At 41.1% G+C, this 288,358-nt stretch overlaps 1 protein-coding gene and 1 pseudogene across 1 annotated transcript; one reads left to right on the top strand and one right to left on the bottom strand.

Annotated features, from left to right (window-relative positions):
• The first annotated feature begins 14,275 nt into the window (after positions 1-14,275).
• Positions 14,276-125,242, top strand: LOC126247996 (kinesin-like protein KIF3A). Its single transcript, XM_049948578.1, has 13 exons — positions 14,276-14,357; positions 17,916-18,122; positions 18,337-18,542; positions 33,482-33,672; positions 36,344-36,483; positions 43,151-43,348; positions 44,220-44,409; positions 51,864-51,991; positions 66,372-66,478; positions 90,449-90,629; positions 100,592-100,828; positions 114,074-114,199; positions 122,408-125,242. Exons 1-13 carry the CDS (start codon positions 14,352-14,354, stop codon positions 122,585-122,587), a joined length of 2,097 nt encoding a protein of 698 aa, XP_049804535.1. The 5' UTR covers positions 14,276-14,351; the 3' UTR covers positions 122,588-125,242.
• A 54,561-nt stretch (positions 125,243-179,803) lies between these two features.
• On the bottom strand, positions 179,804-179,921 carry LOC126250079 (5S ribosomal RNA; annotated as a pseudogene).
• Between the last annotated feature and the right edge of the window lie 108,437 nt (positions 179,922-288,358).

Genomic DNA, 288,358 nt, shown 5'->3' on the forward strand with positions numbered 1-288,358 from the left:
CGAAAGTCTTTCATTACCTCTACATTTAAGTTCATATGCAGATGATGGCTCTGCGTTCCATTTCGAGTTATTTGTAATTTTGCACTCATGTACGCGATCGCTGTTTAGCTGCTAACAAACCCCAGAAGTTGTCCCGCACCCACAAAACTTCGCCGCCGCCCCCCCCCCCCCCCCAACTCAAACAAGCTATGTCACTCAATCATTATGTGGTAACCGATGTGTGGATGTGATGGAAAAGACACGTTCGATGTACTGTAATATTAAGCAACAGACTTGATAGTGCGAAGAATTTTACACTAAGTTCAGCAACGGCCATTGATGTGACAGCATGGCCCCCAATTTCAGTATCACACCTAAACCGCCCCTTTTACATCACTTTGCGAGTATGATTGCGATCGTGGGTAGATTACTGTGCAGTATGTGCATTCATTGTTAATTCTCGAACACATACATGATCAAAGTACATCAGACAACGCTCTACATATTTATAACACTTCGAGCATAGTGTTTAATTTACGGTCTATCTCTCACCGTATGGGAGTCACAGAGCATTCTCCCCATCTTAGGGTAAAAGACCAACCTCACACTGTCATTGACCAACACACCCTGCAGCACCGTTAGAGAATTAATCTCCAAGCGATCAGAAGAAGAGCGCTACACTCCACATCTCGTGAATGAATATAGCTCTCCAAGTCCCAACCCATCCAAGTGCACGAGATTTCTCGAGATGTTACCATGACGAGAAGCTTAGCACTCCTTATCGATGTATAGTAACAGATTTCAAAGTGCCATAATGTAATAGCATACAGTTAAGAAGAACAAGAAAAGACTTATTTTTATACATGATGGAGTTCGAGACTAATTGAGTAGGACACATTTTTACCTAAATCAACGAAGCTATTAACTCTAAATTATTGTTCTAGAGCCTAGGATCGGTACTTGAAAGGTATTGGTAAGATAGAGAATAAACACACACTCTCCTAAGACTACAACGTTCTGCACTTAAAAAGTGGCTATAATGTTAGATAGAAAACCTTTCCCCCCTATCAGACATAAATCCTTATTCACAGTTTCTCTACACTGAACTATCTTATCGAATGGTAAAACATTTACTTTGCATGATACGAGCCCAATATAGCTTTGCGGAGACGTATAGTGTCCACTGTTCACATTCGATCACGGTTCAGAAATTATACTATGCCTGCATAAGGCCTACATAGAATGATAGTTACTAGTGGCGGGTACATACAACAAGGAAACATATATACCCAAAGCAGCAGTGTCCGAGATGTGAAAATTACAAGTCATTCCGTCACTAACTCTGTAAACAGCGCATCAGTCGGACAAATGTGTACACAGGGATTGCACCGCATCACAAGCTTTCACCGCTAAGTTAATTATGACACTGAAGTCCCGATTTTACACACAAGATGCGACAGGGGTGAGCACATAAGTGAAAGCTCCTTTAGAGGAGTGTGCCAAGTTTATTCACTCATGAGATGGAAGTCCTCTAATGACCGACAGGTTTACCGTTAACGACCGCAGGTAGACAGTACTTTAAAACACATACCAAACACGTAGCTGTATACGAGTAGAACGCAGGCTATGTCACGTGACTGATGCATCCGGAATCACTGGTACCTCAATAGAAATACAGTATAATGCAGCCTCAATAGGAAAAAAAATTGACAGCCTCCCTGTTTGAAACTAAATACAGTGATCTCCATCTTTACCCCCCCCCCCCCCCGCCTTCATTAACCAAGCAGCCCAGAGCATGCTGAGTCGTTTTCCCTCACGATCTTGATTTACGTCACGAAACGGACGACAGTGTCGTAGACCTCGTGGAGAACATACTGTTTACCGCCTTCATGGATAAGTGTACTTCCGTCATCGTCTGGTGTCACTGCGGTGTCCTCTGATGGCGAGGAAATGTACTAAGAAGTTGGGGTCTGGAGCTCGTGGTGAACACACTAGGTGGCGCCATCTTAGATTACGGTACTTGCGTCACTACAGTGTCCTCTAGTGGCATCGATATGAACTAAGTCAGTTGGGCTATGGACTCAGTGGCGAATACACTTGGTGATGGTGTTTCTGTTATTGTTTAAATAAAGGCTGGTGTATGCTTTCGACAGTTGACAATTAGCAAGCAGAGACTTTTATGTGGATTATTATTTTCACAATTTAGGAGTTGTTTGGCTATATGGACGTAAATGCTGTGCGTTGTTTATGAATGGTTCAAATGGCTCTGAGCACTATGGGACTTAACTTCTGAAATCATCAGTCCCCTAGATCTTACAACTACTTAAACCTAACTAACCTAAGGACATCACACACATCCATGCCCGAGGCAGGATTCGAACCTGCGACCATAGCCGTCGCGCGGCTCCAGACTGTAGCGCCTAGAACCACTCGGCCACTTTGGCCGGCTATTAATGAATGGTTCGCATGTATGTACGCTGTGGAATGTGTTATTTTTGACGGTTTACAATTAGCAAGAATGTGTGTACAACTTTATACATGAGTTATGTAGGAGTGGTTTGCAGGTCTGTATGCTGTAGGGCATTTAAGAGCGTGTGTTCTGTGATACATATACTCCATCCCTAAATAAATTGCTCGCAAATAAATACACTCCTTCCTCCATCTATCAGCCTAGTGTGGGCTGAGTCCTTTTACCACCGGCCCCTAGGAAGAGGTGGCAGTCTGGTGACTTAGGTTAGTGGTGGTGGTGGTGGTGGTGGTGGTGAGCTCCGTTTGCAGCAATTTTCTTACGCTGGTAGCGAAAACGCAAATGACCTTTCTTTACTGCCAGAATTCAAACTCGGCGATGGTTCCTACGAAGAGGTGGCAGTCTGGACCTTGAAAAGTAGTTGAAAGTAGATAGTTGAACACCTTTTCATAACTATATGCAATTGAAAATTGAATTATTTAATATGATTAAAATCGAAATGGAATTAAGTACTTAGGTAATTGGTAGGTTAGATGCGCATTGTGGGTGTTAGCATATTTGCAGAAGACTATGTCCAGCACGTGTATGGAGGTGGTGACCGAGGGTGTGTGACGTAAGTAGTCGGACGCCAGGGGGGCAGCGGTGCGGCGCGTGTCCGATTATAACGCGAGCGCAAGAGAGAGAACAGACGATCTTGAGTCAGTTAACTTAGCGAAGGCGTTCTTCGTCGAGCAAGCCACATGGTGGACCGGCGGTTGTGTGATGTCAGGGCAGATTCCACTCTCCAGCAAACAACGTTTGCGCTGTCCTACCAATGGCTGTGACTTGAGCGGCTGCTGGACCAGTGGAGTATGTATAGGCTACCACTGACCGGTGGCCCCAGGGGTAGCCTCCTCTGCTGGCGACGATTTGAACTAAGTCAGTTGGAGTCTGGACCTAGTGGCGAGCACATTGGGTGTCACCATCTCTAAGATGTATACTAAATCTGTTGGAGCATAAGTGATGACCGTACTGCAAGAAATAAAGACTTCAGTCCTTTTCCCGCTAATCGACAGGAGGTGACTTAGATTAGTACAAGTGTACTTTATTTGATACGATTTTCATAGCTTAGCAACGAAAGCATAAATGACCACCAAAATTCAAACTTGGCGAGAATTCGTAGGATGAAGTGGACCTAGGATAGAGGATGTGACCCAATTGGCCTATTTCAGACCATTTTTTCGTAGGTGTGACCGATAATCGTGTTGGAATTCGAACTTTTGACCAATTTTTTTTATGGAGGGTTAGGTTAGTGGACATAGTCCAATTGGCCTATCTTCCCACCAAAATTCAAACTTCGCGCCAAAATCCGACATCTTGAATGACGTCCTTTGCTGGTGGCTATGTGTACTAAGCCAGTTGTACTTCGGATCTCGTGGTGAACACATCTGGATGATATTGTTTAAATAATAATAAAGACAAGTCCGGTTTTCCCTCCATTATCGTGCTGGAATTTGAAATTCCTGCTATTTTTCTTGGGGAGGGGGTTCGGTTAGTGGAGGTAGGCCAAGTGTACACTCTTACACCACGTGGTGGAAACACTGGGTGCAGCCATCTTGATTGACATTACGGTCGCCATCTAGGATGACGATGTGGTGGCTCTCTCTGGTGGCGACGATATGTACTAAGTCAGTTGGAGTCCAGATCTCGTGGTGAATACACTGGGTGTCTCCATCTTGGGTTACGTCACCGATGAGAGCGTTCTCTGGTGGTGGCGATGTGTATTAAGTCAGTTGGAGTCCTGACCTTGTGGTGAACACACATGCATGGAATTGCTTAAATAATGTATTATATCTAAGTTCTTTTCCCACGAATCCTTAGAAGGTGTTGGCAGTCTGGCGACTGAGGTTAGTAAAGTGGCTTTCATGCTATTTTGTTAGCTTAGTAGACATGGGAACTGAATTTTGTGTACGGCAAAAATTAAAACTTGGTGCTAGTTCCTAGGAAGAGGTGGTGGTCAGGTGACTTAGGTTAGTGCAGGTAGGCCAAGTGAGCTATTCTCGTGCGATTTTCCTTGCTTAGTAGAGATAAGAGCGGTGTGGTGCATTATCCTGTTGGAATTTGAATTTGCCGCCATTTTGTAGGGGTTTGGGGTTAGGTTTGTGGACATAGCCCAATTGGTATATTTTTCTGCCATTTTCGTGGTGTGATGCATTATCCTGCTGAAATTTGAATTTCCCAAGAATTTTTTTCTGGAGGGTTAGGTTAGTGGAGGTAGCCAATTGAACTATCTTCCCGCCAAAGGTCAAACTTCCTGCCAAAATCCGCCATTTTGGATGATGTCATGCACAGTTGCCATGTCTACAGGCCGCCATCTTGGATGCCATCATCGCCATCATCTTTAATAAATTTGGCAAATGGTAAATGTAACTATGAAGTATTCATTCTGCAGGAGTTAAGATCTTTGAATTGTTGGAGGGAAATGGAACTGGATGGTGTATAATTTGTTTAACTTAGTGTACTTAGAGAATAGAATTTTATAAATTATGTATGTTTGTAAAACAAATTTGTATGTAAAAAAGTGGTTCATACTTAGGGAAATTATATGATGTAACTTAAGAGGCGTAGGGAACCCCCTCCATTACGGAAGGTGCTTGGCACGCAAGAAAAAGTGGAAGTGGCGGTCTGTCTGGGCAGCAAGAATGAGAGCATGATAGGCAGTCAGTGGTCAGCAGTCGCATAGTCAACACCGTAGGTGCCAAGGGAGGCGTTTTGTAACCAAATCTGAAATGGAATGGCCTCACATGTTTTTTCTGGCTGTAAAAAGGGTGCTCTCGTATTTGTAAAAGCTCTAAAGATGATGACTACACCGCCAAGAAGAATTAAATAGAGCTTAAAACCGCCAGAAAGAGACCTGATAGCCACCATGTGCTTGCCACCAATATTGCGCAACAGCTTCAACAACTTTAGAGAACAGATATGTATGTAAGTATGAACCAGTTTGCTTGTGTGTGATTTTGCAATAATAATCACTGTTGCAAAATATGTGTTTAAATTTTGTACTGCCCTCTTCATGTTACCAAGTTGGGTCCTATCCTAATAGTGCTAAAAATCGAGTATCCTAGTTATGAAGAAATGTTAATTTGTTTCCAAATGTCCCTGTGTTCAGTTTTAAAGCATATAAAAGTTGCTAGTTAATCATTTGTTTCACAGATAAAAAGAGAGGCACGTAATATTTAACTGATGAAAAGTTTTATTTGCTGTGAACTGCTTTAATTTGAAAGTGTCCAAGTTTTAGTACTAATGAACATAAATGCGGTTACTTGAAATAATTTGCTTCTCTAGTGGTGTTATGAGGCACTTAAATTTGGTCCTATTTAAAACTTAACTTGAACTGAATTTATTTTCAAAGCTTAATAAGAATATTGCTAGTGTAAATTGTTTTAAAGATTTGATTGCTATATAATCTTAAGTGGTGTTGCAGTTCAGAAGTTATGTGATGCAAAGTGTTTCTGAAGCGTGAGCATATTTACTTATAAAGAAAGGGACAGTTTAAAGGCCCCACTTCAATCTTTACTAGCAGGGGAAAGTCAATTTGAATCTGGGTTTTGCAAATGAATATGAAACATTGCTACTGTGGTATGAATATGAAATGTGTTATTTCACTGTCATATTATTACATCTGTGATGTGTATTTGTATGTTCGTTAAACTTGAACTCTTGTCATGTACTACTTAGCCTCGTGTTGTCTTTGGGAACAATTTTTTGTGCCGAATTAGTCAAAAGTTGAAGACATGATTGTAGTTAACAGGGTAAGGGTTTCTTTTACATTTCTGTGATTGCTAACCTATGCTGTTGATAACTACTGCTAGCCAATGTGTAGTTCGTCTGGTCATTACAGGTGTTCATAGCACTTTACTAAGAAAGAATTAATGGAAGTTCCTTTTTCAAGAGTATATATAAATCCATTGAGAATAATGTTTACACATTATTATGCCTAATTAGGCTGGCGACAGTTTTTTGTTTCAGTTACGTAAATTTTCGCTACCCTCATTATTTTATAAATTATAGGCTTTCTGCTAATTGTCACAATTGCGAAATTTAGGTTCGATTCCCTCTGTCCGTTAGGTTAAAGCATGGTCAAACAACAAAATTCCTCCCAGAGGGTAGCGCTTACTGCATTTTAAGGTCTATTTGGCATTATACATTCCACAGTAGCATTATACTTGGCTTTCCTGGAACAGGACTAGAAGTTCGGTTGTTGGGAAACAGGACGCACGCGCCGCCAGTGGCGTTATAATTTGTCTTGCCACAGTTGGATGGACCAACAATTATCATTCTTATGTTACTGGGTAGCAGAACCCCAGACAGCTTCTTCTTCTTCATCTTCCAGTCTTCTTACGCACCTTCATAGTACCAGTCATTTACAAAAAAGGTCATGATGCTTCACCCACCTGGCCATGATACCAACTACATCAGGTTTTGGTGTGCAATGGGCTTTTATAGAAAAATGAACGCTATAATATAAGTAGCCACTGTAGTACAATCATCTTATTGACTGCACTACAATGGCTACATATTACATTACATAATGACAGGGTAATTAAATGAGAAAAACAAGGAAGATTTGCAGTTATATATATTTATGGAAACATTGCCTCCAGAAGTGTACAGAAGTGTATGGATACAAGAAGGTGCTACTTTGAAAATGTCTGATTATTTGTACGAATATATTCAAAAATTATTTTTTATGAATTTGGTCGCATTACCTATGGAACTCACGTTGTACAGCCTCAGGGGGTCATGTTACTACTCAAACTATGAGCAATAGGCTGCATGATGCTCAAATTCTCTCCCGACGTCCATGGTGAGGTCCATCTTTGCAACCACGACACCATGCAGCGCGGTACAGATGGGCCCAACAACATGCCGAATAGACCGCTCAGGATTGACATCACATCTTCACCAATGAGTGTTGCATATGCCTTCAACCAGACAATAGTCAGAGACGTGTTTGGAGGCAACCCGGTCAGGCTGAACGCCTTAGACATACTGTCCAGAGAATGCAGCAAGGTGGAGGTTCCCTGCTTTTTTTTCGGGTGGCATTATGTGGGGCCGACTTATGCCGCTGGTGGTCATGGAAGGCGCCATAGTGGCTGTACAATATGTGAATGCCATTCTCCGACTGATATTGCAACCATATTGACAGCATATTGGCGAGGTATTCGTCTTCATGGATGAAAATTCGCGCCCACATCTTGCACATCTTGTGTATGACTTGCTTCAGGATAACAACATCGCTCGACTAGAGTGGCCAGCATGTTCTCCAGACGTGAACGTCTATCGAACATGCCTGGGATAGATTGAAAAGGGCTGTTTATGGACAACGTGACCCACAAACCACTCTGAGGGATCTACACCGAATCGCCATTGAGAAGTGGAACAATCTGTACCAACAGTGCCTTGATGAACTTGTGGATAGTGTGCCATGACGAACAGAGGCATGCATCGGTCCAAGAGTACGTGCTACTGGGTATTAGAGGTACCGGTGTGTACAGCAATCTGGACCACCAACTCTGAAGGTTTCCCTGTATGGTGGTACAACATGCAATGTGTGGTATTCATGAGCAATAAAAAGGGCAGAAATGATGTTTATGTCGATCTCTATTCCAATTTTCCGTACAGGTTCCACAACCCTTGGAACCGAGGTGATGCAAAACTTTTTTTGATGTGTGTGTACATATATGTGGTACATAGACTGCATTATATCAACAACAAAGACCACTTATTTCTTTTTTTACAGTATTTTCCAAATAACTTTTTCTTGTGTGCACTAAATTCCACATGTATTGATGTGATGTTTAAAGCTTTCTCGGCGTACCAATTGTTCTATAAAAACATGGGAGAACTGCCGGATATCAGTAACGTCCTGCCACGATATTTCGGCGCAGAGTCTTCTGGCCATCTTCAGAGATATTCCCAATAAATGGTATATAAGCAGAATATTAAGAAGAGTATCAAGTGAGAGTCATCTTTTGCCCTCCCTCCAAAATTTCATCACTGGTGGGATCCGTTTAAGACGACCTGGGCCTGTGTAAATCAGGTGTTTACAAAATTCCGTGTGAATGCGGCAAATCATATATAGGGCAAACAACACGAACTGTGCAGGAACGCATTGTGGAACACCAACGGCATACTCGCCTTCTCCAACGCACCAAGTCCGTAATCGCCGAACATTACATTTCCACAGACCATTCCATGAATTACAACGACACAAAAATTTTGGCCCATGCATCAAACTTTTGGAGCTTAATTATCAATGAATCTGTGGAACTAACATTGTCTGACAACGAGACTCTTATCAGTCGAGATAGCGGTTATCAGCTGAACTCTGCTTGGAATCCTGTTATAGAGAAACTTCGTATTCGACGTAGTTATCTGCATAAAGATGAAAATCGACCTGATATCGACACGCCGAGCTTTTACCGCGGAGGGCGCGACGCGCAGCGCACAGATTTATGAACGCGCGCGCTGAGCATCGCATGCGCAATGTCACCTCAGTATGGCTTTAAATAGCAGAGCTCAGCGCGTACTCGGCAGTACTATTACAGTGGTACTCATCTGAAGATGGCCAGAAGACTCTGCGCCGAAATATCGTGGCAGGACGTTACTGATATCCGGCAATTCTCTCGTGTTTTTATGGAACATCCACATGTATTACTCTCAAACTTTAGCTTCTTCATTTAATGTCATATTAATACACTGTTCGAAGTCATCTACATGTACAGAGATAATTCACAATGTCTTTAGACACAGTTTGAACACATAAGAGCTCACAGTTCAGTCTTTCCAGCACAAGGGATAGCACCATCCGTAGGTTGGACAGGTTTGTGATGGTGGAGTGTTGCAGATAAATGGATCAACCTCCAGATCTCGCCATGAGTGTCATGTCATCGTACAGTGATGTTTTAGATAGCGCCAGGCCAGCACAGTAAATGTCTGGAGATGGAGAATAACTGTGGGTCATCTGTTGGTTGATGTAGTGTCCTGCACAACACAGTTCATTCCATTCCAATTCTGTAAGCTGCGCTTTAACACTTCTCAATGCATTTTCCATCTCTAACACAACATGTGAGTCACTGTCAACTGCTGCTTCCATACCAATGTTTAAGCTCTTTGAACCGCTAGCTGTTAAATTATAAATTGAAGTGAAACTCAATTGAGCACTGGGAGGAATCGGCAGCTACTCATCCACCACACCAACACTCTGTCCTTCCAGTAACACCAGAATTTTCTGGGATGGTGCATATGTTATGGATCAACAGTAGTGATTTGCACCATGTGATGCAGGGCTCCCAGCACAGTCCTTCTGAGAGCTTGCTAAGATAATAGCAACTAATTGTCCTGCTCCAACATAGTGGTCAGGTGAGATACATGATCCCACAGTGCTGCTACCACTGCTGGTCCTGACGAGCTACTGCAGGTCCCGACAAACTGATGGTACCTGTTGCTGGTCTAGACATACTGGATGTTGCTGCCAGACCAGACCCACCAGAGGCCGCTGATCAAAGAAGCAGAAGAAACAGTAAGAATCCACAGAAAATGACGTGGAGTTGAACAAACAAAGGGAACATGACAAAGAAGAGGAGGATGCACCGCTAGATGTGGTAATAGTAGCAGTGACATGTAATGAGTACTTACTTTTACGCTTCTTCTGCAATGGAAAGGCAGATGCGGATCTTGACTCTTGTTGACGCTTCATGTTTCTTCTTCTACCAGAGACTGAGTGCAGCTGAGATCCGTGAGCTACTACATCTGCCTTATATCCCTTACTTCAAAATCACGTGAGTGGAAATTAATTAGTCAATCAAATTGTTGACTTCAGCAGTATTTCTAGATCGATTCACTGTCAGCCATTTGCCTTGGAAGGGATTCTTGCATGCACTGGTACTCCACAAGGGAAGACTTGGATGTTTCCCAGGTAAACTTTACTTTGTTTCGTCCAGACATGACCGATGGTACATGCAGACCCAGCAGTAACATGCAACAAGACATGGTCACTTGAGGCCACTTGAGAGAGAGAGAGAGAGAGAGAGAGAGAGAGAGAGAGAGAGAGTCCATATACAGTATTTTCACCAAAATTTCTCAGGTATCAATATCAAAGAGTTACCGCCATATAACGCTTTGTTCAGGGATTAGTGAGAGTTCCAGCCTGCGTGTCGTATGGGCCAGCTGGCGGTGAGGCAGCTGGCAATGGTAATGGGGCCCAAGGAAGCATAGTGCAATCTTTTGGACACCGGAGCATTGTGCAGCCCAGCAAAGCAGTTGGGGCGTGTGTGCACAATGCCCTGCAGTCAGTGCAAAAGTTTTTTAACAGAATAATTATGTCTGGTGAGTTATGTCGATGTCGATTTCGCGATGGTATTCCTTGTGCGATCAGAAGAAAGCCATCTATTTAATTACTTCTTTTCGATGTATTTTACAAGATCTGCATCTTCCAAAACAGCAGATAATGGTGGACAAGAGAGATCGAACTGCTGCAAATTGAATTTAATAAATAAACAGTATATCCTTTGCTATGCAATTCGCATTGATCTGAATATCCTGTTGCGAGTTCCTTCCTCTCTATCACAGACTGAGAACTTTTCCCACCAATTTCCAGATGGGAGAGGGGAGGAGGGTGGCTGGGGAGTTTCCCAGAGAGGCGTGAGAGGAGGAGGAGGAGGTGGGGGAAGGGTGGGGGTGTTTCTCAGAAGGACAGATTATCCACAGAGGGTCATAAAGCAATCCCCAGGGGATCATAAACCACTTAGCAGAACAGTTGATTAAGGGGAGTAGGAGGGGTCATAAATCAGTCAAGTTTGCCCATGAATGTATGCAACCAGCATTAACAAAATGTGTTGACATTCCCTCTGCCCCACTACTTCCATCTTCCATAGCAACACAGGTATGCATACATTGTCATCTGCACTGACATCATCAAGAAAGACAGCTGTGGCATTCCCTTTCTGTCTAGCTGTGTCATACATGTCATAGTTTAAAATATTTAAATTATCAGTTGTCCTCTTGGTTTTCAAAACCCATACTGACTTGACGGGAGGATTTGATTTGATTCTAACCACCATTCCAACTTATTTTTATCCACATGCTATAAAGTTTTGCTGATGGATGAAGAAAGAGAAATAGATCTATACGACATCACCCACTCATCATCTTTATGTGGTTTCAGTATAGGTATCACTACTTGAGTTGTCCAATCTTCTATTAGTGCATCGTTCTCCCAAGGTTGGTTAAATACCTGTAACAGTTTTTGGAGTGCTATGTCAGGGAGATTTCCTGTCATTTGTTAGTAGGTACTGTCCTTGCTATGTGAGGAATTTACTGGCCTCTTAATACTCCTCACTAGTTCTTCATACGAAAATGGGACCGCAAGAGGATGACTGTGATCCCTGTGTTCTGGGAGATGAAACAACTGCTTGACTGCAGAAGCTGGCACTATTAAGTTCACAAATTCTTCTAGCCAGACATCCATTAGTGGCTGACGGTTAGTCGAATTCTTATGTTTAAAAAACTTAATTTTTTTCTATACATCAGCAAAACTGACATTCTTAGTAAGAGAGTCACAACAAGTTTTCCAGCTGTTCTTTTTAATGTCTTTCAACTGTTGTCGAACTCTCGAAGCTATTTTCTGATATGCTAGGAAGTTTTCTAATGTCTGTTTTTCCCGAAAGGTACTGTGCACAAGTTATAGCTGTGCTACAGCCCTAGAGAACTCTGCTGTTGCACATTTTTTGGACCTAATGTTGTAAAACTTCCCCTGGACTTTAGCAGTGTACAATGACCAGTCTGCTTTCTTAATATGACAGCTGCTGGTTGGATATACAAGATTAACTGTATTTATGGGGGAAGGTATCGCAATATCCATAGTGAAATGATGCAAGCCAAGAGACTCTTTTTTTTTGTCTGTCCACTCTATTACACAGTGAAAGTTAGCATAGCACAATGTCAACTCACTCGCTGACTGTTGTCTGTGTGGGTATGTAGCATGACAGGTGAGTCATTGTTGAGAAGTACGAAACTGAGATTGCTAAGAAGTGTAAGCAAATCTCTGCCATCTATGTCATCTATTTCACAGCTACATAGAGAGTGGTGTGTGTTGAAGACTGCACAAAGCAGAAATGGCGTTTCAATCCGGCCAAGAATCTGATCCAGAGCAAGATTTCGTAAAAAAAAAAAAAAAAATGAAATGAGCGTATGGCATCTTTGGCCAGGAGGCCCCATTAGGTTAAGTCTTATTTCAATCGACGCCACATTGGGCGACTTGCGCGCCGGTGATGAGGATGAAATGATGATGACGACAACATAACACCTAGTCCCCAAGCGGAGAAGATCTCCAACCTGGCCAGGAATTGAACCCGGGCCCACTTGCATGGGAGGTGAGCACGTTACCACCCAGCTAAGTTGGCGGACAAGGTTTCTTAATTAACACTGCTGAGGATTGTATGTGGTGACAATGGTAAATGCTACATTAGGAGAGTAAATTACAACAGCCACTACATGACAGTCCATCGTCCTAACATTATCAAGTTTTGTAAAATGAATCGTATCCCTAATTAAAATGGTGACACCTCTGTTTCCATCCTTTCTGTCGTGTTGAAGAACTGCATAGCTTTTGAAGTACATTTGCTGGGATGGCTTAAACCAAGGTTCACAAATACGAGTTACCGATGTATGATTGCTGCCTAAATTCTCTATAAAGTCTTTCACTGTTCGAAATAGCCAATTGTGCAGTACACTGGAGACCTTTTTAAAAACCATTGTCAGATTTGCAGAAGTTTCCACCATCATTCAGTGTAAGAACCTGTGTCGTTACCATGTCCATTCCATTGGGAAATAAAGATCTGCAATATTAAAAGGTGACCAGAGGAGCAGGCAGGTAAGGAGTGGTTCGTATTCAGCCCTGAGGACCTTGAAAGTTGTAAAACACATCAAAATAAGCATACTTGTGCAGAGTGCGAATGAAAGTCTCGGTTTTGTACGATCTGAGAGCTGGAACCGATAACTGTGTGCTTAGGTCCCATGTCGAGTCGGTTTTTTGTCATTTTTAAACCCTCTGGTTGCTCACGTACTTTAGGCCAGTCACTAGGGGAGAGCGCTCGAGATGGAAGAATATCAGCAGTAACTTGTACAAATGATGGACACTGTGAAACAGTATCAAATCATGTGAGAAACACCATAGGCTTCGTTGTGCCTGGCCTTCCATGTACTCCTGGTAAATTGGGCAACAACAGTCAGAGGCAGCGTGATTTCCATTGCAACACAAACATCTGAGCACTCCGCTATGGGAGCACTGTAAAGTATCTTGGGCTCCCACACATTTAGCACAACATACGCTACTACAACATTATGTAGTTAAATGGAAATATTGAAGGCAATTGTGACCTTGCAAAACTGACTGGGCATACGTTGTAAATAACGCCCTACCCCTTTGTGAGAAAATTAGGGATATATATCACCATACCTTTCTGCCGAAAGACATCAAGCAACCATAACTTATTTGATGACTGCCCAGATTTGGTTTTAATTTAATACCTGTTTCTGACAATAGCGGAGATATTAAGAATTTTACGTCTCAAATTGTTACTTCCTTTAAACAACACTCTGCCCAGGGGCAGGATGCGAGCAGCGACAAATGAGTAGTAGTGTAGTACCGAGCCATCGCCCTATAGTAGGGACCAGGGAGGATACTTCGCGGGCGATGATTGGGCTCGCTGACAACGTCTCTGTACGACAACATCTCTGGAGTTCTCAAAAGTGATCTTTGTTGTGTTTATTGTCAAATGTTGGCAACACGTTTGTTTAGATGTAGTAAGTGATCACTTGTCAACTGTTGGAACATTGTGTTTTGGTATTAGGGACTATCGTCATGATGGTAAGCTATCGTTATTGTTTATTGCTGCTTTATTACAGACATTATTGTATTTTTCACAAATAACCGAACATTTTTATTGTGTAAAGTGTCTGTATATCTGTTGTGAAACATGGAATTGTGACGACGGTTTATTGAGCCGTTACGTTTTCTTTGAGGAACTTTACAAAGACTGCAATCCTTATACAACTAACAAATTCTATGCTCTGTTTTACTTATTATAATACAGGCTCTAACTATATGAGCAATGGATGTAGCTACCCATTTCAAAATTTAAGGTGATTTAATGCATTTTGCATTTCCATGTTTCACTTTAATTCTATTTCGTAAGCCCTTTCCAGTATAAGATGCTTCTACATTTATTATATTGTTATAGCACTTTAACTTAGAATTAGCAGTAAGTTTTAATGTTACTTTGGGTCTCTAGTAGATGCCGGAGAAAATGTATTTGTTTCATCCACCGTTAAAGGCTATATTTGTGATAGTATTTAAATGCCGTCTTGATCATTATTTTGTCTAGTATTTGCATATTTCTTATTCACCATTTTGACCGGGCTTATACCACGAGTTCAGTGTAAAAATTTGAAATTTGTTTTTAGTGTCAAGTCGTAGTTGTTAACAGTGGTTAACGGTTTTGTGTAAGTTGTTCCCGTCATTGTGTGTATACAATTGAGCATATGTGTTCTGTATATTGACATTTCTCTGCTATGATAGTGCTGTGTTGGTGTATCTAAGAGATCCATTTTATTGGCCGTTGTGTAGGTACTTGCAGACTTAAACGTTCTGTAAACTGACCGTCTAGCTCTGTTTGTGGCCAGTTGCAGATGTCTTCCCACGCAATGTCACCTAGATGATTCTGTCTATGGTCAGCTTCCTCGTTGCCCAGTGGTTTTTGTCAGCGCCACAATTTCAAATTGTTTGGATTCGTCTCTCGAAACTGTAGACCAAAACAAAAATCTGTGTTTGCTTTGTGAGTGTATTCACAGTATACAGTGTAAAGATCCTGAAGTTACCTGAACAGATGAACAGATAGGGCATGGTCTAGATGATACAGCACTACCTGTTACCATAAAGCCAGAGAAGCTTGTGTGTGTCTACTGCATATTTGGGAATATAGTAACCCAGTGAAATGGATATCCTCTTATAGTGACTGTAGCATCTTATAGTGTGCCGACATCCATGACATAATATCTTGCAGTTGATGAACAGAGCTTTCGATCCAAAGATTTCCTCATTTCAATCATTGAAGAACAGAAGAAACTGGCCTCGACCTGTCACCCTTAGAGCAGTGACTTCTAAAACATGGATTTGTACTTCAGTGAGAAGATTCACATGTTGCTTATGGCATGCATATTTTGGTACACAGTGTATATACCATATGGCATACAGGTTCTATCTTATTTACTTTCTTGTTTTCATTTCTCATGCCATTAAATGCTATGTTTTTGACTGTACTTCAAAGTTGATATATATGTAGCTGCTATACCATTAAACTATTACCTAGCATACTAACAGTGACATTATTTTAATTTTAAATGTTGGGTTGAGATTCCATAAATATTTCTTTATTTAAAACAATCAGTTCCAGCAGACTTTGCTATCATCTTCAGACCTTAAAAAATCTTTTTGTGATGAAGCATGTTCATTTCACACTGGCTCTTGTGTAGAGTAGTCATGTGGATAAAACTAAGCGGAAACCTTTTATAATGTGCTGATTTTTGTCCAGTGAACATATTTCATAGCAAAAAGTTTTTTAATATGTGAACATGACAGCAAAGTCTGTAAAAACCAGTTGTCTTAAATAAAGAAATATTTATGTGATCTTAGCTGTTGAATGTTTTAGCATGTTGCATCTGGTAGGAAGGCATTCAGCTGACAGTTTTCACTGCCCATATATTTCAAAATGATGGTCTGAGTGTGAGATCATCCTTCTGTTGAAATCTTGGTAACATTGGCAGAGTGATCTGTAGCATAGCCCGAGATCAGGTGTAATGTAACCTGACAAGTTGATTACAAGTTGGAAGCCAGTGAATATGAATAAGGAATAAAGATTTTGATAAATTGATGTGTTCCAGATCCTGAGGGCTATATTAACTCCATATGTAGAACATTTTTTGTTACAAGAAAATACGCAGAAAATCTGTATACTAGACAGATCTCTGGCAAGTAGTACAGTTATGACCAGAAACAACATAAAAATGAACTTACCCCTCACAGTCACTCATCAAGATGAGATTGTAGAATAGAAGAGATGCTCTTCCCTCTCCCTTAAAAGAATTCACCACCGCCCAATGACCCTCTATAGTTTTACAAACCACCATTGTTTATCTTTAATCTGTACAATATGATTTACCATTAAATGATGAAAAGGCCTGGAACCCAAATTCCTATATGAAGAAAAATAATCGGAAACTATAGGGGACACCCTGCTACACACTACTCTGTTGACGTGAACAAAACCCCTTTAGTGCCCCTTCTAACATAGAAACCAAATCATAACACCCTTCCCCACACACACTCTCCCACATGTCAATCATGCCTTCCATGCCTTGCCTTCCCAATTGCTACTCATCAATTCGTACAAGTACCACCCCCACCTCCCCTTTCCAGAAGACACCATGTACTAACTCCATGCACATCTCATGGCAAAAAGAACATGTGTGAAAAATACACCCATCATTTACAAATGCATCATATGCACAAAAGCATTTGACACAGGATGACACCAATGATACAATAGTAAAGCAACGTCTTGAATGGCCAACCTAGATTACTCATACCAGGTACCCCTCCTAATGGACCTCAAAATATTATGACAATGGCACCACCATGTGTACCGATTCCTGGTTCGAGAAGCAGAAAATTTCGTCAGCTTCATCAGACACCTTGCACACTTTGTGATTAGGCCATGTAGCTGTAGAAATTTTGTAGTAGCAGCCATATCCTCGATCATCACAGACACTAATGAACAACTGTTAAATTTAATCATTAGATCCATACCTAGCAATAAATGACAAACACACGAAATTAAATTCAAAGAACAAACCAATTTGAGATGACAAACCAACAGTTCCACATCCGATAATAAATCGATAGCCAGTAACTACCAAGATTAACATACCTCACTAACAGGCCAGTAATGGCAACAACAACCACCACCACCACCTATACCTCCACCACCACCTCTGAAAACACCAAGTACTACACAGCGAAAAGTCCAGTGACACACTGACATCACTTACAAATAAATTAGGAACACAAGTATTGTATACTAGAGTGCGCCATCACTTCCTCCAACATGCTTTCTCCAAACACAATCCATTTCATTGATGCCATGTTTCGGTGATTACACACAAAGCAGTTGTGTCACATGTCAAATCCGACGGGTAGTATTGCAATTATCGGCTGATGCAGCTCTTACTTTAAAGGTTAGCAAGAGAGGTGCAATAGCTGCTAGTGCCATTTTGAACGTGATCAGTCACTGATGGTTTACATTTTGCAATTATTAAAAAAAAAAAAAACTAATTATGAATGTTCAATATTGAAATGTTTTCATTTCAGAAAGCTGAAGATGGAGTTGTTGAGAACGTCAGAGTTGTTGTGCGAGTTCGACCAATGAATGAGAAAGAGAAAAGTTCTGGTTATCGACAAATTACTACTGTAGATTCTGTTAATGCAACAATTTCTGTTGTAAATCCTCAAGCAGATGAGCTAGAACCACCAAAAATTTTTACTTTTGATGTTGTATTTGATACCGATGCAACACAGGTAATTATTAATATTTTTGTTATTAATTATTGCAGAGAGGTAATGAAAGCTTTGTGTTTTTGTGTAGCATTACATTTCTTGGATGTTGCTTTGATACATTTGTCAATTTATTTTTTGCAAACTGTCATAATATTATCAGTGTAGTAATAGTTGTTTAAAGGATTTAATAATATTTTTGTAAAAATTATGTAAACCTATTGTGGTTGTCTTTCAGCTTGATGTTTACAATGAAACTGCTAGGCCAATAGTAGACAAAGTAGTGTTGGGTTATAATGGAACAATTTTTGCATATGGGCAGACTGGAACTGGAAAAACATATACAATGGAAGGAAACTCCTCTGCTCCTGAACTAAAAGGCATAATTCCAAATTCTTTTGCACATATATTTGGTTACATTGCGAAAGCAAATGGAGACAGGAAGTAAGTTCCAATGAGAGAAACTTTAAGCTTTCTACTTTTTTGTATATACTCAAGAAATGGATTCTAATTTGTGTTTCTTATTTAAACTGTATGTTTAGAAATTATGCAAAACAATGGAGTTATTTACATTTTGTGTTTAGCGCATTACTGACAAGAACACTATATTGAAAGAGTGGACTGTTTCAATCGGGGGTAATGCAATGTTCACATGACTACCATCCCTGCAGCTCAGGCCAGAATGCCATTGCATTCCAGTCCAAGCTGCTGGAGGTGATGATTTTTGTGTGTGTGTGTGTGTGTGTGTGTGTGTGTGTGTGTGTGTGTGTGTGTCCATTTCTGCATCCAGTGCTCAAAGGCTGGTGTGTAGGTGTCTTTTCATTGGGCCTGTCTGCAACTTCATGTGTTACTTTTACAGTAAGTAACAATATGTCTTTTCCTTATCTTGTGGATATTCCAAACTGGATTTTCTGTTGTTTAAAAAACCCTCAAATATCTGTGATTACCAATCAGTGATGTAAATTAGAAAGGTCCACCACACTCCAATCTCCAGTGCAACCAAAAGAAAAGTTAAAACAGTCGTGGCTGGGAGGGATGTAATGTTAGTCTATCTGGTACTTGGTAACATAATTCCAAAATATGAAATGATAAAATTTTCACCATTATGTCATCTGTAAATGTATTTTTGTGTGAACAAATAATGATGGTATTTGTATCAGATGCTGTAAGATCAGTAAATTCAATAATGCTGGATCTATCAGAATCATGTGTTAGGACAAGTACAAGGATCCAATGTCATAAGACATTTGCAATGCTGTTTCCTTTGTGTGAGATGTGATTTCATTTCCTGGTGTTACAGACCGTGTGTATAAATTTTGTTTTTAATTGTTCTGGACATTGATGATCTGAGTTTTAAACTATTGGTCAGATCTCACTATTACAAAATATTGTGTGTCTGTTGCCAGTTCTGATATTCCTTTTTGACAAGAGCATGAAGTACACATCAGTGTGGTACTGAACTCTGACAACTATTATCAGTTCACAGATGAGTGAAGCTATTATTATGGACCCACTTAGATTCTTAATGTACTTGTGTGGTGTGTTAATGAAAATGGTGTTACAGTTGGTAGGAAATATTTGAAATACATTCTTAGTTTTGAAACAAAACAACAAAATTTAAAAGGCTAGTTGAACAGTATGATGCTGAGATTTGATTATTAGTCAGCTTGTCAAATGTTGGTTTCAATATGACCTACTGTGATTTGATTCTCAGTGGCCACAGAAATACGGCAAATAGCATAATGGAAACAATAGTATTAAAGACTTTGTAAACATTATGGAAAGATTTGCAGATTTTAATTTCTAAATCAAATAACTTTTTTGCATGTGCAGCTTATAGACAACTGTTGTTTCTGTTTCACCTACTGTTTATGACCTTATTAAGAACATGGTTTCTTTATATTTTTTTATGTCCTTTAGCATTGATCAGCTTAACTGGAGAATTATGAGCCTAACCATTTGAACAATTTTCCTGCAGGCTTCATTGAATGATAATGGCTGATATTATAATGACAAGTGCACAGATGTGTGGCAGTGAGATCTGCTTGTCCTATGTGTACAGTTTGAGACATAAATGAGGACATTATTTTAAAGACCTCATTGTTTGTCGGATGAGTTACGGACTGTGTTTAATGTTTAGTGATATTAAATCTTTATGAAGTGAAAATGTAACGTCTAGGTTGAAATGAAAATGTATTGCAGAAACAAGTGAAACAGTGGATAATCCACAATTTAGCTATACAATGTTCCTAGAACTCCAGTATCAAAGGTGCCATTTTCACAATTTGCATTGGTTAATAGGCAGAGTACATCTAAGAAAATGGCTGCAGTGCTGTAATCCATATGGCTCTGCATTTGTGCACAAAAATACACTGACTTGGCAATGGAGCTGCTTCTCATTTCATGGTGGCCTGTATGGAACTGCAGCTAAGCTCCAAAGTACATTACTTATTTGTAGGTTTTTCAATGTACTGTTTTCACTGTTTATTGATGTTGATATACGGAAATAAGAATTTGAGTTTATGACTTAGTGAGAGACCATATGCATGAATAGAGACCATATGCATGAATATTTGCCTATCTCTGATACTGTACTGATACTTCCATGTCGTGGTGTACTACTGCCGTTGTCATCACAAAATATTGAAATATTGACATGATATCTTTCTATATGTGAATACTCACAGGGGATAGGCAAAATAACATGAACACTTGTACTTAATTTGGAATGGTTTATTAATAAGGGGTTGGACCCCATTTGCCCATAATACAGCTGTGATTCTTCTTGGAATACCGGCATATAATAATGTATAGTCTCCAGAGGAATGTTGTGCCACTCTTCGATGAGAACTTCTTCGAACTCCTGTAGGACGAAGGAGGTGTAAATCTGCTCCGGAGACTGCACTCCAATACCGCCCACAAGGGTTTGATAATGTTCAAGTCTGGGCACTGTGCTGGCCACAGAAGATGCTGCAGTTCAGTTACATGCTCCTCATTTTACAATTGTTCTGTCCTGGCTGTGTGAATGGGTCCATGATCGTCCTGAAATGTGACATCATTGTTGGGGGCAGCATTTGAATCGTGGGGTGCACCTGATCACCTGAATTGTTCACATAATAGTTGGCTGTAACACGGCCTTTGAGAGTAATGATGAGACTAGTAGAATACTATGATGTGGCTGCCCACACCATCACACTTCCACCTCCATGCTTAACCATTGGAATCAACCAATCAGGATTGTAAGCTTCTTTTTGCATTCTCCAGATGCAAACCTGGCCTGATGTTGACTCATTGCCCATATGACATGTTTTCACTGATCAGCTGTCCAGGATTTATGCCCCTGACACCATGTTTTATGCTGCTTTGCGTTGGTTGTTGTCACTAATGGTTTCGGTATAGCAGCTCGTCCATGAATATTAGCTTTATAGAGCTCTCGGCAGATAGTGTCGATAGATACAGGGCCTAGAAGATGGCTATTGAGCTCGGCAGTCACTTAAACTGCTGTAATTTTGTTTTGTTTTGACACAATTCATGTTAGTGTAGGACGATCTCTGCCATTTAGTTTTGATTTGCGCCCACTGTTATGTTTACACGATGATGTCTTTCATATTTTGTGTAGGCTGCCATGACTATTGAAACAGTTGCTCTTGAAACCTTGGCCTCTGTGTGCAAATAAGAAGCGTGCACTACTTGTAAACAACCTGCACTGTTGCCTAGTCTGTACTGAACACGCACGACACGTCTTACTTGTGTTGTTGACCGTCAAACACAAACATCCCATTATTACCACTGTTCACATTATTTTGCCTATCCCTTGTGTAAATACAAGATCAATTTGGATTAAAAATAAAAAGGTGTATAAACTAACAAGAGACCACACATCAGTTGGATTTTTGTATTTTTTATGCTTACAGTACGTGAAGTTTAGAACTCGAATATCAGTTAGCCAAAGCAGTTCCATGCAACTCCCAAAAATTCTTGAGAAAAATGACTCTGAAGTTTTCCGAGCGTCTCAAGTACTCCGAAGTCAGGTCGACTTTTTGACAGGTTGCATGGTTCTGTGGTAAAATGCATGCCTGTTATTTGGGCAGCACGGGTTCAATTCCTGGCCGATGCAAATTTTTAAACAAAGGTGCATGTTCTACAAGTATTTCCTCGATGTGCAAAATGCTTAAAAATGGGGAAGAAATCGGTACTGCTCAAGATTGGTAATAGGTGGTTTGAGTCTAATTTCGTTCATTGTTGTTTTTCTTTTTTTTCCGTTCACTTCGAATATCTACATCATTTAAATATAAATTCATCAACTATGTGCATACTTAACACATACGTCATTATAATTTTTATGAAAAATGCATATCTTATTTCTAGTTACATATTGCATGCAAAAATACAGTTTCATCGCAAATATAAATTCTTAATTACTTTTTATAAAACTTTGGTAATAAGGATTGTTAACATTAAACATGTACAATTTTTTCATCTTTATGTACTTTATGTACCACAAAAATTCTTGTGGAATATGCACCTTCGTTTAAAAATTTGCACCAGTTGGGAATCAAACTGTGCTCACTTGTGTGGCAGACGTTCATTCTGCACAGAGCCACATGGGGTGTCGAATAAACTGAGCCCATACGTAAGATATTAAAGACGCTTGAAAAACTCCAAACTCAATTTTCCTGAGAGCTTTTCAGAGTTGCAGGATATGCTATGGGGAGTTAATATTTGAGTTCTGAGCTTCATGTACCATAAATATAAGTATTATAAAAAAAATCTGATTTCCTTGTAGTCTCCTTGTCAATACATACAAAAACTAATGATACAAACACGTTACGTAGATTGCAATGTTCATACACAAATAAACATATACCTCAAACTGGCCAATCTATATTACTAAAATGCTATCCTGGAACCCATTACTGATTGCGGTGTAGCGGTAACAAAAGTTTGATTTTTTAATACTCCACATATTTAATGACAAAATTTAAAATGCTGTTATATTCTGCTCAGTTAGAAGTATGCTCTTACATTAAAAGATAACACAATAAGACATGTATTACAGCTAGAAACTGTGTATTTGTCTCGAGGCAACATAACTGACAGCACAAAAATACAGACTAAATTCATCCAGTATTTGAGAATGAAAGTGTTTGTTGACTTCTGACAAAGATTACATGTAATTTCAAACACTTATGAAAATTTTTCTCGCTGGTACCAACCACAAAAATGATGGAAGAAAAGAAGTTTATCGTTTGCAGTATTTTTGCTGTTTTTGAAATAAAACTTCAGCATCAGACATGATGTTTTGATTTATTATTTCTTTACTAGAGTATCATTATATTGACTGACAGCCTTTCAACCATTCTCAGTGTGAGTCATTTGTGTTAAAAGTTCTGCAAGAGACTCATCTCAGAAATGGCTGAAAGGTTATAAGCCGAAAAAATGGATACACCAGTTAGGGTATCCCAGATGCACTCCCAAAAGGTGATGGACTGTGACATTATATCACTGAATGTACCAGAAAAATTATGTCATTGTACAACACATAGTACAGGAGATACGACATCGTAAACACTGAGTTGTGTGAAAACTAGTTTTGCAGAAATGGGGTGCTAATTACCCAGTTTATATTCATCTAATGTTTCATAATGAGAACACTTAACAATGCCCGACAAACTTTAAGCACAATTTCAAACATTCTGTAAACTTTTTTTTCACTTACATGCTTAAACGCAAATATTTAACACTTTTGTAAAGTAATCAGATGTTTGAAGCAGCTTTATGCATAGCAGATAGGTTCTTCAAAGACAGGAGGGTGAATACTATTGTAGTACGTGAACACTAATATATTACAGTATTATTAAAATAACCGCTTTTAGAATATAACGTGAACATAATACTTCCTTTTTGTTTGTTTTATCACCTGATAGCTATAGACTGTAGGCACTGTTCGAGGTGCTTGCCTCCAAAGTTTCATAAAAATGAAAACCTCTGTATTAAAAATATGTAATAAAGTGAGAATATGAGTTCCAGCTTCATCAAATTTTTGACATGATTAAATTTTGGAGACCACTGTAATAAATAAATTAAAGAAAGGACATTCCTCGATTAGATAAGCTATAACAGGCATAATAAATAATATAATGTGCAGAAAGTTGGTGTGTGGAGTTTTCTTTGGGATGAACATGCAAATGCGCTACTGGGGAAAAAACTAAGGTAAAATACTAAGTACACGTATTTGGTGTCACATGTTTGCTTGCAGTAAGCATTAAACTTTATAGTTGTTTCATTGTTATGTACATTAATGATTTCTTTTTTTTTTTTACAGAAAAAGAAAACATGGTAAAGTTTATTAAAAAAAGATTACTACTTGGCTGTGGCATTTTATTTTCTGTTTACATTTAAAATTTATGATCTGAATAAGAACATGAATTGTAAACATATCTGGAACAGTGTTTCAAAGAAGATGCACGTTCCTGTGACAAACAATAACATAATCTCATTCAGATTCATTATTACAGTATAAAATTTAATAGGAATTGATGACTTCATCTTTTAACATAACCCTCCCTCCTTCCCTATCAACATCCCTATTGTCTGTGTGGACATGTAGGCTTAATAATAAAGAAGTATTTTTGGCATAGGAACTTGGTTAAGGGAAGCTGTTCTCTGATCAGTCAAGCCTGTTTTAATTTCTATTGTTGGAGGCCTAAATGTGACAAGTTTTACAACAACTGTTACTTCTGCAGGATTTAGGTTCTGCTTTGGGTTTTATTCTGCAAGTTGTAGTGATGGTCTTTCTGAGAGTGTGTCATACGAAACAGATAGTTCGTGTCCAGTGTGAGGGCAATGATGGTTTGACTTAGGAGGATTTACTCTGCAGATTTCTATCTGGGGAGTGGTTTTTTTTGTGGCACAAATATAAAGTGGGTAGCCAGTAGAAAAAAATTAATAAATTGGACTATAGACTGAAACATATTCTTTCCCTGAAAATGAAATGTTCAATAGTATTTTAATGTGGCGATGTGCGAGTTGTTCAAGAATAACGGCTTCGATGTGCTAGGTCTTGGAAAAATGTGATATCACAGTGTAGGAGTGTCGTGCAGAGCAAGCAGAGATATTTTGGGGTTGCCTCTGCTATATTAATGTATCTCTGTAGAACTATCTTGATAGGTGTAATTACTGTCTTTATGGTAGAAACTATCCTTCAATAACGAATCATAAATTCCTCACCCCTAGCTGTGCTTCATCTTATTCACCTAAATCCCGTTTTTATGACGCTAACCTCATTGTAGTTGATAAAGCTATCATCTTCAGCATTGAAATAGGTCTCAACTAGCCATCCTCCTTGTAGACATAACGTCCACATTGAGTAAGTTTCCACCAACTTTGTCACCTCCACCTACAAGCTTTGCTGAATCCAATTTCACAAGTCCACCTTGACCTCCAGTGAATGCTTATATACCTTTCTGGCCACCCCTTAAATTAACCATGTCAAATCAGTTAATAACTGTGCCGATGTGGGACAATGGCACAAGAAAAATAAGAATAATTCTACCTTGTAAAGATTACAGACTAAGAAGCAAAACCAAAGTGTAAGTCAAATGAGGTTTTTGTTATCTACATCCTTTAAGGAATCCATCAAAAATGCTGGCATCAAACTGACAACAATGCCATGTACTGCACATTGCAAACACTGTCTGTAGGTGTTAGAGCAAAGGATAAACTGTCACAAGAGTCCACCAGTGGTACTACATAAATTATAACAAACATATAATCACTATTTGACTCCTGTGGCAGCTTATCACAGTCAGAGGGTTCAAATAAATTCCAAGACAGTTACTGTAAAAAAATCAGGAGAGAATTCATTCCTCATTATTGCCAAATCCAGTTTGTGCCTCGTCTCTGACGACCTTGTCGTCAATGAGATTTTAAACTCTATCTTTCCAAGTGTCATCTTATTTTTCCCCTGAGATATGATATAAGAGAGTTCTTACTTAAGGATCTGAAAACTGTATGATATTACTAGTCTCATATTTGTATACATGGAACCTGTACTTACAATGAAATGGAGTTGCAGTATTTGAAGAGGAAACTGTGATACATCCTCTTTCTGTCAGCATTAACAGAGTTTAAGAATTGACTGTCTGAGGAGACTTTTTTAGAATAACCCACAATCATAGCTCTGAAATTAATGTTTTGAAGAGCAAAATACTGAAAATTTTTGAGCTTATTTATTTTGTAACTATATGATTTATCCGAGGTAATATTTGAAGTTATGACACAATTTGTCACCATTTCATGTACGAAAAAGTGTATAATACACTGATTTACATGATGAATAACTACAGAAATTACTTTGGAATTTGCAAGCATGATATCAGGATACAACTGACAGGAATTCAACCTGACACTATAACTCATTAATGAGCCATGGCATCAAGATCCAGACATTTTTTAAATTGTTTTGAAATTAAACTGGTCCTTTTGTAACTCTATTCATTGTTAGTACATAAACAAACAAGTAAGTAAATGGTAATTGAGATCTTCATTTTCAATTTTTATCAACTTAAGACTGATTGGTAAGTTGGCCTTGCTGTGCCATCTTAGCCCTGTATAGTTACTCTTCTGTAGATGTACATTATCATGAATAGGTTAACAGTTTGTTGTATTGATCACTGGCAGCAAATAGACATGAGCTCCTTGATGATGTCCACATCAGTACTGGTATTAATGATCATGACACAGTTGTGGTAACAATCGGTATCGGTACCAAAGTATAAAAGGCAACTAAAACAAAATCTCTCTCTCTCTCTCTCTCTCTCTCTCTCTCTCTCTCCCCCCTTCTCTCTCTCTCTTTCTAAACTAGATAAAAAAAATCAGTAGTGTCATATCTCGTAGGGGAACTGGAAACTTTAGCGCAGGGTAGGAGCATGTAGAGGAACTATGGCTCAAAGAATAATTGACCATGCCCTGGATAATATGTACTCAGTAGAACAGTTCATAATGGGAGGGACCCTCACTGGTATACAATCAGGTTTCAGTGACTACTGTAACAGAATATCGTCAAATGATCTTTCACAAAGCCCAAAGGAATTGTGGTTGTATGTAAAGGCTGCTAGTGGCCCCTAAGTTAGTGTCCAGTCCCTAGCGAATGAGACAGGAACTAAAATTGAGGATAGCAAAGCCAAAGCTGAAATCCTGAACTCTGTTTTCAAATATTCCTTTAAAAGGAAGACCCAGTGGAATTGCCCCAATTTAATCTTTGTACCACTGGAAAGATAACTGAAATCAGTATAAGTGTCATTGGTGTTGAGAAGCAACTGAAATCATTAAAATTGTACAAAACTCCAGGGCCCGATGGAATACCTATCATATTTTAAATTGAATTTGCAGTTGAGTTAGCCCCTCTTCTAACTATAATGTATCATTGATCGCTTGAACAAAAAACTGTGCCCAGTAGGCAGATTAAAGCACAGGTCACACCTATCTACAAAAAATTAGTAAAAGTGGGCCACAAAACTACTACATTTGACAATCTCTTTGTTGTAGAATCTTAGAACATATTCTGGGCTCAAACACATGAAGTATCGTGAACAGAATGACCTCTCAATCGATCATGTGAAACCCAACTTGTACCTTCCTCACATGACATACTGAAAGCTTTGGATCAATTTAATCAGGTAGATGCAGTATTTCTTGATTTGCGAAAAGCATTTCACTCATACTACACCTACGCTTATTGTCAAAATTCAATCATATGGGGTATCAAGTGAAATTTGTGACTGGATTAAGGACTTTTCAGTAGAAAGGGTGCAGCATGTTATTTTGGATGAAGAGTCATTGTTATATGTAGAAGTAACTTTGTGTCTGCCCCAGGGAGGTATGTTGGGACGCTTGCTGCTCATGTTGTATATTAATGACCTGGCAGACAATATTAATGGTAACCTGAGACTTTCTGTCAATGATGCAGCTATCTATAATGAAATACTCTCTGAAAGAAGCTGCATAAATATTCAGTAGATCTTGATAAGATTTAAAAGTTGTACAAAGATTGGCAACTTACTTTGAATATTTAGAAATGTAAAATTGTGCACTTCACAAAACAAAAAAACATAGTATCCTGTGACCATAATGTCAATGAGTCACAGTTGGAATCGGCCTACTCATACCTGGGTGCTGGGTGTACACTTTGTAGGGATATGAAATAGAATGATTACATAGGCTCTGCTGTGGGTAAACAGGTGGTATACTTCATTTTATTGCTAGAATACTGGGGAAGAGCCATCAGATTACAAAGAAGATTGCTTACGAATCACTCATGCGACCCATTCTAGAATATTTCTCAGTTGTGTGGGACCTGTACAAACAGGACAAACAGGATATTGAACATGTACAGAGAAGGGCAGCACGAATAGTCACATGTTTGTTTGACCTGTGGGAGTGGGTTAAGGTGGTGCTGAAAGAACTGAACTGGCATACTCTTGAAGATAGATGTAAACTATCCCAAGATAGCCTACTAACAAAGTTTCAAGCAGCTGCCTTAAATGATGACTCTAGCAATACACTACAACCCCCAATGTATCACTCACATAGGGATCATGAGGACAAGATTAGAATAATTACAGCATGCACAGAGGCATTCAAACATTCTCCCCATGCTCCATTCTTGAATGGAACAGGAAGAATCCCTAATAACTGGTACAATAGGACAGACCCTGTGCCATGCATTTCACAGTGATTTGCAGAGTATTAATATAGATGTAAATTCAGACTTCTAAAGATTGTAAGAAATGCTTTTGTAGAACATCCTTGGATTGTTTTTTCAACGAAATATTATATTTCATTCACTGTTTGCATTTTCTGCGTCTTTATAAGTCTATCTGTAGTTGTTTCATGCCAAGTCAACTGCAACAATCACTATCTGGACTGTGAGGTGTATTCTTGTGTTAAATCCTCTTGTGGCTACATCATATGTCACATATCAGTGTATCACTCGTAATCAGAATGGTAGAAGTATCTTATATCATTTTGTATTCATGCATTATATTTTCTTTGAAAAGATGTACTCAATATGAAATCTGCTCTGTTAGTCATTCTTTGGGAAGGCAAGAAACAAGATCATATTTTTGTGAATAATCTGCCATGCATAGTCTGGAAATGTCTTCTGTTCTTACTGCCAGATTTTTGTTGTTTTTCTGATGTCTTGTTTTAGCAAAATAATGACAGATATGCAATGGATCTATTTGTGCAACAGCTTTATTTAGTGCTCAACAATTTTGGATGTTGCGTTGCCAAACAATTGTGCTCTAAGTTGCCTTCAGTTGTCACCATGCTTTCATTACCATTTCTCATTGCATATAACAAATGTGCTATCATTATTGAGTACTTACGACATTCGCTGTGATATAGTTTTTGGATTGTGTATGAGAGACAGTGTATGATTTACAGATTTGTGAGAAATGTGGTTAAATAAATTTCAAGAATATATTGTAGAACAATGAGGGTTGACTCATCAGAAGAAGTGTTATGAAAAGTTACAGAAATTTTTATTAGTCAAATTCTTCCACTTAGTCCTAAGACAAAAAAAACTTGTGTATGTGGAAATGCAGTATCCAACAGTAGTAGTCAGATTGAAAAATTGGGAAATGTAACTGGAAGATATTCCCAATATTAGTGAACAAGCCTTTGATGTGTTATGTGCAAATTGAGCTTCATATACAAATTGTTATGAAAAGTGGAGTATACTGAAAAAAGGATTAATTCTTATGGAAAAATAAGCTACTTGTGAAATATTGGACTGTTTACCAAACCGCTTTGCTTTAGTGCTTGCCAAAAAGTTTGGTTTATAAACTTTTTATAAAAAAAGAATGTCCTGAGGCATCAACGAATGGACACAGTTCTCGCAGATTAGAGTGCAAGAATGAAATGGAGAGAAGAATAGACTTCAAATAATTTTTGATTCTGGAAAGAGGGTTATAATACACCACATCGGATATGGATACTGGTTTGTTCAAAATGTTACTTTTATTAAGCAAAAAGGTGGTTGATATTGTGAGTCATTAAAGAATATGAGACACTACAAAGTGTTTCAAGAACATTATTGATAAATTATTCAACACATCTGCTTTTGTAATACGTCAAGCTCTACATTGCACAACTATAACTCCATTATCATGAAATCCATCTATGGAATTCATGGAGGGCTCTATAATTAGATAGTTGCAAACCAATAACTTTGAGATTCCATCAAATGCCATGTCTTGCAACAAATTTTCGAATGCTAGATCTATTGAAACAAGTGTAACCACAAACTTGTAATGTAGATTCAGCCCCATTTAGTTTCTAAGGGCAGTTAACAATGCCGAAATGGTAAAGGAAGACATCATTTTTAAGTTAACTGACACACTGCAGCTGTTGTGCTGCCCTCTCCGAGATGTTTCCCAAGTATCTGGAAGAATTCTGTTACGCATGTGCATAAACTCAAAAAAGAAAGTGAAAACAAGCTTGTTGTTCTGACATTAGTCACTGCTGACAGACGGACAACTAACATAGTATCAGTGTTTCAGATAGTTGTGAAAGGTGTAGATGTTTAACTTGTAACTCTCCTCCGCAAAATTAATTAAAATTAATCACCAAATTTAGCAGCATCAAGTTTAAATTACTGTTACACATATCCACATTTCAATTTTCATACTGGCCAGTTGATTCCTCACCTTAATATTATTGTAGTACATAGTACCTCCCCGAACATGATGCATGCGTTTCAGCCTCCATGTATTACTGCTTTCCTTGCATGAAAAGAAAATAAAGAACTGTGTTGCAGAGTGGCTTTATGAAGTCTGCTTGTTTTAAGTAACGATAAATTTCTTCAGTGTGTGGCAACTTCATATCTCAGGTAATTTGCATACCACTCGATAAAGAAGTGTCAGTTGAAAGTTTGTAGGTACCTGTCGTTTGCAATCCAACTTGAAGTGTTATTGGTTCACATGAAATAAATCTTTTCTTTTTTTAAAATTATGTATACCATTAGTGCTGACTGATTCCTCTGTTACTTCGTGGTAGCACAACGTCACAAATATAATGAAATGCACAAAATTGTGGATTTTTTAAAAGTATTTAAAGTGTTTCAAGAGCAATACTGGCCATTGCCATGAATTCCTTTGTGTAATTGGGAAATGTATATGGAATATGTAGTGTCAATAGAAAATTTGTGGAAGACTGTGACTTTAATCCACATTTCCTGCAGTCACTTTAGACATCAGGCTCTCCGAGCCTTGACTAAAACTGCCATTGTTCCAGATGTTTCCAAACAGTACTACCAGATATTTTCATTACCATAAGTTTACTCATGGGTTTATGCGGGATTAGCACCAGCAGAGGAATGGAGTCTGAGGAAGTCCATTGCTTACCATGCCACAAGGGATGTACAGGGTGTCCCATTTATCTTGACAACCTCATATAATTTTTGTTCAGAAGCAAAATAAAAAGAAAACTGATTTTAACAGTGTCTGCTTGAACATTTACACACAACTTCCCTTGTGATTCTTTTCTTCCATTGTGGCCTGTGTCTTTCTGAACAGGAGTTAACCAAGACCTCCTGACAGAACACTTCTCTCAGATCTGTAAAAAAGTTTACAAGAAAGGATACACAAACTTGATGATTAGAAGTACCCTTGATATCAGCAATGGAAATCTCCATTAACTTGTTGCATTATTTTCATGTTGAGAGGCCATAAAATATTATGCATGAGTGTACTAAATGTACACATTTTAAATAATGATGTGTATTCATTACATGTCCCTGTAACTGAGATAATTAGGGTATTTTAACAGTTCTCAGCTTCTTTTGTCCATTTAGTGATTACGTTAAGGGGAGTATACATAAATTAAAGGGCATATGCAACTAGAAATGACAGTCATTAAAGAGTGTGGACGTAAGCACAAGTTATTCAAAGACTGCATGTAGAACGTTTAATTTTTATCATTTTTAATGTTTTTTAGACCTTTGTTTCATTGAAATATGATCACAGAATCGGTCACTAAAATAACACAGAAATGCCAAAGTAATAATAATAATAATAATAATAATAATAATAATAATACCACCACCAAATGCATGAGAATTTATTTCATTTTATGAAGTTTAATAATGGCCGAGAAAATGGGAAGGTGTAGGCCATGACTATCAACAAGAAGCGATGTGGAACAATGTCAACAGTAAGTGTTACACAGCCTTGTGTTCATTGAATTGGTGCTGCTCTTTCTTTGAACTATTTCTTGTTGACGGGCAGAAATCTCACAAACGAGTAGCTGCACATTCATGTCAGGATTTTAAATCCCAGCTTGTTAACAACTGGCCTAAATGAGCTTTGTAAATTAACACTGTGTGTGTGACTGATGGATTACTCTAGACGGACAGTATATTTTGTGCCTCATAAGAGCTTCAACAAAATATTATTTGAAATTAAGTGAACACAATAAAATGAAGTGAATGAATCAATGGGGATGCAATCAATGGAACTACTATTGCATGAAATGATACCTGAAAGCAGGAACCTGGATTTGAATCCCAGCTCTGCACAAATATATGCTACATATTGAGCTTGTTTCAATGGTTTTCACAGATGTTATTCATATCATTGCATTTTCATTATTTCTCCCCAAACATTCCATCATTTCATACTCTTAGCATTTAATTCAATTCATGTACAGGGTGTACCATTTATCTTCACCACCTAAATATTTTTTTGTCCAGAAATGAAATAAATGTGTAAAGCAACTGTTGTTTACCTACCCAGGGGATATTAACCAGCATGATTGTCTTTCTTGTAACTTTGTTCATTATGAATACATGAACAGTAGTACTTTTTTTTTTTTTTAACAGTGCCTTATATTTTTTATTTGGTAATCCACTTCCCCTTCAAGGCCAGTTTCATGGTCTTTCCTTTCCATATATACTGCATTAAAGTGAGCAATAAATAGACAAAAGAAGCTGACAAGTGTCAAAATATTGTAATAATGTTAGTAATGAACAGATCGCACATCATTATTCAAAATGACAACATTTAGTACACTCATGCATATACCTTAATATTTTATGACCTTTCAACAAGTGAATAATCCAACAAGTCATTGGAGATTTCTACTGCTGCTATCAAAGGGTTCTTCAAATCACAAATCGTCAGTATTTGTGTATACCATTTTGCAAACCTGAGAGTAATGTTCTACTGTCAGAAACACTTGGATAAGCCCTGTTCAGAAAACCAAAGACCACAATGAAAGAACAAAGTCACAAGAAAAGCTATGCGAAAATGGTCTGGCACTATGAAAGAAATTCAGACATGGACATGAATGATAACTTGAACAATTATTTCTTTTTTCAGGTTTTTAGTAAGAGTTTCATATATAGAAATATACAATGAAGAAATACGTGACCTTTTGGGAAAGGACCAGGCAGCACGTTTAGAAGTGAAAGAACGCCCTGATATAGGTGTATATGTCAAAGATTTATCTGGATATGTGGTGAATAATGCTGATGATATGGAGCGTGTAATGAAACTTGGAAACAAGAATCGTAAGTTGATTGATACTTTTCGCTTTTTAAAGGGCTTATTAGTGTGCAACTAATGAGAAGTGAGAAGTGCTCATCGTTTTTAATGTAACTACAGAAAGAACAATGCAATCGTTTTTTCAAAGATTGCATCTTCATAAAGTGAGTTGTAATGGAAAATTTGATTGTGTGACTTCCATTTTCCCAGCATATAAATAAAGAAAAGACTGAGATAGTTGGTTGCATGTGAAAGAAATGCTTTCCCTTGTTTAACAAAGTGTGAATTTTGCATTCTTGAAGTACGATAAATTATTTTACTGTAACACATTTCCAATTTGAGACAGATAATCGGCTACATTTTCCAGAGGATGTTGATATGAAAGCATTATGTACAGTTTGTTTTGTCACCTGCATGTTTAGACATAAACCTGATTTTCAAGACTCGTTGTGACACATTATCAGAGTCTAGTATTCCTGCCTATTTTGCAGATACGAATGAACAAAAGGGCAACAGGCCTGTTCCCTTCATTATATCATACTGAGTTAATGATTTATATGTATTCACAGAAGGCATTAATTATTGATCATCTAGCATATCTAACAGTACTCACTTGTAATGTATCACCATAATATCACTTTTTCATAGTTTCTTTCTTCCTACTAGCCATGTATAGTTGTTGTCACACATGTTAACTGCAGCTTTTCTGGATGAAATGGCTGACCTGTGGCTGCTCCCTGTGTATGCCAAATAATTCCAATTCTTGATTTTTGTATGTTTATGGATTTTGTATCCTTTTATATATGGTTAAGAATGAAGAACTTAGAAAGTATATGGTCCAGGATGCTTTGTGCTGCATAATGAAATTCCACATTTGCTTTAGTTGCTGCCGAAGTTGTCGCTGTCTGTAGCCACCGTTCATCCATATGTCATTTTTGCAGGTGTCACAGTCATTTTATTTTGTGTTCTTGGATGTCCATTTCTCATTGTCTCAGCTTTAGGAATTCCAGATATGTGTAGTAGCCAAGAGGTGTCAGCATAATGAGCTCCAGTAAACTAACCAAATTCCATGAGGAAAAACAAAGTACCATTGCAAGTTTCTTCATCATTGAACCTGTCTGGTAGCTAGCAAAGGCAAACAGAATAGATGTAGTCAACAGTGCTGGTGCTGGAGTGGTACCTCCCCCCCCCCCCCCAATCACTGCCACCAACGTAACTATATCTGGCAGGTATGTAGTAATAGCACTACCAGATACTAAAGATAGCTATGGGTTTGATGTTCAGGACTGATAAATCGTAAGTTCAAAATATTGTACGTACTTCAAAACTTCTTATCGGTTTTCAGAGTGTGAAACGTGGTTGTATTTGTCTCATTGAGATCTATAATACTTGTAGTAGGTATTCTTCATCTCAATCTGTACCCCACAAGCCACTGTGTGGTGCGTGGCAGGGGGCACCACAGACTAGTTGTTCCCTGTTCCACTCGCAGGTAGATTGAGGGCAAAAACGACTGCCTATATGCCTCCGTATTAGCCCTAATTTCTCAAATGTTATCTTTGTCGTCCTTATGTGAAATGTATGTTGGTGGCAGTAGGATCATTCTGGAATCAGCTTCAAATACCAGTTCTCTAACTTTTCTCAATAGTAATCCTCAAAAAAATGTCGCCTTCCCTCCAGAGATTCTTAGGGTTCTGAAACCATCTTCTGAATCCATCTTCTAAATTGCTTTGCTGTCTTCCTTTAATCCGAGCTGGTGTGAATCCCAAACACTCAAGCAGTACTCAAGAATAAGTCACACTAGTATTTTATGTGCGGTCTCCTTTACAGATGAACCACGCTTTCCCAAAATTCTCCCAATCGACCAAAGTCACCATTCATCTTCCATACAGTAATCCTCAGATGCTCGTTCCATTTCATATTGCTTTGCATTATTATGCCCAGATATTTAAACAACATGACTGTCTCGAGCATTAACTTAAATTTTTCTGTGTTTAGAGCCAGCTGCCCTGTGTACCACAGAATGGTCAGCAAACAGCCGCAGGTTGCCACCCACCCTGTTCGCCAGATCTCATATGTATATATCATTTGAAAACATGAAGTTGATACTGATACCTGTGTAATTAATATAGCTGTAATGAGGACTTCTTGAAAGAAACAGATAGTTAGTTACATGTTCCATAGATAATTAGAAAGATTCTTTTATTGAAATGATGTAGAAAAAGTCCGTTTAGAAGGCATGTAAATATTATTAGTGTTAACATTAATGAACACATTATTTTTTAGTCGTACTCCAACTACATTTAAAAACAAGTTTGTTTTTAAAAGCTGTTAGTTGTTAAATAGAAATTCGTCCATGGAATAGAAGGAGTTGTCCAGAAGAAATGATTTAGATTTAAAACTTGATTTGCTACCCTTCAGACATTTAATGTTATTGGATAAATGATCAAAAAAAGTTTTTACTGCATATTGAGCTCCTTTCTGAACCACTGACATCTTTAATAATGGGTAATGAATTTCACTTTTTCCTCTAATGTTGTAGGTATGGACATCACTGTTCTTCTTAAATTGCGATGGATTATTTATAATGATAAACATGTCTGTAATTTTAAAATTTTATTTATTATATTTATGTGGTATTGCCAGGCAATGTTGCAAGCTTGATAGTTGTTAAAATGTTGTCATGGTTTCAACCTTCAGGCGTCATCGGTTCGACAGCGATGAACTCTGCGAGCTCCCGTTCTCATGCTATTTTCACAATTACTATAGAGAATGGTGATCTGGGGGAAGATGGAAGGCAACATATAAAAATGGGAAAGCTCCATCTTGTAGATCTTGCTGTAAGTTCCATTAATAATTAGTTGTAGATTAAGTTAATTATACTGTGTTATAAATGAAAGAATATTTACGTTATGTTTCATGTAAATGGTAAAGGTAACAATTCATTTTTTACGCGAGGCGAGACTTTTGGAAAATGTAGCTCTCTCTCTCTCTCTCTCTCTCTCTCTCTCTCTCTCTCTCTCTCTCTCTCTCTCGGGTGTGTGTGTGTGTGGGGGGGGGGGGGGGGGGGCGGCATGCGCGCGAGCTTGGTGGCTGAGACATTGTAGCCATGTACTAGTGAGCTCTGAAAAGTTTAGCAGAACATTGTATGTCTTCTTTATGTGCTTATCAACTCCTTAAATCTTCAGATCTGTACAGTGAGTTGTTATTTCTTCCATTACTCATTGATTTTATAATTTATTTGAAAGCTAAAATTAGAATATTAATGTGGTACTTGTTTGAAAAAGTGATGTAGTAACTTTGCAGTGTAGTCACGTAAGTTTGCTAGCTATTAAAAGTAGTGTTAATGAAGTTTATTCCTGTTGTGACATCTTACAGTTTTGGAGCAATGCATGGATAGTGTGTTACAGTCCTGAGTGAGAGAATAATGCAGTTCATATGGTTTTCTTGTAAACTTACTTTGTAGGAAATTACATGTAATCGATGTAAGTAGGTGACTGTTGAGTGAAAGTTGTGTCCGTGAATGTAGTTTCATGTGGGTTCAGGGCAAAAAGAATGCAAATAAAAGGAGATTATATTGTGAATAAAATAGTGCTCTCACAACCCATTACCCTCAAAAATGTAAATGGATATAAGTCATTGCAAGTCAAGAGTTATAAAGAAGTCTTTAGCGGATTTGAGTCACCCTGGAGTCTGCTGCTAATAGGCGTGCAGAGGTATTTGAAACAATCATATTTCCATCATTATTGTTTCAGGGTTGCATGAAGTCACACTCAATTATCACACAATGTGTTTGTGGCCCCTTACATCTCTGTCTACTGTTATAAGTGAATTGTATAATCACTTGTGTATCTTTGGGTAGGAAAAATCTTTTCTTATTTAGTCTAGGTTTCTGATCAGCCTTTTATCCTCACAGTGTGTTTAACGCACTTTATGATGGTTTCAAAATGTCAGACCATAAGACAATTCCGTTTATACAAAAACGTACTGCACTTCAATTTTTAATGTTTCTGTTCTGCCTCATTACAGAAGCAATACACAATTAAGGAAAATATTTCATCTGTACTGCACTGCTAAGAAATCAAAAAACAGTTTTCTCCCCCAGAAATGTTGTTTGAACTCTTATTATTTTCATGTTAATCCATAGCGTAACTTCATGTACATGTGCTGCCGACAGGTTGCTATATGCGACATATGTATATGAATTCCATGTAGGATTGTGAGTATCATCAGATTATAGTATTCCACATCAACTCTGTAGTGTTTGTCAGTGATGTGTCGTCCAGTTTCAAGATGTCTCAAGATGATTTTTCAAAGAAGTTTGCATAATATTCTGCTATCCTGCTCCTTTAACCCGCGTGTAAAACAATACGTCATAGCTAAAAAAGCTGTTGAAAATAACCCAAATTCTAACAAATCTTTCCTTGCCATACCCCTTTATAACACTTGATGGAAAGTTAGTTAAGCCTGTAGAGAGATGTCGTCAGTTGTGACACTGGTGGATAATAGGTGAAGAAAGTGTTCAGCAATCTCACACCATGTTGTGGCAGAATTTTTATAGAAATACTGAAAAGATTGTTACTAGCAATTAATACAATACATATGTGTTAAGAGCCTTAATGATCAAATGCTGGAGGCCTCAAATTATGAGAAGAGGTTGTCATTAACAGGATGTTGGTACAAATTCCTTGTGGGTGAAGGTCAGCATATTACACCATATTACTGCCCAGCTATTTACACTAGTAGCTTGTTAAATTGTATTCAGACCAGTGCTGATCTTGTGCGGAATCTGTAAACTAGTAGGCCTATTTATCCAAATTACTGTTTTACTTAAAAATATGTGTTGCTGTCTTGTGCAGGGTATTCCATCTCCCTCTTTCCCAGTACGTACAGAATTTGTCATACTACCTACCCAGTCAATCACCACTGTCATTTATGTAAAATGTTATTTGTCATTCATACACAAAACACAAAGAATTATCTTCAAACTAGAGTACTATTAAATAAGAAGATCAAACTATCAGTATCATATGAGAGTGCATGTAACTTTATAGATCCATGTAAATGGCCTGACATACATGCAGTTCGAAGTTTTGCATAGCTATGCTTATTGCCCATGCACAGTCCAATATAATAAGATTTAAAACGATGTGTGATGTTTTATCCCTTATGTTGTGTACATAGTTCCGCGTAGTCAGCACGTACATAACTTTCCCACTAGAGCGCGCCCTGCTAAGCACAACAGCGCAGGCGCAGCGCTCGTCCATCTCCGCACTACGAGATGGTGCTGCCATAGAGACGGACCAAATTCTGCTTCCGCCAATCCGCGTATTAATATGTAATGCAGCCAATGAGATTGCTGCTAATGTAGAACCTTTTCTCCTCACGGATCACACTCGCGCAGTGATACGTGGTATCATAACGGAGTACAGTGTACAGACCTCCAATTAGGCAGTCTGCATTTGTCTACACCAGTCTGCACCAGTCTGCATTAGTCTGCATTTGTCTGTACCAGTATATAGTCAAGTTTCCGTCTGCGCCTAGTAAGATTACCATATTCCTGTACATAGCCATGAAGATAAATGTATAGACACTTTTGTCAAGTATCAGAGATATGTGAGAATAAGATTAACGTACCAATACCAAGGAAACTTCAGATTGTCAATTGTCAGTAGCATCCAGAACCAAGTTAAGTAATTTTTATGCTTTTTATTATTTTAATAAATGTGTGCGAAAATTAATCAAGTTCTGTTTAAAGTTGGTCACCGTCAATCTGCTACTCTAAGCGTGCTATTGGCATTTCTATCGTCTGACCTAACGGCAGAAGATAAACACACCACGATAAGACCACGAGACATAGTGCTGACACTCGTCTACTTCGTTAGAGTGACAAGTCAAATAATCTGATGGTTGTGTGTACTGAAGGTCTTACAGTATGCACACTACACCTTAGAAGCTGCAAACAATGAAAATCATTATATCTACCAGTGTTCACTTGCAGATAAAGCTGGATGCAAAGGAAGTATGTAGCTTGCCCACTGCAGTGTGATGCTTCAGCAAAACCATCAACCGAGCAAGGTTGTGCAGTGGTTAGCACACTGAACTCGCATTCGGGAGGACGACGGTTCGGACTCGTGTCCGCCCATCCTGATTTAGGTTTTTTGTGATTTCTCTAAATTGCTTCAGGCAAATGCCAGGATGGTTCCATCAAAAGGGCATGGCTGACTTTCTTCCACATCCTTCCCCAACTGATGGGACTGATGACCTCAGTGTGTGGTCCCCTCCCTCAAATAAATCAATCAACCAACCAACCAAAAACGATCAGTTACAGTTTCAGCGAGTACGGGCTATAGGCTAGTACCTGATACAACAACACAATTTGGAAAAAGAAGTTGGCTTTTGGACATAAAGACAGTAGTACATTTAAGTCTCTGATTCCAGCTTACTCCCTGAAAAATGTCAAGGTTCAACTGATTCTGGCTCACTGATGAACATACTGTCCCTCCAAACAGACTTACAGTTGTGTCTGCCATCATTCTTGTATTTATTGAAGTTATTTTTATTGTGCAGAGTCTGTTAGCAAACAGAAGAGCAAGAAGGTGAGTCCTCACTCTCTCTACCCAGCTATGTCACAAACAACACTCACAGGCTGTTTCAAAAAGTTATACTGGCCCTTCTGTGGTACGCGTGTTAAATCAGTGGGAATGCAGAGTGCCTGGAGAGTGTGTATTTTTCATAAATGCATTAACAGTATTGGAATACAAAAATTCGTAACTGATTCGACTAACACAAGAAACACACACAAACAGAATTTATGTGACTACAGTGTCATTCTTATTATTCCTGTATGACACTTATAGCATTATCCTACGAAAGGTTTAGTTCCCCTCTTCCCACAAGTGCTGCTCACTCTTCAGTTTACAGATAGACTGTATCAGTATATTCACAAATCTCCACAACCCTGTATGTTGAAACTTTGTTTTATCTTGATACTGCTTATACCTGTAAAGCTAACTGCATCCATGAGATGTTAATGTGCCTTTGTCTGGGAGTTAACCCAGCCTTTTACCCATTAAATGTGTGTGGAATGCTCTGTCCCAGTGTCAACCATGTATACCCAGTCTGAAATATTCTTGTACGAGGTCTGTTCAAAAAATTCCGGAACTTTGTTCACAAAATTTTTCTACGTTTACCATTTACTTATTGTGTGTGGTCTTGTCTGAAATACTCTCCTTCACAATTGATAAGCTGTTCCCAATACTGTTTCTACTTGCAGAAGCTGTCTTGTTGTGCCTCTTGCTTGATCACATGAAATTCTGTATGCAGATTTTCTTTTCTCTCATCTATCCTTGAGAATCTTCATCATTTCAACGGGGTTTTCAACTTTGAAAATAAAAAAAGTCTGCAGAGGCCAGGTCTGGAGAGTATGGAGGATGAGGCACCACAGTGATTTAGTTTTTTGCACAATAGTCACACACCAACAGGGATGAATGTGCAGGTGCGTTATCATGATCCAAGAGCCATGGATTATCTCGCCACATTTCAGGCCGTTTCCTTGCAGGCATCGCAACATGTCCCAATAGTACCATCGATTTGTCCCTGTGGCACCAGTTCATAATGAACTAATCCTTCAAAGTTTAAGAAAACTATCAGCATGACTTTGACATTTGATCTGACCTGACGAGCTTTTTTTGGTCTTGAAGAAGATTTTCTGACCCCTTGAGAAGACTGAACCTTGGCCTCAACACCATAACTATAAACCGATGTCTCATCTCCAATTATGATTCTCTTAAGGAACATCATATTCTCATTTGCGCGATCCAAAAGCTCTTCGCAGATTGTGAGGCAAAGGTCTTTCTGGTCTTGACTCGTGAACCATGGGATGAACTTGACGGCAACATGATGCATTCCAAGATGCTGTGTCAGGATTTCATGACATGATCCAACTGAAATGTTACATTCTTCTGCAATCTCTTGAACAGTCAGTCTTCAATTGGCACACACAATTTCTTTGACGTTCCTTACATGAGCTTCGTCAGTAGACTTCAAAGGGCGTCCTAAATGAGGGACATCTTTAACTTCCATCCAGCCATTTTTAAACCGTGTGAACCTCTCATACCACTGAGTTTGGGTAAGCACTCATTACCATAGGCTTCATCATCTGGTTTTCTTGAGTATCATGCAAAATTTAATGTAGATGCTTGGTCCTCTAACTCTGCCATCTTGAAATTCGTGAACTGTGCAACACAATGTGCTACTGATTACAGCACTGAACAATAACTAACAGACATACAACAATGAAACTTCCAACAGTTGCACATTAAACAGAGACATGCAGAGGTATGTTCCAACACACCATTAGCACAAAATTACGAATGTTCTGGAATTTTTTGAACAGACCTCATATGCAGATGTGCAAAGAGTGGTGGATGTACATGAGATACCACTTGGACCCCTTGTGATGAAGCCTTTCATTGAATTGCTTTCTTTACAGATGCATAACTACAGTCTCATTAACGTTATTTGTAAGTTGACATCTGTCATTATAATGTTATTACTATGGCTGTCATTCATATGCTTCTCAGGTAAGGTCCATAAAATAGGTAGTAGATGGCCTACACAGGTAGAGTATTCTATTGCCTGCTGCAACTTCAGATACTTATACAAACCCTGGACAGTGCTTAACTTTCCAGTTGTTAAATGAGATTTGTTCCAAGTGTGTCAGACGCTGTACACTGTTTGAATGCAGCAAGTGAACTCATGCTTCGTCATGACAAAGTGGCAAGGTCAGCCTGTTGATGTTGAAAGTAGTAATTAATTTTGATCAGACCATATGTTTGTTTCATACTTGAAGACAAAACACTTCTAATTTTCTGGCAACATTGGAAGGAAGGCTACATTTTAATGTTATTGTTAGTGGGGCACAGATAGAGAAGAGAATCAACCATACCTTTGTTGAAGAAATTGTACTGTCATTTACACAAAGTGCATTAGAGGATACCATAAGGCACCTGTCTTTATAACTGAGCAGGCAGCATGTCTGACTGCAACACAGTAGACCTAGGTTAAATCTCCAATACTGCCCTTGGTGCAAGGACTGGAGTGGAGCCCACTCAGTCTCATATCAAGAGCTGATGTTAGTGGCTGGGAGTAGGGTGCTGACCATATTCTCCTCTGGAACTACCATACAATAAAATGAGGCTGTAGGCCTCGTGTCTTTCAAGGACAATTGTGTCATAGTATTTAATTTGGTTTGGATACTAGTGTCCTGAAATGCCTGTTTTTCTTATTCTTTTTAATTTGAATTTGAAATGGACAGGTCTGCTTATTTTTCCAAACTTGTTTGTGGAGGGGATGAGGTACAAAAATTGACACATGATTAGAACTGTGGAAACCTTTGTTAAAATAATTGTAAACAAATAATTTGTAATTTTTGTTCTAGTAAATATGTGATAATTTTGTATCGTTCTATGCAGATAGATGTACAATATTTGTTGTTCTTTCTAGGGCTCTGAGAGACAGAGTAAAACTGGAGCAACTGGCATACGTTTCAAGGAGGCAACTAAAATAAATCTTTCATTATCAACACTTGGAAATGTAATATCTGCCCTTGTAGATGGTAAATGCACACACATTCCCTACCGCAACTCGAAACTTACAAGACTGCTTCAAGATTCACTTGGTGGAAATTCAAAGACTGTTATGGTATGATTTCAACTTAAGGGTGTTTATTGTCAATGAAAAATGCTAATTGAAATAAATTGATTCTGGAAGTACTGCCTTCTATTGTTCACACTAATTTCTTTGCAGCTCTTAATAAAATTTAGGCCTAGAGATTTGTAGAGAAACCACTGAATTGCAGCAGCTCATAAGTCAGTACAACTTCAAAAATGTGACCACAGTACCTCAGAAAATAACTATACAATATACGGTTATAATAGAGGGAAACATTCCACGTAGGAAAAATATATCTAAAAACAAAGATGATGTGACTTACCAAATGAAAGTGCTGGTAGGTCGACAGACACACAAACAAATACAAACATACACACAGAATTCAAGCTTTCGCAACAAACTGTTGCCTCATCAGGAAAGAGGGAAGGAGAGGGAAAGACGAAAGGATGTGGGTTTTAAGGGAGAGGGTAAGGAGTCATTCCAATCCCGGGGGCGGAAAGACTTACCTTAGGGGGAAAAAAGGACGGGTATACACTCGCGCGCACACACACACATATCCATCCACACATATACAGACACAAGCAGACATATTTATGGATGGATATGTGTGTGTGTGCGAGTGTATACCCGTCCTTTTTTCCCCCTAAGGTAAGTCTTTCCCTCTCCTTCCCTCTTTCCTGATGAGGCAACAGTTTGTTGCGAAAGCTTGAATTCTGTGTGTATGTTTGTGTTTGTTTGTGTGTCTGTCGACCTGCCAGCACTTTCATTTGGTAAGTCACATCATCTTTGTTTTTAGATATACTATACAATATACGATAGATTTATTTTGTGGGCACAAAATTACAACTCACACTCTTTCTGTACATCACAGTTTCTTAATTTTTATTTGTGTTTGCTTCAGTGTGCCAATATTGGACCTGCAGACTACAACTATGATGAAACAATAAGTACTCTGCGGTATGCTAACAGAGCCAAAAACATAGAGAACAGAGCTAGAGTCAATGAGGATCCAAAAGATGCTCTTCTAAGACAGTTCCAGCTAGAAATTGAAGAGCTGCGTAGGCAGCTTGAAGAAACCAGTGGGATTCCAGGTCTGTGCACTTAACATATTTATTGTACTTTTTTACCTGTGTTGCAATGTACTGCATATATTACATGTTTTAGGGTATTGGACAGTGTTATGTCTTTGGCTTCTCTCTCTCTCTCTCTCTGTCTCTCTCTGGGTGTGGAGGGGGGGGCAGAGGTGGGGGGGGGAGGCGGCAGGGTGGGTTAGAAAATGCGTCGTCTGTGTTTGTTCACTGTCTCTTGTCGTACTGTTCACTAAAAAAGTTCCACCTACCTCAGTACGGCGTCAGATCACCAGCCTGTTTCTATTCAGACCATGTTAAAAGCAGCGTTGAAGAAAAACACCATCAATACTTAGGTTTGCAAAGTCTGCTTCAACTCTGGTGGCAAGCTATCCTGTAATATCTTATAACAAAATTTTCGGGTGGCATTTCCCAACCTCCTGATACTCAGATGACAGAGAACAGCCAAGGAAGTTGTAAGTTTCGTGAATGAAAGTAAAATTTATTGTTGTATGCAATTTGGCAGATTTAGGGGTGGATATGGAGGGGGCTCTTCTTGCCAGAAAACATATCCTGAGGGGCCTGCAGCTGTGGTCCACCCCAGTACTGACCTTCCCAATATAATTTTTAACTTTTTAAGTTAATAACCCATGTAATTTCTCCTACATGCATTAAGTTTCTCACCTCAGTTGAGACAGAATAAATGTTTATTCCATTAAGATGGCTCTTAGTGTATATCCTGTATTGATGTTTATTTGGGATGGATACAGAGGATGCACATGTTACCACAGGTATCAGACCTTGATGGGAGACCTTGACGGGAGGGGGAAGGTGGCAGCCTGGAGCTGTTTCCAAATTGAAGTCTTCCCTCCTTCCCCCTCCTTTAACTCCCTTAAACTGCTATTGGTTCTTAATAACTTGGTGCATTAGAGTAATTAAAAGTGAATGTTGTCAGTAAATCCGTAATGGTATTTACTGTCATGTAAACTTGGCAAATACTAAGCTGGTTTCTTCATTTTTCAACTTGGTAATTAGCTTCACATTTTAATTCCTTGAGTGGAAAATCTATTTAAAGTAGAAAGTTGCATTGCCAGTACTTTAAACTGCAACTTAAGTGCTCTTTTCACGAGCTCAGAAAAATAGAAGCTGTAAAAGAATTCTGTCTCTCCTTAAGATGTTTCTGTTGAGTGTAAGTCCAACTTACTGGCATGGTGACAACTCCCCTTTTAATCATGTGTACTCATTGATTCACACTACCCAGATATTTACTGCTACAGGTCTGTTTCACAGCTCATCATGTATCAGCAGCTTCATTTTTTGATGTGGCTTTGTACTTTTTAATTACAATTGTAAAATTGAGTCCCGCATTAGCTCCAGATGTTCAGTCTGTCATTGTACTTATTGCCATCGTCCTTTATGGAACACTGCTAAATAGAAAATGATGTGTCAGTTACCACACAACTTTTTCAGCTTTTAGAAATACATTGACACAAAGCTGTCTCCATCTTAAGCAGATCTGACACCTTCTCTTCCATCTTCAAATTCACTAAATCATCGGCAAAGCATAGAGCTGATGTGATGAGCAACCTTTCTACACTGTTGACAGTTTGCTCAAACATTTCAGTGTAGAATGAATCTTCCAGTCTGCAGCAGGATGTGTGCTGTTGTGAAACTTTGTGACGGGTCAAAAATAGTTTTATTCTTCCAAGAAGTTTCACAGTAGTGTACATTCCACTGCAGAGTGGTAGAGTCATTCTGAAAACAGTTCCCGAAGTTCTATCCTAAATGATTTTCTTTATTCTAAGACTGCTAGCCCGCAAGGTATCCAGGAGAACATCTGTGAAATTTGGAAAATAGAGGATAGGTACTGGCAGAAGTAAGTAAAGCTGTGATGGTGGGTAATGAGTCTTGCCTGGATAACTCAGTTGGTAAGAATATTGCCCACAAAAGAAAAGGTTCCAGGTTTGAATCCCTGCCTGACACACAGTTTTGATCTGTCAGGCAGTTTCATCTCAGTGTGGTTTAGCTTTGTGTTCACCTGACCTTCCTGTCCACTGCAGTTGCACAGAAGTCAAGGCAATGACTTGTCTTCAGGAGGAGTGGAGCTCAAATCATCATTCAGTCATGCTTATTAGGTTTTCTGTGGTTTGCCTAGGACAGATTAGCTGAATTCTTTCACAATCCCTGCATTAAGGCAATGGCGAGTTTCTTCATCCTTTTTGCAGATGAACTGATGTTTCATCTCTGACTGAATAGTCTGTCTGGAGATTTTAATAGATTGTCAGTGTAATTGGCTCATCCATTTATTTCATTGTCATTTTTTTAGCAGCCAGTCAACCTTAAACTGTTTGTTAATTGTTTAGGATATTTCCATTACCTTTCCTGTTATTTCAGTAATATACTGTTTATTAACATTGTATTAATGACCTTAGAATTTTTGTAACAGATTTTCAGTGTGTAGGTGTTTGTGAGTGTTAGGCAGCAAGTGAAATTTTGAACAAGGATATTACATAGCTATCAAAAAATTTTAGATTTTATAATAACACACATCTCTAGGTATTTTATTAGGATGCTGGTAACTTTGTCGCTGAGTATTCCTTTACAAAATTATTGTAATTTGATACTGCAGAGTGTGAAAATTCTAATATTACTCTGTTTGGCCATCATGTTCTCTCTGTTTTACAAACACTAATGCTTGTACAGACACCAAAAGTGTTTTAAGTCACAAAATCATCATTCTGAGTGTGGAATTTCTGATTAGTGTGTCGTAATTAAAAAATCTTCAAGTGAAAAGTCCTTTGTCAGTAGAAATCCAAAACTGTGTTAGTCATATCTTGCTGAACTTAGAGAAAATCTTATACATCAAATGAAGAGCAGAACAGAAATTTTGTAACACCAGTGCCTTGCTAACAACTTGCGCTTGAAATATTTTTGTTTGCGATGTGTAAAAAGCATGGAGTGTGACTTTATCCCTTATGTAAAAATTGAAATGTCTGTTAGGAAACTGGAAGTATAACTAATGACTACAGCTGCAATACTATCTACATTCTGTGTATATGCTTGTATTTGAACGTTGCTATTTGCAAGAAGATCGGTTATCATACAGCCACGTCACATACTTTGAGAGAGGGGGGGGGGGGGGGGAAAGAGCGTTTGTTTGCTTCCAGATAAATATCTATATCATCATCATCATCTTGGACAGTTTTCAGCCTCTGGCTGGGTCTGTATGGAACACAGGCTTCTCCATTGTCTTCTGTCTTGCCACCAACTCCCCGTCTTCACCTTGGTCCACTCTTCTCCTTTCTTTTGGACGCATTCCTCTACTCCTTTCAGCCATCTGTCTCTCGGTCTTCCTCTTGGTCTCATCCCTTTCAGTTTCATCTCGTGTATCGTCCTGGGTATCCTCTTCTCCTCCATTCTCTTAACGTGTCCATACCATCTCAGCCTTGATTTCTCTATCTCCTCTTGTAATGGTTTCACCTTCATTAACTCTCTGAGATGGATTAAAAGAGGAAGTGAAGAGAATAAGTGATAGGATGATGATGACCAAAACATCACTCAAGGGGATGACCATAGAGATAATACAAGTGTAAGCACCGCAGGTGGGTTGCACTTCTAAGGAGAAGCAAGAGTTTGAAGAGGAAATGCAGAAACAGATGGGAAGGAAGAATATGATAGTAATGGGGGATTTGAATGCAAACATTGGAAGAGAAAGACAAGGCTGCAAAAGTGTGCTTGAACCAGAGCTGCCTAAATAAGGAAGGTGAAAGACTGTTGAAGTTCTGTCAAAGAAATAGCTTGCTTCCTTCTTGGTTCAGGAAAAGAGAGAGCCACAAGATTACCTGGTACAGTCAAGACTTAAAGAGAAAGTCGATAGTTGACTACTTCCTGTATGATAGTGAGATGAATAGGAACATCATTGACATCAGAGGCCTTGGATAGTGACCACCGTTTGCTGGTAATGAACCTGAGAGGGACGAAGGATAATAAAGGGTCAGAAAACCAGGAAAGACGTATAAGGGCATGGAAGTTGAAGGAGGAAGAAAGCAGGCTACAGTACCTACAAGTAGTAAAGGAAAGTATCCCAAAGGATGAACCAAAAATGGTAGAAGAGGAATTGTTGTAGATTCAAGGGAATGTTAGTAAGTGCGGTGGAAGCAATATGTGGGAGGACAAGCAATAAAAAGATATGGAAAGAAACACCCTGGTGGAATGATAAAGCAAAGGATATAGTACAGAAGAAAAATAGAGGCTTTAGGGTATGGTCCCAGAAGAGAACAGTAGAGACAAGAGAAGAGTATCAGGTGAGAAAGAAAGAAGCTAAAAGAGTGGTGATGGAGGAAAGAAGAAGGTGGATGGAACAGTGGACCAGAATGATGAAGGAGGATAGTGAAGGTTAAAAAAGGTGTTATATGGGATGATTAAAAGTAAGGGGAAGAACGGTATGACAGCTTATGCTCGAATGGTGAGCAAAAGTGGACAATATGTAAAGAATAAGGAGGAACTCAAGAATATGTGGAAGGAGTATTTTGAAGGACTCCTGATCCCGAATGGAGAACTGGATGAGGAGGAACAAGCCGAGGAGGGAGAAAAAGAGGAGGAGCAGCAAATAGAAAAAGACCTTACATGGGGAGAAGTGGAAGAGGCATTGGGCAAGATGAAGGGAGGGAAGTCACCAGGTCGGATGAGCTAAGTGCGGAGATGGTAAGAGCAGCAGGAGAAGTGGGGATACAATGGCTATATCGAGTAATAAAAATTGTGTGGAGACAGAAGATGATCCCAGAAGACTGGAAGAAGGGAATAATTGTCCTGATCTTTAAGAAGGGAAACAGAAAAGTGTGCAAGATCTATCGGGGGATAACATTGATGAGTCATTGTGCAACGATTTTTGAGAAAATTTTGGAAGCACGAATTCGGGCAAAATTAGAAGGAAGAATGAGAGAAGAGCAACATGGCTTCAAAACGGGAAGGTCCACAGTGGATCTAAGTTTTGCTGTGAGATAACTGCAGGAACAGCACTATGAATATGGAATAGATCTACTAATGACCGTGGACATTGAAAAAGCGTATGATAGTGTACATAGAAGCAAAGTGTTGAAAGCCCTGGAGAACAGAGTAGTAGCAAAACAGATTATTTGGAGGATAAGGGAAATGTACCATGGAAGTTTGAGCACCATAAGTAAAATTCCTGTTTCACTACCCTTCCTGGTGTTGCAAATTTAATGGCCAGAAGTGTATTATTGCTGTTCGACCAGGTGTACTGGTATGAAATGAGCGTTTTTTGTGAAAATGAAACACTAATTTTGAATTGAAAAGTAGAAACATTTTATTCAAAGTACTGATCATTGCTTTCTATACATTTTGACCACCTTTCTTGCAGTTTGTGGACACCACGCCAATAGAAATGTTCGTCTTTTGAAGCAAACCAATCAGACACCCAATTTTCAACTTCTTCGCAGGAATCGAAGTGTTCCTCAGCCAATGCGTGTCCCATTGATGAAAACAAATGGTAGTCGGAAGGGGCCAAGTCTGGTGAATACGGTGGGTGGGGTAGCAGCTCCCAGCCAAATGTTTTGATTGTATCCTGAACCAGTTTTGCTTTGTGTGCAGGTGCATTGCCGTTAAAAAAAAATTACTTTGCCATGTCTTCTGGCCGATTCTGGTCTTTTTTCGATCTATGCATAGTCCAAATTGATCATATGTTGTCTGTAGCGATTAGTATTCACAGTTTCACCTGGTTTTAGAAGCTCATGATACACCACACCTTTCTGATCCCACCAGACACAGAGCATTGTCTTCTTGCCGAATCGATCTGGTTTTGCAGTCGATGTTGATGGTTGTCCCGGATTAACCCATGATTTTTCCCATTTAGGATTCTTAAAAGAAATCCATTTTTCATCTCCAGTAACAATTCGATGCAAAATTGATTTTCTTTCATGTCTTTGGAGCACAATTTGACAAATGGTTTTTCGGTTTTCCATCTGTATTTCATTCAATTCATGTGACACCCATTTTCCACACTTTTGGATCTTTCCCATAGCTTTCAAATGGCCAGAAATTGTTTGTTGTGCAACATTTAGCATTGCTGCCATTTGCTTCTGACTCAAAGTATCATCTTCATCCAATATTGCTTGCAATTCGGCGTCTTTGAACTTTTTCGGTGGTCTTCCATGTTCCTTATTTCTTACATCAAAATCATTATTTGTGAACCATTGAAACCATCTTTTGTGTGTTGCTTCTGTTAGAGCATGATCACCATATGCCTCGACAAGCATTCGATGCGAGTCTGCAGCACTTTTTTTCAAATGAAAACAAAAAATTAATGCTTTCCGCAAATCATTACTTTCTGGTACAAAATTCGACATTGTTAACATGATGAAAATATATGATGTTGTTTTTTCCTTGACTTGATTTATACTAAATATCTTTGACAGATGTCATACCAACCAAACAAAAAAAATTAAGGCTCGTTCACAACAAGTGTTCCCTATTGACACATTTGTATCTTAACGCTCATTTCATACTGGTACACCTGCTACATGCTAGTAAATGCTTGCTTTCCCAGCTTGTTGGTCCTGAGGTAACTTCTCCAGTGTAATTATTATTTGTAAGGGTGTCCTAAAGAAACTTACAGCAGTTTACAAAAGGTGAGGAGATTCATTTTCTATCTCATCAGTTTTGCTGAAACACATTTGTAAGTTAGTAATTATCGAAATGCAGTATGGTACAACTATCTGTGTAGTGATTGAATGGTTTTAGGGATTCTCAAGTCTTGTGGGAGCATGTAATAAGGAATTCAAAAACCATTAAGCACACTGATCATTTGATGTACATATTTTCCTTCCAGTGTTTATGAAAATATTGTATGCAGGTCCTCTCCCCCCCCCCCCCTCCTCCCCCCCCTTTCTACATTTGTGTCTCCTGATATAGACCCTTCTGATAAACTTTGTGGAGAAATACCTCCAACTTTTCATGTTATTCTGTTCTTGCTGTCTGTTTGGTATGAACTATAATTTTATTTTTTAGAATTTGTCTTTTTTAGTAATTATTTATGAAATAGAATTAATACATTAATTGTCTTAACCTAAAACTTACTTAATGGTCTAGAAAAGATATGCAGCATTATTGCAATGGAAATGTTAGCTATTTTCACTATAATAGATAACACACATCACAGATATTCAGCTGTGTGGTGGTTATGATGATCAGATGGTGGGAATGTACACTTCTGTACAAGTTATGTAATTAGCCTGAATGTGGAAATGCAAGGTTGTTAAAACATATACTGTTTTTTTGTAGACTCATTTTAGCAATGTAACTTTGTATTTGTTATCGTATGTTGTTATGATAAAGTGCATAATCATAATAATATTAGACTTTCCCCCCATAGTGCAGAGTTTTTTGGGACACTACAAATTTATTTTTCTCTCCATAGGTATTCTAGTGTCAGACTTTCAATCATTCTGTAAATTCCACAGGAGACGTAGATGGCAATACAGGTGCAGTGAATGAGAAAGAGAGTGAGAAAAAACAGATGAAGAGATCTCGATCCAGCAAAAGGAAACCAAGTCAAATATCAGTCACAGAGCCTGCTGTTGATAAAATCGTAAGTAATTTGCCCTGTAAGAAGGCTCAGTAAAGGTAACCTGATGAGTTCTAGGAATTTTGCATCAGGGCCAGTTTAGAGTACTAGATATTATTATTATTATTATTATTATTATTAGAGGAAGAGAAAAGTGGCAATTCCCCTCACCTAAACACATCAGCCAGATATACTACTAATAAAAGGAACATGTCACTGATATAAAGGAAATTCATTAATTTGCAAATGCCACGGTCTTTAATATTCAGTGACAGTATTCATTTCAGTACTCATGAAGATAGTGTATTGTCTGTGATGTGAGTTAACAATCTGTGGAATGGTGAGCCATTTCTAAGACAGAAGCTAGTTTTTAATAATATGAGATAACAACTTCTATTAGTGTGTATCATTGTGTTATATCAGAAATGTTTTGAAGTGGTATGAGGTGTTCAAAGACTTGAAGGAATTATTCCGAATCTGCAATAGTCACATATGATGATTAACTCTTGTGTACATACTGACAGAATAAGCATCAAAACACAACTCGGCTGCATTCAGCCTTGTAAGTAGATGCAGAAAGCAGGATATTAAACCAATTTTTCTGCATCCATCTCCATGAAGTTAGCTTTAATACACTTAGGCTCAGTGTGTTAGACTTAACAAAGATTGCAACCACATAATGCCAAAGACATTGGTCAGAGGAACAACGTGTATGGGTGTGTACTGCATAGAGTGTCATGTTCTTTGTTGCGTTGAATTTTGATGTTAAAAATGACAAGGATGTGTGCATGTCTGATGAGGCAGTGAATGTGGTACAACTCCATATTTGCACTTCAGATGCCCCAATATTGCAGTGGTCAACATGTGTGTGGAACTCCATGCCACCCGAAATGATTCTTTGGCTATGTGGAGTTTTGGAGAGAAAATTGTCATATTTTTTTCTCCTGTTGTGTAATGATGCTATTAATGACTCTTCCACTGGACCTCCTTTTGCGTGGCATGGCGCAGCAACTCGACATGGCATGGACTCAGAAAGTCGCTGGAACTTCCCTGCAGAAATATTGCAGTGGTCAACATGTGTGTGGAACTCCATGCCACCCGAAATGATTCTTTGGCTATGTGGAGTTTTGGAGAGAAAATTGTCATATTTTTTTCTCCTGTTGTGTAATGATGCTATTAATGACTCTTCCACTAGACCTCCTTTTGCGTGACATGGCGCAGCAACTCGACATGGCATGGACTCAGAAAGTCGCTGGAACTTCCCTGCAGAAATATTGAACCATGCTGCCTGTATAGTCATCCATAATTGTTAAAGTGTTGTGGTGCAGGATTTTGTGCATGAACTGGCCTCTCAATTATGCCCCATAAATGTTTGATGGGATTCATGTCAGTCAATATGGGAGGCCAAACAATTCACTTGAATTGTCTAGGATGTTCTTCAAACTGTTCGCAAACAAATGTGGCCCAGTGACATGGTGCACTGTCATCCATAAAATGCCATTGTAGTCTTGGAACATGATGTCCATGAATGGCTGCAAGTGGTCTCAATGTAGCCTAACATCCAGAGAACCCAGTTCATTCCATGTAAACACAACCCACACCATTATGGAGCCACCACCAACTTCCACAGTGTCTTGTTGATGACCTGGGTCCATGGCTTTGTGGGGATTGCACCACACTTGAACCGTACCATCAGATCTTACCAACTAAAATTGGAACTTACCTGACCAGGCCACAGTTTTCCAGTAGTCTAGGGTCCAACTGATATGGTCACAAACCCAGGAGAGGCACTGAGGTGATGTACTATTAGCAAAGACACTCGTGTCGGTTATCTGCTGCCATAGCCAATTAAAGACAAATTTTGCGCAGTGTCCTAATGGATACGTTTGTTGTGTCCCACATTGGTTTCTGTGATTATTTCATGTGGTGTTGCTTGTCTGTTAGCACCAAAAACTACACAAATGCCACTGCCCTCGGTCAGTAAGTGAAGTCTCTTGGCTAGTGTGTTGTCTGTGGTGAGAGGTAATTTGTGAAATGTGGTATTCTGAGCATGCTCTTGACACTTTGGATCATTGAATATTGAATTCCCTAATGATTTCCAAAATGGAATGTCCCATGTGTCTAGCTCTAACAACCATTGTGTGTTGAAAGTCTATTAATAACCATCGTGTGGCCATAATCACAGTGGAAACCTTTTCACACACATCACCTGAGTACAAATGACAGGTCCATCAAGCACTGCCCTTTTGTACCTCATGTACACAATACGACCACCATCTGTATATATGCATATTGCTATTCAATGAGTTTCGTCACTCCATTGTATATTATTGTGACGAAAACAGTGCAGACATGCTGCTAATGAACAGTTCCTCATTTTAGGCCAAGTCAGTCATAAGACAGCAGTACATATTTCTTATGCAATTTGCGTAGTGTTTCTCATGTAAAAATAGTTATAATGGTAATAATTGTGCATTTGCCAATGTGAGCGGTTTTTAATATCTTGATCCACATTGCTGGTTGAGCTAAGTAATGTCTGTTGTAAATGATTACACGTTTAGCTTCCTTGATAACCAGTAGTGATGCTATATTCCAAAGTGCTCCACGTGTACTCTGTTCTCCATAATCATCAATACTTATCCATCTATGCATGAGCTGCACACTTTTCTCTCACAACTACCCCTTGGTGCTGTTAGTGACCACCCAAATCCTTTCAGAATCTGTGAAACAACTCTTTTATCTTGCACCATTTGTCACCCTTCACTGATAGCAGTTACTTCTCAGGACTGACATGTTCAGATGACAAACATGTGGTCACATTTCTTGAACATTCCAGAACACATTAGCCTCACAGATCTCAGCAAGCTTCTGCTTGCTTGTTGCTGCATCTCTGAGAGTAGCTGTATTACTGTAGTGGCATCATAATTCCACATAGTAAGATATTAGGTATGTTAAGTGTTGTTTATATAGCTTTCAGATTGGAATATTCATACTTGTTTCCTTGCTATGGTTTTTTTGTCTTGCCACCATTATCACTCCCTCACTGAATACAAGTAGCAATCATTTAAGTGGTGTTACGGTTGCAGAAAACTCTGTGAATTAGCTTTCATTAGTAATGCCTCATTGTTATATGTTGTTTCTCAAACAAAAATTGATGATTGAATATGTAACATGAGTACCTACACTATTGCTCAAAAGTTTTTGAACGCCGTGGAAGTAAGATAAAAAAAGGCTAGTTATCAGATACAAATACAAATTAGCTATATTGTTTTCCCAGTGTCATGCTCAGTATAACGTTGAACACTAGTGTTCCAAGTTTTTAAAAATGAAATCGTTCAAAGCATAACTTTTCGTTGTTATGCTGTTCATGTTCCAAGCATTGCATGCCACTGATTTTGTATTATGCTTGCATAATATAATCTTTCCTTACTAGATGGCATTCATAGGACTTCAATAACTCTGTAAACATGTTTACAGGTAATAAAGGGGCATATAGTTATGCACGAGATATCAAGGAGTGAACTTCATTGAGTGCTCAGTGTAAACGTCGATAAGGGGATGAAGAAAGGAGCTTTCAACAGAAAACATTCTGCAGTTGTGTCTTCACATCCAGCCGGTCTTACTATGTGACAAATAGCACATCAAAAACATGTTTCCTGGGGATGTGTCCATTATACCTTGCAGAGGTGTCTGAATACGGGCCAGAATATGGACCGCCCTTGAAAGGGTAGGCCAAAAGCCACATCAAAAAGTGATGATAAATATACAGTAGTCACAAGTAAACATGGTTGCTTCAAAACTGCCAGTTTTAGCAGCAGAACTAAACCATAATAGGGAAAAGCCTGTGAGTGTAAGTACTGTGAAAAGACGTCTTCAGGCAGTGAACCCTTACGGGCATGTGGCGTCTAAGACACCATTACTGCCAGCTGTTAATAGGCAAAAGAGACTACACTGGGCAAGACAACATGAAAGTTGGGCAGTAAATAAGTGAAAAAGGTACTCTTCACTGATGAATCCAAATCTGAGGTCTTTTGCACAAAGTGACACAAGTTTATTCACCGCTTGCCAGGTGAACAAATGTTACACCAATGTGTACCTCCAACATTTAAGCACGGACGGATCTCCCTCATGGTTTGGTATGTTTTGGAGGTGGTAAGACTGGTGATCTTGTACAAATAAATGGAACAGTGAAGAAAGAGGATTACCATCTCATTCTAAGTATCATGCAAAGTCTTGTAGAAGACACGTTTAGTTTTCAGTTAAATTTTTGTAATTTTGACTGGTAATAATCAATACTCTAACAAAGGATATTACTGCATCGCACTACTGCAGAATAATACTGCAACAATAAAATGTGAACGAGGAAAAAAAATGAAAATAAAACATAAATTGCAAAGGAAATGTGCCATATACAACAACAAAACACAGTGCTCATACAAGCATTTGCCGACAGCAAAATGCGTCAAAGGCTTTAGGATACCATGCAATGCTACATAACAACAAATTGCCTCCGATGAGCGTGACATCACAACTGTTTACATTAGATTCATTTTAGCAGTTACGAGTGGTCTCATGCACATGCGCAGTTAAGTGGCGTGTAGGTAGTACCTTCTCCCATTTCTGGCTACAGAAATGTGACTGCTGCTGTGTAAGCAGTTACAGCAAGCAGCTAGATGCAACCGGAAAAAATTTTACTGCCGCGCCCAAGCTGCCAGATTCAAGCATGCGCAGTGGCTCGGGTGCCAAATTCATATTCTTGAGGAGTAAAAACGTAGTTTCACAAAGTGCCTAGCATCCAGCGCACGTTGGTCTATCTATTACTCATATGATTTTAATGCGCATCCGTGTTGGTTTTCGAACACACTCTGTAAGTTGATTTCTGAATGAATCATAACCTGTGCGGGGTAGCCGTGCGGTCTCAGGCGACTTGTCACGGTTTGCGCGGCTCGCCCCGTCGGAGGTTCGAATGCTCCCCTGGGCATGGGCGTATGTGTTATACTTAGCGCAAGATAGATTAAGTAGTGCGTAAGCCTAGGGACCGATGACATCAGCAGTTTGGTCCCACGGTAAAAAATAATAATAATAATAATAATAATAATAATAATAATAATAATAATTTGATTTTTGAATGCGTGCATAGTGTACATGATGTCTCTGTCAGGGGAATCCTCGTCGCATCTAGAAATAAACTTTCCTGCAGGCAAAAGGGGACCGAACCATACAAGCCGAGCGGAGTAAAGCCGAACGAGTGAACGCCAAACGCTGTCGATTTATGTGGTTGATTGGGTTTGCGAATGATCAGCGTTGTTATAATTACTAGGGAAATCCATGGATTCAGACTACCAGACTGGAAATAAACGACTAATAGGAATAACAGGTAAGAAAGATTACGTATTATCATCTCGGTGTATCCAGGAAAATGACATTTTTGGCCAGATCGCTACACTAGTAAGGGCCAGTTGTACAGTCCCCGTCTAGCAGCCGCTTAAGTTCTATTCTGGAAGTAGTGCGGAAAATGGTTTGTAGGAACTTTTCTGACAGCTATCCATTAATCGCCTTGTAGAACAATGAAGTTTTTTTGTCGGTTTGCTAAAGAAATTTGGCTTTTATTAATCTTTTATGCTGAGGCAGTCAACGTGTTTGAAACAAAGTGTTTAGTTCCACACGGTTGGCTAATTTCAACTGCTCACTGCATTTCAAGTGCACGTTTTGAACTTCTAGCACATATGGCATTATGCCATAATAAAGAACCAAACATGATATAATACAGTACTGGTGCTCCAAGAAAATTTACATCCCGAAAACCAAACTGAAAAGCTCAATATCAGGTCAAGGCCTACTTCATTGGGAATCAGGACATATGAATGTGCACTTTAAGCCGAATTATGCATTTTAGTATGGTTCACGAAATTCCGATGCTCTTGGAGTATCCTCAGATGTCTTTTTTGTTTTGTGATATAATGTAACAGCTTTTAATGTTTTACACGTACAAACTTACGGGCTTCCTGCGTCATAGCGGCTGCCAAAGTGCGGTGGCTCCTGTTATCTGGCACACACAGAATAACATACTGCTAAGGGAGGGGGATAAGGTAATAAATGATCCAAAACACGTAGCAAACAATGTAAACGAGCATTTTTCAACTATTGCAGAGAAGTTACAGCAAAAATTCCGCAAAAGAAATATAACACCTGTAAATAATGTTGCACTAAATACAATGATGTTACTTCCAGTCACAGAGAATGAAGTCAATAAAACTGTTCAAACACTAAAAAATAAGAAGTCAGTAGGCTTAGATGAAGTACCAATATGTGTGTACTGAAACAGTGAATAGAGATTAAACAAGGCCCCTTAACAAATATAATAAATGAATCCTTCACATCAGAGACATTTCCAGAACAGTTAAAACAGGCAAGAGTTGTACCTTTGCTCAAGAAAGGTAATGCAGAAGACATAGAAAATTATCAGCCCATTTCCCTGCTGTCACCATTCTCAAAAATAATAGAAGCAATTATGAAAGACAAATTAATGAATTACAATCTTTTAAGTCAGGGCTTAACAACTGGCCGGTTTTGAGCGCGAGTGCTCGCGTCTGCTCAGGCACGTGCTCGCAAGCAGGTGCAAGGTCGCGGAATAGGGAGGGAGGGGAAATGTGCGCGCACGTTTGAATAGGGCCGCAGCATGCCTATTGAATTCGCGCCGACTGTGTAACGTTTAAAGTACTACGATCAGCTCTAACAGCCACTTCGCTGGTTACTAATCATGTCAAGTCGCCGTTGTGTAACCCCAACCATGCTTTCGCAGTTCAACCCCCATTGGGAGGAATTGCATCTGTTTACAGAAAAAGATGGTATTGCAAAATGTTTAGTATGTCACAAAATGCTGAATTCTTTTAGGAAATTTAATTTGCAGTGACATTATGTCGTACCACGCGAAAGACTACAGAAGTGGAAAATGTGATGGACCAGATCGTGCACAGGACGTTATTAAACTTAAAAGGAAGCTATCCGAAGATGATCTGGACGACGAAGAAAAATCAACTGAGGCAGCTCTCAGAGCGAGTTACAAAATTGCTTTGCTTTTAGCAAAATCCCAGTGCCCCTTCACTAATGACGATTTAATAAAAGAATGTTTGGTAGTTGCAGCGGAACATTTGTGTCCATCTCAAGTGGAACAGTTTCGGATTCTGCCGTTATCTAACATGACCATTATGCGTCTCATACAGGGCATGGCAGACGACGTCCAGAGCCAGCTTGCAAATATCTGTAAAGATTTTATGGCGTATTCTCTAGCTCTGGACGAAAGTGTTGATATCACTGGAACACCGCAGCTTGCCATATTTATTAGAGGTGTTAATAGAGATCTTCAGGTGAGGGAGGATCTCCTCGATGTAGTAGCCATGAAGAACACTACAACCGGAGGTGATATTTTAAGTAGTGTTGAAGAAAGTGTTGAAAATATAGGATTGTTGTGGAATTCTTTAGTTTCAGTGTCTACAGACGGTGAACTAGCAATGACAGGGAAAAAAAATCAGGTTTCGTTGCGCTTTTGAAGGAGAAAATGCAAAAACCGACCATGCTGAATGAAATAAGGGGCGTTCACTGTGTGAGCCACCAGGAAAACATATGTGCAAAGAGTATCACTCTAAAAAATGTGATGAGTGTTGTTGTTCGTACAACCAATTATGTAAGGAAGCATGGGCTACAACACAGGCAATTTAAAAGCTTTCTTGAGGAAGTAGAAAGCCAGTATGGTATCCTGCCTTATTACAGCGAGGTCCGCTGGCTTAGTCGTGGCAAATTATTAAATAAATTTTTTTGCCTATTAGATGAGATAAATATGTTCATGGAAATAAATAACATGTGTGTTCCTGAATTGAAAGAGCCATCATGAAAATGTGATCTCGCGTTCTTAGCAGATTTAACTAGCCATCTGAATGCTTTGAACATTTCACTACAAGGTAAAGATCTGCTAATTACTCATTTCATAGATCGAATACGAGCTTTTAAAATGAAATTGACACTTTGGGCGAGTCAGCTGGAAACAGGAAATACAGCTCATTTTCCTAAATTATCATCCATGCAAGATTTTCACAAAGACTGTGAACGTTATCCACATAGTTTAGTTGTCCTTAAGGAAGAATTTGATAAACGCTTTCAAGATCTGACAGCACTAGACAGTGATGTTGATCTGTTCTCCTCTCCATATTCAGCGAATATTGAAGAGATTGGTCCTGAGCTGCAACTAGAAATTATTGACCTGCAGTGTGACAGAGAATACAGGGAACAAGAAAAATATTTTGGAATTCTACAGACACTTCCCTCAGGATAGATTTCCTCGTTTGCACAAACTGGCGGCTACAATAATATCAATGTTCGGTTCCACGTATGTTTGTGAACAACTGTTCTCTGCAATGAAATGTAACAAGATGCGCCTGAGAAACGCATTGTCTGATCGAAATTTAAATTGCACGCTGGGCCTGCAATGCACAAGAACAATTACTCCGAACATAGACGCAGTTGTAAAAGGAAAAAAGTACAAGATAACCGAGAATCCCACTCTTCAGTGACACCTTTTACTGTGTAACAGTTCACAAATTAATACGAATGTAGACGCATACACATAAGCTAATAAAATTATGTGGCACGTGTACATTCTCCTTTATCTGTTTCATTTGTCGCAGTAATAATTTGTGAGTGATATCCCTGCAGGTGGCCGTGGATCTACATTGACTGCAGCTGTTGTGTGCCCCACATGATCTCCCCACTCTCAGCTCTGGTCCGGTAGTGGGGGTAGCGTGCTCACGCTGCTCCGTGCTCACGCCTTGCTGCTCACAGCTTGCTCCGCGAGCATGTACCGTATTTACTCGAATCTAAGCTGCACTTTTTTTCTGGTTTTTGTAATCCAAAAAACCGCCTGCAGCTTAGAATCGAGTGCAAAGCAAGCGGAAGTTCTGAAAAATGTTGGTGGGTGCCGCCACAACTAACTTCTGCCGTCGAATATATGTAGCGCTACACAGGCATGCTTTGTAGGCACAAAGATAAATACTGGCAGCAAATCCTCTGCGTCAGTAAATAAATTAAAAAAAAAAAGTTGGAAGACGAGCTTTTGTTCTCCGCCCCGAGCTTCGATTACTGCATTTTCATACATTATCCAACGATGTAAATACAAATTCCATATTGTTCATCACGAATGTAGCAGCATTTCATGTACTACGAAAATCCGATTGGCAGGACTGTTTGGGATGTTTGTCAATACGGCCAACTGTACGTTCTGAAATAAAATAAATAAATAGGAACTTCTATAAATTGTGAATCACATGCAGTATTCTCTTCACCATAAGAATAATACGAATATAAACATTTTGCCATGTATTGTTTCGTGTTTGCTGCTATCTCATTTAAATCGTGTCTGCCTAATAAACTACGAAACTAGAGTGAGACAACAGCAAACACGGAAGAATATACATATCATGTCATGTTTATATTCATATTATTCTTATGCCTAATAGTGATACGGCAATTGACTAGATTTTTAAATCTAAGATGACTCTAATTTCTGTGCAGAATGTAATGTACTAAAGAGGCGCCTGCAAAGATTTTCAAACGGAGAAAAATTTTCGCTAAACTCTCGTTCAGAACATCTTCTATCACACGCAGTGTATTATTTGGTTCTTGTTGAACATTATCAAAGAAAGCAGCAGTGTAAGTAACAACAAATAGCAGTGTCTCTTGCCATTGTTTCGTTAAGGAGACGATTCCTCTTCTTTTTTTTAAAAAAAAAAAAAAAAAAAAAAAAAAAAAGCTGCGGTGGTGCGCACAAAAGCAAGCCATGCCGCGAGCGGCGACAGGCGGTAAACATGCACAATCAGAATGCGACAAACAATGCATGACACAGTACAGTAATGCATTTTCAGCTTAGAGTGACGTAAACACCTATAATAAAGAAAGTGGCGCTTATCAGATGAAAGAAAAATAAGCAATCAATTCAAACCAGACAAAACACGTGAAAAAGGAAGGGTACCCGTATAAATACGGACGGAGCACCTGACGCATAGCAATGACTACCTGGTAAAGCTTAACTGCTAAGGTTACGACTCGAACTAAACTACTGTAACTGTATCGTCATTCATTCGACCAAAATTGTGTCTCATATTACAATGGACCAACTTTGTTTCGATTTGGAGATGCGGCCTAAAACTTTTCTCTCCCCTTGAATTTCGAGTCTCAAATTTTAGGTGCTGCTTAGATTCGGGAAAATTTTTTTCCTTGATTTTGAGTCTCATTTCTCAGGTGCGGCTTAGATTCGAGTGCGGCTTAGATTCGAGTAAATACGGTATGTTGTGAAGCCCTGTTTTAAGTGAATCACAGTTTGGTTTCTGAAGTGGCAAAAATACAGGTCAGCCATAGTATAATTCACATAGTTTGTACTTGATGCTCTTGACAAAGATGAGTGTGAGTATAATTCACATAGTTTGTACTTGATGCTCTTGACAAAGATGAGTGTGTCACAGGCACATTTTTGGATCTTTCTAAGGCCTTTGATAAGTTGAACACAAGATTCTATTAAATAAATTAGAAGCATTAGGAATAAGAGAGGTAGCTAATGACTGGCTTCGATCATACTTAGCAGATAGGGCACAAAGAGTAGAGATAACACATACTGCAAATAGATCTAAACATTTAGTAAAACACTTAGAACCAAAGGGGTTCTGCAACATAGCATATTATGACCAATACTATTCCTGATATACATCAATGACTTTCCCAGTAGTATTACTCATGATGAAAAAATTCTCTTCGCTGATGACAGCAATATTATAGTCACTGAGAAAACATGAGAACTCCTTGCAGAGAAAGCAAATGAAGCTCGCAAGGAAGTTTACAATTCGTCAGTAAGCAATAAAGTGACATTGAACATAAAGAAATCTTATGCCATAAATGTCAGTTTGAAGAGGGAAAATGACAATGTTAAATTAAATGTAGCTGGCACCTCTATAGACTGTGTTACAAATGCAGAATTTCTTGGAATGAATATTAATTCTCAGTTGAAGTGGTGTGAACACACACAAGTTCTTGCAAACAAAATGTCATCAGAATGTTATGCCTTTCGAATCCTATCATCAGTGTGTAACATGCAGTGTCTTTTAGTTACATACCATTCATATGTACACTCAGCTCTTAGCTATGGCATTCTTTTTTGGGGAACAAATGCACAAAATATGAACACAATTTTCAAACTCCAGAAAAGAGCCATAACCAAAAATGGTAGTCAAGCTCATTGTAAAGATCTGTTCAAAACACTGGGGATTTTAACTGCTCCATGAGAATACATTTACCAATCAGTTGTACACATCAAAAATAACATTGGTAATTACTGCACAAACAGTTCTGTCCATGACCATGGAACAAGAGCTAGACTCAACTTACATTATCCAAGAAAAAATAAACATAAAACTCAAAACAGCATTGTCTACCAAGGAATAAAACTGTACAATAAATTACCAAAAGAGATAAAAGAAATTTCAAAAATACACTTATTTAAAAAGGCAGCTAAAAGTACTTGTTATGAAATACATTTTATATTTTGAAGGATTGCTAGGATAAAACAGAGTAGGGGTTTGGTAAAAAAAAAGTTATACAAATAATTAATAATAATGATTATAAAACATCCAACATTCCACATAACACCTTCACACTGTGTTTTTTCCTTATTTTTTCCTTTTATAGAAAAACTTACCCCCAAGCTATGCATTGCACAGTACTAACACATCTTCCTCTTTCTGAGCTCAGCATCTCACTCATTATAGAGCGATGCTGACTCAGTTTTTCAGGATAGCAAATGGGTAGTCGTGGTACAGAAAATGACCCAGAGATCACCACTTTGTGTGTGTGTGTGTGTGTGTGTGTGTGTGTGTGTGTGTGTGTGTGTGTGTGTGAGTGTGGTGAGTGAAGTGTTATGAAATAATGTGTGTATAGTGTGTGCAGTGACTGATAGTGAGATATGAATGAACAGTGTGACATTACATTATTTAATAAGTTATTTGTAAAAAGGGTATTGTATACCAGGAGTAAATCTAATGATTGTCTCTAACTAAAAGTATGTAAATGTATGTGTATACGAATTAGCTTATTTTAAATTGGTCTAAACTTGTAAATACTTTGACATGTCCTATATCCCTGTAAAAAGAGATCTACAGATGAATAAAGCTGCTACTACTACTACTACTACTACACCTACACACCCTGGCCCCCTAGATTACCATATTTACTCGAATTTAAGCCGCACTCGAATCTAAGCCGCACCTGAAAAATGAGACTCGAAATCGAGGAAAAAAAATTTTCCCGAATCTAAGCCGCACCTGAAATCTGAGACTCGAAATTCAAGGGGAGAGAAAAGTTTTAGGCCGCACTTCCAAATCGAAACAAAGTTGGTCCATTGTAATATGAGACACAATTTAGGTTGAATGAATGACGATACAGCTGTAGTAATTTGGTTCAAGTCGTAAGCTTTACCAGGTAGCCGTTGTTATGCTTCAGGCGCTCAGTCCGTATTTATATGGGTACCCTTCCTTTTTCACGTGCTTCGTCTGGTTTGAATTGATTACTTATTTTTCTTTGATCTGACAAGTGCAGTTCTCTTTGTTATAGGTGTTTCCGTCACTCAGAGCTGAAAATGCATTACTGTACTGTGTCGTGCATTGTTTGTCGCATTCTGAAAATGAGGGTTTACGGCCTGTCGCCGCTCACGGCATGGCTTGCTTTTGTGCACGCTACCGCCGCTTACAATTAAAAAAAAACAAAGAGAGGAATCGTCTCATTAGCGAAACAATGGCAAGAGACTGCTATTCGTTGCTACGTACACTGCTGCTTTCTTTGATAATGATCAACAAGAACCAAATAATAGACTGCGTATGATAGAAGATGTTCTGAACGAGAATTTAGCGAAAATTTTTTCCTTTTGAAAATCTTTGCAGACTCCTCTTTAGTACATTACATTATGCACAGAAATTAGAGTCATCTTAGATTTAAAAATCTAATCAATTGCCGTGCTTCATTTCTGACTGTATCGCTATTAGGCATAAGAATAATACGAATATAAACATGACATGGTATGTATATTCTTCCGCGTCTGCTGTTGTCTCACTCTAGTTTCGTAGTTTATTTAGGCGGACAGTATTTAAATGAGATAGCAGCAAACACGAAAGAATACATGTCAAAATGTTTATATTCGTATTATTCTTATGGTGAAGAGAATATTGCATGTGATTCACAATTCATAAAAGTTCTTATTAGCAACCATTTCTTCTCACAGTTAGGAAAAAATTCAGAAAGCAGAGCTGGCCATATTTACAAATATCCCAAACAGTCTTGCCAGTCGGATTTTCGTAGTACATTGAAATGCTGCTACGTTCAAAGAGGAACAATACGGAATTTGTATTTACTTCGTTGGATAATGTATGAAAATGCAGTGGTCGAAACTCGGGGCGGAGAAAAAAAAGCTCGTCTTCCACCTTTTTTTTTATTTATTTACTGACGCAGAGGTTTTGGTGCTAATATTTGTCTTTGTGCCTGCGAAGCATGCCTGCATAGCGCTACATATATTCGACGACAGAAGTTAGTTGTGGCGGCACCTACCAACATTTTTCAGAACTTCCGCTTACTTTGCACTCGATTCTAAGCCGCAGGCGGTTTTTTGGATTACAAAAACCGGAAAAAAAATGCGGCTTAGATTCGAGTAAATACGGTACCAGATTTATCCGTTTGTGATTTTTTTTCTTGTGGGGCTACCTCAAAAGCAAAGTCTACATGACTGAACCAAGAGCCCTTGATGAGTTAAAACGGAGAATTCAGGATGCAATTCACAGTATCCCAGCTGAGATGTTGCAGCGGTCAATGAGGAATCTCAACAGCAGATTTCATGAAAGTATTCATACAAGAGGACGCCATCTAAAGGATGTAATTCTTAAAAAATGATAAATGCCATCAGTGTTTCGTAAATGGCAAAGTTGTAAGATTTCAATTACTATGAATGCAATTTCTTTCCTTCATCACTTCTAGTTTTATTGGATTGTGGAAATGTTCCCATTTTTCTGTGTCGCCCTGTATTTACTTTCAATAAAAGATTATTCCAAATCTGACTTATGAGTATTTCTAACATTTCTGGTTCCAGTTTGCATTTATTCCTCAAAATCTCTAATGTCCAGAAACGTTCGAGCGATAGTCTATCTGTGGTATCACCTGAGTTTGAGTGTGAGTGATGAACAATTTGTGCATTTTAAGTGCAAAAAAAGTTTTCTTGTATCTGAGGTGCAGTATGTGAATTTATTTGTTAACAGAATTGAATATATAGTAAATGGTAAATGCTGAATTACATTTCTGAATCATATGTACTTTATCATTACAGACAAGTGTTGAGACAGAAGTTAATGTACCAGAGGAGGTGGGAAATGTTGATAGAGACAAGTTGGCCGAGGAGGAAGAAAAACATGAACTGGAGTTGAAGAAAGCCCAGTAAGTAAACAAAATGTGTTTATCATATCATTTCCTTCTCACTCTAGGTTACAGTGAGAAATTGGTTACAATACTTAATGACAGTCTTGAGCAGTTTATTTTTTATCTTCATAAGTGAAGGCATTGATACAAGTGGTACTTTATGCACACCAGCTGCAATGAAAGATGTTTGTGACCTCATTAATACACAACATTGTTTGATGATAATCAATGGAAAATTCAGGATGGGATTCAGTTATGTGCAATAAATAAATCACTATTCACCAAGTAGAAGAGACACTTAAGAACAAATATGCTTGTGCCTTTCTCTTGTTTTACTTATGTAAATCTATGTGCCTGCTTGATATAGTGACCTCAAATTATTCTGATACAGTATACAATTAAAGGGTATTCTATTGACAGGGATAGCAAAACACACGTTTTGAGGTTACTTTGGATAAATATCCTTGAACTGTAAGTGACCCCACATTAATTAGAGGTCCCTCTATTGGTTTGGGAAATAAAATAGCATTATAAATATAATTTTACTTTTAATGAGAACCCAAATGAGGTATTCAGTTGGCACTGGATGTTCATGAGATATTTCATGAATGGACGCTGTTTAGGTTGATTCCACCAACATGTCATGAAAACAAAATAAAAAATTAAAAGCCACTAGTGACTTCTGAAGAGATGTTCAGTGCAAAATGGATGTTACAGTGATTTATTTCATAGGAAGTGCAAAGGATTCTGCTCTCGCCCTATATGGCGCATGTCACAGTAGATGTGCAATTCCACCTTATTTATATGATATGTGAACACCCCATTTTGTGCAGAGGTGGGGGGGGGGGGGGATATTGTCGAGTACCCATCTGCTTTCATTCTCCTCTTGAAAACACATGCAACAATTGTCCAAAAGAACTGCATTGGCTAGTTTTGTCATCTTGTTGAACTTAATGCCTAAAAACACACTGGCCAGTTGTTGGTATAGACCTGTAGGAAACTTGAGTTACAGCAGACTACTCTCGTAGTCTCTGGCATTACCAAAGCTACTACAAAATTTGAGCTTACTCGGGGATGGAATAGCGTAGGGTTTGTATGCTGGTTCAGGAGACCAATTTTACTGAGGCTATAATTGACCTTACTCAGCTCCCCACCTGTTCATCTTCTGTGGTGATTTTAGTGCACACCGTGTGCTTTGTAGCTCTGCAACTACCTGTCTCAGGGTACAGCAATTGAGAGGCTCCTCGTGTCATCGTGTGCATATTTGCTAAATACGGAACAGAGCATGCACTTCTGCACTGCAACTGGGGACCATTCTCTGCGATCAATCTCGTACTTTGCTCTCCAGCCCTCGATCACCCACGGCTCAATGGGAGTGATCAACGACTTGCATGGAAGTGATCACTTCCCGATCTGGATTCACCTGCCAGATAGAATATAACCCAAAAGGAAACCAATGTGTTGGGTGCCCAGTAGAGCAGACTGGACACTTTACAGGTAGCCAACCCAGTTTGAACATCATGTCAGTGCTGAGGAATGGGTGGATCATGTTACCAAAATGATCCACCGCACTGCTACAGCGTCCATTCCACAGTCCTCGGGGCAGTTGAAGAGGCAGCCCGTCCCTTGTTGGAGTGATGAATGCCACTCGGCAATCAGAACTAGGCATGTGGCTCTGCATAGGTTCAAATGCCAGCCAACTGCAGGGAATCCTGCAGCCTTTTGGGTGGTGAGAGCAAAGTGTCACCAGATTATTCAAGAGAGCAAGAAGAGGTCACGACAATAGTTCCTGAACACCATTAATTGTTCCACGAAGAGTTCTGTTGTGTGGGAAACCATCAGGAGAATTTCTGGGAGAGGAGGGAGGTGCCCCATGGCTGTTGTAGTAGGGAACGGCACAGCACTCTCCAGACCTACCTGTGAGACATTACCCAGATGATGGTGGCCTGTTTTGCCACAGTTACTTCAACCACTAGTTAGGATCTAGGTTTCCAGTGCCATATTGTGGTTGCTGGTCCTTTCTGTCACCATGGTATTTTTGATACGAGTCGGTGATATCCTGTCTTATCACTTTGAGCAGGAGAACTGTGTTCCTCAAGGTAGTGTTTTAAATGTGACTGTTTTTGCCATAGCTATTAATAACATTACGTCAGTATTGAAAACTCCTGTCCAGTGTTCTTTGTTTGTGGATGACTTCTCTGTGTTTTGTTTGCTCTTCTTAAAGCCTTGCAATGACAAACGTGTCAGTTGCAAATAATTCTTCGAGGTTTGGATGAATGGGAGGAACACTGTTCTTAATTTTAAAGATGCAGTGAGGTTTCTGGGCCTCATATTTGACTGTAAACTTACATATTTGCCACATCTTAAGGACCTGAAAAAACTTGTCCCATAAGTCTCCAAGTATTTTAAAATGCCTTAGTCACAGTACATGGGGAGCAGACAGGACTTACAGCATTTGTGTGCTCTTGGCTAGATTATGGGTGCACAGTGTATGAGTCTGCAAGACCCTCTTATTTAAAGATGTTGGATATGGTGCACCATGAAGGGATTTGGTTGGCCACTGGGACATTCAGAACAATGCCTATACCAAGCCTCTGTGTAGAGGCTGGTGAACCGCCACTTCCCATCAGGTGATGGCTACTTGCAGTACGCCAGGTATATAAAACACTGTCCGTACTGTACACACCCACGTACCATACTGTTGCTCGACCTCCAACGGAAAGGCTTTTTTGCAATGGACAATGAGGCCCTATGGGATTCACACACAGGATTGCCTTTCAGAGATGGGTGTGGCTGGACATAATGTTTTACATCATGGTTGGAGAAGATTTCCACCCTGTCTCCTCCGGACGTCCAGACTTATTTTAGACTTGACCAATTTTAAGAAAGATAGTACACCATATTTTACATTTCAGTGTCTGTGTTTTAACATTTTAGATACGCATCACAGTTTCACGGTAGTAGCTCCAAACAAGGGAATGCCCGCCTGTCGTGTTCCCTGACCAAGCCACCAGGATTAGCCTTCGTGATGAGTATACTGTTTTCTCAGTGGAGCTCCATGCGATCCTGAAGGCACTGGAGCAGATGTGACATATTCAGGACAAATGGTTTCCCATCTGCTCAGATTCTCTTAGTACCTTACAATTGTTTCAGAATCTTTACCCAGCTGAGGGGTTGGCCCAGCTGATAACTGACCAACTATACTTGCTCCAGTGGCAGGGAAAGCAGGTGTTATTCTGCTGGGTGCCAGGTCATGTAGGGATACAGGGCAATGAACAGGCCAATGGGGCTGCCAAGGAGGTGTTGAGAGGACAGGATGTGGCACAATGTCATGTTCCCATGCAGGCTGTTGTTACTGCACTACACAGGAAGTTCATGTAGTAGTGGGATGAGGGATGGCTGATATTAACAGATAATAAACTGCAGTTGGTGAAGTCAGCTATCCAGTTGTGGCATTCCTCTTGCCAGTTGCTCAGGCTGTATGAAGTGTCCCCTCACACGTCTTTGAATTGGGCACTGCCCTCTTACACATGGCTTTTTACTACAGCGATAGGATGCCCTGTTTTGTGATGCATGTGGTGTGCAAATCTCTGTATGCCATATTTTAACAGAGTGTATTTTATACTATGGTGCAGAGACGGAAGCAAATATTGATGGGGATCTGCCCTCTGTTTTAGCTGATGATAAGATGAGTGTGACTAAGGTTTTAAAGTTTTTTGATGTGTCTGGAAACTGTACTAAGGTTTTGGGTTGGAAGTTTTAGTGTATTGTAGAGTGGCTGGTTCCTCCTTTTTTTATTCTTGCAATCAGCCAGCCACACCCATCTGCTATATTGTTTAACTCCTTATTTCACTTTCTTCCTGTTTAGTTAATGTTATAATATTGATGCGATATATCATTCCGTGCTTCTGTATGGGTACGCACATAGTTTTCCATCTTTTATTACCTTTATTGTATGTGCTTTTTTATACTCCTGTTTAGTGTATGTTACTGATACTCATCTCAGACAGTTTTTGCACGTGCGCTGAAGACCTTGCTTCTGTGTGCCCATACCAACATATCCGTCCCATCTACCCCGACGGCATCTAGCTGCCATACCCTCTCTTCATCTCATACCCATATGCACCCACAAGCAATGCTTTATGGTTCCCCACCTCTACCCTGCTATCACTTCCCCTCCCCGCCCCAGTATCCTCCTTGCCCCCACCACCCAGATTTGCTTCAACGTGCAGCTTCTCACAGTCTGGCCTCGGCAACCAGAGACAGTAGTCAGGTGTGTGTGTGTGTGTGTGTGTGTGTGTGTGTGTGTGTGTGTGTGTGTGTGTGTTGTCTAATTCGGAAGAAAGCCTTTTTGGCTGAAAGCTTACTTGTTTGACAGTCTTTTTGTTGTGTGTATCTGCAACTCAACATCTCCGCTGTATGGTGAGTAGCAATCTATTCTTTTCATAATGTTGTCATTATTCCATCCTGAATTTTCCATTTTTTTAAATTTTTTAACTTTGTTCTTTGTGTTTTAAACTGCAGATTGCATACTTATTTTAGCCCAATACTAAGTGCTTTCTCACTTACTGAACTGTTGATGTATAGCACCGGTTGTCTCCTATCTACTTATTGGAAATGGTTTTTGTGACAGCAACTGCTTTACAATTATTATTCCCGTGCCACACCGGTACCCTTAAGAACACTTTCCTCATTGAAATATAAAAAACACCAAATGGAATGGCTTCACCATTTCTTTAAACCCTGGTTTCCCACTGCAGAAATGAAGTTATCCTCCAACAACATTACAAGCAATAGAAGTAATGATCCAGCTCTCTTCAGGTCCACACCACAGAAACTTGTAATGTGCTGGAACTGTGAAACAGCCATGGCCAGTAAATATTGCAGATGGACAGTTGAACAACATAACGGTACACTGAGGGATACACTTATTGCCTTCAAAAGATTCTGTGAGTCCTGCTGTCTAAACACAAAAAAAGGAGTATTGATAATGATTTGTGACCACTACTGGCACCTATTCCTCCACCTCTCGGGTACGAGTCAAACTGCGCAGTGTTTACAGGTACCAATCATCCTCTGGTATTCTGACATCTATCAGGATGGCATAATTCTATCTAACCCTTCCATTGTCACTGAACAACTAGCAACTCACCTTGCCCAATCCTCCGCACCTGAAATTTACCCTTCCACCTCCATAAAATGTGAGTAAAGAGTATTTATCGATCCTTAGATTCTCAACTCTCGGACGCATGCAACAAAATGGAACTGCTCAGCACAGCACCTTGAGCAGTGCTGCAACACAGCACCAGACAGACCCTGATAGCATGCGTAACCAGGTACTACAGCGTTTAACTTTAGTATACAAACATCATATTCTTGCTCTGTTTTATCACGTCTGATGTGAGGATGAGTTTCCACTCTATTGTTCATGCCATGTAGGAAGGCGGCCCAATTTTCAGCCCTTTCTGCGCATCTCCCTCCACTAGCCACTGGCAGCCAATAATATTCATTCTCTTTTCAAGCAGCTAGCAGCAATTTACAGCTAGAGAGCAAAAATCTCACTCCTACATGCTGCACTGTTGCTGTCCTTTGCAACAACTGAATTATTCATTCAACTGTCCCTTCTCTCCCCCCCCCCCCCCACCCCACCCCACCCCACCCCCACCCCACCCCACCCCCACCCTTGCAGCAGTTTAGCTGTGAATGCGGATCTGTAAATGTTTAAGTGTGAGAATTGTAAATGAAAGTGTCAGAGCTGTAGGAACCGTAGAAAAAGTTGGTTTCGTGTCACCTGGAAAGCATTGAAATCGCGAGGAACCTGTAACAGAAATGGATGGTTTCGACAATGATGTTTTAAACTGCTCCATGTGAATGATGAATGCCTGACATCACAAAATTGTGTTACAGTTATGCAGGAGAAAATTGTCTTCAATGGTAAGCATTTCGTCAATGTAAAGAATTTTAAAAGGCGTTGGTTCCAGATATGTTAAGAAGAGAGTTTTTAGTTCAAAGAAGTGACATAGGTGCAGCACAAACTACATCCCATATAAAGATTCATGATACAAGAGAAGGAGGTAGTTCAACAGTGTATTACTTTAATGAAACATGGGTCAGATAGAATCATTCCAGGACGATCTGCTGGAAAATGAGTGATGGTACTGGCAGTTTTAATGTTCTCATAGGAATTTGTTCTCAAATAATCATTCTGCACGCTGACTCTTCTTCTGGTTTTGTTTCTGAGAATAAACTTGTATTTACGTTTAAGAAAAATGGCAGTGACTTTCATTCAGAAATGAACGCTGTCCGTTTCATGATGTGATTCACAATTCTTGTCATACCTTGCTTTGAAGTCGGTCATTGCCAGTTATAATTCAACTGTTACAGAGAAAACGCCAAGTACAAACACCGAAAAATGGAATTTTTCCCTGGCTTCAGAATAAAAATATAAAGCACAGTATAAACCAGGCTCATGCTGATCTCCTGCAGCTCGTTAATTTGTACATGTCATGTGACAGAACATACAAACTTGGCTTCCTTTGCACATGAATGGGGTCACACAGATTTGCGTTTATCCACATGTCACTGTCAGTGTAGCCCCATGGAATTAATTTGGGCAAAGTGTTAAGGCTATGTGGGAGAAAAAAATTAAACATTCAAGATAATCTACACTGAATCGATTGTGCATGAGGCAATAGACAACATCCCACCTCTAGCGTGGACACTGTCTGCGCAGGTTCAGAAAGAAGAATTTGACAGGGAAGTGATGGTGGATTTAAGCCTTCAACTTATCATCGTAAATTTACAATCAGATTCTTCAGAAACAGACTCAAATAGAAGTGACAATGGTATTATGATGTAGACTTTGGGACAAAGTAATAATATTTCTTAGTTTTAAAGAATTGTACTTTAAAAAATGTGTTTATCAACATATCAGTTGCATGCATAATAATGATGATGTTGTATCCTTTGAATTATGCAGACTTCAATGTTCAACATATTGCCCAAGTAGAAGTTAAGCTTCTCCCACCATGTTGTATGCTCTAATAACATGCAAGAATGCAGCTGGATAAATTCTTCAGAAGTCCGATATTTCCACATGTAAATCCCTGTCATTTTCAAGGCATGAATTGGATAAGGCACTAAAATGGCAGTAACTGTTACTTGTCGAGATATCGGTGGTTTTTGATGTCATCGGTCAGCGTTCCCTTTAGTTATTCACAGATGGTGGTTAATTATTTGCTTGTTCAATGGATTATAAATACGGTCTCTCACTGTAAAGTTGAACGAGTTAGTTTACGTTCATAATGCCCATTAACAGTGTGGTGTCACCGCCAGACACCACACTTGCTAGGTGGTAGCTTAAATCGGCCGCAGTCCATTAGTACATGTCGGACCCGCGTGTCGCCACTGTCAGGATCGCAGATCGAGCGCCACCACACGGCAGGTCTCGAGAGACGGACTAGCACTCGCCCCAGTTGTACGACGACGTTGCTAGCGACTACACTGACGAAGCCTTTCTCTCATTTGCCGAGAGACAGTTAGAATAGCCTTCAGCTAAGTTAATGGCTACGACCTAGCAAGGCGCCATTTGTACCATTGCATGTATCTCAAGATAGTCTCACTTGTATCATCAAGAATGCTGTATACCAAAGGACGATATAAAAGTTAAGTGTTCTAGTAGCTACGTTCTTTTCTTTATCACATTCATTACGAATCCTGTTCCAGACTTCGCGCCAGTCGGCGTGTGTGTACGTGTGCCCTTTCGGCTACCCGTCTCTGTGGACTGGCTGCCTTAACAGTCCACTACAAACAGCGAAAAATGTGACAACTTACTGACCATTTTTACGATAGTCTTTTGCATTAGTCTTTTCTATCACTAATTCTTTTTTATGCGCAGTGACTACACTTAACTATAGAGTCTCTGTCTCTGTCTCTCTCTCTCTCTCTCTCTCTCTCTCTCTCTCACACACACACACACACACACACACACACACACACACACACACACAAACACACACACACAAACCTTACACATTTTTAAAAATTTTATTGAGTAGGAGCAGTTGTCAAGCAAATTTAATGATTTCGATTTGTGATTGAAGTTAATTTTGTTGTGAATTAAATTTTTACTTATAATACAGTTCAAATCACAATAAATGATAATTATTGCAAACAGTTTCAATGATCTTATCATTTGGAGAAAAATTGTACTTCACGTATTCACAAAGCTGTGTCAACTGTTCTTAACTCCCGATGCCATGCAGAGTAAATCTGTGGAGCAGTGGACACATTGTCATCAAGATATGAATTAATATTTCTCTCATGATGATTGATTGAAATTGGTTTTAATATTTGCTATTCCCCTCATAGATTTGAACGTATAATAAGATGTACCGTAGGCAAACAAGCCTGACTGTTGGCCGCAGCAATGCAGTTCAGCAACATGGACTTTGTTTGTCCGTTCTCTGCTGCCACGCGTCCACATTTCTCATCCCCCCACACTTCCTTTCTGCTCCACTTCTATGTGTGGAAGTGCCGTTCTATATGATGTGGGCTGTAGCAAATTAAAAGCATAATCATCACAGTTTATAACACGCAAACAGATCTCACCAAGTAGCCTGCTAGTACCCCATTTTGCATACAAATATTTTGTGCAAGTAATGGTTAACATATGACTGATTCGGACTCTAGAGGTGAAGGGACTCTGTTCCAAATTTCTGTGTGGATTTTTGAAGGGCCACTCTACCATCAACCATATGGGAAAATGGAAATGAGGGTTTGGCGTCATTGGCCGGGAGGCCCCTTATGGGGCAGGTCCAGCCGCCTTGGTGCATGTCTCATTACATTCGACGCCACATTGGGCGACCTGTGCACCAGATGGGGATGAAATGATGATGAAGACAACACAACACCCAGTCCCTGAGCGCGGAGAAAATCCCCAACCCAGCCGGGAATCGAACCTGGGCCCGTAGGACGGCAATCCGTCACACTGATCACTCAGCTATCGGGGCAGACATCAACCACATAGTTCACTTGGAGTGAATGTCCGTCACCCACCACTACATCGAATTGTTTTCTTTTCTCATGAAAAACCTGTGACGCTATATAACATAGTCATATATGTACTGCTCTACATGGATGGGGCTGTAGAGGTACCCTCTCAACATTTATCCAGGAGATATTATCTCGTCATTTCTTCCATTTTCAGGTAGGTGCTTCTCACAGTCTATCCCATACAAATGAAAATGGAATCCCACAAGGTTCTGTTTTGAATGTAACCCATTCCCTAATTTCATTTCACAGGCTGATAGAGACCTCAGAACCTACAGTCTTATCTACCTTAGATGTTGATTTTTTTTTTATTTTTTTTTATTCTAACACATGCCTTTGAACTTGAGTTAGCAGAATGCACCACAAGAAAAACCCAAGACTTCTAGTTCACTACTTCCAAAATATGTTTAATTCACTTCTGCCACTATCCACCAGCCCACCAACACCTGGACTGTAGTTTACATAAGGAGTTACTTTAGGTGGAAAGATATACTGTTTTGTAGAACTAGTGTATGATGCTGAATGAACATGGCTGCCTCATGTACACAAGCTTAAATAGAAGTATGGTGTAAAACTTGATCTTTAAAGTCAGTAGTTTCCATGCCTGTGTGTAGCTTAATGGTGGCAGTTTACACCGCGAACTTGTACAGGAAACCAGCATCTTATTTAAATTGCTGTAGTAAAGGAATTATGTGTTGAAAATTGATGGCATTTTCAGCATTGTTAACAATAGACCTTTATTATGTTTAAATACACTTAGGCACTTAAAAAGAACTTTCAATGCGGAATACTTTGAAACAAAATCCTTAATCCCCAGTCTCTTCACATGAGTTTTCAGCTGTTTTTTTCAGAGACACGGTCCAAAATATGTGTGTTCTTTCATGTCTTATCGGTGTCATGAAAAACAGTAAATGCATTGCGCACTGAAATATTTAGTTTCCTTCTCAATATTTTCATGTACAACTTGAAACGCCCTTTTTGTCTGTCCAGAGATACTGTGGCATTGCGCAAGTTCACACTTGTGGCCAAATCCTGAATCCACATACACTTGGCAATGTGAGACATACAAGGTCAGCTGAGGACCATTTTCACAGAAATCAACAAACAAGAAACACATTTTACTGAATTACTTGAACAGTACATATTGCTGATGATGTCTTACAGTATTATATTTCACAAATAAACGCTAGATACACAATACAATAGTGGGGGGGGGGGGGGGGGGTATTTCTATCAGCTTTCAGTCGAAAATTTAAAAAAATGTAAAAATTATGAATTTTTTTCCAAAACTCAGTGTCCACAAATTATTTTGTAGCATTAGTGTTCTAGTTTAATTTAGGCTATTGAACAAATAATAATTTGATAAATTGGTTCATCAAGGTATTGAATTTTTTCCAAAACTGAATGTTTACAGATTATTTTATAGCAGTAGTGTTATACTTTAATTTAAACTAGTGAACAAATAATAATTTGATAAACTGATTCATCAAGGTACTGTATTTGATTATTTCCATTGTCATGTTCATGGAAACACTATAGAGCCTGCTCATAGAACTCTTGTGTAACTTCTGATGAGCCTTCCCATAGAACTCTTGGGTAACTTCTGATGATGTGTCCAAATCTTTCCATTGTATGTTGGTTGACACAAGGTTTCTAGGTTTTATTACAGCTGATCGATCAATGTCCTTGAAACTATCTACTTTAGTTTTCTTCCCTTCAGCAATGATTGGAGAGGAAAAGTGTGTTGTTTCAAGTTTGCAGATGTTTTTTTAAGAACTCTGGCTTCAGACATTTTGAATGGTAGCTTCGTTTTTGGTAATCTGTGAGCAGTGGTCTTGAAACTGTACACATTTCAGTCCTTGGCCAGAACCATACAGGTGCCATTGTGGCTGAGAATCTTGTGATAGTGTAACGGTAAGGTTATGGTTTCAAGTTTTCTCAGCTCCTTTCCAATGGTACCAAATACCCCATCAGGGGGCATGTAACTGTGATCCCAGATCACGAAGTATTGAGCTATTTTGTCGAAAACTAACAATAAATGTCTACCAGGAGCAGTAGATGTTTTGAGTTTAGAAAAGTTTCACAGTTTTGTCTGCAAGATTAGACAGGCAAATAGTATGTTTTATAAAATCCATGTATTGCAATGGATTCATCTCATTTAGAAGTACATGAATACTTATGTAACGCATTTTGTGTTCTACCGAATCGGTACAAACAAGGGCCACCAGCCTTGAGGTACAAACAAGGGTCAGCAGCCTTGCTTTATTCCACAACACAGGATTAAATTTTGCAACTCAAAGGTCAATAATTAAGAGCCCTGTAGCTACCGAACTACTCTCAGGAAAGGTTCTGAGAACTGACCATTGGACTGGGATGTGTTTGTCGTTAATTGTTCTGTAAACCCTATTAAACTAATTATTTGCAATTACTGTTGATAATTACCATAACAACAACTGGTCCAGATAGCTGTGTCTGTTAAATTGCTGCTTCCAGGATGGGGAGTTGTGCTGGTCCCAGAGAGAATCCTTCCAGCAGATTAAAGATTAGGGTTGGTGTGCCAGCCAGCCTGGATGTTGTTTTTTGGCAGTTTCCCACATTCCACTAGATGAATACCAAACTGGTACACAAGTCCTTACTCAGTTACACAATTCATAGACATCTGGAAAACTTCCACTCACTCTACATTAATAACATTACACACAGACAGTCGGGAGGTGCACATGATCCATCCCGCGAGACGGGGGGGGGGGGGGGGGGGGGGGGCAATAGTAGGGTGATCACAGGAAGGGTACCTGGCCATCCTTTAAATGAATCGTGCCCAGTCCCTTAATAACAATGCCAACCCTATGATGATGTGGGCCAAAGACACAAGAAAGAAGAGGAATTATGATAACAAAATGGGAACACATTTCAAAGTCAGCTCAAATTTTCATGGAAATAAATGAAATTTATTGGTATCAGTTAATACTAGCCAAGTCCAATGGCAATGTTTCCCTGCTCTGCTCTGAGGGCTTCTTTCTTTTACCAAACAGGTTTACTCTAATTATTCCACAACTTTCACAGAGAGAAACAGAAAAGTGCCTTAGTAGAATTCAGTGCCCGTACATGAAAATACTGTATTTACTCAATTATAAGATGAGGTTTTCTCCCAAACTTGTCATTTGAAAAATATTTGGTCATCTTATATTCACAGAGTAAACTATTGCTGCTCAGATAAACATTTGTACACTGTTTAATAGATTAATGTATGGGTCGTCTTACATTTACAGATGAAGCTTTCACTATTAAGGTTCCATACAAAATTATTTTTAAGAATTCGTATGTGTAGAGCTTAGCAAATACTATCTTCATTCGAATAGGCTCAAGGTTTCCCAATGCGCAAAAGTGCTTGATACAGGATCGATCCTGTTAGATCAATCATGTGACATTTAACTCGTGATGCTAGTTCAACAGATGGATATGTGAGAAACTGTGAACTAGGCACAACAACAATCTAATCATCTGCTTAAAAAATTGACAGTTTTGTGAAACACAGGAGGAAATAGCATTAAATTCTATCAACCCATGAACTTTTGTTGTATTTGAATAGTTTGCTATAGAAGTTCCCATATGTGTATGGGTACTGTATGCCTACATTTATGCTGCTTTTTAAGTGAAGTTAACATTCAAAGGCAAAGATCGTGTCCTTCAAACACCATTACGCGATTCTGAACCCAATTCAGTATTTTATTTGGTTATGAAAACTAATGATTTGTGAAGTGGATTGCAAATGAAAATTTGGTAGCTATGAAAATTTGGTAGCTGTTCATGTATTAGAATACTGGGAAAAATGATACCAGCTTTTAATCAGCTTTAGAACAAGATTGTGACATTCAGATGAAACGAGAAAGAAAATTAATCTATAATTAAATGTCTAACAAATGAACAAGTCACATTAAACTGATTGCAGTTGTTATCACAAGAATAAATTAGAATGAAAAGAACCATTGTAGGGATAGTACCAACAGTTGATATTAGTTCGCAGGATGAGTGACAGTTTGAGAGTTGGACTGAATCATGATTGCGATCTTTCATTCATGTATTAGTTACTGTTCTTACATAAGACCTACACCCTACAAGATATAGCTGTCCATGTTTCACTGTTGCTTAAGCACACCACTACGGAAGGCTTGGAGAGGGAAATGTGACACAGACCTAGCTGACAACTATACTGAGAGTGTGGTGTGATGTGGGGAGGGGGGGGGGGGGGAGGAGTGGTGAGCGGGCAGCAAATTTTGCTGCCAACCATGGGAATGTATGCTGTGTGCTTTGGCTTTTTATAGACATCTACAATGTATAAACTGCAGTTTGTCTGAACCCATTTGTACTTAGAGTGGAATTGACTTTAAAACTGGCCAAATACTCAACAATACATTTCTGCAGAAGATGCTAAAAGTTTAGATTGTGGCCAGTGGTGTAGTTACATGTGTCATGCAGCAGTGATGTCTACACTCACCATGAGGTATTACCTAAACAGTAGGGTGTGTGTCAGCTGCTGATTCTACACAGCCAACAAGAGAGTGGTTGGCAGATGAAATGTTTTTGTAGCAAAAGATATTGTAACATTCTCACATCATTATACATCATTATACGAGAGTTGAATGAAAAGTAATGCCTCCACCTTCATTAATTGGGTTTGGATGGGAATATTTTAATAAATTAAATGCATAAATAATCCTTAGAATGTGATCTTTAATTACCAATATTCATTTTTCCACATAATCACCAGCCAATTGGGTACATTTCTGCCAATGACGAACAAGTTTTCTGGAGCCGTCAGGAAAAAAAGTCGACACCCTGTTTCCGCAACCACAGTCTCCAGTCTCACAGTTCTCTCAACGTCTTCATCAGAAGCATAAGGATGTCCCTGCAGATCGTCTTTCATTATCGGGAACAGATGGAAGTCAGGCGGTGCTAAATCTGGACTGTATGGAGGATTCCGTCGGTGGTGAGATTCAGTCTGTGAAGTTCTGCGGTGGTGGCATGTGAAGTGTGTGGTTTGGCATAGTCGTGCTGCAGGAATTATTGTTGTTCCAGGATCAAGGAAATCAACATGGATAACGCCATCTGCGTCCCAGAACACTGTGGCCATGATTTTTCCATCTGAAGGCTGCGTCTTTAATTTCTTTTTCTGGGGCAAGTCTTTGTGTCAATATTCCATAGACTGACGTTTCATCTCCTAGTCGTAATGGTGAACCCACGTTTCGTCTGCTGTCACAGTTGAATGGAGAAAGGCATCACCTTCATTCTCATAACACAAGAGGAGTTCCTGGCAAATTTTAAGTCTGTGCACTTTCATTTCAGGAGTCAGCATCCAGGGTACCCATCGTGCACAGATCTTCTGATAGCCAAGCAAAGCAATAATGTGACCCACACATTCTTGTGAAATGCCAATTGTGCTTGCAATTTCTCTCTGAGTGATAATACAATTGTCCTGAATCAATCTGTCAACGTTTTGCTTGTAAAACTCGGTGGTTGCTGTCACAGACCATCCAACTCTTTGTTTGTCATGGAGGTCAGATGTTCCCATCTGAACATCGTTAAACTTACATGCCCAACAACGCACGTACTCACATCAACACAATCACCATAAACTGCTTTCATTCTCTGATGAATCTCCTTTGAGGTGACACCATCTGCTGTCAAGAATTCAATGACTGCATGTTGCTTAAATCGCATTGACCGACCATCTTTGCAGGGTTCCATACTTTACACTGTAACAACACAAACGTTAAATGCTAAGGCTTCCCACCAACTGGAGCTGTAGAGAAAAGGCTACGGAACAAGACAGTACATGTCGCATACCAATGCTGCCAACTGTTGAAGAGTTACGAAGGTGGAGGCATTACTTTTCAGTCAACCCTCGTAGAAGCGAAATCCGCTGTGTCCTTTAAAAAAGAAAAAAAAAAAAAGGAAGGAAAAAAAAGACACAATATATTTCAGAGAAACAATCAGATGTTTGTAACAATGAAGATATAAGTTTCACAGCAGCCTTGTTAAGATGATGATGATTAAGATGAAAAATAGTGGTACTACAGATGACAGGCTAAACAAAAGACACAGTGAAGATAAAAATTAATGTCAACAATTTCTTTTTGTTTATTTTATTGCTCCTTGTATTATCAAAATGTAGAAAACCAATAAATGGCGTAAGTTTAGAATTGGTGTAATGGTAACTTTTGAGACATATACCTTATGTCGATAAAAGTTTGTAATTTTGGTTAGTAATAATATGTAACAAAATAAATTTATCTCAAGGAGCCTCTTTAAAAAAAGGGGGGGGGGGGTCATCTTACATTCAGAATCATCTTATACTCAGGTAAATATGGTGCTTTGTTAGTTTTCCATACTGAAAAAGTAGCTCCATTGATCACAGAGGACCACTAACTACAAACTTGTGAAATGATAAGCACTTAAAACACAATAGTTGGTGGACATAATTGTTCAAGGTGGGGCTGTGCACTGGTGAGAAATTGAATTAGTTATATACCATATTTATGTTGGCATTGTTGTCAGTAACACAATATCCTGTTGCAGAGCATGTTCTACATCATGAGAGTTGTGACTTCAGTGTCTATTTCAGTACACATACCATCTGGGTCCTTCCACTAACAGCAGTTTCTCAGAACTCTGCAGGTTGGAATTGGCATTGCAACATGTGCTTGGTTCTTGCCACCCACCTGGCCTAAATTTCTGTTAATGTCTTTCGTCTCAGTACTTCTTTTCAGTAACTATTCCTTTTCTTCACTCACTTTTACCTCTCTGTATCATTTGCTTTCTGACCCACCCCCGCGTGACCTGGGTACCAGGTATAATGTATTTTAGCTTTCCACTCTTGCATGATGTTTTCTCTGTAATCTCTGTATTGCTTATTACCCTATCTTCCACCACCGTTAAGCTCTCAGGTTTTCAAACTCTTTCAGTGTAGTCCCCAATAATCAATCTTTCCTTCTCAACCCGTACAACAAGTCTCCCCTGACCTGGGGTTCTGGGTAACTTTTCCATACCTTCCCATTTTCTAAACCTCACCAGTCCTCTTCCTCCATTCCTCTTCTCTTCCCTTCCCTTCAACCCTTCAGCCAGAAAAATGATCCATTGGCTCCAAAAGCTTGCACATTTCCATAACTTTTGTATGTTTTTTCTCCTGCTGCCACTTAATGATTAGGTTTTTTGTCCATCCAATTATATTACGTGTTTACATTGACTTGTTACGGCATGTACTGCTCAAAAGGGGCCAACAATTCTATAATATTGGTTGCACCCAGCTCTAAGGTGCCTGTATCCTTTTCAGCAGCAGAGATGTTAGCAGTAATGAGGTTTTGAGCTTCTATAAGGCATTTCTGAGGTTTGTATCCTCGGATGAGTGTCTCCATTGGCATTTGTCAGGATTATTGTGTTCATTGGGTCCGTGGGGTACAGAAATACGCAAACTAAAAGTTATTAGCCACTACCAATTTATTTCTATGAAGACATGTATAATAACATGCTCACTACGCCGAACCATCATAACCATGTCTGACGTCCTACCACAAACAAATACGGATTTGTGAGTACTCCATTGAGAGCCAATAAAGGACATAGTTCCACATCATAACCACACGCATTGGAAACTGTTCGGCCCATGCAGGCGACCAGCGTCGTGTTGTGACTACTGTGTGTGTGAGGTGCTCTGCGGTCGGTGTATACTGACACCGCAGTTCTTCAGCATTCCACGATAATGCCAGCTCACACTTGCGCCCGCATGCTGCATCCAAGCGTCTGACCCTTACACCCCCCCACCCCCAAAGAAGATGAGCTACCGAATGTGGCTCGCCACGCGGGATTAGCCGAGCGGTCTAAGGCACTGCAGTCATGGACTGTGCGGCTGGTCCTGGCGGAGGTTCGAGTCCTCCCTCGTGTGTGTGTGTGTGTGTGTGTGTGTGTGTGTGTGTGTGTGTGTGTGTTTGTCCTTAGGGTAATTTAGGATAAGTAGTGTGTAAGCTTAGGGACTGATGACCTTAGCAGTTAAGTCCCATAAGATTTCACACACGTTTTTTGAATGTGGCTCAAGACCACCACCTGGGCGTCATGAATCTTTGTCGCCAGTTGTTGCAGCAGAAGCATTGCAATGTTTATCTCGTTTCCAGACACAGTAACTATTGGTACTGACTAGCGGGTTTTCAGCGTCACAAGTTGGTGCAGGATATTCGCTGTAGACACAAGACACATTAATAAAAGTAAGAAGAACACGATACTGACAAATAAGTATGGATTAACATTATTTGAAGATTCAGAAAACTTAATCTGATTTGCTGCTTGAATGAAATTCAACTCATTGTTAGTAGTCGTCATATCTTCTTGGATATCCATGATTAAATCATTATCCTTGGGAGAACTGAACAGGGAATGATTTGCATATGCTAGTATGTATGATACGATAAACTGGTATCATTCTCATTACTGGAAGCTTTCCAGCTCTATGAAAAGTAGTTGACAATACAGGAGGCATATCAAACAGATCACATGATAAATCACAATGAGTGGCATTTAAAATTAATCCACTACCATGTAATTTGAGTGTGAAAGGTTTATCCAGTGTACCAGAAATTGTACATCTAAATGTGATATTGAGAGTTGAATTGAAAGAGTAAATTATACCTTCAGAACGTTGTTTAAGATCAAACCAGGCACCTTTGTGCCTAATCAAGATATTGTGTGACAAAAGGTTTAAGAAACAATCAGTGTCTTTTTCATAATTAGCAGATTTAGACTCTGCCTGCATTTTGGCGGCAATCTAATTGTTATACCAAGATGTTCCCATTTCCAAAACTATGTCATTATCTTTGACTGAATGAATCAAATCAATTTGCTTCTTAACAGAATTGAATTGTCGTCGAATCTCACTCAAATTGTATTTATGTACAAGCATAGCACAATTTGTTGAAACTACCATATCTGATTGTGGTTCAAACAAACTGTACATGTCTACGCAGATTGTAGTGGTGTCTGGGACTGGATCACTCAATATATAGCGACACCTCAGAATCGAAGTCTGGACTGCAACCTCGCACTGCTTGTGTCATGGATTTAGGAACAGCTGGTCGGCCCATAGGCCAGTCCTCGTCGTTGTCTCATGATGCTACAGGAAGTATACCCAGAAATGGCATTACACGATTGATATGAATGACAGTCGAACAAAAAGGCAGTTGGAGCTTAAGAGTGACTGGTGGCAACACCTCCAAGATCAGATATGGTCATTTCCAAAACATCTTAAACTTTAACACCACATTGCTCGGGTAGACAGAATCTCCGACTCGGTACTGTGGTGCAACTGCTTGGCGAGCGTGTTGTTTCGCTTGCTGCAGAAAAGATTGATGATTTCACTGTTTCACTCCCTTCCATGCCTCCTTTAGCTTGCGTGCTAATTCCTTCTCATATTCATTGCCGATTCCAGTGGTCAATTGTGCAAAGTCCAAGGGGGAATGCATCTTTCTTCCATATACAATTCCGTATGGACTTAGGCCAGTGCATTTTTGCATTGTATGTGCTCATGATGTACAGAAGACTTACATCCCAATTGTGATGCTTGCTACTTATGTAGCGGCTAGCCATCTTAATGATTGTTCTGTGAACCCACTCAACGCATCCGTTTCTTTCTGGGTGTGCTAGTGTAGTTCTTAGTTGTGTTATTTGCATTATATTACAAGTCTTTTTAAGCAATTCCCCATGAAATTTGATCCTTGGTCACTGATTATACTTAAAGGTGATCCAAACTTCAGAATGCCCTATTTTACAAAAACCTTAGCCACAGTTTCAGCACTCTGATCATGTATTGGTATCATGAGAAGATGTCTGGAGAAGTAATCTAACATGGTCAATATGTATTTATTCCCAACTTCAGTCTTAGGCAAAGGTCCAACAACATCAAATCCAACTCTTTTGAATGGTTCACTAATCTGTGGCAGTTCTTGTAATGGTGCCTTAGTTTTTCCTGACTTATTCCGTCTGTTACAGGAATCACATTTTCAAACAAACTCAGAAACATAAGTTGTATGTAGAATGAGATTTTCACTCTGCAGCGGAGTGTTTGCTGATATGAAACTTCCTGGCAGATTAAAACTGTGTGCCCGACCGAGACTCGAACTCGGGACCTTTGCCTTTCGCAGGCAAGTGCTCTACCAACTGAGCTACCGAAGCACAACTCACGCCCGGTACTCACAGCTTAACTTCTGCCAGTACCTCATCTCCTACCTTCCAAACTTTACAGAAGCTCTCCTGCAAGAGCTTCTGTAAAGTTTGGAAGGTAGGAGACGAGGTACTGGCAGAAGTAAAGCTGAGAGTACCGGGCGTGAGTCGTGCTTCGGTAGCTCAGTTGGTAGAGCAATTGCCCGCGAAAGGCAAAGGTCCCGAGTTCGAGTCTCGGTCGGGCACACAGTTTTAATCTGCCAGGAAGTTTCATATCAGTTGTATGTCTTGACCACCAATATATCTCAGCTATTTTAATGTTTATTGCTTTCTTACCATAATGTCCAGATAATAGAGAGTCATGTTGTTCTGTCATGATTTGCTCTCTCATGCTTTCTGGAATAACTAGGTGTTTTCCTTTAATAGTGATCTGGTACAGCAATGCATCTATTTCAACAAAAAATTGATCTTTTTTCCATTATTTGCATTGTGAGTCCTTCTCGTGAGCCGCTTTTAACTCTTCCTTGCGACTTATTGCAAAACAGACACGTACCTTTTGGCTTGTTGCATCAGAATTTACGTGTAGTTTGCCAGGTCAGTGAATAACTTTAAACTGAAACTCCCTCTGTCTAAAAGCCCACCTTGTTAGTCCTAAGCTCAATAGCCATTTAAGCACGGCATGGTCTGTAATAACTGTGAATTCTCTGCCTGTCAAAAAACATATGTTATGTGTTATACCAAAAACCAAAGCGCAAAGCTCCTTTTCTATTGTAGTGTAATTACATTCTGCTTTGTTTAATTGTTGGAAAGCAAATGACATTGGATGTTCACAGCCATCAATTTCTTGAGACAAAAGAGCATTGGCAGCGAAATTTGAAGCATCTGTTGAAAGAGTGAAGGGCCTGCTGTAACCTGGATAGGCTAACACTGGAGCTGTGGTTAGGGCAGTTTTAAGTTCTTCCATTGCCTTTGTGCATTCTGTTGACTAATTGAATGCGATTCCCTTCTTTAGTAGCTGTGTCATTGGATGTGCTATATTTGCATAACCAGCTATGAAACACCTATAGAAATTTGCTAATCCCAAGAATGATTGCAATTCCTTTAAATTCAATTGTTCTGGAAAATTCGTGACAACTTCAGTTAATTTTGGATCAGGACAGACACCTTCACTAGTTATAACATGTTCAAGGTAGTTCACTTGATTTTGTGCAAAGTGACATTTATCTATTGACAAGGACATATTTGCGCTTCTTATTCCCTTGAAAACTGCTTGAAGTTTCTCAGTATGCTGCTTCATGTTTTCACCGAAAATTATTTTGTTGAAGTGTGCAAGAGCTTGTGTTGGTGTGAGCCCTCGTAAAACGGAATCTATCAGGCGTTGAAAGGTGGCTGGCACGTTGCGAATCTCAAATGGCATATGCAAGTATTTATGCTCTCCTGTAGTTCTAACAAACAAAAAAGTTCTCACTGGATCATCTGGATGCACTGTCAGCTAATGGTATCCACTTGTTAGATCACAAACCAAAAAAATTTGACATCTGCCCAGGTAATCTAGGGTTGCTACCGGATTTGGTAAGGGGTAAATGTCTAGGGTGGTTATTGCATTCAGAGCAAGATAATCCACACTAAAACAGAAATGTGGTTCTCCGGAAACAGATTTCTTCTTAACAGTGACATCTGGTGAACACCATGGTTGATATGCAGGATCTCTTGGTCCTATAATTCCGGTTTCCAATTGTTCTTTAACCATTTCTTCTACCAGCTCTCTCTGACTAAATGGTATTCTGTAAGGTCTCTGAGTGATCGGTGCTGCATTTCTAGTATATATACGATACTGAACCAGTTGAGTGACAGGTAAATATCAACATTCTCGGAAAAGATCTGCTTACTCCAATAAAATAGGTGCTAAAATCTTGTGGTCTTCAACTGTCAAATGTTCTATCTTTTGCCAAATCTTGCTCTTTATTTCATTATTAATTTCGACTCCTGGCAGCAATTTTTCAGTACTACTAGAAAAAATCTGTCTTTGTAACTGCAACTTTTGAAACTTCATTTGGAATCTGTACAACATCACTTTTACTTATGCTCGACACTTCAGCAACTTTTGTTCTTTGTGACAATACAATATCTTCATTGCTCATGTTCATTACTGTTATTGGGACTCTAGCTACATTCTGTCTCACCATTGTGGCTACTCCAACACTTCTGGCAACATAACAATGCATTTTGTCCAGTAACTCACATTTATCTGACTCTGCTGAATTTGCGGAGGCTGATCAATCTGTACATCGACTTGGAGGGTTTGAACTGATGTGTCGATTGGATTGATCAATTCCACAATGTCAGTGTTGCTGCTCCTTTGAGTATAATCTGATGACTGATTTCCTAGGTTGTAGTTTCTACAGCCTTGTCTGATTCTTCTATCTGCGACAAATATTTCTGCCTCGTTAGCAGCCAAGAAATCAAATCCAAGTACACCATCATAGTGCATTTCATTATTTGTAACTACTTGCACCCTTGCCATGTATTTTTCTTAGCTTAAACATAATTTTATGTTAACCTTTCCTTGGTTATGTAAATTCCCGCCATTTAACATGTGGACCTTTAGCTGTGGCAGTCTTAACTTATTCCTTTTGTCAATGTAACTCCACTTCAGTGAGGTCTGTGCTCCTGTGCCAATAAGTAGCTTGATCTGTCATCCACGATATACAGCACCTATCTCAAAGTCATTGTCGATATGATTTGCAGTTGAGCTAACAAGAATAAAGTCTGCCCTGTCTCAGACAGGGGCAAACGATGTGGTGGCTCATATGTCCCCATGCTTATTTAATGATCTGCCAAGTTGTCTGTTCCTCGCATTACTATTTCTGTTATTGTGGCACTCTTTTGATATGTGGCCCTGTATCCCACAGTTGTAGCAAAGTCATTTTTCCTTACAATCTGTACGTTTATGACCAGGCTTGTTACATCTGCAACATTCTGCAGGTCTGTTGAATACGCGATGCTCTTCTTTTCATATATCATTCGGCCGTCTTTTAAATGCTTCCATGAAGCTAACAGCTGCTTTTACTGCTTCCTGAGAGGTCTTACGTTGCACCAATCTGACTGCTTTGCTTACTTCGTTGCTATACAACCTGTGAGGGACCGATGGCCTTTTTAGTCTGGTCTGCTCAACCTCCACAAACCAACCAACAACCCGTGTATGAATGTGTCTAAAGCTCGCTGATTGGCTTCGAACAGCTGAATGCAATTCTTATTCTCATCTTTGAGCAGCTCATATGTTTGAGCATTAGTGTTTCAAATTCTGCCAGCAAACTTCTCAATAGATTCACTGCACCTCGTCAGGACTGTAGGATTTCCATAATTGATCCCACTTCTGAAACCACTTCTATAAGGCATGTATGAGGTTTGTATCCTTGGCTGTGTGTCTCCCTTGGTATTTGTCAGGATTACTGTGGGCATTGGGTCCATGAGGTACAGAAATACGTGAACTACGAGTTATTAGCCATCACCATTTTATTTCTATGAAGACATTTATAATAAAGTGCTCACTACACTGACCTGTCATAACTGTGTCTGACATCCTATCACGAACAAATACGAATTTGTCAATACTCCATTGTGAATCGGAAAAGACATAATTCTACGTCGGAACCACACGTGTTGGAAACTGTTCTGCCCGTGCAGGCAACCAGCGACATGACATGACTACTGTGCATGTGGGGTACTCTGCAGCCAGCGTATGCTGACACCGCAGTTCACCAGCATTCAATGATAACATCAGCTCACAGTCGTACCCTCGCGTGGCAGCTTCGTCCAAGCCTGTTACCCTTACACTACTTATGTAACAAGTTTATTGTCACAGCCCATATACTATCATATTTTCATTCATGTGGGATTTTGAAAGGTACATTTTGGGATGCTCATCCAATGAATGTGCCAAGAAAGAGCCTAAAAGTGAATCACCCATATATCTTAATTCATCTTGTTGATTATCCATGTATTTTACCAAATTTAACATTGTTCATTGAAGTAAATTAATTTTAATAGCACTTTCTGCTCACGGCAAAAATTGTACATTGCTGTTAGGTTTAGAAGGTGATGTATGACCCACATCCTCAGCCATTTTGCACCTGGCTAACACACAGTGAGCTACTTCTTGTAACTTTATTCACGATCAGCCACATTTGGCCGTACTTCTATTCTGAAATTAATTAACTTGTTTTTTAAATGCTGCGGTATCTTATAATTATAAAACAGAAGAGCTTTTAAATAGGCTTTTCAGTTTTCCTTTTTGCAGCAACAAACCATCACATTAGACACAAATTTATATATTTCTTGATGAATTCTGTTAGTTGATGTCCTATTGTCTGGCTCAGCCATTATTTTAAGTGTACGCAAGGGAATTGTAGCTGGCTGCAGGTCACATTTGCATGATCTACTGAATTTCTCATGAGTGGGCCAGTGTATTGTAATTTACCCTCTTGGTAACTAAGCCTGATGTCACTTCTATTACCCAAGACCAAAAACTTATTTACGCATTACTCATGTAACGAAGATTACTCATGATAATGAAGATAACAGACATAGACAAAATTTAAGTGAAGGAAATTTTCTAGACACTGTTTTAATTGTTGTAGTATTTTTGTTTAATTTTTTATTCCATTCTTAATTAGGACACTGTTTTAATTGTTGTGGTATTTTTGTTTAATTTTTTACTCTGTTCTTAATTAGGAAGGAACATGAAGCCCTACGTGATAAATTGTATAAACTAGAAAAGAAAATACTTGTTGGAGGTGAAAATCTCTTGGAAAAGGCTGAACTTCAGCAGCAACTTTTAGAAGCTTCAGCACGTGAACTTGAAGAAAGGCGCCGTAAAGAGGAACATTTGAAACAGCAATTACAACAGAAAGAAGTTAGTATGTGTGCTTAGTAATTTAATTCATAAATTTCTTGCATGTTTGTATATTTATTAATCACAGTCGTGTGTTTTAATAACTGTGTAGTGCAGAGTTCGGCTGTCTTTAGTATGTATAGGTACTGTGATTGCTATGTTCTGGTGCCGGCTGAGTTGATGACCCTTTGCTCATAACTCCAGGTGTTGCTAGCTTCGGTCACACAGCTTGAGGATGTTGCCAATGGGCATCACTATGGAGCGTGAGGTGTAGGGATCCAAGGGCCATCCAACACATCCCATGTACCCACTGATTGGCCCACCCCATCACCGGTGGTTGAGTTGGAGGTCATTCTGAGGTGTGGAAGACAGTGAAAGACTCCTGAGAAAAGGCCTAGCCACTTTGTCTGACAAACAGGTTTCAGTTAAGCTCCTGAACCAGGTGCAGTGTGTCCTATTCTGGAGGAAGTGTCTCGGCCTGCAAGTTACAGGCAGTCATAGAGGGTGGGATTACTGTTAGTTGTGACCTCCAGTGTTAGGCACGTAATGGAGCTCCTTAGAGATATGACTGCCAAGGAGGGGAAGAAGTCCAGTGTGCACTATGCGTGCATACTGGGAGGGGGGGGGGGGGGGGAGAATCTGAGTAGTTCCACAGGTGGAATGGGACCTTCTGGATGCCATGAAGAGCACAGAGTGCAGCCAACTGCAGGTGGTTAGAAAGAGTAAACAGAAATGATGACAGACAAAAGTTAATAGAAATTCATGTGTCCGTAAAAAGGTTGATGTGCGAAGCTTACATAACTACCCCTGTCACACTTTAGCTGTAGATCTTGCTGAGATCCGAGAAAATTCTGAGCCTGAATAAAATTGCTAAGTGGGTCTAAGGCGTCTATAAAGTCACTCATTGACCAGTCTGGTATGGCAGTAGAGACAGCAAAAGTAAAACCGAAGTTTTAAATCTTGCAGTTAAGAAATTGTTCACACAGGAGAATCGTATAAGCATACTATCATTTGACGATTGCACAGACTCCCATGTGTAGGACACAGTAATAAGCATCCCTGGTGTAGAGAGAGAGAGAGAACTGAAAGAGTTGAAAGCAAATAAGGTACAAGTCCTGATGGACTCCCAATTCAGTTTTATGAAGAGTACTCGACAGCATTAGTCCCTTACTTAGATACCATTTATTGCAAATCTCTTTCCCAGCACAAAGTACTAAGCGACTGTAAAAAGAGCAGGTGCCTCCTGTACATAGGAAGGCTAAAAGAACGGACCCACAAATTTACAGACCAATACCTTTAACATCAGTTTGCTGCAGAATCCTTGAACTTATTCTCAGTTTTAATATAATAAATTTCCTTGCAAGATCAAAACTTCTGTCCACAAATCATTATGATTTTAGAAATTGTCACTCGTGCAAAACTCAGCTTTCCCTTTCTCACATGAGATCCGGTGAACCATGGATGAAGGGTAACAGGCAGATTCCGTATTCTTAGATTTCCCAAAAGCATTTGACGCAGTGCCACAGTGCCAACTGTTAACAAAGGTACAAGCTTAAGGAATAGATTTCCAGGTTTGTGAGCAGCTCGAAGACTTCTTAAGTAACAGAACCCAGTATGTTGTCCTCGATGGCAAGTGTTCATCAGAGACAAGGGTATCATCAGGAGTGTCCCAGGGCAGTGTGAAAGGGGCATCTGTTATTGTTGATGTACATAAATTATCTGGCAGACAGGGTAAGCTGTAGTCTGCAGCTGCTTGCATATGATGCTGTGCTGTATAGGAAGGTGTCGTCATTGAGTGACTGTAGGAGGATACTGTTATGTCTTCCTTGCATGGTATGTGTTGTCCGTCCATGGTAGCTGAATGGTCAGTGTGACGGATTGTTAATCCTCTGGGCCTGGGTTCGATTCCTCGCAGGGTCGGGGAATTTTCTCTGCCCAGGGACTGGGTGTTGTGCTGTCATCATCATCATCCTATCATCCTCATCGACTGCAGGTCGCTGAAGTGGTGTCAAATTGAAAGACCGGCACCTGGCAAATGGCCTTCCCGATGGGCGGCCCTTGCCATACAATTAAATAAATAAATGGCATGTGCTTCTTTAGTTCATACAGGAACGAGGAACAGATGATGTTCATGAACAGAGAATTCAGATATTAATTTATTTGACATCTAATGTTGAATAGTAAAAATAATACATTACTTTGTTGCTGTATTTGCAGCGTCAGTTGGTAACAGTAGATTGCAATGTAGAAATATACAGGGTGAGTCACCTAACGTTACCGCTGGAAATATTTCGTAAACCACATCAAATACTGACGAATCGATTCCACAGACCGAACGTGAGGAGAGGGGCTAGTGTAACTGGTTAATACAAACCATTAAAAAAATGCACGGAAGTATGTTTTTTAACACAAACCTACGTTTTTTTTAAATGGAATTTAATTAATTAGTTTTGTTAGCACATCTGAACGTATAAACAAATACGTAATCAGTGCCGTTTGTTGCATTGTAAAATGTTAATTACATCCGGAGATATTGTAACCTAAAGTTGACGCTTGAGTACCACTCCTCCGCTGTTCGATCGTGTGTATCGGAGAGCACCGAATTACGTAGGGATCCAAAGGGAACGGTGATGGACCTTAGGTACAGAAGACACTCGAAGAGCACATTACATCCACATGCTAGCACCTTTTTATTGGTCTTTTTCACTGACGCACATGTACATTACCATGAGGGGTGAGGTAAACGTACACACGTGGTTTCCGTTTTCAATTACGAAGTGGAATAGAGTGTGTCCCACTGGAAATGCGTCGACGTATGTGGTATCAGCATGATGGTGCACCTGCACATTCTGCAATTAACACTAGGCTGACCCTTGACAGGGTGTTCGACGGGCGTTTCATAGGACATGGAGTACGCATAAATTGGCCAGCCCGTTCTCCTGATCTTACACCTCTGGACTTCTTTCTGTGGGGTATGTTAAAGGAGAATGTGTACCGTGATGAGCCTACAACCCCAGAGGATATGAAACAACGTATTGTGGCAGCCTGCGGCGACATTACACCAGATGTACTGCGACGTGTACGACATTCATTACGCCAGAGATTGCAATTGTGTGCAGCAAATGATGGCCACCACATTGAACATCTATTGTCCTGACATGTTGGGACACACTCTATTCCACTCCGTAATTGAAAACGGAAACCACGTGTGTACGTGTACCTCACCCCTCTTGGTAAGGTACATGTGCGTCAGTGAAAAAGACCAATAAAAAGGTGTTAGCATGTGGACGTAATGTGCTGTTCGAGTCTCTTCTGTACCTAAGGTCCATCACCTTTCCCTTTGGATCCCTACGTAATTCGGTGCTCTCCGATACACACGATCGAACAGTGGAGAAGTGGTACTCAAGCGTCAACTTTAGGTTACAATATCTCCGGATGTAATTAACATTTTAAAATGCAACAAACGGCACTGATTACGTATTTGTTTATATGTTCAGATTGGCTAAAAAAAACTAACGGGGTTCCATTTAGAAAAACGTAGGTTTGTGTTAAAAAACATACTTACTTGCATTTTTTTATGGTTTGTATTAACCAATTACACTAGCCCCTCTCCTCATATTCGGTCTGTGGAATCGATTCGTCAGTATTTGATGTGGTTTACGAAATATATCCAGTGGTAATGTTAGGTGACTCACCCTGTATACTGATGCAAAAGATTTATAAATCTGTCACTCTTAAATACAATATCTATTCAGAATATGTCAAGCCCTGGCTACTATGAAAGTCTGTAAATGTTATTCATCTGGCAAACACACAGAAAGGGGCCAGTGCATGAATGGTCAAACTTAAGTACACCCTGCAGCTGGACTCCAGCAAGGGGATGCATGTATGCATTTCATTGGCAGCAGCATAATCGTTCATGGCAGCATTCTTGTGCCACGGTGGTGGCTGTAGGAAATGTGGTGGCATAACTGGTGGCACTCATATTTGAAAGTGCAGCTGACTGGATGGCACCAATACTGCAGATACAAGATAACTTAGACAAAATTTCTAGTTGATGTGATGAATGACAGCTAGTTATAAAGGTAGAAAAATGTTAGTTAATGCAGATGAATAGGAAAAACTAACCTATAATGTTAGATACAGCATTAGTGGTGTGCTGCTTGACACAGTTGCGCCAGTTGAATATCTAGGCATAATTTCGCAAAGCAGTATGAAATGGAATGGGCATGTAAGGATTATAGTAGGGAAGGCAAACGTGCGACTTCGGCTTATTGGGATAATTTTAGGAAAGAGTAGTTCATTTACGAAGGAAATATCATATAAGACACTAGCGCGACACATTTTTGAGTGCTGCTAGTGTTTGGGATCGGCACCAGGCTGGATTAAAGGAAGATATCGAAGCAGTTATTGGTAGATTCGAACAACCCACAAGTATTATGAAGATGTTTTGGGAGCTCAAATGGGAATCACTGGAGGGAAGGTGGTGGTGTTTTCTAGGAGCACTATTGAGAAAATTTAGAGAACCAGAATTTGAGGCTGACTGCAGAACAATTCTACTGCTGCCAATGTATATTTTGCACAAGGACCATAAAGATAAGATTAGAGAGATTAGGTCTAGTACAGAGTCATATAGACAGTTGCTTTTCCCTTGCTCTATTTCTGTGTGGAACAGAAAAGGGAATGATTAATAGTGGTACAGGGTACTGTCTGCCACACAGCATATGGTAGGTTGTGGTGTATGTACGTAGATTTAGATGTCGTGGCCCATGTCGGTGGTGGCCCATGTCGGTGGTGTGTGTCGCTTTGGATCTGAAGAGAAGATCTCTGGTTTCTGGCATATACCTGAATAGGTAAAGACCTCCAGTCTTACTTGTGAGATGAAGCAGAGCTCATCATCTGTAACATCATCAATAGGACTGATGGCGGATCTTTGGTACAAAGCTGAGTGGAGGGTCTGAATCAGGGGCTCAGATGGTTCTGCAACTGTGTAGCTTGCAGATTTCTTGACTTGCGCCATAGGGTGGTGGGGTATCGAATTCTGATTAATGGGTCAGGGGTCCATTACACAATGGAGGCAGCTGCATGGGTAGTGGGGGCTGTGTGAAGTGGACTGGGCAGTTTTGTAGGTTACAGGTTCTCGGAAAAGAATAAAAAGGGCTTCAGTCTCAGAAGTTGCAGGTCAGATGCAGGACGACAGTAGACCAAGGAACAGTAGGTATTATAGTCATAAATTGTTGTGGCTGTCTTGGAAAAGAACCAAAGTACTAAGTGCTAATAGAAAGCACTAAAGCTCAAATTGTAATGGGTATTGAAAGCTGGCTAATGTCAAAGATGAGTTCAGTTGACATTTGTACAGAGGATCGATGTTCAGAAAGGGTAAATTAAATACAGTTGTTCATGGCATGTTTATTGCTGTTATAGAAGTAGTTTATCTTGTAACAAAATCAATGATGTAGATAGTTCTTAGGAGTTAGTATGAGCAGAGGTTATACATGAAAACCAGGATAAATTAATAATTGGTTCATTTTACTGACCCCATGTCTCGGATGATACAGTTGCTGAAAAGTTCAAAGGAACAATGAGGATCATCTCAGATTGGTTAGGTACCCCTCTCATACAGTTATAGTTGGTTGTGACTTCAATCTGCCATTGATATGTTGGTGATAAATACATTCTCCTAAAATTATATTGAGCAATTAGTTCACAAGCCCACTTAAAGTGTAAATGATTGTGAAAAATAAGTTATCTAGTGCAGTTTGCAGTAAGACTATATAAAGTTACTTCCAGATACATAAAAAATAAACACAAAATATATAAAATGTATCTGTTTAAAAAAGCACATAAAAATTTGTTTCATGCATTCCTAACAGTCTCCACTCCTTCTGAACTATGTACGTGTAGACCAGATGCAGCTTAAATTCAAGGAAATGATATTGACAGAGTTGAGAGATTTATATCAAATAAATTAGTAACAGACAGAACTGATCCTCCATGGTACATAAAACAGGTCAGAACATTTTTACAGAAGTGATGATAAAAGCATGCCAAGTATAAAAGAACATAAAATGCACAAGATTAGCAATTTACAGAAGCTTGAATTTTGATGTGGACTTCAATCTGAGATAGTTTCCAAAACGAAACTCGTGTCTTGAAATCTGGCAGAAAATACAAAGAAATATTCTGGTTGCATGTAAAGTACACCAGTAACAAGAGACAATCTATAGCTTCAGTGTGGGATAGCGATTGTAATGTTACTGATGACACTGTAGAAGAGTTACTAAATATGGTTTTCCAAAAATCCTTCACTGAAGAAGATGAAGTACATGTTCCAGAATTTAAAATGAGAACAGCTGCCAACATGAGTAACTTAGAAGTAGATATCCTTGGTGTAGGAAAGCAACTCAAATCACTTAATAAGGACAAGTCTTCTGGTTCAGATTGTATACCAATACATTCATTTCAGAGCACACTAATATAATAACTCCATACTTAGCAATCATGTACAACTGCTCGCTCAACAAAAGATCCATACCTAAAAACTGGAAAGTTGCAAAAGTCATACCAATACTCAAAAAAGGAAAGAGGAGTAATCTGCTGGATTACAGGCTCATATCACAGAACGTCAGTGTGCAATCAGTTAAAAAAGGATCTATTGCCACATAGTGTGGATTCAGAAAATATCGTTCTTGTGAAACACCGCTTTTGACATCATTCCAGACAAGCAGCTTGTAATCAAGTTGCTTGTCTATGGACTGTCATCTCATTTGTGCAACTAAATTCGTGATTTCCATCAGCAAGGCTACAGTTGGTAGTAATTAATGGAAAGTCATTGAGTAAAACAGAAGTGATAGCTGGCATTCTCCAAGGAAGGGTTCAGATCCTCTGCTGTTCTTAATGTATATAAACAATTTAGGAGACAATCTGAGCAACCATATTGGTTTGTTTGCAGATGACACTGTCATATACCATCTTGTAGTCATCAGAAGATCAAAACCAATTGCAAACTGATTTAGACACGGTACCTGTATGGTGCAAAAAGTGGCTGTTGACCCTGAATAATGAAAAGTGTAAGGTCATGCACATGAGTGCGAAAAGAAAGTACTAAAAGAAATCCATTAAATTCCAATTACACCATAAACTACACAAATTTGAAGGCTGTCAGTTCAACTAAATACCTAGTGATAACAATTACAAGTAACTTAAACTGGAATAATCACACAGATAATTGTGTGGGGAAGACAAACCAAAAGACTATGTTTTATTGGCAGAACACTTAGAAGAGGCAACAACACAAAATAGTGTGTGTCATGGATATGATATGAGAGTTTGGGTGGCAATCATTAAAACAAAGGCATTTTTCATTATAGTGAGATCATTTTATGGAATTTGTCAGCAAATTTCTCTTCTGCATGCAGAAATATTTTGTTGGCATCCACCTACAAAAGAAAAAATGATCATCATTGTAAAATAAGAGAACTCAGAGATATATGTTATCATGTTATCATGTTTCCCACTTTATGTTCAAAAGTAGCACCGTGGGGAAATATTGTGAAGGTGATTTGATGAACCCTCCACCAGGCAGTTAAGCTTGAATTGCACATGTAGATGTAGACTACATCTACATAATGTAGGTGCAGAATGACATGCCACACAAGTAAATTTTTGATAATGATTTGATTCAGAACAAGCAAATTCAGCTGTTTTATCTTGTCTCTCATTAGTAGTACAACTGTGTATTGTTATTTTCTGAAATAATTATTTTTCATTCTGGTACACCGGGTTGTAATATAAAATATTGTCTAAATCTTATCTTTAATGATTCTTGTAGTTGACATGTGGAATAATCGGGTCTACTGCCGGATGTTTGTGTCACTCTGGCACAATATTTTGGCCACGTAACTCGTTGCAAGGCAAGGCAAGGCAACGACTTACATGGCCGAAATATTGTGCCAGAGCGACACAAACATCCGGCAGTAGACCCTATTATTACACATGTCAAGATCTCGCCGGAAAAGCCTGAAGAGTTACATTCTTGTAGTTGCTTATTAAAGCATTCAATCACACTAATGATTAATTGTCTGCACCAGATGAAAGAGCTGTGCTTTTGGCATGGCAAATTTTTCATAAAATTTATGAATTGTAATTGAGCATTGGAATTGGAAAAAGAAATGGATGACATTTTGGTAGTTGCTTACTATACCATCTGATATAGTGGGCTCTGAACCGTGAAGTTAAAATCCTGGTCCATTTGTTCTGATTTAGGTTTTCTGTGGTTCCCTGAACTTAGATTCCTGTCTGGTAGTATGTCCCTCAAACGAAATTTTAAATCATAAAAAAAATTATGTAAGATGCATATTGAAATGTACAAATCTCACTTGATGGTAGGCCCTAGAAATTATAACTTTGGGTAGCTCCTAATCTTAGGAATGAAATAATTAATTTTTTGTTTTACCCTCCAATGGAAAATGTCAAATTTACCATATGCATTTCCTATCACTGGTGAGGCCTTTGTCTTGATATGAAAATTACTATGATTATGTGGTGTCACCGCCAGACACCACACTTGCTAGGTGGTAGCCTTTAAATCGGCCGCGGTCCGTTAGTATACGTCGGACCCGCGTGTCGCCACTATCAGTGATTGCAGACCGAGCGCCGCCACACAGCAGGTCTAGAGAGACTTCCTAGGACTCGCCCCAGTTGTACAACCGACTTTGCTAGCGATGGTTCACTGACAAAATACGCTCTCATTTGCCGAGACGATAGTTTAACATAGCCTTCAGCTACGTCATTTGCTACGACCTAGCAAGGCGCCATTATCAGTTACTATTGATATTGTGAATCATGTACCGTCCAGACCGACGTTCACCATTAATGGATTAAAGTTAAGTATTCCACCAGCTACGTCCTTTTTTCTAAATTCTAATATCTTTGTCCTGTTCTAGACCTCACGCCAGCCTGCGTGAGCTAAAACGCGTGCCTTTCGGCCTCCTCTAGTAACCCGGTGTTGGCTCTCCTGCCAACCAAAACAGATTACTCCTGGGATATATCAAATGTAATGCAACTACTGCACTCTCAGTTAAGACTGCACAGTTAACACACAGCACTTGGTTGCAAAATGCATTTCAGCATAATATTGGGGACCCATGGTGTGTGATTCACCATGTAGGCTGTTTTTGTCTTCAAACAATAGAAAATTCGAACTACACAAAAGGGAACTTTTTCTACAGTATGTATGTAGTTTTTGTCACCTATTTTCTTTTTACATTTCTCTCTTCTGTTGTTGTCTACTTAGTCTTCCCCATTCACTCAACCATCCATCCCAAGTACAACAGGTTTGATTGTGTGGCATCTGATTCTTTTATTGCAAAGTACAGTTCAGCTTGTTAAACTAAAACTGCTGAGGGTCCCTAAGGATATTTGGTATTATATGGTACTGGAATGACATGATATAAACCCAGCCCTATGTATGCTATATTGTCTAAGATGTAGGCAAGGAACATGGGATACCAAATGTTCCTTGGCCTCGACATTCAACCGTAATGTTGCCAACTGAAGTGTGGAAGTTGGTTACCTGGAGCCTGGTCCCCATTGCCACAAAAGCAGTTTGGTAGTTCTTGCCACAAAGAGGCTATCTAGTGATCTGTGCATAAGGATGTGTAGCTCTGCATGGTCATTTCACTCATTATTGAGAGTAATTCATATGATAAATTTTACTTTTCTCCCAAGTTCCATTATTTCTTGATTCAAATACTTTTATTAATTTCTGGGTGTTTAATAAATCTCACTTTGACTTCTAATAAAAACATGATTATTTTTATTTGTTTGTTAAAATTGTGATATAATTTCAGTGTGTATGCGCACTTTGCAAAACCATTTAGAAGTTTCTGCCAGTTAGTTGGTAGGACAACATTCCACTTATTTCAGTGAAACCACTAGGAGTGTTCATTCATATTGTTAGTGACAAAAATTTCTTCCGACAGGCAGAATTAATTGACATGGAAGAACGTTATTCGAGTTTACAAGAGGAAGCTGCTGGAAAAACTAAAAAGTTGAAGAAAGTGTTTGCCATGTTGATGGCTGCAAAAGCAGAGCTAAATGACTTGCGGCATGAACAACAGCGAGAAATGGAAGGACTTCTGGACAGTGTATTTAGCCTGACCAGGGAACTGAAGCTTCAAGAAACTATTATCGATGCTTTCATCCCAAAGCAGTATCAGGTTAGTTGAATGAATGTAAACAGATCATTATTATTTTTAATTTAGTTTATAGCTTAAGTAGTGTAAATTATGGCACAGGTGGTTTCCCTTTACCTTCATAGGTATACTTTTTAATATACTGTATAAATGGCTTTACAGCTTTAATTTATCTGAAAACAATATTACAAACTGAAATGTAAAAAGAAAATAGAATCTTTAGCTTCGAAATAAAAATATAACAGCACTTGGATCACTGTTGAATTTATTTTATTTTGTGAAATATCAAGCTTATAATAGTTGCAGTCCTTTTCAGTAAATTTTGAAATTCCCATTATTTCATATCTCAATAGCAAACCTGCCAACTTTTGTGGTTTATCTGAAATTTATGGAAATTGTAGAATTTTATGGTTTTATGGGTGGGCGGTGTCATTTTATGACTTCGTGGATAAAAATTTGAAATGTTAACATTCAGTAATCACCCCACTTCTGCATAATCAATTGTTTGCATGTGTTCAAAGCAAGTCTGCAATAGGCAATAACTCATTCTTTGATATGATTGATAGTTTTAATCGTGTGATGTTTGTGTAATCATTGGATTTAAAGCCAGAATAACAGTTCTTTTATGTGAATCTTACATGTCAACAGTCTGCTCCACAAATTCTTTGTTCCGCTCCATTCACTTGTTGTGATTTAACCCGTATTCTTGGACCATATGTGAACTAATGACATTCGTTCCATATGTGTGTGTTTTTTTACCATGTGCATATTCTTTGTTCACAAGGTTGGTACCATTTTCATTTAATGGTTTAAGACTCTTTGTGCATGTTTCCAATGAAGTGTTGACGGTCTTGAGTGTTTGTGTCAAAATTTTATGTGACGTTCAGTGATCCAGTTCCTTTCGATGTTTCAGTACATATCGAGATATTCATTCTCAGACATTTTCAGATGCTCTATTCCTATTGCAGAAACAATAAACAAGAAACAATACTTCTAGGCATTTAAATAATCATATTCTGTTGATTTTCCGTGCATACGAAAATCAAGAAAGGAAGAAAAATTTGCCTTTTTCACAGTATGTGGATGTGATATTAATCTTGCACATGGTGAAAGATATGATTTAAGTAATCATGTGAAGAGCGGTAAACATATAAGTTATGTTAAATCAAAGGAAGATAACAAGAAATCAACACCTTTTTTGCCAAGTCTGGAAACATTTACAGTGACTTAATTAGGGCCAAGTGTCTGTTTAGTTCCTCTCTGGTTGGAACACAATGTGCCCTTAAGTGTGGCTGATCATGCTGGTGCTTTATTTAAAAAGATGTTTCCCACATCAGAATTTGCAGAGAAATATAGCTGTGGTCACACAAAAACTACATGCATTGTAAATAAGATAGCAAAAACTGCATCATCTGAAATTGTTAAGTGGCTTCAGAGCGAACCATGTTATTTAGCAATGAATGGAAGCAGTGATGCGAATGCCAAGTTGTACCCTGTTGTTTTTACATTCTATGATATTCCACGGGAAAAAGTAGTGAGCACTGTGCTATCCATACCAGCATTAGTTGGGGACTCAACAGGGTGAAACATAGGTAATCTGATGTTATCACAGCTGAATTCTCATAACATACCAATTGAAAACTGTGTGGCTTTCGATAGGACACAGGTATTGCCATCATAGGTTGCATTTGCCACCTGATTAATTCAGCAGCTGAAAAAGGTGCTGGAAGATTACCGCTTAATATGGATGAGATCCTTGTTGATATTGTCAAATAGAAGAAGGTGTAATTAGATGAATAACGAACACTGGCTTCACTTAACGAAGGTTTATTCAGTACTTGCACGTACAAGAGTGCGGAGCAAACTGCCTCCGGCCAGAACACATACAGTATATGTACAGCTAAAGAACATTCCAGTATATTAGTTCTTGACATTTGTGGATACTCCTAGAATGTACTCGAACCGAATATAGAAATTAAAATTGTACAGTCCAGGTGAGTTTTGAAGTCACGACCCTCCATGCAACAGTTTAGTATCATAACCACTACACTACGGTGCTACTCAGCTTCGTCTGTGACATTGCTCCCTCCTTAAGAGAACAGCGTCTCAGTGTTACGTCCTCTTAGTCTGGGCACGAGTCATCAGTCCTGCATACTCAACTCCTGATGACTGATTCTTGCGCTGGCGGTGATTCTCTTAGAACTTCTTTTGCTGCCACGCTCTTCGTCACCTTTCCACTTGTTGCCTTTTACTGGAGCTTTGAATTTACCTGAGTTGCAGGATCCTTATAGGGCTTCATTCAAAGGATGTGGACCGTATCGCTGATCATTCGTTGTCTTGTGTCGGGATCGAAATCTTCAACTTCATAAGTAACATCAGACAACTGTCTTACAACCTTATAAGGTCCAAAGTAGTGCCTGAGGAGCTTCTCACAGAGACCAACCTTCCAAACAGGAGTGAAGATCCAGATGAGGTCATCGGGCTGGTAGGCAACAGGGCAGTGGCTCACGTCATACCTTCGGCAATTGTTTTCTTGAGCGTGCAGCATGCGGAGTCGAGCTAACTGCCAAGCTTCCTCAGCACAGTGTCCATCGTCGCAGTTGCCTCTCTCCCATGCACGAGGAAAAATGGCGTAAATCCTGTGGTGTCTTGTTTGTCAGTGTTGTAGGCAAACGTCACTAAAGGTAGCACCTCATCCCAGTTGCTCTGCTCAACATTGATGAACATTGATAGCATGTTGGCCAAGGTGTTATTAAGGTGTTCAGTAAGCCCATTAATTTGCAAATGGTAGGCAGTCATCATTGTGATGAGTAATGTTGCACCTACAGTTTACCTCTGTCACAAGATTCGATTGAAAAACTTTCCTTCTATCAGTAATTACCGACCTTGGGGTGCCGTGTTTTAATACAATGTCTTTCACAGTGAATTTGGCTACCTCAGATGCTTCGGTTGTTTTCATGGCTTTTATAATGGCATAGCATGTCAGATAATCATTGCAAACAATAATCCATCTATTGCCACTAGGAGACATTCGAAATGGTCCGAGGAGGTCCATCCCAACACGCCGGAAAGGTGTTTCGGCTGGTGGAATTGGTATGAGTCGGCCAGGTGGTTTCTGAGGAACTGCCTTTCTCCTCTGGCACTCTCTACAGTGAGACACACAGTAATGGACACTCCTAAATAAACCTGGCCACAAAAATCTCTTGCAGATTCTATTGTATGTCCGGCCTCAGGTGTGTCATGGAATTTCTGTAGAACATCTAAGCGCATGTGTTTAGGAATCACTGATAGCCACCTCTTTCCAAATGGATCAAAGTTTTTCTTGCAAAGTAATCCATTAACTACCGTAAATTGTCCTTTCACACCCTCTGACTGATTTAAGGCAAGCGTAATTTGAGATATCGTGGCGTCCTTCTTCTGCTCTGCAGAGAGATCCTGGAGTGCAGCGAGACAGTCACTATCTTCATCAAAATCTCGATGGTCTTGCACAAGGATTCTTGAGAGACAGTCGGCATCTAGGTGTTTTCTTCCATTTTTGTACACTATGCTAATGTCATACTCTTGAAGATGTAGTGCCCATCTGGTGAGTCTTCCTGTTGGATCCTTAAGACCTGCCAACCATCAAAGTGAATGATGGTCTGTAACAACTGTGAATAGCCTTCCATAGAGATACTGTCAAAATTTGCATATGGCTCAGATCACAGCAAGAAGTAGTTGAGTAGTATCTCTCGGCTTTTGTAAGTGTCCTAGAAGCATAGGCTATAACCTTCTCTTTTCCATCCGAAATTTGCACCAGAACAGCACTGATCCCATACCCACTGACATCTGTGTGTAGTTCTGTAGGTGCTCTCTCATCATACAGACCAAGTACAGGGTCAGTCGTCAGAGCTTCTGGCAGCACATCGAAAGAATCTTGTTGAGCACCACCCCAGACAAATGTAGCATCAGCTTTTAACAACTCTTGGAGTGGCCTGGCTTTGATACAAAAGTCTTTGATAAAACGACGGTAATAAGAACATAATCTGAGGAAGCTTCTCACATCTCTAATACTTTAAGGAATAGGAAATTCTGTTATAGATCTCACCTTTTCTGGGTCTGGCCAAACAGCTTTGTTTGACACATGGCGTCCAAGTATTTAGATTTCTTTTGATCCAAAGAGACACTTTCTTGGATTAAGTTTCAGTAAGCCTTGTTGGAGACACATAAGAAAGGCCCCAGTCTTTTTATATGTTCATCAAATGTCTCTTAGAACACTATAATGTCATCTAAATAACAAAGACACATCGTCCACTTCAGGTGACTTAGAAGATTATCCATCATCCATTCAAAACTTGCTGGTGCATTACACAAACCAAACGACATTACCTTAAACTCATACAGGCCCTCAGGGGTGACAAATGCAGTTTTTCACGATCAGCCTCATCTGCTTCGATTTGCCAGTATGCCGAGTACATGTCCACGGTTGAGAAAAACTTAGCCGCCTTTAGACAATCTAGAGTATCGTCGATTCGTGGAAGAGGATAAACGTCCTATTTAGTTATCTTTTTAAGCTTCTTGTAATCAACATAAAAGCGCCAACTGCCTTCCTTCTTCCTGACGAGAACCACTGGTAATAACCGTGGGCTCTGCAAAGGCTGAATTATGTCATTCTTCATCATTTTCTCTACCTTGTCGTGAATTATACTACATTCTGTTGCTGAGACACGGTATGCTCTCTGTCTTATTGGTTGATGGTCTCCAATGCGAATCCGGGGCTTGACTGTCGATTTGTCTAATTTCCTCTTCATCTGTGGGTTGAAGCATTCAGAGAACTCTTGTAGAATGGCAAGTAGCTTCCTCTGTGTTCCTTAGTGAGATCTGGTGATAGTCAAGCTAGAAGATCTTGTCTCGTAGTGGTAGCGCTAATTTCGCCCACAGACTCGGCATGGGAGGTTTCTATGACACTCAGCTGTTCTTCAGTTAATGGCTCAGTGTTTGCTACACACATGTGTCTTGGAAGGATCTGCCGTTCTTGGCGGCAGTTAACTATCCACAGTTCACTGTATCCATTCTTAAACGGGACAGCAGAGGCTGGGATGACCAAGTTATTCTTCAGTGGTATGCTTCTCTTACATTCCACAACAAGATCCATGACATGGCATGACTCATGACAGTTACCTTTCTAGCACTGACCGCGGGAATGATCACTTCATCCAGCACACATAGTCTCCAGACACTCAGATGTTCATCTTCCTGTCCACAGTATCTCATCTCGTCTAGCATAATCTTCGAGCAACCACAATCTATAATTGCCTGAGAAGCTTTCAAAAAGTCCCATCCGAGAATGATGTCATGACTACACTCTTGTAAGACAATGAATTCTAAGGGCTGTGTATGGCCACTTATACCCACAAGAATGACACATCTTCCTGTAGGTTTTACATATTTCCCATTAGCCACCTTCAGCAGAGATGTTTTCTTGTTGACGAATACGGTTTTCTGCAACTGGCGATGGTACTTCTCTGAAACGACTGAATATGATGCTCCAGAGTCCACAAGAGCTTGGGCTGGCCGGCCATCCATGACGATGTCGACTTAGTTTCCTATCATTTTTGTAGTGATGGATGGCGAAGGATTTTGCTTTTCTGCGGCCTCATCTCCTTTGGTTTTACAGATTGCGGCAGCTAGGTGATCGGCTGGAGCTTCTAAACGGCAATGGAGACCTCGATCAGCGTGTTGGGGAGCGTCCTCTCCAGCGGCTAGCTTGCGGTGATGATGTCCTACGTTGTCCTGCACCCACATCTTCTTGTTCATCTTCGTCGTCCCGGAGTTGCCATTGGCTAAGATCGATCTACTGTCTTCTGGCGCGGGTATTGTCAAATATCCGACACCTTTCTCGAGAGTAGCCCACCACATGTCCCGGTCATCCACAGTGGAAACATAAAACTAGTTCCTCATGCAGCATTGTAGGAACGTAACTCCGCCTGGGTCTCACCTTTTTCACCATTTTAAAGGGAAATGAAGGATGAGAGATTGGGTTCAATGTCTGTCTTCCATTTCCTCCCATATGACCTCTTGAAGCATCTCGGTTTTTTGCTCCCTGTGCAATCCAAGTGCCTTCTGAACTTCCTCTGTCACTGTGTGATGAAGAACACTTGTGAAATCAGTTGCTTCCTCCATGACAGACATTGATATATGATGTTTGGAAGCTGTTCAAACTACTTGCTTTCTCTCTCTCTCTCTCTCTTTTTTTTTTTTTTTTTTTTTTTTTTTTTTTTTTTTTTTTAATGCATTGTCTCGATATACTTGCACCATTTTATGAAGTCGTCTGCTATCGAAACCTCCTTCAGGATTAGGGCTTGATACATGTCCTCAGCAAGACCCTTCATGAGATGTGCAACCTTATCTTCCTCCTTCATTCTAGGATCCACTATTTTACACAGCTCCAAGACGTCTTGAATGTTGGATGCTGTAGTTTGTCCTGGACGCTGTGCCCTGTACTTTTAATTTATCTTCAGCCTTGCACTTCTGTCATTGTGTGTCGCCGAAATACTTGCGCAGTTCCACCTAGAATACTTCCCAGCTTGTGAAATTCTCCTCGTTGTTCTCATACCATTGCTTGCCAGTGCCCTCCAAGTGGAAAAATATGTTAGCCAAACACACGGTGTCATCCCATTTGTTAAATTTGGCTATACGCTCATATACCTTCAGCCATTTGCTTGGATTGTGGCCATTGTCACCAGAGAACCCGGAGGGATGTCTCGTGAAGTGGCACACAGTTGCTATCACAAGTTCCAATACCCAGCGTCTCCACCAGAATAATGTCACGTAGAAGAAGGTGTAATTAGATGAATGACGAACACTAACTTCACTTAATGAAGAAATTAAAATTGTACAGTCCAGGTGAGTTTTGAAATCATGACCCTCCATGCAACAGTTTAGTATCATAACCACTACACTACAGCGCTACTCACCTTCTTCTGCAACAGTATATTTTATTTCTTAGAGAAGAGTGTCAAAAGGAAAGAATGCCTTCAGAAATTTGAGAAAATATATGGTAAAGAGCCAAAGAAAATTCTGAGGCATGTATGTACTAGGTGGTTATCTTTAGGCAGATGTGGGATCTGCTCTTGTCTTCGAGGAGGAAGTAATATTATGTACCCAAAACATTTCCACAATCTTGACGTCTTTCAGAATACCTATAGTTGAACAAAGTGGATCCAAAGAGTATCAGAAGAAGAGAATTCTTGATTCTTCTACTACACATGCCCTTAAAAGAATAGCATATTCTTCCAAATGTGACAAACCCACCCTAAAAAGTAAGACTTCTGCTACAACACGTGAGGAAAAATTGGTTGTGTTCGTATCCTCAGACTTGAACAAGGCATTTTGCACTTTTCTTCATGTGACAATTCCTGTATTTGACAAATTGAATATTGCCCTTCAGACTTCTTCCCCACAAGTTCACTTTTTATTAGAACTCCTAATGGATGTGCTAAAGAAGATGTTCACCAAGTTTGTTAATTTCAAAATTGTCAAAAGCTCCTCATTGCTTGAAGTTGAGTACAACTTGGCTCAAAATCAAAGAAGTGATGATGGGTTAGTTACTGGCACTCAGACTTCATAATGAACTATCTCCAGGATACCGATAAATCCCTTTTCTTTGCATCCGTGAGAAACTACTTTCGTACTGCCTGTGACTGCATCATCAACAAGTTTCCACTCAAGGGTGATGTGTTAAGGCATGCTGAAGGTTAGACACTTGAAGATGCACACTTTTCTTCCATTCGTTTTTTCTAGGAAATGTTTCCTGTCATGTTATGCGAGGAAGAGAATGAAACTAGAGATGAAGTGGTGAATAAGATTCAGAGGCAGTTCACAGTTCTTCAGGTAGATGACACTGGCTGTAAATCAAAATGCTGCAAGTGATTCCAGTTGGGCACAAATATCAAGAATTTGTGGAACTGATGAACTTCTTAAGTATAACCGAATTTCTAGAGTAATTCTCTCTATTCTATGACCATAGCAATGCTGAATGTGAACATGTTCTCAACATTGTAAAGAAAAATAGAAGAGAGTTCAGATCATCCTGTCCAATGAACCTCTGGAGTCTATCTGTTTTGAAGACCAGGAGTTCTGATCCCTGTTATGACAAAACTTTTTCTCAATACTTTTTGCAGGTAGCTAAAAAAGCCACTACTACGACTTTAAAGTAGAACTAGCATATGACTTGCAGTGTGTATTATACAGGGTGTAGAAAAAAGAATCATCCGATTCGGCATGTCTATATGTCAATGCAGTATTCAAATTGTTCTCACACTGCAGCGAGAATGTCTTGAGTTACAGCTTCCACACCTGCTGTTATGCAATGTGTCAGTTCAGTCATTGTCACTGGTAATGGAGCCACATAAACAGAGTCTTTTATAAACCCCCACCAGAAATAATCATATACGGTCATGTCTGGTGACCTTGAAGGCCAGTAATGTGATGCTGAATCATTTGGTACAGTGTGACCGATCGATCATTCAGTAATCCTTTAATTTAAAAATTCCCACAGTTCCAGATGCCAGTGCGGCAGTGCCCCATCCTGTTGTTAAATAAAGTCATTCAAATCAGTCTCCAACTATGGAAAAGAAGGTTCTCAAGCACATTGAGATATGTGCTCGTCACTAAACACTAAGTGTGGAAGAAAACTGTCATCCTCCAATTTGCCTACAATGAAATTTCAGAACTCCACACATTGTTGTTTGTCACCTTCACAGAGAGCTTGCAGTAGCAGAATTTTGTATGGTTTCATGTGTAAACATCAATGCAGCACACACCAGATGGACATCAGGGGCATGTTGAGCTGTCGAGCTGCGTGGCGAATGGATTTCTGCAGACTTCTTGTGAAACTATGGCAGATGCGTTCGACGCCTGTGTCATACACTTGGGGGATGCCCCAGCAATGGGCCTTTACACAAACAACCTGTTTCTTGGAATTGTTCATGCCATCGTCTGATGCTCTGTGCTGTAGGAGGATGCGCACCATACCTAGTACGAAAGTCACGCTGAACCGTTATTACTGACATGCACTGTGCAAAACATAGAACACAAAATGCTTTCTGTTGTCTCAACACCATATGTACTAGAACTGAAGTGGGGGGACAGTGCTGCAACCTGGCAGGAACCATGCAAAGCTCGAGAGTTTGATTTTCCCAACAGTTTGTTGGTCACACACAAATAACATAATAGTTACAATTTTTTTAAGACTGGATGATTCTTTTTATACACCATGTATTATTTCTTGCCTGTGTTATGTTAAACAAGTTTTATTGTGTAAAACATTTTTCAATTATCACATATCTTGCTTAATGTATCGAGGAAGTCCTGTTATGTATGCTTCAAACCAATATGCTGCTGTTTAACATGGATTTCTTCTTGATTGCTATGTTCATCTACAAATAATTGGCCTATGATGTAAGTAGATGTGATTTCATGGAAATATTCTGTTTAAAGCACGAATTATTGTATTTTGTAGCCCAGAAGTATTATTATTTTCGTCAAGCTGGGGGTCTATCGAAAACCGTTAGATTTTTTGTTGCACACGAGTTTTACTGATAGGCCTTTTCAAAAGTTGGCAGGAATGCAATTGCTAGAGACACTCCTAAATGAAATATATCTTAGAAATAATTACACTAGAAGACTGGCATACATCACTATTTTTCTTTTACTTTTCAAACCTCATAGCAAATACTGTCTCTGAACTATAATCACATGAATGTGCGATTTCCTCCCCCTTCTTTCTCTTCCCTGTACACACACACACACACACACACACACACACACACACACACACACACACACACACACACACACACACATTCATTCATTCATTCATTCATTCACATAGACACAACTTGCACACACATGATAACCAGTGTCCAGTCTGGCTTCAGCAGTCAGAGACAGTGGTGTATGTTGTCTGATTCAGAAGGACTTTCGGCTGAAAGCTTACTTATTTAGCAGTCTTTTTGTTGTGCCTGTCTGTGACTCAGCATCTCCACTATATGTTGAGCAGCAATCTATTCTTTTCATAATATTGCAATATTCCATCCTGGATTTTCCATTGTTTGAAATAAATGGAAAAACTTTAGATATGTTCAGATTCTTAGTTCCCTAACTTGTGCTTCACTATACAGGAAAATATAAATCTTATAATTAATTCATTCCTCTAACATGCTATTGCTACACAATCTAAGTCATCTGCTGTTGTGTAATGGCTGTAGTTGCCGGCTGACAATGAAATGCGAAGGAAAACTCGGAATTTCTTTCCAATCGTGGTGATCGTTGACCTTGTGCATACAAGTCATTGACCCAGTTCCCTGTACTATCAGTCTTACAACTTGAGATCTGCACTCATAAAGAACAGGAAATGTAAAGCAGCAGAATCGCTAATGTTAAGTCACTGATCTGTATACTAGTTCATCTAACATCTAAATCTCAGTCTCCCTTTCCAAGTCAGATTTTTTTGTACTAATTATCAGTACAGATGCAAGAAGGGGCGAAGAGAGAGAGAAAGTAAAAATAAAGATCTAAAGAGTACCAAATAGGAGGAAGAGAAACATAAACATATGAAGGAATGTTCCAAAGAGAGAGCTAGAATTGGGTGAGGGGTGGGTGGGGGGAGTTTGAGAGGCTGGTATGTGGAATGAAGAACAGGATGGGAGAGAAATGCAAACGACAGATAAGTCTTGCAGAGATTTATATTGGGGGTCATGTTTTCTTCAAATTATATAGTTTTATTGAGCCATTGCCAGTAAGTAGCATTGATGTGTGTTTCTTCTTCCTTCGCTAAAGTCTCTCGGTATGGATTGATACTTCCCTTTAGCTCAAAATTCAAAAAGTGCATGTATTCTGTCTAGAAATTGATTCACAAACTTCATCTTTACTTCCCATCTGTACATATTACCACCAAAACATGACTTTTTCTCCATTTAATCAATATACAACTAACACATTATGAAATCTATCAAAAATTCAACCATATACTTTGGCAGATAAGAAGCATGAAGCATGAAAAAAAGGCACCAAATATCAGGGTCGTCTAATAATTAGGACACTGTAAAATCCTTACAATCATCATCTAAGGAAAGCAGCTCCTCAGTTACATCCACACTTTCATTGTTGAGACACTCATCATATGCTGCACATTGTGAATTGATTTCTGCTTTGTCATCAGTATCCAATAGCAAATCGTCCTCAGTGCCATCCAGAGTATTGGAAACCCCACACTTTATGAAAGTTTGATCATTGATTCCACTATCACTTTTTCCCATGATCACACAAAACATCAGTTGATGCAGCTGCATAGCTCCACCTTTCGTAAACGACTTTTTACCACTCATCTGATTGTTCCTTTGTTCATACATGTGTTCTTTGACTGTTTTATTCAGAGAGACATCTAAAGGTTGTAGTATCAAAGTCAAACCAGTTGGTATAACAGCAATCTTACTATTGCTTCATGCTGTGTGATTTTTTGGTATTCTTATTTATGTGATTGTGAAACATATCCCACACCAACAAACTTGGTCGATTTTGTAGAGCACCTGGTCACCTCTACCACACGTTTTCCATCCACAATTTTACACCATTCTCATCCATTCATCCCTTTTTATGAAAATGTACAAAAATGTCTAGTGGAAATTTTATTTTAGGAACAGTTTTCCACTTGAAAATGACCATAACTTTTAACTTTGTTCCATCTGCCATGCATGTTGGTACTACTGTAAACCTGGTCTTTTCATGGCCTGTACTTTTGACTTTAACAGTGTTTATGCCTTTCATTTCCACAGTTCTTTTGTTTATCATATCAAAGTTTGTTGAGGTTTCATCCATATTTACAATATAAGGTAGTGAAAAGTTGTATTTTTGCCTCATAGAATTAACAAACTTATAAAAACTTGTAACTTTATTGTCAAGATCTTTCAGTAATTTCTTGTGACAGCATAACAATTCTGCTTCTGTTCTTGTACCCATTTTGCAATGCTATTTTTTAAATCTGGCCAGCAAGCTATTCCTCTCCTCATAGAACAAATTTTCATTGGCACTTTTTTAACAGCATCTTCTCTGTTATATCGAAAACCCTTGCTGCAGTATAGTTGTTTGATTCTTTAGCCTGTTTTATGAGTTTTAACTTGAATCTTGTGTTGTATTTCCTCCTTTTTGTTGGTTCCATCATTAGGCACACACTTCACAAATTTTCTGCCAATTACACATGCAGTACAAACTGTTTGAACATGCAACACAGCTTACAACAATACTTGTTAGCTGTACATATGAGTTTGTTGTTCGGCACATGCTTCTACAGGCAAAGCTGTAACAGTGCTGAAGGAGGCTTTTGCTTTATTACATGTGCAACCATACCAGCTTTGTAGTAGAAGAGCAGTTATGTCTGCAAAACTAAATAGCTAATACGACACTGTTATAAATACTCAAGATCATTACCTGAATCAGTGCATATATTATTATCCAGATGATCACTGTTCTAAAGTAACTTTATGGGTCATTGACAGTTTGGGGATCATCTTATAGGATGGGCATATGGTAAAATTATATGTCTTTGACAGAAATTTATACTTCGTCTTATCTGAAGGTCGTCTTACCCACCGAAATATATGGAAAATTTTCTGTTTTACTGTCACAGTGATTAGCTACACCCTCCATCGTCCTGGTCGTTTTTTCCAGTTGCCTATTTTTATCTGTACTTCTGCTCTAAGAAACATCCTGCGTGGGTGTATTATTTCCTGACCAATTGGATTAATTTCCGAGTTCAGCTCATATTTGAGTGGCCCATAATCAGCTTTCAAATCAAATTTAATTACACCAGACTGTATGCTGGGATCCTTTCCTAATGTTTATGTGTTGTGCCCCAAATGTGAAAATATTACTGAACTGCATTTCCCCTTTTTGAATCTGCATCCCCGCTGTAACAGCTGGTGGGTGATATCACTTCCCCCTACGATGATATCTATCCACCAGCTCATGGTACAGACACACCTCCTGCAAAATGTTCTACATTTCTTTGCAGCCATATGACTCAGTAATGTTTTTAAAGTATGTGACACACTTTGGTATGCGTGATGTATTTTCATATGTTAAGAGGATTATTTCTGCCTGTTTGTTTAAAATATGGATAACACTGTTGTGTCGTCCATTTTGATGTGTATCAGTTGTAATCTCAGGACTTATTTATTGTTGTCGTAATAGCTCCTGTGGTGTTTAAATACTTGAGTGTTAATGCAATTTCAGGAAATGATAGATCAATACGTTCATTGGAATGAAGACATTGGTGAGTGGCAGTTAAAGTGTGTTGCATACACAGGAAATAATATGAGGAAACAGTTGCCTGCAAACACAGCAGCACAAGGTTCTGAGGTATGTGAAGTCAATATGAGTAGTATTAATTTGTAGTTCAGTGTGATTTATGAGTGCCCCAACACTCTCAAACAAGAAGCTCTTTGTACTTTTATTTTTAGATTTTTCTCTCTGTATTTCTCTATTATCCTGAGTAACTGAGTGATAATTCTGTGACCTGTATTGTATCCTTTTTCTTGGCTGACATGGAAGGTAAAGATATAGAGATCAGTTTCAGAACACTAATCAGAACTGACATTCCATAGCCTGTGTTTAATGAGTTAGTACATGTGTAGAGGCTTGCACTTTTGATTGTTTATGGCTCAGTAGTGATATCACCTTCAGCACTGTCTAAAAGACACCAGAGCTAGTTTTTATTTCCTTTTATGTATTTTGTGTATCATAATTTTAATAGTGTGAATTTATGCCACCTATTGCAGCACAGTTGGTCATTTGACCCCATGTTGCAGCCTGCTCATAGTACTTTTTTTGTGACTGAGCCATTGCAGTGCAACAACCCGATTTTGTCTCTTCTTTTTATGAAATCTGGTCAGTGGGGTGGTTACCTTGTTTACGAGCTGGCTTTTCTATAGGACCCCAATTATGGTTACTTAGTTTGCTTTCAACAGACTTTCGTTTTCATTATTCATTTTGAATAAAACATCCCAATATTTTCACTTCCATGGCCACACCCTGAGAGGCAAGTAGATTTAAAAGAAACAGTCAGAAATACTGCACTAAGTAAATAATTTATATCCATATAAATTATGAGTCCTTTCTTACCACAAAACTTTTTTGTGGCATATTGAGGACAGATATAGGGCAGTAACGTGAAGTAGCAAAATTTTAAATGACTCTATACTGATACAAATTTTGACCTCTACTCACTCACTGACACTGCTCTTCTGTGAGAAGCTCTGTGACAGTCCCGTCACCATTACTCATCATGAGAGCCTATAAATGGTCTAGAATGTAATTTTCCATTGCAGCCTCACATTGCAGATGTACGAAACCTGGAACTACAGTGTGTCCATTTTTTCCACCATATCCAATGGGTGCCAAAAGATAAAAATGTATACTGGTGCTTTATTTTGCATTATGTTGCCTTATATTGTCTGAAAAGGTAAAACTAATGGTATACTGCTGCAGTGTAAAGCCTCTTCACCCCCCTCCCTCCCCCTCACCCCTTCTCCCATGTGGTGTTCGCATTTTGGTCACAAATCTTCACAATACACAAATGACCCCTATTACTGGAGATGGCTGATGACAGCTGCACGAGAACACTCAGTGAGACCAACTGTCAATCTGTATCACCTGCAGAGAACAACATTCCCATGGTCTTTGAATTGCTGCAAATATTTGACCAAGCAAAAATCTGTAGCAAGAGTGAGGAATTTTTATCCCATCTGGAAAGCGGCACGTGGGTGTGCTCCTGAAAACTGAAGGGTAGACCGAAGGTAGGAAGCTAGGAGGAGCCGGTGAGGCAGAACACTCAGTACTGCAGTGTGAATTTAAATCACCTTTACTTTAGCAAGAAGATGAATACATAACTTTGCACTGAGGAGCACGTAGGTGCGAAGCCGGATGTATCAAGCTCACAGAAGATACACAGGCAAAATCTGTAGTGGCCCGCCCACTACGAAATAGAAACAATGTTGCTAGGTCGTCTACTTGGAATCAGATGGGTAGAATCGGGAGTGGTGCTCGTATAGCTGCACAGCACCGGCTAGAGGGCGCTGTCGTCGGTGTCGTAGTTCAAATGGCTCTGAGCACTATGGGACTCAAGGTGTCGTAGTGCCAACCTAGCAGAGAGCACCTACGTTGTGGCATTGTAGCTATTGATACAACAAGGACACTGTCATCTTCCTGGATGCTGGGCCCTGGGCTTGAATATTCATGTTCGTGCAGGGTTTACAATCCCCTCTCCATCTGTTTCTACTGAACCCACATCTCGTTCCTCTTCCTTGGCTCTGGAGACGTATATGTGGATCACAGACGGGTGAGAATTAAGCAGCAGTGTATAATACACCTTACACCTATACATGCCTTGCAAGGTTTTGAAGGATGAGAAAGACTGACTGTGATTCCCTAGTTGTGTTAAAAAGTTGCTACAAAAGCAGAGAGCTTTACTGCAAATTCAATCAAAGTAAAAATCTAATTGACAAACGGAAGCTGAATGGAGCCAAAATGAGTACTAGTAGAGAAGTGCGAGAAGCATTTAGTGAATTCAGAACTAAAATTTCGTCAACTGATCTGAACAAAAAGTCTAAGAACTTTTGGTCCTACCTACAGTCAATAAGTAAGGTCAGTCACTTATTCAACATACTGGCGCCGAAATTGAAGATACAGGAGAGAAGGACAAGTTTCAATGCAGAAGATCTTAGCATAGTTCCACCTTTCAGTTGTTGCATGAATGCCAAAATGGGAAATATTGAAATTAGTGATTTGAATTGATTTTCTATTATACTGTCAATTAACAGTGAAAAGGCCTCTGGATATATGAGATGTCTGCAAGGTTCTGCACAGATTGTATGATAGAACTTGCTCCCTCTTGTAGCAGAAGTTTATTGTAGGTCACTGGAGGAGTGGAGGGTACCAAGTATTTGGAAATTTGCACAGATAATTCCCCTTTTCAAGACTAGATGGTAGACATGCACATAATTGTAGACCTATATCACTGTCATTAATAGGTTCTTGAATTAGGGAATGTGTCTTATGCTTGCACATGTCAAGCATGGCATCCTGATTACATTTATACCAGGTGTGTAGAATTGTAGGTGCATACAATAGTGATAACACAGAATAACTATCATGGTCGCTAACATTCGTGTGTTAAGGGAAAGACAAAACTGATAGCGAAGAGAGATTGGGTGCAAGTCTTCTGCATAGTTGGTTTGGGATGATACCATGTAAGACATATACAAAGATCTACATAATAGAAAAAAGCATAGTTTGTGCATACAGGGTGTTAATGGTTGGTTGTCTAAAAGCTGTTATGGAAAATCTTTGTGTCAATAAAAACAGTCTGGTTTTTACTCCTACTCAAGACTAAGGGAATCTTAAATTTACGTTCTTGAAATATCAAGACAATCCAATAAACACAATGTGATATTGAAAGAGGTAAGGACATGGAGCATCAGTGACCAGCTTTTAACTATCAGCATTCAGGTTTTCTTCCCATGTGACTATACAAAATTTTTGAACTGACACGGCAGGCTGAAATAAGCTGTGCATAGCATTGTAGAGGGAAGTATGAACATGCACAAATTTTTACCCGACAAATGTGAGAAAATCTTCACAACTACAGGAGACCTAAAGAAGTAAATCTAGAATAACATTGAAGCCTTGCTTCCTCTTTATTCGGAGGGAATTCTATTATTGCATGTGCGTTTGGTGCATGTTCATCCTTAAATTTACCATCTCTTTGTGATGGCCACACAATATCAATCAGAACTCAAAGCCAGCGATTTTTCTAGCCAAGAAAATTTACAGAATGCTGCACAAGCATACCTCCGCTCCCTCTCTCCAGCTTACCTAATTTGATGTAAAAGAATGCTTTGAGAATAACGTATTGAAAATGCTAATGTATTTACTGCAAATGTCCTAAAAGACATCTTGTGTTAAGCCTACCAGCACTGTTAGGAAGGTTGACAGTAACAATGCAACCACTACACTAACACTTGCAGATTTGATTTTGAATAAAAGGATTTTTATCCATTGTTACTCTTCAATCCTTAGGACAAAATTTGTACAACCCTGTAAAATATAAATTCTGAGGTGGCAATGCAGCTCACACAAATCCTGAATTTGAAAAATTCTGATGGTTGATAAGTCAATGTTTATACTGTGGATGTCTGTACATCTTCTATTTGGATAAATTTTGATTATTTCTTAATAGTGATTGAGAGGATAGACTACCACTTAAATTTAAGATTAAATTCTGAACTGAGAATATTTGTATAAAAGTAATAATAACTGCTTTCTTAAGCTTTTGGAACTTAATTCCTATTGCGTGCAGAAAGAATGCAGATGTATTTTGATGGGCTTCAGTTGTAATTTATGACGGGAGGGGACTAGAAGATGGGAAAAGATTGTGTACAGCAGGAACAGGCAAGTTGTATATGTAGTCACCTGAAAGTGAAAAAGATGTGGTTAAAACAGTGAAAAGTGAACTAGTAATAAAATTTTTAAAGAAATATGAAAAAGGATGGAAAAGGCATAAGGATGACAGAATTTAAAAAAAATTTAAAAAAAATGACGGAGATGAAGAGTGAAAGATATCTAAACTAGTAAGAAATACGGAAGGAAGAGGAGATTGCAAATGGAACAAGCTACAAACAGCATCACAGTACTCTTCTCACACCTGAGTAGGTGAGAACTTCTTATCCAGCATGTCGTGCAGTACAGCAATGCCTTGCTCTAAATGTCAATTTTTTGTCTATTTTTAATTTATTTATTTACACATCAAGTTCCGCAGGACCAAATTGAGTAGCAAATCATGGGACAGGTCAGTACATGAAATCACAACATAAAAGTAAAATGTTTATTAGCCCAAAAAAGTCAAGCTATAAGTTTAAGTAGATGCAGTCAACATTATTACCTAAGAATCAGCTTAAATTTCAAGGAACTCCTCAACAGAATACCCAGACTAGTGAACAGGGGTCGACGAGAAGTTCGCGAACTTACAGCACTTATTGCCTGAAGTGCCTGTTTCTGAGCCAAAAATATGCTTTTAGAATGGGAAGAGTTAACCCAAATATAATACCATCCAACGTAAGAGAATGAAAATAAGCAAAGTAGATTAATTTTCGTGTTGAATAATCACTTACTTCAGATACCGTTTGAATAGTAAAACTGGCAGCATTAAGTCTTTGAACAAGATCCTGAATGTGGGCTTTCCACGACAATTTACTATCTATCTGAACACCTAGAAATTTGAACTGTTCAGTTTCACTAATCATATGCTCATTCTGTGAAATTAAAATGTCGGGTTTTGTTTAATTGTGTGTTAGAAATTGTAAAAACTGAGTCTTACTGTGATTTAGTGTTAGCTTATTTTCTACAAGTCATGGACTGATGTCATGAACTGCACTATTTGAAACTGACCCAATGTTGCACACAACATCCTTTACTACCAAGCTATTGCCATCAGCAAACTGAAACATTTTAGAGTTACCCATAATACTATCATTACCCATACTATCGTTACCCATAATACTATCATTTATATAAATAAGTAACAGGAGTGGCCTCAACACTGATCCCTGGGGCACCCCCCCCCCCCCCAATTTGACTGTACCCCACTCAGACCCCACATCACAGACATTCTCAGCACTGTGAATAATGACCTTTTACTGTCTGTCGTTAAAGTAAGAGGTGAAACAATTGTGAGCTACTCCCTGTATTCCATAGTGGTCCAACTATTGTGATCAACACAATCAAACGCCTTAGTTAATTCAAAAAATATGCCTAGCATTTGAAACCTTTTGTTTAACCCATCCAGTACCTCACAGAGAAAAGAGAATATAACATTTTCAGATGTTAAACAACTTCTAAATCCGAACTGTACATTTGATAACAAATTGTGCGATATAAAATGATCAATTATCCTTACATACACAGCCTTTTCAATAACTTTAGCAAACACTGATGGCATAGAAGTAGGTCTAAAATTGAAACTTCCTGGCAGATTAAAACTGTGTGCCCGACCGAGACTCGAACTCAGGACCTTTGCCTTTCGCGGGCAAGTGCTCTACCAACTGAGCCACCGAAGCACGACTCACGCCCGGCACTCACAGCCTTACTTCTGCCAGTACCTTGTCTCCTACCTTCCAAACTTTACAGAAGTAAGGCTGTGAGTGCCGGGCGTGAGTCGTGCTTCGGCGGCTCAGTTGGTAGAGCACTTGCCCGCGAAAGGCAAGGGTCCCGAGTTCGAGTCTCGGTCGGGCACACAGTTTTAATCTGCCAGGAAGTTTCATATCAGCGCACACTCCGCTGCAGAGTGAAAATCTCATTCAGGTCTAAAATTGTCTACATTATCCCTTTCTTCCTTTTTATAAAGCAGCTTTACTACTGAGTACTTTAATTGTTCAGGAAACTGACCATTCCAAAGGAAAAATTACAAATATGGTTAAGTACGGGGCTAACATGTGCAGCACAGCACTTTAATATTCTGCTAGACACTCCATCATATCCATGGGAGTCCTTAGTCTTCAGTGATTTAATTATTGACTCAATCTCCCCATTGTCTGTATCACAGAGGAGTATTTCAGACATCTATCTCAGAAGGCATTTGCCAAGAGAGTTATATGATTCCCTGTAAAAACTAAATTTATTTAATTCACCAGCAATGCTCAGAAAATTATTGTTAAATACTGTACATGTATCTGATTAATCAGTAACAGAAATATTTTTACTACAAATTGACATATCGTCGACCTTGTGCTGCTGACCAGACACTTCCTTCACAACTGACCATCGGGTTTTAATTTTATCCTGTGAATTAGCTACTCTATTTGTGTATCACATACCCTTTGCCTTTCTAATAACATTTCTAAGCACCTTACAATACTGTTTGTAATTGGCTACTGTAGCTTGATTGTGACTGCTTCTAACATTTTGATATAGTTCCCGCTTTGTTCTACATGATATCCTTATCCCACTAATAAGCCACCCAGGCTGTCTTCTACTGCTAGTACCCCATTTAGAACATTTTAATGGAAAGCAACTCTCAAAGAGCATGAGAAATGTGTGAAGGAAAGCGTTATATTCGTCATCTATGTTATCGGCACTATAAACATCCTGCCACTCTTCTTCCTTGCGAGGTTTAGAAAACCTTGTCATTGGATTAACTTTCCTACATAGTTTGTAATTATATGTTACATTTGTTTGGGTACGAAAGCCTTTTAGTGTTGAATTTTATGCATCATGGTCTGAAAAGCCATTCACCCTTTTACTAACAGAATGCTCATCTAGTAATGAAGAATGAATAAAAAATATTGTCTGTGGCTGTGCTGCTGTTTCCCTGCACCCTAATTGGAAAAAACACAGTCTGCATCAGATCATATGAGTTTAGGAGATCTACCAACATCCTTTTTCTTGCGCAATTGTATACAAAATTAATATCGAAGTCACCACATATAACTAATTTCTGGTACTTCCTATAAAGTTAATCAAGAACCCTCTCTAACTTGAGCACAAAAGCTCCGAAGTCAGAGTTAGGGGTACTATAAAAAACAAAAATTAGAAGTTTAGTTTCACTAAATTCAACTTCCACTGCACAACATTCAAATATCTGTTCAGTGCAGTGCCATGATACATCTATGGACTGAAATGGAGTACTGCTTTTACGTACATGGCCACTTCCCCACTCCGCAAGGAACTCCTTGAAAAACAGCCAGCTAATCTGTATCCCGGTAAAGAAAGCCTCTGAATTGTCAAATTATTTAAGTGCTGCTCTGATATACCAGTAATTTCAGAGTTAACATCTGTAAGCAGTTCACTAACTTTATCTCTAATACCTGTTATATTTTGATGAAATATGCTAATTCTTTCTCTACTTGGAAATGTGACAACCTCTGAAGGTAATTCCTTAGTTAGAGGGACTTTCTTTAAGCAATATACCTATCAGCTGACTTCAATCTAAAAAAGGTGCAGATCTAACACCAGCTACAACAGGAATTTTTCCACGAGTGATCCCACCACCACCCTCTACACTGTCACCTATAAGCTGTGCCAACCTCCCCTTCCCATACCTATTGAGGTTCAGTCCATGCCTAGCGAAACCTGAACTACTGACAGACTCAACTGGCACCATTGCAATGTGACTCATGCCCTCTGCCATCAGTGCCTTCTCCAGCCCCATGTTAACGCGCCTTCACCTTGTTTCTGTTTCCCATTTGATTCCTCTCAATTTTTGTTTTATTACACTACACAATCTTAGTATCTTTCCCACCGTCCTTCCTTGTTCACCAATCTCAATTAGTTCCTTTCTTTCTTCTTCCATTTTTCCCTGTACAACCACGAGTAGCTCAATTACAGATAATAAGTTGTCATCTCTACTTTTTATGTGGTTGTCCAACACTCAGAATTTTATATTAAAAGGGTGTTGTTTGTTGTACCAGTCATTAATGTAAAAAATTAGATTTCTAAAAGTTATTTCTGGATACATAGAAAGTTAAGTGAAATCATAGATTTAAAACCTAGACATTGTGTGTGCATTTATTTCAGTATCAACAGCCTGATCTGTCACATGTCTACTTGTCGTACTCGTCAGAACTTGCGGCAGCTTCAGGACGTGGAAAGTCAGCACGCCATGCACAAGCACAAAGTTTGTTACAAAGGAAGCAAAAGTCATCATCTGCAGTGCCCACATCTTACAGGAAACAGGATTGCCCTGCACAGCTCTGATGTTCATAATGAGTTCCTCCATTGATATTATTTGTTATTATTCATTGTACTTGAAGCTTCAGCATAGCTGATGCTTTTGATTTATTCAGTATTATTTGTTGTTTATTGTATGCTGTTATTGTATGCTGTAGGGCATTAACAGAAGATGTTTTCATGATTTTGAGACTGAAACTTTGCATTGTTCACTCTGCAGATCATGAAATACTTGTCTGTCTGAGCAATATAAAAATATAAGAATGTTTATGCTCTGTGTTTTCAAGTATTCTAAGTTGCTGACTATATTTGTGAATATGAATAGTGAGAATACTACCATATCTACAGCTTTTTGCATTGCTTGTATAAAATGTGTAAACTTTTTAAATTTGACAGATTTTATTAGTGTGTGTCAGTGCCAATACAGATCAGTCTGTTCTGTTTATGCAAATTTTCTTTGGTGAATTCAGAGGACAGTGCAGGATGTAACCTGACACCTCCCTAGAATCATGTTTCCAATCAGAGAAATGATATGCTTGAATCATCAACATAAAAAGTTGAAATAGCTTTATAAAGCAATAGATGTGTATGAAATTAGATAGTATTACATCAGACATTAAAAAAAAAATCTAAATTAAAAACGCCAAGACTGAGAATTGTTTATGTGGCTGCTGATGTACTGAAGTGTGTAGGTTAGTGATCTCTGGCATTTGTCTAAAATCATCTGCTCCATACTTCTTTATCATGAGAAATCTGGTGTGTGAACATCTTACTTAGACTGATTTGCATGCTGCAGTAGTCTTTTTTATTGAACAATGAGATTATTTTCATATTTTGTAATTGAGCTTCATATAAGAGAACCACTTTGGATTCAGTGTTAACACATAAGCATCCTCATTCTTTTTATTATCCTTTAGCATGCGAAATCCAGGACATTCGCATTCATTGGTCTGTACGTGAGTAGCGTCCCATGTTAGTAATAGACAATTCTTTTCTAATTACTTGCTGCTGTTGAGTTTGGGTGTTTCCTTATTTATACACTTTTTGTAAAGAAATGTTCTTCAATATTATTGTGACTCACAACAAAAATGATCCCTGTGCCTTTTATGAGTATTTCTAAGATACATCCTGTATGAACAGCAATAATGTTTGAAAATAAATAGGTTATGTGTTGACTAGAGCACCTTGAAACAAGCTGATAAAAAATAATCCACTATATTCGACCCTCCCGTCGCAGGAATGCTATTATACTGTGTCAGCGCTTGACTGACAAACCATACACAAGCAGTTATTTTTTATACAATGTTTATACACTGAGGAATATATTTTCATATTACTTGAATAACTCCAAGTCTCCTCTTGAACTGCCACAGTAACTTACACCAACATAAAGTCCTGCCCTTTGAAATGAAGGTGTCTTAAGCAGCTGTTGTTATTATTTGAGCCAAGAAATAATTTTATAATGCATTTTTTGAGTAAGAGGAACCCGTTAGGAAAGAATAATCTCTCTGCTCTTCGTGTGTAGATTTTCACTTTTCCCATTCCTTTGATTTGTAATATTTAATGAATTAAGAAAAACTAGTAATATTTTTGGGATTTACGTTTTTCACATAAAAGTGTAATGCTTGTGTGCCTTTCTTTAACTACAAACTGTAATAAATATTTCTAATCAATTTGTGGCATGGCCTGACTCAAAAACTGATTGAATTGTGATATTGAGTTGCTATTTGTTGAAGAATTTCAAGCAGGCATAGTTGAAATAGTAACAGCGTATCAGACCATGGACACAGCATACTGGTGGTACTCATCAGTATGAATATGGAGAAAAGTAATGGCACATTTATCAGACTTATAACCCTTCTGAAGTATACTGGACCACATTTCTTCTTCTTTTGTTGATTTTAATGGATTAGGGTTTAACCTTATTCTGTGTTTAGAAATTATCTGTTCACCTTTACTTTTTTTTATATTTCCCTTCTACCACCTGGCTTATAAGCTAATACTACTTTTAGGAATGTTTTATATATGTGTTGATACCAAGTTTTGTGCTACTTAATCCTTAATTGGCAGGATTTGTTCTTTCACAGTTGGTGCAGTCAATGTGTTTTATGTTGATAAATATCACACTAAATGAAAGAGGTCTAAGATCCTTGAATACTGAAAATAAAGTCCCAAATACAGATAAATTTAAATTAATATCGCACATGATTTTCAGCTTTTAAGAATTTCTTATTTATTTGATAGCTAACACCATCGTTACACAAAAATAGTTTCAGAACAGTGTGATAACCAAAGCAAAATGTAGTTAATAAATTATTCTTGATTATTAGCAGAACAATTCTTTTCAGAAATCCCTTTTCTGCACATTTAATTTTCCTAAAGCTCTTAATTTTAAAATATTTTACTTTCATACCTGGTGTGATCTTCGTTTTTTCTTGTGTGGGTAGGTGATTTATATCAAGGCTCACATGCCATACCAAATACTTTGTACCAAAATCTTATTATACACTATGACATTACTATGATCCAGGCATTGTCTCAAAATCATCATTCACAAAAACTAACAATGTTTAAAATATCTTCTTTAAATACTTCCAATTTGGGATAATGCCATTTATTTAAATATTAAAAAGAATAGGGTGTGTTAGACTCCTTTATTACCTTTCAGTCTTTATTTTACCAGTGTTTCATGTATTGTATAAAATTTTTTGTCATGTTTATATAAATTGTCAGATGTATTTTTCTAAATCCATAAAAGGTAAATAAGTTGAATTCTCATTTGTTCTTTGTTACTTGTTGGAGAAAAAAATATATTTTCTTTCTAAATACTGTTTGTTTTTCATGAATCACAAGTTCTAAAATGATCTACATGTATGTAATTATTATAATCTTTGTGGTATCATTCTTGACTAAATATATTACTTATGCTGTTTTTCATGAACTGTACTAAGCTTGTTTGCCAATATAAAGTGATACAGAATCTCTGATGTACTAGGATGCCTTTGTAATTTAAAGTATCCATTTGTGGCTTCTTTCATATCATTTCCTGTCATCAATGGAACATTGCATTACATCTCCCTGAAAATGGGTATCAGTAACATTAGATGAGTGTATTCCTGAGACTTTCTATTTGCCTTTTTTCACATGTATTAAAACTTAATTGTAACAAAAATGTGTGGCCTGTGACATTAGTTTAAATATTTTTCAAAATGAATGTTTTGAAAATGTTTATCGAGTAATCCAATATAAGCAGCACAGCGAAATTAAATGTACATTTGATATGTACTATTACCCACCAAAGCTTTATAAAATACGTAGATTATAAACAGTAATTTGTGAATAATCAATATTATGCTAGTCAGTACTTTGAGGTTTTATGTTAAATTTTTATTTTTTTGTTAATATACGGACTTAATACACGAGAAACTGCCAGACCATGTAAAAAATAGATCTTTGTTAATTTATTGAAAATGCAAATATGCTTACATTAGTGTGGCTTACTGTTGTTATTGTGTAGATGGTGCTGAGTAAGAAGCATGTTAAAGTAGCTTTAATTTCAAGTTACACTATTGACTCAGAACACTGCTTCATACTACATGGAGTGGTGGTGTATGTGATATGACTTTACTAGTCACTCTTAATCTACATATATTGTTTTAATGTTTACTATTTTGTAATATGGATCAAATTGTTTTGTTAGTTAATTTATACATGGCAGTAAATTTTCTGGAACTAGTTGTCTAATATTAGCATTTTGTATATACTTTTCCTTTTATATTTTATAAATTTTCACGTCTGTTTTGTTATTTTTATGTAATCTGTTAAAAATATATATTGTAAAAAAAAAACTAGACATTTTACATTCCAATGCTTTCCTTTGGCAGATGATATAAATATCCAGTGATGAATATCACTGCTTGTAATCATTTGTTCAGGGTCTGTTTGCATGTATTTCAGCTACTCAGAATTGTAGGAGTTCCCAGCTATTTATGAACTTTTCCCAGTTTGTGGGAAGCCCTTGATTTCTTATATCCATTGCCTCTCTTTAAGGTACATCCAGTTGTGGTCCCTGAACTATTGTATTTATGTCAGACAAAGAAAGGGATGGAGATAGCATCCCTAAAGTATTATATTTTGATATTACTAGTGGATCATTGTCAGTCACATGCTATACAATTATATTCCCACTTATTTAAATACGTACTTGCAAACAGAATAGAAAATTTATCAGTTGTGACAGTTTAAAAGTTGTGCCAGATGGAGTCAAACCCAAATCTCTTACTTCCATGAGCAGTTACCAAAACTACTTAGACCAGGTGCATGCACTGGTGCATCGCAGAGTGCAGAAGACGGCTGCGCTATGTTGATGACGGTGCAGACCCCCCACTCCTCGGCTTTGCGCAACAGTGCTGCCTCTCACTTCCTTAGCTTGTGTCGCTCGCGCCGTCTGTATCGACCTGTTTCAAAGCTTTTACCCTGTTGTCTTCGTCATTGCCAAATACTAATGTACACTAGGTGGAGAGCTTAGTTTGGTGTACCGGTACAAAAGAGATTTATATAACAACTGTAATGGTAAAAATATTAAATTTGGTTTCAACACAAATGTATCTTCCTATGTGCTCTTTATTTTATTTGCAATTATGCTACTAAGATCTGGAACAAGAGAATGGCTGACAGCAACTCTGAGAGAATTTTTTAAATTACAATTAGAAATACTCGCACGCAATCTAGTTTTTGTACAAGACAAAACAGAAAAAAACCTTTCACATACACAAGTGGAACCAAACATACAAATAATCTTCACTTCTTCTCTGTGTAACTTGGGAAATTCTTCCTTTGGCAAATTCTGGTGGAATTGGAGCAAACCTTTTGTATTGTAAAACACGTCCTTTCGGTGAACATCGCTTTGCAAATCAATTAGTTCAAAATGTAAATATGAAGGCGCACTTTCAATATTCATCGAAAAAGGTTTCACAAAAACATCGAGAATTGGCTGCAGGTAGGTAATTTCCTGAAACAATAACAAAGCCAATGTTAATAAATGAAAGTAATATAAGCCGTTGTTTCGAAGTACTAAAATGCGATAGATTTTAATAAACATTTAATGTGTACTATTGGTTTTAATGTAATGTTACACTTGCATATGTAACGCAATCTCCTTTATTTAGCTGTATGTCATATACCGGCACAACATTACCTGGAATCGGTCGTTAAACGCATTTTTAAGGGATTGTAGCACCTCGACGTATTTTTCAAAGCGCGCTCCTTCCTGCACAGATGCTGTCAAACAAAAACGTAGTACCGTTTTGATTAGAGCGGTTATAAAAATCAGGCTGTTTCAATAAAGGTACAATTTATATCTCGCTTACCTAGTTCAGGAAAGTGTTGCGTATTTTTCTCTGAAAGGTTGTTTTTGAGGAGCTTCAGTGTATAGTGGAAAGCGTTTATTTTGCTGATCATATCATTGATGAGATTGTTTTCTTTTTGGAGTTTCAGACTTAAATCATTTAGGAGAGCCATAGTGTCTGCTAAAAATCCTAAATCAGCTACCCATTCAGGGTAATGAAAAAGTGGCTCCGGACATCCTTTGCTCTCCAAAAACTGAGCCACAGTGCGGCGTAGTCGATAAATTCGGGAAATCACTGTCCCTTTGCTCAGCCAGCGAACCTCAGCATGGTAGGGAATATCTGGATACTCCTCTTCAAAGGAAATCAAAAATTCTTGGAATTGACGATGAGCGAGTCCATGAGAACGAATGTAGTTCACGATACGAACCACTACCTTCATCACATCTTGAAGACCTATAACTTTCCCACTAAGAGCCTCTTGGTGTGCAAAACAATGAATGGAAGGTAAATTTGACATGTTAAGTTTTTTCCGCAGTAGGCCAATAAACCCTTTTGCTTTACCGCACATTGCTGGTGCCCCGTCTGTGGTTACGGAAAACAGCTTTTCCCAAGGGAGTCGTATTCCTTCAGCTGCCATTTCAACAACTGCTAAAATATCCGCCCCTGTAACAGTGTCCTTCAACGAAATCATATCCAGGAGCTCTTCCGTTACCTGTAGGTCGTCATCCACTCCACGCAAAAATATTGCTAACTGAGCCGTCTCGTTAATATCCGTGGACTCATCAAGTGCAATGGAGTACGCTAGGAAGTTTTCAATTTTGGCTGCCAGTTGTTCATGCAAATTCTCAGCAATGTCGTTGATTCTCCGATGTATTGTCATTCTGGAAAGTGGTATTCTGCTGTACGCGGGAGCTAATGTGAGGTTCATTGTCTCTACTACGTCCAACATAATGTTTTTTATTAATGGCCCGTCCATAGATGGCCTCCCAGCTCTCGCTAAACGTAGAGCAACTTTGTAACTAGCTCTGAGAGTCCTTTCGCAACACCCCTCATCTTCTTCACCCTAAAGTAGAGAAAAACAGATATGTTAGATATAATTTATGTGAAAACGAAAACTAAGGAATCTAAACAAATGCTATTTCATTTCGCATGACCTTTTAACCAAAATATACATGCTAAAGTACTTGCAACAAACCTCATTTGTAGACACAGAATTCTCTTCTGCAAGAGTTTGCAACTTCCGTAATTCTTCCTCTCTGGCATCCCCTGTTATATCACTATACTTTTCTGAATGCAATTTGCTGTAGTGCCTTTCAATAGACGATTTTCTGACACGTAATTGGTGTACCGCAGATTAGACATTTGGCTTTATCGTCACAACGCACAAAAAAGTAGGAGAGTTCCCATTCTGGTTTAAATTGACTTTCGGCAATTTTCCCTTTTTTTTTGGAGCAGATGGTTCCATTATTCCGGTAATTGTCTTGCGCTTACGTATTCCAATGTTGACTAAGCCGTCTGGCAGCGCATTCGGCAGCGCACAGCGTCGGCCTCACCTAGCAAGCCGAGTTGAAGCGAAGTATGCCGAGTTGAACCGATGCACTGTGCAGGCACTCGCTTCACCTCGCTTTGCACGTGTGTGGTTTTCCGTGTTTGTGCGGCCCTGACTTAGACCATTCAAGCGCACCTTTGGTACTGACTCAGGTCTTCAGTTTTACTGATATTTCGTGTCTATTTTCAAACAGTAGAACCAGAAGTTCTTTCATGCACCCTGTGAGAATATCACTGCAGATAAATAATTTGTTGGTACTGGACTACAGCCCCAGAGTTTTAATGTACATGGAAATTGTGGTGTCAGCGCAAGGCACGACACTTGCTAGGTTGTAGGTTTCAAATTGGCCGCGGTCCGTCAGTACACATCGGACCTGTGAGTCACCACTGTCGACGCTAGCAGACCGAGCGCCGCCACTCGGCTGGTCTTACGAGACAAGCTAGCGCACTGGCCAGTTCTACAGCAGACTTTAATAGGAATGGTTCACTTGTTATAGCTTCAGAGATCTCATTTGCAGAGACGCTAGTTAGCATAGCCTTCAGCTAAGTCAGTAGCTACGACCTAGCCAGGCGCCACATACTGTTTAGGCATTGGAAATTGGTCTATATGTGAAACAATCAGAATTGTAAAAAAGTATTCGCAGTTCAGTCTATAACTGCACTTGTAAATATTATTGAACGAAGTCAAGATCGACGTTCACCGCTGATGCTGAATTAAAGCTAAGTATTTAATTGTTTTCCTGTCTACTAACTTTCTAATCACCTAAGCTGTTCCAGATACATCCGGTCAAGTATAGTTCATTGATCTTCACGTCAGCCTATGTTATCAATGCTTGCAATTAATGGCCACACCTTGTGATCAGACTAAGAGTCAAATCGCGTGACTCAGCCAGGTCACCCTTTTTCCATGAGGCCCTTAGTTCCGCCTCATACATAACAGAAATACTGAATTCAAAGAAGTCTATTCAATTACTTTTCTAATGCAGTCACCATCACTCCACCAAATCCATTCTCTCATTGGTGTTATTCGCACATACTCACAGAACAGCAGATCATGATGTTCTGAAATAATGGGAGGGGAAAAGTAAGTAACACTGAAGGTTTGAGTCTGTTGTAGCGTCATAATGAGATTGTCTAATAAGTCAAGATGAGTACTTATGATGAGTAGGAGATGTAGGTCAGAATCGGTGCGTAACCAAATTTGTCAGTATAGATTAATAATATTGTGGAGACTGTGTAAGTGAATGAAAATGAATAGCAACTGTGCGTATTTTGTCTTTGCGTAGCACATCACAACATTTCTCTGACAATGTCAAGTCAATAGAATTAGCTTCCAGTGTGATGTCATGAGCCTCACCAACTGGCTATGAATCTTTTGATTTGTAAGATTTCAAAAGTGTTCTGTCAACTTTAGGTTAGGATGTAAGGTTTTTCGATTCTGATATAAACTAGGCACCTCACTCCCATGAATGGTAGCATGTGGAAACAGATCAAAACTAAGGCTATAGGCAAAAACTTAGTGCAGAGTGAAAGTTGTGGCTGCCAGAAAAATAAGCTTAAATCAGTACCAATAAACAAAACCAGAATTGTCTTAAACAACGATTCAATGCCCAAGTTCAAAACTAGAGGTAACAGTTATATTTTTGAATCTGCACACAGAAGCTTCAATAACAAGATATGAACTGCTGACCTGGCTGCCTGACCAGACTTTTTTTCCCTATAACAGGCCAACAGCAAATCACCATTAGTTAATTTGTTTTATGCTCGATGGATTATTTGCATGAGAAATCATAATGATGTGAAACAAGTCATTTTATATTCACATCATAAATTATTTTGTAAATATGGCTACAAGCTGATATAATTTTTGAGAAAAAAAAAAGACATACAGATGTTAGTAATTCCTACACACCACTTTTTACTAATTATAATAGTAGAAATTATTCAACGGAATAGAAGGCATTGTCAAGGAGAAACTTTTTCAGTTTGTTTTCGAATTTTACTGCTGTCAGATGTTTTATATCATTATCATGTTTTATATCATTATCAAAAATTTTGGTTGTTCCATTGTACACTTCTTTTTCTGCTAAAGACAACCTTATCGTGGATTAGTGAATGTCATTTTTTCCTCTGATGTAATTATGAACATCATTGCTCTTCTTAAACTATAGTGGATAATTTACAACAAACTTAATTTGAGAATTGACGTACTGGTAGGCAGTAGTCAAAATGTGTAACTCCTTCAACAGATATCTACAAGATGATCATGGGTAAGTACTATTTCCTCGCCATGTATTACAGTTATCATTGGTGTAATACCCTTAGATGTGCAGAACTGAATATGATATGTTGTCTTTTTTTTTTTTTTAATTCAGCGTGAGACCATTTGCAGGAAACCAGACACTGATGCTTTTAAGAATATTGTTTGCCATTTCTTTTGTTACTGTATGTATGCTTGGATTGATTACAGTACTAGTGTTGTCTGCAAAAAGAAATAATTCTGCTTGTTGTATACTAGTGGAAGATTCTTTATAATAGCGGACATAAGACTGACCCCTAGGGACCTCATACATAATTTTTTCCCCGTCAGAATAATGCCCCTGATTACATTGATTGGATTACTAAATATGACTCTCTGCATTCTTTTGGTAAGATATGACATTATCTGTTGGTTGGCTATATCATCAATCCCATTAAACCCCAGTTTATCTAGGAGAATATTGTGATTCACACAAATGCCTTAGATAGGTTGCAGAAAATATCAACTGGCACTATTTTGTTATTTAATGCTAGTAAAGTGAGTGAACATGCAAATAGCATTTTCAGTAAAGTAACTCTTCTGAAATCCAAATTGTGATTTACTGAGATTATTATTGTTGCTCAGGTCATATACTATTCTAAAATACATCACACTCTCAAACATTTTGGAAAAATGATGTCAATAATGAAACAGGTCGATAGTTATCTCTCCTATAACGTTTCTTATATAGAGTTTTAATGACGACTTATTTAAATCTCTCTGGAAAAATGCCTTGAGTTAGTGATGCATTACATATTTCAGATAAGATAAGGCTTATTATATGGGAACAAATCTTTTGTACTCTATTGAAAACTCTATCAAGTCAAAATGAACTTTTATTTATGAGAGGATATATAATTTTCTTAATTTCGGAAGGAGAAGTTGGTGGTATATTAACATGGTAGTTGCTTTTTCAACATACTACTGTGATTTTTCAGTTGAACTGTGTGTTACTATGTTTTCTACTATATTTAAGAAATGACAATTAAACATGATGTGTTGGCAGAAGAGCCAACACCGTGTTGCTAGAGGAGGCCGAAATGCACGCGTTTAAGCTCACGCAGACTGGCGTGAGGTCTGGAACAAGGTAAAGTAATTATAGTAGCCAAAAATAGTACATAGCTTCTGGAATACTTAACTTTAATCCAGAATTGGAGAACATCGCTCTTGATGATACATAATTACAATCTCAATATAAACTGGTAATGGCGCCTTGCTAGGTCGTAGCAAATGACGTAGCTGAAGGCTATGCTAACTATCGTCTCGGCAAATGAGAGCGTAATTTGTCAGCGAACCATTCCTAGCAACGTCTGCTGTACAACTGGGCGAGTGCTAGGACATCTGTCTAGACCTGCCGTGTGGCGGCGCTCGGTCTGCAATCACTGACAGTGGTGACACGCGGGTCCGACGTATACTAATGGACCGCGGCCGATTTAAAGGCTACCACCTAGCAAGTGTGGTGTCTGGCGGTGACACCACAAAACATATTTGCTACCTATGACTCATCATTTATAGCCCTTCCATGCAATTCAGTAGTGATGTTATCCTGTTCTGTGGCTGGTTGTCCTGTCTTTCATTTCACTAACTTTCATTTAGCTTTAAGTCTGTTCTTGGAATTACTGATTTCTGACGTGCATGTTCCTTGATTTTTAATAACTTTACTAAGTAATTCTGAGTAATTTTTGTAGTTTGCAACAACTGCAGAGTCAACTTGTTCTTGCCAACAGATACACTTCCCTTTTCCTTTCATGAAATACTTTAATCCCTTTAGTGGTCTGTTTAATGTCCTATTTTCATGTAATGATATTAATTTATCATGGAATAGACTAAATTTGTCAGCATTTGGTACATTATAAATATCATTCCAAGTTATCTTTTGTAAATTATTCTTAAAAACATTTGTTGTGAAGTCATTAATTATCCTAATTTCCACTGAGCAGTATCAATACTGTAAGGCACTGTCTTTTTGAAACTTCCTGGCAGATTAAAACTGTATGCCGCACCGAGACTAGAATGTAAGACCTCGAACCTTGTGGGTATGTGATGCTCAGTTAGATACAGGATGTCTGTCTCTTCAGAGCTCTCTAAATTTTCCAAACAAGAAGCTCCTCCACATTATTACTCAGTCCTCCAGTAGTCTGCTGAAATAAGCTAACGTTAATTCTCTGTGCATTTGAAGCACTTTTTGGGGCTCTCCTGTTATTTTAACTTCTTTCTTATCAGGGTGACTGAATCCTAATTCTAATGTGTCCATGTGATGCATTTGCTGTGGCAGCTGGAAGTGGAAGGTCCATAGGAATGGTAGTGCTTGTGGTGAGACATATCACCGATATAGGGAGTTGGGAGAGATGTGCAGCACTACCAATGGCTTGGAGACCATTTGCAGTCAATTGATGACTTGTTCTTTGGGTGGGGATGGTCTTCTGTAGCTGGGACAGGGGTTTGACCTTCATAGGCTGCTACTTATGTTGATCTTGGCATTGTGGGCCTATGGTGTAGGTGCAGGTGGAGTTTGTATCTTCTTTGCCTCAAGGGGGGGGGGGGGGGGGTGTTTGGAGGCAAAGGTTCAGTCAGTAGCATGTTGAAGTATGGAAGGTGGTGGTCTGGACCAAAGATAGCTGTTAGGCATAACTAATAGCAGTAGTGGTCTTGGGTCATGTCAGGCCAGAATATCTTTCAGTTGTCGTGTCCAGAACTAACTGTTACGTCATACAAGGTTCTCTTGACCCAGCTGTTACTTCATAACAACTGACATGTGCCACACCCACGAGAATCATCTCATTTTTTGCGTATATAATACAAAACCTTAATCTAATCCTGTAAGTCCACACAGATGTAAAACCATATGTGCAATACCAGACTATAGAGCCTGCAAAGATGTGCTGCTAGGACTGGGCTCTCTGAGTTGGGTGGAGGAGACCATAAAGGGTACGGTGCTTGTGCTCTTGCAACACCTTTAGTTAAATATGTCCTTATATGAAGATGGATTTATATGTAGTGAAGAACCATTTCAGGGACCCTTGAACTATACAACCAAGTGGAATTGCTGACCTTCAGAAGCAATGTGTGGGAAGATAGAGGGAGTGTTCATTACAAGTAACCCCCTTTGAATGTGGCAGCAAAGTTGATATGCATGTGGTCCCATGGCTGATCGGGAGTAGGTCATGTAGAGAAATGTTGTGCCACATCTGTCTTTTCTGTGCACGTTTCACAGGCTTGGGTCACAAGTGATATGTTACCATCAGTACCTGTGCTGTCATTGTACATTGGAAACATCGTAATCCTCAAAATGTCCCAGTATGTGTCTTCTGTAATACTTTGGAGATACGAGGACAGAGTATAGTTGGAATTGCAACCTGGTATTCTGATTATTCTGTGGTCCAGCAGAAGTATCTCCTGTGGTTAATTGAAAAATAGGTCTGTTCTTGTGGCTTTATAGCTTTGAGTAGGTGCTGCAGCCAATCAAAATATTTTTAACAAATTATGTTGCAGGGCATCAGGTTTTTACCTGAGTCTAAGAACCTTCCGGCCACCAAATGGAATTTTTAGAGTGTCTTCCTGATGTTTTCATCAGTCTGAATACGAAGTGCCTCTTGCTAATCAAAGTTGTAATAAGGACCCATCAATAGATGTGGCAGTGTTAGCATTGGTGTGCTGAATAGTGGACCAGTAGTGAATCTCACTATGATAATTGTTCCAAAGACAATGACCATAGGTATATCACATCAATAGATGTGGCAGTGTTAGCATTGGTGTGCTGAATAGTGGACCAGTAGTGAATCTCACTATGATAATTGTTCCAAAGACAATGACCATAGCTATATCTTTGTGCTGTATTATCTGGAAGATTCACACAGGGGTTGGGGGTTCTGTTAGTGATTTAGACACATATTAAGTCAGTTATTCTGTGATGTTGGATGTTGGAGAGGGGGGGGATACCTATGTGACAGAACAGCACCCATGGTCAACTGCAAAACATCGGTCAGCAGGACCAAATGCTTTGCTGGTGTAAAAGGTGGGGGGCAGACTTCAAATTCTCTATTCCCCAATCCCCCACCCCGAACACTCCACAACTAACAGGCCTGAAATCAGACTTTCTTAGTATGAAGCTCATTAAGGGAGTAGGATATGTACACAGCATTTGGCATATACCCACATTGTGCCATTAAGTGTATCAGTTACCACTGTAGGTGTCATCCGCTGGCAGTGGTATCAGAAAGACTGAAGGGAGAGAGTAGTTCTTTGCTGGATGTGGGTGGAGGTGAAATCAATGAAGGCAGCTAAATGTTGTTGAAGTTCTTCATTGTTAAACATAAAAAGATGTAGTGCAGCATGCCTGCAGTAGCAGATGACACACATGTAATCCTGCTCCAAGGCACTTTGGTGTGGATGCGCCACTGTAAACGCTTCTCAAAAAGATACCCCAATAGCGAGCAGCCTCAGCTACTAATGTACTCCGAGCAGCTGGCTGTCACTGAGTGACTGATGGCTAGGATTTTGTATCTGGCAGCCTCAGACCCCAGCAGCAGCACAAAGGTGGGAGGACCTCAGTTTTGACCTTGTACCATGAAGTGGCTTCAGGATCCCCACTGGTGGTCTCGTGGAGGTGGTGGCAAAGTGAAGGCGATCTGATGGCTAGGGCCATCAGTCAGGCAGTGGTCATTTAGCTGCAGCCCAACTTTGTCAATGATCCCACAGCAGAGAACAACACACAGCAGGCACGGATGCATGGCCCAGTCATGCTGTTGACCTACTTGGCAGGCCCGGGGATGTATATACAGCCAAAGGGGGCTCAGTGACGTGGAAGACCAGTACTGCTGCTTACTTCACCACTGTCAGAATTTCCTGGAAGCTGGACATTGACCTGAGAATTGAGTTGCTGTTGGTATGGCAAAATGCTGTGCCAGCTGGCTGCAACTCACACCCTGAGTACAATACTGGGTTCCTGTCTGGGCCTGTAGTGTTAGAGCTAGATGCAATTATTGTCACAACACCTGATGCTTCTAAGTAAAGAGGTTCCTATTTACTATTGACTTCACAGAAAAAGGCACAAGTGTAGCCAGAATAAGGAAGTCGCATTGGATTTTAATGATACGTACTTGCTTTTAAGTTTTGTGCACATTTCTCGATTTGATTCAAGTAAATCAAAGTGTTCCTTCCATAAAGTACCCATATCACTAAATGCTTGGCTGAGGATTTCCTTGTTTTCACCACACTTGGTGAACTGCCATTCAGGTCGTCACCACTACCTCTATTCCCATTTGAATTTCTAATGATATTCCTAATTGGCTTATATTTACACCTCTGTGTGATAATGCGACAGAATCTACAGGTTTTTGTCACACCTAAGTCAAATTTGTATGCATGTTGTGCCACTGCTGCAATTCCAAATAACTGAAGTATGTGAAGATCCTTTCTTAAACTATCACCTGATGTTCTAAGAGTGCTAGCGCAAACTTCCTGATTTGAAGATAGATGCACTATCACATCCCTAATTAAAGATTTGGCATGAGAAATTTTACACTGTGAACACGGAAAACAGGACTGTACACTAAGACCTTGGAGGTTAGGCAACCAGGATTTATACCACTGGTTCATTTTCTTCTGACACTGAAACATAGTGTAGCAGTCACTACATGCATTTGAATCTAAAAATGAGTGAATAACAAACTACTCAAGACATCTCACGACAATATATTACGTTCTGTGAGTGGTCATAATTCGCAAACTAGTTTGTAAATGTCACTACTGGAAGACAGTAATAAAGCAGACTGAAGACGAGTATCTGAAATGCTACTAGCCATGCAAAACACCAGAACTCATTGGAGATATTTATTCAAAGTTTCTTTTGGACCAGCAAATGCCAGAATCATAGGTGCTGACAACACTGGTGTAAATGCGAATGGTGTTGATGCTGTTTGAGGAACATTGTTCCACTCTGCTATGTAGGTCAGCAAATCAGTATACTATTTCTGCAGTATCTTGCTCTGTCTCAGAACTTTCTGCTGTAGTTTCTGTTGCTGCTGCAGCATCAGCTGCTGCCGCCAACACAATTCAATAAACTTTGTATCCATGATGCACAAATAACATGTATGGGTTTGAGTTCCTCATTGGCAGTTTTGTGTCATAGCATGACACAAGCTAAGCATGTCACTGGCATTAACTATTAGTGTGTGAAGACGTAAAACTTAGTACAGGGTGAACATTAGAAGCTCCAATCAGTATCAGTGAACAAAGTCAGTCAACTTAAAGCCAACAGTACACACAATGAGGGCTCCATTGAGTGTCTTTGCAAATGAGGGTGTGTAGTCTTCAATAACGAGCTACAAACTGCCAATCCACACGATGCATCAGATATGTATTTCTTGTAGTGGAACACATGCCATACCCATCCGATACATTTGCCTCAACCTGCGGAGTTGCGGCAGCCTGAAAGCGAATTATTTGGCACACAGATAATAATGCTGCCACTGGTGAGGTGGTGTCTATATCGCTGAAGTGGTGGGATACTAGTTATGATCTCACTCACAGAACAACAAATCAATTTTCTTGCAAAATTTCATCTACCCAATTTTCAAGTGATCAACTTGTCACATATTCACCTGCTTACTGATCATTTGTAAGCCTAGGATGTATGTTCAACTGACACAGCATCACAGTACAGCTGAAAAAGACACAGCATTACCTCCTTTATGTAAAGACGTGTGTTAATGTTCTCGGCTTACTCTTCTTGACTTCTGTGCTACAGACCTACACACTGATTACAACTTGGCTTGTAGGACAGATACCCTGTTGACAACCCATCCTCTTTGTAGGACATCAATTATGACTTTACCAACATTATTTATTTTCTTTACACCACTTATTTTGGTTGAATCTTGTTTGGTCCTCACATCTGGGTTTTATCTCCACATTTTCAAATTTTTTTTACAGAAGTGTGGACCATGCAGGGAATGGTAGGCAGTCCATGAGAGGGATAATCAGATACCTATATGGTGGTAGCCACGTGAATATGCAGTGAACACACTATTGATACCCGAGATGTTATCTCCCTGCACATGCCTGCCCGTTTCAGGCACCAGGCCTCCATGTAAAGGCTACCACTCCAGGTGGCCATTGCTCTGACTGAAAGATACCCATGGGGAGAGCCCTTGTCTGGAGCATACAGCTTCATGGATCATATCTTGTGCAGTGAAAAAACCCAAATTTATCAGCCAGTGACCATGAGGCTCTGGCAGTTTCTTCAAGCAGAACTGAATTCTTCTATGCAGATTTTTACAAGCCCAAGAATTTTCCCTTTTTTGCCACACCAGGAGAGAAAAGCAATATCAAGTGAACCGCAGAAGCTTACTCCCCTCAGTTCTTGGTTTGCAGGTGGACTGATGGATGGTCCTTTGTATCTACTAAGCCAATTTTCACTGTGGAGAATATTGCAAATGTATTTGGAGAAATCTCTTTCCTCGGTAAATTATGAAGTGATTCTGCCTAAATTAAAACAGTTACACCTACACAGTCTCAAGTGTTACTCCTCTGAAAAATACTTGGTGATACACCCGTTACTGTAGCACCCCAAAGAGCCTGAATGTGATATAGGGTTTAACTTTTCACCCGATCTTAACACTGCAGATGAATTACCTGAAAACTTAGAGAAGAAAGAGGTTCTCTCCATATGTCGTGTATGTCATGGCCTGGAAGATGATTAGATTGACACCGGAGCATTCATTCTCAATTTCAAGGGGGATTTGCTTCCTGATATAGTCAAAATAATGGTCTAATATTGTGTTGCAAAGTCATATTACCCATCCCCAATGTGGTGCTGTAGATTCCAGTGCTTTGGACACGTGTCTTCCTGTTGTTTGAACAACCCAATTTCCCGATACTGGTGAGCCACTTTGTGAAAACTCATTGCATGGGCTGCCACCATTCTGTGTCAATTTTGGAGACAATCCCTGGACTGTGCTACCCTAATTAAGGAATGTAAAATCCAGTAACATAGGGCCTCAAATCACCTCTCATATTTTGAAGTATAGTAAAAGTGTGATCATTTTTATCCCACCCTATTGGTGTCAATTTTTGCCATTACTGTGTGCAGCTCATTGGTAGTAACTTGAGTACTTATGCCATCCATTCACTTAATGTCAACCTCTGGTATTCTCACAAGTAAATTAGCCCATAAGGGAGATAGGTCCTCGCCTCTTGTTGTTCCTGCAGCATCATTATCAGGGACCTCAATTCCCCGTGCCCAGCCAGAGGATCATCATCCTCCTCTGACATCTACCAGAGACAGGCCTTCCTTTAGTGCACCCTGTTCACAGAAATCTACAGACCAGTGATCTGACACCAGCCAGTGCCTCAAGGAGCCATGAACAGCAGGTCAGGGTGCAGCTAACACCTCTTTGGTTCCTACCACCACAGTGGATAAGTCTTTGCAAGAAACCTAAGCCTGTAAAGTAGTTCAGGAGTGACAGAATAAATCTTTGGTGATGGCTACTCCAGTTATCCCAGAGGTGCTACATCCCCCCACATCATCATTTTCAGAACATACATTTGTCAATGTCATTCAGCCTCCACTGGTAACAGATAATAATACACTGGGCATGCTCTGCTTCTACCAGCTTTGTATTGTTCACCTCTAAATCCATATGCACAGACATACATAACCTTAATCAGGGCTATGACCAGTTGATTTTCCACAAGCCACTGAGCTGTGACATTTGTAGAAATATATGTTTGTCTGTCAAGATGTTACACATTTTGGCCACTGTTCAGTTTTGTCATGTCATCTGCTTGAAAGTATTTTCTTCTCTTCCTCTCCAACATGTACACACATCAAAAAAAGTTTTGCATCACCTCAGTTCTGAGAGTTCCAGAACCTGTGCAGAAAATTGGAATAGAGATCAACATAAACATCATTTCTGCCCTTTTTATTGCTCATGAAAACCACACATTGCATGTTGTACCACCATACAGCAAGACCTACAGGGTGGTGGTCCAGATTGCTGGACACACGTGTACCTCTAATACCCAGTAGCATGTCCTCTTGCATTCATACATGTCTGTATTCATCAAGGCACTGTTGGTCCAGATTATCCCACTGCTCAAAGGTGATTCAGCATAGATCCCTCAGAGTGGTTGGTGGGTCACGTCGTCCATAAACAGCCCTTTTCAATCTATCCCAGGTATGTGCAATAGGGTTCATGTCTGGAGAACATGCTGGCCACTCTATTCAAGTGATATTGTTATCATGAAGCAAGTCCTTCACAAGGTGTGCATGATGGGGGCATGAATTGTCGTCCATGAAGACGAATGCCTCGACAATATGCTGCCAGTATGGTTGCACTATAGGTTGGAGGCTGGCATTCACATATCGTACAGCCGTTACAGCGCCTTCCATGACCACTAGCGGCGTATGTCAGCCCCACATAATGCCACCCCAAATCAGCAGGGAACCTCCACCTTGCTGTACTCTCTGGACAGTGTGTCTAAGGCATTCAGCCTGACCGAGTTGCCTCCAAACACGTCTCCAGTGATTGTCTGGTTCAAGTCATATGCGGCACTCATCGGTGACGAGAATGTGATGCCAATCCTGAGTGGTCCATTTGGCATGTTGTTGGGCACATGTGTACCACGCTGCATGGTGTCGTGGTTGCAAAGATGGACCTTGCCATGCACATTGGGAGTGAATTTGCGCATCATGCAGGCTATTGCACACAGTTTGAGTCTTAACATGACGTCCTGTGGCTGCACAAAAAGCATTATTCAATATAGTGGCATTGTTGTCGGGGTTCCTCTGTGCCATAATCCGTAGGTAGTGGTCATCTACTGCAGTAGTAGCCCTTGGGGGGCCTGAGTGAGGCACGTCATCGACAGTTCCTGTCGCTTTGTATCTCTTCCATGTCCAAACAACATCGCTTTGGTTCACTCTGAGACGCCTGGACACTTCGCTTGTTGAGAGCCCTTCCTGGCACAAAGTAACAATGCAGACGTGATCGAACTGTGGTATTGACTGTCTAGTCATGGTTGAACTACAGACAACATCAGCCGTGTACCTCCTTCCTGGTGGAATGCCTGGAACTGATCGGCTGTCGGACCCCCTCTGTCTAATAGGTGCTGCTCATGCGTGGTTGTTTACATCTTTGGCTGGGTTTCTTGACATCTCTGAACAGTCAAAGGGACTGTGTCTGTGATACAATATCCACAGTCAATGTCTATCTTCAGGAGTTCTGGGAACCGGGGTGGTGCAAAACTTTTTTTGATGTGAATATATCATTTACAAACAGATTAAACATCAATAACCCCATGGCACTCCATATTTGATGGCTCTGATTTCTGACTGGTATAAGTTCACTATTGATACATACTGTCCCCTGTTGCATACTGTTCTGTGTTGTACCTACTCTCATGCTTGCACTTGAATGCCACAGTTTACCAATTTTTTATCAGTATTTGTTGGATAGTGGTGTCAAATGCTTTGGAGTGACCTAGAAACATTCCTGATATAACTTTTGTTTTCATCTAAGGACAGTATAATGCATTCTGTCAGACTGGCAACTGGTGATTCCGAAGATTTACTCATCCTGAAACCACACAGTGATCATACAAGAATGTTATGTTTGTCCGCATAAATGATTCATTGCACATAAACATGTCCATGATTTTTTAGGAATCTGACTTCAGTGAAACTGGTCTCTAGTTGTTGGAGTCATCTTATTCCTTTTCTTGCACACTGGCACAACCCTGCTCATCTTCAGTTTTCTGGAAAAAATTAATTTCTGAAAGAGCTGTTTGCTATTCCCAGAAATGGTGTGATTATTTATTCTCTTACTAGCTTTATTATGTGATTTGATATTTCATCACCACCAGCTGATTTCTTGGACTTCAGTTCCTGTGTACCTTTCCTCAGTTCATCATCTGTGACTGGTTTCAAGAACACACTTCTTTTGTAATTGAGTTTTGGAGCTGCTTTTATACTGGAGGCATTCTGCTTTATGAAAGTTGACCACATCAGCAAACTTATCTTTTAAAACTCAGTCACAATTCTGATCAAATGAGGGGAATGGGAGAGACTTGTCTGCATCTGATAACTTTATCAAATTATTTGTTGTGTTTCTGTTTACAGCATTGTTATTGCAAACTATAGTTTTGACTAAATCCATGTGACATTACATACTGCAAAATTGCTAGTGTTCTTTCATGTAATACATGCCCAGGTGTGTTTTTCACTGGACAGAATGAACAACTTCCTTCTTACTGCAAAATGCAGATGCCACTAGAAAAGCCAGAAATGTTACAGCTTCTGTTGTGTTTTCCTTTTGTATATGCAGATGGAAAAAGAGAACAGTTGGTTAACACACTCAGTCAAAAAACCCAACTCTTCATTTAGTATTTAATGACACTTATCTTTAGAAAGTTCCACTCCTGTGATTGACAGGAACGTGTGTGGAATTATATATAAAAATATAGCTCTTGATTCCCAGAGTAAATGAAGAAGTATCCAAAGGCACTGAGGTGCATGATATGGCAAGTCTGTAGATCTCGGACTCTGAATTCAGTTACTACCAACACTGTCTCTTAGACACAACTAAAAACAGTCTGTATATACAAGTCTGACGTAAGCTTAATAGAGTGACAATGCAATGACTGTGTCACCTGGAAGCAGAAGTAGACTCAACCTGAGAATTTCAGACCAAAGTGCTGTGCTCATCCCTTGCAGTCATATTTCATAACTGCAGTGGTTCGCAGCATCTTGCAGCTCGTGCGAGGTGTGGCTCAAGCCTCATCCAGATTGTCACCACTGGTGATACTGCATGGACATGCAGCATCTTTGCAGTGACTGACTGCTGGTATGACATTTTCAATGATTGATAACACTACATTCCTCCCCCCACAAACTGCTGTATCAGGGAAGTGTGGAACAACAAAGACTGGAGCAATGAGTGGAAAAACAAATTTAATCTCTCAATTGAAGTTCTCACAAGATCTGAATACAAACACTGTCAGATGAAAAAGAACACTGAGTCCCTATCAGAATCATACAATACTGTCACTTCAAGTCTGTAGTTATGGTGAGTCCAAACACCTTGCGAGACTGCAGCCTGATTTTGCACTGCCATCTGTGGCAGGCCGTATGCCTTTAACTAGTCTGGGCACGTAGGAGTACACAGGCCAATGGTGAGCTCGCAGTGGTGTGGTATGGCATGATTGGCCCATAGTTTGCTATTTTCAATGTGTACACTGGCTGGTGTTACAGGGGTTGCCATGGAAGCAACTTAAGGATGGTACATGCCTGCGTGTTAATCAGTGGTGGTGCTGCCGCCTATTGGCTATGATATCGGTTGTGAGCTGAACACCTTCTGATTCCTGGTGGCAAAACACTGTGCACCACAGTGCGGTCATTGATGATACTGCACAAACATCCACACAAGCGTTATGTAAAGGGGTGAAGCATGAGGGTTAGGAGGAGGATGGAACACCGACACTATTGCAGGCACAGCAGCTGAGACTGTAGTCAGCACCAAGCACCCACCCACACCCTGGCATTTGCCCTGACCATGACTGGAAATGCCAACTGGAAACTAGTCACAGGGTGTGTGCCAGTGTCTGTAGGCACAGACTCAGATGTTGACACAGATGGGGCACCAGAGACAGGATGGAAACCTTTGGTGTGCCTGGTTGGATGGCTGGATGTGACTCCTTCGCTGGATGCAGCACAGGCTGGCATCATGGCTGCAATACAACACGCAGCTCCAGGTATCCCTGGTGGAGGAGATGACCGAGCTGCAGGAGACGACTGCATCTGTGACAGTGGCAACTGCCCTGATGACAAACTGGGTCTGTGAACAAAGATCCTTTCAGGTGGATGCAAGAGGTGGAGCAACGTTGTATGAGAGCCACGAGGGAGTTCTATTGGCTACTTGCCATCCCTGGGTGAGGAGTGGTAAGAACCCAAAAACACACTGATGACCTGGACCTGTGAGAGGATGGCCTGTAACTTGTCCATCTGTACCTTGAAGGTTCTGGCAAAATGTTCCACACTTGTTTGACATGAACTGTGGCCCATTATCAGACACTATTACTTCCAGTAACACTTCAATACAAAAAACTGAAATCAGGACTGATGTAGTACTCATAGATGCAGTGGACATCATGGGAGTGATAAAAGGGAACTTACTATAAGCATCTACCACCAATAAGCAAAGTCTCCATGCAGCCACTGCCATTGTCCAGTTGGGTGTGGCCAATCAAAGTAATGCTGAGGGAGAGTTGCACACTGTGATGTAATCACCTCTATCTGAGAGTTCGTCCCAAGCCATGTACAATGGCCTGGCTAACTGTTTGGTTCGGACAACACCCAAATGACTCTGGTGTAACAGTATGAGTACTTCCCAATGAAGGACTGAGGAGCCATTACTAGAGCATCGCTAGTTTTTGTATGAAGGAGGAGGATGCCCATTTGCACTGAGATGGCTTGAAATTGTGCAAAGTAGCAGTCTACTACAGGGTGATGGATTCCATTTATGCTATAAGGCCATCCATGGCAAACAAAGTCTGGAACCACACTCCAAAGCTGGGTCCGATGCTGTTTCACTTGCAAGTCAGCAAAACGTGGCCACAACAGGAGTCAGCATTGGAATGCTTAGTGTTAGGCCAATACATCAATTTTTATTGGTAATTAGACAACAGTCAGGCCCATAATTGTAGCTTCCTCACTGTCTGAGTGGGATGGGCTGGGAGGAACCAAACAGGGCCATCAATGGCTTGTGGTCCATCATCAAGTGAAAGCATAGGAACTGAGTAGCCGTGTAAATCATAGCCAGAACCTCTTTTTGCAGCTGGTTGTAATTGTGTTGTGCTTTACCCAATGTGCTATGCACGTGTTGGTTTTAATCTCATCCTCATCACCACTACTGTGTTCTCCTTTCATATAAGCAGGTGAGAAAAGGGAACAGTCCATTAACACTCACAGTCAAATAACACAACTCTTTATTTAGTACTTAAGACACTTATCTTTGGAGGTCTCCACTGATGTGACTTACAGGAACATGCATGGGATTATTTATACAAATGTAACCCTTGATTTCCACAGTAAACACAGAAGCAGCCAAAGATACTGAGCTGCATGATATGGCAAGTCCGTAGATCTGTCACTTTAAATGCAGTTACTACAAACACTGTCCATTAGACACAACTAAACACTCTAAATATAAAATTCTGACATAAGCTCAACAGAGCACCAACTGTGTCAACTGGAAGCAGAAGTAGACTCAGTGTGAACTCCAGACCGACCTAGGTAATGCAGTGCTTGGCACATTGGACTCGCATTCAGGAGGGCGACAGTTCAAACTTGCATCTGGCTATCCTGATTTGGGTTTTTCATGAGTTCCCTAAATTGCTACAGGCACATGTCAGGATGGTTCCTTAGAAAGGGCATGGCCAGTTTCCTTCCTAATCCCTGAAACAATCTAAGCTTGTGCTCTGTCTATAATGACCTCAATGTCTACAGGATGTTAAACCCTAGTCTTTCTTCCTTCTGAACTTCAGAGAGCTGTTTTACTTGACCCTTGTCGTATTTCATAACTGCAGGGTGGCAGTGGCACCTGGCATCTCCTGGGAGGTGTGCCTGAGGCGGATTTCCATTGCTTCACAGACATGCAGCATCTTTGCTGTGGTTGATTGCTTGTGTGACATCATCAGTGATTGTGATACCACAGCTTCCATTCTAAATCATGATGCCCACAACCTGGGACAATCTGGAAATCTGGGAAAAACAGGGAATGGTTTAGAATTGTGGAAATTTTTCATTATTTTAGTTTTCAATGAAATTTTTGTAATTTTGTCTGGTAAGAACTGATACTCTAACAAAGAATTTTGCTTTAATCTGCTACTGCAGAATAATAAAAAAGAAAACTTTAGTTGCAAAGAAAATACACCATTTATAACAACAAAACACAGAGCACACACGCATCTGCTGACAGCAAAATGTTTCCAAGGCTTTAGGACAAAGATTACACAATACTTCATAACAAAAAACTGTTTTCGATGAGCACGATGTCCGATGTCACAACAGTTTACGTTTCTAACAGGTTATGGGAAATTATTGCAAATGGTGGTCTGAGAAACATTATTTTCCAATAAAATTTGGGCCCCGAAGATCAGTCATTTATGCCATTATTTAAAATTTTTCCTGGCACATTTGTGTTTGATATATCTTAAAGTGTGACACACATTTAAAACAGCAATATTATATGCAATAGCCTACCTTTTCTTGTAGCTATACAGTATGTATTTTAATCTGAACCATAAATTTTTCTTATTTGTATGTTTATGCTACTTAACAGTGATGTTATTATTGGCTGACTGCATGAAGTGTCCTATGCTCTGAATATCTGCTGTCATTGGCTGGTGAAATCAAGTGACATGAGCTATGATTGGCTGATGAACGTGCACCGTGCAGCACAATCTCAGTTTTAGTGCTTTGGAAGCTACCATGCTGTATTTCATGGAATTCTTAATTATACTTTCACCATATAAAAATATGCAGTATACGCATTGCTGAGCATCAAAGATCTTTCCAAAATGCATTTTTTTCTGTGTTTCATCTCCTAAAGTGCCAGGAAGTTACATGCTGCTGAATAAAACATTTACCATTTAAAAGATTCATAAGTTTTACAGCCCTAAGGGAAAGTATATTGTCGTCCAATGCAGAAAAGGTGCATTTTCAGCCAGGAAAAATTATATTTTCACCCAGGGAAAAGTTATTTTTAACCAAGAAATCTGAGATCTTTTTTCTTGTACATGTATACTCCTTGCAGATGAATTCTCAGCAAGACCAGTTATAACACTTCACTTGAATTGAAAGGTTCGATTAATATGAATTTCATCCAGTAGTAAAATACATATTCTTTGCTCTTCAGGAAATCTTGTTGCTACAGTCTTAAGAAAATGACAGTAACTTGACTTATTTTTTGCTGATATATTTAAGGAACCAATAATATTTCGTATTTGGTTTGCACATGTTGGATATAGAAGACAGTTTAAAAAAAGAGAAATATTTACTGCACTTGACAGTTCAAATATTATGAAAGGCTATACAACATATTGACAGAGTACCTATCTTCTTGATATTGTATAACATAATTTGTTCACTCAAGAAACTTATGTGGGGGCTGTTCTCCCTGCTCCAAATATGCAGCACACTTTTTTAGTTTTGTGACACAATTATGATCATGACTTTCAATGGGTGTTTAATGGGTTACATGCTTCTGCAAAATGTTCTCTAGCTGTGACTGTTGAGTTACTTTCAGGTTTAGAGGCAATATTCATTGCAGATCATGGGCAGTTACAAAGTTACTTCCAGCACATACTTGATCACCCATGCAAGTATCAGTCTTTACATTAATTTGAATTTTTGGAATGCCTTCCACTGAGAACAACATAGCCATATCAAATCGTTAATTAGAATATGGCACCACTTGTTGCTTCACACAGTCCTACCTACATTTTCACACAAGTCTGTAAAACATTTTTACTCACAGTGTTTTCTCTTATGAAGATCTTCCTCTCATTTCAGCATTCTTTCATTTAGATTTTTTCTAGAGCCATGTTTAGATTGTCTGCTTTAATAATGAGTCAGACTGGCAAAAATTCTTGGTATTGTATCATCTTGTATCTTTGTTCAAGTTCATGGCTATTTCTGCTCATTTTTAGCATGTCTTTAGACATATCAAGGTTTATTATATCCTGTTCTCCAAAACGCTTAGCACAGACCACAGATCTCTTTGAAGGTAAACTAGTCTTTCCTTTGGACCACCTTCAACCATTCAGGTGCATATCTGTATCAACTGGGAATTGGAACACTAGGATGTTGTTTTTAGTGACATTGGAACAATGATTGCTTGAACATCCTGAGTCACAACACTTGTCTGACATCTGAAAAATATCATTGGCAGCCTGGCCTCAGCTCATATGGACCTCTGCCATATTCCAAATGGTTTCTGAGATAGAACATATTTAATATCACTTATGTATGTTTTCTTGAAGAACTCGAAAACCTCACCCTCCAGCAAAAATGAGTCGCATTACAAAATTAAACTATGGTAGATTTCCTAAAAAAAAGGTCCTATTCATTTTTTACTCTAGAACTAATGGTTTGTGCGAAGAGAGTGTCAAAGTGTTGAAAAACTCGCTCGACGCATGTTGACTGTAGCTTACATATACTACTGGCCATTAAAATTGCTACACCAAGAAGAAATGCAGATGATAAACGGGTATTCATTGGACAAATATATTATACCAGAACTGACATGTGATTACATTTTCACGCAATTTGGGTGCATAGATCCTGAGAAATTAGTAGCCAGAACAACCACCTCTCGCCGTAATAACGGCCTTGATACACCTGGTCATTGAGTCAAACAGAGCTTGGATGGCGTGTACACGTACAGCTGCCCATGCAGTTTCAAGACGATACCACAATTCATCAAGAGTAGTGACTGGCGTATTGTGACGAGCCAGTTGCTCGGCCACCATTGACCAGACGTTTTCAATTGGTGAGAGATCTGGAGAATGTGCTGGCCAGGGCAGCAGTCGAACATTTTCTGTATCCAGAAAGGCCCACACAGGACCTGCAACATGCGGTCGTGCATTATCCTGCTGAAATGTAGGGTTTCGCAGGGATCGAATGAAGGGTAAAGCCATGAGTCGTAACACATCTGAAATGTAACGTCCACTGTTCAAAGTGCCGTCAATGCGAACAAGAGGTGACCGAGACATGTAACCAATGGCACCCCATACCATCATGCTGGGTTATACGCCAGTATGGCGATGACGAATACACGCTTCCAATGTGCGTTCACCGCGATGTCGCCAAACACAGATGCGACCATCATGATGCTGTAAATAGAACCTGGATTCATCCGAAAATATGAGGTTTTGACATTCGTCCACTCAGGTTCGCCATTGTGTACACCATTGCAGGCGCTCCTGTCTGTGGTGCAGCATCAAGGGTAACCGCAGCCATGGTCTCCGAGCTGATAGTCCATGCTGCTGCAAACGTCGTCGCACTGTTCGTGCAGATGGTTGTTGTCTTGCAAATGTCCCTATCTGTTGACTCAGGGATCGAGACTTGGCTGCACGATCCATTACAGCCATGCAGATAAGATGCCTGTCATCTCGACTACTAGTGATACGAGGCTGTTGGGATCCAGCATGGCGTTCCGTATTACCCTCCTGAACCCACTGATTCCATATTCTGCTAACAGTCATTGGATTTCGACCAACGCAAGCAGCAATGTCGCGATACGATAAACCGCAATCGCAATAGGCTACAATCCGACCTTTATCAAAGTCGGAAACATAATGGTACACATTTCTCCTCCTTACACGAGGCATCACAACAACGTTTCACAGGCAACGCCGGTGAACTGCTGTTTGTGTATGAGAAATGGGTTGGAAACTTTTCTCATGTCAGCACGTTGTAGGTGTCGCCACTGGCGCCAACCTTGTGTGAATGCTCTGAAAAGCTAATCATTTGCATATCGCAGCATTGTCTTCTGGTCGGTTAAATTTCATGCCTGTAGCACATCATCTTCATGGTGTAGCAATTTTAATAGCCAGTAGTGTAGTTTTTGTAGGCCAATTTGAGGTAGTTTCCCAACTTGATAGACCACAAGCATACCGTATCAAACTGTTTGTCTCAACTTGCTACCTCAATATGCTACCTCGAATTAGCCTACAAAAACTATGTAAGCTACAACACATGCATGTCCAGTGAGTTTTTCAACCTTCTCGCGCTCTCTTTGCGCAAACCATTAGTTCTAGAGAAAAAAATAAATAAGACCTTTTTTGTAGAAAATTTAATATAGTTTAATTTTGTACTGTGAGACGTTTTTGCTGGAGGGTGTAGTTTTTTTTTTTTTTTTCAAGTTATTCAATAAAAAGATACAAATGTGATATTAAATGTGTTCTATCTCGGAAACCATTTGGAATAGGGCATACATCCATTAGAAGTCTTTTGTTCAGAATCACTAATAATATCACCCCTCAAAGCATGTACCTTTCCTCCTGACTCTCCCTGTATTTGTGTGTGTGTGTTTGTGTGTGTGTGTTTCCTACTTTAGAAGAAAAGCCTTTTGGCTGAAAGTTCAAATTTATAGCAGTCTTTTCATTTCCATTGTCTGCCACTCCACATCTCTTCTGTATGGTGACTAGCAATCTATCCTTTACATAATATTGCCATTGAATTAATAGCAATACTCATATCTTGTAACACATTACACTTTACTTATGTGTTACATTTCACAGTTTTCTGTGTGGCTTCACACTCTTATGTTACATTTAAATTTCATTTCTGTAAGAAGGAATCAGTCAGAAACTTACATTTACAAACAGATTAGCAACCTTTGGACATTTAGAGAAAAAGTTCAACATATGTAGCAGATCTCACAGCACTCTAAGGTCAAACATTCACAATCTGTACAGCTCATAACACAGAAATGCGTCAGTTTAGTAGACTATCTTCACAAGATTTCTGCTTCTCATGACTGTAACCTGTATACAGTAGGCCACATTCACTATGATGAACCCAGGCACAGATTTTTGGGTGCAGATAAGGCGTCTACTCACTTGGAGATTGCGAACATCTGTAGGGCTACTGCCCCCTTCAGTGAACTCTGCACTATCAAGGAGACTATGGCTGCGTGGCACTCCATCTTCCATTCCTCCCAGAAGTAATCCACCATCGTCCATTGCTTCTGCATCAGTCATACTGAAATGTAGCAAGGTGAAATTACTCCACTTGCTACCATACTACAACATTAGATAACTACTTTTTTCCTTGTCTGTCAATTGGTTCCAATGATAGGTGTAATGGATACACTAAGTGTACATAAAAAAGACAAATTGTTATTCATGTTGCCAGCACCACTGAATGAGAATCAACTGTTTGCAGACTCGAATCATGTGAATATGATATCACTGGCTTGTTGTATCCTGCCCAACCGCTGCTCTCAGCCTGGCCAAGTTCTGACTATTGTCTGGTGACTACCACCCATATGGCTGCAATACCACCAGCATCGACTGCAGATCTGCCCACTGCTGCTGGGCAGCCACCTGTGTCAGCTCACTGCTACTAAGGACCCAGCCAAGCACTCGCTGCAGTCACACACGGCACAGCCCTCACAGTTAAAGCTTGGAAGTATGTACATTTTTGTGAAGAGGTGTTTACCTCTGTCCACTTATTAGATGATTGGCCACTTAATGCATACAGAGATGCTCATGTGGGTCCTTGCATGCAGGCTGCTTTGAATAGGTGGCGCTTCCTGTGGCCATTAATGGAGAAGTCCTGCAAAGTTTTGGAAGAATACTTACCATCGGATGTGCTGAAGCACTCATACAATGTTGAATATGATATACCACACACCTGCACAAATATATTAACACCTGCATTATAGTGCAGCCATAAGTCAGTGGAAGAATAAACTATTCTGTGCATCAAAAGTACTGCAGCATGACAGTAGTCAGTTCCTGACTTGCTCGCACCCAGGCATTCAAGGAACCAGTTTGACTATTCGTATGCAGTGATAAGCATCCTTATTTCTTACTGGCTGAAATATGTGGCTCTCACCTGTATAAAGGGGGCAATTTGGTGCAAATCCTTGTTCTTTCCTCATACCTAAAACTCTGTCAGTGCTATGAAGCCTCGTATTGCTGCTGGCACTGCTGACAACAATGGTGTCGCTAATAAGTGACCCAGATTGACCTCTGACGATACAGGTATGAGGAGATGATTTCTGTTCATGTTCTCTCTCTCTCTCTCTCTCTCTCTCTCTCTCTCTCTCTATATATATATATATATATATATATATATATATATATATATATATATATATATATATGGTGACACACAAATAAAAGATGTTATGTGGACATATGTCTGGAAACGCTTAATTTCCATGTTAGAGCCCATTTTAGTTTCGTCAGTATGTACTGTACTTCCTCGATTCACCGCCAGTTGGCCCAATTGAAGGAAGGTAATGTTGACTTCGGTGCTTGTGTTGACATGCGACTCATTGCTCTACAGTACTAGCATCAAGCACATCAGTACGTAGCATCAACAGGTTAGTGTTCATCACGAACGTGGTTTTGCAGTCAGTGCAATGTTTACAAATGTGGAGTTGGCAGATGCCCATTTGATGTATGGATTAGCACGGGGCAATAGCCGTGGCGCGGTACGTTTGTATCGAGACAGATTTCCAGAACGAAGGTGTCCCGACAGGAAGACGTTAGAAGCAATTGATCGGCATCTTAGGGAGCACGGAACATTCCAGCCTATGACTCGCGACTGGGGAAGACCTAGGACGACGAGGACACCTGCAATGGACGAGGCAATTCTTCGTGCAGTTGACGATAACCCTAATGTCAGCATCAGACAAGTTGCTGCTGTACAAGGTAACGTTGACCACGTCACTGTATGGAGAGTACTACGGGAGAACCAGTTGTTTCCGTACCATGTACAGCGTGTGCAGGCACTATCAGCAGCTGATTGGCCTGCACGGGTGCACTTCTGCGAATGGTTCATCCAACAATGTGTCAATCCTCATTTCAGTGCAAATATTCTCTTTACGGATGAGGCTTCATTCCAACGTGATCAAATTGTAAATTTTCACAATCAACATGTGTGGGCTGACGAGAATCCGCACGCAATCGTGCAATCACGTCATCAACACAGATTTTCTGTGAACGTTTGTGCAGGCATTGTTGGTGATGTCTTGATTGGGCCCCATGTTCTTCCACCTACGCTCAATGGAGCACGTTATCGTGATTTCATACGGGATACTCTACCTGTGCTGCTAGAACATGTGCCTTTACAAGCACGACACAACATGTGGTTCGTGCACAATGGAGCTCCTGCACATTTCAGCCAAAGTGTTCGTACGCTTCTCAACAACAGATTCGGTGACCGATGGATTGGTAGAGGCGGACCAATTCCATGGCTCTCCTGACCTCAACCCTTTTGACTTTCATTTATGGGGGCATTTGAAAGCTCTTGTCTACGCAACCCCGGTACCAAATGTAGAGACTCTTTGTGCTCGTATTGTGGACGGCTGTGATACAATACGCCATTCTCCAGGGCTGCATCAGCGCATCAGGGATTCCATGCGATGGAGGGTGGATGCATGTATCCTCGCTAACAGAGGACATTTTGAACATTTCCTGTAGCAAAGTGTTTGAAGTCATGCTGGTACGTTCTTTTGCTGTGAGCTCTAACATGGAAAGTAAGCGTTTCCGGACACATGTCCACATAACATATTTTCTTTCTTTGTGTGTGAGGAATGTTTCCTGAAAGTTTGGCCGTACCTTTTTGTAACACCCTATATATACACTCCTGGAAATTGAAATAAGAACACCGTGAATTCATTGTCCCAGGAAGGGGAAACTTTATTGACACATTCCTGGGGTCAGATACATCACATGATCACACTGACAGAACCACAGGCACATAGACACAGGCAACAGAGCATGCACAATGTCTGCACTAGTACAGTGTATATCCACCTTTCGCAGCAATGCAGGCTGCTATTCTCCCATGGAGACGATCGTAGAGATGCTGGATGTAGTCCTGTGGAACGGCTTGCCATGCCATTTCCACCTGGCGCCTCAGTTGGACCAGCGTTCGTGCTGGACGTGCAGACCGCGTGAGACGACGCTTCATCCAGTCCCAAACATGCTCAATGGGGGACAGATCCGGAGATCTTGCTGGCCAGGGTAGTTGACTTACACCTTCTAGAGCACGTTGGGTGGCACGGGATACATGCGGACGTGCATTGTCCTGTTGGAACAGCAAGTTCCCTTGCCGGTCTAGGAATGGTAGAACGATGGGTTCGATGACGGTTTGGATGTACCGTGCACTATTCAGTGTCCCCTCGACGATCACCAGTGGTGTACGGCCAGTGTAGGAGATCGCTCCCCACACCATGATGCCGGGTGTTGGCCCTGTGTGCCTCGGTCGTATGCAGTCCTGATTGTGGCGCTCACCTGCACGGCGCCAAACACGCATACGACCATCATTGGCACCAAGGCAGAAGCGACTCTCATCGCTGAAGACGACACGTCTCCATTCGTCCCTCCATTCACGCCTGTCGCGACACCACTCGAGGCGGGCTGCACGATGTTGGGGCGTGAGCGGAAGACGGCCTAACGGTGTGCGGGACCGTAGCCCAGCTTCACGGAGACGGTTGTGAATGGTCCTCGCCGATACCCCAGGAGCAACAGTGTCCCTAATTTGCTGGGAAGTGGCGGTGAGGTCCCCTACGGCACTGCGTAGGATCCTACGGTCTTGGCGTGCATCCGTGCGTCACTGCGGTCCGGTCCCAGATCGACGGGCACGTGCACCTTCCGCCGACCACTGGCGACAACATCGATGTACTGTGGAGACCTCACGCCCCAAGTGTTGAGCAATTCGGCGGTACGTCCACCCGGCCTTCCGCATGCCCACTATACGCCCTCGCTCAAAGTCCGTCAACTGCACATACGGTTCACGTCCACGCTGTCGCGGCACGCTACCAGTGTTAAAGCCTGCAATGGAGCTCCGTATGCCACGGCAAACTGGCTGACACTGACGGCGGCGGTGCACAAATGCTGCGCAGCTAGCGCCATTTGATGGCCAACACCGCGGTTCCTGGTGTGTCCGCTGTGCCGTGCGTGTGATCATTGCTTGTACAGCCCTCTCGCAGTGTCCGGAGCAAGTATGGTGGGTCGGACACACCGGTGTCAATGTGTTCTTTTTTCCATTTCCAGGAGTATATATATATATATATATATATATATATATATATATATATATATATATATATATGTGTGTGTGTGTGTGTGTGTGTGTGTGTGTGAATAATAATGCAGTTATGTAATGTTATGTTTTTGTTTCTCTCTCTTGTAGAACTCTTCAATCAGCTTGAGGCCAGGAGGATGGGTTCAGCGCCACAGCTAAGTTCAATAATTATCTACTCGACACTATCACAGTCTTCCACTGTCATTAGCAATGACAATGATGTGCAGTAGAACCCCATAGTAGCTGAGCCAACACCATTCTGTACAGATAGCTCATGGGGGATGATGCCACTTATTTTGGAGTGCATACATGAGTAATAGTTTTGTCTGTTCTTCTTCTAACAATACTAACCCCAACACACACAATTACATACTTGGATTACTAACATTATGTGTCCTTGTCTTCTTGTAGGCGCACTTGATAATGATGATGAATCCTATGAGCCATTTCTCCAGCTTTTGTTCATGAAGCATGATGACAGTCACTGAGAAGTGAATACATGAATAGTATCAGTTCTTCCTTTTCTTCTTCTTCTTCTTCTTCTTCTAATCATACTAATGCCCAACAACACAATTTCATGAATGGATTATTAATGTGATGTGTTTCTGCATGTTTCTAGGTGCACTCAGTAACATGAGCCAGGGGAATGTCTATGTGCAGATAAAACTGAACCAACTTTTGCTGGAGGTAGCGGCCAATAGGATCCTGTAGACTCTTTCAGAAGCGATGAATTTTGAATGTTAGTAGAAACACTGTAGACACCTGCATGTATCTTTTTTTTTAATTATGCATGGTACTTAATATCTTTTCCTCCTTTTGTCTGAGCAGGTGATATAGAGGAGATTGTGGGTGGTGGACTTGGGCTTGCAGCAGCAGCACCTAGCCTGCTAACAATGGTGCACCCATGGCGGAACGTGCAGCAGCAGTCCAGCATATCATCTATACTGATGTTTCACAGCCCACTCCATCATCCATGATGATGCAGCCCACTCCACAGATTCCTATGACAATGATGTAGCCTGGACTGTGAATGAGGTACCCACAGTTGGCTGTGCAGCAGCAGCCCAGTTAGTGAATGTACCCACACCTAGCTATGCAGCGGCAGCCTGGTTCGTGGATGTACCAGCAGCCAACTGTGTAATAGCCCAGTCCCCCGTCACCCACAATGCCACAGCTAGCCATGCAGCAACAGCTGGACCCAACATCCTCTGCAATGATGTCACCATAACTGGCTGTGAAGTAGCAGCAGCCTGACCCTTCATCATCTATGACGATGTACCCATGACCAGACGTTCAGGGGCAACAGTAGCAGACAAGTGTGGACACCTGCACTGCAGCCCAGTTCATCAACGATCCAGGCCTATCCATGGTATGGTATCACGACTCTGGCACATATGCCATGGTCTGGGCCACAATCTCCACACTATGACCCATCTTGTGAGTGTCACTGGAGATCACCGTAACATCATGTTAGGTCTAGCAGCAGCAGTACCCCCACCCACGCTATTACGGATCATCAAATAAGTCCAGCAGCCAGATTGGACAACTCCCTGATTGCTGGCACACGTTGGGACAGGATCTCATTTGCCCACATTGATAACTCAATGTGAGGTAATGAGATCCTTCCACTTTCCTTGCTGCTTGTCAAAGAGTTCTGGAAGGGGAGCTCCTCGGATATGTCAACAATCCTCTGTATCTCCTCATTAAGTGGAAACAGTCCTGTAATGTGAACTCATGCCCCCCCCCCCAACCCACCCCCACCCACCCAAAAGAGGACAGTAGTGTTGAAGATCAGAGCATCTTCCAAATTTGGGGGAGAACTAGTGTGATATCATGGTGTGAATCAATCACATAGTGGTCCACAACTTTCACCAAAAGTGTCATACTGGGCCATTTTGGGAAAGGGAATCTGGTAAGGCATGTCGAAATATACTCACATGTCTCTGATCCACTTTTTGGGGGATCTAGGATTCATCTTCCGAAAGATACATTGCTAAAGCAGGCATGCAATAGTGTCTGGAATCAAAAGGATATCTACATCTACACTGAAGCACCAAAGAAACTGGTATGGGCATACACATTCAAATACAGAGATATGTAAACAGGCGGAATACGACGCTGCACTCAGCAATGCTTATATAAGACAACAAGTGTGTGCACAGTTATTAGATCGGTTACTGCTGCTACAGTGGCAGGTTATCAAGATTAAAGTGAGTTTGAACATGGTGGTGTAGTCGCCACCACAAGAAGCGATGAAGTGGGGAGTTTCCTGTACAACCATTTCACGAGTGTACTGAGAATATCAGGAATCCAGTAAAACATCAAATCTCCAACATCGCTGCAGCCAGAAAAAAGATCCTGCAAGAACGGGACCAATGACGACTGAAGAGAATCGTTCAAAATGACAGAAGTGCAACCCTTCCGCAAGTTGCTGCAGATCTCGGTGCTGGGCCTTCAACAAGTGTCAGCGTGTGAACCATTCATCGAAACTTCATCGATATGGGCTTTTGGAGCTGAAGGCCCACTCGTGTATCCTTGATGACTGCATGAGACGAAGCTTTAAGTCTCCCCTGGGTCTGTCAACACAGACATTGGACTGTTGATGAGTTTGGAAACAACCTCATGAATCCATGGACCCTGCATGTCAGCAGGACACTGTTCAAGCTGGTGAACGCTCTGTAATGGTGTGGGGCATGTGCAGTTGGAGTGATATGGGACCCCTGATAAATCTAGATACGACTCTGTCAGGTGACACATACGTAAGCTTCCTGTCTGATCACCTGTATCCATTCATGTCCATTATGCATTCCGACAGACTTGGGCAATTCCAACAGGACAGTGCGACACCCCACACACCTAGAATTGCTACCGAGTGTCTCCAGGAACACTCTTCTGAGTTTAAACACGGCCACTGCCCCCCAAACTCCCCAGACATGAACACTATTGAGTGTATCTGGGATGCCTTGCAAGTGCTGCTCAGAAGACATCTCCACCCCCTCATACTCTTACGGATTAATGGACAGCCCTGCAGGATTCGTGGTGCCAGTTCCCTCCAGCACTACTTCAGACATTAGTAGAGTCCATGCCACATTGTGTTGTGGCAGCTCTGCTTGCTCGTGGGGGCCCTACTTGATATTAGGCATGTGTACCAGTTTCTTTAGCTCTTCAGGGTACATCTACATAGATACTCCGCACGCCACCATACGGTGTGTTGTGGAGGGTACCCTGTACCACTACTTGTCATTTCCTTTGCTGTTCCACTCGCAAATGGAGTCAGGGAAAAACGTCTGTCTGTATGCCTCCATATGAGCCCTAGTATCTCATATCTTATCTTCGTTGTCCTTGTGTGCAATGTATGTTGGCGGCAGTAGAATCGTTTGGTAGTCAGCTTGAAATGCCGATTCTCTAAACTTTCTCAATAGTGTTTCTCGCAAAGAACATCTCCTTCCCTTCAACGAGTTCCATTTGAGTTCCTGAAGCCTCTCTGTAACACTTATGTGTTGTTCGAACCTACTGGTAACAAATCTAGCAGCCTGCCTCTGAATTGCTTCAATGTCTTCCTTCAATCCGACCCAGTACGGATCCCAAACACTCGAGCAGTACTCAAGAATAGATCACACCAGCATCCTACACGCGGTCTCTTTTACAGGGCCGGCCGAAGTGGCCGTGCGGTTAAAGGCGCTGCAGTCTGGAACCGCAAGACCGCTACGGTCGCAGGTTCGAATCCTGCCTCGGGCATGGATGTTTGTGATGTCCTTAGGTTAGTTAGGTTTAACTAGTTCTAAGTTCATGGGGACTAATGACCTCAGCAGTTGAGTCCCATAGTGCTCAGAGCCATTTGAACCATCTTTTACAGGTGAACCACTCTTTCCTAAAATTTTCCCAATAAACCAAAGCCGACCATTAGCCTTCCCTACCACAGTTTTTACATGCTCGTTCCACCTCATATCGCTTTGCAGTGTTACACCCAGATATTTAAACGACTTGACGGTGTGAAGCAGGACACTAGTAATACCGTATCCGAACATTAACTTATATTTGTCCATATTTAGGGCTAGCTGCCATTCATCACAACAGCTGGAAATCTTCTCTAAGCCGTCCTGTATCTTCCTACAGTCACTCAACTTCGACTCTGTAACGTACACCATGGCATCATCCGCAAACAATCGCAGATTGCTGCCCACCCTGTCAGCCAAATCATTGATGAACGTGGCGAACAACAACGGTCCTGTCGCATTTCCCTGGCACACTCCAGACGATACCCTTGTCTCTGATGAACGCCCGCCATCGAGGACAACATACTGCTTTCTATTATTTAAGAAGTCTTTGAGCCACTCACATATCTGTGAACTTATTCCATATACTCGTACCTTCGTTAACAGCCTACAATGGGGCACCATGTCAAATGCTTTCTGGAAATATAGAAATATGGAATCTGCCTGTTGCCCTTCATCCATACGTCTCAGTATATCATGTGAGAAAAGGGCAAGCTGAGTTTCGCATGGGCGATGCTTTCTAAAACTATGCTGATTCGTGCACATAAGCTTGTTAGTCTCAAGAACGTGTATTATGTTCGAACTGAGAATATGTTCAAGATTCTGCAGCAAACAGAAGTTAGGGATATTGGTCTGTAATTCTGCGGGTCTGTTCTTTTACCTTTCTTATATACTGGAGTCACCTGCTTTTTTCCCAGTCGCTTGGGACTTTGCGCTGGGCGGGAGATTATAGTCGCTTCTGGCTAGTGATAGAAATTACTCTAATCATGCTTGAAATTCAGGAATGTACAGAACACGTGTTGTCCATAGGCATTACTGTTTCCAAGGCGGATCATTCCCCATAAAACACCAGGGCATTCCAAAATTTGAGAGGTAGAACCCCAGTTATTCTGTTCACATTTACACCATGGGACATGATAAGGCAGAAGATGAAGACAACCATGAGTACAGTGTGCAGAACAAATTTGTAGACCTGTTGCTAATCTCCAAGGGCAATGAGCAACACTATGTGTGGATCAAACACATGTCTGGCCCACGTTCTGCCCAATTATCCAAACATAACAGATCAAGGTATTTTTGCTATAGACACCTCAATTCGTATACCACTAGTGAATATCTTGAAAGGTATCTCATTGATTGCTCGAGCCAAGATGTGATACGAGTGAAAATGCCTACTGAGCATAAAAATTTCTTAAGGTTTAAGAATATCCACCACTAGGAGCGATGTCCCTTCGTCATTTGTGCTGACTTTGAGTGCCTCCTAGCACCCTTCTGCCTCCCATACCAACTTCACAGAATGGCATGTACTGTGTGTGGCAGCATATCAAGTTGTATGCTCATATGACGCAGGGTAGCCGAACGGTCTGAGGCGTTTGTCACGGTCTGTGTGGCTGCCCCCATCTGAGGTTCGAGTCCTTCCTCGAGCATGGCTTTGTGTGTTGTCCATAGAATAAGGTAGTTTAAGTTAGATTAAGTAGTGTGTGGGCTTTGGACGGATGACCTCAGCAGTTTGGTCCCATAAGACCTTCCCCCAAATTTCCAATTTTGCTCGTATGACTCTAGTTGCAAAAATTCGAATCTTACTGTGGGGATAATCCTGTGAGAAAATTGCATGGGAAGTTGATTGCTATAATGATAACAGGTTTCTCATGACCAGGCAGGTTGTCATATTTGTGGGCTACCACTGGACAGAGATGCGGAAACTCCATGTAGGGACCATTTTCATGTAGGGGGAATCCTGTGGCACAACTCACAACGCATGCACCTTGAAGTACCAACTGCCATGGCACATACTCATTTTTTCCACAGTCTGAGTGGTTATGACATCCACTTTGCAGTTCAATACTTGGGTGTTTTTGGGTTGAAATGTGATAAGGTAAGTGTCATTCGTTTTCGTTTTCGAAGAGAATCATGTCAAGAATAACACTGTGCTCCCTTGATTCACTCTGTTTCATGCAAATGTCTCTTCAGAAACTTGCTGAGACAATGCATCGGGAGGATATGCATATCACCAGAGCCACATATCCTGATGATGGGAAGTTTCAGCTTGTGATGAAGAAAGGGATCGCTCCATATGCCTGCATTCGATGTAGAGACCCTATTAAATTACATTGTCTGACATAGCCACATTCTCCAATAAACTAACCGGCGCTGCCATAATGGATGCGAAGTATGAGCACATGATGAATGTTTGTCAGTAGTTTGGTATCACTGACTTAGAAGAATATGCAAGATTATATATGAACACTTATGTACACTATGTCGCAGACATCTCTGAGAAGTTCTGGAGCATTTGTCTGCGCACACACTATGTAGCTCCTGTCTTCTATTTCACAGTGCTGGGGCTTTCACTGGATGCTGTTTTGAGAAATATGCATATCATCAACAAACTGTTGACTGATGTTAATATTTTGCTCTTCTTTGAACAGCCGGCCGAAGTGGCCGCGCGGTTAAAGGCGCTGCAGTCTGGAACCGCAAGACCGCTACGGTCGCAGGTTCGAATCCTGCCTCGGGCATGGATGTTTGTGATGTCCTTAGGTTAGTTAGGTTTAACTAGTTCTAAGTTCTAGGGGACTAATGACCTCAGCAGTTGAGTCCCATAGTGCTCAGAGCCATTTGAACCATTTTTTTCTTCTTTGAACAGGGGATTTGCGGGAGACTTTGCAAGTCGTGCACAGGCGCCGAAGCGAATAACCTGTGAATGAGTGAGGAGGAGTACAAGCCTTCTGACAATTTATGTTTCCTTTACCTGGATGTAAACATGGATACGACATGTAACAAAGTCGGCCATTTGGAAGGTTCTGATGGCTGCCTGAGGGGAAAATCGCTAGTTGGAAGGAAAAGATCAAACATGAGATTGAATATGCTGGTGAGGGATATGTTCTGGAGGTAGAGCTAGACTATCCCATCCATTTGCATGATGAGTATAGTGACTCGCCACTATGTATAGAATGCCTAGTCCCATGAAATGTTTCCATTCCAAAGGTGTTGACAGTGCTGTGGAACAAACAACTTATATTACTCACTAAAGAAACCTCCAGCAATGTCTCAGGCTGGGGATGGAACTTGTTAGTATCACCTGTGGCATCTCCTTCAAGCAACACCTTGGATGAGAGAACATTTATTTAAACACCAAACAGAGGGCTCTCACGATATTTGTTTATGAAAAAGATTCTTACAGCTTAATGAACAAATCAATATTCGGAAAAACCAGGGAAAATTTTGCAGAATACCACAAAAATTCATTTACTTTACCTTTTGCATGGGCTCTATGGCGCAAGATATTATGTTGCCAGACCAAATTTTAGACAAGTCACCATCTACAATGAATGACTAGTCCCTTTGGAGATGTCCAATGTTTCAGGGCAGTTCACGAAGCCTGTCTATATCAGTATGTGTGTCCTGGTCCTCTCCAAACTTCACATGTACCACTTTCACTACGAATTTGTTAAGCGAAACTTCGCTGAACCCAAATATCTTTATATGGATACAGATAGTTTCGTTTACTGGGAGAAAGGCTGCGATCCAAATGAAGTAATTAGATGTGGTCAAGAAGAACTCACCTCGTCTCTTATGTGCACAATAATCTTTTTGGAATAACACCTCAAAACAAGAAAGTTATCAGCCTGATGAAAGATGAGATTAAAGGTTCATGGATGCGTGCATACCATATAGATGCAAGTGCCACCCAGCAGGGAGCTAAGGGTGTGGATGTTGTGGCCTCAAAATATGTCATGATCAAAGATTACAAGAGGTGCCTCTTCGAGAGTGTTGGTGCAGCTCCACATAGGATGTACCACGCAATCTTTCTATCAAGCAGCCATGAGGTACATACTGCACTGTATCTCAAAGTAGGGCTGACCCACTATGGTGACCAGTGGTTCATCTGTAGAGATGGGATCGGGACCCTACAGTATTCAGACTGTTCACTAGATTGATTGAGTATGTGGCTGTGTATTTATCTGTAAATAGTTGATGTGTGAATATATACAAGTGTGTGTAGAATGGTTGGATGAACCACTTATCATAATTGTGTATGTATAAATGCCTCACTGCACACTATCTGTACATAAACTGTATATTTATTGTATGTACCATGTATACGTGTACAAATTGTGTGTGCTTGTAAAAATATTGTGTGTGTGTGTGTGTGTGTGTGTGTGTGTGTGTGTGTGCGTGCGTGCGTGCGTGCGTGCTTGGTTATTTCTTCACCTGGTACCGCTAGTCCCCATTTCCCATGTACTGCTGTCTAAAGACAAGTTGTTAATATAAATAGTCTGTGTGTTTGTGTGTCTGTGCGTGTGTGTGTGTGTGTGTGTGTGTGTGTGTGAGAGAGAGAGAGAGAGATTTCTTCATCTGGTGCTGCTAGTCCTCATTTCCCATGTACTACTATTTAAAGACAGGTCTTTGTTACCAAAAATCTCGAAAACTTCGTGATCGATTTACATAAAAGGGAAAGCTTATTAGATGCTTCAGATTGTCTACTTAAAATTTTTACATGATTCTCCAATAAATGTTTGGTCATACATAGGCTACATATTTTTAAGTATATATGGTATATAAATATCTATGTACTATACAAAGGGAAACACTGCTAGCAAATATCTCGGGCCGGCCGCGGTGGTCTCGCGGTTCTAGGCGCGCAGTCAGGAACCGTGCGACTGCTACGGTCGCAGGTTCGAATCCTGCCTCGGGCATGGATGTGTGTGATGTCCTTAGGTTAGTTAGGTTTAAGTAGTTCTAAGTTCTAGGGGACTGATGACCTCAGCTGTTAAGTCCCATAGTGCTCAGAGCCATTTGAACCATTTGAACCAAATATCTCGGAAATTCCTTGACTGAATTACTTCGAAGTCGGCGTTTCCAAACATCCAAAAGGTGTTCTATAGGATTCATGTCAGGACTTTGTGCAAGCCAGTCCATTACAGGGATGTTGTCGTGTAACCACACCGCCACAGGCCATGCGTTATGAACAGGTGCTCAATCGTGTTGAAAGATGCAGTCACCATCCCCGAATTGCTCTTCAACAGTGGGAAGCAAGAAGGTGCCTAAAACATCAATGTAGGCCTATGTTGTGATATTGCCACGCAAAACAACAAGGGGTGCAAGTCCCCTCCATGAAAAACACTACCACACCATAACACCACTGCCTCCGAATTTTACTGTTTGCACTACATACGCTGGCAGATGACGTTCACCGCGCATTCGCCATACCCACACCCTGCCATCGGATAGCCACATTGTGTACCGTGATTCGTCACTCCACACAACGTTTTTCCACCGTTCAATCGTCCAATGTTTACGCTCCTTACACCAGGCGCGGCGTCGTTTGGCTTTTACCGGCGTGATGTGTGGCTTATGAGCAGCCGCTCGACCATGAAATCCAAGTTTTCTCACCTCCCGCCTAACTGTCATAGTACTTGCTGTGGATCCTGATATAGTTTGGAATTCCTGTGTGATGGTCTGGATAGATGTCTGCCTATTACACATTATGATCCTCTTCAACTGTCAGCGGTCTCTGTCAGTCAACAGATGAGGTCGGCCTGTACGCTTTTGTGCTGTACGGTCCCTTCACGTTTCCACTTCACTATCACATGGGAAACGGTGGAGCTAGGGATATTTAGGAGTATGGTAATCTCGCATACAGATGTATGACACAAGTGGCACCCAATCACCTTACCACGTTTAAAGTCCGTGAGTTCCGCGGAGCATCCCATTCTGCTCTCTCGCGATGTCTAATGACTACTGAGGTCGCTGATATGGAGTACCTGGCAGTAGGTGACAGCACAACGCACCTAATATGAAAAACTTGTGTTTTTGGTGGTGTCCCGATAGGCCTACTTTTGATCACATAGTGTATATAGGGTGGTCACAAACAGTCTGAAAATCTTGAAAGAGAGTTGTGGAGTAGATTGTGTAGAGAAATAATTGTTTAAAAAATTCAATACATTGTGCCATTTCTGAGCTAATTTGCACTCATGTTAACCAGTCAGGCCGCTGCGGGCGCAAATTCAAGTCGTCCGCCAGAAACGATGTCGCCAAACGTGTTCTTCATTTGGTTTCCTAAAACCGAACAAGAGGGAGATCATAAACATTGGACATGGGGCGGTAGTAAGGATCGAACGTGAGCCAAACGCTGAGCCGTCTTGTGCGCTATCATCAACGAGATGAGAACAACTGGCACTAATTCTATCTGACGGACCACTTCAACTTGCACACGCGGCAGCCTAATTGGCTAACTTCTATATTAATTAACTTGGAAACGGCGCAACATATAGAATTTTTGCCGTAACAATTAGTTCTCAGTACATCCTACCTGAAACACCCTTACAAGCTTTTTGGACTGTTTCTGACCACCCTATATGTAATATACAATAGATTACATAAATATGTATCTATACTACTGTATAAAGCGAAGTCGTTGTTTAACATTGTTAATAAAAGTCTCGAAAAGTTTTTGACCGACTTACATCAAATTTTTAGGTGATACTGTAATAAACATCAGATGGACATAGGCGATATATTTTTTTTAAACAAGAATGATCAGTTTTTCTCTTAAATCTGACTGCGAGAAAGAAAATGCTATGATATGCTGTGTTTTGAAAATGTGTGGTTTCGTTCTTCCCAGCAGTCAGTTTAAAGTACGATAATAGCGCATGTATTAGATAAGTTATTTTTTCATATATATATATATATATATATATATATATATATATATATATATATATATATTTCTCCTTATACATAATTTTAAACAAAAAATTTATGCACTGCTATGAGCTGTTTTAACAGAAACCGTTTGAAGGTTCAGACTATGCTTTCCTGCTTATCCTTTCTTTGACCATGGCCAGGCGGGTCTTCCGTAAAATATTATTCACTCCTGTCGATTTTATGGGATGCTTAACCACAGCAAACTTGGCCACGATCTCTTTTGCTATGATTAAACATAAAAAATGTCGACAGGAGTGAATAATATTTTACAGGAGACCAGCCTGACCAGCATGAAAGAAAGGAAATAGAAGGTGCGAACTGGATAATAATGCTCGCAGGTTAACTGCCATCTGTTTTACCTACAGTTCATTCATCTCTCAACTGGGAGTGGGTCGCTATGTCGACGACAGCTCATCAAAGAGCTCACCATAGCAATATAATGGGTAAACAAACAAATTTGAGCAGCTTGCAACCCCGCAAAGTTCGGTGTCATCTCATGGAACAGCACACACTGTCATCAACCTCTCGGACAATAATCTGGACGAAGGGGCCATGTCGGCCCTTAATAAAGGATTGAATACCTCTCCTACACCACGTACTTTATGTCTCGTATATTTCATTAGTGGAGTGGAATAGATGGTGCTGCATTTCTCACAAGACGACACCGACGACGTAAGACATACTATCGGTCGCATTTTAGCCTCAGCCAAGCCGCCCAAATCTAACGCCAGCAGAAGAGAGAGAGAGAGAGAGAAAGAGGAGCTCCGTGCATTGCGGAAAGATGAAGATCTTGTGGTAATTCCGGCTGACAAGGGAAATGCCGCTGTTGTTCTTAATACCGCTGAATATCACAGCAAAAGGCAACGTTGTTGGAAGACAGCGTGTACAAGTGCCTAAAATGGGACCCAACTCTGTCATACAGCAGAAAAATGGTGGAGCTTTTGACGAATTCTGGTCTACCGGAGGATGCCATCAAAAATCTTAGAGCATGAGCTCCTAGACCTCATAGGCTGTATGGATTAACTTAAGTCCACAACGAAGGTATTCCATTGCGGCCAATTGTTTGTGCAGTTGGTTCTCCTACCTACAGACTGGCCAAATATTTAACTAAGTCGATGACTCCGATATTTGGTCGCTATGAACATCACATCAAAAACTCTCAGATGTTCATTGAGAAAATTAAACAAGTTAGATTTGACCCAAACGATATTTTAGTCAGTTTGGTCTCACTATTTCCAAAAGTTCTGTGGATGACACACTGTAACTGTTGGTAGAGCATTTTCCTCCTGAAACGATGAAGTTGTTCCGATGTGTCATGATGACCACCTACTTCTTCTACGGCGGCAAATTTTATGAAATGACGGACGGAATGGCTATGGGTTCTCCGTTGTCTCCATCAATGGTCAACTTTTTCATGGAATAGTTTGAGTAAAGTGCATTAAATGAGGCTCCCCTTCGTCCATCTTCATTTTATCGTTATGCCAATGACACGTTTATGGTCTGGTCTTAAGCACTCCCATGAGCGTATGAACAGTATGCACCAAAACATTCAGTTCACTGTCAAGACTGAAAAATAGGAAATGCTGCCATTTTTAGACGTTTTGGTGCAAAGAAAGTCGGATGGACGTCTCGCACAATCAGTGTACCGGAAGTCAACGCACAGTGATTTATGTCTTAATGCCCAGAGTTCTCAGCATCCACTCCGGAAGAGAGCAGCTTTAATTACTCTGGTACACAGAGAAAAAACCGTTTCTTCGATTCCGAAATTAATCACCTAAAGTATGTGTTCCAAAAGAATGGCTATGCTTCATATGATGTGAAGTCAGCGTCTTCCAAGAAAAGGAGACGTGATAATGCTGAACATTCATCTGATGAACCACATATTGCATTTCTTCCTTTCTGTGGCAGCAAAACAGGCAGAGTCCTGGTAAGAGGAAGTATAAGATCTATTTTCCGACCTCCTAAGAAGATAAAGGAGATGCTGTACCCTGTTAAGGACACTCTCGACCTCAGGATCCTTGGAATTTATAACATCCCTTATGAGTGTGGAAACAATTACATCGGTCAGTCCATCTCGACCGTTTTCGACGGCTATGCAGAACATCGACAACATGTTAAAACTGGAGAACTCTGTAGTTGCTGAACACAGTCTCACAAACAAACATAAGATACTGTTTGACAAAACAAAAGTTTTGTTCCAGGCTCCTACATACTGGGACTCTAAGATTAAAGGGGCTGCAAAAGTAAGAATTTGTAAGAAAATCTTCAACCTTGACAACGGATATAATCTTAGCGGCGTATGGAAGCGAGCCCTCGATGCAGAGAAGAGCCAGAGATATTCGTCGCAATGTTTGCGCTACGGCAGGAGCGGTGGCATCACCAGCGCAGACACTGGCACCATATCCGACTACTTTACGAGATTACCAACCAAACAGAAGCCATCTTGGGCTCTACAAGGCGATCACAGCAACAGTTTTAGCCGTCAGTGGCTCCTGACGAAGACGTTGGAGGTAATCGTCGAAAGCTCGAGGCTTTATCCTTAACTGGCATGGCAAGAAGTTCGAGAATGTTTTATACAGTACCCAAGATTATTAGCTTTAAAGAAAAATGCATAAGCGAGTTCCACGGAAAAAATAATTTATTGTAAAATAACCTTGTAAATAAACCAGAAAATGTTACTGTTAATAAGTGTACAAAGAAACTGTTAACAAAAAAGGAAAAAAAGTATTGGCAGTAGATTATAAGTTATTTTTACATCAGTGTTATTATTTATAAATCCAATCAAACTTGCTCTACAGATACTGTGGAAATGTAAAATGCTATTGATGTACAGTTTTCACATAATGGGCTGGTTGTCAGGGGTTCGTATTGTTAGCCGATAAACAGATTATTGTAGTAATACTTAGAAAGTGTATTTTTGTGCAAACATACACCTTTTAAATGGAACAATGCCTATTGACACTAACAAACTGAAAGTAGGTTTGTTACAGGATTCTAGTGTGCCATTTACGAGTTATCATATTTTGAAAAGTTGGCACACTGACGTTTGTTTGTGCCATTCAACCTGTACAGTTGGCAGGTACGATGTTATGTTTGCTTAGAGTGTGCTTGTGTGTTCCTTGAGTGCACTGCGACTTGCTAGCCAGTTAGTGTGTGGCAGCCTATGTAGTAGGTCGTGAGCAGACGATGGGATTTACCAATGGAGAAAAAGCCATCATGCTGATCGTGTATGGAGAGTGTCAGAAGAATACAGTTTGTTCTTGTATGGTGTATGTGGCAAGATATCCCAGTAGTTGTCGGCCATCTCGGCAGTTATTTGCCAACCTTTTCAATCAGACACGTGAAAGTGGTCCTGTAGCACCTTGACAATGTAACAGAAGGAAACAAATGACCACAGTGACGAGGGGGAATTAATGTTCATGCTGCTGTTGCAGTTGATCCGCATGTTAGCTCTCGACCAATCGCACAAGGAAGTGGCATGAGTCAGAAAAGTGTCCTATGCATTCTCCATCGACATAGGCTACATCCCTTTCACATCTCTCTCCGTCAAGAGCTGCATGGGAACGACTATCAGAATCGTGTTAACTTCCATACATTTACCAATCATGGCCAGGTAGATCACCGAAAAATTCACTATTGGTCTGCTGACAATCTCTGTTGCCTTCGTCAGGTGGAACGTTAGTGTCCATGGAGTGTAAATGTGTGGTGTGGGATAGTGAACCATCAGTTCATGGGCCTATTTTTCGTAGATGGCACACAGAATGCACACAAGTATAGCAGCCATCTAATAGACCATCTTGTACAGATGCTAGAAGATGTTCCTCTGCAGACTTGGAGGAACATGTGGTACCAACATTATACCTGTCCAGCCCATACTGCACGAAGTACTACAGCATGGTTTCATGAACTGTTTTCTAATCATTGGATTTGATGCAGACGACATGTACCTTAGCCGGCTTGTTGTCATATTTGATGCCTGTGGACATTTTTCTGTGCGGAAAGCTGAAAGACGCTGTCTGTGAGGAGATACCAACTACAACCAATGATATGTAACGACGTATTTCTACACACTGCTCAGACATCTCCTCAGAAATGCTAGTATGTGTGCACCAGGCATTCCACACCAGACTGGAAGCATGTATTACTGCTGCCTGTGGTCATTTTGAACACAACCTGTGATGGTCTGTTTTCTCATTACTGGTCAGAATCTATATCTGGTGTATACACTTGCGTTGTTATTTATTGCATCCTACCACAGGTATAGTGCAAGTGTCGTTGTGGGAACTTTTCAAAATACGATATCTCATAAACGACACGAACTAGAATCCTACAACAAACACCACTGAAATTGTAATTGACCCTAATTTTAGGTTGCTAATGTCAAACAGGCATTTTTCCGTTTAAAATGTGTGTGTTTGCACAAAAAATACACTTTCTAAGCTAACAATATGAGCCTCTGACTACCAATCAATTCTGTGAAAACCGCTTTTGGAATATTTGCGGTGCTAGTTTTAGGTGGTTCACCCTGTATGCATAGAGATACAAAATTATTGTTGATAAATAAATTTGCAGTTGTTTGTAACAAACCTGAACCTCTCCCCAATTAATGCTCAGACCTCAAATGAAGAGGCCCACACATGGTTGAGCTAGATATAAAAGGTGGTAAGGGGGAGGAGTGGGAGCTCAAATACACTCCTGGAAATGGAAAAAAGAACACAATGACACCGGTGTGTCAGACCCACCATACTTGCTCCGGACACTGCGAGAGGGCTGTACAAGCAATGATCACACGCACGGCACAGCGGACACACCAGGAACCGCGGTGTTGGCCGTCGAATGGCGCTAGCTGCGCAGCATTTGTGCATCGCCGCCGTCAGTGTCAGCCAGTTTGCCGTGGCATACGGAGCTCCATCGCAGTCTTTAACACTGGTAGCATGCCGCGACAGCGTGGACGTGAACCGTATGTGCAGTTGACGGACTTTGAGCGAGGGCGTATAGTGGGCATGCGGGAGGCCGGGTGGACGTACCGCCGAATTGCTCAACACGTGGGGCGTGAGGTCTCCACAGTACATCGATGTTGTCGCCAGTGGTCGGCGGAAGGTGCACGTGCCCGTCGACCTGGGACCGGACCGCAGCGACGCACGGATGCACGCCAAGACCGTAGGATCCTACGCAGTGCCGTAGGGGACCGCACCGCCACTTCCCAGCAAATTAGGGACACTGTTGCTCCTGGGGTATCGGCGAGTACCATTCGCAACCGTCTCCATGAAGCTGGACTACGGTCCCGCACACCGTTAGGCCGTCTTCCGCTCACGCCCCAACATCGTGCAGCCCGCCTCCAGTGGTGTCGCGACAGGCGTGAATGGAGGGACGAATGGAGACGTGTCGTCTTCAGCGATGAGAGTCGCTTCTGCCTTGGTGCCAATGATGGTCGTATGCGTGTTTGGCGCCGTGCAGGTGAGCGCCACAATCAGGACTGCATACGACCGAGGCACACAGGGCCAACACCCGGCATCATGGTGTGGGGAGCGATCTCCTACACTGGCCGTACACCACTGGTGATCGTCGAGGGGACACTGAATAGCGCACGGTACATCCAAACCGTCATCGAACCCATCGTTCTACCATTCCTAGACCGGCAAGGGAACTTGCTGTTCCAACAGGACAATGCACGTCCGCATGTATCCCGTGCCACCCAACGTGCTCTAGAAGGTGTAAGTCAACTACCCTGGCCAGCAAGATCTCCGGATCTGTCCCCCATTGAGCATGTTTGGGACTGGATGAAGCGTCGTCTCACGCGGTCTGCACGTCCAGCACGAACGCTGGTCCAACTGAGGCGCCAGGTGGAAATGGCATGGCAAGCCGTTCCACAGGACTACATCCAGCATCTCTACGATCGTCTCCATGGGAGAATAGCAGCCTGCATTGCTGCGAAAGGTGGATATACACTGTACTAGTGCCGACATTGTGCATGCTCTGTTGCCTGTGTCTATGTGCCTGTGGTTCTGTCAGTGTGATCATGTGATGTATCTGACCCCAGGAATGTGTCAATAAAGTTTCCCCTTCCTGGGACAATGAATTCACGGTGTTCTTATTTCAATTTCCAGGAGTGTATTATTGGGTCCCACCACAGTTATATCATGCGACTAGTATCGACAACTCACACAGTTGCTTAAAGCTTGTGAGGAGTGGGTAGGGCCCCTGGGTGATGCTGATCAATTCCCAGTGATTCCCTGGGAGGGGAGAGGGGTGGGAGATTGGGGAGTGGCCTTGAATATAAGAAGCCCAAATGTGTAACATGACACCCGATGTGCGCTCTGACGCCAGATTGATAAGAGCGATATCTTGTCCCAAACTCCCACTGATAACTTACATTCAAGCATTTTCCCCTGATAAACAGCCGTTACCGCAAGAGTAGACTCCACCCAACCACTTAGAAGAGTACACAAAAGTAACAAATTTTATTATTGTGCCTGTTTATCACAATGCAGTAGTTAATTTCGGAATATTTAAAACTTAGTTGGAGAAAATTAGGTTAGTTTGCAAGAAATTTATTGGACACAAGCTCTGTGTGTGTCCAGGAATTAGAAGAAAACACAGGTCACACCTGTCTGCAGCTGGGGTAGCAGAAGTAATCCACAGTCAAATATAATTGACACCCATCCGTAGTAGCATCTTGGAACATATTGACCTCGAATTTAACGAGATGTCTCAGACAGAATGACCTTCGTGCCAAGCAGCATGAAATTCCACAAATATCGGCATGTGAAAACTGCCCAAAAGGCCATGGATCACAGCAATCACGTACATGCAGCATTTATTGACTCCCGAGAAGCATTTGACTGAGTGCCGCACTAAGGCTTATCATTGCAAGTACGATCGTATGCTGTAAGAAACGAAATTTGTGACTGAACTGAGTATTTGTTGATAGGTAAGAAGCAGAAGTAACAACTTCAAGCGTGCCCAAGGGAAAAGTCTTGGAACGCTTGCTCTTCATGAAGTATATAAATGACCTGATAAGCCGGCCGAAGTGGCCGTGCGGTTAAAGGCGCTGCAGTCTGGAACCGCAAGACCGCTACGGTCGCAGGTTCGAATCCTGCCTCGGGCATGGATGTTTGTGATGTCCTTAGGTTAGTTAGGTTTAACTAGTTCTAAGTTCTAGGGGACTAATGACCTCAGCAGTTGAGTCCCATAGTGCTCAGAGCCATTTGAACCATTTATTTGACCTGATAAACAATGTAACTAATAAACTTAGGCTTATTGCACAGGAGGTTATTTACAGTGAAGTGCTGTCCGATAGAAGCTGCACGAATATTCTTTCAGACTTCGATATTATTTCCCACTATTACAAAGATCGGCAACTTCCTCCACAATTTCTGAAATGTAAAAACGAAAACAAAACTGGTAGTATCCTGTGACTACTGCATCAGTGCGTAACAATTGGAATAAATACGCTCATATACAAATACTTGTTTTTAACAATATGTAGGTATATGAAGTGGAATGACCGCACAGTTTCGGCGGTTTCTAAAGTGAGTTCCTTGGTATGAGACTGTAAAATGTTGCAACCCATCCCAAAATATAGTGCCGGCCGGAATGGCCGAGCGGTTCTAGGCGCTACAGTCTGGAACCGCGCGACCGCTACGGTCGCAGGTTCGAATCCTGCCTCGGGCATGGATGTGTGTGATGTCCTTAGGTTAGTTAGGTTTAAGTAGTTCTACGTTCCAGGGGACTGATGACCTCAGAAGTTAAGTCCCATAGTGCTCAGAGCCATTTGAACCATTTTGAACCGAAATATTGTTCAAGTATGTGGGGCGCATAGAACTAGCAGGAAATATTAAAAATTTAAAAGAAGTGCAGCACGAACACTCACAGGTGTGTCTGACCAACGAGAGAACAACAAAAAACGTGAACTGGCGGTCACTATAAGTTAGACGCAAACTATCCTACGAAAGTTTCAAGTATTAAGTGAGGGATCTAGGAACGTACTACAACCCGCTATGTTTAGCTAGCAACGACCTCGAAGAAAAGATTAGACTAATTAAATCGCGTACACAGAGGCGCCTAGACAATCATTTTCCTCCCTCGCCGTGTGAGAGGGCAGCTTAATACGTGTTAGAATGCGAAGTACCCTCAGCAATGTACTGAACGGAGGTTAGAAAAGGAGTAATGTAAACATATTAAAGACGAGAATTTTTAACATGTTGCAGCCCTGTCAGCAACTGTGACAAATTAATATGTCAAAAATCCGCCTCAGTTGCGAAATGTTACTGGTCTTTACCCAGGTTTCAGCTAGAGTAATCTAGCCTTCTTCAGAAGCATAAAATAAACTAACACATGCCTGAATAAGGCACGGTCAAACATAAAAAGCTAAAGTACCGTGGTACCACGTCAAGCTACGTTACTTAGCTGAGGAACAGCCCCGGCCCCACTTCGTGGAAAGCGGTCGGTTAGCCGCGAACGCTACGTTGGAACTGACTGTGGCACGCGGATATGTACGGAGCAAGACGGCAGATCACGCGCATGCACGCACGGAAAGTCAAAGGTACCTGCCATTGGCTGTCCTTATGTTATGTACTGGGAAATTACCTATAATGTTAAACCATAAATTTGTGAGAGAACAAGGTACTAAGTAGATAGAATCCCGATGAGCGTTTACTGTAAACCGAGACCTTACTAACTGATAAGAAATTTACTTAGACGTTAAGTTCAGCTTGATAGATTAAGAACCACATATGGTCACCGCTATGCTCTATACTCGGCACGATCTCATGCGGGGGATGGACAACGTTATATGTCCGTAAAGCGAGAACTTCTCAGGGTTAGGAGAATGTGGAAATAAAATAATTTCCATTATACATGGAGTAATACGTCAATTTGTTAACGAGAAATTTGACTAACGTTGTTCTGTTATGGCACTACATTACTACCCATTCATGATTGACTGGGTGTGTAAAGCTTAGGGCATCATTTATGACCGTTGGTCATCGAATAATTTGATGTTTATGTGTTAAAGTGAGTTTCTTTTAATACATGCTGGAAAACATGACACTAATAATTCGTAGACTTGTGTGGATTCTACATGTCACTATGTGTGCAAGTTTTTCATGTTGTAAGTGACCAGGTACATACTTCTTCGTTGTCCTTACTGTACCACAGAGAGAACTGTGTTAGATAGTTTTGGTTTAGGTGCGTGGAACGTTAGATACTTTAATCACCTTGGTAGGCTAAACTATTTAAAAACGAAAATTGATAGGTTTAACTTAGGTTAGTGGGAATTGGTGAATTTCAGAGACAGAACGAACAGGACTTGTGGTCAGGTGAGTGCAGGGTTTTAAATACAAATTAACAGAGGGACAATGCAGGAGTAGGTCTAGTAATAAATAAGAACATAGGAATGTGGGTAATCTACTAGGATGTTTGGCTTGTGGGGCGCTCAAGTGCACTGTCATCAGTGCCCGTACAAAGTCCCAATTTTTACTCAGTACAATTTGTTACACAGTCCAATCCAGCCACTGTCACGAATGGTGATGATGATGAAATGATGAGGACAACACAAACGACCAGTCCCTGGAGCAGAGAAAATCCCCAACCCGGCCAGGAATCGAACCCGGGACCCCATGAGCCACGGGCAGCAACGCTAACCATTAGACCACGAGCTGCGGACGGGTAAGCTACTATGAACAGCGCAGTTAACCCGTTATTGTAATCAAGACAGGCACAAATCCAACGCCCACCATAGCAATTTAAGTTTATATTCCTATTAGCTTCGTAAATGAAGAGATCGATTAGGTTAATGAAATTATCCAGATAGTTAAAGGAGAAAAAAATTTAATTGTGATGGAAGAATGGAATTCGATCGTAGGAAGAGGAAGAGACGGGAAAATAGGAGGAGAACTCGGTCTGGGGCAATGGAACGAAGCTAGGACTTTGCACAGAGAACAATTTAATCATTGCTATCCCTTGGTTCTTCCCCCCATGAACCATGGATCTTGCCGTTGGTGGGGAGGCTTGCGTGCCTCAGCGATACAAATAGCCGTACCGTAGGTACAACCACAACGGAGGGGTATCTGTTGAGAGGCCAGACAAACGTGTGGTTCCTGAAGAGGGGCAGCAGCCTTTTCAGTAGTTGCAAGGGCAACAGTCTGGATGATTGACTGATCTGGCCTTGTAACAATAACCAAAACGGCCTTGCTGTGCTGGTACTGCGAACGGCTGAAAGCAAGGGGAAACTACGGCCGTAATTTTTCCCGAGGGCATGCAGCTTTACTGTATGATTAAATGATGATGGCGTCCTCTTGGGTAAAATATTCCGGAGGTAAAATAGTCCCCCATTCGGATCTCCGGGCGGGGACTACTCAAGAGGATGTCGTTATCAGGAGAAAGAAAACTGGCGTTCTACTGATCGGAGCGTGGAATGTCAGATCCCTTAATCGCGCAGGTAGGTTAGAAAATTTGAAAAGGGAAATGGATAGGTTAAAGCTAGATATAGTGGGAATTAGTGAACTTCGGTGGCAGGAGGAACAACACTTCTGGTCAGGTGACCACAGGGTTATAAACACAAAGTCAAATAGGGGTAATGCAGGAGTAGGTTTAATAATGAATAGGAAAATAGGAACGCGGGTAAGCTACTACAAACAGCTTCGTGAACGCGTTATTGTGGCCAAGATAGATACGAAGCCCACACCTACTACAGTAGTACAAGTTTATATGCCAACTAGCTCTGCAGATGACGAAGAAATTGAAGAAATGTATGATGAAATAAAAGAAATTATTCAGATAGTGAAGGGAGACGAAAATTTAATAGTCATGGGATTCGAGTGTAGGAAAAGGGAGAGAAGGAAACGTAGTAGGTGAATATGGATTGGGGGTAAGAAATGAAAGAGGAAGCCGCCTGGTAGAATTTTGCACAGAGCACAACTTAATCACAGCTAACACTTGGTTTAAGAATCATGATAGAAGGTTGTATACATGGAAGAACCCTGGAGATACTAAAAGGTATCACATAGATTATATAATGGTAAGACAGAGATTTAGGAACCAGGTTTTAAATTGTAAGACATTTCCAGGGGCAGATGTGGACTCTGACCACAATCTATTGGTTATCACCTGTAGATTAAAACTGAAGAAACTGCAAAAAGGTGGGAATTTAAGGAGATGGGACCTGGATAAACTGAAAGAACCAAAGGTTGTACAGAGTTTCAGGGAGAGCATAAGGGAACAATTGACAGGAATGGGGGAAAGAAATACAGTAGAAGAAGAATGGGTAGCTTTGAGGGATGAAGTAGTGAAGGCAGCAGAGGAGGAAGTAGGTAAAAAGACGAGGGCTAGTAGAAATCCTTGGGTAACAGAAGAAATACTGAATTTAATTGATGAAAGGAGAAAATATAAAAATGCAGTAAATGAAGCAGGCAAAAAAGAATACAAACGTCTCAAAAATGAGATCGACAGGAAGTGCAAAATGGCTAAGCAGGGATGGCTAGAGGACAAATGTAAGGATGTAGAGGCTTGTCTCACTAGGGGTAAGATAGATACTGCCTACAGGAAAATTAAAGAGACCTTTGGAGAGAAGAGAACCACTTATATGAATATCAAGAGCTCAGATGGCAACCCAGTTCTAAGCAAAGAAGGGAAGGCAGAAAGGTGGAAGGAGTATACAGAAGGTCTATACAAGGGCGATGTACTTGAGGACAATATTATGGAAATGGAAGAGGATGTAGATGAAGATGAAATGGGAGATACGATACTGCGTGAAGAGTTTGACAGAGCACTGAAAGACGTGAGCCGAAACAAGGCCCCCGGAGTAGACTACATTCCATTGGAACTACTGACGGCCTTGGGAGAGCCAGTCCTGACAAAACTCTACCATCTGGTGAGCAAGATGTATGAAACAGGCGAAATACCCTCAGACTTCAAGAAGAATATAATAATTACAATCCCAAAGAAAGCAGGTGTTGACAGATGTGAGAATTACCGAACAATCAGTTTAATAAGCCACAGCTGCAAAATACTAACACGAATTCTTTACAGACGAATGGAAAAACTAGTAGAAGCCGGCCTCGGGGAAGATCAGTTTGGATTCCGTAGAAATACTGGAACACGTGAGGCAATACTGACCTTACGACTTATCTTAGAAGAAAGATTAAGGAAAGGCAGACCTACGTTTCTAGCATTTGTAGACTTAGAGAAAGCTTTTGACAATGTTGACTGGAATACTCTCTTTCAAATTCTAAAGGTGGCAGGGGTAAAATACAGGGAGCGAAAGGCTATTTACAATTTGTACAGAAACCAGATGGCAGTTATAAGAGTCGAGGGACATGAAAGGGAAGCAGTGGTTGGTAAGGGAGTAAGACAGGGTTGTAGCCTCTCCCCGATGTTATTCAATCTGTATATTGAGCAAGCAGTAAAGGAAACAAAAGAAAAATTCGGAGTATGTATTAAAATCCATGGAGAAGAAATAAAAACTTTGAGGTTCGCCGATGACATTGTAATTCTGTCAGAGACAGCAAAGGACTTGGAAGAGCAGTTGAACGGAATGGATGGTGTCTTGAAGGGAGGATATAAGATGAACATCAACAAAAGCAAAACGAGGATAATGGAATGTAGTCGAATTAAGTCGGGTGATGTTGAGGGTATTAGATTAGGAAATGAGACACTTAAAGTAGTAAAGGAGTTTTGCTATTTGGGGAGCAAAATAACTGATGATGGTCGAAGTAGAGAGGATATAAAATGTAGACTGGCAATGGCAAGGAAAGCGTTTCTGAAGAAGAGAAATTTGTTAACATCGAGTATAGATTTAAGTGTCAGGAAGTCATTTCTGAAAGTATTTGTATGGAGTGTAGCCATGTATGGAAGTGAAACATGGACGGTAAATAGTTTGGACAAGAAGGGAATAGAAGCTTTCGAAATGTGGTGCTACAGAAGAATGCTGAAGATTAGATGGGTAGCTCACATAACTAATGAGGAGGTACTGAATAGGATTGGGGAGAAGAGGAGTTTGTGGCACAACTTGACCAGAAGAAGGGATCGTTTGGTAGGACATGTTCTGAGGCATCAAGGGATCACCAATTTAGTATTGGAGGGCAGCGTGGAGGGTAAAAATCGTAGGGGGAGACCAAGAGATGAATACTCTAAGCAGATTCAGAAGGATGTAGGTTGCAGTAGGTACTGGGAGATGAAGAAGCTTGCACAGGATAGAGTAGCATGGAGAGCTGCATCAAACCAGTCTCAGGACTGAAGACCACAACAACAACAACAACATCCCTTGGTTTGAGAACCATGAAGGAGAACTGCATGCATGGAAGCGATGCGGAGACATTAGAACTAAACTCCATCCGAACAGGCCACGAAGGCGCAACGGTACTGACCAGCCGCCCTGCCATCTTCAGCCCACAGGCGTCACTGGATGAGGTCAGCACACCGCTCTCCCGGCCGTAAGTCAGTTTCCGAGACCGGAGCCGCTACTTCTCAATCAAGGAGCTCCTCAGTTTGCCTCACAAGGGCCGAGTGCAGCCCGCTTGCCAACAGCACTCGGCAGACCCGATGGTCACCCAGCCAAGTGCTAGCCCAGCCCGACAGCGCTTAACTTCGGTGATCTGTCGGGAACCGGTGTCACCACTGCGGCAAGGCCGTTGGCACCGGAAGGTTATAGGAAAGTTATATAACAATAAGTTTTTCTGAATAAGCGGGCTTGGTAGTTCTCCACAGCGGGACCCTGCATGTCGGCGAACTTTATGTGGTCTGACACACCGCAGGCTCCGACTTGCTGAGTTTATATTCTGCTATACTAGTATTGATGGATCATTCAGTCGTTTCAACAGACTTTTCCATATGTACACGGAATGGGATATCTTCCCGACATTGCCAGTGATTCCTTTTTGTCCTCTTCTATTCAGAGACACTCTTTAATCTTTTTGCTTCGTTTGTAAATAGTCTTTACAACGTGTTTGCGCAAAATGTAACCGATTCTGGCCCTCGACCTGGGGACGAGGCCGTACGCGACAATTCTCCTTCCGACGAGTCACTTCTCTGAGTGCTATGTTTCGTAACACTTCTTATGCAAATGGTGGAGTGGAACGCGTCCGAGATGCTGCGGCTCAAATATTACTCCTGCGCGCTTTACAAGGGCATTAATCATTTCTCTTTTCTGGCTTTGGAAATGATTTGACAGTTTTTGCATGTACTGGTCCGTGTTTCTGGTTCTCACTATTCCTTGTAACAAGCACGTCTACAAAGGGTAGCTGTTGGTTCTTCTCTGCGTCCATACTAGATATCATGTTGGCGTGGAGACTATTCAGATGGCTTAGGAAATCACCGAGCTATTCCTCACCATGGCTTCACACGATTAAGGTGTATTGGACAGAACTCTGCCACACCTTAGGTTTACAAGTGTCAGTTAGACTGTCAGTGACCCAACTCCATCTGCTCTGCAGCAGAACAGGCGAGTACAGCGTTCGTTTGAGAATTATTTTTACGAGTTCCGAACAGGAGCGACTTATTTTCAGTTACCTGCGTGGTTACTAATTTAATTTTTAAATTTCTTCGGGAGACACACTCCGCCCATCCCAGAATTATCAAGAATTACAGGAACCATAAATTCGCCTTTGGCGTTGCTTACACGAACTATGCTTCAGCGTATAAAACAATGCCTGTCATCTAATGCTTCATCGTTCTGCAGTGTCTCAACCACACATAATACTCGTTGTGGTGTATCACCATCAACTCCCCTGTACCTCCCGGTACTTTCTCATGCACATGGTCGTTCTTCAGTTAGTAACACCTTAGCATTCGGTGTAACTTGGGACATAGAAACATTTGCAGGTGTTGTGCCCATTGGTAATAAATTTCCGCTAAGTGCAGCTGTACGCTACCAAAGATCAGTTTCGGCATGATACCTATTCGGGAAGTCAAGTCCAAGAATCGCGGAATATCCCTGTTCCATAGTTGGCAACGCTTCAGTGTGCTCACAAAATCCTTTAGTTATTATATTAAAGCTGAGCTGTGTTGTCCCTAATGATCCGACGTCATCATTTCCTATTCGACATAGCCTATATCTTTCAGTGTTTAGCCTCCTGCTGCCCACCAGAATAATGACCAACACATGTGCGCCAGTATCTGCCAGAAATTTGTTACCTGATTTGTAATAAGCCCATGTAGCAGCAATCCGTCTCTGCATACGTGATTGGTGAATGTATGGTGTAGGATTCTGGAGGACAGAATTATAGGCCCCTATTTCATCGAAGGAAATCTTCATGGTAGGAAGTACACCACACTGCTGCAAGAAACATTAGGTCTGTTATTGGAAGAAATACCTTTAGGAACAAGGAACAGAATGCGGTATCAACACGATGGGTGTCCGGCACATATTTTCGCTGATGGCTGGAAATGAGCTACAAAGACAATTCCCAAATGCCGGCCGGAGTGGCTGTGCGGTTCTAGGCGCTACAGTCTGGAACCGAGCGACCGCTACGGTCGCAGGTTCGAATCCTACCTCGGGCATGGATGTGTGTGATGTCCTTAGGTTAATTAGGTTTAATTAGTTCTAAGTTCTAGGCGACTGATGACCTCAGAAGTTAAGTCGCATAGTGCTCAGAGCCATTTGCACCAAGCCAATTCCCAAATCGTTCGATTGGACTCGGAGGAGATGTGTCGTGGCCGGCTCGTTCGCCAGACTTGACACCTCTGGATTTTTTTCTTGTGGGGATTCGTAAACGATATTGTTTATAGACGTTCCAACTACACCTGAAGATATGCGAGAGAGAATTGTCAGAGCATGCGCTTCGATAAATGCCTATGTGATAAGGAATACCACTCAGTCCATGACAAGCAGCACTGCATTGTTATCAATGGTCATAACTTCGAACACCTTCTGTAAATGGACGTTCATGCCACCTTTGTGAACTTCGTTGACCTCCAAAGACCTTACCGTTACACGACATTGGATTCGTCTCGATAGCGGCTATCAGAAAATAAGTATGAAACTATAGCATCACACTAAAAAAAAAAACAAAGTTGACCTTCATATCTCTGAAGCAACCCCACCTAGCAACAAAAAACCAACATCAGTAGTGGGACAAGGCGGGTGCGGCCCCACATTCTATTGTTGCCAAATTTATTCAAGATGGCGGCGATGATGTCATCCAGGATGGCAGTATGTGGACTTGTCAACAGCACATGACGTCATCCAAGATGGCGGATTTTGGCGGGAAGTTTGAATTTTGGCGGGAAGATAGGCCAATTGGGCTATGTCCACTAACCTAACCTTCCATAAACCAATTGGTCAAAAGTTCGAATTCCAACACAATAATCGGTCACATCTACGAAAAAAATGGTCTGATATAGGCCAATTGGCTCACATCCACTAACCTAAGTCCACTTCATCCTACGAATTCTCGCCAAGTTTGAATTTTGGCAGTCAGTTATGTTTTCGCTGCTAAGCTATGAAAATCGTGCCAAATGTAGTACACTTGTACTAACCTAAGTCACCTCCTGTCGATTGGGCAGGAAAAGTACTGAACTCTTTATTTCAAGCAGTACGGTTATCAATTATGCTCCAACAGACTTAGTACACATCATCGAGATGGCAACACCCAGTGCGCTCGCCATTGGGTCCAGACTCCAACTGACTTAGTTCAGATCACCACCAGCAGAGGAGGCTACCCCTGACGCCATCGGTCAACAGTAGCCCGTACGCACTCCACTGGTCCAGCGACCTCTCACGACACAGCCCTTGTTCGGACAGCGCCAAAGTTGTTTTGCTGGACAGTGGAATCTGCCCTGACATCACACAACTGCCAGTCCACCACGTCGCTTGCTCGACAAAGAACGCTCTCGGTAAGTTAACTGATCACGCACGTCTCATTATTCAACCCACATGGCTCGATTACCTAATCCAAGATCGTCGTGAAAACACACGGACGTATGCGTGAGCCATCGCTAGCGCCAAGCTACCTACCTCTGCAAGTCAATCTAACACAGTTCCCAACTCAAATCCCTATCTAGAAAAAAAAAATAACGACTTATATAGGTAAGAAAACGTGTTCACTATACTTTCTAGTTTCAACTACTTTTCAATGTCCAGACCGCCACCTCTTCCCAGGAATCGGCGCTGAGTTTGAATTCTGCCAGTAAAGAAAGGTCAATAGCGCTTTCGCTACCAACCTAAGGAAATTGGTGCAAAGAAAGCACACTGGTACTAACCTCAGCCACCTGACCACCACCTCTTCCTAGGAACTGGCGCCGAGTTTGAATTCTGCCAGTAAAGAAAGGTCACTTGCACTTCTGCCACCAACCTAAAAAAAATGTTGCAAACGAAGCTCACCATCACTAACGTACGGCTCCAAGACACAACTTCTTCCTAGGGGTTTCTGGTAAAAGGACTCAGCCTGCACTAGGGCCATGGATGGAGGAACTAATGTACTTTATTTAGGGATGGAGTATATGAATCACAGAACACACGCACTGACATGTCCCACAGCATACAGACCTGCAAACCACTCCTACATAACTCATTTATAATCATCTACAACACTCGCTTCCTAATTGAAAGCCATCAAAAATAACACATTGCACAGCATACAGAGATGCGAACCCTCGTAAATAATGCGAAACATTTACGTCCAAATAGCCAAACAACTCCCAATTTTCCGAAATAATTTCAGCGCAGACCTGCAAACTACTCCGAAATAATACAGCACAATCATGAGTAGACACGCTAAGTACTCGTAAACTATTCAGATAGTGCATATGATTGCCTACAGATGCGCTCCTGAAATAATGCAATCAACGCGCGCAAGCACAGTCCACAGCCCCCCCTGTCCATTGAGTACACAGCAGGTAGCGGTAAGTGACGTATACCTCAGATGTCAAACCGTGCATAGCCCCTGCTCGGCTTCCGTAAGCATGAGGTGGCGACACCTCCCATTCTACGTAACACCTGAGAAATTGCTATCCAAATACATGTTCACCTACACACACGTGCTAATGTGATCGGGCGGGAGCGCAACCGTAGCTGCAGCCGAACGCATGTCAAAGATGTGTGTAGGCGCCGTTAATGACCTGTCGTTTATTTACACAGTGCGCACTCCAAGCAGAGCCACCCGCATTCGGCATTCCTCTAAACCCTCACTCTATCTGCGGTCCGGCGAAGATGCTGCAGAATTCTGTTCCACAATAGCAGAACCTGCTCTCTCCTTAGCGATTCTAAAGGACGCTACGTCACGTTTGACACACGATTCAAAAAAAAAAAAAAAAGAAAAAAAAAAAAAAAAAAAAAAAAAAATGGTTCAAATGGCTCTGAGCACTATGGGACTCAACTGCTGGGGTCATTAGTCCCCTAGAACTTAGAACTAGTTAAACCTAACTAACCTAAGGACATCACAAACATCCATACCCGAGGCAGGATTCGAGCCTGCGACCGTAGCGGCCTTGCGGTTCCAGACTGCAGCGCCTTTAACCGCACGGCCACTTCGGCCGGCGACACACGCTTCACCGCGCTTAACTACATACTACCGCGAAGTGAGACAGCCGCATCTCGGGTCCCGCGCGTGTCGTCGAACACCAGTGAAAGTTGCATTCCAAGAATTGCTCACGCCAGTCTCATATGCCAGGCATCTCCAGGTGCCACTTGTGTTGACACACACACACACACACACACGCTTAACCGTATTTAACTACCCAGCATGGCTCTCGCCTCCCCGCGAAACGTTTGCGTGACGACTCGCCATGTAAAACATTCTTAACATTATTCTCACCTCACATCGCTCTTTAAAAAAAGAACACCCAGGTCAACCTCTCGGAAATTGTATAATGCCCCATAAATAGTTAACGCTCGCTTTATAGATGTCTCAGGCTGTGTGCACGGAAATTCTTCCCATAACAGAACCTGTTTACCAAAATATCGCCTAATCCAGTCTTCCTCCTGGACATAACGTGGTAGCCTTCCTGCTCGCAACATACGCAAATGTTCTCACCACTCCTATATCCCACCACAATCAGTCGAGCATTCTCATTAGCTCTTATCGAATTTACCAGTCGAATTACTAACGCAGTCGCTATCGAAGCACCATCCAACTTTTCTCTCTGCGGCACTCTCTTGTTATTTTACAAAGATTGCTAAATAGCACGGACAGTTTCCTCAATCTATACGCCGCCAACCTGTTCTTTCTTTCTACAGACGCTACACTCAGTAGTAATAAACTATTTTACACTGATCACCGCCGGCCGAAGTGGCCGCGCGGTTCTGGCGCTGCAGTCTGGAACCGCGGGACCGCTACGGTCGCAGGTTCGAATCCTGCCTCGGGCATGGATGTGTGTGATGTCCTTAGGTTAGTTAGGTTTAACTAGTTCTAAGTTCTAGGGGACTAATGACCTCAGCAGTTGAGTCCCATAGTGCTCAGAGCCATTTTTGAACTGATCACCATTTTTCACAGACAAAGTTGTGTACAGGTCATCAAATACAAACGATATTCGCAAGAAGATTGGACCGTAAAACCGGTCTCCAACCAGGGAATATATCACCGAGTAGCGTCAATTTTCGCCGTACTTCTCGATATCAAGAAGACCGCACTAGCCTCCCGATCGCTTACGCAACATAATGCCCAACATATACACTGTAAATTATTTCTCCACAAACACCAAACTTTAGCGATGTGCAGCGTGCTGTAAACTATTGACTAACTAGAAACAAGAGGAGTAAACTGATATTCGCACTCTTGAATACCGAAGTCGGTCATGTAACAGATTCGAGATGATCAATATTCTCTACAAACTAACTATGGTCTTTCCCACGTCTAGAGAACAGGCAAACGTGTGTCAAACACACCACAATCGATCTTCCCTCAACTAAATAAAGACACCAAATGTCCAGAAGCAGTCGATCGAACAATTTACATGGGAGGGAATAACGCTCCGCCGCAAACGCACCATCTTCTCAAAGTTACACTTGATCACGAAAGCCGCCCAGCACCTACTAAGTATTGGTTCGCTATTCATTCGTCTAGAAGATGGCAAAGTTAATTCTAATACATTCCTACACTCCAACAGGTCTCTGCATTCGGTAGACCACTACCATTAACAGAGGAACCCGAATCAATACCACCACAGACATTGCATAAATGGACACATTCCAGAAAACCCTTCACATATATTGTGGTGTCACCGCCAGACACCACACTTGCTAGGTGGTAGCTTAAATCGGCCGCGGTCCATTAGTACATGTCGGACCCGCGTGTCGCCACTGTCGGATCGCAAACCGAGCGCCACCACAAGGCAGGTCTCGAGAGACTGACTAGCACTCGCCCCAGTTGTACGACGACATTGCTAGCGACTACACTGATCGAAGCCTTTCTCTCATTTGCCGAGAGACAGTTAGAATAGCCTTCAGCTAAGTTAATGGCTACGACCTAGCAAGGCGCCATTAACCATTTGTAACGTTGCATGTACCTCAAGATAGAGTCTCACTTGTATCATCCAGAATGCTGTATACCAAAGGACAATATAAAAGTTAAGTGTTCTAGTAGCTACGTTCTTTTCTTTATCACATTCATTACGAATCCTGTTCCAGACTTAACGCCAGACGGCGTGAGTTGACGCGTGCCCTTTCGGCTACTTCACTGTGGACTGGCTGCCTTAACAGTCCACTACATTGGCGACGAGTCTAAAAAGGGACTTTAGCGTTCGTATTGCACTAATTTGTTTGTGTCATGGCTTCGCCACATTCTCCAGATGTACTGTCCGAATTTTATCGCTTGCAGAATCAGCAGACGCAGGCGTTATTGGATGCCCTGGGACAGCTCGTCCAGGGTCAACGTGCGCTGCAAAACGATGCGGCCGCCGCCGCGTCATCGCTACCGCAGCCACACCATGTTGTTGCACCTCAATTTAGGCCCTACGAGGCGGCCAACGAGACATGGCCGGAGTGGTCTCGACAATTTGGATTTCATCTCGCCGCCTACAGAATTCAAGGTAATGAGCGGCAGCCATTTTTGTTTTCGTGTGTAGGTGTGTCCACCTACCGTGTGATAGTGAAATTGTTTCCCCGGCGCGACGTAGCAACTCTGTCATACGAAGAAATTTTGTCTGCATTAGATGCCTATTTCAAGGAAACAGTCAATGTCGTTGCAAGAAGGTATACGTTCTTTCGTACAAAACGTACGGCCGGTCAGACTAATAGGGAGTGGGTTGCAACTTTGCAAGGACTTACTAGGGAGTGTGCATTTGAATGTGACTGTGGACTCCCTTATTCCGATACTATGGTACGTGATGCAATAGCACAGAACGTTTCTGATGTTCGCATAAGGGAACAGATTTTGAAACTAGTTAATCCCTCCCTTCAACAAGTGATAGACATATTGGATAGGCAAGACACACTTGACTTTGCTCAGGAATCATTTGCAACTTCGCCAGCCGTGTGTCACATTAACCGGCCCGCCGGGCCCGCTGCACGGAACGCTAACCTGCCCTCGCGCACGTCCGCGCAGCCACGTGTCCCGCGCAAGCAAACAAATGCGGTGAAATCATGCCCGCGGTGTGCAACTAGACATTCGCGTGACAATTGTCCGTCACGCCAAGCTATTTGCTTTTACTGTCATAAGAAAGGACATGTTCAAAGTGTTTGCCAGAAAAAGCTCAGATCAGACACTCACAACCATTCCAGGCCCTTTGCTTCGCGCCAGAATCGAATCAAGGACACACAGGCTCGGGAACCTTCGCCCATGGACATTCATGTAGTTAGTGCCACTCCGCCCAGTGTTCCTCTCGCTAACAGGGACTGTGTTCGTCCCACAAAGTGTGTGCGTCGCCTTCGACGCAAATCCCGTCACGTCGCACGTGATTCTGTACCAGTGTCTGTTCACGTTGCACAAAACAGTCGCTCTTGTCGTCAGCAGGACAATAAACTTTTTGTAGATTTGGACTTTGCCGGACAAGTGATACCGTTCCAGCTCGATACTGGAGCTGCAGTTTCATTGCTCAATCACGCCACGTACAAACAACTGGGCGCACCTCCGTTGCGTGCCGCAAATGTTCAGCTCAATAGTTATTCCGGACCAGCTATCCCTGTATTAGGACAGTGCACTCTTCTTGCCACATACAAGGGACAAACAAAACTTGTGTCTTTTTACGTTCTTCGTTCTTCTTCAGCAGTGAACTTGTTTGGTTTAGATTTATTTCAGTTGTTTAACTTGTCTATAGTCAATCAGGTCCTATCAGTGAACCAGACGGTGCCTTCAGCCAGTGTTTCTAGTCTATGTGAAGAATTTGCAGACATTTTTGCACTGGGCCTTGGTTGCGCTAAGAACTATGAAGCACATGTGGAACTGAAAGTAAACGCGCAACCGAGGTTTTTCAGAGCGCGCAATGTTCCCCACGCATTGCGTTCTGAGGTCGCCAACCGCTACGATATATTGTATCGGTCCACTGCTAAGCACGGCAACGCTGATGCGTTGTCCCGTTTGCCTGTTGCTGCGGATAAAGCATTCGATTCTTCCGACCTTGCTTGCATGTTCATTGATTCGGAAACCGATGACGTGGTCGAATCGTTTCTGATTGATTTTCGTCGTGTAGCTACAGCCACAGCTGCTGACCCTGTCCTTGCTACTGTTTTGCGTTTTGTTGCTACGCAATGGCCCTTGTCAAAGTCACGGATCGAGGATCCGTTGGTTCGCCGATTTTTTGCTGACAAGGAGAGACTTTTTGTACGACGTGGTGTTTTGTTGTTGCGTTCTGATAATGATCAGTCTAGGGTCGTGGTCCCACGATCGTTACAGTCCTCTGTCTTAAAGCTTCTCCACCAAGGACATTGGGGTATCGTGCGTACGAAACAATTTGCTCGTCAGCACTGTACTTGGTTCGGAATCGATGCTGTGATTACGAATATGTGCTCTTCTTACATGGCGTGTGCCGAACACCAATCCGCACCGCCGCGGAAATTCTTTGCATGGCCGAAAGCCGCTTCCCCTTGGCAACGCTTGCACATCGATTTTGCTGGTCCAGTCTGGAATGCTCGATGGTTGGTTGTGGTCGATTCTTTCAGTAATTTTCCATTTGTTGTCCGGATGTCTTCCACGACGTCATCTGCCACCATCCAAGCGTTATCTGCTATTTTTTGCATTGAAGGTATTCCGCAGACTATTGTTTCCGACAATGGCCCACAATTCATGTCCGCAGAATTTCAGTCATTCTGCAAGGCCAATGGCGTTCAACATCTGACATCCGCGCCGTTTTCGCCTCCGTCAAATGGTGCCGCTGAACGATTGGTCTGAACTTTCAAGTCACAGATGTTGAAGTTGAAAGAGTCGCATTCTCGGAAGGACGCATTATTGCTCTTTTTGTCCTCGTATCGCTCTCAGCCCCGCGATGGTCGCTCGCCGGCTGCGTTGCTCCACGGTCGTCCTCATCGAACCTTGATGTCTTTGCTGCATCCACAGCATCAGGTTCCTGTGCAGCGGCAAACTCCTGCTTTTGCTCCTGGCGACGTTGTCTTCTATCGCAACTTTCGCGGTTCACGGCGTTGGCTCGCAGGGCGCATTCTTCGCTGCCTCGGCCGCGCAATGTATTTGGTTTTGGGGGCCTCTGGTGAGGTGCGTCGGCATCTCAATCAGCTGCGCCTCTGCCGTCGCCTGGGTTCTGCCGCTCCCCGTCTGCTTTCAGCGACGGTGCCATCCGGTCAGCGCCCTGGGGACCCATCTACTGGCTCGCCTCATTCCCAGGTGTTACCGACGATGCCTTCCATTTTGCCCCATGGCGACGCGCCGCTGCCACCGCCGCCGCCTGTTCTCCCGCCGGCGCCGCCCGCTGTGGACGCTTTGCTGCAACCGCCACGTGCCTCTCTGGGTCACGTGCCGCCGACCGCTTCCCGTGACCAGCTGTCCTCCGCCATGGAACTCTTGCCCGCTCCGGACCACATGGCGTCTTCGCGCGTCGGGTACCCCGACGCAATGGAGGTCGACCCTTCCACCCCTGCTGTCTCTCTACGGGCGCATACACCGCATGTTGACGTGCACCCTGGACTAGGTTTTCAGGCGTTTCCTAGCTCCCCTCGGACCGAATGGCAGGGTATGGGTGGCACAGCCTCGCCTGTTGTTAGGCTCCCCACCTCATCGCATACGTCAACATGGGGTCCTCCCCATGGTGGGCGGAAGCCTTATCACACGACCGTTCGCCGATTTGTGGGGGAGGAATGTGGTGTCACCACCAGACACCACACTTGCTAGGTGGTAGCTTAAATCGGCCGCGGTCCATTAGTACATGTCGGACCCGCGTGTCGCCACTGTCAGGATCGCGGACCGAGCGCCACCACAAGGCAGGTCTCGAGAGACTGACTAGCACTCGCCCCAGTTGTACGACGACATTGCTAGCGACTACACTGATCGAAGCCTTTCCCTCATTTGCCGAGAGACAGTTAGAATAGCCTTCAGCTAAGTTAATGGCTATGACCTAGCAAGGCGCCATTAACCATTTGTAACGTTGCATGTACCTCAAGATAGAGTCTCACTTGTATCATCCAGAATGCTGTATACCAAAGGACAATATAAAAGTTAAGTGTTCTAGTAGCTACGTTCTTTTCTTTATCACATTCAATACGAATCCTGTTCCAGACTTAACGCCAGACGGCGTGAGTTGACGCGTGCCCTTTCGGCTACTTCACTGTGGACTGGCTGCCTTAACAGTCCACTACATATATCTTCTATCATTATATTTAGAATTAAATCTTACGATCGCAGTCTCAATTGAAGTGTATTAGGCAATGGCCGAAGTATTGGAAATACACCCTGCTGTCGGCAGTGGCTCTGGAAATTGAAATGTCACTACCATTCTTATGACTTGACATACTCTACCCTTCGATATCACGGTACCCCAAGTCACATCCATACCCTCCCTACAACAGCACATAGACAGTTCCTTTACACAAACAGATATACTTAATAAACCTGATGCTCAAATGCGAACATATCACACTCCCGGAACTAATACTAAATATAGTATTACATCCTCAATAACTGGATGCATATGACACCAAATAATACTGACCGAAAATCAACAATGCGTGTGCATGTCTCTTACATTCATCCTGCGAGTCATACCACCATGTCATAGACGTAATCGAGCACATGTTAAACAAAAAATCTCGATCCCAGCAACTATGGCATGTTTCTCTCACAAGCGCTCCTCGTTCTACGGGTGTGCACTAGTATCCATGTTAAAAGTTATATACTTGCTTTATAAATCTAGGTACGACATTACCTCTGAATGAGGTCGTTTTTTGTTGAGACAAATACCGAGCCAGTAATCGTAGGAATGTGTATTATCAGACCAACACGTAGCCCACTATGCAACCTCGTGATAAAATCGGTGTATTTTGAAAGTCATTCGGTTAAGGAACGCGGTATGTGACCGGTATTTGCAACTCCCTCACGCCGCTAGATATTTATTCAGTATGTGTAACGTATTCTGTATCGATACCATGTCAGAGGTTCCGTTATATATCCATTGAGTTAAAGGCGATGACTGATTGAGAAGGATCACAACAACAAGTAAATCATATCTCGAAATGAGTCAGCTTTCTCGAACCTATTTGCTACAGTGCAAAATCCAACATAGTCTTTGTTAGTCCGTACACATCTTGCAACTGCTTCCATTTCTACAGCTTTGCGCATGTGATCATGCCATTTTAAGTCGGAACTGAGCAGAAGTCGGACAAAGTCATATCCACCGCCTTCTGCAACCCGTCTAGAAACAGAGCGAACTGAGTTACTGCCACAGGACAGTGTTTTGACCATTCGGCGGAAATGTGCGCATTGTGAAGCGTTCCCAAACTCTATACAAGTACTACAGATCCACATCCATTTAAATCTATAAGCCCAACATGCTATCGTCCTTATTCTCTACCCCCCAGCAGACAAAAATTAACAACTATAGAAGCTCAAATAACTTCATCCGACATAGAACTCACATAGACGCCATTACTCGCGCGATGACGCAAAGCTGCGTTGGGGGTCCAGTGCAGAAAGAGTGAGACAGAGAGAGAGAAAGAGAGAGAGAGAGAGAGGGAGGGAGGGAGAGATCTCGCAATGCTTCCCAGAATAGCACAGTGTGCAGCCCTCCAGGCATTCCTAACGGCATACTTCGCTCCTGACTGAATGTACCCCTCAAACTGCTGCTGCTACTGCTCCCTGTGTCCAACAAAATTAAATAAACACTTATTGATACACTACAGAAGGTAGTTTAAAGTTTCATCACCTCTACTCTAGGAGAATGATGGTACCTCACGTACTATACTGTAAATCGCAAGAAACGCCCACAGTGGCCCTGTTTAGTTGTTTGTAACACTGTTTTCTAATGTTGTTTGTACACTGCCAAACATTTCTGTTTTCTGACACGACTTCGACCTCTATGTCAGATTCTAAACTGGCATTAAGACGCTCTGATACACGACCTCTCACAGAAACCAGACATCACACTATGTAAATCATATTCTTGCCGCAGATAGCATAACACTGAATTATTTTTAAATAAAACACACTGACAACATAAGGAAACTAGAAGAGTTTGGCAGTGTTGTGGAGAGTTTCCAAACTGCAGCAATGGATCTGGCAACAATGGATAGTGGGGTAGAACTGGCTTTGTCCCAATACTATGACATATCTTCTCCGATTGCCATATGATTTTCTCCAGCACATAATTAAACAGTAATGAAGATAGTCCATCACCTTCTTGAAGCCCAGTTCGAATCTGAAAAGATTCAGGGAATTCGTTTCTGAACCTTACTCTAGGTTTAGTATTTCGAAAGATGACTGCAATGAGGCTGAAAAGTTTTTCATATAAACCAAATTCTGTAAGGATAGACAGTAGAGATTCACAATGGATACTATCAAGCTTTTTAAAAATCGACAACGGTGCCCACTAGATTCTTGTTTATGACCCAATGATGTTTCATCATCAATTTAAGACTAATAATTTGATCAGGCGAGCTTCGTCCCTGACGAAAACATTCTTCATATTCATAAAATTCCCCGTCAAGCTCTTCATAAATTCTGAAATGCAGAACCTTAGAGAAAATTTTGTATGTAGTATCAACAAGGATAAACCTCTATAATTATTAGGATCTGATCCATGCCCTTTCTTGTGTAGTGAATGGCTTATTGAAACACTCTATTCCTCTGGCAATTCCACAGTATTCCAAAAGTCAATAAGATTCTTCTGCTTGTGCTATGTCTGGACAAGGAGTATAACTTTTCCAGATGCGTTTTATTTCTCAGGTAAGGGCCAAATTCCATATAATATTCAGGTTCCACACTATTTAACAATTGTTTGAAGTATTCAGCCAAAATCATTGAATTGTCGTAATTGTTATGTGCTACCTTTCCGTTCATATTTTTCATCTTCAAAATATGTGAAGTATATTTCGATATTTTGAGCTAAATTAATAGTAATATGCAGTTAAAACATCCCAACTTAACTATATGCCACTTCTCATTAGAAAGAGCCCTCAAAGAATACTTTGGCATCATAACATGGGTGGAGCTTGAACAAATAGTAACAAGATAACAGCACCGCAAACTGCTGTCCCGTCATCTGGAGACGCCCTATAAACGTCTGCCCTACTGTACCAAATCTAAGTGATCACTATACATAAGGAATCTTTACTTGCGTATTTCAACTTAAGAACCTCATTCACCCATCACTTTCGTACACCAAAACACACTAGGTTCACTCTCTTCAATACATCATTTACCTCCATTACACAGAAGTACTGCTTTCCTATCAAAACGATAATATTCTTAAATCCCATGCTCTATAGCCAAAAACAATTCGGAAATAATAGATGTCCTTATCGCATCAGATTTCTACAGCGACATCGCCCAGATGGATTTCTTTTATAACATTCCCATTACGTTAATCCTCTTCGTAGCACATATTCCGATGATACCACATTCATTTTTAACTGATCTGTACCTCTTTTGGAAAGAGAGTGCAGATGTGATTCCATTCCAGGTTATCGTGGCTTCTTTTGTTTTACGTTCTATGCTCCTTCACCTCTGTGTCAGAATTCATCAACTGTAGTGACTGGCGAGTGGAGATATATCAGTCTCTCGCCAACCCGTGATCAGATGCTTCTAGTGGGTGGGAGATCTGGGGAATGTGCTAGCCTTGTGTACTGTGGTAGTTCAAGTTCTTGACAGCATAGGCCTGGAGCAGTCTTTCATGGCCGGCCGGTGTGGCCGTGCGGTTAAAGGCACTTCAGTCTGGAACCGCGTGACCGCTACGGTCGCAGGTTCGACTCCTGCCTCGGGCATGGATGTGTGTGATGTCCTTAGGTTAGTTAGGTTTAATTAGTTCTAAGTTCTAGGCGACTGATGACCTCAGCAGTTAAGTCGCATAGTACTCAGAGCCATTTGGACCGTTTTTTGAGTCTTTCATGACATTGTTGAACGTAGTCACGGACACTTCGACTACCGACCTCAACACATCAGAAATTTAACGGCTGTTGTCCAAATTAACGGCAATGCGAACTAAAGGTGATCTTGATGTGTACTTAATGGAATCCAATACCGTCACGCCAGGTGCTGGGCCCGTATGAAGGTGATGAGTGCAATCTGGCAACGTTCGTTCTTTCCAGAGCCTCTACACATGGATATGTCTATTTTGATGCTGTATGCAAAACCGGGCTTCGTCTAGACAAAGGAGTGCCACCACATTGTCATTAGGAGCATTAAGCCGTCGGCACATGGACTGTGTTGTCGAACGTCAACGTTGAGCGTGTCGATTTCAACATGCTACTGAACACTCAGAAACGATGCGACTAGTGCATACGGTACATAGGCCCGAACGTGGTACACACGATTGCAATGCGCTCCAGCGGCAGTTGTCAGCTGTACCTGGCTCGTAAATCACACTGTTTCTGAAACCTACGGGCGTACAATTCCTATATTAGCTCTATTAAAACGTACTTTCGTCTCCTGTCCATATGCTAGTCAGGTTGCTCTGCCTGTAGTGTACGTAAACGAAAACTTTAATATCCGTGATAATATTTTAAGCCAAAAAGGAATGTACCATCTCCAGTCAACAAGGACATCAGCTTATAAAAGTTCAATTGTCAATAGTGCGATTCAAATTTACAATTGTTCTCCACATAAAATAAAAATTATTTCGTCGGTCTCACTTTTTAGTAAAACCCTAAGGTCATTCTTACTTAATCGCTGTTCCTACTCAGTAGCAGAATCTCTACAACATGTGAATTACAAAACTTACAAGAAAAAAGGGCAAAATATCTTACTGCAAGTAGTAGAAGGTGTCCTGAAGATTGAGCCAATCGAGCAATTTCACTCCTCAAAAAGAGCACACATAGATTTACATGTTGTCGAATATTACAGTATATACTTATATTAAACTAATAACAAAGTATCAAAACCTATTAAAAACGAGAAGAATAGAAAAAACATTTCATAATATTTTATAATCAAACAACAAAGCTATTCATTGCGGTTTTTTTTTTTTTTTTAGCCCGAGAGAGAGTCGGGGGTAAGAGGGGAGGGCAGGGATCGCCTTCCGAGGCCTGGTCACAATGCCCCATTCCCGCTCTCTCAGAACCAAGGAAGGAAAGGGGTCTTAAAGGATCAAAAGTGACCACGAATCTTCAACCAGCCTATCTAGCTTTTTACTATGTCCTGAAAGCTTTTATCGGAGCTATATTATTAACTGAAATTTAATTATAACAAATTGTACGAAGAACAATGCGTTTTAATGGATCTTCAACATGCCGCTTCCTTCAAATGGCATAGCCTATTCTCATAATACGCAAGTTACAATAATTCTTTTACCGCGAATATCACGTTCCTCGTCATTTTATTACAACGAAGTGTACAATTAACAGCGGGTTTTCGAGTTCTCCTTAGTTTTCTGGTGTTCAGAAACGGCATATATGCATACGGGCTTCAACTGAAAGCCAATGTGGCACCTCACAACTCTGCACCGAAGGGAGGTGGCATGCATGTGCCGTCTCATTGGTTAACGTTCAGACGCACTTTCAGAAGATCTGACATGCTCTGCAGGTTCGGAAAGACTCGCCAGGCTATGACGTCAGAAACTCTGCACACTCAACGCTCAACGTTCGGCTGCCCAGTCCGTGTGCCGCAGGCTTTTTAAGGCCTTTAATGCTCAAAGGAGAAGAAACTATCAAGAACTCATTTGGCAAGCCAGAACCAAGCAAATGAGAGAAGGCTATAAAGTGGTGGAAGGAACTTGTAGAGAGGAGAGTAGGAGGGGTTATACAAACTAACATGAGCACAATGTTAGATCCCTGTGAAATGTATGAACACGCAAGGCAATACTGATCCTACCACTTAGCTAAGTAGCCAGATTGAACACCGGCAAAACTGTGTTTATAGCATTTGCATGTTTAGAGAAAGGTTTTGACAATGTTAATTGAAAAACATTCTTTGAAGCTCTGGAGGTATCATCTATAAGACACATGGACACAAGATTATCTACAACTTGTACAGAAACCAAACTGCATTTCTAAAACTTCAGTGACTTGAAAGGGAAGCAGTAGTTGAGAAGGCAGAAGTAGAGAGGATATCAAATGAAGACTGTCAATAGCAAGAAAAGCGTTTCTGAAAAACAAAAATTTGTTCCCATCGAATATAGATTTTAATGGTTGGGTACTATTTCACAAAGGTATTTGTGTGGAGTGTAGCCTTCAATAGAAGTGAAACGTGGACGATGAACAGTTCTGTCAAGAAGACGATGGAGGCTTTCAAAACGTGGTGAAAAATAAGAATATTGTAGATTAGATATGAAGATCGTGTAACTAAAGAAGAGGTACTGAATTAAAGAGAGGCACAACTTGACTACAAGAAGGGTTATTTAATAGGACATACTATGAAGCATTAAAGAATTGTCAGTCTGATAATGGAGGCTAAATGGTAGAGTGAGACCAAGGCTTGACAACGGTAAGCAGTTTAGAATGGATGTAGGATGCAGTAGTTATGTATAGACGAAGAGGCATGCAGAGGATAGAATACTGTGGAACACTGTACCAACACACAAACGAATTGTTGTATTTCTTGTTACTGCAGTCCAACAGCAAATAACATCATTTTTCATTAGGTAGGTCAGTTGTGTATTTATTGCCACAATATTTCTTTACTGCAGCCTCTAGCACATATGTGTGTGATGTATTTGTGTATACATCTCTATTAGTCTCTGCAAACAGCCTTATGTTAGGGAAAAGTTACAACTTGAATGCAGTTTTCTTATGGCGACTGTCAGCAAATGATTAAGTTTAATTACTGTTATGGCCATTCTGCCATTTGTAGCATTTTCCATAAACCGTGTTTTCCTTCATGAAACAACAACCAGTGACCGGTTATGTATTATCCATGACTTTCGAATGCACTGGCAGTTCTCAGACTGTGTGGCAAATGTATCGTAATGCTCGTTTACAAATGCGACCATACGTTTTTTGTGCAGTGGAGGCTTTTCCGCTGAGTTCAGATATCACGTGACCATACTCAGGCATATTAAAGGGTGCACGAGCGTCGTATGAAACTATTTTTAATTGCCGTTTTTGTCGGGGAAAGCAGGTTAATCAAAAAGTAAATACTGTATTTTGGCAACCAAATATGGAATCGGCAATTGGATTATAACGCCTAAAGTGGTAACTGTGAAAGCAATTATTATGACTGATCCTTCATAACTACTTGCGAGACGGTGATCAGTGAGACTTCATGGATATTGAAAACGATTCACATAATATTACATTTGGTACTTTATGCCAAGGTGTTTGACACAAAGATTCGATCAGGGATGTAAAATCTTTCGGTAAAACAATATACATCTGACTGTAAAGAAAGTTTTAGCGATGCTGGAAAGAGTAATTGACAATCAGGTGTTTTTACATGTAATTATGAAGTATTCTAAACGTTGTAAATAAAATATCTTAAGGCAAAACGAAATAATAAATAAGAAATTTGTTTACGTGGCCATCACCTGCAGCAAGCACAGGAATACTCGTTTCGTAAATAACAAACGCCGTTTTCTTCCTGTGACGTATTTTATTTGTTCTATACGCTTTTCGCCTTTTACTTTAAGGCACTTCCAGTGGAACCTTTGTGTTACTTGTAGATTATGAAACAGTTCAGGTCTTTTTTTAAGTGAATAAGGGATTACTGACAGTTAATCGAATTTTTAGCTGGCGTCTGCGTTTCCTCTCTTTTGGTCGCAGGCTGTAGATTGCACTAAAAAATCACTTACGAGACGTAAGCACATTAATTTCACGTTACAAACTTTTTTCCTTCACAATTTTTATGTTCTGTGCGCTAATTAATGTGTAACACAATTATTCTTCTGTCACTGGCTGCGAATATTTTACCAAAAACTGATTTAGAGTCGAACTACTGTGTGTTCAATTTATGTCTCTTCTTATTTGGTTTGTTTATGTACACATTGCCAACCTAACGAAGCATATGCTGAAAACTAAAGTCTGTTTTCTTTATATCCGTTTATGTGTGCGTGTAGTTAGTCAGGCTGAGTTGAGGAAATTGAATGTGAATGTAATATATGCCAGAGGGTAGCTGAAAGTTTTCGTGTCCAGCTGATTCGAGTGAGGACAAAGGGGTTGGGTGCTAGTATTCTGATAATAATCATGTGTTGAAACGTCATTCTACTATTTTATCTATTAATGTAAGCAGTGAGTTTACTCTTACATGAAGTCCTTCACAAAACATTGAAACCAAAACTGAAATCAGCTGAACACCAAACGTTTCAACCACCGTCTGACAACTTCCGCATTCACTTTAACTTCCTGTAACTATCATCGACTAGCCACAGACACATACAGATATAAGGAGAATAGAAATAAACAAAGGTTAATTTTCAGCATATAATTCTTTAGGTTGGCAACAGGTACATAATCAAACCAAGCAGTAAGAGACATGAGGTGAACACACTGTAGTTACAACTTTAAATCAGAGTTTTCGCTAAATTGTTTCCAGCTAGTGACAGAAGAAAAAAAGAGTGAACATGAAAATGTGCTTATGTTCCATAAGTTAAGTTTTATTTCAACCTCCAGCATTGACCAGGTGAGGGGAAACGCAGATGTCCACAAAAAACTCGATTAACTGCAAGTAATCACATATCACGTAAAAAAAAAAAAGATGTGAATTTTTTTATAATCTGCAAGTATCACATATCAAAACAAAATTGGATCATTCTAGATTCCACCAAGGATGCCTTAAAGTAAAAGGCGAAATGAGTCTTTAACAAATAACGTACACTGGAACAAGGAAAAAACGTTTGTTACTTACGAAAGGAAATAATCAATAGATTTTGGATATTTATCATGCAACGAAATACATGTCTCTTTACAAGTTATCATTTGCGAAAAAACACGTTTCGATTTCTTGAACCGTTTACGAAATTTGCGGCTGATACAACCACATGGCTTACGTCGAGCAGGACGAAGCATCGGTCGCGTCGCGTGCGACTCGCGCGCGGTCACCGCACAGCCCATCCGCCGACATATCATTCAATATCTCGAGAACGGTGACAGCTATCGTTCTGCTCTCAGCTTTAAAAACAATTTCGATTTGTTGACTAAATTTCACACGCAATAATGTATTACCTAAAATGAACTATACGCAAAGTCCACACAATGCGTTTTTACGTCTGCACACTCATTAAAATTTCGTGTGATGGTTTACGTAAATGCGATACAGCAAGTAACCACGACGAATAACGAAAGAAATTCGGTCCTTTATCGAGAGAAGATATCAGGCTGTAACATGCGGCAGAATCAAATTTTTCTACTGAATAGTTTCCTTGAAACCGGTTGATAAACATTTCATAGCTGCCGCCGGGAAGTGTCTCAGTTTTGACGTTTACTGACCGGAAGTTCGTTTCACGTGACAAGTCATCCTGTTCAAAGACGCCATCCATGTTGATGTTTGCCTTGTGTTCCATTTAACTGCTATCGTTGTTTGTTGCTGCTTCTTGTTATTTCGTTGCTGCTCTTCCGTTTTGTTATCGTTTCTTGTTATTGTTTAGTTTGTTTTGCTAAACATGAGTGGTTCCCACGAAACGCTTTATAAGTGTGAGGAATGCAGTTCAGAGTTTAAAATGCGAAAGAATCTGTACGCACATATGAGGAAAGTTTACGAACTTGACATCCATGTATCGAAAAAAGGAAAAGGCAGTGAATCATGTCCCCAGTGCGGAGTTGCGTTTATGAGATGCAGTTCTTTAAAACGGTATCAAATAACTGTGCATGACATGAAGTCGGAGGAAAACAGTCGGAAATGCCGCATTAGTTGCCCACAGTGCTCTCTCTCGTTTCTTACCTATGACACACTGAGAACACACATTCAAGAGAACCATGATGTTAGTTTTGAGTGCCAAGAGATAGAATTTGGTTGTATTGCAGGTTTGTTTTTTATATTTATTGTGTTAGTTACGTTTTAGTAAATTTTGTTGGTCCCAAGTACATGACTTAAAAGTAGTGCCTTAACATTTTTTTCAGACTTTGAAGAGTGGAAAGTTTCTTACAAACAAGTAAACCATGTTCGTTATGTAATGAATTGTTAGGAGCAGAAGCGACTAGAAAAACGTGCCCGATATTACCACTGCCATCGCTCTTTCAATTTCAGTGCTAAAGGAACAGGTGCCAGGTTTGTCAAAAGTATGGGCACGAATAAAATAGGTAGTACTTGTCCATCCAACATGCAAGTGACAATAACAGACGACAAATGCTGCTTAAAATTTTTTCCAAAACATATGGGACACACGCAAGATGTTGGAAGAACATTTCTGCATAGGAACGAGAGGGCAGAGTTGGCAGGTAAAATGGATAATGTGACACTTATGTACATGAAACATGAAATTATCAAATTTATTTGTGTGATCAGACATGTAGGGCCTATCAATGTGCTTCATGTTTATTTCCTTTTTTTCTTTTTTCAGGACAGCTGTCACAGGGTGTTCCTGTTGGACGAGTTCTACAACCAATGAAATTCAGTTTAAGAGAAGCCTAAAGGATTTATTGGTGACCAACTCCTTCTACTCCTTGATGAATTTCTTAGTAAAACCAACTGATTTGTATATAAGTACAACATAACTTCTGCACAATTTCAGTGCAGTAATGTGTTCATTGAAAATTTGTGTGTGTGTGTATGTAAGTATAATCTAACTTCTGCACCATTTCAGTGCAGTAATGTGTTCATTGTAAATAAGTATTACAGTAGTTGTATTACATGTTTATTACCTTATAAATAAATAAAAAACTTTTTTATTTTAAATTCAGTGCATTAGTATTTGTAAAATGACTCTTAGTGTTCATTAAAAAATGAAGATCATTCCACTTGGGACCTGTGGAATGGTACATTAGCTTATTTGTTTTAGTTGTAAATATTTGTCATGTATTGTTGTTTTTCTGACATGTTCCACATCCTGGAGGACCTCCTGACTACGGATCAATTGGAATGAAAGTAAATCTAATCTAATCTAATCTACAAGATGCGCGAAGTGCACCAATCGCTGCAAGTGTGGAGAGAATCCATCTCCTTGCGAAAAAAGATTTGCATAACATAAAAAGGGATTTTGATATTGGTTATGCAACGAAGAAGCATGAAAATGATGCAGTGATTGTGAAATTGTGGGTTCAAGAAATAAAGAGACAAAGTGACAATCCAGTACTGTATTTCAAGCAGCAAAAAGAAGTGGATCCTAATTTTCAAGATGAAGACTTCATTCTTATTATAATGACAGACTTTCAGGCTGAACAACTTCTAAAGTAGGGAGAAGATAAAATATGTTTGGATGGCACTCATGGTATGACTGCATACGATTTTCAACTTTTTACTATTGTCGTTGTTGATAGATATGGTACTGGAATGACAGTTTCATTTTTGTTTTTCAAATAGGGGAGACATGTGCTTACTGTCTTTTTATTTCAAATGTGCGAGAGAAAGGGTGGGCACTGTAAAGACCAATGTGTTTATGTCTGACGATGCACCAGCATTTTATAATGCATGGTCAGCAGTAATGGGACCTGTGCCAAACCAGTTCCTGTGTTCTTGGCATATACAACGGAACTGGTCTCAGAATTTAAGAATTGCTGGGGGTAGCGATAAAAAATCAGCAGTGTTTAGTTCACTAAAGCAACTTCAGACTGAAATGGATATAGATGTTTTTAGTTGTAGACTGGAGAAAGTGCTGGAAGACTTATTGAATGATCCAGATACTGCAGAATTTGGCAGGTACTTTTTTAAGATGTGCTGCCAGCGAGTGGAAAAGTGGACGTATTGCTTTAGGCACCGATTGGGCATTAATAGAATTACTTGGAATCCCTACATAAAGTAATGAAGTACAGTTACCTAGAAGGGGAAAAGTGCAGAAGGCTGGACAAGTTATTAAACGCTTTGTTATGTTTAGTGAGAGACAACGTATACGAGGGCTTAGTGAAGCTCTCATAACGTAAACAATGCTCTAGGGCGTCAAGAGTGAAAACAAGCCACAACGGTAGCTCAGAGATAACAAATGGGATGATTTTATGCAGGGGTGAAGGGTTGTGGGAAGTGCTTTCTTTCACTGGTTGTGAAGTGTATGTTGTAAAATATTCAGAACTGATATGCTAAAGAAAATGTTCACTTAAGTGTAACGTCTGCAACATATGTGTGCATTCGTATAAATGCAGCTAGCTGTTTAGACAACATTTTAAATGTTAAAATTTGTAAGCATATACATGCATGTGCCAAATCATTGCCTGGTTCTGTCCAGCAGAGTGAACAGTGTTCCTTGCCCTCTAGTGCAGACAATGAATATGTGCCAGCATTGCTTTCTGGCAATTCAGAAAAATCTGCTGACACATTTGAACAGGATGTGATGTCTCACTCTGAAACTATAGTTGCTCTCAGAAAAAGAACACAGTGTGGACAGGAGACTAAGGCCAAAGTATTGAAGGGTCTGAAGAAGATCATTGGTAATTGTGGTGTCACCGCCAGACACCACACTTGCTAGGTGGTAGCTTTAAATCGGCCGCGGTCCATTAGTACATGTCGGACCCGCGTGTCGCCACTGTGTGATCGCAGACCGAGCGCCACCACATGGCAGGTCTAGAGAGACGTACGAGCACTCGCCCCAGTTGTACGACGACGTTGCTAGCGACTACACTGACGAAGCCTTTCTCTCATTTGCCGAGAGACAGTTAGAATAGCCTTCAGCTAAGTTAATGGCTACGACCTAGCAAGGCGCCATTTGTACCATTGCATGTATCTCAAGATAGTCTCACTTGTATCATCAAGAATGCTGTATACCAAAGGACGATATAAAAGTTAAGTGTTCTAGTAGCGACGTTCTTTTCTTTATCACATTCATTACGAATCCTGTTCCAGACTTAACGCAAGACGGCTTGAGTTGACGCGTGCCCTTTCGGCTACCCGTCTCTGTGGACTGGCTGCCTTGTCAGTCCACTACAGTAATCTTAATGAGGATTTATCTTTCTCACAAGAAAATACAGTAAATGTGAATGCCAAGATTGAATCTCAGGCTAGATTTTTTTCCACAAAGCGGAAAAGGATTTCGTGAGGGGTGATGAAGTGTTAATACAAAAAAGGGAAACTCCAGGTTGGAATATCAACAATATTAGGAAAAAAATAGTTTGCTACTCACTGTAAAGGTGACACGTTGAGTTGCAGACAGGCACAATGAAAAGAATGTTACACATTTAGTTTTTGATCAAAGCCTTCTCCAGAGAACAAAACACGAACAGATTAACACTAGCAAGCACACGTGACCAATATCTCCTGCTGCAGATAGTGGACATGTGTGCAGGGAGTGTGCTTGCGTGTGTAAATCTGTTTGTCTTTTCTTTTCTGAAGAAGGCTTTGGCCAAAAGCCAAATGTGTAACAGTCTTTACATTGTGGCAATACAGTGAATAGCAAACTATCCTTTTCCTAATAGTATTAACGCACATAAAGGTCTTCTTGCACATTATGGCAATTTTGCGTGAGTGTGTGTGTGTGTGTGTGTGTGTGTGTGAGTGATAGAGAGAGAGAGAGAGAGAGAGAGAGAGAGATTGCATGTAGTTGAAGGTGAATAAAAATTTACTTATGCATTTTTTGAGTTTTGCTAAGCATGGTATACTAAAATAATGCTAGGCCACTATCTTGGCCCATTCAAACTGTATTCTATAATTCAGTTATATCTAATTGTGTAAATGAAACTGAATTACACAATGAAACATAATAACTGGTCTGTATCAGAGTTTGGTAAAGGATTTGAGTTAACAGAAGACAACAAAGAAAGTAATGAAATTTGTCATGATTTTACCACTTCGCATAGGCACAAAAAACAAGGATTTAGTGTCATGCTACACCAAGTCTTTGTTTCTATGTAAAAGAAATCTGGCTAAAATTCTCAAAAGTGCTTAAATGTCACGTCTGTTATGACAAAATACTTTACCACACACAGAGTTTGCCTGTGTTGTGACATTTTTTGGTCCTCTGTGAATAGCTATAATCAAATTTGGTTTTGATGGTCTGAAATAACTCTTTAAATGCAGTAATCACAGCAAATCTTGTAATCCCACCTGTCAGTCTATTGCAGATAGTGCTGTTTGAAAGAGTTTAATGTTTCCTTATTAATGATCCTTTTTGTGAATACATAATTAGAACGCTAGGAAACAGCTGGTTGATTAATAGTTCTCTGTGTATAAAGTCCCATGACTAGTGCTTTGTTGGCAGAGGTCATTGGGTCAACTAAAGTCATCTCATAGTCCCATGTATTTAGATTTGTGATAACAGTGTCAAGGCAGGCATCACCTGTGGTTGGTAAATGACATGCTACAAATAGTCCATAAATGGTTAATAGATTCATAAATTTTCCTCCTTAGAACTCTCCTTGCAAAAGCGTACACTGAGACGAACACCCAGTGCAATTTCTGATTTCAAGTGCATTAAATAGCACAGCCAAGATTCTATTTAGATGAGAAAATTTTCAAAGTTGCCGTCTGGAGAATGGTATACTAGACAACAATTATTACAATAAGATTTAATAACTCCAAAGCAGCTAACTCTAATTCTAGGTCCACACAGTAGCTTTTTATATCAATTTCTTTAACACTAGATTTTCTGTTGGGATATTTAGATACACCACCGAAGGAATCAGTTGTTCTGCACCATGCACTTATTAAATTTAGGCATTCAATTCAGTTATACTACCCTGCTTCTTGTGCTGATAACCAATGTTTACACAGACACAGTACATCTGGCTTCACTTCTATAAAGAGTGATAACACATTAAGTTTAGTTCTAAGACATAGGCACTGCTTATGATTATGGGAGTAACTTTCTGAGCAGTATGTGATCCGTTTAAACTTAATTCTTCTTTGTGTTCGTCACAGAAAAGATTATTTCACAGGAATATTGGCGATTTACTGGAATAAGAAAACGACACATCACAATATTTTTGGGCCATGTAGCATTATCCATTACATTATATCTAAGCTCAGAGTAAACACTTTCAAGCTTTCCAGCTGTAAAGTTGTTACGTTTAGGGATTTTTTTTTTTTTTTTTTTTTTTTTTTTTTTTTTTTTTTACTGGAAGCTAATGACGGGAGTTGTACGAATTTTGACTCTTCAGATGTAGCTATGATCTTTTTCACCATACAGCATTCCTTATGCAGGTTTTAACAGAGCTGGAACTATACTATGGCTACTTAAAAGCCGCTTTTCGTCTTCCAAAATATTAAAAATACTTCATATTCCCCGGTTTGGTCCCTCTACATGTGAATGCGAAATAAACCGTGGTAGCTGACTTTATGTGCAGTATAGCCATATGTTAACTTTTTAACCACATTTATTTTTCTACATTTTCGCACATTTCGTTATAACAACTAAGATTCTCAGAAAAAAACTGACACTTGTCGGTAAATATTTCGGCGTATCTGTACGCACATATATCAATTATGCAAATTTCAATATGGTCCTACTGTGGAACTTTTACACTATTCTGTTTATTGAACATGAATGACTAAAACATTAGATGGAAATTATTCCATGCTTTACTAAATCCTTCGGTATTCACGGGTGCAACTGCATGATAACTGTCATCGCATCCAAGTGTTTACTGAAGGGACAGTCCCGTGACTTCCGGCAGCTAAACGTCAAAACAGCCAAGTGCGTACTGTCGGGAGACACTCCCGCTGCAGCCGCGTCCGCGCCAACGCTTCGGCGAAAGTTCGTGTCTCCCGGGATTCCATACCTGACGTCACGCTCACCGCGTTCTATGATTGGCGGCGCGGACCTGCAGCGCGACACGCGGCAGCGGTTCGACGCGGGCAAATCGCGACGTAGAGGCCGCTAGGCCGCGTCGCTGACGGCATTCCCATGGCAACCACGCTGCTGCCGCGCGGTTTTGACGCGCGGCAGTCCTAGTGGGAACCGGCCTTTATACTGTCTGCACGCGCCTCTCTGTTGCCGCGTGGAGGGAAGCCACGACAGTGATTGGTACGCTGACAGTCTGTGGTGCTCAGCTCCTCTATCCTGCACAGCTCAGTATGACTGTCTTCTCCGGCTCTAGTGGCGTGGGGTCGCTAACATTGAATATTACCCTCCTGACCCTTTTAATTCCATGTGGTGTCACTGCCAGACACCACACTTGCTAGGTGGTAGCTTAAATCGGCCGCGGTCCATTAGTACATGTCGGACCCGCGTGTCGCCACTGTGTGATCGCAGACCGAGCGCCACCACACGGCAGGTCTCGAGAGACGTACGAGAACTCGCCCCAGTTGTACGGCGATGTTGCTAGCGACTATACTGACGAAGCCTTTGCTCTCATTTGCCGAGAGACAGTTAGAATAGCCTTCAGCTAAGTTAATGGCTACGACTTAGCAAGGCGCCATTAGCCTTAGATAGCTTGTATATAAAGAGTCACTTGTATCGCCACAATCTCCAGATGTCTCATCAAGAACGATGTATACAAGGATGTATTAAAAGTTAAGTATATTCCAAAGATACGTATTTTCTTTATCACATTCATTAAGTCTCCTGTTTCAGACCTCACTCCATCCTTCGTGAGTTAGCGCGTGCATCTTGGCCGCCTCTTTCAATTAGTGTGCGTAGTGTTGGCAAGTCTGCCGACACTACATTCCATATCTGTATGAGAGTCATTGGATCACAATCAGTGCGAGCAGTAGCACCACAGAACGGTAAACCATGAACTTGCCACTGCCAAATACTGACAGATGCTGGTGGAGATTTCTTATTCTTACATGATACAAAAGATTATCTGTGGCATTGTCCAGAGATTGTGGTGTGCCACACTAAAGATGGCAATGCACGTCGATGGCAGAGACATTAGCAATGTCTCACTGTAATCCGCAATGACGAATGGGAGAGGCTGAAGAAGACATGCCCCATCTCTCAGTACAGCAGTACCCTCGCACAGACAATACAGAGCATAGAAGCGCTCTGCGCCATTTCATGACCTCAGATGAAGCAATCAGCATCATAGAGCAGGAGTAAACAGTTAGTCAAGTCTCAGATGGAAATGTACTTTTGTGAATGTTGATCATTGTACTTCAAGAGAAGAGTTTGTTTACTAGTGCATCAAGTGATGCTTTAATAATCAATGACAGTTGTAAATTATCCAGCGCTCCTGTGGCAAACGATTATATCAAGTTAAGTAAATCTTTTTTATTATTTGTGTAATAAAGTGAAGTAATATTTCATATGTTGTTGTTCAGATGCAACATCTCCCAGAGTAATCAAAGAACCCACGGTTATGGCCAGTTTATCGTAGTTTCGTCTTATCATAATACTATCTTATCACAGACAATCAACACTGAAATACGATTTCTGAATGAGAAACCCGCTGCTTATATACAGACTGCAGATGGCGTTACTCCTGCCTACTTCCACTGAAATCATAATTATTTGCATACCCGAGCAATTTGATGTTTGTGCTAGGCCACCTTCCTTACGTTGCAGTTTAATTTTAATGGCTTGCAGGGTATATCTGTTCTCGAACTCCGAATCTGTCGGTTGGTCTAATTATTCTTTGGGATTTTCGTTCTTTCTCGATATTTTCGATTAACAAAATATAGATTTAAAAAATAAAATTTTGGCAGCGTATCCTCTTCCGATGCGCTATCCAGACATTCGTGCATGTTTATATGATCAGTTCTTTGTCAGTTCTGACAACACCTTGTGATGGACTGCGTGGGTTCGCATTACTTTCGACTTTACGTCAGACTACACAGGGTGTGTGATAAAGATTCATTCGATTTCACAAGAGTTTTTTTCTTCTATACGAATGAAGATAGAAAGTGGGATGTATTTTAACTTAGACATAGAAACTAGAGTTTACTTTGTGTCGCTAACTCACTGACCAATGTGTATTGAGTCGAGACAGCAAATAACGCTGCAACAAAAGGCTGTTTGCGTTCCCCGTTGCAACACATGAAGTTCAGTTACAACCGTGTGGCGTAATTTTCGCGCTGCACACCTTAAGCTTGAAGCATTCACCGATGGCGAAAGCAGTTTCAAGACAACGGTCGTTTGTCTAAGGGGGAAATCACCCACATGGGCTTGTTCAGGATGTAGAAGACAGCCGGCCGCTGTGGCCGAGCGGTTCTAGGCGATTCAATGCGGAACCTCGCGACCGCTATGGTCGCAGGTTCGAATCCTGCCTCGGGCATGGATGTGTGTGATATCCTTAGGTTAGTTAGGTTTAAGTAGTTCTAAGTTCTAGGGGACTGATGACCTCAGATGTTAAGTCCCATAGTGCTCAGAGCCATTTTGTAGAAGATATTTAAAGCAGTAATCCATAGAAGCCTGCTCGTCGTGTCAATTGAGATTGCCATTCTTCATTCGTCTGTCTGACGTGTTCTGCTGTGATGTACAGGGTGATCAAAAAGTCAGTATAAATTTGAAAACTGAATAAATCACGGAATAATGTAGATAGAGAGGTACAAATTGACACACATGCTTGGAATGACATGGGGTTTTATTAGAACCAAAAAAACTACAAAAGTTCAAAAAATGTCCGACAGATGGCGCTTCATCTGATCAGAATAGCAATAATTAGCACCGACTATCATATCTGACCCACCTTTGATACTTAACTTAACCCAGATTATTTCACATTCGCATTCGCTAATAACTTCACTGGATATTATTGAATTCTTTACTGCTATAAATACTCCTCCACCATTGGCGTTTATCCTATCCTTGCGGTATATATTCCATTCTGTGTCTAGGATTTCGTTACTGTTCACTTCCGGTTTTAACCAACTTTCCGTTCCTAATACTATATGCGCACTATTTCCTTCAATAAGAGATACTAATTCAGGAACTTTGCCCTGGATACTCCTGCAGTTTACCAATATTACGTTAACTTTTCCTGTTTTTGGTCTCTGAGGACGGACGTTCTTTATCAACGATGATAATGTTCTCTCTGGTAAGCCGTCAGGTATTTTATCGTTTCGCCCAAGGGGGAGGGGGGGGGTCCCTCTAACCTAAAAAACCCCCGTGTGCACGTCACACGTACTCTGCTACCCTAGTAGCTGCTTCCGGTGTGTAGTGCACGCCTGACCTGTCTAGGGGGGCCCTACAGTTCTCCACCCAATAACGGAGGTCGATGAATTTGCAACCATTATAGTCGCAGAGTCGTCTGAGCCTCTGGTTTAGACCCTCCACACGGCTCCAAACCAGAGGACCGCGATCGACTCTGGGCACTATGCTGCAGATATTAAGCTCAGCTTGCACTCCGCGTGCGATGCTGGTTGTCTTCACCAAATCAGCCAGCCGCCGGAAGGAACCAAGGATGGCCTCAGAACCCAAGCGGCAGGCGTCATTCGTTCCGACATGTGCTACTATCTGCAGCCGGTCACACCCAGTGCGTTCAATAGCTGCCGGAAGGGCCTCCTCCACATTACGGACGAGACCCCCCGGCAAGCACACCGAGTGCACACTGGCATTCTTCCCCGACCTACCCGCTATTTTCCTGAGGGGCTCCATAACCCGCCTAACGTTGGAGCTCCCTATAACTAATAGGCCCGCCCTCTGTGACTGTCGGGACCTTGCCGGAGAATCGGCCACTGGCCCAACAGGCGAGGCATCCTGTGGTGGTTCGGAAACGATGACATCACCACTAGGAAGCACCCCGTACCTGTTGGAAAGGGGTAAGGCAGCTGCCACGCGGCCAGATCCCACCTTCGCCTTTCGGCCAGGCACGCGCGAGCCCTCCACTGTCCGCCATTCACCCTGGAGTGATGGCTGACCGGTAAGATGCTCACTGCCGGAAGACGCAGCGACATCAGGGGTTCCATGTGATTCCAAGGCCACCGAAGTAGGCATAGGTCTCACCACAGTTGCCCCAACGCCACTACGAGCCGACGCCTGCGCCTCGAGCTCGATGAGCCTAACAGACAAAGCCTCCACCTGTCCCCGGAGAGTGGCCAATTCTCCTTGCGTCCGCTCACAACAACCACAGTCCCTACACATGACTATGTTTACCCTACTCTATACGGTGACAAATTCCCAAGATAATCTTCTGATGAGCTACTCTGATAATCAAGAAACACTCACTGAAATACGAGACGCGAAAACTACGCTAGGTTTTCCCAGAAAAACTATTTAAAAGCTAAGCGCAGCAAATAAGTACAAAAACGCTTTATACAAACAGTACTCGCTGCTGCAGTGCTCTCGCTCTGGCTGTCACAAGACAACTGCTGATTCAAGTGACTAGTGGCTAACGGCCGCGAAACAAACAAAAGACGGTTTTAGGGCGCTTTCTGTTCTAAACGATCAAGAAAACACTAAGTAATCTAACACGAAAACTACGTAAAGTTTTATCAAGAACTGTTAGTTACTATGCAGAGCAGATAAACACTAATAGAATCCCTTCCTTAGTGGAAGGTCGTAAACAAAATGCAAAATAAACGCTTTATACAAACAGTACTCGCTGCTGCTGGTGCTCTCGCTCTGGCTGTCACAAGACAGAAATCGGTAAGCGGATCTAAATCCCCTATTCAGTCACTCGTTGACCACGATGGCACCGAAACAGAGGACGACCGAAGAAAGGCAGAAATACTGAATTCAGTGTTCCGAAACTGTTTCACTGCGGAAAATCGTAACACGGTCCCTGACTTCAGCCGTCGCACGGACGCCAAAATGGAAAATATTGAAATAAACGATATCGGAATTGAAAAACAACTGCTATCACTTAGTAGCGGAAAAGCATCCGGACCAGACGAGATACCCTTAAGATTTTACAGTGATTATGCTAAAGAACTTGCCCCCTTTCTATCAGCAATTTATCGTAGATCTCTGGAAGAACGTAAAGTACCTAGCGACTGGAAGAAAGCGCAGGTCGTTCCCATTTTCAAGAAGGGTCATAAATCAGATGCGAATAATTATAGGCCTATTTCACTTACGTCAATCTGTTGTAGAATAATGGAACATGTTTTGTGTTCTCGTATTATGACGTTCTTAGATAATACAAATCTCCTTCATCATAACCAACATGGATTCCGCAAACAGAGATCATGTGAAACTCAGCTCGCCCTATTTGCCCAAGAAATTCACAGTGCCGTAGACACTGGCGAGCAGATTGATGCCGTATTCCTGGACTTCAGGAAGGCATTTGATACGGTTCCGCACTTACGTTTAGTGAAAAAAATACGTGCTTACGGAATATCGGACCAGGTTTGTGATTGGATTCAGGATTTCCTAGAAGAAAGAACACAACATGTCATTCTTAACGGTTCAAAATCTGCAGATGTAGAGGTAATTTCGGGAGTACCGCAAGGAAGCGTGATAGGACCTTTATTGTTTACAATATACATTAATGACTTAGTTGACAACATCGGTAGCTCCGTGAGGCTATTTGCAGATGACACGGTTGTCTACAAGAAAGTAGCAACATCAGAAGACTCGTACGTACTCCAGGAAGACCTGCAGAGGATTAATGAATGGTGCGACAGCTGGCAGCTTTCCCTAAACGTAGATAAATGTAATATAATGCGCATACATAGGGGCAGAAATCCATTCCAGTACGATTATGCCATAGGTGGTAAATCATTGGAAGCGGTAACGACCGTAAAATACTTAGGAGTTACTATCCGGAGCGATCTGAAGTGGAATGATCACATAAAACAAATAGTGGGAAAAGCAGGCGCCAGGTTGAGATTCATAGGAAGAATTCTAAGAAAATGTGACTCATCGACGAAAGAAGTAGCTTACAAAACGCTTGTTCGTCCGATTCTTGAGTATTGCTCATCAGTATGGGACCCTTACCAGGTTGGATTAATAGAAGAGATAGACATGATCCAGCGAAAAGCAGCGCGATTCGTCATGGGGACATTTAGTCAGCGCGAGAGCGTTACGGAGATGCTGAACAAGCTCCAGTGGCGGACACTTCAAGAAAGGCGTTACGCAATACGGAGAGGTTTATTATCGAAATTACGAGAGAGCACATTCCGGGAAGAGATGGGCAACATATTACTACCGCCCACATATATCTCGCGTAATGATCACAACGAAAAGATCCGAGAAATTAGAGCAAATACGGAGACTTACAAGCAGTCGTTCTTCCCACGCACAATTCGTGAATGGAACAGGGAAGGGGGGATCAGATAGTGGTACAATAAGTACCCTCCGCCACACACCGTAAGGTGGCTCGCGGAGTATAGATGTAGATGTAGATGTAGAACAAAGTAAGACAAAGCAGGAAATGCTCAATATGTCCACCATCATTCCTCAACAATAGCTGTAGTCGAGGAATAATGTTGTGAACAGAACTGTAAAGCATGTCCGGAGTTATGGTGAGGCATTGGCGTCGGATTTTGTCTTTCAGCATCCCTAGAGATGTCGGTCGATCACGATACACTTGCGACTTCAGGTAATCACAAAGCCAATAATCGCACGGACTGAGGTCTGGGGACCTGGGAGGCCAAGCATGACGAAAGTGGCGGCTGAGCACACGATCGTCACCAAATGACGCGCGCAAGAGATCTTTAGCGCGTCTAGCAATATGGGGTGGAGCGCCATCCTGCATAAACATCGTTAGTTCCAGCTGGTGTTTATCAGCCAGGCTGGGTATGATGCGATGCTGTAACATATCGGCGAACCTCTCACCCGTCACGGTAGCAGTTACAAAACCAGAATCACGAATTTCCTCGAAGAAAAAAGGCTCGATAACGGCAGATGTGGTAAATCCAACCCATACCGTGACTTTCTCGTCGTGCAATGGAGTTTCCACGACAGTTCTAGGATTTTCGGTAGCCCAAATTCTGCGGTTGTGGGCGTTGACAGACCCTCGGAGCGTGAAATGAGCTTCGTCGGTCCACAACACGTTACTCAACCAATGGTCATCTTCCGCCATCTTTTGAAACACCCACACCGCAAATGCCCTCCGCTTCACTAAATCGCCAGGTAACATTTCATGATGCCGATGGATTTTGTACGGATAGAATCGGAGGGTACGCCTAAGTGCCAACCAAACAGTAGTGTATGGAATGCCGGTGCGACGTGCGACTGCACGAGCGCTGACTTCCCCTTGCATAGACGAACCCGCTACACTATCCATTTCTTCCTGAACTGTCTCAGCAGCACTACACCTTGTGCTCGGTCGGCCACAACGGGGTCTGTCGTCTAAACAACCCGTGGATTCAAACTTCGAAATCATTCTCGCCACAGCTGCACTTGTCAATAGGCCTTTACCCGTTCGAATCCCCTTCCTATGGCGATAGGATCGAAACGCTGAACTAGCACATTCCCCATTCTGATAAAACAGCTTCACTAAAAGCGCATTTTCAGGTAATGTCAACATGCTGCGACTGCTGGCGCATCTGATTCTCATTACAGCTCCTTTTATACAGGATTGTCATGCGCAGTCACTGGCGTTTTGCTGTCCAGTGCCATCTGTAGGGATTTTTTTTTTTGTTTAATAAAACCCCATGTCATTCCAAGCATGTGTGTCAATTTTTACCTCTCTATCTACATTATTCCGTGGTTTATTAAGTTTTCAAATTTATACTGACTTTTTGATCACCCGGTATTTCAAATCGTACAGGATTCAGTTCCTATAAGCCCTTCCTTGATGGTGTGTAAAGCTTTGTAAATTCATCCTGCGCATGCAGATGGATGATAACTTTTTTTCGCCTGCAGTCTTCAGGGACGAGGCTACGTTCCATTTAAGTGGAAAAGTGAACTTTTATTTTTCAACATGACGGGACACCACCGCAATGGCCTCTCAGTGTAAGAGCATTTCTTAACAATGAACTACCTCTCAGATGGTACAGCCGAAATGGGGCGTACGGATTTCGCATTGTGCTATTAGCTTCAAAGATCGTCTGTGGTGAAAGTTTCTTTTTTTTTTTTCCTGTTAAAGACTCCGTCTGTCCATGTTAATGGTGGTTGAGCTCTGTAGCTATGGAACAAATTGTTCGAAAAAATCCAATAAGCAGCTACATTTTATACAGCTTTATTGATGCCGAGACGTTTTCGGACTTTCTTCCACCTTCACTTGGCGTAAAACATTTATATCTGTGTCAATACTTTTTATCGACAGCAATTTGAATGGTGCTGCTGCTGCCCTGTGAAAATTATCAATTCGTTTGGCTACCATGCTTCCTGACCTGCACATTTTCGTTTAGTCAGCAGTTAGGTGCACTTACTTTTAAGCTGTAACATTTATCTCCTTTTTTCCCCTTTACATACAAAACTCAAACACTTGTAACTGCACTGATGTAGCGCAGCATTTTTCATGTGGCGACTTTAGCGTCTGATTGTATCGGAAATTATACTGAATTCAAGCTACAATTTTCTTACACATTCCAAAATTACTTCTGAAGTAAGTCGCATTTATACACCCAATATTGCTGACCTTAAAGCTTGATGCACGGCTCTGTATGACTAAAAAATTGTTTCTGATAAACTGTACAAATTGTGATGAACAGCGCTAGGAACACTGAAGTGTGTCGTTTAGTTTCCATGAAGTGGTCTGAGGTGGCGCGTTAGCACGTAAAGGAGCCCATCGTGCACGCAGCAGGGTCAGCTGAATTTGCGGGGCTGCCCCGCGCGCTTGCGACGCCTCACACCACTGCCTCTGCTGTCCCCGTTTCTGGGTGATTCACTCGCTGCAGCGATAAGCTTACTGCGACACAGACACCGTCTTCCTCGGTCCAGGGGTTACCCGTCTTGCTTCCTCTGATACAGCTCTTCTTCGCATCCGCTTTCGTAACCGAAATGCTGCTAATGGGCATTTCAGCGGTGCCATTCGACACGGAAGAGTCAGTTCGAATCCTGGTGGTGAAAAAAGTGTCTACCGAAATTTTGGCGGCGAGCGACTGAAAGGCGACCAAGGACTACATGCAAATACTGATTTAAATTCGAAACTTCTTCCGCAGAGCCTCATGGAAAGAGGGGCAGCGACGCTCGTGATGATGAACCGACTTGTGCGGTGGAGAGGCTAAATTTACGCAGTTTTCTTAGTACTGTTTTTCAGTAATATTCCTTTTGTTGCTACAGTTTCTGGCATTCCTAGAGTAAAACCCTATCACAGTGTGCGTGGGCGATTAACAACACTCTCAGGAGACATCGCGATAAAACCACGCGTCTAGCCTTGATTAAAGGCTTCAGTTCGGCGACGAACCTGATTTCTTCAGGTACGTCATACCCAGCTGAATCCACTTAAAAAAATTACTTATTTTCTCTTTCTGGATAGAAAAGTTGTGACTCTTACAGCATTTTGAAATATCAATCGAAATATGTTTTCTGTTTTTCTACGTCAGAGATAATTTAAGTGGAATGTCCATTTTTATCTAATATATTACCATATAAATGTAAACTTATTTTTCGGAATTCGAGAAATGATATGATCTAGTATTTCAGTGAAGTAATTTAGCCATGCCATTTTAGGGAAGCCTAAAAAGGTGATGCCTGAGGATGTATCCCCAGAAGCATCCGCTTCCTAGCATACATTTTAAAGAAAGGTGTACAGTAAAAGAGAAAATGATACAACTGTGGCAGCAAAAACGACATGTGCCATTTTTTCCTCTCGTATAAAGTGTCTTTCTTGTCTCAAATGATACTCCACCAATAGCAGACCAATATCGTAGGCATGTGCTTCCCTTCGTACCGTTTTCCATGGTAGATATAGGTTCTATCGTTATGGAATCTTCCTCCGCGTTCGTCTGATACATGACTGCAACTCACTGGGAAGAAGTCAGTGTGAGTGTCGAGGAACTGTACTTTCAAAGACAAGTTGCAGCCAAGGTCTTGATAAGCGCTGATAATTTGATTCACTAAAGTCTTGTCATTAACAGCCCTTCTTACAACGACGTTTTCTGATACTATCTTGAAACACTGCCATGCTCACGCTTCTGCATCAGACAGGCATGTTTCAAAATTTTGATTTAGTTGATGTTCCCTGACCTGAAGGCCCACGAATACACCTTCTTTTATTTTTTCTGCTGAAAGACGAAGAAATTTTTCAGCAAGATATGCAAACCGTCTACTAGTTTCATCCATCGCCTTTGCAGATTATTTAATTAACCCAAGTTTAACGTGAAAAGGTGGAAGAAGTTTTAATATCTTAAAGAGCTGCCAGACTGTGATGTTGAACACTTTTTTCACCTACTTTCCAGTTTCGTTCAGGCCATTTCTGTTTTATGTAATGGGGTTTCCTATCACAACTACCTCTCTCGCACAGAAAACAAGTATATTTTGTGTACTATTGTTGCATTATCAATAAAATGCAGTTATTCTGAAATCGCTACAAATCTTCCGTTTATGCTTACTGTATTTAATTAAATTGAGAATATTTTCTAAAATTTCGTATCTTTCTTTACCCAAACTAGTGATGCAATTGGGACAGTGAACACTTTTTCCATTGTGGAGCAAAAACCCTTGAGACTTATTTTCGACGTATCTACGAAGCGTCTCAACTCTGTGGATTGTATTTGAAGGCCGCAACATTGCTACAAAACGTCAGTGCCTATTCGCCTGCGAAGAAACAAATAAAAATACGTTCTCTGTTTCTGCCCCTGTTCCAAATAGTCACAGACATTTTCTCTACGATTAAGTTTGTGTGATTTAGTGGGCCAGTCGAGGTGCAATAGGGTGCTCGAGTGTTTGTCAAACGAGGAACATACACATCCAGACCTGTGAACACGGTTGTTGTCATCTTGGAAGATAATAGTGTCCACAGCGTACTCATGAAGATGTAGAAGAAAGGGTAATACTTAGTCACGTACAATGTTGAAATAAAGAGCTTGGTTCGTGGCCACGATTGCCTGAATGAGTGGGTCCACGTCGTGGTATGTTAAACGACCCCAAAACATCACAGAACAACCTCCAGCCTGAACTACGCCATCCATACTGCGGGTTCAAACGCCTTGCATCGTTTCACAACAGTCAAAACTGCGACTTGTCGGACAGCCTCACTCAGCTACTGTCCAGTGTCTTGTGTTGTCTGACTCACAGAGAGCTTACGGATTGTAAGAAGTACTGCTATCTTTGATGTGGTAACGTATCTACACTCTACTCCTCACTTGTCACTGGCTTATGGAACTTTCGAAGTTCAGTGCTCCTTTTTTCTGAGGGAGCAGTCTCTTGCTGTATAATGGCAACAATGCCCCAGCTGCAGTGGTCGCGCGCCAACTTGGTGTGTGCACGAGACAGTTTGTGAGTCCTCCACATGGAGCAGTCGTGCGCATCCGCGTCGTCGATAAACAGTATGAAGACAATGCTAGAAAGCTTAATTAATAGTTGAAAGCGTTACGTCGGTTCGTGGGAGAAAAGTGTTTTAGTAATTCAGTTATTTCACAGAAAGACGTACCGGATTAGTTATAGTTGAAACAGTGTTGTGTTTGAGAATAACTTACCTTCGTGGAGAAACACATTGATAGTAGAACGTAAATGAATAGACTTCTGTAATCAGCTATTACCTGTTTAATTAGTGTGGAAATGTAATGTAGCAATGATCACTTCAGTGTGAATGTGAAACAAGCATAACTGTTAACATGAGATTGGATGAGCTTAGACATTGTTAGGGAGGTGTGTAACGTGCTAAAGGGACAATAAAACAAAGTAATTTGACTTGTACTGTTATTATTTCAAAGTGACATTTTACATTTTTCAACTGAATGACTTTAGTATTTGAAAAGTATAACAGACACATATTTGTATCAGCACATGGTCAGGTTTATTTCGCAACGAAGAATGTTCTCTATGTAAGACTCCTTATACTGGAGTCCAACAGTCTGAAAGCCGCAAAAATACTCTAACAACTAAACAGAAAAGACATTGACGGAGCTTTGCCTCTAACGATGCGTGAAAGGACGACTGCTCTTCGTTGTAGAGTAGTGATTCGAATGCAATAATGAGAAATAACTGTGAACAACAGAGCTACGGATGTAGGTGTGGGGAAAATAATTAGTCATCGTCGGCCGAACGTGTGTGGATTGCAGTGGTTTGAGACAAGAAGAGGAATTCTACATCATCTTGGACTGCAGTGGTTCGAGACGACCATCTCACTGACACAAAGGGCACAGTTTACAGCATCACAGCACGACACAGCAACCAAAAGTCGTAGTAATAAATGTGAGTGCTGCAATGACGCAAACCGCGCGCTGTTTGATAGTGCTGCTGTAGGCGAAACTTCTGAATTATTTGGCATTTGACGAATTTTGCGAGGAGAAATTTGGTTAGACTTGTATTTCGTAATTCCAACATTCAACTGTAAAAATGTCGTCAGAGAAGGAACAAATACCGGCCAATAATGTTGTGCGAAATCAGTTCAATAAAGAGGTAGAATACTATAATGCAGCGATCAAAGATTCTGGACTTGAGTACGTAACTAAGAGAGTATCTGTATACTAACAATGGAATTAAGTGCAAGTAAAACCTCAACATCAGTGATACAAAAACACAAAGACTTGAAGGCGACCCACTTAGCAGCAAAACCGAACATCAGTCACCTCGAAGTAGCAGTTAGAGGGCATGATGGCACTACTTTACACAATAAGGGAAGTTCGAGAGAAAACAGCAAAAGAATGTAGTGAAGGTGAAAAGGAAACAACAAGGGAATATAGGGAAAGTCAAGAGAAAACTAAAAAAAAATAGAAGAAAGCTGAAAAGAAACCATGAAGGAAATAAAAGTAAGTACTGTAGATGGCCTCTGCCAATTCTGAGAGAATTCGCTGACTCAGCATCTGTCAGCACTATTATCAGCATCAGCACTTCTTTATCTTAAAGGTCATGGCATCATTGCATCTGGTTCTCAGGTAATTGTGCCTGTTACATTTCGCTGACATCCATATCAGCACTTTATTATCATCAAGGCCACCCCTCATCCACGCCACACTCCCCATTAACTTTGTATGATGTTATAAAAAATAGGTTTACTGTTATTATTACAGTGCAAGCAGAACTACTATTGGGCCAGGAAATGGAGGCATTCATAGCAACAGAAACAGTCTGCAGTCGGGTGGATTACTGTAAAAAAAGCGTTGCCATGATAAATATATCCTACAAAAAGTGATTCTTTTATTTTCAGCCCAACCAATCCCTCACACTTGCACTTTTTATAAATAGGTTGTGTTCACTGACAGACCACGTATGTGATGGTATAACAATGTCTTTAAACATATGGCACTGCTGTGTGAATGTGTCACATTTGACACTGGGATGCTTATCAGCCATGCATCATGGTATTCAGTACCTAGTGTACATCATCACAACAGCTGCAGTTATCTCTACAGCACACGCAAACTGCGTAGAATATTTTTCTATATGTTTTAATCACTTGTGCATAGATACATGTAACTGTGGATATACTATCAAAAATAATAATAACCTTGATGAACTGGCAGTAGTGGCCGTGAATAGTATACATATGTACAGTGATCTATAAATAGTTCACCCACTTAAGAGAGAACAGTCAAAAGTGTTGTGGCGTAACAAGACAGCCACGCCACTCGGAAGTAGCCGAAAGGCACGCGTTAACTCACGCAGGCTAGTAGATAGGTCTGAAACAGGATACGTAATGAATGCTATAAAGAAAAGTACGCAGCTCCTGGAATACTTAACTTTAATCCATCCTTGTGGTACATCGCTCTTGACGATACAAGTGAGACTCTTTAGATACAAGCTATGTAATGCTAATGGCGCTTTGCTAGGTCGTAGCCATTGACTTAGCTGAAGGCTATTCTAACTATCGGCTCTGCAAATGAGCGAGGCTTCGTCAGTGTGCATCGCTAGCTACGTCGTCCGTACAACTGGGGCGAGTGTTAGTAAGTCTCTCGAGACCTGCCGTGTGGTGGCGCTCGGTCTGCGATCACTGACAGTGGCGACACGCAGGTCCGACATGTACTAATGGACCGCGGCCGATTTAAAGCTACCACCTAGCAAGTGTGGTGTCTGGCGGTGACACCACAAAAAGTTCAGTAAGTCTGGACACATAACAATACTCCCTGCTGCAAGGCAGTGTATGTAATAATGCTGATGGCAATAAATAGGAATGTACCACAGGCAGAAAAAAAACAAATATGCTTAACTAATAATTCCTTTTCTTTGCAGGCAAGGTGAAGTCATTTCAGCAATAGCCACTTTAGATTGAAATAATGCCGTTCAATCAAGCCTTGTGTTTGAACACCAGTGGCTGTAAGCATGTCAGTGATGCTAAAATATCGAACTGGGCGTTCTGCCCGATGATAGTATTTGAAAACCCTTGATTTAGTGACATCAAAGTAATATCATCCATGGATGGCATCGACTTTGTAATGTGTCAATCCAGATTATAGCCTTGTTCCAAGGAAATGTTCACTTTCCATCAGTGATACTGGATGATCATACAATCTCTGCAGGGGACTACCCTGCAACAGTTAAAATACTTAACAACAAAGAGTGCATACATCTACAAGAGCAGCCTTTTAAGACTTTAATGTAGACCAACTATGCAATACAGCAGGAACTACAGTATGGACTAAGGTGACAGCCATATGACTATCGATTCTCTGGGACATTGTGGACTAGTCTGCTGGAGTTAGTTCGCCAAGCTCTCCACCCATCAGAAAAAACCACAGCTCAAGTATACAATGCATTCTGTGCTTCGATGGAGCTGGAGCTGTATGATTCAACTTTCCCAAATGTGGGCACAGAACTACAAACTTACTTGTTTATATACTCAACTATATATATATATATATATATATATATATATATATATATATAGGCAATGGCAAACCACCTCCAGTAGGACCTTGCCTAGTACAGCGGTGCGGGTCTCCCGCATCGTCCCCTACGCTCCTTGGAGTATGGGACCTCATCATCAGCATCATATATATATATATATATATATATATATATATATATATATATATATATATATATATATATATATATATATGCAATGGCAAACCACCTCCAGTAGGACCTTGCCTAGTACAGCGGTGCGGGTCTCCCGCATCGTCCCCTACGCTCCTTGGAGTATGGGACCTCATCATCAGCATCATATATATATATATATATATATATATATATATATATATATATATATATATATATATATATATATATATATAATGCTGATGATGAGGTCCCATACTCCAAGGAGCGTAGGGGACGATGCGGGAGACCCGCACTGCTGTACTAGGCAAGGTCCTACTGGAGGTGGTTTGCCATTGCATATATATATATATATGTGTGTGTGTGTGTGTGTGTGTGTGTGTGTGTGTGTTTATAAATGAAAACAAAAGTTTAAGAGGCGTATGTGAGTTATCTGTTTCCCTATAAAACCCATTGCAACCTAATGTGAATCAGCAGCTACCACCAGGACTGAGTGGACGCAACAATCTCACCAAAAGGGTCTTGTAGTAAGTGACTGTTCCAGCAATGATGATGCTGGACACTAGAAGAAGAAGAATGATTCATTTTTTCCCAATAACATATTTGCTTCAATTATTGGACTTGCATGCTGTGGGAAGATTAATCTTGTTCTAATGCTGTTAATACCTTCTGATGGAGTCCATTTCAAACGTATATATATATATATATATATATATATATATATATATATATATATATATATATATATATATTCAAAAGCCCTGTTTCAGCCAAAATATCAGCTACTGCTGGAGATTTTGCCCAGCATTGAAGAGTAACATACCAGATGGTCAGCGAAAGCAGCGATATTCCACCACCTGAGAAAGTGAAGCCAAAGAGCGTATTCATAACTGATGACCTCATATGGGAAAATTAGGATGAGATCCGGTGATATTTCTGCTTTGGCCGCCATATGCAAGTCAATATGTATTACTTCAACCCAATATACTCAATGATCTCAAAGTAGTTGGTGCGGGATAATGTCACGCTTATTATCACTTTCAAACAGAAAACTCTAAATTTAAAGCATATTTACCAAGTTCTGGTAGGAACCGAAACATCATTCAATGAATTCGTCAACATATGCAAAGACTGCTGGAATAACTCACAAAATGGCTGTCTTGTTATAGATAAAAATAGGAAACTGATTGAGGGCTGACACAGATGAAAGTGCAATGTGATTTTGCATAAAATGCAGTGTACCAAAATGTAACTATATCAGTATACTGGAGACTATGGATAAAATTGAACATCTGTTGTACACTCATTCAGAAGATGCAAAGCACATGCATCTATACGTTGACAGAAAATTAGGCAATTAATGGAACTGGAATGTCTTATCTATGTGGTGGCTATAAATGGTGAAGGTAAGGTGTTGAATGCTAGAATACAGCAGTGTGGCAAATATTTCAATGAGAAAATTGAAGAATTCGGCGCAAAAATAATGAATATGCGTGGACATATGAAGTTATAGCTAAGGTTTTTGACTCCCATCATCACAAGTAGTCCCAGATTATATATAAGTTCTACACTACTTCAAAATGGCTTAGAATACAGGGTGAGCACTAACTATTGCCAAGAAGAATAACTCTGAAAGTATGATAAGAGCTGAAAAGTTTGTAGGACAAATGTTGCATGAGACAACGGGAGCCATAATATGACGTTAGTAGTGAAACAAGGGGAGGTGCGACCCCACATTCCATTGTTGCCAAATTTATTCAAGATGGTGGCGAAGACTTCATCCAAGATGGCAGCATGCACACTTAGTAACAGCGCATGACGTCATCCAAGATAGCGGATTTTGGCAGGAAGTTTGAATTTTGGAGGGAAAATAACTCCCTTGGCCTACCTCCACCAACCTAAGTCAACCAACCGCCACCTCTTCCTACGAAATGGCACCAACTTTTAATTTTTGCGGTAAACAAAATCCAATTCCCATGAGTCTACTAAGCTAACAAAAATAGCGCGAAAAAAAAGAAAAACACTTTACTAACCTCAGTCAACAACTGCTGCCACCTCCTGTGAATGTGTGGGAAAAGAGCTTGGACATAAGACTTTATTCAAACAATTCCACGCAGGTGTGTTCACCACAATGTCATGACTCCAACTGACTTAGTACACAGCGCCACCATTAGAGGGCGCTCTCATCTGTGACGTAATCCAAGGTTGTGACAGCCAGTGTATTCACCACGAGGTCTGGACTCCAACTGACTTAGTACATATCGTCGCCACCAGAGAGAGCCAACATGACGTCATCCAAGATGGCGACCCTGACGTCAATCACGATGGCTGCACCCACTGTATCCACCACGTGGTGTAAGATTGTACACTTTGCCTACCTCCACTAACCTAATCCCCTCCCCAAGAAAAATGGCGGGAAGGTCAAATTCCAGCACGATAATGGCGGACTTGTCTTTATTACACTACTGGCCATTAAAATTGCTACACCACGAAGATGACGTGCTACACACGCGAAATTTAACCGACAGGAAGAAGATGCTATGATATGCAAATGATTAGCTTTTCAGAGCATTCACACAAGGTTGGCGCCAGTGGCGACACCTACAACGTGCTGACATGAGGAACGTACCAAACTGATTTCTCATACACAAACAGCAGTTGACCGGTGTTGCCTGGTGAAACGTTGTTGTGATGCCTTTTGTAAGGAGGAGAAATGTGTACCATCACGTTTCCGACTTTGATAAAGGTCGGATTGTAGTCTATCCGATTGCTGTTTATCGTATTGGGACATTGCTCGCGTTGTTCGAGATCCAATGACTGTTAGCAGAATATGGAATTGGTGGGTCCAGGAGGGTAATACAGAACGCCGTGCTGGATCCCAACGGCCTCGTATCACTAGCAGTCAAGACGACAGGCATCTTATCCGCATGGCTGAAACGGATCGTGCAGCCGCATCTCGATCCCTGAGTCAACAGATGGGGACGTTTGCAAGAGAACAACTATCTGCACGAACAGTTCGACGACGTTTGCAGCAGCATGAACTATCAGCTTGGAGACCATGGCTGTGGTTACCCTTGACGCTGCATCACAAATGGGAGCACCTGCAATGGTGTACTAAACAACGATCCTGGGTGCAGGAATGGCAAAACGTCATTTTTTCGGATGATTCCGGTTCTGTTTACAGCATCATGATGGTCGCATCCGTGGTTGGCGACATCGCGGTGAACGCACATTGGACGCATCTATTCGTCATCACCATACTGGCGTATCACCCAGCGTGATGGTACAGGGTGCCATTGGTTACACGTTTCGGTCACCTCTTGTTCGCATTGACGGCACTTTGAACAGCAGATGTTACATTTTAGGTGTGTTACGACCCGTGGCTCTACCCTTCATGTGATCCCTGTGAAACCATACATTTCAGCAGGATAATGGTGGCCGAGCAACTGGCTTGTCACAATACACAAGTCACTACTCTTGATGAACTGTGGTATCAGCTGCATGAACTGTGGTATCTTGTTGAAGCTGCAAGGTCAGCTGTACCTGCACACACCATCCAAGCTCTGTTTGACTCAATGCCTAAGGTGGATCAAGGCTGTTATTACAGCCAGAGGCGGTTGTTCTGGGTACTGATTTCTCAGGATCTATGCACTCAAATTGCTTGAAAATGTAATCACGTGTCAGTTCTGGTATAATATATCTGTCCAATGAATACCCATTTATCATCTGCATTTCTTCTTGGTGTAGCAATTTTAATGGCCGGTAGTGTATTATTTAAACAATATCATGCAGGTGTGTTCGCCACGAGGTCCGAAGTACACATAGCCACCAGCAGAGGACGTCATTCAAGATGTCTGATTTTGGCGCGAAGTTTGAATTATGGCGGGAAGATAGCCCAATTGGGCTATGTCCACTAACCTAGCCCTCCATAAACAAATTGGTTAAAAGTTCGAATTCCAACACGTTAATCGGTCACACCTACGAAGAAATGGTCTGAAATAGGCCAATTAGCTCACATCCACTAACCTAAGTCAACTTCATCCTACGAATTCTCGCCAAGTTTGTATTTTGGCGGTCAGTTATGTTTTCGCTGCTAAGCTATGAAAATCGCGTTAAATATAGTACACTTATACTAACCTAAGTCACCTCCTGTCGATTGGGCGGGAAAAGGACTGAACTCTTTATTTCAAGCAGTACGGTCATCACTTATACTGCAACAGACTTAGTACACATCATCGAGATATCGAAATGGCAACACCCAGTACGCTCGCCACTAGGTCCAGACTCCAATTGACTTAGTTCAATTCGTCGCCAACAGAGGAGGCTACCCCTGGCGCCACAGGTCAGCAGTAGTCCGCACGCGCGCCACTGGTCCAGCAACCGCTCACGTCACAGCCCTTGCTCAGACGGCGCCAAAGTCGTTTTGCTGGACAGTGGAATCTGCCCTCACGTCACACAACCGCCGGTCCACCACGTGGCTTGCTAGACAAAGAACGCTCTCGCTATGTTAACTGATCACGCAAGTCTCATTATTCAACCCACATGGCCCGATTACCTAATCCAAGATCGTCGCGAAACCACACACGCGTATGCGTGAGCCATCGCTCGCGCCAAGCTACCTAGCTACCTCTGCAAGTCAATCTAACACAAAGTTGACAACTCAAATCCCTATCTAGGAAGAAAATAACAGCCGGCCGCTGGTGGCCGAGCGGTTCTGGGCGCTTCAGTCTGGAACCGCGCGACCGCTACGGTCGCAGGTTCGAATCCTGCCTCGGGCATGGATGTGTGTGATGTCCTTAGGTTAGTTAGGTTTAAGTAGTTCTAAGTTATAGGGGACTGATGACCTCAGATGTTAAGTCCCATAGTGCTCAGAGCCATTTGAACCATTTTTTGAAGAAAATAACAACTCATATATGTAAGAAAACGTGTTCACTATACTTTCAAGTATCTAGTTTCAACTACTTTTCAATGTCCAGACCGCCACCTCTTCCCAGGAATCGGCGCTGAGTTTGAATTCTGCCAGTAAAGAAAGTTCACCTGCGCTTTCTCTACCAACCTAAGAAAATAGGAGCAAAGAAAGCCCACTTGTACTAACCTCAGCCACCTGACCACCACCTCTTCCTAGGAACCGGTGCCGAATTTGAATTCTGGCTGTAAAGAAAGGTCACATGCGCTTCTGCCACCAACCTAAAAAAATTGTTGCAAACGAAGCTCACCATCACCAACATAAGCCTCCAGGACGCAACCTCTACCTAGGGGTTTCTGGTAAATAATGCAAAACATTTACGTCCAAACAGCCAAACAACTCCTAATTTTCGGAAATAATTTCAGCGCAGACCTGCAAACTGCTCATAAATAATACAGCACAATGATGAGTAGACACGCTAAGTACTCGTAAACTATTCAAATAGTGCATACGAAGGCCTACAGACCCGCTCCCGAAATAATGCAATCAACACACGCAAGCACAGTCCACAGCCCCCCTGTCCATCGGGTACACAGCAGGTAGCGATAAGTGGCGTATACCTCAGATGTCAAACCGTGTATAGCCCCTGCTCGGCTTCCGCAAGCATGAGGTGGCGACACCTCCCATTCATACGTAACACCTGAGAAATTCCTATCAAAATACATGTTCACCTACACAGACTTGCTGATGTGGTCGGGCCGACAATTCTGAGGAAACAAGGCCAACCAACAGGGGTTGCTACGTCACCGTGACGTCACGACAAGCAGCCCAATATGGCGATAGTATATTGCTGTGAGTGGACTGCTTTCGAGTGTCGAGCTGTGAGTTGCTGAAACTGTTGTTATTTAGATACATCTCTTTCACTACCGCAGAGTACTTGTCCGTTACACTATGGTGAATAAGTGCTGTGTAGCGGGCTGTACTAGCAACTACCGGACTGGGAAAAAGATATCTGTGGTCAGATTTCCAAAGGACGCTGAACTGAGGAAGAAGTGGACACATGCTATTTGACGGCAGAACTTCACTCCCTCTGAAAATTCAGTGGTAAGTTGTAACAAGTTACATTATTAACAAAAAAACCGAAGCTAATTTCGTAAGAATAAATTACAACTACAAAGTCTCCACTGTTTACTTTCATTGAAAGTATTGTTTAAACGATTTTTATTGTTCCGAATTAGAATGTTTCAGTATGTATTAACTGTAAAGGGTGTAAGTTAACGTAAAACAATAGATAACAATGTAAGCAGTATATTTGATTTAGGCTAGCAGTTACAAATGCAAGTCAGGTTACCAAATGCCCCGGCCCTAAAGTTTTTTCGTTTGATGAGTAGCATTTTTGCATTACTAACAACAAAACATTTTAAGGTAGTGTTAAGTACTTATCTCACATTGTGTCAAAGATGTGCGGCACACTTTTACTAATGTGAAATCTTTATATCTTAAGTACAATTAATTAATTTCGAAATTATTATGGAACAATTTTCTTTTCATTTCCTTTCCAGGTTTGTCAAGAACATTTCAGTCAGAGTGGCCTGATTCTTCAAAGCACAGTAGTTGACTGGAAAACAGGGAGAACTTCGACATTTTGTCTAGAAAAACCAAGACTGAAAGAAAATGCAGTGCCATGTTTCCTGCCAAACTGCCCCAGTTATTTAATCTCAAGACAAGATGTTCAACGGGAGCCCCCAAGTCAAAGAAGACAACGGCTAGAAGAAGATGCATTAAGTAAAGCTATATTTGAAAATATAGAAACAGCTTCTGCACAAAGAGAAAATGTATGCCAGATGAGATCCACATCAAACCATATGTAGATTATGAAGGGGGGAATATTACTGGAATGACTTAGGATACTGCTGAAATAGCAACCAGTGCACATGTATTCATGATTCAGAGTATTCTTCTCCTTTCAAAACTGTTGTACATGTATTCCCTGTGAAAAAAACTGAACGCAGAGAGCTTGTTTAATGTAGTAAGAACTTTAGTAGTAGGTATAGAAGCAGCTGGCTTTCAGGTTGTTTCACTTGCTACAGATAATAATGCCATTAACAGAAAATATTACATACCTTGCAAATCCACCACAAGCCAGTTTTGTATACCCATCTCCTACAGATGGTAAAAGACCAATGTTTTTTGTGCATGACACTGTCGATATTTTTAAGTCCATAAGGAACAACTGGATAAATCTGAAGAACCACAGGCAAACATTTTGTTATCCAGATTTTGATAATTCTGGTATTGTTAGGTATGCATCATTTGCTGCAGCTAAAGAAGTACATGACTTAGAAAGCCAAAAACTGTTAAAATATGGTTATGGGTTGTCTGTGAAAGCCCTGTGGCCTTCATCTTTAGAAAGGCAAAATGTTAAGCTGGTGGCTCAAATATTCAGTTATTATGTAGAAAGTAGCATGGTTGAGTTGGGGCCAGTTCATAATGTAGAAAATTGGGAAGGTACTGCTAAATTTATAAATCTTATTATTACTTGGTGGGGGATTGTCAATGTTAAAGCACCATAAGGAAGAAATGCAGAAGCCTCTGGCCAATAAAGCAGGAGACATACGTTACAGTTTTCTTGATAAATTTCTTACTTGGTTACGTAAATGGAGAAGTTTAGAGTCAGGGAATGGTAAATTGTCTGTGGAAACACACACAACACTTCGACTCACAACATATAGCTTAATGCGAGTAACTGAATACTGTTGAAAGGAACTAAATATGTCATATATTCTGCCAGGTAAGTTCCAAACTGATTCTCTGGAAGCAAGGTTTGGTCTATATAGACAGTTATCAGGATGTCAGTACATATCTCACTTAGGCTGTTGCTACAAACTGAAAAGAAGTTAAGACTCATGACTGTTTTAGAACTCAATGTTCACACACAAGAGAAGCTGAGAATTGTAGAGATGCATAGTTGTGATGAAAGTACTGCGAGCAGTGTGAATGATAGTGAATATACCTTTAATGTCAATATCAGTGAAGATGATTTAAAAATGTTGAATCTGAACTCCCAGTTTTAACTTACATTGTTGGTTTCTGTTGCCACTCATTGATTAGGAAACTTCAGTGCAGTGACTGCACAGATTTTTTTATACTGGATGGGTCAATGACAATTGAGAAACAGTTTAATTTAATTAGACAATTGGACAGAGAAAGTTTGAAATTCCCAAGTGAATTTCCTCTGACAGTAGTTATGTACAGTTACTTGACTCTACAAAAGTAGTTGGCAACATCATTCCTGAAACAGCTGAATCAAAGAGCAATAGCAGCTGGAATAATTTGGAAAATAATTATGGCTGCTGATCTGCTGTGTGAAAGTTCTTGTCTCAGCACACTGTATCAGAAATGTTGTCTTCAAAGTACAAAAAATAAAAAATCTACAATGGCCACAATTCCACAACATTTTTGTAATATTGCTTAAAATACATTGCTCGCTCCCTGTCACTAACCTCCGGATAAGTAAACTGCTTTTACCCTTTAAGTGTTACACTAAATGTAACTGCTCTACAGTTTCCTGAAAATTGTAATAAACAAAACTGAGTCTTTTTGGCACAGCCTTAACATCTTATTATATTGCTTAGCATGAATTGATTGCTACCTGTCATTAGCCTGCATCTGAACCCATATTAAAAAATTCAGAAACTTCTGACTAACAAAGTAAGGGATATGTGGTACAATTTCCTGGACAAGTTCATTACTTGGTTGGACAAATGTAGAAGTTTAAAATTGCAGAATGTATATTGCCCATAGAGAAATATACAGCACTTAGGGTTACCACATATGGCTTAATGAAGATTAATTAATACTGCTGTGGAGAACTAAATATGTCATATATCCTGCAAGGTAAATTTCAAACTGTCTTGATTTGAACTTTACTGGCGATTATGTGGAAGTCAGTATCATATATCATATAGGAAGTTGTTAGAATCAGAAAAGAATTTAAGACTTATGAGTATCTTAGAACTGAATGTGCACCCACATAGGAAACTAAAAATTGTACAGATGAATGGTGATGATGAGAATTCAGCAATGTGTATGTTGATGGTGATTCATTTTGTGATATGTGTCAGTGACGATGGTTTAAAAAATATTGTAACAGACATACCAGTTTTAATATACATAGCTGGTTTCTGTTGTCTCTGATTGCTAAGAAAACTCCATTGTTTAGAGTGCACGGATGTCATATTCTGACATCCAATGTTTATCTACTTCTGTACATTGCTATTTCAGGCAAAGAAAGGCTTGATAGTTTAGTAACACATCAGGTGGCCTTGGTTGTTCAACATTTCTTACTGTATGTGATATATGCCTACTTCTAGAACTCCTTTGAAAAGTGTTTATCTTCAGTACCAGAATGAACATCAAATTGTAAGGTTTTCTAAATAGAAAAGCACTTTTTTAGTACTAGACAGCAATAATGAGACTTGTAGTTGGTGATTTCTATGTGACAAAGGAAGTAACCTGTAGAGAGATTGAAAATGGTAAGTAAAGAGAGCCTCAGCCTTTTTCTCACATTTTTACATGTAATGCACTTGGTTGTTTTTCATATCCTACTTATCTTACCTTTCATAACATTTTTAATATTGTTTCTAGAAGTGTATCTTCAATAGCAGAGTGAACTTCAAATTGTCAGGCTTTTCTTAAAAGAAAGAGCAATCCCATAGTAGCATAGTGCAAGACAGGGTCTTGTGTTCAGTGATGTTGAAAGGGTACAGTACCGCCCGACATTGAAAATAGGTACAACATACTTCATTATTTTTGTCAGAACAACACATTTTTTTCTAATAATAACTCAATTTCAATTAATACAGCGAAGCCGGATACCAGTGTGGGAAAGAATGACAATTTATTTATTTAATTGATCACATGTGCACTCCCACAAAATAAATCCCTACATCCAGTTTGGTGAGATCTGTGAAATGAATGAATGTATGGTCGTCTGCTAACTGCAGATAGTGAATGTGAATATATGATCATCTTTGAGACGGTACTTGGGTCACCTTTGGTGGGACCAAAGAGATGAAATTTACCTGAGCTTTGAGCGCCTGAAACGTGGCTGACCAATACGGTAGCAAGGTGCTCCCCCACTTCGGCAGAGGTGCGAGAGAACCTGAAGAATGGCCATGTTTCAGCACTCTGCCGCTGGATCTTGTGCTGTTAAGACCTGTCTTAGTTATGCTCCGTAAAGACTTGATGGAGACATGGTATGCATGTGGAATATTTAAGAGTAGTTTGAAATAATAATTTCTCTATTTCAGGAACTTTTGTGGGGAGAATTAAATATCAGGCAGGTAATATTAATGGGATCGTAGTAATCTTCAGAAGTGACCAACGGTCACAATGAAACCACATGTAGCAATAAGTTGAAATACTTCCGTGTGCTTAAGTTAAGCTGAATTACTAGCGTGTGTACTATAAGTTGAAATATTTAAGAAACAGCATGTGCAGAACTTGAAATTAGAGGCGAGTACTTCCACGTGGTGAGTACTGTGTGAGTCTCAATCTGTTTATGAGACAAAGGATAAAGAGAAGTACTCGTCCATGGTATCAGTCGAGGACCTGCGTGTGTGATGAATATGTTCTTATTATTACTTTGCGTGATATGTTTCCGTGTGACGCTTGATTCAAACTATAACACTCTGAGAGAGAAACAAGGTGAGTCAGCCGTCTATCCAGCGACGCCACTTGGCTTGCATTGCACAGGAAGACGTGCATATATCTCCAGAGTTCATAGTAGGAAAGTAGAATTACGAAGTGGGGCAGTGTCGTGTGAAACTGGGATAAATATTAATTGAAGTGGGAAAGCTGAAAGTGATAATGTTGTGACTATTCCCTGTGTAGTATTTCATGTTGTAGTGTGGTGTATGTCATGTAATTTAAGTATGTGTGGTTTGCATGGGAGAGTAGCAAGGCAGTTTCAGAGGTAGTGGGTTATGCGTGTTCCTTTTGTAGTGCTCGGTCTGGAGGAAAGTTTCGTGATGATGATTGTGAGAGTCGAAGTGTGAGAAATAATAAAAGATTCACCATCCTATCCAGAAAGTGCACTGTAGCGTTAAATAATTACGAGACCATAAGATAGAGATTCACCAATGTAAAGTCATGCCCAATGGGCGGAATTTCTCATGTGTTATTGTTGTAGGTTACAGAATTTGTGTGTTTAGGTTAGAGAATTTATCGGAATAAATAAGATAGTGAAAAGAAAAAGATTGATGGCCTTTTACTTCGAATTGTATGTTGTCAAGATATCCAGAAATTATAATGTGTGCGCCACTCATATTCAGTGCGATGGCCACGTGTTGATAAAGCCGTTAAATAAAAAAAAAAAGAAAATGTGGTATTGCCAGTGCGTAGTGAACAGTCAAAGTTCTGTAAATTACTGATAGTCAGATGCGTGTTTCCGTTGCGTATTATTAATATAGGAGGATAATTTGTAACTTAATTGTGAGTACGAGAGTTCATGTGACTCGATAAATAAGAATGAATCCACTCGCTTGGCAGACCACTCATCTTGCAGGCCTGACTGCTTGATGCCACAGTATGAGCAAGGCATGTCGGTGCCTCTCAATGTCTATGTTAAAAGGATAATATTTGATGTCTATCCTTTGTTTCCATTCTTTATTACTGGAGATGCACTTGTAAAAATTGTTGAAAAGAGCTGTCACCATGAAAATATGAGTAAATTCACAATAGTCAGGTGTTTTATGAGATACAGCAAACTCTTTTTACCTTATTATAAACGAAAGTTGTGAGGGTTTTGCTACGTGTTTAAGGTAATTTACTTGCAGTGTAATGGCATGAAAATTTTAAGTCCTACTGTCAGTTAGCATTTGTCACCATCTGTACGCGAGTTTAAAAGCTAAATAGTGTTCTGACAATTATAAAATAGTGGCAAAGTTTCTCAATCGATTAAACTTATTCCTGCCCGTATATGCAATCGGTATTTCGTTATGAACCTTTATGCTGTGTACAAGAATATATATAATTTGGTCTTTGGTTCGAATTATCGATTAGTTCGCTCCTTTCTGTATGACGGACAGAAGATCGTTAGCATCAGACTGCTGCGTTGGCTATGGGCCGCTTAGTGTGACGTCACTAACACTGCTGGGCGGCCTTGTTATCCCGGGGGTCTCGCCTTATCCCGTGCACGGCATATTGTGGATCCGCTCTGTCAAGAAGCATGGGACTTCATTTCGACTTCCATACGTTTTGTGATCATACCAGTCTAGATCACGAATAAAATACCGGTAAATGCTCTGTTATGATGCAGGCTGGTTGTAACAGTACATTTCGTGGCGACTGGGGAATCTTTTACGAGTCTGGCTTTTAGCCACAGAATAACACAGTTCACTATTTCAGAATTTGTTGTGGATGTATGCACTCAAATTTGAAACACTTTAAAGGATTAATACTTTTAAAAGGTGCACTTGTGTTATTTTTCCGAGTTTGGAATATGTATATCTATGTACTACTCACAGTTTTGCAGTCGTCGTCTGTCGCACTGGGCCAAACTGCACGGACTTTCTCGTCTATCACTGCCAGTTTGTCTTTCCCGGCATGCTGAAATAAAGCAAGAGAGGTAATCAAATCAAATATGAACTTACATAAGCTAAGGCACTACCACACAAATCGAAAAGGATCGCATTGATATTTTCCAGCAAGTGATAGTATGCAGAGGGATACATAATTTTGTTGCAGAGTTAATATTCTTAACTATTATCCGTGGAGATATTAAAGTAAACTTTTTGTAGAATGATATACTTAGAATGACAGTCGAAAGTGCTTGAAGAAATGTAGTACAGTGATATAACGCTTGTTAATGTTCATACTGGAACTTTTCACAAACTTAAGTGAGAAAATTGCTGAAGTTACGAGGCAAGGTGGCTGTACTCACTTACTGTGGTGTAGATACTGCCAAGAAGGGCTCTCTTGCAACCCTTCACCATTGTGACGACTCGAGCTCTGCTAGGGACGCTATCTCAAAGGTATCTCAATGTCTGTGGCGAACGACAACCCATTCCTTCGCAAGAGTAGCAACAAGATAAGGCAGTGATGTTGGATGCTGGGGTCTGGAGCGATGTCGACGTTCTAACTCATCCGAAAGGTCTTCCATTGGACTCACGCTGGGACCCTGCACAGGTCAGTCCATTTCACGAATATTATTCACGATAAACGATTGTCTCACTGATGTTGGTTTATGGCAGGGTGTATTGCCATATTGATACGAACAATCAGCACCTCCAAACTGTTTCTCTACTGTACGCAGTACACAATTCTGTGTGCATGTCCTTCCAGTTTCGGATTTTCTTAAGTGCCATAAGTGAACTATACCCTAACCACGGAAAATACCCCCATACCATAACACCACCTCCTCCACACTTCACTGCTGGCACTACCTGATGGCATGCAATATTCTCCAGGTAATTGCCAAACCCAAATCGTTCCATCCAATTAATACGAGGTACAGCATGATTCACCATTCCAAATCACTCGTTCCAGTCATCCACTATCCAGTGGCACAACTCTTTATGCAATCAAAAGTGACGCTTGGCATAGACTACATAAATGTGTGCCTTATGAGGAGTTGCTCTACCATAGTACCCCATTGTCTTCAACTCCGTACCGTCATTGTGCTAGCTGGACTGCTGGTAGCACCTTGGAATGCACAAGTGACTTCTGCTGATTTCATGCTATTTTTCCCAACCACACTCCGTAGTGCTCCATGGCTCTTGTCTGTTAGTACATGAAGTCTGCCATGTGTTGGTTTAGCTATGGTTGTTCCTTCATGTTTCCACTTCACAATCACATCACCAACAGTAGACTTGGGTAGCTGAATGTCCGTGCTGGATTTGTTACTCAGGTGACATCCAATGGCTAGTCCTCGTTCGATGTTTCTGAGCTCTCCTGACTGACCTATTCTTCTGTCACTGCTTCCCAACTGACAACAAAATACTCCCCCACCATCTTTTACAATGGTGAGTCTGTCTCTTTTGACATCTAGAAGTCAATTCTGCATTACACAGGGGTGTTTGCATCTACATCTACATCTATATCTACGTGATCACACTGCTATTCACAATAAAGTGCCTGTAGGGTGTTCAATGAACCACCTTCAAGCTGTCTCTACCGTTGCACTCTCGAAAGGCGCGCGGGAAAAACGATCACTTAAATTTTTCTGTGCGAGCCCTGATTTCTCTTATTTTATCGTGATGATCATTTCTCCCTATGCAGGTGGGTGCCAACAGAATCTCTTCGCAATCGGAGGAGAAAACTGGTGATTGAAATTTCATGAGAAGATCCCGTCGCAACGAAAAACGCCTTTGTTTTAATAATTGCTATTCCAATTTACGTATAATGTCTGCGGCACTATCTCCCCTATTTCGCAATAATACAAAGCGAGCCGCCCTTCTTTGAATTTTTTCGATGTCATCCGTCAGTTCCACCTGATGCGGATCCCACACCGCACAGCAATACTCCAGAATAGGGCGGACAAGTGTGGTGTTAGCAGTCTCTTTAGTAGACCTGTTGCACCTTCTAAGTGTTCTGCCAATGAATCACAGTCTTTGGTTTCCTCTACCCACAACGTTATCTGTTGTGATCGTTCCAATTTAGGTTATTTGTAATTGTAATCCCTAAGTATTTAGTTGAATTTACAGCCTTCAGATTTGTGTTACTTATCGCGCAATCGAAATTTACCGGATTTCTTTTGGTACTTATGTGAATAACTTCACACTTTTCTTTATTCAGGGTCAATTGCCACTTTTTGCACCATACAGATTTCTTATCTAATTCATTTTGCAATTCGTTTTGGTCATCTGATGACTTTACAATATAGTAAATGACAGCATCATCTGCAAACAATCTAATAGGGCTACTCAGATTTTCTAGTATGTCGTTAATATAGGGACAGTAGAGGGCCTGTATCACTTCCTTGGGGAACGCTGGATATTACTTCTGTTTTACTCGAAGACTTTCCGTCTATTACTACTAACTTTAACCTTTCTGACAGGAAATCACGAATCCAGTCGCACAACTGTGCCGATATTCCATAGGGACGCAGTGCGGTTAGAAGACGCTTGTGAGGAGCGGTGTCGAAAGACTTCTCGAAATCTAAAAAATATAAACTCAGTTTGACATCCCCTGTAGGTAGCACACATTACCTCATGAGTATAAAGAGCTAGTTGTGTTTCACAAGAACGATGTTTTCTGAATCCATGCTGACTATATAATGTTCGAACACAGTATATGTTCTAAAACCCTACTGCAAATCGACGTTAGTGATTATGGGCCCGTAATCCAGCGGATTACCCCTATTTCCCTTTTGGGGTATTGGTGTGACTTTTGCAACTTTCCAGTCTTTAGGTACGGATCTTTCTGTGAGCGTGCGTTTTTATATAATTGCTAAATGTGGAGCTATTGTATCAGTATACTCTGAAGGGAACCTGACTGGTATACAATCTGGACCGGAGGCCTTGCCTTTATTAAGTGATTTAAGGTGCTTTGCTACACCGAGGATATCTGCTTCTATGTTTCTCATCTTGGCACATGTTCTTGATTGGAATTCACGAATATTTACTTCTTCTTCTTTGGTGAAGGAGTTTCGGAAAACAGTGTTTAATAACTCTGCTTTAGTGGCACTGTCATCAGTGACTTCACCGTTGTTATCGCGCAGTGACGGTTTTGCCTGCATCTTGCTACTGGTGTGATTTGTTTATGACCAGAATCTCTTTGGGTTTTCTGCTAGTTTCCGAGAGAGAGTTTCGTTGTGGAAATTATTAAAAACATCTCACATTGAAGTACGCGCTACATTTCGAACTTCTGCATATTTTTGATCAGATAATACATACCATTGTCCAACTCATGGTGGGAGGAACTTTGCACCAATATATGGCATTCGCTGCCTTATACCCTTCGGGTATGAAAAGAGAAAAAAAATATTTGCAGCATACCTCCTTATTTGATCTAATTTCTCTTATTTTAAGTATCTCTATGGCGCCTATGTCATAGAGGGAAGGTAACTGGTGCACAGTTTACCACAAATATTGATTCTCTAAATTTACTCAAAGGAATTTTGCGTGGACAACCTTTCTTTCGCTGTTTATCTTGAAGAAAAAATTATTATTTGTATTTTCAATACGATCACTGAGAACGCTGGTATAATACGTTTTATTGACCTCCAGAGTCTGTGGATATTGAAGAAGCTGATGTAAAGGGTATTATATTTGGTACTTGGGGCCAGGATGTTTCACTGGGTGAATACAAACATTTACTTACTAAGAATATCTTTAGCTCCCTGTGGAATAGCTTTGGTTCACAAGTTTTCAAAGTACGTGGCAGTTTGTTGAACCATATTTTCCATTACTATAAGGACTATTGTCAGTTATTTTTAAATTTGTCCTCTGGATGCAGTAGTTACCCTACTTCTAGTATCAAAATTATGTGTATCACTGCACTTATTTACTTTGTTTTTACCATTCAGAAAAAAATGTAATAAGTTTGTATAAATACAAGGAATATACTGTTAAATATTTATGTTGGACAAACGTTTCACGAGAGGACAGTCGTCTGTACTAGTATTCGGTGATATGCTTCGGTAGGCGTGGTACATCGCTAAACTGCGTGATGACCGAGAGGCGTTTATGAATATAAACCAAGCCTGTTTTGCAATAGACTCACTGAAAAATTATGCACACGCAAAAATACGGCGTTCATTCCACGTGCTCTGTGCCACAACAATTATTCTTTTCCATGTTTCTACAATCAGCATCATCCTGATTCCTCCAGTGCCCAATAGACCACACTTAATCCTTGTCGCAAATGTAGATTCAATAAAGTAAATGCAATGACTGTACTACGTTGATTGGAAGATCTCGTGTATCCTTTTTTATTTCCAATTTTCTTATGAAAAAAATTTTCTCCGTTTTTCAGTATAAAAATTATGGAACAATAAATGAATCATACAATATTAATAATTTGCACAGTCATAATAAATTCGTTGTTAGAATTACTTGTGCATGAAAAAAGTACCAACAGCTAGAATCGATCCAGAGATCTACGCGGTTGCCCACTCGACTACAGACTGCTTGAATATTTGCACCATACAAAGTGTATAAGAAGCCTGAAATTTTCAAGCTCGTTCTTTTCAAAACCGGTTGAGAGTTGCGTCTTGAAATGGTGAAATACTGGTCGTGCTCTAAACCCTTTCAATATGAATCATACCGGTAAGGGGAAGTTCGTACTCATAAGGGGAAGTGCCTCTCTGCGCTGGGGGGTGCACTATTTTGAAACTTCCTGGCAGATCCCTGGAAACAATCCTTTAGGATGTGGCTAAACTACTGGATGGTTATAATTAAAGTGCAGCAACTGACGGAGGTCCAGTGTGTGCTGTAATTATCGTATGGCAGCAAAATTTGGTAATGGGTTAATGTGGAACCGATTTACGCCAGGAAAAAATTAGTTTGTTTCCCCTGCCAGGTGCAAATCTGGCGCTGTACAGCATTTTTTAATCTCATTTTGTACGTTATTTTTCGTTGCATTTGTTCAGGGCAGTCTTTCTGTGACACCTATTCGAGTTCATCGTTGGTCCATTTACTCTGTTTTTTTTATTACAGAGGAAAGGCTAACCCTCTGACCGAACACGCTGAGCTACCGTGTCGGCATCTTGTTGATGTCTCCGGTGCTGATATTGAACAAATTGTGTTAAGCGGCTGCTATTAATAAAATAAACATTATGCCTTCCTCACTTGTTTGACCCTTTCTGCCCACATCCCGTTCCTAATCCATTACATATGGAAACATTTCTATGCGTCTTTCTTGCTTTCACAGCGCCAGATTTGCATCTGGTTGCCAAAACTGAAACTATTTTTTCCCAGAGTAAACCGGTTCTGCATTACGCGTTAACATATTTACCAAGTTTCGTTACCATACTATAATTACTTCCCACACTGGGCTTCTGTGAGTAGCTGCACTTTAATTAAATCCACCTGGTATTTCTCCACGATATCCTTTTTTCCAGGAGTACTAGTTATGCAGAAAAGCTTATGTGACGTTTGGAAAGTAGCAGAGACGTTCTGACAGACATGAAGCTGTGAGAAAGGGTCGTGCATCGTTCCTGGATAACTCAGTCGGCAAGAGGATAACCTGTGAAAAGCACGTTTCCGGTCTCCAGTGACTGCTGCTTTGGATATTCGAGTCCGTGGATTAGGAGGCTGCTTGCAGTGAGATAAAGTCCTCTCCTTCATAACTGTGCAAATTTGCAGTGGCTGTTTTAAAGGACAAACCTGCACAATCATAAATTACTGAATCACTAAACAAACCTGGTAGCTAGTAAACAGCCATCGGGAGTTTCAGGTGGCACGTTGCTTTGTTGGTTCTCTCTTAGTAGCAGTGGGCTGCGCTTCCTCTACTACTTCTCGGAAGGAGTGCCTTGTATCTGCGGCGACCAAATAAAAGGAGGCTGCACCTTCTCCTGAAGGAAGTTCTGTTCGCCTTCTCCTTCTTGGTAAAGAGATAACAGTTTAGGGCTAATATTATATATAGGTCAATACTGACTTCGAGTACTGGTTATGTTTAGATGTTGAGGTCTGATTGCTTATCAAACCTAACAGCAAGGTCATTTGCTCTTTCCTTTGTTTTAAATTAAACTTTTTCTGTCCGAGGCTTTTCTCTGAATTATTACCCAGCGGGCGAAAGGTATTTAAGAAGATCGAGGAAGAGGTGCAAAGATCAATAATTTCAATCAAGAGGGTGTAACAGCAAATGCCTAGTACATGCCTGAAGGAGAAGAGAATCTGAAATTGTAATTAACAGTAAGAGATCATAGAGGAATACCATTTTAGTGTTGACAAAGTTAATGCAAAACAGTAAAATGTATGCGAAACGGCTGCTTGATTTTTATTTTTATTTATTTCAACAAAAGGCGTGGAGCACACGCAAATACAGCCCCTGATGACATCTACGTCGTAGTGAATAAATCCAAATTAAGTTCCTAATATTGTCCATTGCATATCTGAGCCAGTTATTGTGATTGTTAATTGAGGGCAACTTCACAGGTTTGAATGTTCAAGAGACAACGAGCAACGTCCGTTGTAAAGAGTCCACATGACACCAATTAACTGACTGGACAAACTAGCCTAGGCGAGTGGTTACGTCAGCTCTGCTACGTCATTATATGGCCGGCTGGCGGTCACGTAGGATGGCTCGTGATCAGCCTCCCCCTACCAGATTCGTGTAGCGATCGTTACTGGTAAGTTTGAAATTCGTCATCCAGTTTCAGTCCCGATCGGCCGCCTCCATCTACCAGTTACATCTCTTCATTGGAAGAATCTTAAACAAACGTTATTCATCCACAAAAGAAGTGGCTTACAATCCACTTGTTGGGGCGATTCAGGAATGCATACCAGATTGGATTAACAGAAGAGAGAGAGAAGATATAACGAAGAGCGACAATTGTCGCCACGGGATTGTTTAGTCGGCGCAAGAGCGTTACGAGGATGCTCAACAAACTCCAGCGGCAGACGCTACAAGAAAGGCGTTGTTTACCACTAAGAGACTTACTGTTGCTTTTCCATGAGCGTACTTTCCGGGAAGAGTTGGGAAACATTACTGCGCCACGTACACGTGTCGCAAAATGATCAGTGAAACAGGGAAGGGCGATAATATAGTAGCACAAGAAACACCATTCGGCACACGCCGTAAATATTCAAAAGTGTGTGTGTGTGTGTGTGTGTGTGTGTGTGTGCATAGTAGCACAAAAGATTTGTCTACTTAGAAAGCTGCTTATATCGTTCTAGCTCGCCATTAGGCCTGGTAGGGCACTACCAGCCAATGAACCTTCACCACAGCGATAAACAGACGTCATATGGCCAGCACAATGTAAATGACTGAAGATAAACATGAAAAGGCTCTTAAGATGAGTTTATCGTTTCTAAATTGGTAACAACGCTATTTTTGATAGATAAATAATTAAGAGTTGCTTGTCGCTCTTTTTAATTTCAGATGACATACAGCAAAAATCTTATTATTTTATTTATTTATTTGTTTATTTAACCTGATCTGGTTAGGGCCATAAGGCCCTCTCTTATATCAGACCATGGTTTCACACATACAGTATCCAATGCACCACAGCTGATATGACAACTGGTACTGAAATGATTTTAGTGTCTAAAGTGACAGTGTGAGTAAATTATACTGACTATGAACTTGAGAGGCACCCACATGCCTTGCTCATACTGTGGCATCAAGCAGTCAGGCCTGCAAGATGAGTGGTCTGCCAAGCGAGTGGATTCATTCTTATTTATCGAGTCACATGAACTCTCGTAGTTACAATTAAGTTACAAATTATCCTCCTGTATGAATAATACGCAATGGATAACGCACATCTGACTGTTAGCAATTAACGCAACTCTGACTGTTCACTACGCACTGGCAATAGCACATTTCCTTTCTCAATCAATGGCTTTGAACAACACATGGCCAACGCACTGAATATGAATGGCGCACACATTATATATTCTGGGTATCATGACAACATACTATTCAAAGGAAAAGACCACCAATCTTTTTCTTTTCACTATCTTATTTATTCCGATAAATTCTATAACCTAAACACACAAATTCTATAAGCTATAACAATAACACATGCGAATTTCTGCCCATTGGGCATGGCTTTACATTGGTGATTCTCTATCTTATGGTCTCGTAATTATTTAACGCTACAGTGCACTTTCTGGATAGGATGGTGGATCCTTTTTTTTTTTTATCTCACACTTCGACTCTCACAACCATCATCACCAAACTTTCCTCCAGACCGAGCACTACAAAAGGAACACGCATAACCCACTACCTCTGAAACTACATAGCTACTCTCCCATGCAAACCACACATACTTAAATTACATGACATACACCACACTACAACATGGAATGCAACACAAGGAATAGTCACAACATTATCACTTTCAGCTTTCCCACTTCAATTAGTATTTATCCCAGTTTCACACGACACTGCCCCACTTCGTAATTCTTCTTTCCTACTATGATCTCTGGAGGATATATGCACGTCTTTCTGTGCAATGCAAGCCAAGTGGCGTTGCTGGATAGACGGCTGACTCACCTTGCTTCTCTCTCAGAGTATTATAGTTTGAATCAAGCGTCACACGGAAACATATCACGCAAAGTAATATTAAGAACATATTCATCACACACGCGGGTCCTCAACTGATACCATGGACGAGTACTTCTCTTTATCCTTTGTCTCATACACAGATTGAGACTCACACGGTACTCACCACGTGGAAGTACTCGTCTCTAATTCAAGTCCTGCACACGCCATTTCTTAAATATTTCAATTTATAGTACACATGCTAGTAATTCAGCTTAACTTAAGCACCCGGAAGTATTTCAACTTATTGCTACACGTGGTTTCATTGTGACTGTTGGTCACTTCCGAAGATTACTACGATCCCATTAATATTACCTGCTTGACATTTAATTCTCCCCACAAAAGTTCCTGAAATAGAGAAATTATTATTTCAAACTACTCTTAAGTATTCCACATGCATACCATGTCTCCACTCTTTTGTCTTTACGGAGCACACCTAAGACAGGTCTTACCAACACTAGATCCAGCGGCAGAGTACTGAAACATGGCCGTTTTTCAGGTCCTCTCGCACCTCTGCCGAAGTGGGGAAGCACCTTGCTACCGTATTGGTCAGCCACATTTCAGGCGCTCAAAGCTCAGGTAAATTTCATCTCTTTGGTCCCACCAAAGGATCGTCTCAAAGATGATCATATATTCACATTCACTATCTGCGGTTAGCAGACGACCATACATTCATTCATTTCACAGATCTCACCAAACTGGATGTAGGGATTTATTTTGTGGGAGTGCACATGTGATCAATTAAATAAATAAATTGTCATTCTTTCCCCACTGGTATCCGGCTTCGCTGTATTAATTGAAATTGAGTTATTATTTTTACAAAAAAATGTGTTGTTCTGACAAGAATAACGAAGTTTGTTGTACCTATTTTCAATGTCAGGCGGTACTGTACCCTTTCACCACCGGCTACCCATGCTGAAAAAAATGGCACGGTACTATCCTTGCAATACGAGGGTAGTTCCAAACATTTTTTTAAGAAAGCTGTATTAGAACAAACGTAGCAAGTCATCATAATAACCAGGAGGAGACCTTAGCCCCTGGTGACCTCAAATAGACGACCAAATGCTGTTACTTTACCAAATTATTGACACAGTTGTTGCATTATTGTACTCTCCACAATCCGGAGTAACGTACACATACAAATTTACAACAATCCACATGACAAATAAAACATTACGTCATACAAATAAAAATAATGTTGAGATTAAAATTTGCTTAGTTACTGGGATCTTCGTTATTTTTATGAGTAATCCAAAATTCACTAATTCTATGACAAATAAAAAAAATACTAATTGTACTCATCAAATTTTAAATAGCTCACCGTCCAAACACAGAACAAGTAATCCGACATTCATAAATTGCGTTGTAATAATCTTTTACACGGAAATGTCTAAATCCAAAACAAAATCAACAAAAGAAAAAATTGCGTACACTAGTTCCATGTATAATGTCAGGCTCCATACCATTACTCTAAAATATACATCAAACCTACAGAGAAATTAAACTGAGAAGAAAAACAATGATATATACCACAAGTTACATACTGGTTACGTAATATAGCTCATCTAAGACATCATGTCATACCTCATTAACTATCATCACTTAAGCAATTCCCACCACTACTCGACTGTGAGTTTAACCTTATCCTTGTCCACCAGTACAAATACCTGCTGCTGAGCTAGTCAGTCCATCAACTTTGATTAATGCACGCAGTAAATAGTTAGCAATAAGTGCTTGAATCCACCAGTAGCTCTCGTATCTTACTCTACTGCTCATTTCTCTGTTGTTACACATTTAGACGACAAGAACTTGCATTTCGACTAGCCTTCGTTACACTTTAATGTGAAATGCCACCACTGTGATAATGCAAATAAGTGGCTTCAGTCAACACACCAACAAGATCATTATTGTCCACGACATCAAAATGCATCAGTTAATTCCGATATTTGTTGTGCAATGCAAACTCTTGTCCCCTGCGACAACCTTACTGACCAATGCAACAAGAGCCGCTACGTTCGTATTACGCCACCGGCTAATAATTAAAGCATCATTGTACCAAATATTCTAATAAACATGCTACGTGAACTTGATAACCCAGAACAAACAAAGAAAACACTAACTATTCTAAACACAAATGGTAATGAAATACAATTACACTTGCTATCCCTTCAGGAATGAAACATATAAAAAAAATTTACACAATTACAAATACAAATACATTGTTTCCTATCTTGCGAGTCACACGGAACCATTTCCTTCTGTGATTTTCTTGGGGTCAAAAAAGTTGCTGACAGGTTCCCTAGAAACACTGTCTCGGTGTCAAAGCTCTCCCATGGTTACCCGGACGAAAGTCTTTAGGTCACTCAAATCGGCATTTTGAACACGCACTGAACAGTAAACTGTATCTCACATTAAACACAAATGTCATAGTCACTCTCAGAGTACCATCCACACGAATCTGGTCGTCCAGAAATGGCCCTACAACTACTATTACCCACTGTTCTGTCCTTTCAGTTCATGGTGTAATTAAAAGTCGTAAGTTCCAACAAACAGCACTTATTCCCGCACCAATTAAAGAAATGTCTCCTACTACAAATGCAAATGTCAATGTCCCACTTTAGTTTCTTGCGTTCATACAATAATTAGTCACCAAACGACAACTGTCCTCTTTAAGTATACCAAGTGTCCCACATGCAATTCACAAAGCACACTTAACAAGTCACTGCCAAAAGTTTATGGATCCCACCGTTCAGTGGTCAAGACAAAACAAAACAATCGTCCTGTCTGCTGAAGACAAAATCTTTTCCACCACTCACAACATGGAAACACCAGTCCTTCAGTTTCCACCTTATGGAGACATACGAGCAGTCATCTTGTTTCATGGCTCCACAGTCCAGTATTAGTTAATAGTTGTTGGTAAAAAATGCCCGCTGGACTCTGCGGAGCGTCGTTCATTCTGCTGTCGCACCGCCGCCGCGCGAGCCGTAGAGCAGAAGAAACCACCCGCTGTTGCCTCCGCGGGATACTGTCTCCAGTCATAAGGGTGTCGGAACTTATGAATGGCAGCCAGTGGTAGGTGCGTGTCGCCCCAGGCCGTTGACCTGCTGTAGCGGGCGCATGGAGTGTACCCCGACCGACAGTGGAGTGGGGGAGTGGGGAGCACCGCGGCTCTGTCGCCTCTCCCATGGCGACGTCAGCTTGGTCTCCCGCTTTGTTTTTGTGTAGGTACGGGCGCGTTCTGCGTGGGCACCTCAGCGCTACAACACCCAATCAGTCAGACCCTTCTGTGCATCTCGCAACATTACAGACAAAAGGATATTCTTACAGTATTTAAATACTCATTGATTACATCTATGATCTATTAGATACATTGATAATAAAAAGAATCTTTGTTCTAAAAAACATAAAATCATACACCCTAGTTTTCTACACATACAACATCAACATTTATGCCTTTTCTATATACCGCCCACACTTGTGCTATTGATTGTACCTGTCGTCCCTCATACAAAACATGAAAGTGTAAAAAAAAAAAAAAAAAAAAGGAATAAGAAACAATCTATACAGCTCATAATTACAATATCAAATAGTAGACTACTCTAACATCCTATCACAGTGAAAATATTAGAAACTCTTGATTCTAAAACTACAATATACAATGAACCTTTGTGCTTGTGACAGACTGAAATTAATACCCCTTGAAAGTGTTGTAACAAAAAAATAAGAAATAATCTACGTAGCTCACAATTACCTACCACATGTTATTAAATAGTAAACTACTTTAACATCCTAACACAATAAACATTTTAGAAACTGATGACTCTAAATCTCCCACATACAATGCACCTTTGTGCTTGTGACAGACTGAAATTAGTATCTCTTTATATATTTTACCTTTTTATTATATATAACAACATTTCTAGGACATGTATGAACCATCCACATGATGTCAGATCCTGACCTGCCATCGAGGTTCATCCAAATCAAACAATAAAGCACAATAGTGTTTTAGTTATGGATCGGTAGCATCCCCTTTACAGGAGTGTGCACATTGATCACACTGCTCTACGACTCTCACTCACCAGACATCACATTTTCCTTCTCATTCAATCCATTAATACACTAACAGAATAGGTCTAGAAGTCAGCTAACCTTAACAACACCACACTCACGACAACATACCATACCTTTGCTCCCTTATACTCAACCACATAACACAAGAAGCTGTTTCGGAGATAGCATTCCAGTCTCCGAATTCGTCCTTTCACTCTGGCAGCTCTCTCCATCGGCTTACCTCTACATTCACTTTACCGATTATTCATCCTGCTAAATATCAACTTAGAATTGCGACATTTCATCTAAGAAAAAAAATACACAAATTATTCATCCTGAAAAATAACTGTACACATTCTTGGTACCATTTTGATTAGTTATACTGGTACCAGGCTTCAACAACAACAAAAGTTATTTTTTTTCATATTGCAAATGTTATGGTAAGAATTAGATTTACACTTATATTACATCTTACGTCAGTATTCCACAACGTTCACCATCTGGATCTCATACTCCCTTTATGTCCCTTCACGTTGTGCAGTTGTCCTCATCTCTTCATTCGTATTTCAGCTCTCCGTCCGTCCATTACTCCATCATTTCCTGGTCTTCCTTCGCCATTCGCATCAATCTCGATTGCAGCATACACAGACCTCCCTGTAACATACATCTAAGACATCTCCACATTATTAATTCTACTCACCTTTATTTACCACTGTTTCATCACGTCGAATCTCTCTTTATTAATCACACTGCTTCACGTCGCTTCTCTCCTTAAATATCACCTTTATCCACTACTATTTATCACGTCGCTTCTCTATCTACCATCTTTATCCACTCATTAATCATCACGTCGTTTCTGCTTGATCCTTATTCATATGACAAAAAATACGTACATACACCACTCTGTCGACTCCTGTTCATGACTCATTCGACCAGTCTATTCCGTCATACTTCCTGACATCCCGCCTGAAAATTGTAATGTTCGATTTGACCCTGCACAACGTTATACACCACAAATAAATACACTGACTATCAACCATAACTTGCCTACTTTCGATCTACCCTTACCTTTTCCATAATTTGATGTTAGAAATGTGATGAAGCCCACACGATTGTTTTCCCTTAATCGTCTCAATCAGTACAGCATTTTCATGGACAATCCGCCTCACTCTGAATGGTCCACTATACACAGAAAAGAATTTGCTAGTTAGGAATCTGTGCTTCTTTGATAATCGATGAGTTTTAATGAGAACCTTGTCTCCTACTGCCAATTAGATCTTACGGATCTTTCCTTTCTGCTTCTCCTGCCTATCCTTAGCTGCTTTCTTAATACGCTCTATCGCAACCTTGACAATTTCTGTGTGCCTCCGCTTTCCTGATCGCGGAAAATCTACCAGCTCCCTGACTCGATCTGGTGGTGGTTCTTTCTTTAGTACCGTAACTGGTGATAAACCAGTTGCTCCATGTGGTAGCTCATTGAGGATGTCCTGAAAATCTTTGAGAAAAATACTCCAACTTCTATGTTGCCTTTGGCAATAGATCTTACACAACTTTCCCAGTTCTTTTACCACTCTTTCACTGGGGTTACTTGCAGCATGGTATCGGGATATGAACACCGGTTTTATCCTTCTTCTCTTCAGTGTGGTTAGCCATTGTCTGGATCTATATTGTGGTCCATTGTCAGCTATGAAATTTTCTACAGTTCCTACTTCTCGCAAAAAGTTTTTAACGATCGCTGCTGCTACTGTCCTTCCCGTCGCACGTTTCAATGCGGTAAAAGTCACATACTTTGACACCAATTCCACTGCTACTAAAACATATCTATATCTCTGCACTGACTTAGGTAGCGGGCCAAACAAATCTGTTGCTCCGAATTCCCTCAATCTACCTGGCACTATCGGAAAAAGCGGTGCTTTGCATGAGATAGTTAACGATTTTGCCTTCTGGCACAATTTGCAACTACCAAGCACGTTCTTGATCCTCCTCTCCATACTAATGAAATAAACTGATTCCCTTAACTTCTTACAGCATTTCCTTGCCCCGTAATGCCCGTAACTTAGGTGCGTGTACCAGACCAGCTTGTTGACTATTTCATTTGGTATACACAACACCCAGTCCTGTGTGCTCGGATTTCTACGGTAGAAAAGGACCCCGTTCTGAATTGTATAAAAGCGCGCTATATTGTTATCTAAGTTCGCTCTAACTCTGTCCTTCACCATTCTCCATGACGCGTCTTTATCCTGCTCTTTCGCGATATTTGCGAGTACCGCCCCTATGTATTTCTCGAACGGCACGCCCTGCATATACAATATGTCATATCTGTTCTCGTTTACCTCCTCATCAAAGCATTGACCATGACCTACTGGGTTCCTTGACAACGCATCTGCCATTATATTCTGTGGCCCAGGAACATACATGACTGTAAACTGAAACTCCTGTAAATAGAGTGCCCACCTAGCGAGTCGTCTATGGTTAAGTTTGGCCGACATCAGAAACTGTAGTGACTTGTGGTCAGTATAGATTTTAGTATGCCTCCCATACAAATAGTATCTAAAATTACTAAAACCCCATACTATTGCCAAAGTTTCAAGCTCAGTTACCGTGTAATTTGTCTCAGCTTTGCTAAGCACTCGGCTCGCAAATGTAATAGGTTGTTGTATTACTTCTCCTCCTTGCTCTTGCTCTTGGAACAATGTTACCCCAAGTCCACTACGGGAACTGTCTGTGGCCATACAAAACTCTTTCCCTAGGTCTGGATGCCCGAGAAGAGGTGCCAATAGCAGTGCCTTCTTTAACGCCTCATATTCTTCCTGCGCGACAGGGTCCCAATTCCATACCGTTTTCTTTCCAGTCAGCTGACATAGTCTGGGTGTCGCTGCACCCCCAATCTTAATGAACCTCCTGTAAAAATTGATTAATCCTAAATAACCCCGTAGCTGACGTTCTTGGCACCGGAAAATCTCTGATTGCTTCGAGTTTGTCTGGATTTGGTCTTATTCCCTCTGGTGTTACAATGTGACCTAGAAACTCGATTTCTTTTCGTCCAAATTCTGACTTTCCCAAATTCACGGTTACCCCCATGTCTCTCCAATGCACCGAGCAATATGCTTAACGTTCTATTGTGGTCTTCCCAGTTTCTTTCGGCTATCAGGACATCATCCACGTACTGTGTTACCTTATCTTTTATTTCATTAGGAATGACAGTATTTAGCGCTCTGATAAATGCCGCGGATGATACATTTAACCCAAATGGTAGTTTCCGGAATTGATACGATTTCCTGTAGCACAAGAAAGCAGTGTATTTTCTACACCCCCTATCTAACTCCACCTGCCAGAAACTCACTCTCAAATCAACTGAGCTGAGAACTCTGACCCCGTGAAACTTTTGTAGCAATTCGTCAAGTGTCAGCGGCCGATCTGTCTCTGGCTCTATTATCTTATTAATCCTTCTTGCGTCCAAAACTAATCTAATTGATCCATCCTTTTTTTCAACACAAACTAAAGGGCTGTTGTACGGACTGGATGCTGGTTCGATAATCCCTTGTTGTAGCATGCTCTCGATCTCAGCTTCCACTCTTTCTTTGTACAGAACAGGTATCGGGTACACTTGGGCCCTAAACTGTTTATGAGGCTTGACCTTGAATCTATACACAAAATTTCTTATTGTACCCGCAGCATGTTTAAATACCTTTCTATTCTCGTATAAAATTTTTTGCAATTCCCCGTAGACCGTGGTCCCTCGTAAATGCCACATTTTCTCCCTGATCTCCTCCTCCAAAATATTTATGAATTTCCTTCTTCTCTTGTTCGAACCCCGTATTCTGAGACATAATGCTAAGTGTGCGTTATCTTTAGCACATAAGCAATTGTCGAATCTTAATGTAATTTCCTCCGAATCTTGTTTCAACTCCATCGAACCATTTCTCTTGTTAACGACTGCTTTATATTGGTTCAAAAAATTAACGCCTAATATCCCTTCGCCTGGCACACAAAGTCTACCTGCGCTTGTAACTTCACCTCAATTCCCTTTCCTGTAACTGCCCCTCTCACTGTTGTCCTTTGCAATGGCAACGCTGGCCATGGTTTTGTAAGACTACAACACTTAAACACATCTTCCCTCAAAACACTCATTACACTGCCTGTGTCGATGACACAAGGTACGATTATATTATTTAATTCTACGCTAATTATTGGGTGGACTTCACTCTCCACATCTCCTAGCTCCTCTAACAGATTCTCCCTTAGTTTTCCGTAATCGATATACCTAATATTTACATCATTAATAGTCCTGGTTTGTACCCGTCTATCATGTAGTCACCTTCTTGTCCCTCCGTCATTGTGACAGTGATTGTCCTGTCGTGAACCCAATGACTGCCTATCCTCTCTTCGCCCATCATTTTCATTTTCCCTTCTTCTTCCATCTCTGTCCCATCTTCTATTTTCCCGGTTTGCCGGACGATATCCCCATGAATTCTGCCCCCTATTTCCTCGCCATCTTCCATTTCCGTCATTCCTCTGATTCCATGCTCTCCTGTCATTCTGATCGTTTCTGCCGTTCCTATCCTCGTCTCTGTCTGACCTATGAGTCGTGTCGCCGTTCACAATGTTGTTCTCATTACCCAGTTCCTGTAACAAGTGCTGAAATGACGCGGAATCGTCTAAACCTCTGCCTGCTATCACTATATCTCTGCGCAATCTCACTGGCAACTTCGTTATACAGATCCTAATGAGCTCCCCAGTTTCGTATGGCACATCAAAATACCTATTTCGTCTCAGCATTTCCTGATAGCACGCCACTGGATCTCTTATACCACCTTCGTTACAATTTGGCATCATCAATATGCTTTGCTTAACCTGGTCCTGCTTACTTTTCGACCAGAATTCATTTAAAAACTTGTCACAAAATATCTTGTAGCTACTACAGTCTTTAATGACTTCCTGCATTTTCGCTCTAGCCTCGTCCCTCAAATGGTTACACACAAACTTCATTTTGAGGAGCGGTCCCCACGATGATGGTAATGAATCTTGAAATTGAGACAGCCACAGGCATGGATGTTGGTAATTATCAGGATCCGGAAAATAAGTGTACGTTTGTACCGACACGAAGTGCCTCCTACATTCTTCTTCCGCATTTATGTTTTCCGACCTTGGACTATACCCAGTTGGGTTTGCCACCTGTTTTATCCGACACAACCGTTCTTCTAACTCTCTTGTCTTGTGACAGCCAGAGCGAGAGCACCAGCAGCAGCGAGTACTGTTTGTATAAAGCGTTTATTTTGCATTTTGTTTACGACCTTCCACTAAGGAAGGGATTCTATTTGTGTTTATCTGCTCTGCATAGAAACTAACAGTTCTTGATCGTTAGGAGAGAAATTTATTTTGTACTTATTTGCTGCGCTTAGCTTTTAAATAGTTTTTCTGGGAAAACCTAGCGTAGTTTTCGCGTCTCGTATTTCAGTGAGTGTTTCTTGATTATCAGAGTAGCTCATCAGAAGATTATCTTGGGAATTTGTCACCGTATAGAGTAGGGTAAACATAGTCATGTGTAGGGACTGTGGTTGTTGTGAGCGGACGCAAGGAGAATTGGCCACTCTTCGGGGGCAGGTGGAGGCTTTGTCTGTTAGGCTCATCGAGCTCGAGGCGCAGGCGTCGGCTCGTAGTGGCGTTGGGGCAACTGTGGTGAGACCTATGCCTACTTCGGTGGCCTTGGAATCACATGGAACCCCTGATGTCGCTGCGTCTTCCGGCAGTGAGCATCTTACCGGTCAGCCATCACTCCAGGGTGAATGGCGGACAGTGGTGGGCTCGCGTGTGCCTGGCCGAAAGGCGAAGGTGGGATCTGGCCGCGTGGCAGCTGCCTTACCCCTTTCCAACAGGTACGGGGTGCTTCCTAGTGGTGATGACATCGTTTCCGAGCCACCACAGGATGCCTCGCCTGTTGGGCCAGTGGCCGATTCTCCGGCAAGGTCCCGACAGTCACAGAGGGCGGGCCTATTAGTTATAGGGAGCTCCAACGTTAGGCGGGTTATGGAGCCCCTCAGGAAAATAGCGGGTAGGTCGGGGAAGAATGCCAGTGTGCACTCGGTGTGCTTGCCGGGGGGTCTCGTCCGTAATGTGGAGGAGGCCCTTCCGGCAGCTATTGAACGCACTGGGTGTGACCGGCTGCAGATAGTAGCACATGTCGGAGCGAATGACGCCTGCCGCTTGGGTTCTGAGGCCATCCTTGGTTCCTTCCGGCGGCTGGCTGATTTGGTGAAGACAACCAGCATCGCACGCGGAGTGCAAGCTGAGCTTAATATCTGCAGCATAGTGCCCAGAGTCGATCGCGGTCCTCTGGTTTGGAGCCGTGTGGAGGGTCTAAACCAGAGGCTCAGACGACTCTGCGACTATAATGGTTGCAAAATCATCGACCTCCGTTATTGGGTGGAGAACTGTAGGGCCCCCCTAGACAGGTCAGGCGTGCACTACACACCGGAAGCAGCTACTAGGGTAGCAGAGTACGTGTGGCGTGCACACGGGGGTTTTTTAGGTTAGAGGGACACCCCCCCCCCCCCCCCTTGGGCGAAACGATAAAATACCTGACGGTTTACCAGAGAGAACATCAGCATCGTTGATAAAGAACGTCCGTCCTCAGAGACCAAAAACAGGAAAAGTTAACGTAATATTGGTAAACTGCATGAGTATCCAGGGCAAGGTTCCTGAATTAGTATCGCTTATTGAAGGAAATAGTGCGCATATAGTATTAGGAACGGAAAGTTGGTTAAAACCGGAAGTGAACAGTAACGAAATCCTAGACACAGAATGGAATATATACCGCAAGGATAGGATAAACGCCAATGGTGGAGGAGTATTTATAGCAGTAAAGAATTCAATAATATCCAGTGAAGTTATTAGCGAATGCGAATGTGAAATAATCTGGGTTAAGTTAAGTATCAAAGGTGGGTCAGATATGATAGTCGGATGCTTCTATAGACCACCTGCATCAGCAACCGTAGTAGTTGAGCGCCTCAGAGAGAACCTGCAGAACGTCGTGAAGAAGTTTCGTGATCAGACTATTGTAATAGGGGGAGACTTCAATCTACCAGGTATAGAATGGGATAGTCACACAATCAGAACTGGAGCCAGGGACAGAGACTCTTGTGACATTATCCTGACTGCCTTGTCCGAGAATTACTTCGAGCAGATAGTTAGAGAACCAACTCGTGAAGCTAACGTTTTAGACCTCATAGCAACAAATAGACCGGAACTTTTCGACTCCGTGAATGTAGAAGAGGGTATCAGTGATCATAAGTCAGTGGTTGCATCAATGACTACAAGTGTAATAAGAAATGCCAAGAAAGGAAGGAAAATATATTTGCTTAACAAGAGTGATAGGGCACAAATCGCAGAATATCTGAGTGACCACCATCAAACGTTCATTTCTGAGGAAGAGGATGTGGAACAAAAATGGAAAAAATTCAGAAACATCGTCCAGTACGCCTTAGATAAGTTCGTACCGACTAAGGTCCAAAGCGAGGGGAAAGATCCACCGTGGTATAACTATCATGTACGAAAGGTACTACGGAAACAAAGAAAGCTTCATCATAGGTTTAAGAGTAGTCGAATCATAGCTGATAAGGAAAAGCTGAACGAAGCGAAAAAGAGCGTAAAGAGAGCAATGAGAGAAGCATTCAACGAATTCGAACATAAAACATTGGCAAACAATCTAAACAAGAACCCTAAAAAGTTTTGGTCATATGTAAAATCGGTAAGCGGATCTAAATCCCCTATTCAGTCACTCGTTGACCACGATGGCACCGAAACAGAGGACGACCGAAGAAAGGCAGAAATACTGAATTCAGTGTTCCGAAACTGTTTCACTGCGGAAAATCGTAACACGGTCCCTGACTTCAGCCGTCGCACGGACGCCAAAATGGAAAATATTGAAATAAACGATGTGTTGTTGTTGTGGTCTTCAGTCCTGAGACTGGTTTGATGCAGCTCTCCATGCTACTCTATCCTGTGCAAGCTTCTTCATCTCCCAGTACCTACTGCAACCTACATCCTTCTGAATCTGCTTAGTGTATTCATCTCTTGGTCTCCCTCTACGATTTTTACCCTCCACGCTGCCCTCCAAGGCTAAATTTGTGATCCCTTGATGCCTCAAAACATGTCCTACCAACCGATCCCTTCTTCTAGTCAAGTTGTGCCACAAACTTCTCTTCTCCCCAATCCTATTCAATACCTCCTCATTAGTTATGTGATCTACCCACCTTATCTTCAGCATTCTTCTGTAGCACCACATTTCGAAAGCTTCTATTCTCTTCTTGTCCAAACTGGTTATCGTCCATGTTTCACTTCCATACATGGCTACACTCCATACAAATACTTTCAGAAATGACTTCCTGACACTTAAATCTATACTCGATGTTAACAAATTTCTCTTCTTCAGAAACGATTTCCTTGCCATTGCCAGTCTACATTTTATATCCTCTCTACTTCGACCATCATCAGTTATTTTACTCCCTAAATAGCAAAACTCCTTTACTACTTTAAGTGTCTCATTTCCTAATCTAATCCCCTCAGCATCACCCGATTTAATTCGACTACATTCCATTATCCTCGTTTTGCTTTTGTTGATGTTCATCTTATATCCTCCTTTCAAGCCACTGTCCATTCCGTTCAACTGCTCTTCCAAGTCCTTTGCTGTCTCTGACAGAATTACAATGTCATCGGCGAACCTCAAAGTTTTTACTTCTTCTCCATGAATTTTAATACCTACTCCGAATTTTTCTTTTGTTTCCTTTACTGCTTGCTCAATATACAGATTGAATAACATCGGGGAGAGGCTACAACCCTGTCTTACTCCCTTCCCAACCGCTGCTTCCCTTTCATGTCCCTCGACTCTTATAACTGCCATCTGGTTTCTGTACAAATTGTAAATAGCCTTTCGCTCCCTGTATTTTACCCCTGCCACCTTTAGAAATTGAAAGAGAGTAATCCAGTTAACGTTGTCAAAAGCTTTCTCTAAGTCTACAAATGCTAGAAACGTAGGTTTGCCTTTTCTTAATCTTTCTTCTAAGATAAGTCGTAAGGTTAGTATTGCCTCACGTGTTCCAACATTTCTACGGAATCCAAACTGATCTTCCCCGAGGTCCGCTTCTACCAGTTTTTCCATTCGTCTGTAAAGAATTCGCGTTAGTATTTTGCAGCTGTGACTTATTAAACTGATAGTTCGGTAATTTTCACATCTGTCAACACCTGCTTTCTTTGGGATTGGAATTATTATATTCTTCTTGAAGTCTGTGGGTATTTCGCCTGTCTCATACATCTTGCTCACCAGATGGTAGAGTTTTGTCATGACTGGCTCTCCCAAGGCCATCAGTAGTTCTAATGGAATGTTGTCTACTCCCGGGGCCTTGTTTCGACTCAGGTCTTTCAGTGCTCTGTCAAACTCTTCCCGCAGTATCTTATCTCCCATTTCATCTTCATCTACATCCTCTTCCATTTCCATAATACTGTCCTCAAGTACATCGCCCTTGTATAAACCCTCTATATACTCCTTCCACCTTTCTGCCTTGCCTTCTTTGCTTAGAACTGGGTTGCCATCTGAGCTCTTGATATTCATACAAGTGGTTCTCTTATCTCCGAAGGTCTCTTTAATTTTCCTGTAGGCAGTATCTATCTTACCCCTAGTGAGACAAGCCTCTACATCCTTACATTTGTCCTCTAGCCATCCCTGCTTAGCCATTTTGCACTTTCTGTCGATCTCATTTTTGAGACGTTTGTATTCCCTTTTCCCTGCTTCATTTACTGCATTTTTATATTTTCTCCTTTCATCAATTAAATTCAATATTTCTTCTGTTACCCAAGGATTTCTATTAGCCCTCGTCTTTTTACCTACTTGATCCTCTGCTGCCTTCACTACTTCATCCCTCAGAGCTACCCATTCTTCTTCTACTGTATTTCTTTCCCCCATTCCTGTCAATTGTTCCCTTATGCCCTCCCTGAAACTCTCTACAACCTCTGGTTCTTTCAGTTTATCCAGGTCCCATCTCCTTAAATTCCCACCTTTTTGCAGTTTCTTCAGTTTCAATCTGCAGTTCATAACCAATAGATTGTGGTCAGAATCCACATCTGCCCCTGGAAATGTCTTACAATTTAAAACCTGGTTCCTAAATCTCTGTCTTACCATTATATAATCTATCTGATACCTATTAGTATCTCCAGGATTCTTCCATGTATACAACCTTCTTTTATGATTCTTGAACCAAGTGTTAGCTATGATTAAGTTATGCTCTGCGCAAAATTCTACAAGGCGGCTTCCTCTTTCATTTCTTCCCCCCAATCCATATTCACCTACTATGTTTCCTTCTCTCCCTTTTCCTACTGACGAATTCCAGTCACCCGTGACTATTAAATTTTCGTCTCCCTTCACTACCTGAATAATTTCTTTTATCTCGTCATACATTTCATCAATTTCTTCATCATCTGCAGAGCTAGTTGGCATATAAACTTGTACTACTGTAGTAGGCATGGGCTTTGTGTCTATCTTGGCCACAATAATGCGTTCACTATGCTGTTTGTAGTAGCTAACCCGCACTCCTACTTTTTTATTCATTATTAAACCTACTCCTGCGTTACCCCTATTTGATTTTGTATTTATAACCCTGTAATCACCTGACCAAAAGTCTTGTTCCTCCTGCCACCGAACTTCACTAATTCCCACTATATCTAACTTTAACCTATCCATTTCCCTTTTTAAATTTTCTAACCTACCTGCCCGATTAAGGGATCTGACATTCCACGCTCCGATCCGTAGAACGCCAGTTTTCTTTCTCCTGATAACGACATCCTCTAGAGTAGTCCCCGCCCGGAGATCCGAATGGGGGACTATTTTACCTCCGGAATATTTTACCCAAGAGGACGCCATCATCATTTAATCATACAGTAAAGCTGCATGTCCTCGGGAAAAATTACGGCTGTAGTTTCCCCTTGCTTTCAGCCGTTCGCAGTACCAGCACAGCAAGGCCGTTTTGGTTAATGTTACAAGGCCAGATCAGTCAAACATCCAGACTGTTGTCCCTGCAACTACTGAAAAGGCTGCTGCCCCTCTTCAGGAACCACATGTTTGTCTGGCCTCTCAACAGATACCCCTCCGCTGTGGTTGCACCTACGGTACGGCCATCTGTATCGCTGAGGCACGCAAGCCTCCCCACCAACGGCAAGGTCCATGGTTCATGGGGGAAGAAATAAACGATATCGGAATTGAAAAACAACTGCTATCACTTAGTAGCGGAAAAGCATCCGGACCAGACGAGATACCCGTAAGATTCTACAGTGATTTTGCTAAAGAACTTGCCCCCTTTCTATCAGCAATTTATCGTAGATCTCTGGAAGAACGTAAAGTACCTAGCGACTGGAAGAAAGCGCAGGTCGTTCCCATTTTCAAGAAGGGTCATAAATCAGATGCGAATAATTATAGGCCTATTTCGCTTACGTCAATCTGTTGTAGAATAATGGAACATGTTTTATGTTCTCGTATTATGACGTTCTTGGATAATACAAATCTCCTTCATCATAAACAACATGGATTCCGCAAACAGAGATCATGTGAAACTCAGCTCGCCCTATTTGTCCAAGAAATTCACAGTGCCGTAGACACTGGCGAGCAGATTGTTGCCGTATTCCTGGACTTCAGGAAGGCATTTGATACGGTTCCGCACTTACGTTTAGTGAAAAAAATACGAGCTTACGGAATATCGGACCAGGTTTGTGATTGGATTCAGGATTTCCTAGAAGAAAGAACACAACATGTCATTCTTAACGGTTCAAAATCTGCAGATGTAGAGGTAATTTCGGGAGTACCGCAAGGAAGCGTGATAGGACCTTTATTGTTTACAATATACATAAATGACTTAGTTGACAACATCGGTAGCTCCGTGAGGCTATTTGCAGATGACACGGTTGTCTACAAGAAAGTAGCAACATCAGAAGACTCGTACGTACTCCAGGAAGACCTGCAGAGGATGAATGGTGCGACAGCTGGCAGCTTTCCCTAAACGTAGATAAATGTAATATAATGCGCATACATAGGGGCAGAAATCCATTCCAGTACGATTATGCCATAGGTGGTAAATCATTGGAAGCGGTAACGACCGTAAAATACTTAGGAGTTACTATCCGGAGCGATCTGAAGTGGAATGATCACATAAAACAAATAGTGGGAAAAGCAGGCGCCAGGTTGAGATTCATAGGAAGAATTCTAAGAAAATGTGACTCATCGACGAAAGAAGTAGCTTACAAAACGCTTGTTCGTCCGATTCTTGAGTATTGCTCATCAGTATGGGACCCTTACCAGGTTGGATTAATAGAAGAGATAGACATGATCCAGCGAAAAGCAGCGCGATTCGTCATGGGGACATTTAGTCAGCGCGAGAGCGTTATGGAGATGCTGAACAAGCTCCAGTGGCGGACACTTCAAGAAAGGCGTTACGCAATACGGAGAGGTTTATTATCGAAATTACGAGAGAGCACATTCCGGGAAGAGATGGGCAACATATTACTACCGCCCACATATATCTCGCGTAATGATCACAACGAAAAGATCCGAGAAATTAGAGCAAATACGGAGACTTACAAGCAGTCGTTCTTCCCACGCACAATTCGTGAATGGAACAGGGAAGGGGGGATCAGATAGTGGTACAATAAGTACCCTCCGCCACACACCGTAAGGTGGCTCGCGGAGTATAGATGTAGATGTAGATGTAGATGTAGATGAGTTCGTCTTCCTCTTTCTGCCTATTTTCGTTTTTTGAATTTATCTCACTCTCCCTCTGCAGTCTACCTGGTGGTGTTTCACCTTCGCTTCTGCACGCTAATTGCAACTGTGCTAGTTCTTCCCTATGTTTCCTATTTGTTTCTAATTGTGCCTCTTTAAACTGTAATAGTGATTTTATCTCCTCCTGGTCGGCATAACCCTCTCGCTGCGTACTGTCAGAGCATGTTTCGCCTCTTATACTTATCTTTTCTACATCTGCGCTAATCGAATTCATTCTGACCACTACCTCCGCAACTTCATCCCTGTGTTTATTTAGCGCCACTTCCTGCCGGGTGACTTGAGCTTCCACGGTGTCTAATGCCCCTTGTTTATCTGCAAGTAAGTCCTCCACTATCTCTTTGATTCACTCATCCGGCAACACGTCCCTACATTCTGTAATATCACTCTCTATTGCACTTATTCGTACCTCCAAATTATTGGCTTTTCTTTCACGGCATCACATACTTGCTTCAACGCATCCAGATTCTTCTCCCCCTCATCTAACCGATTATTAACCGCGGACAGATGCTCATCGATAACTGTGTGTAGCTTCCTCATTGCCTCTTTATTCCCCTTATCCATTGCCTCCAATCTTTCCTTATTTGCTTCCAATCTTTCCTTAGTCTCCCTATCTCTCCCCTTATTATCTTTATCCATCCGTTCCAATCTTTCCTTATTATCTCTATCCATCCTCTGTAAAAACTGCAGTAGCACATTGTCATTAGCTACTTTCGGTGCGCTCACCTCGTTCGCCTGAGAAACCGTAGCTTCGCTAAGGGTAGCTACACTTTCACTTCATACCTGACCTAGTCCCGGCTCGCCTGCGTCGTTGGGAAAAGTCCCCGATTGTGGACAAAGCCCGCCCCTTAAAGGATCACCTCGCCGCGGTCCGCTGACCAATTCAGCCCCTTCCGAGTGTTTGCCGTTGTCGCTCATTAACCCAAGGTCGACACCTACTTCCTGCTGCACTGCTACGTTCACCCCAGAATCACTCTCCTCCATGGTGACTACACTTTTCGACTGCGACCTAGTTACTAGGGACATTACGCAAAAAAAAAAAAAATTATACAACGATCTTCCAGCCTTGGACGATATAGCAATTAATTACATAAAAAAATAAAAGATCCACACCAATCCAGAAAGAAATTGCAAACAAAAAAAATTTTACTTCTTAGCGCTATCACCCATTAAAAAAAAAATCTTAATAGCAAACCCTAACAGCAAAATATCCTGGCGGGGTCGAAATTATGAGAGGCACCCACATGCCTTGCTCATACTGTGGCACCAAGCAGTCAGGCCTGCAAGATGAGTGGTCTGCCAAGCGAGTGGATTCATTCTTATTTATCGAGTAACATGAACTCTCGTACTCACAATTAAGTTACAAATTATCCTCCTGTATGAATAATACGCAACGGATAACGCACATCTCACTGTTAGTAATTAACACAACTCTGACTGTTCACTTTGCACTGGCAATACCACAATTTCTTTCTCATTCAACGGCTTTGAACTACACATGGCCATCGCACTGAATATGAATGGCTCTGAGCACTATGGGACTAAACTGAATATGAATGGCGCACACATTATATATTCTGGGTATCATGACAACATACTATTCGAAGGAAAAGACCACCAATCTTTTTCTTTTCACTATCTTATTTATTCCGATGTCCGCCCCTGGTAGCTGAGTGGTCAGCGCGACAGACTGTCAATCCAAAGGGCCCGGGTTCGATTCCCTGCTGAGTCTGAGATTTTCTCCGCTCAGGGACTGGGTGTTGTGTTGTCCTAATCATCATCATTTCATCCCCATCGACGCGCAAGTCGCCGAAGTGGCGTCAAATCGAAAGATTTGCACCAGACGAACGGTCTACCCGACGGGAGGCCCTCGTCACACGACATTTCATTTATTCCGATAAATTCTATAACCTAAACACACAAATTCTATAACCTATAACAATAACACATGCGAAATTCCGCCCAGTGGGCATGGCTTTACATTGGTGATTCTCTATCTTATGGTCTCGTAATTATTTAACGCTACAGTGCACTTTCTGGATAGGATGGTGGATCCTTTTTTTTTTTTTTTTTTTTTTTTTTATATCTCACACTTCGACTCTCACAACCATCAACACCAAACTTTCCTCCAGACCGAGCACTAAAAAAGGAACATGCATAACCCACTACCTCTGTAACTACCTAGCTATTCTCCCATGCAAACCACACATACTTAAATTACATGACATACACCACACTACAACATGGAATACAACACAAGGAATAGTCACAACATTATCACTTTCAGCTTTCCCACTTCAATTAGTATTTATCCCAGTTTCACACGACACTGCCCCACTTCGTAATTCTTCTTTCCTACTATGATCTCTGGAGGATATATGCACGTCTTCCTGTGCAATGCAAGCCAAGTGGCGTTGCTGGATAGACGGCTGACTCACCTTGCTTCTCTCTCAGAGTATTATAGTTTGAATCAAGCATCACACGGAAACATATCACGCAAAGTAATATTAAGAACATATTCATCACACACGCGGGTCCTCAACTGATACCATGGACGAGTACTTCTCTTTATCCTTTGTCTCATACACAGATTGAGACTCACACAGTACTCACCACGTGGAAGTACTCGTCTCTAATTCAAGTCCTGCACACGCCATTTCTTAAATACTTCAATTTATAGTACACATGCTAGTAATTCAGCTTAACTTAAGCACACGGAAGTATTTCAACTTATTGCTACACGTGGTTTCATTGTGACTGTTGGTCACTTCCGAAGATTACTACGATCCCATTAATATTACCTGCTTGACATTTAATTCTCCCCACAAAAGTTCCTGAAATAGAGAAATTATTATTTCAAACTACTCTTAAGTATTCCACATGCATACCATGTCTCCACTCTTTTGTCGTTACGGAGCACACCTAAGACAGGTCTTACCAACACTAGATCCAGCGGCAGAGTACTGAAACATGGCCGTTTTTCAGGTCCTCTCGCACCTCTGCCGAAGTGGGGAAGCACCTTGCTACCGTATTGGTCAGCCACATTTCAGGCGCTCAAAGCTCAGGTAAATTTCATCTCTTTGGTCCCACCAAAGGTGACCCAAGTACCGTCTCAAAGATGATCATATATTCACATTCACTATCTGCGGTTAGCAGACGACCATACATTCATTCATTTCACAGATCTCACCAAACTGGATGTAGGGATTTATTTTGTGGGAGTGCACATGTGATCAATTAAATAAATAAATTGTCATTCTTTCCCACACTGGTATCCGGCTTCGCTGTATTAATTGAAATTGAGTTATTATTTTTACAAAAAAATGTGTTGTTCTGACAAGAATAATGAAGTATGTTGTACCTATTTTCAATGTCGGGCGGTACTGTACCCTTTCAAACTAACAAATTTAATTAAAACTAATTCTGGCATTACTAGTACTACTGCAGTTGCAGCCACTAATAGTGATGAAAGTAATAATAATAATAATAATAATAATAATAGTGACATTTATTACGATAATGATAGTGGCAGATATAAGAAGATTTTATAGTCTACAAAATCGATATAGTGAGAGCTGGGAATAGGAAATTTAAGAAGACTACATCGGCTAAGAATACTGGGAAAAGAGGAAGATGAGATTGGAAAGGGGGATGTACAAGGGTAACGAGTGCGTACGGAAGCAAAGATAATCTTACTGTTATGTGATTACCTGTCTTCTGAAGCTGGAGATGTTATTTATTTCTCGAATATAAAGCGGGAGGTCGTTCCAGAGGCGGGTTTCTGCTACTGAGAAGGACTTTGAGAAGGTGACTGAACGGTAGAGTGGGACAGGAAAGATTCTGCTCTGATGAGAACGGGTGTTCCTTCTGTGTTGCTCGGACAAAAGCGTTAAGGTCGAGGACAGTGTTCACTGAAGAGAAGACAGAGGGTATTGAAGGCTCTGCCCTTGTCTGCACACAGCCAGGATAGCTGTGCATATGATGGTGAAATGTAATTAAAGGGTCGAACATCACAAATATAACGAGGCACAGGCATTCATAACCAGTTCCAGGCACCGTGAGCTGTAATCTATAATTAGAAGTTTAAGTGTTTGTACAAGCTTCTATTTCAGGTCAAGAGGGAAGAAATTTTTATATCTTTGTAGGGCATGAAGAGATGCTGATGCCTTCTTGCACATTACAGCTAAGTGTTCAGTCCAATTTAGATTTTCATCTATTATTACTCCTAGACTCTTTGCTGAAGGAGAGATGTTGATATTTGTCCCATTTAGGGTGAAAGATGGTAGGGATTTCCGACATTTCGGGCTAATGAGCCTAGAATGACCAACCAGTACCGCTTGGTTTTTTGGTGGGTTGAGCCTTAACCCTATAGCCTGCGCTCATTTTGATAGTGCACAGGGGTCGGTATTGAGAGTCTGAATAGCTGTTTGCACGTTTATAGGTTTTGCACTTAGATACAACTGGAGTCATCAGTGTACATGTGGTATTTGCAGTACGCCAAGACTGATGACACATCATTTACGTGCAACGAAAATGGTATAGGACATAACACCGAACCCTGATACTACCTGCCTCCATTGTGGCTGTATGGTGCCACAGATGACGAACGTCAGATATTATGTAACTTTTAGACAAAATAGTATATATGAGGTGACCATGGACATGTCTGGAATACTCCGTGACTCATGCCAGAGGTTTGGAGTGAAAGGGGGAGGGGACAGACATGTCTGTATTTTCAAGAATGGGATACGTCGATGACTTCATAGTCAGGCCTTAGCTTTGCCGAGATTATTGGACAGACGTTTGGAAAAATTACTAATGAAATCCACTTGTTGTCATTTCAATAGCGTTTCTACTGCGCCACTGAACTGTACCTTCGTCGTCATGGGTTCAGCTGTCTAACGACATCTATTGCGGTATCCTCGTGCGAGAATCGCGTATCTGTGAGTTTGGCTGACTTCTGTTGTTTACGACATCTCAGTTAAGTAACTTCCACATGTTTACGCTGTTGATATATGTTCATTTCAGCAAGTAAACAACGCGTGGAAGTTACTTCAGTGAGATGTCATATACAACAGAAATCAGCCAAATTCTCAGATACGCGTTTTTGGCATGTTGCTATCGCAGTGAATGTCCTTACATAACTTAAACTCTTACGATGAAACTGTGACTTCGCAGGGACACTGGCAGAGAGGAAACGCTATTGGAAAGACAGACTAATTTCGTCAGCAAGTTTCCCATTGATTTCGCTGACCCGCTTTTGCTAAGAATAACCACTGTGGCTGGCCGCGGTGGCCGAGGGTTCTAGGCGCTTCAGTCCGGAACCGCGTGACTGTTAACGGTCGCAGATTCGAATCCTGCCTCGGACATGGATGTGTGTGATGTCTTTAGGTTAGTTAGGTTTAAGTAGTTCTAAGTTCTAGGGGACTGATGACCTCAGATGTGAAGTCCCATAGTGCTCAGAGCCATTTCAGCCATTTGAATAACCACTGTGGATAACATGAAACAGGTTTGTTATTGCGGAGGAGCAGATAGTACGGATCCGGGCCATTGTCTGTGTGGCAGCGGGAGGCTCCATTATTAGGCGAGGAATAAGTTAGATGTACCGTAGGTTGATGCGGAAAGCTGCTTTCAATCAACCCCTTGTTAGTCTATGACAGGAGAGAGAGAGAGAGACAGAGAGGGAGCGGGGGGAGGAGGAGGACTTGAGCCGAATATGAGTCTCGCCTAACGCAAGCCAAGGGGATTAACCTAGCGATACGTGGAACACTTTCTCGTTACCGAGCTGTCGCAACGACTGAACGAGTGCAGTGGTTGTAGGTTCCGCCGCGTGGTGGCGTGTGTGTGAGTCAGCGGACAGCCTGCGCGCATCGCTGCCTACAGTTCAGCGTCTCGCGTCGCGCTGTAGTGCGCTGCTTTCGCGTGGCTACCTACCACACTAGTGCTTCTGACGTTCTACCGGACCTATATCGGAAGCATATCAAAGGTAGGCCATCTCACCCTCGTATGCGTGTTTTTTTCAATTATTTTAAGAAAATAATTCTCGCACACTGTTGTGCACAGCAGTGGTCCGAAAGCAAAGCTGCAGATATTGCAGTTTTTCCTGAGTAGTGATTAAACTAGAACTCTTTTAATTCTGAGACCAGGTACGTGTCACATAATTACTCTTGCTGCGATGACTGATGGGTCGTCGGGAACTGAATTTAGGATACTATTTAAACATCCGTCACAATTCGATAGAATGGCATTTTCTCCCTATCCAGTATGAGTTTCCTCCTTTCTAGGCGCCATCATCACATGTATAACAGAACAATAAATTAAAATGTGACAGAGCGAGGAGGCACGTTGGTGAGCGGAAATCCGTTTCCGGCCATTCAGATTTAGGTTTCTCGTGATTTCCCAAAATAGCTCCAGGCAAATGCCAGGGTGGTTCCGTTGAAAGGGCACGGCGAAATATTCCGACCTTGTGCTCTGCCTCTTATGTACTCGATGTCGACGGGACGTTACACCCTAATCTTCCTTCCTGCTTTAAAATGCAATTTTCATCAACTTTTGTTTCTGCTCTGAATAGGCTCACTGCATCTGGTTGGTCTTTTAGTCTGTGTTTTGTTTGCATGGACTGTACGTAGGTTTCTATGTTTCGCATATTATCGTTGTGGGGTTACTCTTTGAGCACGAGAAACTAATGTAATTACGATCTACAGAGGAAAAGACGGTTTTTGCAGAAGCCCGAAATTTCTTCAAAATATTGCATAACTAATGGGTGTTTTTACTGAGAAAAACAATTATCATTATTTCCAAATAAATAGACGTACATTCTGGTTCAGGTAAGGTATGTAAGCGAGATAGTACGTGTATGCGAGAACGCAACAGCAGCCTGTGCACTAATCCAATAACATTCGATATAAACCTCTAAAACTGCTTATAATGAGACAATATTAACTATTTTTGACAGCAAAGAACTGTTTCGCAGTTTGTTATTAACCATGGAATGACAAGATGCTTTGGACATTCATTTACCGCCTGCTTCATTAAAATCGACTCAAGAATTCTAATTATTTGTGCTCTTTTTTCGTAACATAAGTCGTACAACGTGTCAAACGCATTGGCTGGAGACAAGATCTGTTTGGCTACCAGTTACTTCCACTGCTAAAACAAACGTCGTTTCGCCTGTTTAAAAAAGGAAAAGACGGAAGGAAAGTGAGTGTTTTCACACCGTCGATGTCGAGGTCATTCCAGACGAACCACAATCTCTGATTGGAGGTGTATCGGAAAAAAGTGGCCGTTTCTATCCCAAACGAACCATCTCAGTATTTACCGTAAGCGATTTAGGGAAAGCGCGCAAAAACTAAATCTGAATGGCCTACCTAAGGTTTGAAACACCGGCTCTCCCCCCACCCCCTCCCTCACACACACACACACACACACACACACATACACACACATACACACACACACACACACACACACATAAAACGCATACACTCCGAACGAGAGTGTTTGAAAAATAAAGTCAGGATTTCAGAATAACGCACACACCGATTACACTTCTCAGGGTCATTTATAGAATGTAGTACGCGTTTCTGATATTTTATGTTTCCATAAGTCTACGGTGCAATATTTTCAGTTCCACCAGAAGTTACTCAGAGTCAGTTGTGACCGTCTGAAATTACGTCCACAAGACTTTCATCTCGGACTTTTCTCCCATTTACAGCCACGAAACAACAAAATGAACGTTATTAACATTATACACCTTTATTCTTTGTGTCTACATATTTGCGCCCCTCTGCTGCTAGCGGGCTCTGCATTGTAGCATGTAACATGTGGTGTGTAACGTAACTATGTCGGAACGTGAGAAACGGCGTGCTGTAATCGAGTTTCCAATTCGAAGCGTTCGTCCACACGTGGAACAGCTTGTCCTTCAGCAAGACAACGCTGGACCACATTCTAGCGCTGCGACATCTGCACCAATCCGACGCCTTGGGTTCCCTGTCGTCGATCATCCTTCATATAGTGTTATAAGTTAATAACGAGCATAAAAACGGATACAGGGATTAGTAAACACAGCGTTATCGTAGCGAGATTGAATATTGTAACCTCAAATCTTCCAAAAATAAACGAAAAATATACCTATTCAAAAAGGTAGATAAAAATTCACTTGACGGCTTCCTGAGAGACAATCTCCACTCTTTCCAAATAAATAAGTGTAGCCCAGATGTGGCTTGAATTTAAAGAAATAGTATCGGCAGCAATTGAAAGATTTATACCAAATAAATTAACAAACGACGGAGCTGATCCTCCTCGGTACACAAAACGGGTCAGAACACTATTGCAGGAACAACGAAACAAACATACGAAATTTAAACAGACGCAAAATCCCCAAGATTGGCGATCTTTTACAGAAGCTCGAAATTTAGCGCGGACTTCAATGCGAGATGCTCATATCAGTTCCCACAACGAAACTTTGTCTCGAAACCTGGCAGAAAATCCAAAGAGTTTCTGGTTGTATGTCAAGTATGTTACCGGCAAGAAACAATCAATGCCTTCTCTGCGTGATAGCAATCGAAGACAGTGCTACAAACGCAGAGTTACTAAACACAGCCTTCCGAAATGCCTTCACAAAAGAACACAAAGTAAACATTCCAGAATTCGAATCAAGAACAGCTGCCAACATGAGTAACGTAGAAGTAAATGCCCTCGGAGTAGTGAAGCAACTTAAATCACTTAATAAAGCAAGTCTTCTTGGCCAGACTGTATACCAGTTAGGTTCCTTTCATATACCAGTTAGGTTCCTTTCAGAGTATGCTGATGCATTAGCTCCATACTTAACAACCACATACAACCGTTCGCTCGACGAAAGATCGGTACCCAAAGACTGGAAAGTTGCACAGGTCACCAATATTCAAGAAAGGTAGTAGGAGTAATCCACTTAATTACAGGCCCATATCATTAATGTCGGTATGCAGCAGGATTCTAGAACATATATTGTGTTATGAATTACCTCGAAGAAAACGGTCTATTGACACACAGTCAACATGGGTTTAGAAAACATCGTTCTTGTGAAACACAACTAGTTCTTTATTCACATGAAATGTTGAGTGCTATTGACAAGGGATTTCAGATCGATTCCGTATTTCTGGATTTCCGGAAGGCTTTTGACACTGTACCACACATGCGGCTTGTAGTGAAATTGCATGCTTGTGGAATATCATTTCAGTTATGTGACTGGATTTGTGACTTCCTTGTCAGAGAGGTCACAGTTCGTAGTAAGTGACGGAAAGTCACCGAGTAAAACAGAAGTGATTTCTGGCGTTCCCCAAGGTAGTGTTATAGGGTCTTTGCTGTAACTTATCTATATAAACGATTTGGCACATAATCTGAGCAGCCGTCTCAGGTTGTTTGCAGATGACGCTGTCGTTTATCGACTAATAAAGTCATCAGAAGATCAAAACAAATTGCAAAACAATTTAGAAAAGATATCTGAATGGTGCGAAAATTGGCAGTTGACCCTAAATAACGAAAAGTGTGAGGTCATTCACATGAGTGCGAAAAGGAATTCGTTAAACTTCGGTTACACGATAAATCAGTCAAATCTAAAGGTCGTAAAATTCAACTAAATACCTAGGAATTACAATTACGAACAACTAGCATTGGAAGGAACACATAGAAAACGTTGTGGGAAAGGCTAACCAAAGACTGCGTTTTATTGGCAGGACACTTAGAAAATGTCACATATCTACTAAGGAGACTGCCTACACTACACTTGTCCGTCATCTTTTAGAATACTGCTCCGCGGTGTCGGATCCTTACCATATAGGACTGACGGGTTACATCGAAAAAGTTCAAGAAAGGGCAGCACGTTTTGTATTATCGCGAAATATGAGAGAGAGTGCCACTAAAATGATACAGGATTTGGGCTGGACATCATTAAAAGAAAGGAGATGTTCGTTGCGACGGAATCTTCTCACGAAATTCCAATCACCAACTTTCTCCTTCGAATGCGAAAATATTTTGTTGACACCAACCTACGTGGGGAGAAACAATCACCACGATAAAATAAGGGAAATCAGAGCTTGTACGGAAAGATATAGGTGTTCGTTCTTTCCGCACGCTATACGTGATTGGAATAATATAAAATTGTGAAGGTGGTTCGATGAACCCTCTGCCAGGCACTTAAATGTGATTTGCAGAAAATCCATGTAGATGTAGATTTAGATAGTCCCGAGTTTGCCTCATCCGAGTTTAGTGTGTTTCCAACACTTAAAGAACACCTTAGAGGACTTCACTTTGATAGTGGTGAAGCGATGCAAGCAGGGGTGAGGTTGTTGCTCCGCCAACAAAGCTAGTCATTTCGCAGAGAAGTTATCAACAAATTGGTTTCTCCTTGGGAGAAATGTGTTCGTCGCCAGGGTGACTGTGTTGAGAAATTAATATATAGACACGAAGAATAAACATGTAGAACGTTAATAACGTTAGTTTTATTTAAAAAGCTCGAAGAGTTTTCACATAAATTCTGAGGCACTACTTTTCAGCTCACCCTCGTAGTTACATACAAAGTACTACTAAAAAGCCGTAAGCAATACAAGCTTTAAGCACCAGCTAGAAATAAAGCTAAAGTTTCTTGGTGTAATGAAAACGCCCTGTTTTTGGGCGATTTCCGTTTCGCTGTAAATGGTTTCCGTTTGTTCGGCAGACTCGCGGACACCAAGCAACGAACCGCGACCGAATATCCTCGCGTTTATCCCGCGCGCTGGAGCACTGCGCAATCCTTATCAGAGTTTAACTCTATAGCCTTTTCAGTGGACAAGTTAGTTGCCCTATCAAGCGTTAGCTCCAAGCGCTCACATTTCTCCCAAACGTGTCGCTCTACGTTTACCCGTCGAGTAAGTGTGAAGGTTTACTTTCTATGAGCAGTGAGACAGTCCTATGAATGCGTCCACATCTGTACTCCGCAACACACGCTGTGGCGTAATGGAAGCCATACTGGACGAAAAGTCTTACTATCAGCCAGCATATGCCTGGCATATCAAGATTACCGCATCCGCTCAATACATCCCTCTATGTTTCTCACAAAGAATGAAACAGACAGCCAAAACTTCAGCAATTGCAGTAAATTTTTTACGGTATGAAAACTCGTCTCGAATACGATTATGTATATTTTTTTATATCAGAGGAAGAGAGATATTTATTTATAATAATTCCGTAAGGTGGAGTTCAGAGGGTAATTTAACCGTTTTATTCAATAAAAATCTATGAACGGTTTGCTCGTTGGTGCTCGTCTCGGTATTTTCGGCCAAAGCTCCTTTATGTGGTTTTCCTAACGTTTCGCAGGGACGAGTAGCTAGCAATGTCGTAGTCACCTTCCATTACCTCTACCAGCAATAGATGACGCAAGGCATTCGAGCAGGCAAAACGTCAGGAAAACCATAAAAATCCCGAGATGAGCGCCAATCGGCAACACGTCAAGAAGAGGCTGCGAGAGTCTCAGACATTTTGTAAACTTACTGAACTTTGGAGAAAACATACGTCGACGTGTAGTATTATATTATCACTCAGATTACACTCTCTACAGTACCGCTGTTACTACTGAAATATTTTTAAAGTGGTAGAACCGTTTTTTTCGACCGTCGATAGAGCCGGAAATTATAAAATAGGTTTGGAACGTCGTCCACACAACCACCTCTTCATCTTTGGAAGACTGTGCAGATTCTTCCACAACAAACGAAAAGGGCATCGTTCTACTGCACTATCGCATGCTGCCACATTAACTCAACTTATCGACGATTACAGATCGTGGTGCTGCAGTGGTTAAGACTAGAAAAGAAAGGAGTTTAAATCATCTTCTGGCTATCCAGAACGCCAGTAAGTCTCCTCCCAGACGGAACTGCATTGTTGATAAGGATCCTGTGATATCGTTCCTTCTTTAATATTTCATTTATTCTAGCTAGATCACCGACCTTATCACCTGCAAAATATCCCTACACCATGACCGACCCTCCACAGTGCTTCCCCGTTTGCGTCACACATCGACTCTTCGTGCGTTCTCCACGAAGTCGACGAACAAACATTCGACAATGGCTTCCAAACACTTCTGACTTAGATTTGTCCACGAATAACATCTTGGATCATTGCTGCACGCTCCAGCTTTTATGTTGCTGCGCCCACTGCAAGCTTTTCCCCTTATTTTGCTTGCGTAATAAAAGTTTTTTGACCCCTGTGCACCGCTTTAAACCTTGTTCACTAAGAAAGCGTTGCACTGTTGAAACAGAGACTGGAGCTGCTGGCATACTATTTACTTTCTCGCAAATTTCAAGTGCAGTACGAGTCCAGGCCGGCCGCTGGTAGCCGAGCGGTTCTGGCGCTACAGTCTGGAACCGCGCGACCGCTACGGTCGCAGGTTCGAATCCTGCCTCGGGCATGGATGTTTGTGTTGTCCTTAGGTTAGTTAGGTTTAAGTAGTTCTAAGTTCTAGGGGACTTATGACCTCAGCAGTTGAGTCCCATAGTGCTCAGAACCATTTTTAGTACGAGTCCTCTGTACACACATGAACTGATCTTTGCTGTATGATGTTACTCGGGGTCTTCCAGATAGCAAAGAACTTGCACTGGCACCAGTTTGCTTGAACCACTGCAATGTATGCACCACTGTAGATTGATCTACGCCAACTTTTGTTGCTATTGTCATACTAGAATAGCCATCATGATTCAGAGCTACCATTACAGCACGTTTTTCAGTTCCAATCTCCTGCTTCGGTCCCATAAGGAGGTAATATGGTATGAACCTGATAAGGTATGAAAGCACGCTGCTAGATGCACCCAGTGTACCCTAAACTAATCCGAACTGATTTCTGCACAGACAGTTGAAGGAATGAGGCCTATTCGAATGGAACTGTATTAGGTAAAGGAACGTTAGAATTGTTGTGGATTCAGATCAGTGCCCCTGTATGCGAACAACCAGTCCATTACACAACAGAAGCGGCTTAGGCTTTACACGTTTATACTTGTTTTATTATAATATCGGGGATATGGTAGAATATTCAAAACAAAATCGCTGTTTTAACCAAAAATCCGTAGTTGTGATACGTCATCGAAGACTGAACAACTCGTAACAAGCCAAGGATGGTTATTGGGCAGAGACCCGTGTGACCGGGGTCGCCAGATACTGGAAAGGTTTATCACAATGAATTGCACAGTTCGTGAGAGGGGCGAGTGACATGGAAACTGTATCAGCGTGTCGAACTATCCGCTTCTGTAGACAAAATACAGCGACATGCGCACAAAATTAAACTCCTTCGACCAGCCCGCAAGCAGCAAGATCGTTCGACATCGAGAATGCGTTAGGTGATATATCGAGACAGTGCAGTGTACAGGGTGTCCCAAGAGGAATGGTCAATATCGAGGGAGATGACAGGACGGTCATTTAAAAGAAAAAGTGTAGTAAACATGAGCTCTACAATGCATACCTTAACAGCTACACTCCTGGAAATGGAAAAAAGAACACATTGACACCGGTGTGTCAGACCCACCATACTTGCTCCGGACACTGCGAGAGGGCTGTACAAGCAATGATCACACGCACGGCACAGCGGACACACCAGGAACCGCGGTGTTGGCCGTCGAATGGCGCTAGCTGCGCAGCATTTGTGCACCGCCGCTGTCAGTGTCAGCCAGTTTGCCGTGGCATACGGAGCTCCATCGCAGTCTTTAACACTGGTAGCATGCCGCGACAGCGTGGACGTGAACCGTATGTGCAGTTGACGGACTTTGAGCGAGGGCGTATAGTGGGCATGCGGGAGGCCGGGTGGTCGTACCGCCGAATTGCTCAACACGTGGGGCGTGAGGTCTCCACAGTACATCGATGTTGTCGCCAGTGGTCGGCGGAAGGTGCACGTGCCCGTCGACCTGGGACCGGACCGCAGCGACGCACGGATGCACGCCAAGACCGTAGGATCCTACGCAGTGCCGTAGGGGACCGCACCGCCACTTCCCAGCAAATTAGGGACACTGTTGCTCCTGGGGTATCGGCGAGGACCATTCGCAACCGTCTCCATGAAGCTGGGCTACGGTCCCGCACACCGTTAGGCCGTCTTCCGCTCACGCCCCAACATCGTGCAGCCCGCCTCCAGTGGTGTCGCGACAGGCGTGAATGGAGGGACGAATGGAGACGTGTCGTCTTCAGCGATGAGAGTCGCTTCTGCCTTGGTGCCAATGATGGTCGTATGCGTGTTTGGCGCCGTGCAGGTGAGCGCCACAATCAGGACTGCATACGACCGAGGCACACAGGGCCAACACCCGGCATCATGGTGTGGGGAGCGATCTCCTACACTGGCCGTACACCACTGGTGATCGTCGAGGGGACACTGAATAGTGCACGGTACATCCAAACCGTCATCGAACCCATCGTTCTACCATTCCTAGACTGGCAAGGGAACTTGCTGTTCCAACAGGACAATGCACGTCCGCATGTATCCCGTGCCACCCAACGTGCTCTAGAAGGTGTAAGTCAACTACCCTGGCCAGCAAGATCTCCGGATCTGTCCCCCATTGAGCATGTTTGGGACTGGATGAAGCGTCGTCTCACGCGGTCTGCACGTCCAGCACGAACGCTGGTCCAACTGAGGCGCCAGGTGGAAATGGCATGGCAAGCCGTTCCACAGGACTACATCCAGCATCTCTACGATCGTCTCCATGGGAGAATAGCAGCCTGCATTGCTGCGAAAGGTGGATATACACTGTACTAGTGCCGACATTGTGCATGCTCTGTTGCCTGTGTCTATGTGCCTGTGGTTCTGTCAGTGTGATCATGTGATGTATCTGACCCCAGGAATGTGTCAATAAAGTTTCCCCTTCCTGGGACAATGAATTCACGGTGTTCTTATTTCAATTTCCAGGAGTGTATGAACACTTGTTCAGTACAGGAGATCCGTTTCACACTAGCGACGATGAACAACTGCTAATAGCTCTTCAGATATGCACTTTAGAGCCCATGTTTACTTGAGATTTTTTCCTTGTTTTGCTCCATACTACCACCACTCAAAATGCGGAAAGCAATGAGCCTACAGCAGAAGAGATTTATTTCACAGTATTGAAGATCAAGACCGCTCATACATCTCAAGGTATGCATTTTAGAGACCATGTTTACTAGATTTTTTGCTTGGAATGATCGTTCATGTCATATCCCTGAATATTGACTATTTCTCCTGTAGATAAGCGATGGTTAGAAGATTGAAATACGGGCTTGTAATACGGGCAAACGATTCCATCATTTTGCTTCGAAACAAAAATGTTGGTTTCGTTTTTGGCCGTGGCCTGTCATTGACTTCTTCTTACCGAGAAATACTGAAGTGCCTTTTTTATGTGGGCTAAATATAACATTCCTTCGTTCCTATTGTTACTCTGCAATATGAATCATGGACAGTTACTATATGAACCTTTCAAGTAGCTAAGGCTGGGTGATACTACACCGCGAATTCTGAGGAAGGGATACTGTTCGCATTATACTGCAGCTTTCTGTTCAGTGTCGCAGTGGAACGGGGAAATATAAACTTTCATTTCAGAAGGCAGAGCAAACAGCCCCTAACGATGACAAGATTTGTATGCTGATGTAGTCATCAAACATTTATAATTACTCACGAGTCCGGGAATCTGCAAGGCAGACTCTTTAAAAAAAAATCCACTAGCATATTATGACTAATATGTTAATTTAGAAGGAGTGGCTCTATAATGCTGCTGACGACACACTTGCTTCCAGCGACCTTTGTGAATGCTCTCTCTCTCTCTCTCTCTCTCTCTAAAAATTGCAGGAAACAGCTTGTCAGTGTACGGAGAACGCCTAACAAAGCTTGCCTTCTTTTATCGCAGGGCGGACAACTAGTGCAAAGATGAAAATTTGTGACTAAGCTATTTATAATAAAGATTTACTTAACATATTGGAGAAGACGGCTGAGTCTCACACGTTCGTTGGCATAGCCCGTGGCCGAGTAAAACTCGGGCGCCGTCTCGAAAGGGTTAACAGTAACGACAGAGGGAGAAAACGTAATTAACTTGTCTATTGTATTTTCTACATGGGATGGATATCGAGACACTATGATCTAAGTTGATATTTGCAGATATGTCACACATTGCATCTTGCATTCGGCTTCATGTTTTCAAATCAATTACAGTGAGGTATTTGTGTCAAGAGCTGCTGTATGAAAATTAAGCCTCATCTTTATGATTTGGATTAATGTGTGTGGGGAAATTTTACTAGGTGAAGACATTAACGTGTCATGGTCAGCATTTTACACCTGAGCATCCGAAAATGACGTTGAAATAGACTTACCTGTCAGTGTTCCGCGTTTGAGAGATATCTTGTTTGACTTAAGCTTTGTGAAGTGAACGAAAGTGTTTTCGATAAAGGAAGTTAGAGCGAAGTACGTTAGTCACAGGGTTTCATTGGTCACAAAGTTTTCAGAGCATGTCATATTCAGGTTGCGAAGTCCTGTAGCACCAAAGTTCTTATCCTGCCTCAGGATATCGAATGTCCATATTCATAGACCTCATTCCAGTATGTCCACCATTGGCACTGATAATAGCGGCGACGCGTCGTGCCATGGAAGCAATGAGGCCTTGGTAGACCGCTGGAGGGAGTTGGCACCACATCCGCTCACACAAGGTACCTAATTCCTGTAAATTATCGGGAGAGGGGCGATGAGCGCTGGCGCTACGTTCAATCACATTCCAGATGTGTTCGATCGAGTTCAGATCTGGCGAACTGGGGAGCCAGCACATCAACTGGAACTCGCCACTGCCTTCCTCGAACCACTCCATTACAAAAAAAAGTTCAAATGTGTGTGAAATCTTGTGGGACTTAACTGCTAAGGTTATCAGTCCCTAAGCTCACACACTACTTAACCTAAATTATCCTAAGGACGAACACACACACCCATGAACGAGGGAGGACTCGAACCTCCGCCAGGACCAGCTGCACAGTCCGTGACTGCAGCGCCTTAGACCGCTCGGCTACTCCATTACACCCCTGGCCTTGTGACATGGCGCAATATTTTGTTGAAAAATGCCACTGCCGTCGATGAACACGATAGGCATGAAGCGATGAGTAGTGGGACTAGGTTCGTGCTACCCCACTCTCCATTGTTGCCAGATGCATCCAAGATGGCAGCGATGACGTTATCCAATATGGCGGCCTGTAGACTTGTCAACAGTGCATAACATCATCCAATATGGCGGCCATGACGTCAGCTGATGACGCAAATACCGTTATCCAAGATGGCGGGAAAGTGCCACGCCCTCCTGGTGCGAACTTCAGATTCCATCAGGATAATGCAACACACCTCTACTAACCAAAGAAAATGGCGGGAAAATAGCTCACCTGGGCTACCTCCACTAACCTAAGTCACCCGACCACCACCTCTTCCTAGGAACTGGTGGGAAGTTTGAATTTTGGAGGGAAGCAAGGTGAGTTGGGCTACCTCCACTACAATAAGAAAATGGCGAGAAAGAAAGGGCACTTGGGCTACCTCCACTAACCCACGTTAAATTGTTCAAATGGCTCTGAGCACTATGGGACTTAACTTATGAGGTCATCAGTACCCTAGAACTACTTAAACCTAACTAATCTAACGACATCACATACATCCATGCCCAAGGCAGGATTCCAACCTGCGACCGTAGCGGTCGCGTGGTTCCAGACTGTTGCGCCTAGAACCGCTCGGCCACCCCTGCCGGCTAACATAAGTCATCCAACCACCATCTCTTCCTAGGGATTGAGGGAAATTTGAATTTTGGCAATCAAGAAAGGTCACTTGGGCTATCTCTACTAACCTAAGAAAATGGCGGGAAAGAAAGGGCACTTGGACTAAATCCACTAACCTATCTGTCCGCCACCTCGTCCTAGGAAATGGCGGGAAGAGAACTTGACCTATGCTGGACATAAGCCTTTATTTTGCATGCACTATTTATTTAAACAATTAGAGGCAGTATCACCATCAAATGTAGTTGCCATGGGGTCTGGGGTCCAAATGACCTACACTCATGCTCATAAATTAAGGATAATTGCAGAATGTGGTGCCACACAACGTGGCACTACACAAAACTGGCGCTAATAGCATAGGCACATAGGAAACACACACAAAACAGATCTGTAAGTCTACGGTATTGGGGATAAGTTGAGAAAATCGTCCCGAAACACATGTGCTACAAAACGCCACTGTTTCCTGTGCAGGTATGCCCACATCAGTATGGGATATGATCACCGTGCACATGTACACAGGCCGCACAATGGGTTGGCATAGTCTGGATCAGGTGGTCGAGCAGCTGCTGGGGTATAGCCTCCCATTCTTGCACCAGTGCCTGTCGGAACTCCTGAAGAGTCCTAGGAGTTTGAAGATACTAGGAGTTTGCAGTGATATGTCGACGGAATGAGGAAAATGATGGGGGAATAGGTATAAACTGACCGAATATACACCAAAATGTGGGGAAATTGAGGAAGTACTTGTGTATCTTCTGGTTCGTGCAGAACAATTTGTACATGGGAACAAGTATGCTGCAGCAAGAGGAATACGAGAAAACGTCGACATGGAAGCAAAGAGAATCAGGGAAGCAGTCTATTTTTCGCCATCGAAGCAGCATTATACTATATGTCTAATGAGGTACCAGTGATATACGTGTGGTGACTACTGTATTTCACGCTGTTGAGGAAGACAGAGAACCATCCGCCTCTAAACTTACATGCATCTGCGATCTGCGTTAAAGGATGACAGAGAGTGAACAGGGTGATCGATTGAGATGGAGCTGTAACGATGTACGATTTAATAGTAGACTGATGATGCATTCTATAGAGGGAGAAGCTGCTGCAGGTCAGTTTTTCCACTGTTCTGTCAGGATGCATCAGTCACGTGACATAGCCTGCATTCGACTCATATACAGCCTCGCGTTCTGTATGTGTTTTGAAGCACTGTCCACTTGCGATCGTTAACGGTAAACCTGTCGGTCATCAGAGGACTTCTATCTCATGTGTGACAAAACGTGACACATTCCTCTAAATGAACTATGCTTTATGTGATGTACTCCACCCCCCTATCGCAACTTGGGTGTAAAATCGAGACTTCAGCTTCATAACTAAGTTAGCGATAGGTGCTTGTGAGACACTGCAATCCCTGTGTATACATTTACCTGTGGATGTGCTGTTTACAGAGTTAGTGGCGGAATGACTTGTAATTTTCATATGTCGGACGCTGCTGTGACTTAGTTTAGTGGAGGTAGCCCAAGTGAGCTATTTTCCCGCGATTTTCTTTGGTTAGTAGAGGTGTGTTGCATTAACCTGATGGAATTTGAACTTCCTGCCAGGGGGGCGTGGCAGGGGGCGTGGCACTTTCCCGCCATTTTGGATGACGGTACATGCCATTTTGGATAATGTCATGCACTGCTGGCAAGTCTACAGGCCGCCATCTTGGACTACGTCATCGCCGCCATCTTGGATACATCTGGCAACAATGGAGAGTGGGGTAGCACAAACCTAGTCCCACTATTGGGATGCACGTGGTGTGCAAGCAGTCTACAATACCCCTTGGCTGTCATAGTGGCTTGCACGAGCTCGACTGGATCCATGAATGGCCACGTGAATGTTCCCCAGAGCATAATAGATGATGATTATATTTGGTTTGTGGGGCACTCAACTGTGCGGTTATCAGTGCCTGTACAAGGTTCCAATCCTTGCACTGTCCATACTCGCAACTTTCATGAATGATGAAGAAGTGATATAGAAGACACGAACACCCGGTTACCGAGCGGAGAAAATCCCCATCCCGGACGGTATTCGAACCTGGGACCCTGTGATCCAGAGGCAGCAGTGCTAGCCACTACACCATGAGGTGCGGACAGAGCATATAGAACCGCCACCAGTTTGTCTCTATCCCTCAGTACAGGTGTCAAGGAGTTGTGCCCCTGGAAGATGACGAATTCGCACCCCCCCCCTCCCCCCCCCCCCCCCCCCATCACCATGATGAAGAAGGTATGAGGATTCAGCAAAACATGCAATGCTCTGCCACTGCGCCAACGTCCAGTGCCGATGGTCACGTGCCAATTTCAGTCGTAGTTAACGACAACGTCGTATTAACACTGGCACATGCATGCATCATTGGTTGTGAACGCCTATCGTTAGGAGTGTTCAGTGTACTGTGTGTTCAGACATATTCACCGTGCGTCCTGTTTTACCAGTATGCCCAGCCTACGACGTCAGACATCTGTAATGAAGGGTGGCCGCCCAACCCTACAACGTCTGCACGTGGTTTCACCTTGGTTTCGCCACGTGTTGAACACACTCACAACAGCACTCCTCAACCGATAAGTTGTTCAGTTTCCGAAATGTTTGTGCCGAACCTCTGGGCTTTCACAATCTGCCCTCGGTCAGAATCAGCTAGATCGCTCGCTTTGCACATTCGATACAAGGACAGTACGCTCACTGATACTACAGTATATGCACTGTGCGTGTGTGTGACTAGCAATCATTCCTCGCCAAGTAAGGCTGCTATCGCGTGGACGGGCTTATATCGACAGGAGGTTGGTGGTCATAATGTTCTGGTTGATCAGTGTATGTAGAAGTAAATACAATACAGTTACCCATAAAAAACTCCAAGTCAGATTTTCCATGGAAAAAAGTTTTTTTCCATTAAAGTCGATGCAAATTACATTCGAGAAATTAGCCAGCCTCTATAACCTGACACTCAATTTACTATGTAAGAAAGAAACTTCGAAGTTGGTCGAGGAAATGGACCAATAATCTGGGAAGGCTGACAGCATATTGCCGCCAAAAATCACCTTAGGCACAATCCAAGGCTGCAGGGCCATGTTATGAGTAGTGTTCTGACAAAACTGCTGAACAATGACGGGGGTAGTGAAAATAGAGAAACCTCAGTTACCCGTAACGATGTATGATAAAAACATGTCATCATATGGGCAAATCTTCAGGCAGTGAGTGCTTCAGCTGCAAAACGACTTTGCAACGTGGGCGTCCGCAGAAATTTATCCAAGAGGGGGCAAGGTTGTAAAATTACAATTGTTGTTTAACTGATGTGGTGAGTTTTAAAACATGTCCTCCGGCAAGAACAATTAATGGTAGGATATATACAAAGCTTACTTTATTTTTACTGATTGATAGTTATCCACTTACTCATTTGGAGGTAGATTATTTTGATAGCCAAAAGGTAATCATATTTCAATAGCATACGTAAATACATATTTTTACATTATTAGTATGAATATGGATGCCGCCTTTCTATTGAAATATCTAAAAGCTTCATCTTCAAATGATTAAATCCAAAGTATCCAAGTAGCTATGAAATATATCTAGAAAACATCCATAAAAAATTTGTTCGTATTCCAGTAATGGTGGATAGACACTGAAAATTGAAAAACTGGAATTCAAAAAAGTCACAACGTTTGAGAAAATTTTGTTGATAATCAATTTAAAAAAACAACAAAAATGCCACATAGATGCTCCTCTAACAAGGGAACCTCCCCATCGCACCCCCTCAGATTTAGTTATACGTTGCCACAGTGGATAGGCCTTGAAAAACTGAACACAGATCAATCGAGAAAACAGGAAGAAGTTGTGTGGAACTATGAAAAAATAAGCAAAATATACAAACTGAGTAATCCATGCGCAAGATAGGCAACATCAAGGAGTGACCGAACTCAGGAGCGCCGTGGTCCCGTGGTTAGCGGGAGTAGTTGCGAAACGAGAGGTCGTTGGTTCAAGTCTTCCTTCGAGCGGAAAGTTAAATTTTTTATTTTCAGACAATTATCAAAGTTCAGGCACTCGCACATAATCAACTTCGTTCTTCAAAATTCCAGGACATGTTCAGATTTGCTAGGACATATGCAGGATTTGACGGTCTACACACGGAAAAATTTGAAAACGTTAAAAACATATGTTTTGACAGAGCACAGGGAAAAATGTGCGACTGTGAAACTGTTGGATTCATTTGTTGCAGTTTATGTGACAAACTCTTATGTTTTCATCACTTTTTGGGAGTGCTTATTATATCCACAAGAAAACCTAAATCGGGCAACTTAGAAGAATCTTTTTACCCATTCGCCAAGTGTACAAGTTAGGTGGGTCGACAACATATTCCTGTCATGTGACGCACATGCCGTCACCAGTGTCGTATAGAATATATCAGACGTGTTTTCCTGTGGAGGAATCGGTTGACCTATGACCTTGCGATCAAATGTTTTCGGTTCCCATTGGAGAGACACGTCCTTTCGTCTACTAATCGCACGGTTTTGCGGTGCGGTCGCAAAACAGACACTAAACTTATTACAGTGAACAGATACGTCAATGAACGAATGGACAGATCATAACTTTGCGAAAATAAAGAAAAACTTTTCGCTCGAGGGGAGACTTGAACCAAGGACCTCTCGTTCCTCAGCTGCTCACACTAACCACGGGACCACGGCGCTCACGAGGTCAGAGTATCCTTGATGTTGCCTATCTTGCGCATGGACTACTCAGTTTGTGTATTTTGCTTATTTTTTCATAGTTCCATACAACTTCTTCCTGTTTTCTCGATTGATCTGTGTTCAGTTTTCCAAGGCCTATCCACTGTGCCAACTTATAACTAAATCTGAGGGGGGTGCGATGGGGAGGTTCCCTTGTAAGTAGACAAACAGAGAATTAACTTTAAAAAAACGCTTATTCAGCGCTGCTGCCGCTTTGTTTGCATATAAACCTTCACAGCCTATCTTTTAAATTAATTTATTGCAGTAGTTTCATGATTTATATTTGTTAAAGAAGTCTGGCATAATTAGAGTTAAAGTATATGTGTATGGTAAGCAACATTTTTGGGTTGATTGAGTTACATGTAACTCAGCGCTAGTACACGACTAGATGAACGTGTGAATTCTACCAAATCGCCGGCCGGTGTGACCGAGCGGTTCTAGGCGCTTCAGTCTGGAACCGCGCGACTGCTACGGGCTCAGGTTCGAATCCTGACTCGGGCATGGATGTGTGTGATGTCCTTAGGTTAGTTAGGTTCAAGTAGTTCTAAGTTCTAGGGGACTGATGACCTCAGATGTTGAGTCCCATAGTGCTTAGAGCCATTTGAACCATTTTGAAGAGTATTTCCCGTCGCACTCGAAACCGTTAAATGTACAGTATATTACAGGCGCAAAAAATAATTGGTACAAGTTCGTGACAATTCTATTATGAATAAAAAAATCTCTTCCGATATTCCAGGGGGGGGGGGGGGGGGTACGCAACTGCTGTCTCTTCAAACAAAACACAGCAACGAATGTTGTCGTACATCTTTAGCTGGTCCTAAACATTCTTTTATCATCCTCGTGAGTATGAAGGTAGTTTCCACTCCATACTTCTCATAATAGCTCACTGAACAAGTACGATAACTTTCTGTAATAAATTACGCTTCATGTCTTGATATCGTTTCGGTATCTAGTGTATTAAGCGAAAGTCAGAAAATATATGCGGTTCTTTTGCGCAAGTACCTGACATTATGCTCATAAACGAATTTCCTTTCTTACAACAGCATACAAAAACACTTAACACATATTGTTGTGGAATCGCTGCGTGCGAAATTGCTATTTTCAGAATGAGATGAATTGTTATTTTGTCTTCCACTCCTGTGGAAGCGGTGAGCTAGAAGAATTCACAGCGCAAAAAATTAGCATTCATCAAACAACAGTGATTCCGTCGATTGTTAAAAAGAATTGTCAATACGTTTCGACCTGACCACATGTAAAAACGATAACCATTGCATTGTTATCAGGAATTTTTGAATTGACAAAATCGGTGCTTGATTTCAGCTATAAAATAGAAGAACTGTAACTGTCAGCTCTACTTCATACAGCGCGAAATGAGACGAACTCGACTTTCTGCTCCGAGTCACATGACTTAGATGTTGGTTTCAAGGGTTAACACAGCAGAGACAGGGAGGCGCGCGGTCCCCACCAGCATGGTGGGATGAGCAGCAACCACTGGAACCAACTGCTGCGAGAATGTGGTGACTTAACGCAGCACGGAGGTCACCCACAGCTGCGCATTTCGCTGCAGCTTCGATTCAGACTGACTCTTATGACGAACAGATAGCTATTATTATACAATGTAGGTTTTCACGGTCGGTACTGACTTCCCTTGAAACTTCCGGGCCAATAGGCCGCGGTCGATGTATAAAACTTTCTCCCAAAGTTTCCTCTCCGACTGCGGGAGACAACTCTAGAGGTAAAGTGGCGAACTGCGACCAGAACTCGAGGGATCGCCAAATATATGGGATGAGTAGAGGTCACCACAGTCCATCACGTGACGTCGGCTTCGAGATTACCTCTGATAACGCCAACATTCTCGTTTGAAAGTAATCAATCGTCATTCATACGTTGCAACGTTGACATCTAAATTTTATCTGATTTAACATCTTCCTCTTTTCTGTTAAAATTATTATGATGTTCACAAATCTCAATAGCCTCTCTTTACGTGCGATGTTTTCCATATGATGCTTGTCTCACTGAATTTTATTTCATGATGATCCTCTTGGTAAACATGTTCCGCTACGGCCGGTTTATCCGTATGTCCCAGGCGCAGTTCCTCGTGTGTTCAACCAGGCGGGTGTTCACATTTCTTTTCGTGGTACCAATATAAACCAGTCCACAGCAACGAATTTTATATACACCCGACGTAGCCAAAGGATGTCGTACATCGTTAGCTGCATACAAAAACACTTAACACATAGTGTTGTGGAATCGCTGCGTGCGAAATTGTTATTTTCAGAATGAGATGAATTGTTATTTTGTCTTCCACTCCTGTGGAAGCGGTGAGCTACAATAATTCACAGTCTGAAGGTAGTTTCCACTCCATACTTCTCAACAGTTACCCAATGCGATCTGTAATCTTACTGATGGACAGAAAGGTTGCTTTCCCTTCAGGCGGCCGTTGTTCCTCGACCAACAGCTATTGTGGAGTTATTCAGACACTGTCTACCCACAACCCACTTTCAATACAATAATCATTTTTATGAACAGAGTCCCCTTAGTCTGTCTGTGGCCAATTTGTTGATGGAGACCTTTGAACAACGGCGTTGCAGACTGACAGTAAAAGACGAGCCAAGCGGTACCGCTATGTCGATGATACTTTCGTAGTATGGATACACGGTGCAGAGGAGCTGGATGCCTTCCTGATACATCTCAGCAGTATCAGTCCGAAAATAGAGTTTACGAGGGAAATGGAGAATGATGGCCAACTGGATTTTTGGATGTGTCTGTTATCAAACGTATGGACGTGACTTTGGGCAATAGGGTACATAGAAAAGCTATGCATACCAACAGTTAGTTTCGTAAAGACTCTAACCACCACCCAAGACAAAAAAGACATGTGATTAAAACCTTGGTAGACAGGACATACAAAATTTGTGAACCGACTTATTTCAAAGATGAGGCTGAGCATCTACGGTCGACGTTCAAGAAGAATGTTTATTATAACAAGGAGATAGATCGAGCACTTCGCCCTATGGAGTGAATCATAGTCGATAACGAACAACGGCCGCCCAAGGGTAAAGCTTTCTTTCTGTTCACCACTGAGATTACAAATCGCATTGGGAACGTGTTGACAAGAGGTAACTTACCTTCAGATCCGCCAGGAATATAAAGGGGTGTATATATAATTTCCTTGTTTTGTGGACTCGTTTATATTGGTTCCACGAAAGATGGCTATGACACTGGTATCGTGCTGCATGACACCTGCTACTAACGTAATCTACCATTGCATGATCTGTCGCAGACAGCAAAGAAACCGCTACTGCTCCTACTACCCGTCCTCACTATGGTGGAGGTTTCTTCCCTTGACGCTTGCAATGGTACTCGTTTTCCCCTCTGCTCTTAAAATTGCAGTTCCTCAAACGCTTTCGTCCGCTTTATATCTCCCGATAGGTCCGTTTTATTGGGCAATCTTACCCAGACGTACGGACAACATCACAGTTCCGCATCCTGCGATAACCTCGATTCAAATAACTAACCAGTACAAAGGTGACAGTAGAATTTTTTGTGATGGTCACCGTGCTACTGCGGGCTTGGGGAGGCTTCACTATTCTTTTTTTTTTCTCTCCTTTGTTAAGTTTCCAGGATGTACAGTTTCTCTCTTTGCCGTCTGCGAAAGCGCTCAAAGTGGTAGAGGAGCACTTCCAGCAACATGACAAACCACAAACTCATCCTGTTTGATGAACTCCGGACGAAAGTTTTGATTTACTTCGCAGCCATCTTAAATTCATTTCTTAAGTTAACTGTTGCAGAAGGGCATGAAATTTTAGTGTGATCATTCGTCACAAAATGTTGACATACCTTCAGGTAACCGAAATATTTTTGAGCACAAATTCAAAAATCATTTTCAGTACTCGAAACCGGAGCATCTGAATCGTTCTGCCTGGAAGTGCCAAGTACATCGCTGAACAATATTGACGAGTAGCTGCAACTTCTTTTCATTCACGTATTATGATTCCGGAAAGCAAAATTGCTCTTCATTGTTAGCACACGCTGTAACTGACCAGCTGGTATCTTTCTTACCTATACCCAAGCACCCCATAGAGATCGAAATATTGCACCCGCACTGAAGTGGTCGTTGCCACTCAAAACAGACAACTTGCGGAGCTTCAGAATGAGAGCAATGTTTCAGTTATGAGTCACATGTTTAGATGATAGGAATAATATGCACCCTCTGCCAAGTAATGTTTGCTTGCACTCTGAACTGTGGGTGTACACTGACAACAGAGATGTGTCATAGAGATAAAGTGTAATCTTTCTCAACATTCACCCCTCCAACGCGGTAAGAGAAATCTCGCGAGCACGATAACCACGGTCACTGCCTGGGAAGCTGGGATAGCCTGAACTCGACAATGTATAGCTGTGGCCAACACAGAGGTTGCGTTCATCACTGCACGGATGCTTCGGCGGCACCTCGTCCACGTGGGTCTTCTGGACACTTGTCAACGGTTTCAGTGCTGCTCCCTCGTGGTTAAAGTTGCTCTTCTTTGGAGGTCTTTGCTTAGTAAGCACTACCAATAGATACTCCTAGACCTGACAACCGACTGACTGATTGACTGTCTACTGACTATGAGCTGTTTATATAATAAAGGGAAACACCTACAGCCGTCCTTTCGATGTTATTTTTTATATGGCTACCAGTTTCGGTGATTCGATGCATCATCTTCAGGCCTTAACTGACGATGAAGGGGTTAACTCCAATCGTATACACGATTCGATCAGTGACCAACATGTATGAACTGTTTTCCGTAGACTACAACAACGATGTTGTGTCTACTAACATGTTTACCAACCATCAGATGGTTGGAGACACAACATTGTTGTTACAGTCTATGTAAACCAGTTCGCAGATGTTGGCTAGTGATGGAATCGTGTATACTATTGGAGTTAACCCCCTCAGCGACAGTTAAGACCTGAAGATGGTGTGCTGAATCACCGAAATTGGTGGCCATATAATGAGTAACATCGAAAGGATGGCTATAGACGTTCAATTTTATCACATAAGTGAATGGTCGAAGTACGTCAAACCTTCAGTCAGAAGAATGAACTTACAAAGGCATGTGCTGTTTAGTTTCTCGGTACCCGTCACAATGAACGAAGGCGCACTGAAAAATGGCAAAAGAAGAACTACATTTTCCTGAGAGTATTAATATTTTTACATATCCCAGTTTCCAAGTTTCCCAGATAATTTTCAAAAAGTGAAGTAACATGAAAATAGCTTAAAAATAGCTTTTTTAAAAAATACAGGATAGCTTTGCGATTGCTGTCCGCGTGTTTGGGCTTGCAGAAGAGAAGATTCCAACCAAGCACAGGCTTACCATACTTGCCAATATCTACATCTACATTCTCCTAACGACTGTGAAGTGCATGCAAGCTAGTTATAAGGGCTTTTTCCCCATTCGGTTCTCGTATGAAGCGAGGGAAAAATCACTTGAAGTAAGTTTGCTTCTGTCTACAAGCGTCTAAGAGCTCAATTCTTTCAGCATTTCCGTGACGCTCTCCCATGGGCCAAAAAAGCCTGTGTCCATCCGTGCTGCTCTTCTCTGTATATGTTCAGTAGCCCGTGTTAGTCCTATCTGTATCGGTCCCACACAGCTGAGAAATATTCTAGCATTCCGTGCTAGAACATTTCTCAAGTGTGTGGGACCGATACAAATAGGATTAACAGGGGTACGAGTGTTGAGTATGCAATCTAGTATGTAAACTGATTGCAATTCCCTAACAGTGTAGCAGTGAACAGCAGTCATCCATCCAGTTTACCTATAACTGAGCCTATGTGATCGTTCCCTTTCAAATATTTATGGAAAAATGGAAATGAGCGTATGGCGTCAGTGGTCGGGAGTTCCCAGGCGGGAAATTCGGCCGCCAAGTGCAGGGCTTATTGAGTGGGACGCCACATTGGGCGACCTGCGCGTCGACAATGGGGATGAAATGATGGACAGCACAACACCCAGTTCCTGGGGGACAAAACCTCCTGTATATATGAGACATTGTAATCATAGGATACTACTTTTTTGTGAAGAACAAAATTTTACATTTCTGAAGATTTAAAGTAAGTTAACAATCGTCGCATAACTTTGAAATCTTATCAAGATCTGAGTGAATATTTCTGCAGTTTTTTACAGACTATACTTCATTATAGACAACCGCGGGTGTCCAGTCGGATGCGATCGTTGAACTCCTACGATATTTCGGCGAATAGC

This window comes from Schistocerca nitens, chromosome 3, assembly GCF_023898315.1.
Source record: "Schistocerca nitens isolate TAMUIC-IGC-003100 chromosome 3, iqSchNite1.1, whole genome shotgun sequence".
NCBI classification, from domain to species: domain Eukaryota; kingdom Metazoa; phylum Arthropoda; class Insecta; order Orthoptera; family Acrididae; genus Schistocerca; species Schistocerca nitens.

Coding starts and splice junctions, on each gene's coding strand:
- LOC126247996 (XM_049948578.1), top strand. Junction 36,484..43,150: donor TCCATCTTGTAGATCTTGCT/GTAAGTTCCATT, acceptor TGTTCTTTCTAG/GGCTCTGAGAGACAGAGTAA. Junction 90,630..100,591: donor AGCAATTACAACAGAAAGAA/GTTAGTATGTGT, acceptor TTCTTCCGACAG/GCAGAATTAATTGACATGGA.